At 45.2% G+C, this 243793-nt stretch overlaps 1 protein-coding gene across 5 annotated transcripts; it reads left to right on the top strand.

The window, feature by feature from the left end:
- The first annotated feature begins 3070 nt into the window (after positions 1 to 3070).
- Positions 3071 to 209447, top strand: LOC138247224 (adenosine deaminase-like). 5 transcript variants are annotated; one of them, XM_069201958.1, is made up of 12 exons: positions 3071 to 3298; positions 52477 to 52587; positions 72099 to 72160; positions 87223 to 87345; positions 93846 to 93989; positions 121529 to 121644; positions 125571 to 125695; positions 129918 to 129989; positions 131683 to 131784; positions 154775 to 154842; positions 162753 to 162882; positions 208967 to 209446. In XM_069201958.1, the coding sequence occupies exons 3-12, from the start codon at positions 72144 to 72146 to the stop codon at positions 209051 to 209053; spliced, it is 984 nt and encodes a 327-aa protein (XP_069058059.1). In that variant the 5' UTR covers positions 3071 to 3298; positions 52477 to 52587; positions 72099 to 72143; the 3' UTR covers positions 209054 to 209446. The 5 variants fall into 5 exon arrangements, with proteins under 5 accessions (XP_069058059.1, XP_069058060.1, XP_069058057.1 ...); XM_069201959.1 differs by lacking the exon at positions 52477 to 52587 and adding an exon at positions 37174 to 37277; XM_069201956.1 differs by lacking the exon at positions 52477 to 52587.
- Positions 209448 to 243793: the final 34346 nt, after the last annotated feature.

The following is a 243793-nucleotide window of genomic DNA, read 5'->3' as shown; positions in this document are numbered from 1 at the left end:
GGGCCAGTTGTGGGTAATGTATAGTTAGGATAGGTTAGGCTAGTTTAGGTGTTCCCCATAGTTTAAGTTTCGTTTCATACTGATATAATAAAGTTTTATGTACTCCTTTAAAACTATGTGTCATATGCTTGGGGATCAGGGCCTTTGCATGAGTGTACAGTGTCAATTTAGTCATTGCATTTGTGTTCCATCTGCATCCAAATCCCATTCTTGATAAGGTTATTCCCACTTCCAAATGAACTGTCACACTGGCAGCTACAACAAATCTACTTCTCTACGCATCTGCCATCAATTGCCCTCACCACTCAAGGTAAATATGGTTCCCGATGTGTTGTAAAGGTTGGTGTGATTTTAAATCTGTCATCGTTTGAGTCCTGTGAGGGAATCTTGGGCACTGTGGGACGTCTGCCTGCAGCCTAATGTTCATGTGAACCCTGATAAGCTGAGTGATGTCATAATCTTATGAAGTTCTGTATACATAACTCACACCTATCATTTCTTACATTTTACTCCCAGGTGACGTTATTGTCCATGCACTCGTCCATTCCTGCTGTATGGTGTGTGTGTTTGATTAAAGTTTAGAGTCAGATGTCACATACATAATGATTGTCTTGAAGGGAATGTGGGCCACATTGAGTTTCATCTTGTACATACTTTGGACCTGACATATTCAGTTCTACACAGCATTATACTGTTTGTGATCTTTCAACTTCAGATATAAGCCTAAGGAAGCACAGATGATGATAAAATCCAGACCCCTGTGCATATTTATCAGCCCACATTCTTTCTACACTGCTGTATTGACATTCTGTGGCCATTGACATGTTACATACATCACAAATCTCCTACACAGTTGATGTGTCACATTACACAGAGACAAAGTGGTTGTGTAAGTGCTATTTATTTTAAAGTGCTGTAGTGCAATATTTACATAGTCCACGATTGTAAGTTTATTAGTGTGACGCCTTCTATTGTGACGCAACACAAGTGCAATGGTGAAGGAACATGTCATTGGACATGCTGTGGTGAAGTGTCATTTAGTGCAGAGGAACATGAATTGCCAATGAGGTAGTGAGAGACAATTGCAGTGCATAGTGGTAAGGTAAACAGTGTGCTGGAGAACAGTGAATGTTGCCAACTGTAGCAAGACTGCCATGTTAACAAGCACAAGACATAGGAAATCAGTGCCCATGTGGCATGGACTGGTGCTACCGGGTACTCCTACGGGTCAAGGTGATCTGTTCCACATCTTCATCTTCTGATGTGTGTGTCGTTTCCTCTGCCCTTGGTGGTGGTGGGTTTGAAGGGACAACACACACTTCAGTGTTTGAAGACGTGGAGTCAGAATTCCCTGCAGCTGCCAACTGTGGGGCTATTAAGGGCATTACTGCAGCAAGGAGGAGCTGCTGGTTCTTGAGTATAGCAGCTACATCGCTGTGATAGGCAGCCAGGTCGGCCCTGAGGGGGTCAGGATTGCAGTCGTGCACGCAGTGAAATGTTTGGGATGCCAGGTGTTGTGGTAACTCCCTAACTGCTGTGGTGAAATCTCTCACACATTGTTGTAGTCTTTGCAGTAGGGATTGTTGCACTTGCATGGCTGCTGACTGTTCTGCAGATGACATCATGCACATGCTCATCCCCTCAAGGCTGGCTGACATATTTTGCATTCCCACCCGCACCTCCTTGGCCAGCTCCCGCTGTACTCCTCCCACTACTGTCCTCTCAAAGGTGGTACCAGTGTCATCAGAGTCCTCAGCTGGGTTGGAGCTGGCAGGTCGTACTATTGGGGTGGTGGGTGGGTCCTCTGTGATGGCTGCTGCATCTGTGCCCCTCCTTGTGACTCTAACCCGTGGTTTAGGCCATGGTGCATCAAAGTATAAATTTGACGCCTGGGTGGCACAAAGAAATGGCGTTAAACTTTTTGGCCCTAAGCTGTGCAGCTCCAGAATGATGGATGAGAAACCCAGTAAGACTGAGCTATGTAGCCAGTGTGACTGACGAGATACCCGTTGAGATCGAGCTGTGCAACGAGTGTAGCAGATAAGAGACCCAGTGGGACAGAGCTGTGCAGGAGTTTTGACAGTGAGAAACCCAGTGACACTAAGCTATGGAGTTCCAGAGAGACGACTGAGAGACCCAGTGAGAAGACTTTGAAAGGCAGCTAGGGTGAGAAATGTGAAGCCCAGTGAGACTGAGCTGTGGAACCAGTGTGGTAGATGAGAGACCCAGTGAGGCAGAGATGTGCAGCTAGTTTGACAGATGAGAGACCCTGATAGACTAAGTTTTGCAGCTCCAGAGGGACAGATGAAAGACCCAGTGGGACTGAACGTGGCATGCAAGGGTGACTGATGAGAACCCCGTAGAGTCTAAGCTGTGCAACCAGTGTGGCAGAAGAGAGACTTTGTTGTGCAGCTAGGGTGGAAGACGAGGAACCCGGTGAGACTGAGCTGTGCAACCGGTGGGTCAGATTAGAGCTGTGAGACAGACCTGTGCGGCCAGTTTGTCAGATGAGAGACCCAGTGACACTGAGCTGTGCAATCAAAGTGACCCATGAGAGACCTAGTGACACCGAGCAGTGCAGCCAGGTTGATGGGTGAGATATCCAGTGAGACTGAGCTGTTCAGCCAGAGTTAGAAATAGAAACCCATAAGAGTGAGCTGTGCAGCAAGTGATACAGATGAGAGACCCAGTGAGACTGAGCTGTGCACTAGTGGGACAAACGAGAAACCCAGTGAGAGAGAGCTGTGAAGCCACTGTGACAGATCTCTAGTGAGGCTGAGCTATCTTCTCAGCCAGTCCAGTCGAGCGATCCAGTGAGGGACCCCGTGAGAGTGAGCTGTGCAGCAAGTATGATAGATGAGAAACTGAGACTGAGGTCAGGGTCCCTTGGGGTGCACAAGACGCAGCGCTCTAGACTGTATGGGAGAGCTATACACGATACTCACACATTTCCGTCACGTGACCTATATTAATGCCGTTTTTCAGACTTTGCTGATACTTGAAGCAGCTTTTTGCACACCGCACTGTTTATCTACTGCCTCCCCGCCCTAGTAGCTAAGCAATGCCAGGCTATGAAGCTGACGGCGGCTGACCATGAAAGCAACGCTAAGCGGTGTTTGCCTTTTAATAAAGCACGCCAAGAAAAGGAAGCATGGGAGGAGCAAACACAGCTCGAAAGGGCAAAGTTCAAAGCCTCTGGATATAATTCTACCTGAATTTGGTCCCCCAGTGGATGAAACAGGAAACAAGTGTTTGCGACGACAGAGCAGAAAGCATGGCTGCGTTTAACAAGCCAAAGGTAAAAGCTATCTATTTACTTTCAAGACACAAATGCGTTTTTGTAAAATAATAGAACTGGTGAAACAGGACCCTGGAAATTATCATTCGGGAGACTATTCTCAAGCGACATTGCAAAGAGAAATACATAGACAAGATAAGATACTAAATGAATCTAGCATAAAGGCTGCATCGCAATACTTTTACAGTCGCTGCTTAATATGTACGGGCGGTTGCAGATGGTGGGTGCCAGCACTGCTTGAAGTGTAATACAATAAGTGCCAGGTCTCAAAGTGTTTGCTCCGAATCCCGCTGGTGGAGCTAAAAATAGCGAAGGTGCCAAATACCAAGGCTGCGTGGCATTGGCGCCGGTACTAGGGGTGGTGGAGGTGCCACAGCACCCACAGGAATAATCACGCTTGATTTCAGAAGATGGATTAGCAATAAACTGTCTTTACATTTTGTGTTTATCTTGTCTCATTTGCTGTGTGTTCAGAGACAGGTCAAATATAAGGCTAGGTCTTCTGACAAATTCTGGCTTGTTTAGAAACTGAAGTGTACTTTTATTTCTCTGACTGCAAAGAGAGGATTTTGTAAAAGTGATCTGGGTGACACTCCTGATGGGGTACAGGAAATGAATGGAAAGACCGTCGGATGCCAATTGTTTTTTTAACACACATTTAAATATCAGAAATTACCTATACCTATACATATATTTCACATTATATCAGCAATTCAGAGAGCACTTGTTTGTAATTCTGAAGTATGTCGCAAACAAAGATTTTAGTAGGATCAAAGCAAATCAAGACACTTTACTTTGTGATGCACCAATTATAACAATTAGGTGAAGTCTGATTTCCACACATTATCGTTTTTGCACTATATAGCTTTGCCAGTAAACTGCATGTCTGTGCAAATTTTGTGGCCATTTAAACTATAATGTACTGTCTGCAAATTAAAGTGCACTATTTTACCAGTGCTCCAAAATGCACCACCAGCTACATACCACATCCTACCACTCTCCTCTTCAATGGGCATGGCACATTTGCTGCACTTGTTTTTTTGCATGATGCTTGGCTTTTTCACAGTCCCTTAGCCTTTGGTGATATGATATAAAAGGCAGCAACCCCACGCTTAAATTGTTCCAGCACCACTACTGCATAGTCTTGATTTCACCTTATGACTCTTTCATTAACCACCACTAGATACTCCCTGCTGTTATGCCTCACTTTTATAGGTTCTTTTTCATCCCTGCTTTCTCCCTTTTTCACTATTTTCCATCTTTCGATTCCTCTTTTGTGCCCCCTTTTAGTTTTTTCGCTCTTGGTGTGGGTGAACATCTGATGAGGAACAATAAGTGGCAAGCCCCTAAAAGCAGTGCCAGAACGCCCCACCTGCAACTACCGGCACAAATTAAGCACCGGGTAACAGGCTTATTAAAGGTGTCTGGGGACTGCAACATTTCTCTTATCATCCAACTTTGAGCCCAAGCAGGAGAAACAAAGGAGAGATTTTAAGCATAGGAAAGACAGGCAAAGGGGTGAGAAGGGATGGGGTCCCCAGGGCCTGAGATTGACATTGACCTGGGGGGGCACACCTCTCCCCCAATAAATAAAATATTTAGGCCTGGGGAGGGGAGCTGTGGGCAGGGTTTGCGGCCAACCCCACTATGCACGGCTGAAGGCTCTGCACAGTGCTTGGTTGGGTTGTTATAGGGGGTGGCCTGAGGGCCTGGCTGCAGGCTGAAGGCTGTGCGTGATGGTTTTCTGATTAACGTATTCTAATGAAAATTACTTGACATTAAAAAAACATAGAAATTAACTGTAAAAAAAACCAAAGGTTACAGGGACGTTATAGTTAGTCTCATATTTCACACGTACAAAATCAGTGAAATTCAGCAGTTATAGTTACATCAGCTGTGCTTATGACCCCACAAATTACATTACTCATGAGATGGTTAGTGACATCACTAATGACATCACTGGTGACATCACAATAACATCAATCATGACATCATCTAGTGAGTGTAAGTGGTTGTATAGATGTGTGAGTGGAAGTATGAGTGGCTGTACAGGTAACTGGGTGCGTGTTTGCTTGAATGGATGAGTGACAGAGTGTGTTTGTGACTGTATCAGTGAGTGAGCGGGTGAGACAGTGCCTGTACGGGTGAGTGAGTGGATGTATCACTAGGTTTTTGCATAAGTGTGTGGATGTGTCAGTGACTTTATGGGAGAGTGAATGGATGTGTTAGTAGCAATATTGGTTAGTCACTGGGTGTGTCAGTATGTACATTGGTGAGTGAGTGGGTGTATGAGTGTAGGAGGCTGGCCTAGTTTGTAGTGGGTACCAAAGGTACTTACACCTTATACCAGGTCCAGTTATCCCTTATTAGTGAAATGTAGTCTGTGTCTAGAAGCAAGGCTGTGTAGCTGTAGGAAGAGCAGCCAAGGCTGAACTAGGAGACATGCAAAGCTCTTGCAATACCACTGTAGTGACACAGTACTCACACACATGAAAGATTATACTCAGTGTTACGAAAATAAAGGTACTTTATTTTAGTGACACACGGCCAAAAATACTTTGTAGATTATACTCTCTTAGGAGGTAAGTAAATTACACAATATATACACTAGTAACCAAAAACAGGTAAGTAAATAGTCAGAGAACAGTGCAAACAGTGAAAATCACAATAGGTTGCACTGGGCCTAGGGGAAACATAAACCATATACTAAAATAGTGGAATGCGAAAGTCGGTTTCCCACCTAGGCAAGTGTAGTGTGTAGAGGAGCGCTGGGAGTGTAAGAAAACACCAAAGGTAAGTAATAGACCCCACCCCAGAGCCCAGGAAAGCAGGAGTAAAACGCAGCAAGTTTCCTAAAGAACACCAGAAGTCGTGATAGGCGATGATGCAAGAACCAGAAGAGACTGCAAGACACCCACAATTGATTCATGGACCTGAAGACCTGTGAAAGAAGGGGACCATTTCCATGAAGCACTGAGGAGTCAAGAGAGAACAGGAGCCCCTGCTAACCCGGATGAAGGTACAAAAGAAGAACCACTGGTGAGAAGACAAAGTCAGTATTGCACCAAAGAAGACCGATGCGGGTTCCTGGTTGGTGCAAAAGATGTCCCACGCTGGATGGATGAATGCAGTCTGGTTTACGTCGCTGGATTCCGCCAACAAGCCTTGGCACAGGCAAAGCTCGCAGATAGCGGAAAATGCCGCTGCCTGGGACCAGGAGGGACCTGATGGCCTCTACCCAGAAGGAGGAGACAGAGGGGCCCTCAGCAACTCAGAAAGCCCTCAGAAGACCAGGTAGCACGCACAGGAGTCCCACAGCATGGGGACAAAGAAGGTGTAAATGGAGGCCCACATAGCATCACACAAAGGATTCCCACGCCGCCACAGGAGAACCACTCAGGAAGCTGTGCGTCGCTGGATGGAGTGCTGGGGGCCTAAGCTGTGCATGAAGAACCTCTCGGAAGGTCGCACACAAGCCTTGGCAACTGCAAGTCACGCAGTGCACGGGGGTACTGTCTTGCGTGGGGAGGCAAGCTCTTACCTCCACCAAAGTTGGACAGCAGGACGTTGCGACTGCCGAAGTCACTTTAGTCCACCACCCGCATTGCTGGATCCACGCCTGTGGTCTGGAGAGGGGACGCAAGCCACCAGTCATCGATGCAGAGAGGTGCCTGCTAAAGCAGGGAAGTTACTCCATCACTCCACAGGAGATTCATTTGGTTCTTCTGGTGCAGGCAGTCCTCAGAGGATGCACGACCTGGAAACTGTTGCACTTGCTGGCAGGGGCTGAAGTTACAATGTTGCAGAAGTCGTCTTTGCTTCTTTGTTGCAGTTTTGTAGAGTTCCTGGAGCAGTCAGCGGTTGATCCGTCTGTAGAAGATGAAGTAAAGGATGCAGAGGATTCCTGCTGGAGTCTTGCAATCCGAATCTTAAGAAACACCCAGAGGAGAGACCCTAAATAGCCCTGAGAGGGGGATTGGTCACCTAACCAGATAAGCACCTATCAGGAGGGGTCTCTGATGTCACCTGCTGGCCCTGGCCACTCAGATGCTCCCACAGTGCCCTACCACTTTGGAATCCAAGATGACAAAACACAGGGACACTCGGGAGGAGCTCTGGGCACCAACAGGGGAGTTGTCACTCCCCTTTCCTTTGTCCAGTTTCACACCAGAGCAGTGACTGGGGGTCCCTGAATGGGTGTAGACTGGATTATGCAAGGAGGGCACCATCTGTGCCCTTCAAAGCATTAACAGAGGCTCTGGGAGGATACCCCTCCCATGCCTGTTACACCTATTTCCATAGGGGAAGGTGTAACACCCCTCTCCCAAAGGAAATGCTTTGTTCTGCCTTCCTGGGATTGAGCTGCTCAAGCCCCAGGAGGGCAGAAGCCTGTCTGTGAGGTGGTAGCAGCTGGGGCTGCCTGGAAAACCTACAAAGGCTGTTATGGCAGTACTGGGGGTCCACTTGGAGCCCCCAGAGTGCATGGGATTGTGCAATCAATACTGGAATCAGTACTGGGGTACACTTTCCAGTTGTTAGTCACCTAACTTGGCCTTATTCGGAGTTACCATTGTGAAGCTGGACATAGGTATTGACCTCTGTCGAGTGAACACTTAAAATGGTGTCCCCGCACTCACGAAGTTTGGAAATATTGGCCTGGACGACATGGGGGCACCTCTGGTAGTGCAGAGGTGCCCTCACACACATGTACTTTGCACCCAGCCTTCAGAGTTGGAAGACCTGATATACAGGTGACTTATAAGTGACCTGGTGCAGCGAAAATAGCTGTGAAATAGTGCATGCACTGTTTCACACAGGCTGCAATGGCAGTCCTGTAGAAGAGTGTGCATGGGCTCCCTGTGGGTGGCAAATGTAATGCTGAAGCCCATAGGGATCGCCTGGAACCTCTGTGCTCTGGGTATCTGTGAGAAAACAGGGCTGATTGCAGAGGCCCCCTAACTTTTTGCCCCCATTTTCCACTTTTTGCTGGTGTTTTCCTGACTCTGATGGTGCCCTGGGTACTGCTAACCAGTTCCAGGGCCTGTGCTCTGTGGAAAATCAATATGCAAATTAGGCTAATTATAATTGGCTAAGTCAACCTACCTATAAGTCCCTAGTATATTGTAGGGCATGTAGGTTTAGGGACCACAGCACTGCTGAGGTGCCCAGTGTCATTTTAAAGGCAGGCCTGCCTTGCTGGCTGCTTTAAATTAAAGTTATATGCAAATTCGACTTTGGAATTAAAAGTAGTTCCAAAGTTTTAAACTACCTTATTTTTACATATAAGTCACCCCTAAGGTGTGCCCTATGTGCCACTAGGGCTGGGAGCCATGTAACTATAAGCAGGGACCTTATAAAAGTAGTTTTATAAGCCCTGGTGAGGTAAAAACAGCCAAATTCATTTTTTCTCTCATTGTAGTGAATGGCCTTCATAGGCTAGAATGGGGAGACTTTATTTTAATTTTAAATGTCCCCTTAAATGACAGATACAAAGAGATTGGTATCAAAGTAATTGTTATAATAAATCCCACAACTTCCAGTTGTTGGATTTAATAAAACTTGTTCAGGTAAAGAGTTTTAAACTTTACCTGAAAAGTTGCCAATTTCAGCCCCGCATTGTTTGTGCTGCTGTGCACTGATTGGCCAGCCTCTGGCAACCTGGCCAGGCTGCCTTGATGAGGTGTGAAGTGGCCTGGCTTCACACAAAGAGATACGCCTGTGGGAGGGGATCTCCCCTCAGCAGAGGGTGAGGCATTAAGGGGGAGGGCTGCCAAACTGGCCTTCATAGGCAGAGAAGGACATTTGGAGCAACCCAGCAAAACCCCCACATCCTGCAACCCCAGACAACTAGGTACCCCCTTGATTAGATTACGAGATTGATGGTTTCTAGCCACACCAGTGGATGGGCTCAGCCAGATGTAACCTGCAAAAATCACTTTCAGCCATGATGGATTTTTGAGGAATGTTGCCTCCTGGGATTGATTTTTGCCACACTTCCCAGGAAGTGGTCATCACAGGGGGAAGGACCCTGCACCTGATTGGAGAATCAGGACCCCCCTGTTTTTCACCCAGGAGCAAGGATAAAACTGGCAGACCTGCACCCACACCTCAGTTCCCTACCACATCCCTACCAGGAAGAACTGCAGAAGAAGAAGGACTGCCCTGCTGGACCCCTGACCTACACCTGGACACTGCACTCTAAAGGACTGCACCAGCTGCACACTTGGGCTTCACCACAAGAAGGACTTTGCCTGGCTTCAACTGGTTCAAGGAGGGACCCCCTGTTTGCTACAGGTGAAAAATTGCTAACCAGAGTCCCCTGCACCAACTCCTGAAGAAATCAACCAACTGACCACTGTCCAGTGGCCAAAAAGGAGTTTGTGCCAGGTGCGTTCTGGGAGTTCCAGTCCACACCCCCAAGGATCATCTCAGAGCTTCTGGACCCTTGGGCTGAGCTGTGGACCCCAAAAGAACCTTAAAAGAACATCTGAGAGAAGATCCAGAAGTTTGGAGAACTTTTGAAAAAAAGCTTCATAGAGGGACGGACCCGCCGTGGCAACTCTGGCCGGCTTGCCTCAACTGCGACCCGGCCTGATTTGCAGGTTCGTCCGGGTGAAGAAAATCTCCAAAAAAGAGACTAAGTCCGAACGTACAAAGTTGACCGGGACCTCCCAGCCAGCGTATCCGAGGAGGGTTCCAAGGACGTCGGATCAAGATCCAGGTTTACCCCGGTCGAAGGATTTTCACCTGGAAAAAACGACTAAGTCCGAAGATAAAAATTTCCACCGAGGGCTCCCGCGATGCGTATCCGGAGAAGAGTTCCAGGAGGTCGGATTGGACTGGCAGATTCGTCCCGCTGAAGAAAATCTTCAGAAAAACAACTAAGTGCGAAGGTAAACTTTTGACCGAGGCATCCCGCGGGCTGTAGCCGAGCTGGGCTCCATCGCGATTGGCCTCAAACTTTGACTTTGCCCTGGTCGAGGTGCGACCAGATGACCAGATTGGCGCTTTTTGTTTCTAGGCGCTAGAAAACAATAATTGTTTAAAAAATCATATCTCCGGTTCCCCTTATCCGATTTTATTCGTTTTTGTGTAATTTTAAAGATAAAAATATAATCTATTTTTATAAAATTGGTTTTGGATTTTTAAACTGTTTCCTGGGTTTTATTTCATTACTGTTTTGTGATATTTGAATGCTTTACACTCTGTCTCCTAAGTTAAGCCTTGTCGCTCGTTGCCAAGCTACCAAGGGTTGAGCTGGGTTTAATTTACTGAGACCTAACTGGACCTTAGTGGAGGTTAGTGGCCTATTGCTAAGTGTAGGTACCTACCTGCCCTTACCAATAACCCATTTTCCAACAGTATCATATACTGTAAGGACTCATTTGGAACCAGAGAGAGCATGAGCACTGGGGTCCTGGTTAGCAGGATTCCAGTGCCACAGTCAAGCATACTGACAAAAACAGTGAAACATATTGACAAGTAGGCCACAAACCATAAGCACTGGGGTCCTGACAAGCAGGATCCCAGTGACATAGTCAAAACACACTGACAAACAGGCCAAAAATTGGGATAACCATGCTAGAAAGAGGCTACTTTCTCACAATGAGTTTCTGCATGGATGAGTGAGTGGGTGTGTGAGTGGTTGTATGGATGAGTTAGTGGATATGTTAGAGACTCTATTGGTGAGTGTATGGGTGAGTCAATGACTGTATGGGTGACTAAGTGGGTGTATGAGTGACTGTATACATAAGTGGCCGGCGGTATCATTGACTGGGAGAGTAAGAGGATGTATGAGTAGTTCTCAGTAAGTGAGTTAGTGTGTTAGTGTCTGCATGGGTGACTGACTGGATGTGTCAGTGATTGTACTGGTGAATGACAGCAACTTGTAACTCTATTGACCACTTGTTCCTGATGCTCCGATTGCCTTCAGATGTTCATTTGGAGGGACATTATTGGAATGGTCCTAATTGTTTTTTCTGAGCAGGGGCGGAAGATATACACTGTTACCTTAGTTTCAAGTCTTCTACATATCACCTTCGGAAAAACATCACCGTACTCATTCGTTCACACTTATGGCAAGGGCACACAGATACTTCTGCATGACAGTATAGTACCTGAGGGCTTTGGAGTACATTTGTAATGTGGTCACTTGGCAGGTGAGCACAAATAAGTTACAAATAAATACGGCAAAAAAACGATGGTCTCTTCCCGGTCAGGTAGTACCAGTTGTACTCACCACATCATAGACATATCTGCAACTTGCATTTTTGCCAGAGGCCAGATTTCCCTACTAATGAAAATAATCTGGGTGTGACCTATGATTGTGGCGTGTTAATGAACTCAAATGCAGCGTGAAAATTCCAAATTAAGGCAAACTTGCCCAGTGCTCCCATATTTATCTTAAGAACATCAACAAATTGATAAGGCCCTCATGAATGCAAACTACCAAGTCTCCCTGCCTTCTGTAACAGGAAAAAAGTAAAGATAACCTCTTTGACCTGCCCTTAAAGTCTTTGTACTACTCTGCCAATGATTAGATCTCTGTCTGACTTTTAAATCCTGCAGTGAAATGACTCATTCCTGGCTTACAGAGAAAATTGTTCCTCATATTACTGTACATACAGTATGGAGCGCTCTACATGACAACCTCACAAGCACCCAAATTAAGGAAGAGAAGTGACCATGGGCATTAGAAGATGTAAGAATAAACTTAATTTAACAATGGACCCACATACTTATTTATTTTGTTTTATTTTTGGAAGGAAGCATCCAAAACCACCCTGTTTTTACTCTTTTACCACTACCCAGCCCTGAACTCTAAAATGAACCTTTCCTCCCTTTACCTCAACCTATCCCTAAACCCCAATACTAACCTTACTACCTGTAGGAAAGTGCTCTTTTTAGACACAGTCACACCAGTGTTTTGCTCACTGGTACTGCGGTTTTTCGCTAGAGGTGTACTGGGTTCCTGCTAAACAGTTCACCAGTGCAAGTGCGCTATCCCTAAAACAAGGTAAATTGTGTACAGTTGGTAGACACTCTTGTACCGCTGTAAGTCCATAGTAAATGGAACCTCTGGTTCCTGGGGCCTGTGTACTAGAGATTGTGCCCAAGGGTTGAAGCATGTGTTTTGCCATCCTAAGGGACCCTCCTAAAAATTGCACATAGCCTGCCATGCTGCAACCCATGAGAGAAAACACAACATGGCCCACTCATTGTGTGCCATGCCCCATTTACTGCTTCTAAATATATGTAAGTCTCTCCTACAGCAGGCCTCAGAGCCATAAGGAAGGGTGCATTTTGTTTGGTTTGAGGGCACATCTACATGAGTAGATATGCCACTGTAATGTCTAGTTCGATTACTAGATGTTGCAAGTGAACAGGGAAGACATCTTAAGTTATGTACTGGACACTTGTCATTATGAGTTACCCAGTTACATAATGGCTTCACTGAAACCCATGGTATTTGGTATCAAACACCTCCTCCTAATATGCCAGTCTTGGATTTATTATGACATGCAACCAGAAGGCACCTTAGAGGTCCCCCCTGAAGCTTACTAGTCCTCTAGTGTGCTGGCGGACTGGTATTTACCAGCCTGCCACCACAGACATGTTTCTGACCCCCTGAAGGTGAGAGCTTGCGCCCTCAGACGCCGGAATAATGCCTGTCCTGAGGAAAGTGTTCTCACTTCCTCCAGCAGGACGGCTAGGGAATCTGCATACCAAGGCCAGGGACTCCAAAGTCACTGCCAACTTTTATATGCGACCCGACTTCCCCCAGACCCAGGAGTTGCCACCTCCTGCCCTGGGGCCCATTTGACACTAGGACAGGCACAAAATAAGTTATTCAGTAGGGGTGTTCCACCTTTGGCTAGTCACAACTCTAAGGTGGGCTACCCAAAGTGTACACTTGAGGATGAGTCCCACCATCTTGTTTTTGGTGGGACTAGGAATTCATCCTGAGACAGGTTTATGCCCACTCCCCATAGGAAGTGGTCATATAGGGGTGTAGTCACCTCAAGGGTAAGTAGCCCATTGGCTACTGCTATACACTCCCCTAAACACCCCTATATTGAGTATTTAGGTGGCCCCCTGACACCAGAAGAACAGACTGTCTGATTTAAGAAAGAAGAGGATTAAGGAGAGCCGAAGAAGTGAGAACTGAGGACTGCTGGTGGACTTTGGCGCAAAGCCCTGCCTGCCTACCTTCAACTGTCCGGACAGTCACAACAACCCAACTTGTCCTGTTGCTGCACATACTCCAAAACCCTTGGAGGGCCTCCAACACTTCACCAAGCCATCAATGTCTCTCTTGAAGTGGAGGAGCCTCTTCCCTGCATCACGCAGGTACTACACGCTAAGTTCTGGTAACCAGTCTGCTGACCTCCGGATCCCCCAAAGCAGCCACCAAGAAGGAGGTCAATATGCTCTGGATGGTTGGATCCCTCTAACCACCAAGTGAGAGGACCCCATGACCCACCGGAGCCGTACTGCCCCGAAGCCTGGGGTACAGGACCACTTAAAGCAACCAATGCTTTTTTGTAGTCCAACCCGGACTTCAACACCAAAACCGAGGACCAGCCATCGAGGGGCATCAGCAACACAGAGGACAACACTGAGGGCGCTACATCTGCTCTGTTCTGTCCCTTTTTTCAGGTCCACCCAAGAACCGTGAATGCTTTGACGCCAGAGCACCCAATGATTAAAACCCTCTACACTCGAGCTCTGTGGCCCCAGTTGACGACAACCAATGGTGTTTCCTTTCTCCTGGGAGCCCCACTGACCATGCACCCCATTGGGAGATCCCGGGCTTGTCCTCAAGTCCCCCTTGCAGTATTTTTCCAGGTGACACCTCTCGTCACCAACTGTGCAGTGCAAAGCACCCAACTCGACTTGCACCACTTCACCTGGACGTCCCAGGGCATGAAAAACTGTACTACTGGAGTTTCTCATGACCTAACTTCCCCAGCACCTTACCTTCTACAGGGTACCCCAATGAACTGTCTGGAAGGCCCCAATTTCAGTAAAAGTTCTTTCAAGTCTTTACCATGTAAAAGCATATTGAAATAGAATTGTAACTTACTTGCAAAAGTTAACACACTGCACAGTAGTTATCTTCTTTGAAGTTTTTTTCTGGTTTTTAAACATTCTATAAAAAGTATCTATATTTTCCCATACAGTGGTCTCGAGTTTCTTCTTCAGTGTGTGTCTCACTTATTGAATGTCTATTCAACAAATGCTTTGCATTACCCTCTAGCAAGCCTAAACTGCTCGCCTACACTACCACAAAAGAGAGCATTTGGGATTATTACTTTTAAACCCTGTAAGCCAATATGGGTTGCCTGGACTATCTGCATAGTGCCTCCTTAGGTTGGTACACTACATAGTTAGATTTCCTCACTCCCCATTACCTTTACCAACTGCTAAACTCTAGAATGACCCTTACCTCCCTTTACTTCATCCCACCTTTGAACCTTAACATCAGCCTTTCCTCCCTGTACCTCTAACCATCCCTAATCCCTAAACTCATTCTCTCCCCCTTCACCTTGACCCACCTCATAACTCTAAAATCATCCTTACCTCTCTTTTCCTGTATCCAACTCTAAACCATAAAATCACCCTTGCCTATGGTGACCAGATTTTGAAAACAAAAATCAAGGTCATTTTACAAAGACAGAGGAAGGACAACTGTTTTACTAAATGACTGCACTTGTAAACATAGAAGCACTTACAAGGAGGTATTAAGGAAATAAAAAGCATTTCTAAGCTCAACATTTTACCGGTTAATTAAAATATGAGCTGTTATTTTGTCCTACTTTAAAACACATAAAAATGTGCATCCCACTGTTTTCTGTCACCTTCTTGTGAAAACAGTCATGGGAAAAAATTGCTAAGATCTGCCTGGACAGCTGGTGAAAAACTGGGGCTATCCTGGTAAATCTGGGATGCCAGGTCACCTTGTCGCATAGGCTCTCATTATTCTAATGAGACTACTGGATTTCGAGCGGCAGAATCGCCTGCGGTGTGGGAGACTGAGTCTGACCGACTACAGGTGACTCCTGTTGCTCCAATCGGGGTTTTGCTCTGGCTAACTAGCAGTGCCTCACCTCTACCCAACGGCAGGGGTGATTGGGCAGCCGAGGGCATGACATAACTGGTTTCTCAGGGAAGCCTTGGTCACTCAGGTCTAATCCGTTTCTCTCAGTTACATTAGTCTCATATACACAATAAAAAACAGAGGCAGTATATGTTTCAGTAATGCTTTTAATGAAGCAACTGCATCTTAGATAGCAAAGCGTGCTCTGCAATAACCAGGACGATACAGCATGACAAGATTAAAATTGTGACAAGGAGAGTAAAACATAAAAATAAGGCTACCATATTGTCACTAGAGTCAATAGACTAATTCCTACCTAGGCTATAATAGAGCACAGCATGTTAAGCTCTAATTCTTCCCATCAGGTTCCCCTGGGAACACATCATCCCCCATACCTGAGCAAAGGCATGGAATCTGCAAAAGCAGCTGTAGCGAAGCATCCAGCAATCAGCATACAGTTGTGGTTCTCTGGCTGGAATCTTCCTCTAACGTATAAGGGACAGGGAAGTGTTTTTCTAATAAAACAGCTGATGTTCTGGGAAAATGTCTCCACGTAAGGATGTGTGTTTTCTATGAATGTCAGAGACAAAACTTTATACCACTACCACGTTCACCAGCAACATATCTTATTGCAGCCTTGGAAGAAGCACAGAGTGAGCAAGAATGTCTTGTTTGAGAACAGAGTGCTGGTCTAGGCAAAAAGGAAATAAAACAAGACCGTAAAAGTGGCTACTGTAACAATAATAATGCGAAGCCGAATAAAATATATCTAGGTTAAAGTGCACAACAGCAAGCCTAGTACGCTAAAATAATGTGCATGGAGCTATAACTCAAATGGCTACACAACAACCTTATCCTTGTCTCTCTTTACCTCTATCTACGCCTAAACCCTAAAATCACCCTCATTTCCCTTTAGATTTACACACACACCTACACCACAATAAAAAAATAACATTAAAATGATGTTATTTAAAAAAATACTTACCTGCATGGTAAAGTTCTGTGTATTAAAGGTACATATACCTATCTGCTTGATAAAGGCATGTGTGGTAAAAGCATGGGTGGTAAAGAATCCGTGGTAAAGGTAGTTATCCCCATTTATCCATCCATAACCAAAGACTCCTCTTGTATTGTAGTTACTATAAGGATATAAGATGCAGAAAGTAAACAATGTTTGTATTTTTCTGTACTTAGAGTCAGGTTCTGATTGTCATCAGCTGTATAAACAAATTACATGTAACAAAACATCTTGGTAGACAAGCTCTTCAGAAGTACGAATTTACAGGGCATGTGCTTTGAACAGTTGAAATGTTAAATAGGAAGCAAATGACCGCCAGAGGCTAAAATATTTCAAGAATAAACATTACAAATAACGTATTTGTCTGTAATGACCCCGAGTAAACAAACTTTGAACCTAGCTTACCAAGGACAGGCAGAAAGTTGAGAAAGAAATTACAAAATGAAGGAAAATGGTCATTAATAAAAGGCATATTTCAGCAATCTCAGTTCCACATTTACGGATGTTAATTTCCATTTGTATTATTACATAATCAGTAGTGGCATGCTTCATCTTCAGGTTGCATCCTGGTCTCTGAAAACTAGGATGGTCTCAACCATATTCCAGGGATCTCTTTCAGATACTTGCCTGATGGTTAGCCCAGATGATATAAGGTCATCATACCCCCATAGTACACCACATATATTTCTTATCCGTAGCACAAACACCCATTATTTAAAAAGGGATACCTGGGTGTTTTGAGGTATTTGTATCCTTTAGAAGACCATATATGCTCTGCCATATTCCATGAGACCCTACTTGATGGCTTTCTTCAAGTTGCAATAACATTGATTGCACTCTATGAAAGCTTGGGATGGATCAGCGAAAAAGATCAGCCTCAGCATGTGACCTTTTGCCCCTGCCACATTACATAAACCTGAAAGATAAGATAGGCGCACCTGAACTAAAGTCTGTAGAAAGCAGTCGGAAAGGTTTGAGTGTTTAATGCCCGAGATCAACTTGTGCATGATCAGAAACTATTCAGGACTATATTTCAGTTTTAAAATGTTTTATTTAGCAGAGAATACAGAGAAACTGTAGCAATTACAATACATGAAAACACTTACAATAAAAACCATAGGACTAGTATGGATGACCTACAGGAAAACATGTAATTATAATGATTAACAATTCATTTTACTACAAAATGCCTTTTGATAATTATGGTCAAAGCAAAAGAGAAGGCTAACTTATGTGACAAGCATTTTATAGATTGTGAGAATGACAGAATAAAAGAAGAGAATGGAGAAGGAAATAATGAGAATTAGGAGATGATCAACGTAGGATTTTACAGAATATTAGCATAATATAGCAACAGTAACATGAGGAAGGGATCTGTATAGAAAACATTATAAATGGGAGAGTACATTAAATTATAAGATTCCATGGTCTGAGTGCTTTTATGAAAGGTATGGATTAATCGTTTTTTAATGTTTTTATTGGGTTTTCAAAAAATTATAGAAACAGGTACAGAAATGGCATAAGCGCAGTGCAGTAGCCATCAGCTTGCTAAATAATCACTGCAATACAAGAGAATAATATGAACTGTGCATAGTAGCAGATCCCAGCACAATCAACCCTTCCTTTGGGACAGTACAACAATAGTTAATCTCATAGAACATTACTGCAGGTTGCCAGGTAACAGATATATGCCCGATCCAATGACATGGCTTAAGGGCAAAGGTGAGCATGACCTGGAGAAGGCAAATGCATTACAATGGAGTCTATGTAATATTAATTGCCAATACAATATTTAGTGTAGGGGATGCATCATATAGTTCTGGTAGGTCACTTCACCGGATCACATGCCAGACATCACACTCCCAATCTCAACATAGTGAATGACTCTCTATGTTCACTTTTTCAACTGTGTAGATCGGGTGCATTAACAGATTGTTACATAGGGGGTACCAAATATCTTTAGGTCATGATCGAGGAGGCAGCAACAATGCCAATTAATCCTTACAATAGACTAGGTGTGTCAGTCATTCCTTGAATTTAGGCTCTCGTCCCCTACCCCAATGGCAGGCAGTGCTGTGTTTCGTAAGAAGGGCCAGTGCCACTAATTTCCTAAAGCAGGTCTCAATCTTCCCTGTGTGACCTAACAAAGCAATACGTGGGGTAAGCGTCAGTTCACTTCCAATCATTTCTCTCAGTGCGACTTCTATCTCAGCCCAGTACTTCCAGGTGGACCCGCACAACTATGCAAGATGTAAAAAATCAACTCCAGCCATATTGCATCATTTGCATTTGTCAGCTGTACGTATCCCATATCACTACAATCTCAGCGGGATGTAACATACTGAATGGAGCAATTTGTATTGTATGAAATGCAGCTGGCTGCTAGTGGTCACTCTCCCTGTTTGCGCACAGCAATAATTCCATCCAGTGACAGTAAGGTTAGAGCCTATGTCCACTTGCCACTGAGCCCGTGTCTGCTCTATGACAGGTAGTATCTCTAATTGGGCTGTGCTGTATAATGTAGAGACCAAGTGTCGTGGGGTTTGTGTTTGAAGTAGTGTATGAGGCGTATCCAGTCTTGGGGGATCTTCAGGAAAGTGCGGTGTGACTGCCTTCACATTGTATCGAAGCTGAATATAGAGGATATTTCTAGTGGGAATAATGCTGCACCCTCAAAGAACTGTTACCTTGACTTGAACATACCCTCTGTACATAGGTCTCCCCATAGTGTGCGGCCACATCTTTGGAGGAGTCGCCTGTATGTGGCATCATGTGCAACCAGGAATGAAACTGCAGTGGGAGAAGTGGGGAATATAGTAATGGTTTCCCTAATTTGTGTGCTAGTTTTAACCATGCATTAGAGGGGCATGCAAACGTAGAGTCTGCTGAGTTGGAAACATCCAAAGCATCACCAGGATGAGAAGTTAGAGGAGTTGGGACCATGTATCTCTCCTCTGTTGCCAAGTGCTGCAAGTATGGAGTGGGCTTATACCAGTGGATTGCATAGTGTGCTTGGGCACAAGGATAGTATAGTTCCATATTTGGTGCTTTAAATGTCCCCATTTGGGAGTGTCAGAGTATCCCACTGTAAATGGGGCAGTTTGCCTGCCCATGCCAATCTTATCATCTGTGTGCGGGTGGGTGAAAAAAGGAGAGACTGGCGGATTGAGTATATTTTAAAACAGATATAAAAATTTGGGAAGTATGATCATTTTCGTTAGTGCAATACCTTATACTAGCTATAGAGGCCATAAAACCCAATGAGTGACGCTATCTGCAATTGCAAAAGTGCCACTCCATAGTTCACTCTTAGAATCTCCTCCTTATCCCTAGAGATTACCACCCCAAGTATTTAAGATCAGTTGAGCACCACTTCATAGGATAATCCGGAGTAAAGAGCTGCTCAGCGGGAGTTAATGGGAAGATATAGGATTTTGCCCAGTTAGTCTGCACACCAGATAATTCACCAAAGCAAACAAATTCACACAATTTTCCGTTAAGGCTACACTGTGGATTTTTAAGGTGGAGGGTCATGTCATCAGCATATAATGACACTAAAATATGCCTGGATGGATAACAAATAGCATATTCCCGGTGACATTGACGTAATTTGGCAGTCAGGAGTTCCACTGCAAACGTAAATAAATAATAATGGAGATAGTGGGAAACCTTATCTTGTGCCTTGGGAAATGTACAGTGGTGTTGAAACTGACCCATTGATCCTCACTCTTTCGGCTGGTTGGGAATACACTCATGTCAAGCAAAGAGTGCGGTAACCCCATTCTCTAGAGTACAGCCATTACAAAGTCCCATTCAAGGGAGTCAAAGCCTTTGGTGGCATCTAGAAAGACCACCACTGCTACCAGGTCTTGATTAATATCTTGCATTAGGGAAAATAATGTTCTCAGGTTGTGAGTCGTGGACCTCCCCAGTATAAATCCCGATTGATCCAGCCCCACAAGGAATTGCATAAGCAAGGATAAGCGATTGACAAGGGTTTTAGCTAATATCTTAACATCTCAATTAATCAGCGACATGGCTGATCAGAATCACACTTATCTGGCGGGTTCCTGGGTTTGAGCGAGGCCAAAATCATAGCTTCACAGATAGTTGGGGGAGCGAGCCATCTGTTTTTGCCTCTTGGTAGACCGCTTTTAAGATTGGTATTAATAAATCTGCAAAGGTTTTATAAAATTCAGCTGGAAGGCCATCAGGCCGTGGAGCTTTCTCTGCTTGTAGCTGCATTATCGCTTCTTGCATTTCGTCGTCTGTTATGTCCTCTGTAAGGGACTGTCTCTGAGCATCTCTTCCCCAACCCAGCGCCACATCTTTCAGAAACTCATTTGCATCTACAGGTGTCCTTTGGGTTTTATATAGGGTGCTATAGAACTGTACAAAGCTTTGGAGAATACCTGGAGTGTCCCTATATAGTTGCTTTTCTGGAGTCTTCACTTCCAGAACATCATTAGCTGAGAGCGGTATACGAGCCATGGTGGCCAAGGTGTGACCTGGTCACTCGCCCTCACCATAAGCGCAGACCTTGGCGTATTTGCCCAGATGTAGGCATCGTCTGTCTGCCATATATTGGAATTCCGATTAAGTTGTTCTGATTTTGTTAGAGATAGTAGGGTTGTCTTTTGTTGCCAGGAGTGTTTGAGTTGCTTTGGTTCACTCTCTCACCTATTCAGGCTTGCAAGCAGGGTACGTAGCACCCCACAGCTCTTTGCAATGCAGGTGCCTCGTAATGTGACCTTAAAGGCCTCCCATGTGGTACCTACCAAAGAGACAGAATCAACATTGCTGCAAAATATTTGTCAATCTCTTGCCTTATTTCGCCTTGAAAGGGTGTGTCCAGCAGGGTCAAAGGGGAGAGTTGCCATGCACCACAAGCTGGGACTCTGGTAGGGAAATGTAACACCATTAAGACTGGGGAGTGGTCTGAGTAAGTTCTCGAGAGGTGGACCACTTCATGGATCCAGGCGCCCCCCACGAAATAAGCCAATAATCCAAACTTGACCAGCTATTATGCACCCCAGAGTAATAAGTACCCTCCCTGGCAGTGGGATGAATCTGTCTCCATGTGTCCCATATGTTTTGCTCATCCATAATATCTTTAATGTGTCTGGCCGCAGTTGTGTGTGTTGAATGCGGAGCATGTGATTTGTTTTTCTCAGCGTTCAAGGCCACATTAAAGTCACTCCCCCAGAAGACCAAGCCTGGGCCAAACTCTGCAATTAGCCCCCATAATCTGTCAAAGAAGGTGGGGTCATCCACATTGGTGCGTAGCAGGTATGATAATGGCATAAGAGAGTAATCTGCCCGACATAATTGAGTACCCGCCTTGAGTATCGTTTAGGGAGCCTTGTGGTACATATGGTACCCCCGTGTACAAACATAACAGTTCCTCTTTCATATGAGACATATGTGGAGTATTGGCTTTGGGAAGCCCAGTGATTGGCAAATGTCATTCCTGCAGATGCTGCAAAGTGCGTTTCTTGTAATAATGCAATATGTAGATTGTGTTGGTCTAGATATCCAAGAAAGTTCCCGGACGTTCCATGTAAGGCATATGTCATATGTGTGATGAACATTTGTGCATCAGTGCTTTGGGAATAGGCAGGGCTGGGCATCATTATTGTGATCAATGACATTTCTGATGAGGCACAGCAGTATAAACCATGTGCTATGTATTGTCAGTCTCAATGTATAATATGCACTTTGTGGCGAATCAAAAAAACCAGAACCTGCCCTGCTCCCACACTGGCAGCCCAAATCTGCCTGGAATAAACAACCCTCCAAAAAACTTGTGAAGAGACCTAGCAAATTTGGAGTAACTAATAGAGATGCAATGGGCGATAGATTGAATGAACAGCATGTCAACATATGTTAATTAGTAAAAGGATATCAGTCTCAGCCAATGTGAGATCTAAGGAGATAAAGTTCAGGACGGAGTAGCTTGCTGTTGTGATCTAGATGTGTTAATAGAGCTTTTCTATATGACGGTAAGGACTTGCTGGGGTTACTGAAGATGTGCTCTTTTCCCTGGTACAAAAGCTGTAGATGGGCTGGATTGAGCATTTCATATGGAATCACTGCCTGTTGCAGCCGATGCTTGACAGTGGTGAATTTTCTCCTGGGCTTCTGGACTGCAGTGTTAAAGTCAGGATAGCTAGACAGGGTATTTCTATCAAATTGTAGTGTTTTCTTTTCTCTCACCAATCAGAGTCCTTATAATTCAATATTTATCCAATTATCGGCTGTGCTGGAGTGCCGGTGGGGACAAGTCATTAGTAAAGGATGAGACTTTTCTACGATAAACATTTTGGCAAAGGAGTCTGGGCAAAATAGTGTGGTCAGGAGTCGCTCTATATAGTCTTCCATCTTACCTGTATTGCTAGTTTCTGGAATACCTAGGATGCATAACATTTTGCTGTGCAATTGCGCCTCTAGTTTCTCATTTTTTGCTGCAATGACTTTCAGAACTTTCTCCATGTTTTGGATTTGTTTGCTCCAGGAAGACACAGTGCCCTCCAGAGTTAACAGGTGTTGCTCCACTTCCTGAAAACAGCCATCATGTTTTTTAAGCTTATGGATCATGGAGTCTATTCTATTACACATTGTGTCCATTTTTGACTCGATGAGGTTAAGCTTTGTTTCACAGCTAGTGAAAATGTTTTCATGTCAGCCTCATCAATAGTTCCCTCCATTGGAGATTCATCAGATCCAGTGGATTCAGGGCCATTGCTAGGTGTCTTCGTAGAATGTCAGGAGTCAAATTGTAGCTTAGCTTGACGCTCATCTGTCTTACCCATGTTTTTAAGGATGATCGCTAAGATCTGGTTATCAGGTCTTAGGCACAATAAAGGTCAAAGTGACCGGTGAGCGCTGTTGTCGTCTTTTGAATAGAAATGGCCCCCAGTGTATCTCAATGTTGTTAGATACATGTTAGCACAATATAGTAGACTAAAATTAGTCTGTATTAGGCAATTGTTGGTTTTCTTCAGCACAGCAGAGAGAGCCAGGAGTAGCACCGCCTGCACACTGTTGAATAAGCTACTAAATTATTGTGTACTTCATCTGTGTGTATAGTCTGCTCAGCTTAAAGGAATTGTGTGTTACAGTTTATGCCAATCCCGCCTCACCCCGCAGATCTTTATTAGGGGGGACATGAGCAGACTGGCAGATCTATGGCAGAGATCCACCCCAGTCAGTGCATGTCACAGTGGCAACAGTAGCTTGTGTCCCCTAGGGCATCGATCCAGCCATATAATAATGGTCATAAGGAGGAGTGTGCAAGTGGTGTCTCGATTCAGTGTACCTTATTCATTGTATTGCAAAGTGCTACAATGTGGGCCTGTCTGTAAAAAATGTGAGTCTGCAGGTCTTGTAGGCTCAGTGAGTGGTCGCCTTTATATGGCGGATGTTGGGGGTAGTTACTCAAAATAGCAGTGGCAACGTAGATGCATTTGATGTCTTTTTGTCTCATCTGAAAGGCCCAGATAGGCACAATAATAATGAAGACATATAAAGTTTCCTCTGGGTACGCGTGATCTCCAATCTCAGGCAGGGCCCATCGCAGTGTCAGAGGCTGCTCAACGTGGGCCACAGAGCAAGCCTCTCCGCGGTTCTCACACCACTCGCACGGCATAACACATGCTGCATGGTCAGTCATTGCAGTAGTGGTGAGCCTCCAGCCCTCTCGCTGCAGCCTAAAAATATAAGGCATGGGCCCTTAACTTTGGTGTTCGCTCATGGTGTCTATGTCAGAGCCAATCCGTCTTCCTCCTTACAACTGTCTTGATCTCCCCACCCATAAGCGGCATTTTAGGCCTTGCAAAGTGACGGTCTTATATCGTCCGGCATTTGCCCTTTGTTCTTTCGTTGCTGCAGCGCTGTTTTTCCCTTCATAGCCAGGGTTGTTGCACTAGCAACAATGTGGCATTTCACTGTTTATGGTTCTCCACTCACTGTATTACAGCAGCCATCTTAGGCCTTGTGGCTGTCAGAAAGCTGTGTTGATATATTACTTTGTTTACTGGTGTGTTGGATCTAGAAACCCCTAGATCGATTACACAGTCTTCGCTATGCTGTCATCATCATTTTGGGATGAGAAGGGGCAGAATTTGGCAGATGATATATGATCATTCTCCCATACTGCAGGAGCCTCACTGAAGTGCTGCCATCTTGTGAGCCAACTTTCTGGTGCCCCCCATAGATATTAATTATCAAAATATACTATCAACGCTGAACTGGCTATCAAGTCCTGCTGCAAGGACTAGACAAACACTTTGAAGAAGAGTGGCATGGATGTACCATACTCCTAGTCTGTGCATATTGTTATTCATCCTTACACTGCCAGGGAAAAAGCATGATCTGGTGAATATAAAACACTGTACAAAGTTCTCCTTCTGAGAACATATCAGGTTGGCTGTTAATATGAGTTAATGTTGCCCAGGGCTAAGAGGAATAAAGCAGGAGCAGTTAGGAAGTGCACTGCTCACTGAGAGCTTATGTGTTGCACAGAGACAACCAGTGTTAGGTCGGTGCAGTTTTTGCTCCTGAAGTTGCCTGCCATTTGCTGTTGCCTTGTTTGCCATCTGCATGCCTGCTCCCATTACTGCCTCGGTAAGCAAAACAATTGCAGTATTCGGTCACAAGTCTGCTTCTTTGCCAAAATTATTAGCTGCTCTGCTGCATATCTTGTTTGTCTGCTCATTTGCTCATCCACTCCTGCTCACATGCCTGCTGCCTGTTTCCCCCGTCCACTGCTGTTTTTCCATGGGGGAGTTCAGGAATTTGGATTGGAGCAGGACTAGTGTTGGAGCACAGCAGTTGGTTGAGAATAGGACACTTTGTTATGGACTGATTTCTGGGGACTCCAAGTCCCAGCTTCCAGTGTGCCTTATGGAGGAGTGACAGAAGAGCAAGCAGCGCTACAAGAGGGCACCTTGTCCCCTGTGCCATGAGATGCACGAGCGATGCCCACACCTATTGGAGCCTGAGGGAGGCTGGGCTTGGCCCTTCCTCTCTCATCAACAGACTGTGCCCCTCACCACTGCACTTCAAGCAGGAAAACATATACATCGTTATGTAGTCTTTCACCCCTGAGTGGAGTTGGCCCATTTAGCTGTCCTAATTCAGACTTCCAACAGGCCCAGGCCTAGAACTCCATTCCTCTGGCGGGGTTTGTGGAATTCTGGCACTTTGTGCTACTTGGAGTAGCATGGAGTTCCCGAATTCTGTAATCTGGCATGGAGCGGAGTTCATTCATGCGTGCTAGATTGGGCTTTGGCGTTCTTTCGCAAGCACCGTGATGCTTCCGGGCCGCTATGGCGCACGCATGAGACCTGGCGCTTGCTTACGCTGCTTCCAGCTGCTTCCGGCCATGTGTGCGAGACTTTGTGTTTACCTGCACTGCTTATGGCCACAATGGCGGCCAAAACATTGCTGCTAACGAGCGTGAATGCACCTGGAGTAGATTTTCTATTTGAGCTGCATCTAAATCTAGTCAAAATGTGTTTTTCTGAGTGGAGTTTCTTCTCCAATGGACCCTTCAAGGTGAGAAGCCTTTTTTATTTTCAAAGAGGAACGAAGTGCCTCAGGGACTCCAACTTCCTGTCCAGCAGACTCCTCCCAGTCCTTTTCCATCTCTTGGTCACTTTTCTGTCAGATTTCGAGGTGGAAGGATCACTCTCTTGGTCTCCTGGATATACCTTTGGATTTAAGGACTTTGTTTTTGTGAAATCACACAAGTAAGTTCCAAAACTATAGAATAGGTATGTTGTTTGTTTGCTTGGCATGCATCAATATTTCTTTGCACTTTAATTTGATTAAAAAAATATATAGTGTTGGGTGCCTGGAATTTTAAGTATGGGCCTAGTTTTTTTTTCACATTTCATTGATTTTTCATATTTTGTAAATTGAAATTGTTACACAGCTCAGAGGTACCTGTCCTTTTCTACATGTTTGTAACATTTTCAATATTATTTTACTATGTGACCTATATTTCCATGGGGCCTTTTAGCCAGTAGGCCCAGCACTAGCAGCCATCCAGTCATCGGTTCATTAAATAAATATTTCAGTGGTATATGTTCTTAAAACTTCATTTAGGCCAGAAATGGCATTGCTTTAAAAAAAAGTGTATATGTTGTGTGGTAATATTTGATTGCTTGAGAGGATATGTGTACTGTTGTTGTGAAATGTTTATAGCTCAGTTAATTTTCGTGTTCTGCATTGCTGAATTTACATTAGTGTTTCTTCAGTGTTACCACAATTCCTCCTCATGGCCTGTGTGTGTGTTTGACATTGTCCACCATGTGTCATACTTCTCCACACCGTTTGGCCAGGGGCCATTTTGTGAAGCGTATGTCCATAGGCTTGCATGTGTCCTTTGTTCTCCATGCCTCCTTGTTTGCAGCTGTTGTTTGACAATGTGACTGGCAGCCATTTTCTGCATCCAGCTAGTGTGTCTTTGCCACAGGCTTGCGTGTGTTCTTCTTTGTTCTCCTTGTTGTTGTTGTTTGATTATGTGGCTGACAGCAGTTTTGACCATGCATACCGTGTCCATTTGCCCTAGGCTTGTATGTGTTCATTCTTTGTTCCCCATGCCTCTTTGTTGTTGTTGTTTCACCATGTGGCTGGTGACCATTTTGTGCATGCAGCCGGTGTTCCATTGCCATATGGTTGCATGTGTTCTTTCTTTGTCCCCATGACGCCTTGCTCTTTGTTGTTGTTGTTTGATCATGTGTCTGGCAGCAATTTTGTCCATCCAGCCAGTGTCCCTTTGCCATACGCTTATATGTGTTCTTTCTTTGTGATGCCTCCTTGTGCCTTGTTGTTGTTTCACCATGTGGGTGGTAGCCATTTTGTCCATTTAGCCAGTGTCCCTTTGCCATAGGCTAGCATGTGTTGCTTATTTGCCATGCCTTCTTGCTCCTGGTTGTTGTTTGACCATGTGGCTGGTGACTATTTTGTCCATCCATCCAGTGTCGCTATGCCATAGGTTGCATGTGTTCTTTGTTTGCCATGCTTCCTTGCTCCTTTTTGGTGTTGTACAATGTGCCTCGCAGCCATTTTGTGCCTCCAGCCAGAGTGTCTTCCATAGCCTTGCATAGCCTCTTCTTTGTTCACCATGCCTCCTTGCTTGTTGTTGTTTGACCATGTGGCTGACGGCCATTTTGTCCATCAGCCAGTATCCCTTTTCCATAGGCTTCCATGTGTCCGTTGTTTGCCGTGCCTTATTGCTATTATTTGACCATGTGGCTGGTAGTCATTTTGTGCATCCAGCCAGTATGTTTTTGCCAGTTGCCATAGGCTTTCATACAAACATCGTTAATTATTGATCATTTGTTTATTTTAAGTTTATATTTTATTGTTTTAGTTTTAGTTTCTATTTTATTTTTTATTTTGATGCTATAGTTTTTTAATTTATTTTTAATTTAATTTTTCTATTTTCTATTTGAACTTTGTATTTTTTTATTTTTTACTTTAATTTTTAATTTTTTCAATTTCTTGTTTTAATTTTAGGCTTTTTAAAACTTTTTTTTAGATTTTTGTATTTTTAATTTTTAATTTCATTTTATTCAATTCTGCATTTTGCCTTGTTCAATCCATCCACATCTTTTCCTCCATCCATCCATCCACCAAAGGCGCACAGCCGTACCATAGCATTCAGTTTCTTAGGTGTATAATAATTCAGTTTCTTCCTGGACATCCTGGCTGCGGTGCGCTGCAGACAAATCAGCAGCATAATTATTTTTTTATGATTATTCCGTTTCCCCTGGACCACATTGTAGCTATAGGTTTTCTTTATGGATTTTTCCATTTACTCATGTATCTCACTCTGACTTTCACAGGTGTCTCCTTTAAAACAGATGGAGATAAAGCAAAGAGCTATGTCTGCACGTTGAGCCGCCTGATTTGAAATTTAATTTTATGGTGTGGTGGTGTGGTCTGACTTTTACAATGTTTGATTAAATTGGTATGTGTTACATAAGTACCCACATCACTAAGATTGTATTTGTCTGTTCTATTTCAACCTGCAACAATGCCACTTTGTTTTTCTTGCTTGGTTGCTTTTAAATGCACAAGAAAAGAGACGTCACATTACCCTCAGTAGTGCCAAAGAGAAGACTGTACAGTTACTTCAGGTCCTCCAAACTTTTCTGCTTGTGCGTCTTAGCGCCACTGCCAAATTAGAGCTTAAGATGGCCTTATAGACAGTTGCTCACAATAAGGTGGTCAGTGAGAATAAGGAGCTTTCAACCAGTGGTGTACTGACTACAACCTTTTTCAGGAGACGTGTGCCTCTCCCCTGGCCTCCGGGGAGAAACCTGGGAGCAGCATTCCCATAATGTGTGTTTTTCAAACCTGGAAGACATCTTTTTTAAAAAATCTGTTTATTATATTTATGACGTAAACAAAAACGCATCAATTTAAGCAGTACAACTGAGATACTTAAAAGAGATAGGAGCAGAATAGGAAATGAGAGTAGATAGTAGGGGGTGTGAAGTTTATAGTTTGCTTAGTAAATGATCGCAGGTCTAGCGTTTAGTGGTCCGGCGGGGGGGGCAAGGCAACTGGGGAGGGGGCACGCATAAGAGGCGAGCAGGATATGAGTTATTAATTTCGAGCAGGGTGTGTTTGTCATGGGAGGAATGTACCACCGTGGGTGTTGCTTCGCAGCGATTCATCTTGGGCTTGTGCTTGTATGCTTATTGTCTACGTTCAAGTTAAGATTCGTAGTTGAGTGGTTGTGCGTACGGTATGTGTCGGTTGTTATGTCTTGGGTGTTTATTGTTCCAGCAGTCTAGGGAGGTCGGGTATCGTCTCTTTCCTGTAGTTGGTCTGCTAAGGAATCCCATATGTCTGCGCCCTTGATTACCACCCCTATGTCGCGCAATGTATGCAGTATCTGTATTTCTGCGTTGGCCCATCGCTGTAAGTCAGATATCCAGTGGCGGGAGTCTGGGGTGCTAGGTGATTTCCACTGCGTGGCGATGAGTCGTTTGAGGATAACAAATGCAAGATCTGCGCATCTATGTTTTTGTTTATCTTTGCTACGTCTACGCCGGATGCCCAATAGGCAGGACTCAGGGGTAGGTGCTAGAGGTATTCACAGCCATATTGCAGTTTGTTGTGTGATGTCTTGCCATACGCGGAGTAATGGTGGACAGTTCCAAGTCGTATGTAAGAAATCAGCTTCTGTGTTGCCAGATCTTGGGCAGTCAGGGCTTGCTTGAGGGTACATGCGATGGATGCGGTGTGGAGTCAAATATGTCTGATGTAGGTAGTTGAGTTGGGTATATCTGAAACGGGTGTCGCGCGATACCTCGCACGTGGTTGTGAGAGCCATGGACCATGTTTGTGTTGTAAGGGTTGTGTGTAGGGCTTTTTCCCATTTATTCTTGGCTTGTAACTGTAGCTCTTCTGGATTGGCCTGTAGTGTGTTGTGGATCCATGAAATTCGTGTTTGTATGCCGGTGTCTAAGAGCAATTCGTGTAGAATAGGTGATGACTGTGGTTCCCTGCTGCCATGCCCCCAAGTGTTACGTATTAAAGATTGCAGTGCACTGTACATAATGAAACTGCCCTGTCCTAGAGTATACGTCGTCGCAAGTGCTTCATAGGAGATAAATTGGCCCTCTGCGAATATTTCTCCCACTATTTGGAGACCTTTAGTGCCCCAATCAATAAGGCACGCTCGGCCATGTAGTTTGTGTATACCTGGGATGGCGAGTAATGGGATCTTGGGTGAGTATGGTGGTTTTCCAGACCCCCTATTCACGATCAGCCACTATTATCAGAATATTACCGTGGCTTGGGAGGGCCACGTGTCCTATAAGCCATTCCAGTGTGTTTAAGCTGGCCAGTTGTACGCCCACAGTGTGGCTTTCAGGATGAGTGGGATCTTGTAGCCAAATTAGGATCCAGTGCAACTGAGCTGCTGCGTAATAAAGCTCAAATTGTGGTACTCCCATCCCACCTCTGTCCAGCGGTAGACAGAGCTTAGCCAAGGCCACACAACTGCGTCCAGTGCTCCATATTAATTCTATTACATAACTTATTCAGCTGTGCAAAAAAAGTGCTAGGGAGCCATAATGGTAAGGCAGTGAAAAAATATAGTAGCCGAGGAAGTATAATCATTTTAATTAATGCCACTCTGCCCATAGGTGATAGCGGTAGTGCACACCAGAAGGGCAACGATCCTTTTATTGATCTAATCGCCCGGTCTAAGTTGCCCTCCTTAAGGTCGGATTCATCATGATATATGTGCACACCTAGGTATTTAAAAGTGATATAAGTCCATTGTGAATTGTGCTCGGTGGGTATATGGACCTGTGTGTCGGGTAATCGGCGCACGGGGAATAGACATGATTTAGCACAATTGACGCGTAAGCCGGATATGTCTCCGAAATAATTCAATAGTTGTAACAGGTTTGGTAGGGATTCAGAGTGGTTGCATATGTATATTAATGCATTGTCTGCGTATAAGGAGATGATGCGGTATTCCATGCCGTCCGGTATGCCACATCTTGTGGCTTCATTACGCAATTTAGCCGTGAGGGGTTCGATGGCTAGTGCGAACAGGAGTGGTGACAGGGGGCATCCCTGGCGTGTGCCTCTACCAATCTCAAATTTTTCCGAGGCGATAGTACCAGTTTTAACTTGTGCTATGGGGTCGGAGTATAGGATAGATATCCAACTTGTGAACGCTGTGCCAAATCCCATTAACTGCAGAGTGCCCATCAGGTATGGCCAACCTAGTGTGTCGAATGCTTTTTCGACGTCTAGTGAGCCCGCCACTCTAGAGTAATCTGCGTCAAACGCAATAGGTTCCTGATGTTAATGGAAGTGCTGCGTCCACGTATGAATCCGGATTGATCTGGGTGTATCAGGGAGGAGATTATTGGGAGAAGCTGGTTCGCCAGTACCTTGCCGAATATTTTACAGTCCGTATTTAGTAGTGACAGGGGTCGGTAAGAGCGTACGTCTAGTGGGTCACAACCCTTTTTATGGAGGACTACAATTGTTGCTTCGCGTTGTGAATATGAGAGACGACCTGTTTCAAATGCCTCCTGCAGCATAGTCAGATACGGAGTGAGCGTTTGTAATGAAAAAGTCTGGTAGTACTCGATCGGTAGTCCGTCACCCCCTGGAGCCATATTGTGGACTAGTTGTTGCAATGCTTGCTTTATTTCGTCACTTTCTATGCGTTTGTCTAGTTCTAGTGCTTGTGCTGCCGCTAGGCGATTTACATGGGAGGTCCTGAAAAAATCTTGTATTTGTTTGGCGAGTGGGGGAGGTTCTGCCTGATATAACATTGCATAGTACTGCTTGAATGCGTAATTTATTTCTGATTGTGTATTCACAATCACACCAATATCTAGGTGAATGGCGTTTATAGGAGTATGCCGCTGAGTCCCTTTCGCTGACCAAGCCAGCATGCGGCTGGATCGATTACCCTCGGCGTGCAGGTGCGCCATGCAGTGTCAATAGTCAAATTTTCATAAACGGGATTCAATGTTGCCCCATTGCTTTTTGAGTTGGATCGTGGCATTGCTAGCAGCGCAGTTTGAGGCTGCTTCACATTCCGCCTTAAGTAATTTATTTTCCGTATCATGTAGCTCTGAGAGTAAAGTGCGTCGAATACCTCCTGCAGCCCCGATACACATGCCCCTGGCTACCACCTTGTGTCCGTCCCACTCGATCGCGCGTGTTGTGGTTGTTTGGTTATTAATTGTGAAGTAGGACGCTATGGTGTCAGCTAGTTGTTCCCGGAAGGGCAAGTCGCGCAACAGGGTGGGTTGTAAGCGCCAAGTAGGTGTTCGTGATAGCTGAGTGCCCCATCTCAGGGTGGCGATTAAAGGACAATGATCCGATAGGGTTTTGCCCAAATAATTGGCGCTGTGTATTAAGTGTGTTATTGGGACTCGAGTAAGTCAATCCGTGTGTGAAGGTTGTGTACCGGTGAATAAAAAGAGTATTCTTTGTCAATGGGATGGAGACTTCTCCATGCCTCGTGTAGCCTCCGTTCTGTTGTCCAGGATCTTAGCGTCTCAGATACCCGTCTGCTAGGGGCGCTTGCTATTGGCGGGTGTGATCTGTCCATTGAGATGTCCATTACACTGTTAAAGTCACCACCCCAGATAATTGGTATGGACTGGTCTTGTGAGATCTGTGCAGATGTGGCCCGCAGGAATTCCCCTTGTCCCGTATTTGGTGCATATATACCGGCTATAGTTAATTGTCTACCATCCAGCTCTCCAATGAGGCAGACATATCTGCCATCTGTGTCTTTATATGTGCTTTGGACCCCGTAGGGGACTCCTGAAGCGATCCAAATTAGTACTCCCTTTGCATATGTTGAGACTTTAGTGCCATAGACAGTGCCCAGCCAACTCTTATTAATTTCCCCTAGTTCTTGTGTAGTGGCATGGGTCTCCTGTAGTATAGCTATATGCGCCTTGTGGCGTCTGAGGTAGGCGTGTACTCTGCGTCTTTTAGTAGGATTGGCCAAGCCCCTTACATTCCAGGTTACAATATTATATGTCATTGAAACATTTTGTGGTCGCACCGCAAGCGGTACGCGTCTTTAGATAGAATTTGCCGCATCCCCCCACCCCCCAGCCCCCATCCCCTCCGGTTCGGGCCACCCCAGTGTAGAATGATTAGCACATACTTTAGAGAATTAAGAGTGAGAGGAATAAGGAAGAAAGGAAGAAAAAAGAGGAAGTGTGAGTAACCAGGCACAACAGGTGCAAGAGTGGCCTTGAGCCGATTCATGTCCACACGGGAACCCATCTGGGTTAGGAGGCTGCTGTAGTAAATGGTCCAAGGTGGCCGCAAGGTCCGGCCTGATCGGATGACGCCGTGTCCCGTTCAGGCACGATGTGGTCTCCGAGAGGGATTCCAATTTGTTTGGTGTGGTACGTGTTAGGGCAGCGCATCTCCCCCCCCACAGGCAGGTTAAGGGGTGATGATCATTTCCGGGATGTGGGGTCTGCCCGGGTGATGACAAGGACTGCCTTTACAGGTTGGAGAGTACGCCGGCTGCAGTCACATAGAGTTTGTATCTTACGAGATAGATTGATCGCTGCATTTACGTGTTATTTTTAAAGGTCGTCCGCCGTGCGCGGCGTGATCGCCGGCCCCGAGATCAAAGGGGCCACGGGGGGGCTCTGCAGGGTCCCAACCGAGTCCGAGGCACAGGATTCGCGTTTGTGTTGCATTCGTAAGTTCGAAAACCTTTTTGACGTCCTTTAGCGCTTGGGCTTGCCCATCCGCTGCTTGTTTTTCAGTGGGACGTGATCCGGTTCTGGATTTCGATTTCCTTTTCTTGCGCGTCTGTTGTGTTAGCCATTCCTTTTGCTCTGAATGTTCATCTGTAGGGTCCGCTAAGCCCTTGGCGTAGATCCAAGTCCAGACATCTTCTGAGGACGGGAAGACGTGGGTTCTGTCGCCATCCACTACACGTAGTCTGGCAGGGTACATGAGGGAGTATGAAAAGTTCTTGTCGCGTAGTACTTGTTTTGCTTTGGTGAATGTGGCACGTTTGCGTTGGACCTCTGCTGTATAGTCTGGGTAGGCTGTGATTTTAGCGTTTTCGTTGTGTCGACAGGACCCAGCGCGCGGAAGCCCTTAAGATGTGATCTCTGTCACGGTAATTCAATAGCCTGGCTATTAATTGGCGAGGGGGGGTCGTCGGGCGTGCGGGTCCACCGGGAATCCGGTGCGCTCGCTCCACCGAGAGGAGAGGGGAGGCCTCCTGTTTCAGTATGTGATCTTTTAGCCAGCGCTCTAGGAATGACTCTGCGTTAGGGAGTTCAATTCGCTCCGGGAATCCCAGGAATCTAATGTTATTACGGCGTGAGCGGCCCTCCGCATCCTCCGCTCGTCTTTGGAGCTGTATTATCTCAGATTCCTGTTGTTGTATTCGGGTTTTCATGTCCTCGATATTTGGTTGAGATATTTCTAGAGTTGATTCAACAGTGGTTACTCTGTCTGCTAGCTTTCGGTGTTCAGTGCGCAGTATAGTGACTTCCACTGCCATCGCACCTATCTTTCCTTCTAGGGATGTTTTAGTATCTAATATTGCCTGTAGTACCTTGTCAATTTGTATAGAGTGAGCGGCTAGCGTTTCAGTCACTTTATGCAGGGCTGTGGAGCGTGAGTCTGAGCCCTTCATCAGTAGCAGGTCCTCGAGCCTGGCCTCCACCTGGCCCCTCGGCGGTTTCGGCTTCACCATTGTGGTGTGCACTTTGAATGCACTTTGTGCTCCGTAGTGATTTAGGTGGACAGTTTATACAGTTCCGATATTTGTATTGTGCTTTGATTTCAAGGTTTCGGGAGAAGGTCTTTATATATCACAATTAGGCCATTTTTATTTTTTTTACTTTCCCCGCTGCGTTGTTACATCTGCATGGCGACTTTTATAACATCCAGCATGGTGAGCGCACAGAGGGAGCACCCATATGGATCTTGGTTCCAGGATGTGGGGCGACCGTGGAGCCCGCCCGGTGAGTGGTAGAGAGTGGCGCCCCACGGGCGCTCCCCAGGGTAGTGACGTGTGCCGGGCGGCAGGCACGCAGGGGTATGATGCGTTCGGCAAGAGTCATGCGCCGGATATTTGCAGTTGATGATTGCGCTTGCGTCTGTGTGTTCTATGCAGGGAAAGAGTCAGTATTGCTCCCAAGCATTGCACAAAAGAAGTGTCATTGAGCCTTATTTCGCTGGTAGGTGTGGTGGTTAACTCACAGAGTGAGTAGAGCACGAATTGCTTGATTTCTGGGCCCAGGGCCCCCCCCCAAGTCACTCCGTCAAAAGGGCACAGCGTAGTTTGAGTTCCCCTCTGATCTCCGGTGTATTTTATGTGCAAGATATAGTTAGCGCTTCTCACTTTGCAGGGTTCCGTACCTCATCTCAGACCCAATGGCCCAGCCGCGCAGAGCCATCCCGGCGAGCGCTGGACAGCGGCGCCCCATGGGCGCTCCCCGGGGCAGTGTTGTGTGCCCGGCGGTAGGCGTGTGGGGGTATGATGCGTTCGCCAAGAGTCATGCGCCGGATATTTGCAGTTGATGATTGCGCGTTATAGCACTCACGTCTGTGCGTTCTATGCAGGGAAAGAGTCAGTATTGCTCCCAAGCATTATACAAAAGAAGAAGTGTCATTGAGCCTTATTTTGCTGGTGGGTGTGGTGGTTAACTCACAGAATGAGTAGAACACGAATTGCTTGACTTCTGGGCCCAGGGGCTCCCCCAAGTCACTCCGTTAAAAGGGCACAGCGTAGTTTGAGTTCCCCTCTGATCTCCGGTGTATTTTTTGTGCAAGAAATAGTTAGCGCTTCTCGCTTTGCAGGGCCCAGTACCTCATCTTAGGCCCGACGGCCCAGCCGCGCACTCCAGTGGGGACCGAGGCCCCCGTCCTGCACCGCCGGATTCTTCTTCGGCACGCAGGTGTTCAGTGTTATTGGGCAGCAGCTCTGAGCGGTAAGCCACGCCGGTCCTCGTCTGTCCCGTACCGCGGCCCCTTCCTCGTCCTTAGCTGGATCGCAGTCAGGCCACGCTGCCAGGCGCGCGCTCGGCATCCGGGCCCTGTTTTCCGCCTTTCAGAGTTGCGAACCCCCGTCTGGTTGGGCGCATTCAGCACACGCCTCCGCAAGGGACGGCACCCCCAGGGGCGCCCCCGCAGGGCTCCACCTTCACCACCCGCCACGGGGGTGTCCCTCCGTACCTGCTCGCAGGGATCGGCAGCCCCGACCGCTGGTCCGCTCGGCTCCACGCCGTGTCCACGTCTCTGTCTCCGCCCGGCCCCGAACGAGCCGCGGCGTCGGTCGGGTCTAATCTTCGGAGTCTCGGGAGATTGTTGCGTACCAGGCACGCAGGTCCAGTGTTTTTTATTGCCTGGGGACAGAGAGATTACAGGATAATTTTAGGCCGTGTGCGGAGCTCTGATTCAAGCGACCGCACTCGCCGCCATCTTGGCCACGTCCCCTCAAACCTGGAAGACATAGAGATACTACCTTGGGTCTCTCTGGAGCAGAAGAACTGTTAGCAAAGCATTTATTTGAACTGTGTCATGCTTATCCCTTCATAGTTTTCTTCCTTAACAGATATATGATGGTGTGCTGCTCAGCGCCCAATGAATATTTTTGTGGTTTTTTTTTGTGTATTGTTTGTCTTTGTCATACCTTTCCCCAAATCCCTTTTCCCATTCATTCATTGAGCCCCTAACGCTCTTGCCCCGGGCTGTGATTTATTGAGGTGTGACTTAATTTTACACTATAAATTTATCACTCACTTGCTGGGGCGAATGGGTTGAAAGTGACACCAACTCACTGCATTACCTTCTATTAACTGAGTAATATTCCACACTGGCCCCATAAACATCATCATTCATGCCTTGTGTTGTGTTTTGTGTAACAATTTAACCTTGTCCAATCACTCTTGACTCTGAGTCCAGTTCTCATGACTCTATGATTTCATAATCTAAGTTTCATTTTTTAAATACTAGCTCCCCACCATTGCTCAGAAGATGTTGATATTGCTAGTTATTATTATCATATTGGGTCTTCTTTGTTGTGTGTCAAATACTGTCATTGTGGTAGTCTGATCTCAGTCTCCTTAAAGTTATGATACAATACGACTCACCAACTCTCTGTTTTCTTTCAATCTGCTTGACATTGATGGATAACCCTTTGAATAATCCCGAGTTGGAGTTTAAAAAGGTGGGAGTGACACCTTCTTTCTTCCCTGTTAGTGTGCTAGCCTGCTACTAGTACTACTACCACTCCCTTAAAGAATAAAGATGCGACCTTGGGAAGAACCCTGCAGTAAGAAGGCCCCCTCAATTCACATATTCAGGTAAGAGAAGAGCTATAGATTGAAGTGAACTTGTTTAGTTAGCACTTAACTCCTACTGAAGAAAATGTTGTTTGTCTGTATCTAGGCTTATGTAGGCAATATAGGCAATGGCAACCATCCCCTTGTGGTCACTATAGTTTCAAAGGGCAGTAGAGCACGGGTATAATTACATACACTTTATTTGCAGATTTAAAATATAGGCTACACTAAAAGACAGCAGTGCAAACTAAAACACCAAAATAAACATTTGAGGCATAAATCAAGTAAAATAAACTATCCCCTTTTTATTGTTAACAAATACAAAAACCCACCCTTTCTACCCACAACAGGCCTACTTCTCTCCCAAAATTAATAGCCCCATCCCCAAAAACACCATCTAAAAGTCCAATGTGAAACCCAGTCCCAGCTCCCTCCCCACCCTCTCTGCCCACAAGTGCCTCCCCCCAGAAAACAATTAAAAAAGGGCTTAGAAGAAGGCACTGCGTATATGGGTCTGGAGCTGGTCCAGGCTCTGTTCGATACTGGTGAGCTGGCTCTCCACATCCTCAATCCTCTGCAGGATATGGTGGAGCAATGCCCTGTCAAAGTGGGAAGGGGCGGCAGCAGGTTTCATCAGGGATCATGACTTCTGGTAGTGGCGCTGGCGATGTAGTGGCTGGGGGGCCGAAGAAGGGGGCTGGCATGCTGCTGAGATGGGTCCTAGGTCAGAGGCAGCTATTTTACCCTCTTCCTCCTCCAGGACCAGCAACCGGCGGTATCCAGCCCGAATGTTCTCCAGCCTTTGCAGCCGCAGACAGGCCACTATTTCCTGCCTGATGGGTTGTGCTGGTCGACCAGCGAGAGTAGCAATAGAGAAAACACAAAAAATAAAAAAGAGAAAAACAAAAATAAAAAAGAACATTTATAAACAATGCTCTTAATAAATGATTCTTTAAAAGTAGGTCATGGGTGGTATAGTAGCAGTACATTGCTGGTTTCCTAGGGCCATTGGAATTTGACGTGATTTTTATGATTCGGAGATTCACAGGGCCAATTTTATTTGTTCGCCTACATATGCCTCACATAAAAAGCACTGACTGTCTGGTAGAAAACAATTAAGGCAGAGTAAAACCAGACTAAAACGACCGTGATTTCCTTTTTTTTCTTTCAGTGGCTGTTCTAGTAAATATCAATAAATAAATCAATGCTCTTGTAAAGTGCGGCTAATCACCTATCAGGGTCTCAAGGCACTGTGGGTTGTGGGAGTTCAGTCGAAGAGCCAGGTCTTCAGATCCTTCATAAATTGAGGTAGTGAGGGTGATTACCTAAGGTGTAGTGGAAGAGCATTCCAGGTCTTTGTGGTGAGGTAAGAGAAGGATCTTTCTCTGATTGAGTTCTTGCATATCCTTGGGGTTGTGGCGCAGGCCAGTTGGGTGGAGCGGTGGTGTCTTGTGGGCATGTGGAAGGTCAGGTGATGGTTGAAGTATGTTGGTCCAATGTTGAAGAGGGCCTTGTAGGTGTGCATGAGGAGCTTGAAGGTGATTCTTTTGTTGAACTAAAGTAAGGCATTATGCACTATGGAGTACACGTTTTTGTGCCAAATAAATGGAGGAATGCTAGCCAGCCCTTTGGGTACTTTGCTACTGTCTGCAGCTGGGACAGCTATAGTTGACAGTTATCTATCTTTAATTCCAGTGGCCCTGCTGTTCCCCAGTTTCTATACTGACTCCAAACAGACAGATGAATAAATAAGATATGTCACACATGTTACCTATAAAATGAGGATATATTATCATGTTTGCTGTAAGTAGATGGTGGGGAAGAAAATGTACTGCACTACAGGGAAAGAAACAGGCTATATAGATTGTATTTGGCATGTTAGTCACAGAGTATCCCTTACGCCAAACTTGAAATAAAACGGGGCACCAACTAGTCCCACTTTACTCAATGGCCTCACCCACCACCACAAATTCTTTCCAGCAAATTCATTCACTGTGCAGTAAGGAAAGGAAACTTGACTTACTGTAATGCAGAGTAAGGCAGATGATTTAGCAGGGTACGTAGAGCGTTTGCTATAGAATAGAGGGGTGGCACTGATCATCACTTCATCATGTGCCTACGTTTTGCCATATTTAGTCACTGTACAGACGAAAGTCTAAAGGGAAAAATCTGAGCAGGTGAAAAATAAATTTGCTATGGGAAACCATGAAATATATTTTGGAAACACTTCACATGGTCAATAAAATGCGATAAATCCCAAGAATTCAATTTTTATTTTGTTTGGTAGGCTGGGATGGAAGAACTTAGGAAAGAATGAAGGAGTGCAGTGACATACTAAGTGGTGACTGAGTGAGTGAAGGGAAACAGCACATCTTGTGTATTCAGTTTGCAATGCATTGACAACTTTGTAAATGGTGCATTAACTGAAGCAGATACACATTGCAAAGCCAGCACTACAGGCACGAGTTGAACCATACTGCACTTCTTCAGTCATGGGTGGCAAAATCAAATGCCATGGGGAGGGTAGGGGGTTGATGAATGATGATGGATTTGATACATATCTGCCTCAGTTAACAAATACCAATGGATTAGAACACAAATTAAAATACATCCCACTTTGAACTGTAACTTTTTTTCTTCATACTATATTCACCCATAACCACCATGATGTAGGATTTACTTTTTCTCATCCAGTCTTTCACCAAAATTCACAGTCCATTATCAATCACTTCAGTATCCACTATCCACCCTTTCTTTCAATCATCCTTTAACCCATCCATCCATTTACCCTTTACTCACTCACGCATCCCTTCACCCACCCACACATCCTTTCCTTTCACTCATTTCACCCATCCTTTCTTTTAACCTTCTGTTCTTTCCCATTTCCATCAAATCATAATTTTTAGTGTACATTATATGTGGTTTTGCTGAGGGGGTGGGGGGTTCACAATCACGCCCTTGTAGCTAGTGAGTATTAGTAATTGTCAATAAGCATGCAATGTGACTTACCACTGCTTACCCTGCCGCTGCTTCGCCCCCTGATCCATGTGTTCCTGCAGCAGAACTTGAGCTGGCTCCGCTGGTTGACAGTAACAGTTTTCCAATGCCAGGTACATCTCTCCTTCATTTTTTAAATTATAAAAAATTGAAATGCAAAACATCACTAGAGTTTGGTTAGCATTACAGTATCTTCTATTCAAAATATCACTCTGAGCATTTTGTTGATTCACAATGTTGGAAAAGACTGGTTGTCAAGCCAACCAAAAGCTTTGCATAATTGAGGGGCACAGCTATAGCCTATGATGATGATGACTCAGAATCACTGATGCACAATGAAGGAGTGGAATAAAAATTGTCAATGAGAGACAGAAAAAAGATAACGCAGGGATAACAAAAATGAAGTAGGACAGTTGGAAAAAAGGAGACAGTATTAAAAAAGTAAAAAGGACACAATTAAAAGTAATATAATAGTGGGTAGAGGTAACAGTTAGGGGAATAATAACAATAATATTGATAAAGAATAGGACTTACTGGGGTGAGCAGAGCACTCAGCATCGGTGCTGGTAGTTTGGCACCTCCGCAGCTCCTGTCGGATCCCCCTTTGTGGTGCCCCTTTTCTTGCCCTTGGGTGCTGATGGAAGAAATAAAGAAGATAAAAAAGAGATTAGTGGTACAGTTCATAGCCACAAACATTTATAACAGGCAAGTGCGGTAACATTGTACTTACCTAAATCAGATCGCCTATGGTACTAGTATGATCCACTATCATTGAGACGGCTATACTCCTAAAAGCCCTATTCCAAATTTCCTTAATAAAACCTACAGCTAGAACTGATGCACGAACTTTGATTCTATTCTCATTTCTCAATTCCCTTGATGGACCAACCTCCTTTTTTTGCAATGCATTGAAGCATACTATTAGTACACATCACTGTGAAATTGCCTGGGACTGTACGAGCTACATAAAGAAAGCCACAGAGAATGCTAAATCACTGATATCAGTTATTCACTATGGTGACAGGTGGGCAGAGGAGTCTGCATTGCAATGGCTTCTTAAATAATCAGTCAAAGTGAACACTGGCGAGTACAATGAGGTAGCTCCGAGCACCTGACCAGCTCAAACTGGATTCCATAATAATATTCTTAACGTAAACTAAACGTAATTTGCCTGAGAGTGTAAGCAGCATGCTATTCAGAAAAAAAGTCAGCAAAACACAACAAATAATGAATACTCTCCGAGCCCCGGAATCTCAACACCTAGCAAGTCAAGCAGGTGCTCCATGCAGTTAATGATATATGCCAACGAGTGTGTCATCTGCTGGGTGGTTCGCTGGACCTAGGTCGTGTGCTAGGCGCACCTGCGCACCTTCCTGCAATGCAGACGATGCTCCCACAGGGGGTAACAGCAGCCAGGCCTGCCACCTGCTGCCACCTACTGTCAGCATGGAGGGGAGGTCACGCTGCCGATAGAAAACCAGTGCTGCTACCTCCACCTCACAAAAGATGGGCTGCATCCCATGGTGTTGCTGCTTCCTACAAGGTAGATGGCTGGTGGTGGCTGTCGGGGGCCGGGCACTGCTGCTCCCCTGTTTGCCACCACCACCCTGCTCTGCCATGGCATTGGGTGATGGGGTGAAGAAAAGAAACAGGAGGAGAAGGAGGAAATAAGAATAACTAAGGAATTACAGGGAAAATTAAACAAAAATACAAAATCCCAAAAAGCACAAAAAAATGAAACGTGTAAAAATATACAGACACACAAAGACACCATAATACAATAAATAAAAATGAGGGGTAGATTAATTAGGAGAGTGGAGGATTGAAAAGATTATTGATGGATGAAAAAAACAGGCACAGCACCATAAAGTGAATAAAAACAAGATGGCCATGCCATGCAAACCACAAGGTGCCATTTGTGCTTGATTTTGAACGTAAGTACGTACTCTACATTGCGTTTGACATTAAGCAAAACACTAACAGGTGTGGCGGGAAACTCTGCCCGCCTGCCGAATTCCGCTTAGCGCGGCAGAGTTTTTTTTACCACTTTGCAGAGCGTGACTCTGTGCACTCCGTCCAATCCTAATTTCCAAGTGATTATCATGTATTACTGAACTCTGCTGATCTTGTCTAATCTGAAAGGCTCTCATCAGAGGGCTGATGGTACCTTTTAATCCCTTCAATTAATTGTCCTGTTTTCTTTCCGGCCTCAATGTTTCATTGGTGATTGTTTTTCAACCTAGTTGTTACACAATCTAATCGCGCAGGGTGTTGGTTTTTAGGGAAAAGAATTGGCGCTCTGAGAACTCGAGGTAATTGCAAAGCACTGACGGTATCACACACGGTGCACTCCTGGGGGCCTACATCCCTAACCCCCTAACTGTAAGGAAAACAAACAGAAAATTGTCATACAAATAGGAGGCACTCAGTGAATTTGTCTAGTTAATATAAATAGATAGATATGAATGTGTTCCGTATAGTCTCTGTAGTTTCCTTGGAAGAAGAAAAGCACCAAACTTGGATATCACTGGATGGTGTGACATGTAGTCCAGAAGTGAAGAGGCAGTCTGCAACGTAGTTCCAACAAATATAGGGTTAATTATAAATTTTCAAATTCAAACCAATCAATAGTGAGTCTGCCAATCATCATATCCACGTTGTTACTTGGTTATGTTCAAACCCAACAGCCAGGGTTTATTATAAATGTTCAAATTAAATCCAGTCAGTACTAAGTCTGCCAATCATCATATCCATGATGTTACTTGGTTATGTTCAAACCCAACAACCAACACATGTTTCGTCCAGGGACCACCCCATCGACTTCATCAGGGCTGAAAATGTATTCAAAACATGAGCTATATAAGCATAATGATAGTCATCAAGTACCGAAAGACACAAAGTTATAAACTAAACCCTTCACCATAGGAAAGGTGGGATAGATACAAGATTGACAAATGTAAACAGTAAAAGAAAGAGTCCAAATCAATCGAAATCACCTAAAATCGTGAGTATACGCAGGATATTGCTAGCCTTCCAATCCGAGTAAAAACGTGCTCGAACCAATATTAGTGCCCACATCTAACAATGAAAAAGAAACACACATAGAAGGCTTAACCTCATTCACTAGCGTCTCTCAAAGTATTGCAACAGCAAACTGGAAATGATTGTGTGATGAGCCGGTGTCGTGCGCTTAAATATTGCTGAAAGAACCCTGATTAATCAATTAAACTGTACCTGCAAGATAAAGCAATTCTTCATCCTTTTATTTTAATGGCGATAATCCATGTATCTCATATCTGTAAGTTATTTTGGTGTTTCAATCAAACATTGCGGTAAGAGATGACACCCAAATCTGTAAAATGGTAAATATCATCAGCGTAAATTTTAGTGAGCCAATGCTCTTCATTTCGCCAAGATCGAAATAAGTATTCAAAAATAACATATCGAAATCCATGCCGCACTGACCATAAGCGCACGAACCCACCTGGGATATGACTCCGTAGCTGCACCGCCATGGCGGCGTGACTATCAGAAAAAGTGCTCCGGTTGCGAGTACGCTACTCCGTTTCACGCCCGGAAGAGCTATAACTACTAAATGGTTAGAGATAAACAAGGGACTGTGAACGTCCCTCCACCAATTACCGCATTACCCGAAAGCATCTTAGTAGTGAGAGAAAGAGAACTCCAGTACTTAGCGGTTTCGGCCATTACGCCTCTAACCGCGATATTCCTTTGTGGTTATTTAATAAAAAGAGAGAAATGACCACATTAATCCAAAAGGACTCAAGGGTGTAAATAATCCACCCCAAGAATAATTGGAGAATTAATTACAAGGTAATAAGAAGCCATACCAAACTCCAACAGTGAGACGCTACATTAGATATAAATTAGGCAAACGGTGTCCACAGTTGTGGTGTGTGAAGAAAATAAATGGTGAATATAGCCCATCTACCAATTATTATACTTAACAAGAATTGTAACCCTGGTGTTTGATGATGTCGTTAATCCAATATATCTCATATATTGTATGTTAGAATTCGTACGTCACTTTTCTATGAGCTAATATGTGTGGGCAGAGTATAACTAGCATACATTGCAGAATATATCCAAAACATGATATTTGTAGGTACAACCTTAACAACCTTAGAAATAATATTGAGCAAGTATTAAATCTGCATTAACAACAACAGTATTTTAACATACAATATGACAAGACATTGTACAAACGCAAATTCAAGTATAAAAAAAAAAAGGCAGATATGTAGTACATGACCTCATGTTGCATATCCCCCTATCAGTATAATATGCCCCCATTGTCAGAGGGACATTAATCAATTGAACATAGACCAAATTGACAAAAGAATTTGCTTTTCAGCTACACTCATTCACCAAGGAAGTATTCAAGTTCTCAATCTGTGTTGAGGCCTTCCTCCACTGCCCTGAGATGCAATATCCACATTGCCTCCCTTCTACGGAGGACAAGTTCTCTATTACTCCCTCTGGGGTCTTGTGGTATAAGGCCAATACCAAAGAATTCAAAAGTCTTGCGAGCGCCCTGTGCCTCGCATGTCATAATGTATGCTACCAACGGGTGTCTCACATCCTCATGCGATAAAGCCCTTACATGTTCTCCTATCCTTGCTCTGAGTGGACGGATTGTACTCCCCATATAAAAGCAGTTGCATCTGCACGAAACAATATAAACCGCAAAAGATGTGTTGCAATTAATAATGGATCCAATCTTAAAAATATGTCCACTATTGTTTGTGAATTCCTTCTTACCATGGCACGCCCATTTGCATAACCCGCAATGTCCACATCTATGAAAACCCATACTATGAGTAAACAGCCAATCCTCTTTTCTTTTCATCAATGGGAAGCTCGGACTAAGGATATTTTTAAGGGATCTACCTCTACGGTATGTGATTTCTGGTTTACTGCTGACAACTCCCTTTAGTACCTCATCTTGTTGTAAGATATACCAATGCTTATGGACATATTTCTTCAACAATCTGGAAACACCAGTATAGTCTGTAACCAGTCTAACCTTATCAGTAGCCTTCCTCTGAGTAGAGCATTCCCTAGATCTAAGTGTATCACTCCTGGGAACATGTCTTATCCTGTGCTTTGCTCTGTCAACAATATGCCTCTGATAGCCTCTTTGTTCAAACTGTCTGCCCATATCTTTGATACATTCTTCAAATTCATCATTCCTACTACAATTGCGTCTTGCTCGTATCATTCCACCGTAGGATATTGATGGATTTGATGTCTTGGGTGGGCACTTCCTGCATGTAATATAGAATTACATGCTGTAGACTTCCTAAATAGTTTACTATGTATTCTATTGTCATCTATAAATAGTTCCACGTCCAAGAACTCAATGTTTTTGGCACTATACTGGTAACTAAATTTTATATTCATGTTATTAGAGTTAAGAAATTCACAAAATTCAGTAAGTCATTCAACACTACGTGTCCAAATCATAATGCAGCCATCAATATAATGCCCCCAATATAGTATATCTGTCTGCCAAAGGGCGGCATCTGGACCCCAGACCCACCTCTCCTCAAACAAGCCCATGAAAAGGTTTGCGTAGGAAGGGGGGAATCTGGAGCCCATCCCCACCCCTTGTTTTTGTCTGTTCCAATCCTGTTTGAAGAGGAAGAAATTATTGTTGAGTATTATATTAATCATTTCTAGTAACATTCTAGTATGTTTCCATAAAGTAGCAGGTTTCCTATTAAGAAACATCTCAATCGCTTGTAGCCCCAAATTGTGCTCTAGTCATGTATGTAATGAAACTACATCTAGAGTAACCAATAACATGTTTGACTCCCACTCCACATCATTCAAAATACTCAAGATATGTGTTGTGTCCTTGACGTACGAAGGAAGATTATTAACAATCGGTTGCAGGAACAGGTCTACATATTCTGATATTTTCTCAGTAGGTCCTGCAATGCCTGAGACAATGGGTCTCCCTGGTGGAAAAGGTAATTTTTAATGAATTTTTGGCAAAGTGTAGAGACACGGAAATCTAGGATGGTCCACAGCGAGATACAAACATTCATCTTTGCTCAAAAGGTTTTGCTGGTGCCAATCATTTAGTTTTGTATGTATCATACTGGTTAATCTGAATATCGGATTGTACAAGACTTTCTCATAGCACTGAACATCATTCAATTGAGTCTTAATTTCATCCTCATAGTCAGATCTGTTCATAATTACAACATTACCCCCTAGTTGTTACACAATATGGCAAACATAAAGGTGTACTTTCCACACCTAAGCCAGCATTAAACTCTTTGATCAGAAGGTTGAGCCAACAGGCTGTGGGTGAAATCAAACTTACTAAACGTCACCTTTCCCTCACCTCTGAGCTCCTCCCAGGGCCATCAGACCCGCCACCAGAACGCATTAACTTTTCTCATAATGTGCTTCAGGCATCATCCTTGCTATCTCCAAATCAAATAGCCACCAATAATTAATCTAGGGCTACCTATGGCCTAACCCAGAGCCAGGACACTAGCGGCCTCTCTGAAGAAGGCCCTCTAGTCAAACGCTAAAGGTGTTCTCCTGCTTCCAAAACTAAACCACTATGCACAAGAGTCCGGTCCGTCGATCCATCCCTGGGCCACTCGACTTAGAGGACGTGCCCCATTAGAGTATGATTGATGATCTCACAGCTTTGGTTAAACTTCTCTTTATTGTACTTAGCCCTTCCTGCAGTGCCATCCTCAAATGTTTAGCTTTCCTCCTCCTATTTCTTACTGAATTTGTTTTTGCTGGCCTTAAGACTCTGTGCACTTTCCCACTAAAGTTCTTGTGCTCTTGTCTTATCCCCCAATTGGCATATTTAACTTACTTGTAAGTCCCTAGTACAGTGCACTACATGTGCCCAGGGCCTGTAGACTAAATGCTATTAGTGGGCCTGCAGCCCTGATTGTGCCACACACTTAAGTAACCTTTTAAACATGACGCAGGCCTGCCATTGCAGAGCCTGTGCGTGTGGTTTAAACTCCCAGGTTGACCTGGCAAAATAAACCTTTTGCCAGTCCCAAACCTTTCTTTTTAATAGATATAAGTCAGTCTTAGGGTAGGCCTTAGAAAGCCCTAAAGGCAATGTGTAATGTACTTGAAAAGTAGGACATATACATTTTAGTTTTACATGGCCTGATATTAAAAAAACTCAAATTCGTCTTTCACTACTGCAAGGCCTATCTTCGCAATAGGATAACAGTAAAGTTGCCTTATTACATTTTATAAGCGTAATTTCCAAATGAGAAGAGATAATTCCTTCAAGTTTGGTGTCTCTCGAATCACAATTTAAAATCCTAACTTATGGTGAAGTCAGATTTTAAATTGCAGTCCTGAAAATTCCACTTTTAGAAAGTTTGCATTTTCTGCCTTAACCATTTTGGTGCCTGCATTCTGTCTCTGGCCACAAGACTGGGTGTAGTTAGCAGTTGGGCTTTGTGTATTTCTCCTAGACAGCCACACACAATGGGATTTTAGGCGTGACTTATTGGGCCATTGCAGGCAGGATGGGAGGGAGGGAGTTGGACTCAACCTTATGTATACCTAAATAGGATGTGCCCTTTCCACACACAAAAGTCCTAACAACATTGCATTGTCACTTCAGACAGCTTGGAGCCACGGCAGGGGAAGTCAATAATTCATTGCACTTCAAAACCACTGTGTAGAAGTTTCTCCCACCTTCCAGTACCAGGGTACCAGTGTATAAACTGGACCTCAGATACTACCACTTCAGTACGCTTCTGGAACTGTGGATAGTCTGCCATGAAAAAGTACTACTGTGCTGTGGAAAGGACTGCCACTCTGCTAGAATGCTACTTTGAAGGAACATCTGCTTTGCTGACCTGATGCCTGCTGCCCTCTTGACCAGGGAAAAAGAACTGGACCTTTAGCTCTATCCTGAACCCAGAGTGGCTCAAAGGGTTAGTCTGCTGGCCTCCTGATCTGAGCCTCCGTGCATAATAGGCTCTTCACAGCTGCTGGACCCATCTTCAATGAGTTCCTTACCCCTAGGAGGTGCTTATCGGGTCTAGGGCCTTTGGTGTGGCTCTTGAGCTCTTATATTCAAGCTTTTGGGCTCTTTGTGACCGGGATGGGCCTATTTGCACCGGAACCACTTCACTCACACGGAAAATCAGCATGAGCTGCCACAAGGCTGTCTCTTCTCACAGCAAGTATCATCGGCATGCATGGATCGGAAACATGAGACTCCAGCTTGCCCATCTGTGATGTGAGGCTTGCTCCTCGCGCTGCCCACCATTGCCAGAGATGCTGTCCTTGCTCCTAGTGAACTTCTTCCATGTGAACTGTACCATTGGCACAAAACTTGAGAAGGTAATGCTTCAGCTGGACTAATCTGGGAATGTATACGACTGGTGCTCCATCGCTGTCTGCTTGAACTTTTGACTTTGACCCAGTTCAACATGACCAGCATTTAGCGTTTTATGCTTGTAGGCACTAAATTGCAGTTCATTCTTTAAAAATTCTTAACTCCGGATCTACTGATTGGATTTTTACTGTTTTGGTCTTGGTTTGTTTATTAAATGTTGCTCTGTTGTTCTAGCCTGGTGTGGATCCGTTTGTGTGGTGTTGTCACAGATTTATTGTTTGAAGTGTTACACAAATAAATTACATTGCCTCTGAGTTAAGCCTGACTGCGTTGTGCCAAGCTACCAGGGGATTGAGCACAGGTTATTGTGGGGTTTGGATGTGCCTTACCTTTACTAGGATTGTGGTTGCTGCTTGACCAGGGCTCAAACCCACCCAACCAGTAACCCAATTTCTAACACTCCTCCAACCAAATGAAGAGTGAATGGAGGCCATGGAGCAGAAATTATGCAACTTACCCCTCTCTGTGACACAGGTTGACCCCTAGCCGAAATATCACATGGCAACCAGTGATCTGCCCCTAGCTGTCTGGAGAGATGCTGTTCACTCCCCGTGGTAACCGCAGCAGCAATAGTCCCCCATGAAGGATGGGGGATGTCAGCTGCCCTCAACCAGCACCTAGTAATGTCTTTAGTGATACCACCTGGACAAGCACCAATAGCAGGGCTTAGGAGTCCAGCAAGAATCAACCTGGTTCTATATCATACGCATACTATAGGCTTTGGGAAGCGGGAGGTAACAGCTTCTCAAAGGAAAGGGCTGGAACATCCCTACTCCCTTGCGGCTATGTTATTAACTTACCTCCACTGATTGTCCCAACATAGTAGTTTTGACCCATGTCCCCACCTGCGTGAGAAGGCAGCGGAATCATTCACTTGCTTTAGGCATAAAGTACTCCTTTGGCTTCATTCCAAATTGTATTTCCCAGTCTGAATTATTCATGACATTTTGATGGTCCATAGGATAGATTTGGTGGGCCTGTTAGAAAAAAAAACCTAGGGGGAGTCTGTGTGAATGTCAATTTTAAACATCCAAGGCATGCACACATTGTGCTCTCAAAGCACAGTCAACCCATCATGCAAGGGCATAGCATAAACCCACTTCCTTTAGGCTATTTTTATTGCCTTCTCCAAATACGCCAATCCACATTGCCTAAAGCATGAACTACATGCCAGCCTTCTTCCAAATGTCCACTGCTAATCTCTTTCGCCCGGTCTAGCTTTACGGAGAATAATTGATTGGTCCACGTTTTGAGTGAGCAGTCTCAAGGATCCATAACTTCTTGTGTGTGACACAAGCAGAGGGATGTAATGCTCCATTCCATTTCCACAGAAAACAAAATAGCTCTTCCACTACTAGTAAACAAAACCTGTGCAAAAGACACTGTTGTTGTACTCAAAAGACTGATTTAACTTTGGCTCTTGGACTAATATTTGTGAAAAAAGTGCAGGTTGGGTATCTAACCGAACCTCAAGGAGGGCAAGCACCTGAAGATTCAGTATCATCACTTCTTGCTTCCTTCATTTGTAATCCAGATGCTGACACAGCTGGTGTTGTATCTGCAAGAGTCACCCCTGCTGGTGTCCAGACAGATTCTACCTCACTTTTTTATGCTTGTGCCAGATCATTTAGGGATTATGAGGACTTTCTCCCATTCCATTCTATTCCCCTAAACTGTTCCCGCCACTGTCAAAGGACACCCCCAGGAGACCTACCAAACATCAACCACCAGTGGGCAGTAGATAGTTTTTGCAGAGCTCACAGAAAATCCCCTGGTTAGTTTGCATTAAAGGGACTTTCACTAGCTTGGGATTGGGAAGGTTTCAGGAGAACCCTTCAGATATTGACAGCACTGGCAAATGTTTCACCAAACAAGTCTATTAGGAGAATTTTATCTGAAAGAGAGACCTCTGATTTTTAAGGCAGTAAGACCCAGGCCTTTGTCTTGTACAAAAACAAATTTAAATTTGAGGAAGCCATTGATTATATTTGCCGGATTCAGGCACATTTGCTTTTCTTGCAGTTTCAATATGATGTTCTTACTTTACTATCTAGTAATTAATAGGTCGACTGATAAGTGATCACTTTGTCCTATCTGTTGCTCAATAGATGAATCAGAAAGGCATTTTCTGTTCTTCTCCAAGGAATACTCCAGACAGAGATCCAGATGGCTCACACTAATTTGTTGATCCTCAGGGCTGTCTGATTCCATCAACTCATTGAAAATATGTAAAAGTGATACAAGGCAACCGTGGTGTTTGCAGTAGCTAAATTCATTATGTCAGCATGGGCAATGCAACAGAGGTTTATGGGCTTAGTGTAGACTCTCAATGCGAGGCTATAGTGAATGCTGGATATGTTTTGTCCTGCCTACTAACGGTTTACATTTTATGATTCACGATTAATGCTTGATGGTCACCGCTGTTTGTAATATTTTTTCATTTTATTGTTATAAATTTCACACTTGAATACAGTTACCAATGAATGCGATCTAATTGTGGTTTTGCCTTTTAAATTAAATTGCTTTTTTTAATCTGTTTATTTTATTCAACATTTTTATCTTTATATTTGTTGATGAACTATTGAATCCACACTGACAATAAATTGATTGAGTGAATAAGAATCCATGTTAATTTTATAAAGAGGATGCTATTGTCAAAATAATACAATTTTTAGATTAAATACATTGATTTCAAAAGGCTTTGAAAACATCTGTGACAGCATTTTCAAATAAGAAGCAAAGCACAACTACAGCATTTTTCTCAATGCCCATTGGTGAAGAGGAGATGTTGGCTGTATTAAGACTATGATTATAGCATATCACATTCCACTATCTAATGTACTAGCATGATCAACAAGTTTACATTTCTGAAGAGCCACCAAGGAAAATGAACAGTCTGTCAAATGGCAATTAAACTGAGTCAATGTTGGTAATCTGCTAGAGGTGTTTCAAAAACAATTTAATATCTGGACATTGGAAGAACATGTGCACTGTATCACTAATATCACTGTTACATGACAAACATGTATCAATATTTTCACTTTAAATAGGGAGTAGAGGGTTAAAATAATCTATTATAAAAGAAGTGCAATGTTTGAGTGGAACTTGCTGAGCAAGATGTTGAATTAATTTTTGACCACATTGTCTTCTTAACAGAGATAACTAGGGTTGATTAAAGGTCCTCTTCCCAAAATAGTTCAACCTTCATTTTAGCCCTTTCTGTATTGTAATCTATATTTTATATGTGTTTGAGAAGATTTTTAGTGTCTGTGGAAAAAATATTTTTTTGGAGCGACACCTCAACCTCCTTGTGTATGATAGAAGGATCTGGCAATATTTGATTAAGAGCTGCTTATAGCAAATCATATTTACTAGGGATATCAAACTTTTGTTTTATTTCTTGAAGAGAGAGAAACTTGGTATTTGAAATTTATTGACTAAATATTCAAGGTGCCTTCTTCCATTGAGTCATGTCAGCATAATACGCTGTTGGTAATCTTAATCTTTGACATACCAAGAGGAAGGATGTGTTAGACTCTGGACCTTAGAGTAATTATATATAAGAAAAGGTCTCCCATCCACCTTGCAATGGTTTACAACAGGCTATTATTTGCTTAAAAACATTTGAGGAAATCTTACTGGACCATGGATAGAAAAAAATGCTATTTGATAGCATCACCATTTCAATAGATAAAAAGAAAGGCAACCACTTATTGGAGACAGCATACATTTTATTTCAAACCTCTGTTAAGTTAGTTACTCAATCTTATTGTCTTCATGCCATCAATTTTGCAGTGAAGAGAGCACCTTGTCAGCACTACACGTTCACGTTTACTTACAACCTGTACAGCAAGGAAGTGCCTTCCTCTACCTCTCATATCATCTAGAGGGATTCGCCCTTCACAGGTAACACCATTTTTCATCTATATTATGTTCTGCCCATTAAGCAAACACTTTTTTTCATATATATCATTTATTTGGTATCCTTAAGGGCCTCCTAGCAGTTCAGAATACCTGTGCAGGTTTGAGTGCATTGTCAGGGCACTCACCTAGGGGAAGGGACGTGGGGGAGTGGAGTCAAGGGTGGTTGGGTCCAGCTCCCGGGGGGACCCTGTGATGAGTGGGGCTCAACAGGTTGGTGTGGGTCGGTGAGGGAAGAAGCTCCGGTAGAAAAGTTCTGAAGCATTGCATTTTTCAGAGAATAACCATAAATCAATCAATCAAATCATTTCTTAAGCGCACTACTCACCCGGTAGGGTCTAAAGGCGCTGGGGGTGATGTTTACTGTCTGAAAAGCCATGTTTTTAGGTGATTTCTGAAGGTTAGGAGGTCCTGGGTCTTGCGTAGGTTGGTGGGGAGGGAGTTTCAGGTCTTGGCGGCAAGGTGGGAGAAGGATCTGCCGCCAGAGATGGCGCATTGGATGCGAGGGCCTGTAGCGAAGGCGAGGTCGGCGGAGCGGAGCTGTCGAGTTGGTATGTGGAAGTTAACTCATTCGTTGAGGTAGGCCGGTCCAGTGTCGTGGAGGGCTTTGTGAGCGTGGACGAGGACTTTGAAAATGATCCTTTTAGTGATGGGCAACCAGTGTAGGGATCTGAGGTGGGTGGATATGTGTTCGTGGCGCGGGAGGTTGAGGATGAGACGTACAGCTGCGTTCTGTATCCGCTGGAGTTTTCTTTGAAGCTTGGCTGTGGTCTTTGCGTAGAGGGCGTTGCCGTAGTCCAGTCTGCTGCTAATGAGGGCGTGGGTGACTGTTCTTCTTGTTTCTAAAGGAATCCATTTGAAAGTCTTGTGTAGCATGCAAAGGGTGTTGAAGCAGGAGGATGATATGGTGTTGATTTGCTGGGTCATGGAGAGAGATGAGTCCAGTACGATGCCAAGGTTGCGTGTGTGGGTGGTGGGTGTTGGGGACGGTCCGAGGGTGGTGGCCCACCAGGAGTCGTTCCATGCTGTCTTGTTGGGGCCGAAGATGACCATCAATGAATTGATACATGACGATTTTCAATTTTTTAGGCCACTGGGAGGTAGGGAAAAAAAATCAGAATTACGGCCAGAATATTCTTTATGAATCATGGAGAATCTCAACTACGCCTTAGTGAATTAAGAAGTTTTAGTATTGCATTCTGTAATGTCAATTATAATAATAATCAATCTAAATTTAGGTCCATATTGGTGTGGCTGAAAATATCTAAAGTTTAGGTTATTCTTCCCCAAGACACCCATCTCCAGCCCATAGCGAAGCAGCCTAGCATCTCTAGATTTATCTTACATGCGTATTTCGCATCCACCAGTGCTGCCAGTTAGGGAGTTGGCAGTATTGATCTTCCAATATCTTATATGTGAGGTGTAGCAGGTGTTAAGAGATCCCAGGGAAAGATGGATTGTTGAGCTTTAGCTCATTCGTTTAGCTTTTATGGTCCATTTGAAGACAATGTTTTCCTCCCTTAAAGAAGTTTATAAACTCATGACGTAATTAGCGGGGCTTGTGGTTTTAGGGAGGATTTCAATGTGTTATACATGATGTCAGACTGGATTGTACACACATTAACAAGCAGTATAGTAAACCAAGGTTATCTCGCTTTTTGGCTAAATTGAGAGCCGATTTTACACTAATTGATCCTTGATGGGCTAACTATCCTCCATGGAGAGACTATACCATTGGCGTAAAAGCAAAACAGGTATAATAGCGAATCCCTTCTCTGACCACTCAACCCTATTCTTAGAAGTATTATTGGGGGATCAGAGGGCTGAACGGCCTAGATGTTGCTTTGATAAGTCATTAGTAGCGGACGAAAATTGTGTTTTGATGATGCTCCTTGCCATAGATGAATTTCTCGAAAGAAATATAGGCACAGCTCCATCTTTAGCAGTTTGGGGTGCCCTAAAGGCCTTTATTCAGGTAGAAGCAATCTCATGTAGGGCACAAATAAATAAACAAAGGAAAGAACAGTCCTCATCCCTTCAGCCTGAACACGATCTGGCCACACTCAAGTACTGTTAACGTTGTAAACACACTACTAGAGCCAACATACTACAAGTGCTTCAAAAATTTAAAGATCACTATATGTCTAGAGAAATAGTTAGTCAAAATACATGCTTCCAGAAAAGTTAAAAAGAAAGCTAGCATGCAGGGTGCTTTTTGGCATTGTCAGTGAAGAAAAGAAGAAAAAACAAGATTATTAATGCAATATACAATATGACATTGACTTAAATGGTCAGCCTAATTTAACCCACAAAGTTTTTCTTGATCATTACACAGATCGCTATGCATTGGCTAACAAATCTACCCTCAAGCATATTGAAGCATTCTTGCATTAAATTCAGCTTTCTGTTCTAGCTAGTGACTGCCACTGTCCCCATTTGATTAGCTAAGGTAAAGGATGCGATAAATTCACCTCCCAATGCGAAAGCTTGGGGGAGTGATGGCCTTCCGGCTGAAGTATATAAGCTATTTGAAACTCAAGTGGCCAAATTCCTACAGATCATTTTTAATGAAATTTTTGAAGGCTGTGATCTACCAAGCTCATTCACAGGAGCAGTGATCATTAGTTTCCTTAAAAAGGATAAACCTCCTGAGAAACCATGCTCGTACCACCCAATCTGCCTTTTGTACAGCGACTATAAAATCTTCACATAAATCATTACGATCAGGCTTGTCTCTTCAGGACAAACTTTGGTCCATTGAGACCAAAGCAAATTTCTACCTATTAGGCACATTTAATCCAATGCCAAAGTTTTGCTACAGGACATCCATTACTACTAAGCAAATAGTACAAAGGCAGCCATAAGTATGTCTGATGCTGAAAAAGCTTTCCTTTTATCCGCTCATTCGTGCTGCAGCAGTTAACATCCATTCAGATTGCTTTTATCTCCAACAGATGATGAGCCAGGCTGATATCAGGATTCTTGTTTTTTCAAAAGTACCAAAATTACCTAAGTGCACTAGATATTAGCTTCTCTACATTCTGGCCTTCAGATCTGAGAAACTAAAATATGAGTTTCAGATTCTCCAGGTCATTCCTCCATATGCATAAGAGACTGCTCTCGCATAGGAGCACAACTTGAGACGGCAATCATTAAGTGGTGGGAAAGTGTGAGATTCCACAGGCTCAGTGACTTCTTGCTGACCAGTGCAGTGAAGTCCTGAGAACAACTGGTTTCTAATAATCCGACCGTCCCCTCCAAACTGGCATTCTCCTAGTTACAAATTAGTCATTTCCTTCAAACAAATGGACAAGCTTCTAACACATGTGCCGAGGATATTGGTAAAGCTTATTTCATGACCTGTCTCAAAGGAACTGGCAATTGGTATAGTCAGCTTTACCCGAAATTATGGGAGCGAGTGGTTCCTCCATTTTTTAATAAAGTAGCGGCCTCCACAGAAAGCAAGATCAGCTAATGCACGTGGGCCTGGTAAATCAAAGCTTCTATCCATAGTTGCTTCTTTAATTGTTTAAAATCCCTCCCCAGACTACAAGGTGATTATTTGCACAGGACATCAACTTCAAGGAGATAGATTTCCAATATTACATCTGAACCTCATAAGGACCGTAAACATTCATGAATGAGTAAGATATACATATAAGGTTTGCACTAAGAATTAACCATCTTCCCTTTTCACCAGTTCCATGATTATGTAAGTCAGTGTTAAAACTTTATTAAAATGAATAATTACTCTATCCTTTTTTTCCTAACAGGAGAAGAATAGACATTACCTACCTGGAATGTTTAACCAGTTTACATCTTCAGCTATAATATGAGTTTCTGGTGGCATTGCAATATGACATCTAGCTTTAGACGGATGAGTAGGAACTCTTTGACATTCTACTGATTTTCATTAACCAATAACGTTCAACAAGACAATACTAAGACTATCCATTGATCAAGACAAAGAAAAATAACACAGAACAAAATGGCAAACATAAGCCGAAGCTATATGAGTAGTAGGCAAAAGTAGGGAGTACAAAGAGCTTAAATCTAAATACTTAATTCCAATTGTTGTAAGGCAAAGGAAAGTAGAAGAAGCTCCAAAACCTAAATCAGTATTCAGTGCAAATCCCTAGAATGTGGACAAAATAGTATGGTGAGATGTCCAGCGTGCCATAGTAATGTAGTTAAAGTGGACATAAAATTGAAAATATGGAGTGTTGAAACAAATGCATATATGGCCTTCCTGTACTCCTGATACACTAGAAGTAATTAATGATGAGTCTAACAAAAGTGGGAAAAAGATTAAACTTGGAAACAACACAACCTTGAGTTTTGAGAAACATTGTTTTAATTAACTAACGCCAATGACAGAAAGATGAGCGTAGAAGAACTCTGGTAAGACAGAGTACAATTAAAATATGACAACAGTAAAAGACATGAAGAACATCAACTAAACCCATCAATGCAAAAAAGAGACATGTTGTAAGAAAGAAATACAAGTAGAATCAATTCCAAGCAAGAAAGAATATTAGGAAGAAAACTACAAAGAAAAAGAATGTAAGCACAATAAAAGCACAGTTCAAACACTTATGGTAAAGCAGACTAGTAATTGGGTTGAACTGAAAACCCTATTGCTTCTCCTTTATGGAGCGGAATAAATCCTCCCAATTGCTTAGGAAATTCTAAAGTAGTGTTCATATCTCTATATGTAACTTTAAATCAAATGGATGTATCATACCTTATCTACGGTTGATGGAGCTTAAGTCTGGAAAAATGCCAAAAAATCCTTCCTTCTACTCACTGTTACTCTGGAAACGTCATGAAACATCCTGAAAAGTAATTATTCTAAATTCCTTGAATTGGCATCAATTTGCCTTCTGAGGCGGCAGCCCAAATGGCTAAATTCAGTGCCATCCATTCAGGAAAATAAATCAAGCAATGAATGTTTGAAAAACAAAAACAAAATGGCAGGCGAGGTGAGCCTGTCTGACTAGCAGTGGAGCCCAACCAAAAGATGTATTTCAAGACCAAGAATTGTTCCTAAAACTTTATAAGCTGCTCCCCAGCCACTCAGCTGTCAAATCTTCACTATTGAAAAGTCTCACATGTGCAGGCCAATGTTTTTGTCTCTAGTAGTTGCTCTAGGTATACAAGAGATTTAAATCTAGGTGCCCATATTGCAGGTACCCAGACCACAACCTTCTATTCTCAATTTGATTTATCACTCATTTTAAGTACTTAAAAATATGCTTTCACATATGTGGTGGCAAATGAACATAACAATATAGGAATAAATGCCAACAACCATATTTTAGTTGAAGCTACATGTATGGTATAAAAGTGCAAAACTCTGCCCGGGGATACATGGCTGAGTGAAGGAATAATTGCGACTCTGTTGGGAGATAAGGAGGTACTAATTATACTCACCTTCTATCCTCAACCAAACACTGCAAGAATCAAGAGCTATACATTTGTGATTGAGTAGAGTTGCTTTACGAAACCACGACAGGCATTTTGTTAGTCAAGGCTCTTAAGCATGGGAATTCCCTTCAAGACAAGACTTCTGGCACGTAACAGGAAGTCAGCTATTCATACATTGGGGTACAATCATTTGTCACAAATACTAACATAAATCCCAAATATCAAGACTGAAGAATTACCAAAGATTGTTATGAGAGGCGGTACAAAATTGTTACAGCTAGATCTGTGCAGGAATTTTAAGAAATTGCTTACAAGGATATTTCAACAAGCAAAGAATGCAAAGGTTTAATGCATATAAGTTGAAGAGGCAACTTTAGTCATACTTGCAAAATGCTTTTGACAGAAACTCAAAATCAGATGATAGAAAGTTCAGAAGAACCTTCAGGTGAACACCAAGCATGTTCTGTTGCAGGGTTAGGAGGAATTTCCCTATACCTCTTCAGGTTACATGGGCCCAGATCTGCAAAGGTTTGCACAGGCACTTGTGTAATGTAGCAAGAGTTTCACCTGCTTCCGCAGGCCTTTATAATATAGTAAATCACGCCACAGATGTGTGCCACTTTGTACAACCAAAGCACCCATGCAAAACTTTAGAAAATGTGAACCATAGTTTCTTCAGTCTAGTTAGCAATCGTATTTAAATTTCAAAATACACTGGCTTAATTTCCATATGGATTACATTTAAAAAGGTGGACTTTATTCAAGAAACATAATAAAACGCTTTCTTTTTTTCTTAAATATATAACTACACTTTAGACAGAGGACATTTGCACGTTTCCCAGATATTGAAAGACTGGAGTTAGATTAGCAAAATACCTGTCCCAGTAGACTCAAAGCCTCTGCTTGCTCTGATAAACCCTAAGTTCTTCCAGGCATGTTTGAATGTGTGCTCTGGGCAGTTTTTTAAGAGTTTCTTTATTGTATATCTCATTATAAAGTCCAACCTCTGCTGCGCAGGGTCTTTGACTGTGTGCAGTCAGTGTTGCCCACAGGCCCTGTTCCCAACCACCATAGTGGTTAGCCATTGGTCAGGCCCTACACCCAGTCTCCTGTGTACCGAAATCTTGCGTTGTAAAGGCTTTTGCAATGTAAAATGGGGACTCACTGTATATGGCCGGGTTCTGCCCTGCCTCTCAACCCCAACTTGCCACACATCACCGACTGCTGTAAATGGTCTTTGGCCATGTGCAGCAGTGATTTGCCATAGGCCCTGTGGCCAATCTCCTGTATGCCCTGCATGCTTAACCATTTTTGAGTAGAGGCCACACAACCAAACTCGCATGCAGGCCTTCACCAGTCACCATATCGGTGAACCAGAAGAATACACTACCAGCAATGCACAACATGCGCTAAGTGCAAGACGTAGCCTGTTGCTTGGCCTTGCATCCTGACCCCTTGACTTAAACCAGCTGTGCATGATCTATTGGCATATGTAGTGGACCAGATGTGCATAGCACCACCAATTCTCTCTTGGCTGTTGGCACAGAGCATAGCATGTGGTGAAGTGCCAAACCAGACCCAGAGTCCACTGTGCTCTCTGAGCATACTCTTTGCTATGCATACTTGATATGAGGAGTTACAAAAAAGGATTGAATTGTTCTAAAAATAAATGTGGACATAACCGCAAATGGTAAAACCAGTGAACCTAAAACTGTCTGTGAATCCCGCTGGAGAAATGGGTCCATCTTTTCCACTGGGGACATCACCTGCACTTCTAGTATACACCCACATCATCCATGTAGTTAGGTGAGGCTCCCCCAAAACTTTATGCCCCCCTTGTCACTATTTTCAGGATGCAGGCTTTGTTACTTGGCATCCGGTATTTGCTGCCACAACAACAAAATTCAGATGCTGCCCGTCGATCCAACTGCCTTCCTCCTCATATCCCTCAAAGATCAGGAAAATCCATACTGGAACGAAGAGGAAAAATGATGTGTCTTCTAATGGGATCTGTTTGTTTTTTAAATACATCATGTTCGGTCGGTTTAAAGATCTGGATTTGTGCATAATCAAGAATCACCTGACTGACAAAAATCCTTTCAATTTAACTCATTTTGTACGGCACATATCTCAAAAACTAAAGAATTGATGCACACCACAATGCACAGGCACCCCGATAATTGACATTATAGGTTGTTGCCATTTTCGAAGTAATTCTTTTCAGCAGTATTTACTGCAGAACAAAATTTCCTATGGGGATTCACATTGCAACACAACTTTGTTAACATCCCTTCCCCGTTTCCCCACCTGAATGGACCTGTGGCCAATGTAATCTACTGAAACTTGGACACTCATGCTGTTTGGCAGGAAACTTGTCAATGTCGCCAACGTTATAAGCAAACCCAAAATGCCTTTTCAGCTGAATCTGAGTCACAACCATAAGTGCACAGTTGTTTGACTGTTTGTGTGTGGTTGTGTGTCTATTTTGTCAGGTTTTGAGACCTGCACATTGCTTGCCACAGGAAGGCCTTTTACCCATTTGCAGTCCACTTAGGCACCGTTTGACACATCACCACAAAATATGACATAGCATTGTTTGTATATTATTTATGTATGGAATTCCGTTATAGACTGAGGTGATTATGTACCCAAAAGAGTTTTTTTTTACTACACTTTTTTGTCAGTTCACCAAGTTCAAAGTTGTTTTACAAATACAGTTAATATATTTGTGTTTTTTTAAAAACTATAGTCTGGTTGATTTAGTTTACATTTTTGTAAAATTGTCATGTTCCAAACGTAAGCGTTTGCATTAAAAATATCTTACATATGTTGCATGTGACCTATTTAATTATTCCAATAAAACTAGAAAGGACTGAAAAATGTATACTTTAATGTTAATTTAACCTCAAAAGTGAAAACATATGTGACATTATTCACCTGGACATTTAGTTTAGATTGCTGTGTCAATTTTGTGCAAACTGGTCCATTGAGGGTGAGAAGGAAATAAGGGGAGAGGTCTAAAAAGGAGGGTTTTAATGTTTCTGTCACACAAGAATGTCGGCATTTTGGTGGGGCAAAAACTACCAATTGGAATTACATCATGCTTGTCTTTAATTTAAAAGCTTTATTCCGAATATGCTCGTTTTCTGTTTGATATAAACCCATTCAGTGTTTTTGGAAATAGGTGTGTTCTATAAACAATGGGTGGACTTTGAACGAATCATGATACGTCCACCTTTGCAATTGAGTTTGTATGGCTATAGAATGGCTGTTTGTTAAGCAACTTTGAATTTCAAATACAAATCCGATTAGACAAAGCTGTTTTTCTTCTGGTGCTCAGACCCTGTCCTTATGGCGCAAAATAAGGTGAATTCGGCTGCAACCTAGGCTTTACCTTTTGCACATTATAATATAGCATCTGATATACAATGTACATAAAAACGCCAGTTGAAATAATGTTATAACCATAACCCCAGACAATGAAAACACTGACTTTAACCAGTTATGGTAAGCCATTATCTATTTATATTTATTTATTTTTCGGTTTTCTGCTGAACCGACCAGAACCATAGGGTATCAACGCACTTTACATTGAGACAGCAGTAGGAACAAAGAAAAAGGAAAGTAGAGCAGAAAAACAGAGATTCATATAAAATCTAAAATATGTTTGGCATTCAAGAAGGGCAATTGATGAGGATGGAGTGAAACACATGAGGAAAAGGAAGACTTCTGCAGTCTCAGGGTTCTTGATCAAACCAGGCCCAAAGTACCATTTCCCTTCAGGTTAGGGGTTCGCCTAGAGGACTGTTCAGTATTTTGGTTGTCAAATGAAAAGGTGATGGTCAAACAGCATGCTTTTAATTACTGTTGGGATCGATTGTACGAAGAAATTTGACTGTTGACTGATGGAAATGATTTCCAAATCTTGGAGGTATTAGCAAAAAGGACGGTTTCATCAATTTAAACTTATTCAGTTTTCGAATTTCAAGGATGAATGGCTCCAAGCTTTTTGTGCGTCGTTCACCACATAAGATTTTGAGTTTACTTGCTAAATATCTTGGGAATTCCCTCATGAACTGCTTGTCGAGGGTGTCCAGCTTGAATGGAGGCCTTAGGACCTAAAGTTTAAGGACTGCGGTGGATGTGACCAGCAAGATTTGCACCTCTGGGAGCCTAATTGTTAAAGGCCCATGACTGCTCTGCTGTGACAATCTGAGGTCTTGTGAGGGTTGTTGGCCATCTTGGATGCAGCTGGCAATTTAAACTGTACCCAGCAATGACCCATTGCTTGTTATTGATATTACTCACTATAGTGGTAGTATCCTTGGATCTTTAGTCGTAGATGAGGATTCCTGTCTTTTTGCTGTGCCTGAAGATCTTCGATCGGATCCTTCAGTTCTTCTTTGGATCATCTTCTCAATGGCGACCTGCAAAAGAAGAAAAGCAAGAGAACATTAACAAAATAGTAGCACCAAAGTATGGTAATTTGCCAGTGCACCACAAAGGCAAGTATGTACAGTTAGAGTGAGCTGTATGTTGTGCTGCAGCTGCATCTGTTCCAAATGCATCCGTAAGAACAAGAAGGACAAAGGATTCAAGGGAAAATTACCTTTTTGGTTTAGGAGATTGCTGCACTCGAGCTACCGGCTATAATTAGTGCAGAGAGCATTGAGAGTTTGAGTGCCATAGTACAACATGCATAGTTAAGACACTGTGATTATAATTAGGTTGTGTGCATTGCATACAACTAAATATTACAGAAGTAAATTTGCTAACACACTAAGGGCCAGATGTAGTAAGCTGTTTGCATGGTGCAAACTGCGAAAATCGCAGTTTGCGCCATGCAAACAGCCTTCTGCGATGCACATTCACAATTTGCGAGTCGGTACCGACTCACAAATTGTGAATGCGACTCGCAAATAGGAAGGGGTGTTCCCTTCCTATTTGCGACTCGCATCGCAATGCAGAATTGCTTTGTGACCGCGAATGCAGTCGCAAAGCAATTTGCAGTTACCACCAGTGTCACACTGGTGGTAACTCATTCGCAAAAGGGAAGGGGTCCCCAGGGGACCCCTTCCCCTTTGTGAATGTTGCCCAAAAGGTTTTTTCAGAGCAGGCAGTGGTCCAATGGACCACTGCCTGCTCTGAAAAAACGAAACCAAATGGTTTCGTTATTTTTTTTACTTTGCAACTTGTTTTCCTTTAAGGAAAATGGGCTGCAAAAAAAAGAAAAAATAACTGCTTTATTTAAAAAGCAGTCACAGGCATGGAGGTCTGCTGACTTCAGCAGGCCACCATCCCTGTGAGTGCAGGGACTTTCTATGGGGTCGCAAAATGCAACCCACCTCATTAATATTTATGAGGTGGGTCTTTGCGACCCCATAGCGAGTCACAGACGGTGTCTGAGACACCGTTCTGCATCTGCATTTGCGATTCGGAAATTGCGAGTCGCACAGACTCGCAATTTCCGAATCGCAAATGCGGAAGTTGCTACATCTGACCCAAAGTGCATTTTTATAGGTATATAAATGTACCCCCAAATCACACCACACCCAGTTCTAACCACAACGGGAAAGAGCAAATGTCAAGATTAGAGACAAAAAAAAATCAAAACAAGATTCCTGTGGGACTCACTTGTCTTATCAGCAAAAAAGAAAATTATCAATAACAAATTCAGCCACATTCCTGACAATCACTAAGTGCGTACCCTTATAGTGCAACAAGCCTTTCTCTTTTTGAAAAGATGTATTTCTCACATTAAAACACAATTGTGGGGGGCGTGGCTAAGATGGCGGCGTGAGCGGACATGTTTGTCTGAGCTCTGCCGCCTAGGCCTCCGACACAGCTTTTGTGACCAAAGTTGGGGTGCTTCTGGGTGGCCCGGTGATCGCTCCAGCGCTGCAGATGACGGGGTGCCCCAGGGGGCCCAGGGCACCTGCGTAGCCGCCGAGCGGAGGAGCGGAGCCGCGTGGCTGGTGCCGGTGCCTGTGGCAGGCGGGCGCGGCTTGCGGCGGTTCGGGCAGTGCGGCGGCCCTTGGGCCCGGTGTCCGGGCGCCCGCAAGAGGTGGCGCGGCGGCGGCCCGGGAGAGCGCCGTGCTGCTAGTGTTCGCCGGGGGCAATGCTGTGCTCCTGATGTGGCACGGAGCGCCGAAGCCTTGAGGATTATTAGGCCTAAGCCCCTGGTTGGGGAGACAAGTGCTGCTGCACTGTTGGGTGGCTGGATTTGGGCATAGAGTGGCCCTTGATGGTGTGGGGCCCTGGGGCCACTGATCGGCGGTGCAGGCAGCCCGCGGTGGACCTCGCCAGAGATGAGGCACGTGGTGTGGTAGAGAAGCGACGTGTATTGCCCGTAGGTGGAGAGGTTGGTGACGGCTGGTGACTTCGGTGGGCCTCGGGTGGCCCGACCCCTGGGCGTATTTGTGAGGAGGCTTCAATTGAGCTGGACCCATGACGCGGTGGGGAGCTGGAGTGATGGCGGCCGCTAAAGGCAAGCGCGAACGGACAGTCAGAGACATGCTCACCGGGGCACCCCAGTGCCGGGTGGGGCTCCTGAGGGGCCGCCTGCTGCGAGAACTCCGGAGCGAGGGGTGAGGTGGAGGAGGATGAGGGGGCCCCGGTAACGAGGGGCTTTCTTGCCTCCCCATTCGACTCGCTCTGGAGCGATCTCCAAGAGCTTCGAAGGGACATCTCCCACGAGGTAAAAGAGTTGAGAGCAGAGGTCACCTCCCTAGGCGAGCGGGTGGCACAGGTTGAGGAGGGTGAAATCTCCCGAGGTGAGGAGGTGGCGGATCTCCAACAAGAATGCATTCGCTTGCGGGAACAACAGGATCTCCTTCAGCTTGCGGTAGAGGACCTAGAGAACCGGTCACGCAGGCATAATATCCGCATTAGAGGAGCACCGTCTGGGGCTGAGAAGGAGGACATTGGAGAGTTTGTTGTGGAGCTATTCAGTTCAGTTCTAGGCCTGGAGGAGTCCCGAGAGATTACGCTTGATAGAGTGCATTGGGTGGGCCGGGCTCGAGGTGATGGAGATCGCCCTCCGTATATCCTGGCGTGCGTCCATAATTATGGGCTCAAGGAGAGTATATTGCAACGGGCACGTAATCTGCCGCAGATCCAATTTAGAGGGCACCAGCTCCAATTATTTCAGAATCTCTCGGCACGGACTTTGCAGCGACGGCGCGAATTCAAGCCTATTACGGAACACTTGAGAGCACAGGATGTGTCATACTCTTGGGGTCACCCGTTCCGCCTTATCTTTCGCTGGGATGCGCAGCTCCATCAAGTGAAGTCCATATCAGAAGTGAACCGGATCCTGGGCCTAGTGGAGGGTGGCCAGGACCTGGGTGCGAAGCCGGGCCCCAGCAGAGAGGACCGTCCGAGCTGGAGGAGAAAGGAGGAAACAACAGCGACTTACCACGTCGGAGCAACTGTCGGAGCGGCAGTCGGCAGTGAGCAATGTAGCAGCTGGGACCAATATTCAAGACTAGGGCACCTCTGGGCGACTGGTTGGCATCGGGTCACTTATTCGCTGGCCTACGGGCTGTCAAGGAGGGGCCTGGGTGGCGGGGTGGATGGGCCTAGCCGATTAACTTGCGGGGATTTCACGACCCAGTTGGGACTTTTTCCTCTGTGGCGATGAGTGCATGAGGACTTTTTTTGTTGCGAGCACCTGTTGTGCGCAGTGGTTGTCTGTTGGTGTGCTTCCCTGGGAGTCCGGTCTATGAGTGTTATTGGCGGAGCAGCCCCATGCTCTTTTCCCCTGGGTGACTCTCTCCCTGTAACGACATGACAGTTAAGTGTCTAAGTTTGAATGTTCGTGGGCTTAACAACCCAACCAAGCGGTTAGCGATTCTGTCAGGCCTAGAGAAATCTGGGAGTCACATTTGCCTTTTACAAGAGACCCACTTGTTACACAAAGACATGTTTCGCATGCGCTCAAGATGGTTCCCTAGGCAGCTTTGGTCCTCAGCTGCTACGAAACATGCGGGGGTGGCAATATTGCTCGCGAGGACTTTCGCTGGGGAGGTAGTTGGGAAGGTATTTGAAGTCCCGGGTAGGTTCCTGGCAATTAGAATGCGGCTTGGGGCTTTTTCTTTCACCGTTGATTCCCTTTATGCTCTGAATTTTCAGCAGGAGGCTTTCCTGAGACAGTCAATTTCCCCTATATTTAGTTCGCCAGATAGCGCCATTTTGATAGCGGGGGATTTTAATCTGGTGATGGACAGCAAGCTTGACCGCTCGGGCCAACGCTTTGGGCAGACTGGGGCATTGACGGAGATGGGGCGCCAATGGTTAGCGGAGTGTGGGTTGGAGGATGTGTGGAGGAAGTCGCATCCTACACTCCGAGATTATTCCTTCTATTCTGCGGCGACCAAGACCTACGCACGGCTCGATCTCTTTTTGGCCTCACAAGAGTTTATGTCCCGGGTTAGAGAGGCTACGATAGAGCCCAGGGCCTTGACTGATCATGCCCCTATTACTGTTGAATTGGCCATGGAGGTAGGTCGCGTGGGTACCCTGAGTTGGCGCTTTAAGGACTTCTTGCTTCAGAGTGAGTCAGCGGTGGAGTCGCTTCGGCACGCGATTACGGATTATATTGCCTTTAATGACGACGGCAGCACCTCCATGGAGACTCTCTGGGAGGCGTTGAAGGCAGTATTGCGGGGCGAGGTGATGGCACTGTCTGCGAGGGATAATAGAGCGAGGAGAGAGGTGAGAGAGAAGCTAGAGCAGAGAGTGGCTGCACTGGAGCGTTCCCATAAATCTACTGGTGCGCCCAGAATCTGGCGAGAGTTAGAGAAGGCAAGGCAACAACTGAAGCGACTAGACTGGGATAGGGCGGAGTACGCAGTAGTACGACTCAAGCACAAATACTAAATTGGGAGCAATAGATGCAGAAAGTTGCAATAGATGCAGAAAGCACCGGTTACGAGCGCAGCGCGCGGCGTCCGCAGTTAAACTGATTTGTTCCCCTTCCGGTGAAGTGGCCTACACGAGTGACCAGATTGCTGAGGCCTTTGTGGGATTTTACCGGGGTTTATACGCGGCGGACGAGCAGGACGATGCAGCCCTGGACTCTTATTTAGAGGGCATAGCAATTACTCCTCTTGGTGGGAGGGAGGCGGCGTTATTAGACCAGCAGATAGGGCCGGAGGAAGTTATATCGGCGATTTCCCGCCTGAAGACTGGGAAGTCCCCGGCCCTGATGGGTTCACAGCGTTGTTTTATAAGACTTTTTGTGCGGAGCTCGCCCCGCTTCTCACAAGGCTTTTCAATTCCTTTCGGAAGACGGGGACCCTGACGCCGAGTATGCTCGACGCTACCATTGCTGTTATACATAGACCGGGTAAGGACCCAGAGGACTGTGCTTCGTATAGGTCGATCTCTCTCTTGAACATAGATGCCAAATTATTCACGGGATACTTGCTTTCCGCCTTAATTCTTATATGCCGGGTCTTATTGATCCCGACAAGTCAGGTTTAATTCCCAATCGGCAATGTGGCGATAATACGAAGCGACTTTTGCATCTGCTAAATAAAATTGATAGATCTCGTAGGGAGGCGCTTTTCCTCTCTATCGACGCTGAGAAGGCTTTTGATAGGCTTCACTGGCTATACCTCTTCCGGGTTCTGAAGCGCTTCGGTTTGGGTCCGGGCTTTAGATCTTGGATCCAATGTGCTTATCGGCTCCCTAGAGCGGCGGTTCGAGTCAATGGTGTGCTTTCTATGCCGTTTCCGGTTGGGCGAGGGACCAGACAGAGATGCCCACTTTCCCCCCTCTTGTTTGCGCTATATATGGAGCCCCTCGCACAGCGTTTACGAGACAGCCCCTTGGTTTCTGGTGTGAAATTTGGCGGAGACCACCATCTTATTACCCTATATGCAGACAATGTGATTCTTACACTTGCGGAGCCCGCTACCTCTTTGCCTGCGCTTATGGAGCTACTAGTTGAATTTAGCCAGGTTTCAGGATTTAAAGTGAACATGCAGAAGTCTCAGGTCCTTAGTCTCTTCTTGAGCTCTGACCATGAGGAGGATTTGAGAGCTCGATATTCCTTTATTTGGTCGTCCTCGCGCCTTTCCTACCTTGGGGTGGAGTTAGCGACATCCGCCGCAAAAACGGTGAGCCTGAATTATATGAAGCTGGTACGCGATGTACAGCGGGATCTAGAGTTGTTGGGAGACATAAGCTGTCTTGGCTGGGTAGGGTGGCGGCGATCAAGATGACAGTTTTTCCGCGAATACTCTATATATTTCAGGTGCTCCCATTGACTCCACCCCCCGGACGATTGCCACCCTACAGTCGGCGGTCCTGAGATTTATATGGGAGGGTCGACCGGCGCGTCTACCGCGGCAGGTTTTATACCGCCCCAAGAGCAGTGGGGGACTGGTGATCCTGTGTCTTCTGAGATATTTCCAGGCAACACAGCTGCGCTTTCCTGTAGAGTGGAGTTGCCCTCTCAAGGAGAAACACTGGTGTTTCATGGATCAGGCGGTGGTGGGCTCTCATATTTGGAAGGAGCCTTGGCTCCGGCGCAGGCATAGGGCCGGGGGTCTCTACGTGTCCCCGATAACTGGGACAACGCTACGAGTATGGGATACGGTGGCTTGCCGTTTAGGGCTGACTTCTTTCCCCTCCCCGATGACCCCCATAGGTGCGAACCCTGATTTCGAGCCTGGACTCCGTCTGGAAGGCCTGAGACGTTGGAATGAGGGGGGCTGTAGGAGAGTGGGAAGCCTTTTTGATGAACACAGGGTTTTGTTCTTTGACCAGATGAGAGAGGCCTATGGCCTAGTGGAGGCGGATAGGCTGATGTATTATCAGGTTCGACACTGGGCTCTCTTGACGGCGAACAGAGCTCTGATAGATAGGCCTCTAACGCCATTTGAGAAATGGCTGTTCCTAAAGCAGGATGATAGGAGAGTCATCTCTGAGCTCTATCGCCTCTTGCAAGGAGAAGACCGCCCGCCTAAGTCAAAGGGTCAGCTGAGATGGGAGAGGGAGTTGGAGAGAGAACTCTCGGATGAGGAGTGGGACAACATATTCTATAGAATACACCACACAGCATATAATGCCGCAGGGACAGAGTCATCATACAAAGTCGCCTCTTACTGGTACTACACTCCAGCGCGGTTGCATGCATGGGACCATGATAAGACAGACCTTTGCTGGAGAGGGTGCGGAGCTACAGGCACACTGGTACATTTGCTTTGGCACTGCCCCAAATTACATCGTTACTGGGAAAATATTATAGAGGATATAGACGCAGCGTTCCAGGTTAAGATCCCGAGATTCCCCTCGTACATTTTATTGGGGCTTCCCAATCCTCTTACCTTTCCTTTAAGATCTCTAAAAGGGAGGCAGATGGCCCTAGCACTCAACGCGGCGCTGCAGCTGATTCTAGCTCTTTGGGGTCCCGACTCGTGTTTCATGGCTTCAGAAGCTCTGGATTATTCTTGCTATGGAGAAACTTACATTAGCCTCCCAGCAGCGCGTAGGAGACCTGGAAGAACTGTGGAAGCCGTTTCTTCGGCTTCTTTCTGCAGAATTAATTGAGCTGACCTGCCCGACCTACCTGAGAGTTTTGAGGTTGAATTGAAACCTAGGTTGGATTGCTGAGAGTGAGGATGTTCGAGAGGGGGTGCGTTTGGATTATGGAAGGGGCTGAGGAGGGTAGAGGTATAAGGATGACACGGACTCTTTGAGGGAAGCATTGTTGAAGTGGTATTATTTATATGTTTATATGGTTCTCATCTGCGGGACTGACATCCTGGATGATTATTGGACATCGCCAGTAGGCACATGGCTCAGCGGGAAGAGGTTTGGCAGGGGGGTTCCTCTGAGCATTGTTTGGGCATTCAGGAGAAAGACCTATGTATGAAGATATGGCATTCCTTCGGTGCTGATACATTTCATTTTATGTCCCGTGATGAGTGGTGTTTTGTATGTTTATATTTCTATAAAACAATAAACAGATTTGATCCTAAAACACAATTGTGCTTTACAAAAGTTGAAGATAGTTCCGGTCGAAACTTCGGCAGGCACATCCATGGTGGTATTGTGCTTAAATCTTCGAGAATGCCTCGTAAAACAAATAACAGGTTTTTTATGTCTAGAAGTAACACAAGCATTGGGTACAGCTAGTACTTTTTTTGAGCCTGTAAATGATTTCCATACTTTGTTGAGCACTGTGTCATCTGCACTATATTCAACGTTTGTTCAGCACCAATGAGTTTTGATTTGAGAAATACATCTTTGCTAAAAGAGAAGTATTGGTGAACTTTATCTATATTGAGTGATGTGACTGAATGTGTGTTCAATTAATTCCTTTGCCTTGAATTATCTCTTTTGGTATTAAGACAAACGCGTTCCATGGGACCCTCTTTTGAAATGTTATGACTACACCTATTTTTGTGGCTTTACTTGGTTTGTGTCTTTCATGAACAGTAAGATCAGATGCAAAGCAAGGGAAGAGTTAAGTGGTAGGAGGTTAAGTAGAAGTTAGTTAAAACAGAGTCACTGACATTGTCTAAGTTCACTTCTTATATCCCAACAAAACTGATGAAGCCTTGAAGGGACATACCTTCAATATGATACCAGTAATTATCCATCTGCAGGGACAAAGCAAGGCTGATGAGTCTGGCGTTGATTCGCAACATTGATTCTCCCTCTCTTCTCACCCCATTCTTCTTCCCCTTGTCAAACCTGTGTGGTCCCAGTTGCTTGTCAGTTCTAGAACAGTGTGAATTTGGTCTGGGAACCAGTTTCTGAGAATAAATCTTGCTCCCCTGGGAACAAGTGAATCAGACTGGTGTGCTAGGACCCGACACTGCCTTATATGAGATGCAGGAAAGTTTAAAGATGCATTTTTCTTCAGATAGGAGTCAGTTCAGCAAACTGAGAATGGGAGAAACATGACATGATCAGTATTCCTAGATCCTTAAAGCACTCTAAAAGCCGTGTGTAGTGTTGCTTTGAAGGTAACAAGATATATTTTGTTGACTTTGCTGAATAGATAGTTATCGTTGTCTACGCTAGAAAGAACCAAAGGCTGGGCAATTCTCTACAGACTTTGTAGTCGGTGGTGATTGGAGAGGTGTTAGGTAATACGTTTTTCAAATAGCCAGGCTTGTATTGAGGTGGTGCTGTTAAACAGAGTGATTAGTCGGAATTGTGTTTAACTAGGTTGAGTTTCAGCAACAGAACTGTGGTTCAAAGATGGATACCTTCCCTATAGCAGTGGTCATTAGAAGAATGTGTCACTGTGACCAAGATGTCACAGTAGTCCCCTTTAATGACCACATCGAAAATCAGTACACACAGGTAAGACTGAGCCAGCAAATTGTGCAGGTGTGAACCTCTGATGAAGTGTAAATGGTGTACAAAGAGCACTGATTCCCATATATTGTGGAGCAGGGGCAAGAGGTGTTTATCGCGGACACCATTTGTTCCCAATGCACTAGCCATGACAGAACATTTAACTTCTCAGACAAGGCTTCAGTTACAGCACTGTTGACATCACTAGTGCAATCATATGTCACATCAACATTCATGACATCCATGATATCAAGAACTCAACCCGTGGACTCTGCTGCGCTTAGTCATATTACCTCAACTTGTGGCCAATGTCTAGCAGATTGTTGATGAAAAGACTGGCTTTAGTGGGCTGGGAAAAGTGCTGAGCTCCAGTCCCACTTTGACTGTACCCTCGGACCTGACCAACCGAGAGAACATCACCTAGCACTTTAGCTGGGTGGAGGTTTTAGTTGATATTTCTCAACTCTCATTACTCTATGGGTTTGGAATATTAGTGGCACAATGATTGAAGATGAGTGTTAATGTAATGTATATCTTTCAAGATAGATTGGACTACAGACCTGCAGCAAATTATCTGATTCTTTATTACTTTCCTGGACAAGACATATCAGTTACAGTAAATTGAAATTCAATAAAATACTGGCTACCTATGTTTTTAATGATTTGTTGTTGCCAATGGTGATGTTAAACAAGTTATGTGAGAATTCCTCAAAACACTGGTATAATTTCAATTATGTGTGTCTCCTTAGGTGGAGCTTCATGTGCACCTCGATGCAAGCATCCGGCTAGAGACAATGTTATATTTTTCCAGGTGAGCTGTTTGACACGATAGTCACTTTTTTAAAATTAGTGTATTCAATTTTGTTTATTTAATATGAGGTCCAACTACACATGCACCAGAGTGCTGAGGAGGGAAATTTTAGAAAAACACATAAAATGTAGCAGGTGTTTTAATTCATTTTTTTTAAAAAATATAGACATGTACCAAAATTCCTTGCAGTTAAGAAATGTGGGCTTAGTCATGAAAACTCAGTTCTCATTTACTCTTTAGAAGATTTTACGTGATTGATATACCAAGTCTACGAGCGAAATGCATGAAGGCCTTCATTACAATTAAAGCACTCTTTTTAGCAGAACCACGCTCATTCAGCCCAATCAAATGATGTGGTTAGAGCCTAAGGACCTCTTTCAGTGCTACTTCTTAAAGCTCTTTTCTGTTGTTCACATAAGGCATGGACACACTTGTGCAGTCGAAAAGGACACAAAAAAGTGAATAATATCATGGACGTCAATTCATCAAAATGCCAGGTTTATGGAAAGTGACATCAAACGCTCTTTGACCTTCTGTTTCACTCACACACACATGCTTACACATCCACACATTCACACTTACACACACTGTCTCACGCAAACACACACTCACTCTCAAGCACACACTCAACATGCATTTAAAAGCATTTTTCACATACCTCAGCTGCCAGTAAGAGCCATAGTCCAGCTAATTGTATTTTTATTACACTAGTAGAAAATAAATAAACATTGTTTACTAATTATAATAAAAAAATGCGAGAAAAGAACAAGAAAGAATCCTCACCTGATGGCACTGGTTTTGCCACCTCTGAAGTCAGGGGTCGCAACCACAGTGCCAGGGGTCAGAGGGGGCAATGCAGGGGTCGCAACTGAGACCCCTAGCGACCCCTAAATGACATCCATGAATAATATCTATTTAAGTGTAAAAAAGATGTGTAATGTTTCTCAATAAGATCACTCCTATGGGGCAAATATCGGTTCTAACAAAGATTTGAGGATGATTGATAATACCTTCAGTCTAAAAAGGCAGGTGGGGTGTGGTGGTCTTGGTGGATTGCCACAGCTTAACACTAGCCTTCAAGGCATTTCTCAGGATGGTGGCAGCTCTCAGGTGTTGGTGGGAGAGGTTCCAGTGATGAGGTGCCAAAGGATGAAGGATCTAAATCTTGAGTTGGAGCAAGGAAGTTTTAGCGATGGTTCGGGGACTGGAAGACAAGTGAATGAGTACCTGTGCTAGATATGTAGGAGAGTGAGGCGGCGGATACGTAGTTCTGCTTTTTTGTTTTGAGCATTGATTTTAGGTAAAATTTAACAGTTTCAAAGTCAAGCACACTTAATTAAAATTGGGGTTTTATGGAAATCTCCATGGCACGCACGCCTTACTTCAGAGGGCTTGCTTATCTATAATAAAAAGTAATACATTAGTACATAAAAGCATAAAATATCGTCTGAAATAAATTAAGAGACTTAGACATTTCTCAAACACTTTTTTCTTACAAAACAACCTATTATACCACAGCGTTTTATATATATACATATATATGTATAATAATAAAATGCCCTTTACTTTCTATCATGATAAACCCGATGGACACATTCAATTTTATGCAGACATAAAATGGTTTACAAACAGAGTCACTGTACCCATATTCCATTCCCTTTTATCAATAAAGCAGGTCCTCCATCATAGGCAAACCATGAGGCCACTATGCAGATTAGAAAGCACACACTGCAAAAGAGTGGTTCACATTACTGTATTTTTCCTTTGTTGTTGTTTAAGAAGCGACCTTCATGGTAACCATTGATCTGGCCAAAATAAAAAAGAGCAATTTATATTATCAAATCAAATCAAATCACAAACATTTATAAAGCGCGCTACTCACCCGTGAGGGTCTCAAGGTGCTAGGGGGAGGGGGTTACTGCTGCTCAAAGAGCCAGGTCTTGAGTTGCCTCCGGAATGCGAGGTGGTCCTGGGTGGTCCTGAGGTTGGTGGGGAGGGAATTCCATGTCTTGGCCGCCAGGTAGGAGAAGGATTTCCCACCTGCCGTGGTGCGGCGGATGCGAGGGACGGCGGCGAGTGCGAGGTTGGCGGAGCCAAGTGGACGGGTGGGCGTGTAGAAACTGAGGCGATGGTTGAGGTATTCGGGTTCCTTGTTGTGGAGGGCTTTGTGTGCGTGGGTGAGGAGCCGGAAGGTGATCCTTTTGTTGACGGGAAGCCAGTGCAGGTGTCGCAGGTGGGCGGAGATGTGGCTGTTGCGGGGTATGTCGTGGACAAGGCGGGCGGAGGCGTTTTGAATTTGCTGCAGACGTTTCTGGAGTTTAGCGTTGGTTCCTGCGTATAGGGTGTTGCCGTAGTCCGGGCGGCTCGTGACGAGGGCGTGGGTCACGGTTTTTCTGGTGTCGGCGGGGATCCAACGGAAGATCTTTCGGAGCATGCAGAGGGTGAGGAAGCAGGAGGATGATACGGCGTTGACTTGTTTGGTCATGGTGAGAAGGGGGTCCAGGGTGAATCCGAGGTTGCGTGCGTGGTCTGAGGGGGTTGGTGCGGTGCCAAGGGCCGTGTGACACCAGGAGTGGTCCCAGGCAGACGGGGTGTTTCCGAGGATGAGGACTTCCGTTTTGTCTGAGTTCAGTTTCAGACGGCTGAGTTTCATCCATTCTGCGACGTCTTTCATTCCATCTTGCAGGTTGGTCTTGGTGCTGGTGGAGTCCTTGGTGAGGGAAAGTATCAGCTGAGTGTCGTCGGCATAGGAGGGGATGTTGATGTTGTGTTTGCGTACGATGTCGGCGAGGGGGCTCATGTAGACATTGAAGAGAGTCGGGCTGAGCGAGGAACCTTGTGGGACGCCGCAGATGATCTTGGTGGGGTCTGAGCGGAAAGGTGGGAGGTAGACTCTTTGGGAGCGGTTGTAGAGGAAGGAGGTGATCCAGTCTAGGGCCTGTCCTTGGAAACCGGTGGAGCGGAGGTGGGATATTAGGGTTCGGTGGCAGACGGTGTCGAAGGCAGCCGAGAGGTCGAGGAGGATGAGGGTGACTGTTTCTCTGTTGTCCATCAGAGTTCTGATGTCGTCTGTGACTGAGATGAGGGCGGTTTCTGTGCTGTGATTGGCTCGGAATCCGGACTGAGAGGGGTCGAGTAGGTTGTTGGCTTCAAGGAAGTTGGTAAGTTGCTTGTTGACGGTCTTCTCTATGACTTTGGCAGGGAAGGGGAGGAGCGAGATGGGGCGGAAGTTCTTCAGGTCGCTGGGGTCCGCCGTAGGTTTCTTCAGTAGGGCATTGACTTCTGCGTGTTTCCAGGTCTCGGGCAAGGTGGTAGAAGCAAACGAGCTGTTGATGATGGTCTGGAGATGCGGGGCGATCATGTCGTCGGCTTTGTTGAAGATGAAGTGTGGGCAGGGGTCCGAGGGGGCACCGGAGTGGATGGAGTTCATGGTAGCTTTGGTCTCTTCCGTGCTGATGTGAGTCCAGGCGTTGAGGGTGATGGCTGGGGTTGTAGGTTCTGTGGTGGTTGGCTGGGTCTGGTGTCCGAAGCTGTCGTGTAGGTCGGTGATCTTACGATGGAAGAAGGTGGCGAGGGAGTTGCAGAGGTCTTGTGAGGGCGTGATGGCATTGGCGTTGGCGTTAAGGTTGGAGAGCTCTTTGACAATGTTGAAGAGTTCTTTGCTGTTGTGAGTGTTCTTGTCCAGTCTGTCTGTGAAGGAAGTTCGTTTGGTGGCACGGATCAGTTGGTGGTGTTCGCGGGTGGCGTTTTTGAGGGCAGACATGTTATCTGCGGTGTGGTCCTTGCGCCAAGCTTTCTCGATATATTAAATATTATTCATTTTTATTGAGATGTATTATTGACCTTCACATTTACAGAGTAGCTTAATTACATATATTAGAGAGCGTTTGATTACACTGAGTTGCAAATAATCAGCGTGGTCAACAGGTTATTATTTGACATGTTTTGAGAATGGGTGTTTGACCCCTGACGGAGCTCAGTGAACAAATCACTAACTGGTAACGTCTTGAGTGGTCACAGGGTGTTTTTCCTGACTGCCTTAAAAATGGCCATGTCTTTTCTCTGCCAAAGAACCATTGGCTTATGAAAAAAAAACAAAAAAACTTTTTGCTAGTTCGGATACTTAGGCCCTCATTACGACCCTGGCGGTGAGTGATAAAGAAGAGGTAATACCGCCAACAGGCTGGCGGTAAGTACCGCCAAATTATGACCATGGCGGTGATAACTCCCATAGTCAGCCAATGTACCACACCAACCGCCAGGGGGAAACAACACTCATCACAGAGGTACCCAACAACAGCCAGGCGTCAGACAAAGTACTGCCCACCATATTAAGACACTGCAATCCTCCACCTTTTCCGGGGCGGTACCAACGCCAACAAAAGCCTGGTGGAAACAGAGCTGAGAAGTGAAAGGACTCACCGTTGGAGACACAGGGAAGAACTATGCCGCCATGGAACCCAAAGTGCAAGTCGTCCCGATGATCGTCTATGTAATGCTCCCCCTGGAACACCAACGCCGACGAAGGCGACGACAGTGAGTACAGCTGCATAGCACACAAGGTAGGGAGGAAATCGACAGTGACACACACACTCATGACACAAACCCGACACACACACACCATACAACCATACACACAACTAGCTGCACACATAAACCAATGGCACAGGACACACAGCATAATAAAAGACGGACCAGATTGCTGAAGTACTGACAATGTATTAGCATAGCAAAACCCACCACACAAACCAAATATATTTACAGATATTCATAAAGGGCCAATGCCCAGTCCAAAGTCATAAGGGCACACAATGCCACAGGGCAAAGTCCAAGGTGTAACCTGCATCCTGACACATCCGGAGAGAACACTGCAGGGGCATCATTTTGCAAGTGGGAAGGCACCTCAGGGGGATGGGGTGGGGGGGCACCCCAGCTGAATATGGGAACTTCCCCACTGGTTCTGGAGGGGGCTCCATGCCCATTGCTCTGTCCTGGGGAGTGCAAGGCCACAGTCTTTCAGGTGGGTGACTTCCCCACTTGTTCTGGAGGGGGCTCCATGCCCATTGCTCTGTCCTGGGGAGTGTAGGGGCACAGTCTCTCAGGTGGGTGACTTCCCCACTGGTTCTGGAGGGGGCAACATGTCCATTACTTTGTCCTGGTGAGTGCAAGGCCCGAGTCTCTCAGATGGGTGACTTCCCCACTGGTTCTGGAAGGGGCAACTCACACATCAGCCCCTGGAGTTTGGGCTACATGAGGTCTGCTGGCAGTGACGGCTGCAGTGTGGTGGTGGATGGAGGAGCCTCCTGGGTAGCCTCTGCACTTTCTGATGGCTGCACTGTGGTGCTGGAGGGAGGAGCCTCCTGGGCAGTCTCTGCACTGTCTGATTGCTGCAGTGTGTTGGTGGACGGAGGAGCCTCCTGGGCAGCCTCTGCACTGTCTGATGGCTGCACTGTGGTAGTGGATAGAGGAGCCTCCTAGGCAGCCTCTGCACTTTCTGATGGCTGCACTTCCTCAGCTGACGGTGGGGGCCCAGTGACAGCTGGTGGTGGTGGAGGTGTCAGTCTGGACCTGGCATAGAGTGCTTTGTCTCCTCTAGTACATTGGGTATGGATCCCTTACCGTTCCTGGCAGGGGTGAATGGGCTCATCCCCTCACTGCCTGCTGGTGCAGGCTCCTTCCCCTTCTTTCCTGGTGCTGCTGGCTCCTTCCCCTTCTATCCAGGTGGTGCAGGCTCCTTCCCCTTCTTTCCAGGTGGTGCAGGCTCCTTCCCCTTCTTTCCTGGTGGTGCTGGCTCCTTCCTCTTCTTTCCTGGTGGTGGAGGCCCCTTCCTCTTCTTTCCTGGTGGTGGAGGCCCCTTCCTCTTCTTTCCTGGTGGTGGAGGCCCCTTCCCCTTCTTCGATGGAGGTGTGGTATCCTTACCACCACGAGAATGTGGTGCTACCACGGTCCCCGTGGACTGTTTGGCTGAGATGTGGGCTGTGTCCTTGGTACCCTGCCCATACGGGCAGGATGAGGGGGGGTAGGGAAGAGGTCAAATTGGGAAAGGAAAAGCTTTTTAGGGATGGTGGGGCGGGAGGAGTAATGGGAGTGGAGGATGAGGGAGTGGTTGTTGGAGGTGTATGTCTTCTGGACTTGGGTGTAGGTGCGTGGGCAATGTGCTGTAGTGAGGTGGATGGCTGTTGGGTGTGTGAGTGCTTGTGTTTGTGTCTTTAGGAGGGGGGGCAGACAGGGTGGGAGAGGACAGACGGGACGCGTACATGGCTGTTGTGAGGTGTCTGCCAGTGAGGTGTGTGTTCTGCTTGGTGTGGTGATTCTGGTAGTGGATGTTGATTTAGTGCATGCAGGTGTGAGTGTGGACGTGACTGGGAGGGAGGTGGGGGAGACAGTGGAGGCAGTGGATGTTGTGGTGTCTGCAACTGTATGGTGTTTGTGTGAGTGCTTGTGGGATGAAGTGTGGTGCTTGTGTTTGCCTGTGCCACTCTTGGGTGTTGTCTTGTGTGCATGCTCGTCTGTATGTGTGCCTGGGATGGGTTGGGGTTGAGGAGAAGGGGCCTGGGAAGTGGCAGTTGAATTGGGGACGACAGAAACAGGGACTATAGATGCCATCAGAGAGGAGGCCAGAGCCTGAATCGATCTCTGTTGGGCCGCCAATCCACTGTGAATGCCCTCCAGGAATGCATTGCATTGCTGCATCAGGGATGCCAGCCCCAGGATGGCATTCACAATGGTTGACTGCCCTACAGAGATGGATCTCAGGAGGTCAATAGCCTCCTCACTGTGGGCAGCAGGACTGACTGGGGCAGGGCCTGAGCTGCCTGGGGTGAAGGAGATGCCCACCCTCCTCGGTGAGCGGGCACAGGAAACTCGCTGAGGGGCTACTGGGAGGGCGGTGTCAGTACGGGGGTGGCGGCTGTACCTGCAGCTGGGGTGGTCACAGAGGTGTCCGCCACCACCAGGGAGCTCCCATCGGAGGAGGTATTAGAGTCTGTGTTGTCTCCTCCAGTCTCCACTGTGCTGCTCCCCTCGCCCTCCGTCCCACTGGTTCCCTCAGCGTCAATAGACTCTGCTTCCAGGGTCCTGCGGATGCAGCTCCCTCTGTCACCAGTGCCCCTGCTCCTCTGCCAGATGATGCTAATGCACACAAGGACAGGATGCAAAACAAGAAAGGGAGGTGGAGACAAAGGATACACTTGGTCATTGACTGCACCAACACCACCATTGGCATGCACATCACCGTCCCACACAGGGAACATGTTTAAGCTGCATTGCACTACCAGTAATATGGCTAGTCACTAAGGCAAGATGAGGACCACAAACCGTCAACTGCAGCACACCTGGGACCCACAATGCCCTGCCTGAAATGGACTACTAACAAGCTAAGTTTCCTGTATTTGCCATGCAACCATTATCCTTCAGTTGACCCATGCTGCAGTGTCTGGCCTGGCCTGGCCTTAGGGGCACCCACTAACACACTTCCACCACGCGGATACCACCTATTATAGACCTGACAGCCTTAGGGTGGTCACCCTAACTTTTTGCCTGCCTCCCTCCACTTTTTGGACACTGTTTTTGCTGGTTTTTAGACTCTGCACACCTTACCCCTGCTAACCAGTGCTAAAGTGCATAGGCTCTCTCCCTTTAAACATGGTAACATTGGATCATACCCAATTGGACTACTTAATGTACTTATAAGTCCCTAGTACAGTACACTTTATGTGCCCAGGGCCTGTAGATTAAATGCTACTAGTGGGCCTGCAGCACTGATAGTGCCACCCACTTAAGTAACCCCTTAACCTTGTCTCAGGCCTGCCATTGCAAGGCCTGTGTGTGCAGTTTCACTGCCAATTCAACTTGGATTTAAAAGTACTTGCCAAGCCTAAAACACCCCTTTTTCTACATATAAGACACCCCTAAGGTATGCCCTAGGTAAACCATAGGGAGGGTGCTGTGTAGGCAAAAGGCAGGACATGTACCTATGTAGTTTACATGTCCTGGTAGTGTAAAAGTCCTAAATTCGTTTTTACACTGCTGTGAGGCCTACTCCCTTCACAGCCTAACATTGGGGCTGCCCTCCTACATTGTTTGAGTGGTAGCTGCCGATCTGAAAGGAGTAGGAAAGTCATATTTAGTATGGACAGAATGGTGATATAAAATCCTACTGACTGGTGAAGCTGGATTTAATATTACTATTTTAGAAATGCCACTTTTAGAAAAGTAGAATTCTCTGCACTCAAGCCTTTCTGTGCGTTACAATCCACGTCTGGCTGGGCTTAGTTGATAGATCCTTGTGCATTCACTCAGACACACCCCAAACACAGGACACTCAGCCTCACTTGCATACATTTGCATTTTGAATGGGTCTTCCTGGGCTGGGAGGGTGGAGGGCCTGCTCTCACAAAGGACTGCCACACCCCTTGCTGGGTCCCTGGCAGACAGGATTGAACTGAAAGGGGACCTGGTGCACTTCTAAGCTACTCTTTGAAGTCTCCCCCACTTCAAAGGCACATTTGGGTATATAAACAGGGCCTCTGCCCCTTCCAACTCAGACACTTCCTGGAGAAGAAACTTGTAACCAGAACCTGCATCCTGCCAAGAAGAACTGCCTGGCTGCCCAAAGGACTCACCTGACTGCTTTCTGTGAAGGACTACTGCCTTGCTGTTGCCCTGCTGCCTTGCTGCTCTGTGGCTGATATGAAGAAGTGCTGTCCAAGGGCTTGGCTAGAGCTTTCTTCCTGTTCCCTGAAGTCTCAGGACCAAAAAGACTTCATCTCTTTAAGAAGGACTCCTTGTGTGGCGAAATCCGATACACAGCCTGCCAGAAACGACGCAGAGCCTGCACCGTGCTGAATTTTTCACAGCACGCCGAACCGGAACGGCACAGCCTGACTTCGCAACGAGAAGATCGACGCCACGCCAGCATAACGACTGGAAATTCTACACACGGCCCACTGGATCGACGCATAGCCGAGCCGGAACAACACAGCCCGACTTTCAGAGGAATCGATGCAGCGCTTGCCGTGCAGTAGAAAATTTGACGCAACGCCCACGGCATCAACGCAGCTCCTGTGACTTCGTCCTGCTAGCACAGGAAATCCATGCATCGTCCTGGCGACTGAAAACCCCGCAACCCGAAGAGGATCCACGGCCGAGCACCGGAAATCGATGCACATCCATCCCAGCGTGGAAACTACACGACGCATTGCAGTGTGCGGCCCGAGAAATCGATGCACACCCCTTTGTTTCCACGCTTCTCCTCCTCTATGGCCCTTTGTGTAGATTTTTCACGCGAACCAGGTACTTTGTGCTTGAAAGGGACTTTGTTTGCTTTAAAAAGACTTAAGCCACTTTATATCACTTTTCAGTTATATCTCCATGTTTACTTATTGCATCTTTGATCGTATTGAGCTGCATTTATCCAGATAAATATTATATATTTTTCTAAATACTGTGTGGTGTATTTTTGTGGTGCTATATGGTGGTATTGTATGATTTCTTGTACAAATACTTTACACATTGCCTTCTAGGTTAAGCCTGACTGCTCAGTGCCAAGCTACCAGAGGGTGGGCACAGGATAATTTGGATTGTGTGTGACTTACCCTGACTAGAGCAAGGCTCCTTGCTTGGACAGGGGGTAACCTGACTTCCAACCAAAGACCCCATTTCTAACACCATCCCACCAGCCAAAATATGTAATGAAACCCACTATACTCACCTCCTTGTGGCTGCTGTGATTCCCTCAAGCACCCATCCAGCCCAGGGTAGGCCACTGCCAGTATGTGGGCCATTAGGGGGGTCAAGGTCTGACGCGGACCCCTTCCTCGTTGGGAGGCCATCCCCAGCTGGACCTCTGCGGTATTCCATGCCCAGCGTCTCAGGTCCTCCCACCATTTCTGACAGTGGGTGCTCCGCCTGCCATAGACCCCCAGGGTCTGCACGTCCTTGCTGATGGCATGCCATAATCCCTTCTTTTGATGGGCGCTGACCTGCAGAGGTAATACAGACAGGAGAACTCCATTAAACAAACAGCCCAGCCTGTCATACACATGGCCCACCATACCTGATTCCATCACCGTTGGCACACACATAGGCCAGCTCACAACATGTACACCTCCAACAGACAATCCCCCCACCAACCCTTACACGATGCCTTAACACACATCTCCATGCATCCATGCCACATGCATCATGGCCAAAGTGTACTCACCTGTTGGCCTAGAGGCCCATACAGCTGTCCGTACTGGGGTAGAAGCCCATCCACCAGTCGCTCCAACTCCTCCGAAGTGAAGGCTGGGGCCCTTTCCCCAGTCACACGGACCATGGTAGTTTCCAGACACAGGTCACAGCAGCACACGCAGTGTAGGTCTTCTCCCTTTAAACATCAGGAAACAAGTGAGGAATCAGATATAAAATAGTGGTCAAGTCTGCGGCGGTGTACACCGTCACCATCGGCGTACATCCCCATTGGCCACTGTACTCCACAGGGCCCAATATTATCCAATGAGGAATTACATGGCGGTGCAAGACCACCTACCGCTACGACGCTCAACGGTGGCGGAATTATCTCACTTCCACCTGTCCCTACATACAGGACAGGCGGTCGCCATTTCAGGGGGGGAACAGGCCTATCGACAATTATTGCGTCACAGGTTAAATAGGCACATACTTCAACATTTACACTGTCCCAATGCATAAGTCAACCATGTTGACTGATGTTGTGGTTTAGTTGTTCAAATTGTGACAGCCTACTCACTCTTGTGTCCCTTAGATACCTACCGCTGCAGATGAATAGGAGGTGGAGACATACCCCGTGTACATACTCCTTGTGGACTTAGCTATACTGGAGGACAGGCACATTATACTCACCTATAGACTGGACAGGGCCACAATCACAGAGCTGTGTGCCGAGTTGGATCCTGACTTGATCTCATCTATCCGTCATCCGACAGGTATCAGTGCTCCATTTCCTGGTGACAGGTTCTTTCCAAGTGACAGTGGGCTTGTTAGCAGGAATGTCACAGCCAATGTTCTCTATCGTGCTGGCAAGAGTGTTGTCTGCTCTGGGAAAACACATGTGCAGCTACATAGCTTTCCCCCAGGTGGAAGATCCTGTGAAGGCCGGATTGTATGCAATGGTACATATCCCGAATATTATTGGGGAGATTGACGGGACACCTATTGCATTTGTCCCCCCACTGCCAGAATGAACAGGTGTACAGGAATCGTAAGAGTTTCCACTCCATGAATGTGCAGATGGTGTGCCTGGCGTACCAGTACATCTCTCATGTCAGTGCTAAGTATCCTGGGTCGGTGAATGATGCCTTTGTCCCGAGGAATAGCAGCATCCCAAATGTGATGGCCCAACTGCAGAGGCACAGGGTGTGGCTAATAGGTGAGCCTTGGTCTCCACCCACTGTATGTTAGAGTATCCCTCTGGTATAGGATAGTGTGTGGCTAAATGTTGTCCCTCAATACCTGCAGGTGACTCTGGCTATAAAAACTATTGTGGCTGCTGACCCCTGTGAGGAATGCCAGAACAAGGGCTGAAGAATGTTATATTAAGGCACATGGGCGAACCAGATGAATCATCGAGAGAACCTTCGGCCTCCTGAAGGCCAGATTCAGGTGCCTCCATCTGACATGTGGATCCATGTGCTTCTCACCCGAGAAGGTCTGCCAGATAGTAGTGGCATGCTGCATGCTGCACAATCTGGCCCTCAGATGCCATGTACCTTTTCTGCAGGAGGAGGAGATTGGAGATGCCCCTGTGGCTGCAGTAGACCCTGATGACAGTGAGGATGAAGAGGCGGTAGATGAGGATGAGGACAAAAGAACCACAGTTATCCGTCAGTTCTTCCAATGACACACAGGTGAGTCAGTGCAACTTATCATTTCTATGACTATTGGTGTATTATGTGTGGCTGTGGCATGATGACATTACCCATGTTTTACCTCTACTTACTGTCACCTATGGATTATCATTTTACAGATATTGGTGCAATGACAACTGTGTACTGATGTGCTGACTACAGCCAGCTACAGATCATTATTTCAATGCTCTCACACTGTACAGTTCATTTGCAACTGATGTAACTGTTTCCATTAATACACTGTTTCAACACATGACATACAAGTATTTGAGTTGTGTTCAAGAATGTGTATTGTAGTGCTAAGAAATTGAGGGGAAAGTGCAATGGAATGGGGTGATGATGGAGGAAAGTCCAGGGTATTGTTCCAGTCTGTTTGTAGCACAGGTGAAGTGGCTAAGTGGCCATAGAAAGGGGAGCAAAGGCAGTTCAAGGTGGACAAGGTGACAGGGTGGGACACAAGGGGGACAATCAGGAGAGTCTCATTTCCTGGCGGTGGTCTTGGCAATTGCCTCTGGCTTATGTCTGGGTTGCAGGGAACGTTTGTGGGGTGGTTCACCTTCTGCAGGGGGAGGGGTGCTGGAGGCCTGTGGGTCCTGTGGCGGGCCTCGTGGCCACTAACAGCAGTGGAAGTGGAGGGCTGTTCAGTTGACTGGCTAGTGGTAGGGGCCCGCTGGTGTGCTGTTGCCTCCCTCATGATGTTAGCCATGCCTGCCAGCATCCCTGCTATGTAGATCAGGGTGATGTTGATGGCCTGCAAGCCTCTGCTGATACTGCCACTCCTGCAGCCGCCAGTTCTCCTGCACGTTGTCAAGGACCTGGCCTATCGTATCCTGGGAATGTTGGTAGGCTCCCAGGATCTCGGAGAGCGCCTCCTGGAGAGTTGGTTCCCTGGTCCTGTCCTCCCCCTGGCGCACAGCAGTCCTCCCAGTGTCCCTGTTGGCCTGTGCCTCTGTCTCGTGAACGGTGTGGCCACTGCCACTGACCCCAGGTCCCTGATTGTCTTGGGTATGAGGTGTGGCCTGGGGTCCCTGTACAGGTGGGCACACAGTTGTTTGACGTGTCCTGGGGACAGAGGTGTGGGTACGCTGGGTAGGTTCTGTGGTGTTGGATCCTGATGGGGGAGGCTCTGTGGTGGTCTGTGAGTGGGCTTGGGTAACCTGCTGTCCAGTGGTCCCTGATGGGCCAGGTAGGTCATCCAGATCCTGAAGTCCAGAGTTACTGTCATCACTGAGGGCAACTTCTGTTGGGGGACTGGATAGTCGTGGCACCTCCTCTCCTCTGAGATTGGCTGGGCACCTGTGGGGATGTAAGTGATGTATTATGCTTCATGCCTGTGACATATTGTCCATCCCTAGCTTCCCCTCTATCATTGCTGTTGCTCTGCCACCTTTGAATGTGTGTGGTGATCTTTTGTGGGATAGTTAGTTCCCCTATGCTGTGCATGCTTTGGGGATGGGTGTCCATGCAGGGCTGGGAGGGCTGTCCATGCATTTGTATAGCATGCAGGGCCTGGCATTGTGGTTAGTCAAATATGTAGGTGCAGTGTGTGGGATGGAGTGGAGTGTTGGGAGTGAGGTTGAGGAGGTGTAATGACATGCAGGTATGGAGGGTGATAAGTGTTAAATGTTGACTTGCCAGTGTCCAGTCCTCCGGCTACTCCAGCGAGTCCCTAAGGATGCAGTATTGCCAGTGCCTGCTCCTTCCATGCTGTGAACTGTGGGGGAGGAGGTGGAGGTCCACCGCCAGTCCTCTGTATGGCGAGCTGGTGCCTTGCTGCAATGGAACTTACCTTCCCCGTAGGTCATTCCACCTCTTCCTGATGTCGTCCCTTGTTCTTGGGTGCTGTCCCACTGCATTGACCCTGTCCACGATTCTCCGCCATAGCTCCACCTTCCTTGCAATTGATATCTGCTGTACCTGTGCTCCAAACAGCTGTGGCTCTACCCTGACAATTTCCTCCACCTTGACCCTTAACTCCTCCTCAGTGAAACGTGGGTGCCTTTGTGGTGCCATGGGTGTTGTGTGGTGTGTGTTGGTGAGAGTGTGTTGGGTAATGTGGTGGGGTGTGTGATGTGGAGTGCGTGAGGGTTGCATGGGTGTGAGTGGTGTGTGAGTCTAGTTGTCTCTGTGCTGTTCGTGTCAATCTCCTGCCAGTAATTGTTGTTGGTAAAGGGTTGCAGGTAATGTGGGTTTGTGTTTTATAGTGGTGTGGGTGTGGTGTGGGTATGAGTGTCAGGTGTGTGTTTTTCGTATTGGCCAATGTAGTGTTGTTTTGTATATGGGTGTCCATACTGGTATGGACAACCGGTGAATGTCCGCCGTGGTGATTTATGGGTCATAATGTGATGGGTGTTGTTTTGTTGGCATAACGGTATGGGTTTTGGGACTGCCAGTTTAGCACTGACCTCTGGGCTGACGGATTTGTTTATGTGGCTGTATTCTGTTGGATTGGTGTGTGTGTGTGTCATAATATGGTGAATGGATATTTTCCACCGCTTCGGTATGTTGGCGACCGTCAGAGTGGCGGTAGGAGGCATTTACCGCCAATGTCATAATGAGGGCCTAAGTATTCTAGCAAAGTCAATTGAAACAACACATTTATGGCAACAAACTCTTGGCAGTTAACTGTTGAATCAATTACTTTTGGGTTTCAGACTAGGATTAAATACAAAGATTTCCTTGCTCCAGGTAGCTAATAATACCTTACACATTTTGGGCTCATGCCATTTGTGTTTTCTTAGTCTCCTTGACCTTTTGGCTGCCTTCGATACAATCACACTATCTCGATAATACACTGCCTTATCTCAAGGTGGGAGAATCATTGCATTTCATGCAATATATGACTACATTTTAAGGTCAGTATGTAATTATTGTTCTTGGTTCTTCTTACACTTACCACCAGGGTAGATATAGGTGGAGTTAAGAATAGCAACTTGTCTTCACATCCACGTTCCCAACCTAACTATGCAGTATTCACAGGGTCTTATTTGGTGTTTTGTGGTCAGGGAAATCCATCTTTAACGTGGTGGATGTCCCACAAAAATAAAATGTTCTCATTTGACGCCAAATAAATGTTTGTACTTACACATCAATATCATTATTCCAGTAGTCGTATGCCAGCTGCTCCTAATTGTGATGCTCATATTCTTAAAGTGAAGATCTTCATGTAATGTATAATTCCTTTCCTATTTCCAGAAAGAGGCGAATTCATTTACCAGGGGACAATCCTGATGATCTTCGGCAGCATCTGAGTTGCAAAGGGCCATCCAGTCTTTCTGAGTTCCTTTCCAAATTCAATATTTTCATGCCTGTAGTCGCGTAAGTTGGATCTGTAGTTTGTTGACTGAATCATTTTTCTTTCTCAATCCAGTAGTCTTTATGAATGTATGTAGGGGTATCTACATAGTTCAGCATAGATACAAAGCAGTAGTGCCATGTTCACAAATGAGGATACATGAGAAGGAAGCCACGGTGATGGTGGAAGCAGAGCAAGGGATAGGGGAGAGGTGTGTTAGGTACAGCATGAGAGGAGCAGCCTTGTAAGTAAAGAGTGTCTTCAGACACGGTCTACCATAATAGGAGAATGAGGTGTTAACATAAGTGAAGAAGGTGGGTATCTTACTTTATCTGAATTTGAATTCAATTTCAGGAGTCTTGTTAAGGAGCAAAAGGCTTGGGGTTGTTTTTATCCGGCTCTTTCTAGTGTCAATCTTAGATGAAGCGTGACTCATAAAACTTTTTTTGTGTTGTTTTGTTGGTTTTCCAGTTAACCAAAATGTGTGATTGTCAAGAATAATCTGTACATCATTGCAGACTTGCCCTTGTAGTAGAAACCAGGATTACGAGCAGTCTGTAAAGGAAGAAGTTGTGAAGTGACAAGAGGCTAATTCTCTGATTTAGACCATACTGTTCTGAAAGTGGAGCAGAAAAAAGTCAATGAATGTGAATGCCAGATCCCTTTTCTTCTGCATGGCATTACAGTATTTTTTCAGGCCAGAGATTACAGAAAGGTGTGACACTAATAATCCACACCACCCAGTAATATTCACAAATGTCTGTAAAAGCCTTTTGATGCAGAAATAACTGGCTAGTACAAAATCCTTGACAATTATTCCCCAATTTTTCATCCCATTATGTAAATATGGCCCTAAATAGTTCCTGATTAAGGACAGTAGCTCCACCACCTTTATCTAGTAATTCTTTCAGCTGCATCATGTTAATAGTAAGCGTATTTACACTTTTTCCAATAGCTCGTTGTCACAAAGTGGGATATTAGATATAATCCTGTCCCACTGATATACCTCCATAAAAAAATTGTTGTCCAGAGATTTTCAATTTCGATTTGTGTTTTTGGACCATCAGAGAGGTAATTTAGTTTAGGTAGATATCGCTTATCAGGCCAAATTTTTCTGGACAACATTTTTAAAAATGGCGGATGTGTTGCAGTGATGATGTAATATTTCAGGAACCTATGTGCTTCATTTTGGTGTCAAACTATAGGTTTTGATGATCAAGTAGTGTTATAAAGACAGAAAATAGCTCCTCAGAGCTACCCTTCTGCCATTTTCCAAAATGGTAGCTATAATAGAGGGAGAAGGGATATTTATAGAAATGTAACAAATAATAATGTTTTTAATCCTATTATGTATTCACTAAACAATGTTTATGATCTGAATATGAACAAAATAATGTTTAGCACTCCTGTTTCTGACACATATTCATAGTTCACTTAATTTGTTTGTTTCAGCAATAGTTCATGGCACATTTGCAGTATGCTGAACATTTGAGAAGAGCATATCGACAGAGACATCTTTTTTAGCACAGGTTTTATAAGTACATGTAGGTTCTGTGGTGAGAGGCTTTAGAAATCTTTTAGCACCCCGTCAATATCTCTCCAACCATCTTCATACGGAACGTTCTGTACATATTCATGATCCAAAATATTTACACATCTTCGGATCAAGAAGAACGATCTTTTGACTCGTCCTTGCAAACAATGTGATGTCTGTGGAAGGTCACTTAGTGGGACTGATATCTTGAACTCACTGTACTAAAGATTGTCAAATGTGTGACAGTCAGAACTCATTTTAAACACACACACACTAGGTTTTTTTCTATGTCTTTAAAGTAAAGTCACATTCTTTTACTGTCTCAGAAAATCCTTTTAGAAACTTCACAGGTTCAGCAGTTAAAGCTCCAAGCTTTGTTCCAATTTTACTCATAGTGTTAGCACCCATAAGAATGTGTGCTGTGATAAGAACACTGGGCACCTCTGGGTGAAGTTTCTTGTAAAGAATACGAAGCAAGATTAAGTAGCTTTTCTCTCCTGTTTCATAACATATCCATAATTCTGCCAATCCTTGACTTAACAATATTGCAACTAATCTAAGTAGTACAATAATAACATCTTTGTCATTTGACAGTACAATGACTCGATTGGAACCATTTCAAACAGTGCACACAACATGTGGCACAACACAAAGGTCAGCTTCCTCCAATTTGCTGTTACGTTCTTGAACAATATGGCGTGTACCTTTTGAATATATCTCTGCAGGCACCAACTCCTCTTTGACAATAATTCCACTTGCAATAATTGGAAATTCACTGTTCACTGAAGCATCAGCAATTTTTTGGCAAATTAACATCTACAATTTCATCTCATTTCATGTTGACAAGAATTTATCAAGTTGGAAAGGGATAGGTGTAAAATATTTGATGCTTGCAAGGTTAGTTGTTTCACTTGTAGACATTCATGTGATTCTCTCGCATTCTTTGACAGGTAGTTCAAGATAACTGTCAAAGCCAAATGTGCAGTTCTTGCAAGGTGCACACTGACTTTGATATCTGTAGAACAATCTGAACGACCAGTCCAGAGTTTTGCATGGATGAAATCTTGACCATTTGCAATTGTGACATATAGTTCACAACAACAGCAGTTTTCAATGAGAACACCTTTTCGAACTGAAATTCTTCAGGTGAAAGTTTTTTTTTTTAGCTTTGTGCTTCACTCATTTGGTTGCAGCAACATCATCAAATAAACTGTTTATTGTAAGAAGATCATGCAACAGAATGTCCTTGATAAATACAATTCACCCCGTACTTTTGCTACATCCATCTGTCTATGTGCTTTCTAAAGTTGTTTTTTTGTAATCTTTTTTTTGTGGCTCGTTTGACGAAAGTCTTACTATGGCAATTAAAGCGTGGAAGTTTAGCTTTAGTGATTGTCAAAGAGCTTTTTCTCTTTCATTACAAATCTTTCCTGCTTCAGTTCTAAGGTATAGTTTTGATCCATGTTCCAGGACATCTAATAGCCGTGTCCTTATATTGTTATCCATATATCGTTTGGTCACAAAGTTGTGTAGTCGCCCAGACTCAGTCATTTAAATCCTTGCTGCTAAATGAAATGAAGAAGGCTGTCAACATGTTTATTAAAACGTTCCCACAAGTTCATGGTGAGGAACAGTTTGAGAATGGCCCATTAAGTTTGGATTTGTAAAAACTATTATAAATACATACATACATACATACATACATTTGTCATCTTTCTCAAACCACTGCAACTATAAATTCATAGTGAACTAGCTGCCACTGGGGAACATATTTACTTTTGTGTGTCTGACCAACAATTCCCATGGAGCTTTTTTGTGATCTCTGGGTCGTCTATTCCAGGCTCATATCTGGAGCCGCAGCATTGAACCTTCCCTCCCTGTCTTTATCACAGAATGTCTTTGGATTAATTTTCAGTAGAGGTATGGTTTTTCTTCCTCTAGTGTCTTCACTCTTTCCAAATACCTGGACCTATATCTCAGGTAGTTTATGCAGTAAAATTTTCAAACCACAGTAACCAGTGACTCTACAGTCTTCACATGCAGCTCCCAATCACCTTTCTGATCAGCATGTACCAAGTTTGCACTAGAACTATTATGTGTAAAACTTTTCCCAGTTCTTGCAAAGTTCAGATTTTTCTTCACATGCCTTGACAAACTCTACAAACTTGTTTTTCAGGTTTTCTGATTTTGAACTGAGTGTATTGAACATTGCCTGGCTTTTCATTATGCCTTTTGAATAAAGTGCATCCTATGCCTTGTTCACTTCTGAGATAAGATATGTAAAACCAAATTTGTCATTCCTGTTCCAGAAAGCATTCCAATGCAATGTTTCTATAGCCTCAGATATGATAAGCATACCTTGTAACGAATGAACATATGAGTTCTGCTCAATACTGACTGAATAGTTTTGCATCCAAAGGTTTCAGTCTCAATAGATGCATCATTTGTGCCACATCTGGTGAGATAACTTCCTGCACACCACAACACAATGTTTGTCTTGTGAAAAACTCCCATCAGTGGATAAAGATCATCAAATTCTTACTGGATTGGTCTTAAAAATATCAGCTGCAAGTCTTCATGCTGAGAATGAACATTTTGGATTTTTTTTAGAGCTGTGTATTCTGTTGCGTAGTATGTGACTGCAGGTGGCATTACTGGTAAAACCCCAACCTTCTTCAGTGGGACGGTATTCTGAGAGAGCAGAGCACAAATTCCAGCCTGGAGTATCCTTCAGTCTACACCGAATAAGCAATATGAAAAATTCAGTTACATCAGCATTCATGGACTGTGGCATGAGGTAGAAGAAGATCGATGTCCTCAGTCACTTTGAAACTTTCTGGTAGACTGGGATGTGTTCATCGCTTGTAGTGATTTTGCACACGTTGGCAAGGCATTTGGGTTATAAGTTTACAGCTTTGTTTGTTTATTCCTACAGCTGACACAGCTTGTTTTCCAGCAGCTACTTCATTGGTACAGTCTTGAAAAAGCAACATGCATGTTACAGACAAAGAAGAGCTGTCTTCAAAATCAAAATTATCAAGAGCAGCAATTGTAAGTCCTTTTTGTAAAGTGACTTGGAAGTGGTATGCTGCTGGATTCACAAGATTTTACAGCATGATCTGCTAACAAGTTCCTGCTCTATTCTATATCATTATAAGTTGTTGATACACCAATCCTATTAATTGAAGAGATTAGCTCTCTACTCTTGCACTTGTCATAGACTGCATGGGCAGTCATCATCTGTAGTGGAATTTTCTTTTTGCCACAAAGTAATTAATGAAACATGATTTGGAAAAGACAATACATTTGCCCATCATAAGCCTGTCAGTTTGTGGGATTGCCTTTCACTTCTTCTCTTATATCTTCAACATCATCATCAATGTTGTCCACTTCTGTCCGAACTCAGGAACTTTAGTTTGTAATAATTTTGCTTTGCTGATATTAAACAATGATATAAAAAATGTTAAGAAAACATCAGGCATTCTTGTTTACTCCCATGATTTGTGGAGCTCTGGGTCATTACAAACTTTGTAATTTCATCCAAAATCAAAATCTTTCAGGACGTTTCTTAAAATGGTTCCTGCTGATTTTACTGCATCCTGTGATCTTATTTTGGCAGCGGGAACTTCAGGAGTCAAATCATGTGAGAACACCACAAGTGACTCATTCTTTTTGTTAGATTGACAAAATCAAATTCTGTCATTGAACATTCTTACCGGAAAAATCTTAATTTCATTATTATGGATCAATACAGTTTCTTCAATGTTGATCATTATTTCTCTGATATCACTGAGTGTGGACCCATAGCTAGCACTCAAGACTCACTCAAACTTCATTTGCTTTTTCAAGAGTGCAATCCTAACTGAAGGTTACTCAGAGCTCATTGTACTTTCATATTTTCTAATGTATGCATTTTGGGTAAGCATACCAGTCCACTGCAAATACATTCACCTCGCTGTTTAGATCATCTTCTCGGCTGAAAACGTGAAAGAAACCACCTGCGGATAAAAACATGTTTTCTTTTTGAGACTCACATGTTCTGTACTTTATTCTTTCATCGATCACTTTGGCCCTTGTTCTGGCTAAACCACAAATATCTCATTGAAGATCCTCTGCTTTCTGATCAGTTGTTAGAGGTGCATGAGCGGTAGCCATCAATCTTATAAGTGGAAGGGCATTAGGCTTGGTTCTCGTTGATTTCTCAGATGACTCAGATTCTTGTTGAGATTCACTGGTTTCTTCTTTTTTTTTATTTTTACAAATTTTCCAGGTTTATTTCCACTGCATATGACTTGTAGCACTTGTTGTTACAATGCAAAAGTATTTGATCCTCTTCACCCATCACTTTCAATCTTTTGTGAACTTCGTCTTGCCGTATTTCTGCAGCATCTCAAACTCTCTTCTGCCCAGCCGCAGTTGATGTTAGCTTTTCTTTCAGATCACTTTGGCATATGACACACTCTTCTTTGTTGAAGAAGTCCTCAGAGTTTGTAGTTAGTGTTTCTGTTAGGGGGGAAAAGATCCTCTGCTACCACATCATTCACTCATGTTTACAAATTTGAATCAACTGAAAACCTGAAACAAAAACAATATTAAAACAAATTACCAATATGATGGCTAAAACACATCATTATAGAACTGCCATTTTGGAAAATTGTGGAAGAGTTTCCCTATCTATAAGACTACTTGACCTGCAAAACCTGTTTTGACACCAAAATGAAGTATATAGTTCTCATGGTTCCTGAAATATTGCATCATCATTGCAGCATATCCCCTATTTATAAAAATGGCATCCGGAAAGAATCAGCCAAGATTAGTAATGTCTATCCAAGTTAAATGACTTCTCTAATGAAACAAAAATACAAATCACAAATGAAAATCGCTGAACATCTGCTGTTTTTTCCATTACATTGATTCCTCTGTGATGTTAAGTCTACTTCTAGTGTGACGTAGCAAACAATTGGTAAATTTACTGTTTAATCTCCTCAGGGGTGACCGTGAAGCAATCAAAAGAATAGCCTACGAATTTGTTGAAATAAAAGCCAAAGAAGGAGTCATTTATGTGGAGGTCAGATATAGCCCTCACCTATTGGCAAACTGCAAAGTGGACCCCATTCCCTGGGGACAGATGGAGTAAGTAATTTCAAAACTTGGCAGACCTTCATTGTTTAATATGTTGTTTGTCATTTTCTAACAAATATTTCACTTTTGAAGGTAGTGATTTTCAAAATGAATCATTTAGAATTCTTTCATGGTTGTATAATCAAGGTGAAAAAAGTCTTGGGTTGCTTGTGATTCAGTTCAGGGAGGGCCTGACCTGAAAATGTGGACTCTATTGTTCCTACTGGAGCAAGGACAAAACGGATTTGCATATGGCTGTGTCCAAACTGAGGTGGTATGGTGAGCAAAATAGCAATGGGTTGGAATGCTATTCTGAGTGGCTGCTAGTGATTTGACAAATAGCAGGTATTCCACCATCACCTTTTATGTGTTTGAATAATGTCTTCATATTGCATAGACAATAGCAAGATCCTCCATCACGTTATCTAATCAATGGATGAAGGAAATGTGGTAAAGTGCCTAAGCTGCAGCCCTTTCAATAGGGGTTTCAAATCGTGGCTCCTGCAGTTAAAAGAAAATTGAATAATTAAAGGCAAATCACTTACTTACCCCTCTCTAAAAAGATAAATATGTGAATTTACAGTTGATATTCACAATCTTGTATTAATCTCCTAACACTACAAGTGACATACTCCCCAGTTAGGTTTCCATTATATAACTTCTACTGTGCCACAGCTGTAAGGGGCACTAGACAGGGTTTCTTTACATGGCAGAGGGCTGTTGGGACCTTATCCAGTGGTTTAAGCAAAGAGTATGTGGTGAAAGCCACTGCTGGCGCCTCTTTGGCTCTACAAGTAGGCTGCTGTCTCAATGTCACAGGACTGGCTGTCATTATGCTCCCTTGCTTGCAGTCCTTAGCTAATTGGGGGCTGGCATCAGAATTGTGCCAGAATCAACTTAAGATGCAGTGTCTGTTGGAGGTGTGGTCAAGATGGGGACAGGACGGATGAACGGTAAAGAGCTCTAGGTGACTCACTTGCCCGATGTCATCCTGGAGACTGATGACCCCATGTGATTGCTGTGGAGTCACCATAAAGGTCTCAGGGACAAAAGGGACTGGGCTACTGTGGTGATCTTTAATAGTCCCCGTGGCCGCGGTGGTACCTTTGACCAGGACGCAGCAGGGCCTCATGTGATTCCACAATACCACATGCTAGAGCCGGGGTGAGCCTCAGATTGGCAGGCCAGCAGCAGACACAGGCAGTGTCTTCTCTCCCATGCAGGTGTGCAGACAAGCTGTACTGGGCGCCTGCATTGTGCTGCCTACCAAAGTGGATGACAGAGTCTGATTTCTGCTGCTCTTGGCCATTGTGGTTGGTCCTGGGTCGTTGGACCCCTGACAGATTGAGCCGTATAGCTTCAGCCTTATTGGCCCCCATGCTGGGGAAAATGGATTGCACCCCGTTGACTGAGAGGGGCGCACCTGTTGCTGCTTTGGCCCCCAGCACCATGCCACTTGTCTGTGGGGTGGACAAGAGACCGTAACAGTCCTCCCCTATCTGAACTCTGTCTGCATGGTCGGCCTTGGGAAGTTGGGCTCTTGTTACGATGGACCTCCTGGAGTTAGGCTGTATTGCCCCCGGCTAAAGTGGAAAGATGAAGCGCCGTCCGCCTGAGTGGAGCACACTTTCCAGGGTGGACATATTGGTGATTTCCTTGGTGTCATGACTGAGGGACCAGGCTGGGGAACCTGCATTTCTGATAAAGTTGCACATGTGTTTCTGATAAAGTTGCACAGGTGGAGTTTTCCAGGGCCTCTGACTGCAGTTGAAAACTTGTCCACACCTCCTTGGACTGCAACCTCTTCTGCGTGAACCGTCTAATCGGGAGGGTGTGTGAGTACTGTGTGTGACATCCTTAAGGTGTTTCTTGGGGGCTTCACTCCTAAAGTGATACCTTGGCATTCTTCCTTGTTTGGACTCTTCACTGACCTGTGTTATTCTGTTGGAACCTACCTTCTTCCCCATGGTCAAGCAGGGTAGTTTAAAGAGAGACATGGAGGGGTGTCACACCACCCACAGGATGCTGTGGTGCCGTGAGCTGCGGTTGCCGCTGGGTCAGCTAATGGGCCCACATCTGTAGACAGGTTTGATGAGCTTTTGGGGGCCATTAGGAATGTCAAGGTTACATTGCATTGACAATTGAAATGAGATTGCTTAGGGCCGGCCTGGCCAAGTTGCTGTCACGTACTGCACTGGACTTCTCACCTCTGGATTTCGGATTGGCGAATACACCAAGTCTTCTATAAGTCCTGGATACTCCCAGATAAGGGCGACCCCTTCTAGTAGCCACGGTGCCGCTTGACAGGCTACGCCAAAGCAGACCGTACCCTCCAGAAGGAGTCCCAGAGCGAAAAAAAACCAACACTGGGGAAAAAAACTCTAACAGGAACTCCTGAAGGAAAACAAGAAACAACAGGACTTGACAACAGGAAACAAAAATAGGCAATATCCAGGGTAAAAGGCAGGAACAAGGAACAGGCAAAAATATCCCAAGGCAAAAGCAGGAACAAAGAACAGGCAAAAATATCCCAAGGCAAAAGCAGGAATAAAGAACAGGCAAAAATCTCCCAAGGCAAAAAGCAGGAACAAAGAACAGGAGCGAACAGCACAACCAGAAGGAAGTGTTTGCAACGCAAGGAGGAACATGACTGACTGACTTATATACTGAGAAAAGGGAAGTGACATCACAGGAAAGGGAAGTAACACCATTTTGGATTGGGAAAAGCCCATAGACCAGTATAGGAAAAAGGAAGTAGTATAAAGAAAAACAGGGCATGCTGGGACAAAAACACGAAGAAGACAAGATGGACACAACATGGATAGAGACAGGCAAAAGGACCAACAAAAAACCCACCACCAACAACAAAAGAAGAAAAAAGGCTACAAGTAAGTGTAGCGCGACCGGAAGCGAAATATATGCTTCCCAGAAAGCATAGTCAAAAAACGCGGGGAACAGCGCTCCGAATATCGGTAGCGCGTTCTACCTGCGAGGACAGAAAGAGACGCTGCGTCAGAGCGCGGCGTTACAGTTGCGAGATATGGGGGAATCAGCGTGTTTGTGTCCCCCCTCCCCCTTGTGTCTTGTGTCTCGCAGGATATATTCTTGCTGAGAAGGTGTGGTTGTTCCAGAGGCTGGAGGAACTGCCCAGAGTTTTGGAAACCTGAACTATTGAGAGTCTCTGAAGAATTGGTCGAACTGTAACTTAGGCTGTAAGGGACAATAAGGGACATAACAAAAAATAGGCATCAAGCAAATCAGATCATCTGACAATTTACAACTTACAAAGTATGGCCCCACTGGATTCTGTGACCGGAATCAGCCACTCAAGCACCTGCAAGTGCCAGTTAAGTGCCAGTTAAGTGCTAGACATGTGACAGCAGGCCGTGCTAACTGCCTGAGTTCGGTTGCAATGAGGTAAGAAAAAACTGGGATTAGTGCACAAGCCAACTGTTAGAAATGGGGTCTTTGGTTGACAGTCAGGTTACCCCCGTTCAAGCAAGACCCTCGCTCTAGTCAGGGTAAAAGAGAATCACCCTCAGCTAACCCCTGCTTACCCCCCCTTGGTAGCTTGGCAGAGCAGTAGGCTTAACTTCAGAGTGCTAGGTGTAAATTATTTGTACCAACACACACACTAACTTAATGAAAACACTACAAAATGACACCACACAGGTTTAGAAAAATAGCAAATATTTATCTAAACAAAACAAGACCAAAATGACAAAAATCCACCATACACAAGTCAAGTTATCAATAAAAATGGAAGAAGAGTCTTTAAGTAGTTTTAAACACACATTAACGCTGTCAGCGTGAAAAAGTACCTTGGGCGTGTCAAAAATAACCCCGCACCGGCGAGTGCGCGTCAAAAAGGGCTTGCGATGCGTTGATTCCACTGACGATCGGGACTGTGTGTCATTTCTCCTTTCACCAGATCAGGGCACGTAGTTTCTTCTCTCCACAGGAGATTGATGCGTTGATCCGGTCAGCACTCTTGGGTCCGGGCAGGCTTTGTGTTGTTTTTCCACGCACTGCGGTACGTACGGCGGAAATCCAGCCACACGATGATCCGAAAACCCCGCAGTGCGGGTTGTGATCTCCCAGCCTCCATCAGTGATGTTGCGCGTCATTTCTCCTGCTCCATGCGTTGATTCTTCGTCGCATTTCCTGCGAGCGTCATTTCTCAGCTGCGGAGCTGGCAGCGCGTCATTTCTTCAGCCGCAGATCGGAGTTGCGTCGATCTTTTCCGCGCACAGTGTTACGTGTGTGGATTTCCTTGTCTTTAGGCTGCCAGCTTCTCCTTTCAGGGTCCCAGGAACTGGATGGACACCACAGGGCAGAGTAGGAGTCTTTGCTATCCCTGAGACTTCAAACAACAGGAGGCAAGCTCTAAATCAAGCCCTTGGAGATTTCTTCTCAAGATGGAAGGCACACAAAGTCCAGTCTTTGCCCTCTTACTCTGGCAGAAGCATCAACTGCTGGATAGCTCCACAGAGCACAGTCACAGGCAGGACAGCTGTTCTTCCTCAGCTCTTCTCCAGGCAGAAGTTCCTCTTGTTTCCAGAAGGCTTTCTAAAATCTGTGGCTTTTGGGTGCCCTTCTTATACCTAATTTCTTCTTTGAAGTAGGCCTACTTCAAAGTAAAGTCTCTTTTGAATGTGAAATCCTGCCTCGCCCAGGCCAGGCCCCAGACACTCACAAGGGGGTTGGAGACTGCATTGTGTGAGGGCAGGCACAGCCCTTTCAGGTGTGAGTGACCACTCCTCCCCTCCCTCCTAGCACAGATGGCTCATCAGAATATGCAGGTTACACCCCAGCTCCCTTTGTGTCACTGTCTAGTGTGAGGTGCAACCAGCCCAAATATCAAACTGACCCAGACAGGCAACCCACAAACAGACAGAGTCACAGAAATGGTGTAAGCAAGAAAAAGCCAACTTTCTAAAAGTGGCATTTTCAAACACACAATCTCAAAATCAACTTTACTAAAAGATGTATTTTTACATTGTGAGCTCAGAGACCCCAAACTCCACATGTCCATCCACTCCCAAAGGGAATCTACACTTTAATCAGATATAAAGGTAGCCCCCATGTTAACCTATGAGAGGGACAGGCCTTCAACAGTGAAAAACGAATTTAGCAATATTTCACTGTCATGACATATAAAACACAATACTATGGGGGGTGATTCTCACCCTGGCGGGCGGCGGAGGCCGCCCGCCAGAGTTCCCCCATCAAAATACCACTCCGCGGTCGAAAGACCGCTGAGGGTATTTTGGGATTTGCCCTGGGCTGGCGGGCTACCGCCAAAAGGCCGCCCGCCAGCCCAGGGCAAATCATCCTTCCCACGAGGACGCCGGCTCAGAATTGAGCCGGCGGAGTGGGAAGGTGTGACGGGTGCAGTGGCACCCGTCGCGTATTTCAGTGTCTGCATAGCAGACACTGAAATACAAAGTGGGGCCCTCTTACGGGGGCCCCTGCAGTGCCCATGCCATTGGCATGGGCACTGCAGGGGCCCCCAGGGGCCCCGCGGCACCCCCTACCGCCATCCTGTTCAGGATGGCGGTAGGGGGTGTCAGAATCCCCATGGCGGCGGAGCGCGCTCCGCCGCCATGGAGGATTCTAAAGGGCAGCGGAAAACCGGCGGGAGACCGCCGGTTTTCCGCTTCTGACCGCGGCTGAACCGCCGCGGTCAGAATGCCCTGCGGGGCACCGCCGGCCTGTCGGCGGTGCCCCCGCCGACCCTGGCCCCGGCGGTCTCTGACCGCCGGGGTCAGAATGACCCCCTATATGTCCTACCTTAACCATACACTGCACCCTGCCCTTGGGGCTACCTAGGGCCTACCCTAGGGGTGTCTGACATGTAAGAAAAGGTAAGGTTTAGGCCAGGAGGGCGACCCTTGACCCAAGGGTAGGTCGCTCCCCCTGCCGCTGCAGCTCCTCCAAGTTCCCGAGTTCCTGTGTTCCTGAGACCCACCTAACTGTAAGTACCCCCCTCCTCCCAGCCCCTCGCCCTGCCCCGCGCCACTCACCTTCTCTCCTGCTCCTGCTTCTTTTCCTCCTCTCTGTCTCTTCCTCCTCGCTCCCCCTCTGCAATCTTCTTCTGTGTTCTTCTGTTCTTCTCTTCTGTTCTTCTGTTCTTCCCTTCTGTTCTTCTGTGTTCTTCCGGTCTTCTGTGTTCTTCTTCTCTGTTCTTCTCGGTGCTTCTGTGTTCTTCTTCTCTGTTCTTCTCTATTCTTCTCTGCTCTTCTCTGTTCTTCTCTGTTCTTCTCTGTTCTTCTCTGTTCTTCCGATCTTCTGTGCTTCTGTCTTCTGTTCTTCTGTCTTCTGTTCTTCTGTCTTCTGTTCTTCTGTCTTCTGTTCTTCTGTTCTTCTGTCTTCTGTTCTTCTGTTCTTCTGTTCTTCTGTTCTTCTGCTCTTCCGGTCTTCCGGTCTTCCGGTCTTCTGTCTTCTGTTCTTCTGTCTTCTGTTCTCCTGTCTTCGGCTCTTCTACCTCCTCCGTCTTCTTCCCCCGAGCCTGCCCTCCTGCTCCTTCCTCATCCCCCTCCCTCACTCGCCTCCCCCTCTCTCACCCCTAGCTAACCCGTTCGCTATCTACCTCCCTCACTCCTCCTATCTTCCTATCTCTCTAGCTCCCTATCTCACTATCTAACTCCCCCACTCTCCACCTCCTCCTACCTACCTATCTGTCTATCTATCTATTTCCCTATCTATCGACTTCTCTATCTATTTTCTCTATCTATTTCTCTATCTCTCCCCCCCTCCCGCCACCCCCTCTACTACCTATCTCCCTATCCTCTCACTCTACCTCTCTCCCTCACCCACCTCTACAACCCCCCCTCCCCTATCTTCACAACCCTACTCCTATCTCTCTCCCTAATCTCCAAACCTCCTAACACTCACCCTCCTCCACCCTAAACCCCCTCCCCCAGCTCCTCTCACTCTACCTGTCCCCCCCCTCCCTCGCGCTTTCCCGCCGTGACCTCCTGCACGCCCCCGCCCCCCAGCTCCCATTCGCCCCCAGCTGACCCCTCCCCCCCCTCCCCCCCCTCCTACCTCTTATGGCGGCCGCTGCGCGACTGCGCAGCGGGCACGCCGCTGGCGCGCCGGAGGCGCGCCAGAGGCAAGCCCGTCTGCGCCCGTCCGCGCCTGGCCCGCGCCCAGCGCCACGACCCCTGGTCCCCAGCTCCCCCAAGCCCCGCTGATCCGCTACGACCCCACCACCCTCCACGCCCTCAACCCAGGGCGCTCCAAAACCTGCTTCCTAGCTCACCCCAAACGCACCCATGGACCCTTCGCCTGCAACTCCTGCAAACGCATCTTCCACCACGCAACTACCACGACCACAAGCCCACGCGCCATCAACCACCTCAAGTGCATCCTGATCAACGCTCGTTCCGTCCACAAGCACGCCGTTGAACTTTGGGACCTCCTGGACTCCACAGCCCCGGACGTCGCCTTCATCACGGAGACATGGATGAACGCCTCCTCTGCTCCAGACATCGCTACCCGCCATCCCCGAAGGCTACAAGATCTCCAGAAAAGACCGCACCAACCAAGTAGGAGGAGGTGTCGCCATCATCTTCAAAGACTCCATCAGCGTCACCACCTCCACCGAAGACCCCCCCCTCGCCGCTGAACACCTGCATTTTCAGATTCGCACCGACCCAAGGACCACCCTCAGAGGATCCCTCGTCTACCGTCCTCCCGGACCTCGCGCCTCTTTCAGCGACGCCATCGCCGACTTCATCTCCCCGCACGCCCTCGCCTCACCGGACTACATCCTCCTAGGCGACCTCAACTTCCATCTGGAACAAAACAACGACCCCAACACCACCACCCTGCTCGACAACCTCGCCAACCTCGGCCTCAAACAACTGGTGAACACCGCCACCCACATCGCCGGACACACGCTCGACCCTATTTTCTCCGCCAGCAAACACGTCTTCTTCAGCCACACCTCTGCCCTACACTGGACCGACCACAGCTGCGTCCACTTCACATTCCGACGCAAGACCTCCCACCTCCGCACTCAACCCATCCCTCATCGACAGTGGAACAAGATCCCTGAAGAGCAACTCTTCTCCGCTCTCGCCGCCAACCAACCCACCCTCACCACCGACCCCAACGACGCAGCTCTCAACCTCACAAACTGGATCTCCAACTGCGCTGACAACCTTGCTCCCCTCAAACGCACGCATCGACAGACCAACACCAAAAAACCTCTCTGGTTCTCTGACACCCTCAAAGAATCAAAGAAAACTTGTCGTGCCCTTGAGAAGGCCTGGCGCAAGGACCACACCGCTGACAACATGACCGCCCTCAAGAACGCTACACGCGAACACCACCACCTGATCCGCACTGCCAAAAGGAACTTTTTCACCGACAGACTAGACAAAAACAGCCACAACAGCAGAGAACTCTTCAGCATCGTCAAAGAGTTCTCCAACCCCAGCGCCAGCGCCAACGCCGTCACGCCCTCACAGGATTTGTGCGAATCCCTCGCCACTTTCTTCCATCGCAAGATCAGCGACCTCCACGACAGCTTCGGACACCAGACCCAACCATACACCACTGAACCCGCTTCCCCGGACATCACCCTCAACAACTGGACCCACATCAACACGGAAGAAACCAAATCCATCATGAACTCTATCCACTCCGGCGCCCCTTCGGACCCCTGCCCGCACTTCATCTTTAACAAAGCCGACGACATCATCGCCCCGCACCTCCAGACCGTCATCAACTCTTCTTTTTCTTCTGCTACCTTCCCCGAATGCTGGAAGCACGCTGAAGTCAACGCCCTACTAAAGAAACCTACGGCTGACCCAAGCGACCTGAAAAACTTCCGCCCCATCTCTCTTCTACCTTTCCCAGCCAAGGTAATAGAAAAGACCGTCAACAAACAGCTGACCACCTTCCTGGAAGACAACAACCTGCTCGACCCTTCACAAACCGGATTCCGAACCAACCACAGCACGGAAACCGCCCTCATCTCAGTCACAGACGACATCAGAACCCTGATGGACAACGGTGAAACAGTCGCCCTCATTCTCCTCGACCTCTCGGCTGCCTTTGACACCGTCTGTCACCGCACCCTAATCACCCGCCTACGCTCCACCGGGATCCAAGGCCAGGCCCTGGACTGGATCGCCTCCTTCCTCGCTAACCGCTCCCAAAGAGTTTACCTCCCTCCGTTTCGCTCAGAACCCACCAAGATCATCTGCGGCGTACCTCAAGGCTCATCGCTCAGCCCGACACTCTTCAATGTCTACATGAGCCCCCTCGCCGACATCGTACGCAAGCACGACATCATCATCACCTCCTACGCCGACGACACCCAACTTGTACTCTCCCTCACCAAGGACCCCGCCAGCGCCAAGACCAACCTACAAGAGGGTATGAAGGACGTCGCAGATTGGATGAGGCTCAGCCGCTTAAAGCTGAACTCTGAAAAAACGGAAGTCCTCATCCTCGGCAACACCCCGTCCGCCTGGGACGACTCCTGGTGGCCCACGGCCCTCGGCACCGCACCGACCCCCGCAGACCACGCCCGCAACCTCGGCTTCATCTTGGACCCTCTTCTCACTATGACCAAGCAAGTCAACGCCGTGTCCTCCGCCTGCTTCCTCACTCTCCGCATGCTCCGCAAGATCTTCCGCTGGATCCCCGCCGACACCAGAAAAACCGTGACCCACGCCCTTGTCACGAGTCGCCTGGACTACGGCAACACCCTCTACGCCGGGACCACCGCCAAACTCCAAAACCGCCTGCAACGCATCCAAAACGCCTCGGCCCGCCTCATCCTCGACGTACCCCGCAACAGCCACATCTCCGCACACCTGAGACACCTGCATTGGCTCCCAGTCAGCAAAAGGATCACCTTCCGTCTTCTCACCCACGCACACAAAGCCCTCCACAACAAGGGACCGGAATACCTCAACAGACGCCTCAGCTTCTACGTCCCCACCCGCCCCCTCCGCTCCGCTGGCCTCGCACTTGCTGCCGTCCCTCGCACCCGCCGCTCCACGGCGGGTGGGAGATCTTTCTCCTTCCTGGCGGCCAAGACCTGGAACTCCCTCCCCACCAGCCTCAGGACCACCCAGGACCACTCCGCTTTCCGGAGACTCCTAAAGACTTGGCTGTTCGAGCAGCGATAACCCCCCCTTCCCCCCCTAGCGCCTTGAGACCCGCACGGGTGAGTAGCGCGCATTATAAATGTTAATGATTTGATTTGATTTAGGAGTGTTAGGGTTTGTGCACAGCAAAGAGCATGTCCCCTCTCACTGCACTAGTGAGTTCTGTAATAGCTCCCTTTTAAAATTACTATTGAAAGCCTTTCTTGTTATCTCACCTTCCCCCCCCCCCCTAGGCTTCTGTGTATGTTGTTTAATGTGCTGTTTTGTTTACACATTGGGCCTTGCTTTTACCAAGGCTTCTTTAAAACACTCCTCTCTAGGCCATGTGTTAATTTAACTCATTTGCATAATAACTGAAACTCTGCACACCTTTCAAGAACATGTGCAGCATGTGAGGACCACACCCAGCTCTTCAAACCACACCCAGCTCTGCACACCTTTCAAGAACATGTGCAGCATGTGAGGACCACACCCAGCCCTGTCTATAAAAGGCAGCCCTCGAGCCTCGCCCAGTGCTTGTGCTCGTCTACCTCCCGCTTACCTGAGGAAAGATCCCTCGGCGCTGGCACTCCTGCTCTCTACAGACTTTCATTGGCTTCAATGGGCGCAGCTGCTGGCTCTTCCTTCTTCCGGTTTCCGGTTCCTCCTTGCCTCAGCCTCTCTCCTACAAGCAACCTGCAAAAGAGAAAGAAGACAAGGTTAGACTGATCAGTATCTCTTGCCAGCAACAAGTAAGTGCAAAACTTTTATTACCTGAAAGAACTTTGACAACAATTTCTGGATTCGTGTATAGACAATTTGAAACAAGATACCTTCCACGAACATTGTGATTCAAACTCTTTGTTACAACAATACTTTGCGGAACTTTGTGAAGCAAACATTTTTTTATGGAACTTTTAAGAATCGAACCGTGGAAACCATTAACAGCAAGGCAAACAGTAAATCAAGGACTTGCACAAATTACATGCTGTATTTTGACGTAAAAGTACAGTATTTGTTTTATAAAAGATTCTGGAAATATGGGAAAAGTGAGTCTGCTATTGGCAATTTAGGCTTTAGTTATATTAAGATGAATGTTTGATATTGATAATTCTGATAACGGTATTTGTTTAATGTTTTAGAAGCTTTAGAGTAATAGAAAGCACATCCCAGAGCAGTAACACATTCCAAACCTGGAAACTAGAGACCAGGATCCAAGAGGTACTTTTAGAAGAAAATTTCTAATAAATAAAGGGATAGTCAGGAACCCAGTTAGGAATAGGATGTACTTATCTGTTCTTTGTTTATGTTTCATTAGGCACCAGTTTCTACCGAAGTCAGAGAGGGCCGCAGATTTGTGCAGCACTTCAACAGTGGAAACGCAGTTGTCTCTTTATTTTATTTTATCCACTTCCCCCCTTCCCTTGAGCTTCTGTTCTTAGTGCACTGTTTTAAAAACTAGTGTGCTGGAACAAGCAGTTTCAGGGTGGGGTCGGATTGTCTTCAACCTCCATCAGAACTGAACAAGGACTCAGGTGAGCTGGGCTTTGACAAGGAGTCTCTGGGTTAACAATACAAAGTAGGATCTGTGGAGGAGCTAAAGGTGGGCTAACAACCTATGTGAATTCTAAACATACTGCAAAGGCCACAATGCTAGATATTAATGAGCCATGGCTACTGGTGCTGTGTCTGGACAAGTAAGATAAGCAACCCACAACCCCGCTGGTCCTGGTTAATATTTTCATTAACCCAAGAGAAAAAATAGCAATAGTCAACAAACTGATCAACCTGCTCCTGGAGTCGAATGGAGATCCACAGATGGCTAATCTGGTAATCCCTGGTTACTTCAATCTGGACCTCGTCCAAGAACAAATGAGGACAGCAACAAAGAGCTATATGTCTTGCCTGGTCGAAGACAAGATAGCCTTTGGAAAAAACTTGTGAGGGCCTGTATGCAAGCCAGGCTGATAATGTTAAATGGCCACCTCCTGGGAGGTATTCTACCATCCTGGACAAGGTCCTCCAATAAAACGACCTCACACCATGGTAAGTGCCAGTTTGTATAGCAGGGAAACTGACTTCAAAATCGATTGGAGACCTGAGAATGATCACCATCCACAAAACATCTGGTTAACCGCCAATGCAAAGGTTCTGGGCTGCACCTGGATAGTGCATGTAGATGCACATACTGAAAATCCAAAACGCCTAAAATAGAGACTGGATAAAATTCAAGACCTGGCAAGCAAGGCAGTGGGAATTTTGAAAGCAGCTTCAGCAACCGAGCAGAACCCAATAAAGGCATTGAATGTCTTTTGGAATGTTTAGCGGCAAGGTACCTGCCAAAAGCTTGCACAACGGTATAAGCATCAGGTAAAAAAGGAACATTAACTGGCCGAAAACAGTCCATCTTATCAGATCTCGGATTAACAAAACCCTCCGACAATTGTGGCATTTTCCGCAGAATCCTGCATTGTGCCTTTGACTCAACAGCAGGAGACTAAACAGAGAGGTTTGACTGTATAAGAAAGGAAAATCTGAAGTGCTTTGGGACAAGCTTCTCTATTCTTTGAAACTAAATGATCATAGGAAATTTTGGAAGCTAATTAATGAGCTTGACATGGGCAGCAAATAACGCTAACACAAGTGAGGAAGACTAGGTGAAGTTTTTAAGAGAGCATGATAAGGGAAGTACAGACGTTTCTTCCATCTCAGGACTCAGTATGGGCTCCTCCGATATGGCATCTTTCGGAAATAACAGCAATGATGGTTCAGACACTTTAGAATACTCAACTTCGTCACTGGTAAAAGGTATTGAGAACTCATGTACCAACTGTGCACATGGCCCCAGTGGAAAACTGCTAGCCCTCTTGTAAGAAAACATTGTGATCTGGATAGGCTTTCTGACTTTAATGTTCAATCATATATTGCTGCCTGAAATAATTCAAAAAATCTGGAGGGTGGCAGGTATATATCCCATTTTCAAAGGTGGGATAGATGCATCCCCAAGTAATTACCGACTGATAGCTCTGCTATATGTGGACCTCAAATATTTCTCAACCTTACTCCTGCAAGATCTCTTGGAGTGGGCAACTGAGGCTAGAAGGCAGCCCATGAATCAAACAGGGTTTACTAAAAAACAAAGGACTCTTTCTAATCTTTGCACACACCAAGTCTTGGCGGCCAACAGTTGTGTAACATTCTATGTTCAGATGATCTGCTACTGTTAAGCAACACCCGAGTAGTTTTACAAAGACTGATCAATAGGTTTGCTGAGTACTCAGCCAATAACCAACTGGAAATCAATCAAAGTCATATTGGTAAACAGACGGATTTCCAAACATGGGAAATGGTATTTCAATGGGTCCACAATTGATGAAACAGCAACCTTTACATACTTAGGGTTCAAACTTGACTCAAGGGCTTCCTTTGCTGCACAAAAAAGGCCATTGTAGTTAAAAAAGCTGTGCTAAATTTTGCTTTTTCTAATCTAGAGAAAGTTTGTGGTGGCATAATCTAAAGGCCCTGATTACGGTGATAAAATCAAAATTGATTCCCACCATATCCTATGCAGGTGAGATAATGCTTGGTGAGGATGCCAACATCTTGGAGAAGCTCATATTATGAACATATAAACAGATGGTTCAGCTTCCGAAGTTTGCCTCCCCTGCCCAAGTAAGACTTGGTTGTTTCTGGTAAAACAATCACTAGCCAGATGAGGGGATTTTGTTAAATGCTGCCACCGATTAAGGAAAAGGAAGGCCTCTGAAGATACATTAGCACTTCTTGCCTGGGCAGAAATTAATCTACAAAGGGGGAAATGTCATTTTGCCAAGTAGCTACAGAACAGAATAGAGAATCTATATTCAGCAGAAAAGCCACCTGGAGAATTAAATGACAGTAGCAAAATGAGTGCATAGGTGGCTGGTTATATATTCGTATGATACCAGCAAAGAACAACCCTACTTTGAGGAAGCATTTTCACTGACTATCAAGAAGGAACTTATAAAAATGTGATTTGGTTTCCTTCCATTCCTAGACTTCACACCCAAATGGCAGAAGAAAGGAAATTTGGAGAACATACCGTACCCCCGCAAACAAAACGTTTATACACGTAGCGTAACTTTAATGTATAAATCTTCATATCCTAAGTTACTAGTACACCAAAGGACCCTGTTTCGTAAAGAGTTCTTAGCCCTGGGAGTAAGAACCTACAGGTCGGTGGCTATAGAGGCCGTAAACCCACAAAACCTTATTTTGAGCATTCGACTGGTGCAGTTTCTAGCAATTTTCAACAGTCAGATAAAAGCATTGTCAATAGCGATATTACCCATGGCTTAGAGAGGGGCATTTGCCAACAGGAGTGTAGATGGTTTCTATTTTGTTATGGGCTGCTAGAGGATGAATAAGAGAATTATCGACCCATATCCCAATGTTGTTGTGAATCATCCAATTCGGAAGGCTGCTAGGGGAAGGGTATGAGGAATTCTGTCCCCTATCCTGTCTAGCATCGATTATTCACAATTATGTTTCTTCGAGTATGTTACATGACCTTACAAACAAATGGTACTTGCTGTTCACAATTAACACATGCTTTATTTCCCTTGTCTCTCTGTATAAGATCGCCTTTCTCTTCATTGCCACTTGTCACACTAGCAGGGGTGATTAATCAACTTAGGTTTCTTCATACTTAGATCTATGGGAAAAGAATTAGGGGGTCATTTTGACCTCTGCGGTCTTTTTTCAAGACCGCCGAGGGACCGCCGTGCAGAAGACCGCCAGTGGTGGCGGTTTTCCGCTCAGCGTATTATGACTGTTGGCAGCTCTCTGTCCTTTTTCGGACAGAGAGCCGCCAACAGCCATACTGGCGGGCGGCGGGGAAGTGGAGGTTGCTCCACTTCCACCGCCACGTCAACAGAACACCGCCCACCGAATCATGTCCTGTGATTCGGCGTGGCGGGGTTCTGTTGACGGTGTGGTGTCGGCAGAGCAGCCCCCATGGCTCCCGTCCCTCCCGGAGGATCGTCGGACCAGGTAAGTCGATCGTCCGTGAGGGGAGGGGGGGGGTGTTTTGTTTTGTGTGCGTGCATGGGGGGTGCGTGTGTGTATGTAGTGGGGATGTCTGAGTGCCTGTATGCTTGCAGGGGTGTTGTGAGTATGGGAATGAATGCATGTATGTCTGTAGATATGTCTGCATGGTTGTGTGCGTGTATGTTTGAATGTGGGTGTGCGTGTCGGACTGTGTGTGGATGTTTGCATGTATGTTGGTGTGTGTACGTGTATGTGTGTTGGTGGTGCCTGCGTGCGTGTCGTGTGTGCATGAGTGATGTTGGGGTCGGTGTGGGGAGGGAGGGTCCTGCCACCATTGGGGGGTGGCAGGGGTGGTGGGGGGTGTAGGGGAGGGAGTCGGGGTGGGGGGTGGGGGAGACCCCTATCAGTGCCAGGGAAGGAATTCCCTGGCACTGATAGTGCTTACCGCCATGGATTTCATGGCAGTTCCAACCGCAGGCAATCCATGGCGGTAAGCCAGGTTCAAATACCGCCGGCGGTATAATGACGACCGCCGGGCTGGAGACCCTGGTCTCCAGCCCAGCGGGCGGAACAGAGAAGCGGCGGATGAACATGACGGTAACCGCCATGGTCATAATTCCCAAAAAAAGACCGCCAGCCTGTTGACGGTCTTACCGCCGCTTCTCTGCCTTCCGCCAGGGCCGTAATGACCCCCTTAGTGTCTACGCTTCTGTGCACAGCTTGCTTGTTCATGGACGCACAATGCAGTTTGGCGCAATTGCACTTTATAGCATATACGGTTGGCTAGCAGGCTATTTGCACATGCCCATGTATGCTCCACGCCGATGGTTTTTTGCATAATGCACCATTTTGCATGATGAGCTTGTGCTTAGCATGTTTTACGTTTCGAACTGCTCGCACAATGCACTGTCTGTACGATTTCCCTGCACTTAACCAGGATGAAATAGGCTTGACTTACTCATCTCATATTGTTTAATTTAGCTATTTTTTGTCTTGTAGATGAAAGTATGATTTTATGATTGTTGAATTGTGTATGTTTATGGTTTTAATTGACTAATATAATATTAAACTAACTACGGGTGGAATCCAATGGATCTGCATTAGTTAGTGTGGGCCCCTTGATGGTGGACACGCAAACTCACCTGAAGGCCCTCTAGACAGACGTGACTGTTGTGCACCCAGGTGAATGATGATGAGGGTCCATGGAGGTGCAACCATATCCGCATAGTGGGGCTCACGGAGGGATCAGGGAGCCCCAACATGGACGTTTTTCTGTTGAGGACTGGGTAATATGGTGCTTGATGTGCAGAGGTCCACAGTGGGCTGCCTCCCCACTGGCCTCGCCTCAGTGGTGGTGGCGTGACTCTTCAATTTTATGGACTGCAACCACATCCTGCAGGTTGCACGCATAAATGGCCTCTGGCAGGTGAAGAACAGCCCAGTGAATATCTATCTGTACTATTCAGATGTCCCAGTGACGATCCTTTATGCCAGACAAGCAACAGCTTTGAAAAATGGGTCTGTGGTACTGTCTGATGTTCCCGGCTAAGGTGTGAGTTATGGATTCTAGAACTACCCGTTTCTTTTGTCCCCGGCTGAGGGCTTGGAGTAGTTGAAGTCGGAGGTTGTTTCACTACTACCACAAGAAATGTCAACTATTGGTGGTTGACAAAAGTGGTGGCTCTTTTGACAGTGAAATAGCTCACCTAGGGGCAAACCAACAGAGGAGCAGGCTTCGAGGGAGCCGACCCCAGCAATTGCTGAACCGGAATCTCACCATAGCCTTACCATGGGCTCACCCACTCGGTCTGCATCCTTGCTGGAGGTTGACATGCCTCCTGAACTGTGACTGGCCCTGCAATCACCCTGATGACTGTGGACCGAGTGATTTGAATTGGTGCCCTGTATCCTTTGTTGTGGCTTTTGTACATTGATCTGCTGTCCTCCTCTGTGAATGGGGGGGTCTCACATGTATCTGGGACAGCAGACAGGCCTGACTCTCACACTTGCAATGGCTGGATATCCCGCCCCCCCAACGTTCATGGACTTCATTGGTGTTGCTTAGGTTTTATAACTTGTTACTGGTCTGGGGCTTGTTTTGCATTGACCTGAGGAAGGGAGTTGGGGTTTGTATTACATTGTCTGCATTTTTTGTTTTATATGTCTGTGAATGATTGCTAATATGTTAGCGGGGAGGGAATGGATGGGGAGGTGTGTGTGTGTGTCCCATGGGGGTTATGGGTGGTGGTGGGTAGGCGCTCAGTCGTCTCATTCATGGTTTTGTGTGTTGCCAATCCCCCCAACTATAACTTTCTATATTGGAATGTGCAGTGGATGGGGACTCCAAGACGTCACCACCAGGTGTACTGCTTATCTGAAGTGCAGGTATTATCATATAGCATACCTCCAGGATACACACATGACAGCTACAGAGTTGCTTTGCTTGCTGTGCCACTGGAGGCGACAGGCTGTATACTGTCTATTCAGCATATGTAAGGGAAGTGTTGATATGAGTGGCACCTACGGTGTCACTTCAGGTCATGCACCAGAAGGTAGACTGCGATGGGCGTCACCTGGTTGTTGAAGGGAAGTTGGTTGGTGCACCTATTGCTCTTGTAGTGTTTTATCCACCAAACACTGGTCAGTCCCATTTCCTAGATACACTCTCACTGGAGATGATCCATGAGCTTCACACAAAGAGCATTTGGGTGGGGGATTTCAATTATGTGTACAACACTCACATGTATAAGTTCAATTGTCCACTCCTGCTGCATGCGGGCAGGCCGGACAGCACACTTCTTTGCAGATTGGTTGGCACATAGTTGGCCCGAGATGTTTGGCACTCCTTCCAGGTTCACAAGCTGCATATGAGAATAGATCTATTTCTCTGTAGCCCCGCAATGACCCCCTTTGTTCGGTCTGCTGAATACTTGGGCCGCACATTGTCAGACCACAATCCCATCTTGATGGCATTGCGCTGGGGTTTCTGACCGACCCCTATCTCCACATGGAGGCTACCAGCTCAGGCACTCCAGAATAGTGCGTTTCCTGAGACCAAGGGCACACATGTTCTCCAGTACTTTGAGTTTAATGAGGGCACTGCAACTGATGAGGGGCTGTGGAGAGGTGAGCTTTAAAGGAGGTGGCATAGGGCCTGTAGGAAGACTGGATGTGGTGTGAAAGTAACCTTATGCCAGAAGTTAATGGCCATAGATGCTGCCATTCATTAGGCAGAGATTCACGCGGGTGTGGTGGGGTCAGCTGGATGAACTTACTTCCCTTAGATCGGGATATATAGTGCTTTGATAGACAGACTAGGGAGGTTGTACTATGCGGACTATGTTACCAAACAGCATGCGGAGGGCGACAAAGTGGGGCATATCCTGACGTGGTTGTTGTGCTCAGAGATTGAGAGGCCCCAACTGACTGCCATTCAATCCCCGCAGGTGACATACTCACTGCACAGCTGGACATAAATGCAGCCTTTTTCTATCATTATAGCTCTTTTTATCAGGAGGATGTTGGGGAGCCCGCTATATCAGCCTACCTTGACAGTTTGCCAATTCCCTACCTGTGGCCCCCTCCTATGCCGTGCCCTAGTTGAACCATTAATGATTGCTGAGGTTTGTCTGGCATTGGACTGGATGGCACACAATAAGACTTGGGGACAGATGGGCTCCCAGTAAAGTTTTAGTCAGCATATCATGCTACACTTGCTCTGAAGCTCCTGCAGCTGTTCCAGTAATCTAAAGCCAGGGGAGTCTTTCCCATGTCTTTGAGAGAGGTCTTGTTTGTGAGGTCTTGTTTGTGGTTCTTCTCAAGCCAAATAGAGATCTGTTGGAGGTGCGCTCCTATCGGCCGCTCTCCCTGCTCAATATGGACTGTAAGGTCCTTGGGAAAGTCATAGTGAATCAACTGTTGCCCTATATTGTTCTTTGGTCCATCGGGACCAGAATGGTTTCTTTCCCTGGAGAAATACATTCCTTGATATCTGTTGTCTGTTTTGCCTCATGGGTGAACCTCCTCCTGAGTCACCACAGGTGTAGCACTTTCGTTACATACCGAGAAGGCCTTTGACACTCTGGGCTGGCCATATCTGTGTGGAGTGCTACGATGCATGTATCTGGGTCCAGAGATATTGGGTGGTCGACCTCCAGTACATGGAGCCGGTTGTTAGGATGCACACCGGCAGGGACATCTCAGCACCATTTCGGGTGCGCACGAGCACCAGGAAAGAATGTCTGCTCTCTCTGCTCATAATCACTTTGACCCTGGAAGCTGTCAGGTCTGTTTCATCATTGGGGCACAAAGCAGGGCATACAGAGCGGTGTCTCCTGGGAGGTGATCTCTCTTTATGTGGAAGAAGCATTAATATATCTTCAGGATTTCCGTTGGGACTTACCTAGGGTGACGGATTTGCTACATGCTTTCTGTGGGGGCCTCTTGCTTGAAGTTGAACCTGACTAAGTTGTGCCTTTTCCCCTTATGCAGACTCCCTGAGTTGGAGAGGCTCGGCCATGCCATTCAGGTCTGCTCTGGTACCATGATACCTTCTGTTACCTCGGAGTAAATGTTTACCATACAGAGTGGGATCTGATTGAAAGCAATCTGGGGGGCTTTGTCATTTGTGTGCAATTCCTGACGTTCTGGAACTCCTTACTGCTCTCTCCAAAGGGCAGGGTTTCTAATACAAAAATGTTGGTATTACCCCAGTTGCTTTATCATTTCTCTGCTTTGCTTGTCCTCCACCTGAAGCACTTTTTCTGACTTGATTTGGAGTACTGGGAGGAAAAAAGTAGCTTTACACAAGTTCTTCACCCTATTGGTCACTTGGGATGTAAAAGAAAGGAGCATCCTGGACTAGCTCATGGGCCCCCGGCATGGTGCACTGAGGGTGGGACACCTTGCCAGAATGGCTAAGCATTGTTGGGACAAAAATGTGACTCCCGTGCCGCGACCCATGACATATGCACCCACTCTGCCACTGTGGATGCTCCTGGTTTTTCATGAAGTTGCGAACCATCATAAAACTGGCATTTGGATGGAGGCGGGTGTTTTCACATTGGGGGCTGAATATGAGCATCAACTCCTGCTGTCCTCTCAGGACTGCAGGGAGCACTATGACATTCATGAGGGCCAGTTTGTCATATAGCGCTGTGGGGGAGACCATTGGGGTTTGAGGGGGCTGGAGCACGTCGAACCTGTCACATCTCCGGTACTGCAGGTATTGTTGGAGCCTGGTATGTGTATGCGGGGGTAACACTGCCGTACAGCCAGTTGTGGAAACCATAGATCCTGACCCTCCATGCTTTGAGGGATAAATAGGCTTTGTCTCTAGTCCATGAAATTGTGGACAGACAATGGTCCTGCATTATGGAGCAGGAAAGGGGTGTTTCCAGGAACTCTTGTCTGAAATATACCCAGTTCAATTATGTCCATCAAACATATCTGACTCCTTTGCAACTTCATCGCATCTTTCTGGGTATAACTATGAAATGCCTTCAGTGCCCCTGCCTAGAGGTGGTGTCTTCACTATCACTCTGGTTGAAGGACCTCTTAAATGGGCGTCTGCTGAAACCACAGTGTGGTGTTCACCACCCCCCCGCATCATGGAGTCGCACCTTCGTTGGACACTTGGGGTATGTATCTACAGAGGTTGACGGTTAAGATAGACGAGAGACCCCCCGAGACTAGGTGTTTCCAATCTGGTGCTCTTTGACCTACTGGGGGTCCCCTGGCTGGAGTTTCTCTTTATACAGCTGCTTTCTCAGCCTTGGACATTATGGGTTGGTCCCTTACCCCTGCTGTTTATTGCACGCGCTCACTGTTGGGACACTTAAGGGACATTTTTTCCAACAAGACGCAGGGTTGGTTCCCCCCACCCACCATTGATGGCTGGGATACACAAATCCATGTTGCAGTCTTGCGGGGCGCCAATGAGCGATCCTTCCTCCTCAGATATGATCAGTTTTTCCCCACATTTGTGCACTTGACCTCCTATAGGGGCCCTATCCAGTCACTACACGTGGACGCTTTACTCTCTGACTTGTTAGGATGTTTATGGTTGGTGGGCTATCACAATTAGAACCTTTTTTTCTGTATGTGAGACATGAATCATTTTCTTGATTTTTGTATTTTCCTTTATCTCCATGGGGTTGGTATTCTGAGATCCCAGGATAAGTTATTTGTATTGATTGTTTGCTCCTGGTGTCCTTGAACGTTCATATTGTGCTCAGTGTGTTTCAAAAAAGAAAAACTTTAGCAAAGAGCTACTTGGGAAGAAAGGCAATGTCTGTTTACCTGTTTGGTGTCCCTTTGGTCTGTGCTGCATCCCTGGGATGTAGGCTAATGGTACAAGTAAAGTCATATTGGTGACAAACTCAGCTACTTCTAGTACACATAAACCACCTCTCTGTAACCATTAAAGAGCATAAGGAAATAGCAATTATATTTAGCACTCTGACATCTTGGTTGGTATCAATAAATGAAAATAGGAGGGACGAGGGTCCTGCACACCTGTAGGTTCCAGGGCTGCAGTACTGCTACCAAAATGATAGTTTGTGTTGTGAAAGTTGCATACAACTAAGGAAGAGAAACTCATGTGAGGCCAAAACAACATAAACCTCCAACAAATGGGGAAGATAAATATGAAAATAACAAGGTAACCAATTTATTTGGAGTTACAAGAAGCTTAGCAAACTTGAAGAAACTATTGGGCTTATTTATGAGAGGCTTGCACCACAAGAGTGTCATTTTTTCTGACACTCTGGTGGCTCAAACCTTTCAACCATATCTATGAGGCCATGAAAAGTCACTTTGATATGGAGGAATACAAAGCAGTGCAAGTTGTTGCGCTGAGTTACTCTGCACACAAGAGGCGTTTTCCCACCCAACACCCATGGTTTTGATGCTGCCCCAAATTTACTTAATCACGTAAACTGGGGAAGCACCAAAACCTTACCCCTCCTCAGAGGAGGCATAACGAGGAGACATATTTATATTTCTCCTTGTTATTTCCTATTCCCATGTGTACTTCATTCTGCAGCGCACATAGAAAGAGGGAAATGTCTCTTGGGATTCTTTTTGTGCGGAAAGGTACCCCTTCCTTTACAAAAACAATCTTGCATGCAACACAGACACACTTGCACCATTGTGCAAGAGTGCCTACATTGGCGCTAGGCAGCCAATTGTACCATGTTGCATAAATATGGCACATTCCTGCCCTTTCACATTGGCGTAGTGCAGCACAGCAAGAAGATTTGCAGCGCTGCCCTGTGCCAATTCCTCAGAAATAAGCCCCCTTGTGTATGTATGGATGTTTGTATTTATGTGGTACTTCTATAGTGCAAACCTAGACAAAAGGCTGTGGAGAACAGTGCATGGTCAAAGACAAGCATACAATCAGCAAGTGAAAGGAGAGAGGTAACTGGTTTGTAGCATGTTAATAAATTGTGAAGTAGTGTGCATCTTCAACTTTTTCCTAAAATGGAGCAGCGTTGGGGTGGTCATGTTGGATATGGAGATGTTGTTCCAGATCTTGCATGCATTCTGGGTTCACTGTTTATACCACAAAGATCCTCTTCCTACGCACACTAAATTAATATCAAGTGGCCTTATGTGAAATGAGCCAAACAAGATAAGAACCTTACTAGGCATAGCAACTTTCAAAGCGTCTCTAAACAGCATCATGCTTTCATAAAGTGGCCTTTCAATGAAGAAACACCATTTTCACAGAAGCCAAAAGTTGTCTTCTCATTCGAGTATGATTCTTCTTTTGACTTATGTCTAGTCTTTCAGGGACACGCAGTTGGTTCATATTTTTAATTCTATAGCTGAACAATTACCTTTTCAAAAATATTTAGTTCACTTAATGACTGATAGAGCGATATGCGCTTTTATTTTAATGATCTACGATGTCAGTCATGTATTGAATTATGTGAACCTGCTTCAACATTGAAATTCAGTGTAGTATATGGTTTAATAGATAGGATAGTACTGAGACTACAATATGTCAACATTCAAATAAGCAAAAAGGGTTTTGTCAGAAATAGCAATTATGTGAATGAATCAAGCTGAAAACAATATGAAAACATAACAAACATTAATACATGTATGCTTCCGAAGTTGAAGCAAAATAATAAAGAATTAAATAAAAACTCCAACAAATCCTAATAAAAGGACATTGAGATTAATTAATTGAAAAGCAAATGAGAAAATAAATAGTTTTGGGTGGTGAATGTTTAATCCTAAATTTTAAAGAACAGAAAGAGCAGGGATGGTGGAACATAGAAACATGATAATAGATAAGACGTTGTTGGGCAGGAAAAAGGCTGCAGGGAAGTGTCCTCTGGTTAAAAATACAAGTGACAGGGGTAAAAGCTGCGGGTGTAAGAGTAGAGGAAAAACAAAAAGTGAGTAGGCATAAGGACATTTGTAATCTCCCCTCTCATGAGGAAGGAGGAAGGTAAGAAGGTAAGAAGGAAGGAGCAGAAATACATAGAGCACAGAAATTAAACAAGCATTGGTAAATGCATTAGGTTTCGCCTATGTGCTTAATATTATTTTGGGGGTTATTATGACCCCAGCAGTCGGTGATAATGTGGCGGTAGTACCGCCAACAGGCTGGCGGTCCATACCGCCACATTATGACATTGGTGGGTTGGCTAAAGCCAACCCGCCAACATACCACACCAGCCACCATGGCGGTAGCAGCCACCGGGCCAGAGATAAGAATTTCCAGCCTGGCGGCTGCTAATATACCGTCTGCGGCATTTTGACCCTGCTTACTGCCATGGTTTTCGTGGCATTCGTAATGCCATGAAAACCATGGCGGTAGTCCCTACCAGTGATAGGGAATTCCTTCTCTGTCACTGGTAGGAGGCCCACCCCCCCAGCACTCCCCAGACCCGTCCCTACCCCCCTCCATCCACGCTACCCCTTCCAATCCCCGACCCTCATACACGCACACTCGCAGACACGCACCACGCATACACACACTCACTCACACAGGCATACACGCATTCATACATGCATGCATCCATTCATTCTCGCACACATCTGTACACACATTCACACTGACACGCAGACACGCATTTACATTTCCATTCATACACACATTCTCACACATGCATACACCCACGCAAACAACACTACACACACATGTTCATTCATGCACACACTCACACATTCATGCACACACCCACACACACACACACACACACCACAACACCCCCTCACCCTCCTCCCCTGTCGGAAACCCAACTTACCTGCATCCAGGGGGTCTTCCGGCAGGGGACGGGATGGGGCACTGCTACCGCCAGCAGCACCCACCAGTATAACACCTCCAGGCTGTATTATTTATCATAATACGGCCAGCGGTGGTCTACTGGCGTGGTGCTGCTGGTGGTAGCAGCACCACTTTAACACTATCCGTCAGTATGGCCACAGCTGGATTTCCACCCTTCTTGTGGCGGAAATTCGGCTGTGGTCATAATTTGGCAGATGGCTGTTAGCCGCGGCAGCAGTCTTTTGGCGGCCGTCGCTGCAGTGGTAGGTGACACTTACTGCCAATGTCTTAATGTACCCCTAAATTAAGTCTAAAAAGCCACAAAAAGTGACTATTACATTTGGGTTCAAGCAACACAATTTGAGCAAGAAAACCTCAAACTAAGGCTGATTTTTTAATGATGTTCTCCAGAGGCAGCTGTAGGTAAGCAGCCCAGACAGCGCTCTTCAGACTACCCTGGCACCAGCGACAGTGCAAAGCATCTGTGTTAGGATGCCTGCATCGGCTGATTTGGATGAGCCAGCATTTTGGAAACTATGTGACTCATTCAAGAGCAGCTTATATGGAGGAAAAGTGAGTAATTAGAGGAGTAGACCATTACCTGGAGGCTGAAGATGCCTAGGTGCTGCAGTACGATGACAACACAAATAAGTTATTTAACATCACTTTCTCTTGTATAGAAACACTGTTTTTGGCTGCAAGAGGACAGTATTGTACCAGGAATTAAAATGTAAAACCCAATCCATGCCTTCGAGAACCCAGTGAATGAAATTACGTTTGCATTCCTTAACATTTAGAAACACACGTAACAGCTTCAAATGAAAAAGATAAATAAATGTTAACATAGAAAGTGTGCTTGTTAAGTAACCACCATCACAGTGAAAGGCCTGCAAAATGTGTTAACTTAGTGATGAAAGAAAAATATTCTGTCTCTTTAAGAACATGTCCTTTGAAAAATAATGTTAGAATAAATGCAAGTTAATTCTTGAGTTTTCTTTGTGCTTTTCAGAAGAGTAAGGCCAGAGCTGATGTTGAATGTCTGTCTATGTTCCTAAAATGTTACATTAGTAGAATGATTTCATGCTCACAGTATAAAACATTCTTTGTTTGAATCTCAAACTTGTGTAAAACTTTCACCCGGGCATATTTTTGGACGAGAATGCCTACCTTGCATCTCATTGACACAAAGTGATTTCATGCATTCAAAAAATTACGTTAACTCCAATATTTTGATGTTAGATGGGTCTAGCGTCAAAATATAAATATGGAGTTAAGTTTGCACTGAATTTGTGCCAAACAAATGACAGAAATTCAGCGCAAACATAGTATAAATATGCCCCATAATGTCTGCACTCAGAATGTCAGTCCAATATGGGATCTAATGTTCGGCAGAATTCTGTCTTACAGATCACTGATGACTAACCCATAAAGACCGTACACAAAACCATTGATCATATTACATATTTTTTTTCTTTGTGTACTTTACAGCAGAGATGGTGGCATGCCTTGATGAATTGCCAACGATGCCTCATAGAATGGTTATTTTAGGCAGAAACATGTTATCCTCCGAAAGTGGATAGAATTCCTCTCCTCATAATTTTTACCCCTATCACCAGGGGACATAATAAAATATAACTCTCCCATCCAGAAGATAATTTTTAGATATACACATTTTACCCTCTGCACCTTATCCTTACAATCAAAACCTTTTTTAGGATTGCATACACTCATTACCCACCAAAACATAAATCCCTTTTTGCATCCCATTAATGCAGTCAGTAGTAGCTTGCACCCCGATCATCTTGGTCAACGTCAGGAGGAGCCCTAGGATGAAGCAAACCACCTTTTTTGTGGATCAGAGCCTCCCCACTCACTGAATTTATATCCTTGTCCTGGTGACAGTCAGTTCTTATATGTCCAGATATAATGAGGATGATGCACTAACTGTCCTCGTTAATCCTCCAGACACTAATGCATTTGGTGACGTACTACAAAACACTGCCTTCAGATTCACTGGGATGAGTACTTTATACATTATTTAAATAGATGTGGAACAATATTACAATCTTGCATTTCAAAATAGTACACCTCTTTGTGGTTCTTTCAACCTCAAAATAACAATATCAATTTATACCTCCATTTAAATTCTTAAGATTGTATTTAAATTAATGCCCTACCAAATTAGGCTTTTCTCTATCCCCTTATTCTCATATTCTCATATTTAGCTCTTTTCAGAAGGTTGTTTCTTGACTTGCCTCTGTGATGGGTGTATAAATAATGCAGTCTTCCCCTTTTTTAAACTTTCCATAAATTAGTGAGCTTAAACCCTTATGCTTAAACCAAGGTGGTGAATCGTAGGCCTTGCATGCTTAACAACTGTGTACTTCAGGAGCTTTTGCTATTCTGTGCTCAATAAAATTTGTAAGTGCACGTCATTCCTGGAGGAAGCACAGAAATGGAATCTGAAATCTGCTTTTAATTCCATCTATTCACTTAAATAGTGAGTGACAGGGATGCTTAAAATATAATCCAACTGCATGGAATCAAAGGTACAAACTCCTCTGTACTTTAGAGTGTACCAAATATTACATTTGATTTGTTTTAACCAGTGAACCCAGAGTTTTTATTTTGGCATTTATGCTATGCAATTGGAAATTGGGATGAGGCCAGCATCCCAGATTTTTCTGCTGAGATAATTTCAGTCATCCAATACACTGTTTCTTAAGAGGAGTAATGGATTAGGTATTTTGTATTGTCATGCATGAAGAACATTAAAGACCTGGCTGCTTCCAAGCACTTGACCCTGCTAACCACCCAGAACCATCCACAGTGTGTAGGCGCACAAACTAGCTGATGCTATATAGTCTCCCTACAGTGATCCAAGTATGAAAGTGTGCTATTGCTGGGATACACTATTACCTGATGTGCCCTCTACTTTATTCTTTCTAATGGAATGGGTATGTAGCAGAGTAACATTTGCACAATAGGATCCACTGATCTTTCCATAATAGAAGCATAAAGTGTTTTTTTGTCATCTACCTTTCAACCAAATGCCAAGTGTTAAAACTATCTGTGGTCTAAAAATTAAGTTATGCAGACTAATTTATCTATCTTTTAATCCTCAGAGGGGACCTCACTCCTGATGAAGTGGTTGATCTGGTTAATCAGGGGTTGAGGGAAGGCGAGAGAGACTTCAACATAAAAGTTAGATCCATTTTGTGCTGTATGCGGCATATGCCAGGTAAAACGCTAAAACTCTTATAATTCCATCCTTACACATTTTATAACTGTATATAGTACACTAAGTTTGTAATGATGAAATGATAAAAGGGTTTATTTTGATTTAGTATAGTTAATGTCCATAGTTAAAGTCTGTTGACTGTGTTCTCCGATTACAAAAATCCAATCTTTAAGATGGAAATTATGAATATTCACACCTTTTGATGCATGTGTAAAACCCGCAAATAACTTTGTTTAAGTTTCAATGTGAAGTACTTTCCATATTTTGAGAATAATCATATTGATTGATCGTCCATCCACTGCCAATCTCACAATTTGAAGCACTGTTTAAATCATATATTTGATATATGCCTTTGTAGTCGAGCCCCTGAAACAAAATTTGGATTTTAAAGTATTGAAAGTATCTGTGTATTTTTATACAATCTTAAAACTGAATTTCTTAGTAGAAACTACACAAGCTTAAAACTGAATTTGTTAGTAGAAACAATGTATTTGCTCCACTTTCTCCTTCTAGCCGAAACATAATTTTGTTTGCCATTTCGGGGGACAGTTATAAATTTTAGTAGCTAACTGGACCATTAACCGTCCACTCGTTAGTCGTTTAGCAAACCCAACATTTCTCATACATTCCGAGCAAGGAAGAATTCCTTGGTATGTCTTTCTCGCCTCTACTTGGGGGAGGCACACTCGGTTTGATCTCCTAAGCCCCAAGAGGAAACACACTTAACATATCTTAGGAGAAAAGGAAAACTGTCAGGTGCATCCTACTGCAGGGAGTTTTAGGGGGCAAAACCTCTGTTCGAGAACCTCTCATCTGCGAGGGGATTTCGTAAAACAGAACCCTTCCCTGGTTCCTGAAAATTATACACACAATAGTTAGTATTTTACAATATGCAATTATCTATCACGCCTTATTCAATAGTTTTACAATTTTCTGCTGGTGTTTTAATGAGGAAAAGGCACTTCACACAAAGGATTAAACAAATGTTGTGGAACCATTTACGAGTCTAACGTGCTCAAAATGTGTGTAACGATGAAGCAGAAATACTATAACTGCATAAATAATTATATTGAAACGAAGGGGAGTGAACTAGCGTAAGCAGGAGGGTGGCTGATCCCGTACACTAACAAAAATAATACTTTGCTTCATGTTAATAATCCATGGTTTGCCTCCACCTTAGGGAGCTTTAAAACACTTTAATTGTTTGAATATATCTGAATCTTCCCAGGGAGCTGTGTCATGAAATAGATCTATGTACACAAGTTTCAGTTTTAGTTGCGCCTGTGGTTCTGACGGTATCAAGGAAACAGATGTGTCAGCAGTGTTCTGTTACAGAAATGCAGATTACTCGACAGTCTATTAAGAAAGGAAAAAACATTACTAGTGAAAATTGGTATTCCGATATAGATGTCAATCTAACAACAATTTGATTGTAAAATATGTCAATACATATTACTTGCTAGCAGATCAAAGAAAGATGAATGCAACGAAGGAGGAGCAGAGAAGAAATAGAAAGAGATAGGAGAAAGATTCAAAAATAAAAATGTAATCTATATACCGGCAAACAAAAGTGAATTTACATGAATCTAGAATGAATTGTATATAATTAATAAACGTATTGAATTATACACTATTTAAAATGTGCATAGACATGAATACCACAATTATATTAATTAAAACACAACAAACTCAAATGTCTATCAACATTTGCTTCAAGAAGGCTTGGAAACTTTTTAGACTAAGGCGGATGAGAAGTATGAAACATAAAATATCTAGTGAATAAAAATGACTAATAAAGAAATATTATTTAAAAAAAGGATCTGTTGAGAAAAGTAGTTACAGATTACAAGTCATGTTCTCTTTTCATGGCAAGTGAAATTATGTGACCCAAATGCTCTATCAAGTCTGTGGTTCTAGAATGCCACCATGCTTAGAAGGGTATATTGTTAGAGATCTTCCAATTATTAGTAATTTGCTGGAGAACAACTGCAAGCACTAACATTTAAAGAACAACATTTTCAATCATCAGAAAAACTATCTAAAAATATGGTTGTTTAACCAAAATTCATATTTTTTCACTAAATACCAGCTACATTTCAGGGGTTGAGTTTTTTCTACCTCCTGTGAAATTCAATGGTAGTCTTATTTTAAGGCGGGTACTTTTCAACTACTAGCTTTTTGCTCCAGAGTATGTGATCCTAAAGCATGGATTGTATACTTTGTGCTTTCCCTGAACACTGGATCTTTACCTCTCCCTTGTTCCACTGATCCCCACACTTCTCTGTAGGAAGCGGGTATGAGTATCAGAAATGGATGATATTTAGTCTAGTCAATGGCTGAGCACAGAATTTGTGTGTAATCTCTTTTTCTGACTGATGGCTTGGAAGGTGGATAATTTGCTCTTAAGTGAAGAGGCTTGCCAAATGTAGTAGACATGGCGATCGAACAATTAAACTATTGTGGTAACTTGAGATGCTGTAGCACCTTCTCGATCGTTTCAGTAACACATCAGGAATGCTCCATATATTGAAGGAAGGATTATTGTGGGACATTTTTTGTCTTTGCTCTCTGTGACCATTTGGCAGCGATCAAAGACATTTGTCCGTTCAGAGTTGGCATTGAAGAGATATTGCCTTATGCCACACACCTCCTGAGGATTTTCAGTCCCACTACACAGGGCTGAGTGTCCACGCTCCTTCGTAGAATCTCTTTATTTTCTGGCCCATTCAAGGGTCTCCTTTTGTGCACCTTTAAACCGGTCCCATTAATGTTCTCCTATAAACTGCTCACTTTGATGACTGTCTCTTATGCATGCAGACTGGGAGAACTTGGGGTTCTCCTGTGGCAGAAATATTTTCTCTGCTTTGTACTGCATGGAGTAGTTCTTCACTTTTGGCCCAAACCTTTAGGGAACATTCTTTGAGATTTCTGTGTCCACCAGGATAATCATTTGTGTTATCTCAGTACTTATTCTTCCTCAGACAGAGAGTCTGGACTCCATTCTGTAATTTATGGTGGGCATTTAAGGTCTACATCTCTTGTATCTCTTCTTTTCTCTCAGTTTTTATGACCACTAGTTAAGGAAATTAGCACAAGATGCCTTTCGCAAATATGTACAGGAAACTTGATAAGATTATTTTTTAAATGGCATACCAGCAGGAACAGGCAACCCTTTGAAATCCCACCTTGGGTGGGATTGCTAGGCCCTGGCCTGAACTTTTTTATCTTGAATTTTTTGGGCACCGAAATCTCCACACTCCTTTCTTATGCTCTACAAGCTCCATATTGGGAAGAGGGTAACTGTGTCTTTGGAGCAGTTCTCATTTGTGCATTGCAGCAAACCTCATTATCTTTTAAATGCATTAAAAGTTATACATGTGCAATAATAGTCATATACTTGTGTAATGCATGACAATATGTTCTTCTTTGTTTGGTATAGATTCACAGATAATGACTATGATGATTATTTGGAATGATGTAGTAATGAAATGATTACTAACTGGTGCTCTTCATTGCACTAAGCTTTACTTTTCCTGGTTATAATCCTGCTTCTCCCCTCTTTCCTTGTGGCTTGTATTTGAGTTGATCATTTGCAGTTTTGGTCATTTTTGCTTTCAAAGATATTGAGGACTTTCTGCTAGAGAATGACAAGTCTATACCCTCCCAGTAAATGATAGTAATAGTAGATTTAGGGTAATAGTAGATTTAGGGTAACAATGTGCTATCTCATAAATAAGGATTGTGATGAGGAGGGGCAATATTACCAGCAGGGCATTCGACTCTCCCCAGCACCGTGCATATTTGTAATATATATGGATGATGCTGGAGACAGTAGTTTGTTGATAAGTAATCTTTGTTTATGCTTCGTAATGCAAAATAATGTTTTTGATTTACACACTTCAATTTAGGATGTTTCTTCTTAACAGATTGGTCACCAGAGATTGTTGAACTTGCCAAAAAGTATTGGAATGATACGGTTGTTGCCATTGACCTCGCCGGGGATGAATCACTGCATGGCAAGAACTATCCAGGGCATAGGAAAGCTTATGAGGTTTGTAAACATTGCTCTACTAGTATAGAAACATGTCTATCTAACATAATTTTAAAAGACATGTCAAGGATAACAGTGGTGGCTCTTCCCCACAAAATCTTGTTGACAGTCTGGAGGTCGGATAGAGCCATTAAAGAGGCCAGTAGTGGACATGCACTATTGTGTGGCCTCATTACCACCTCTTTTACCAACCATTACAATGAGGCTTGAACTTTGGAGTGACGTGAAAACACAGTATTCCTTGGTCATAGTATTTAAATTAAGGCATGCACATCATAGAAACATATTAATGTATTCTCATTAAAAGATAGTTTGGAAGGCTGTTAGGCACAGGAGTGGAAGTTGTTGCCACTGGGTGGCCCACTGAGGATGGGAGGACATCTAGTCGTCACTGAGAAGTTGAGAACAGAAGCACCTGCTTGATATGCTGTCTCTTATGGGCCACAAGAAGGGGTGGATATTTTATTGGCTGATGTCCGTTCCAGGACCCAAAGAAAGCCTGCAACTCATTTTGGTGCAACACAGACCAGAGATTTGGCCCTGGCATTTGGTTCACTATAGGAGTTTGGAAAGCTGTGCATATAATAGAAGCTGGAGGTTGCCCTCAAACACCAAGTAAGTAAATAACATGTACAAAAATGTTGCTATTATTGCACTAGTGTAAGTTCCTGCTTTCTCCCTTTGTGATGGTTCACCCATCTTTCCCTTCCTTTAACTTTCTGATCTGTGTGTTTTTATTCTCTTGCTCTCATTAAATATCTGATGAGGAAACAATAAGTTCCGGTCCCAAAACATAAGTGCTAGTGTCCCACACCGGCAATCACTGGCTGAAGTTAGGCACTGGATGGAGCCAACCTGAAGCCTTGCCGTTGTGAACCAATTCAGGTTGTAGGAGCTGTGCCATTAAGACACTAAACCCAGTTCATCTCTTCATTTCAGTACAGTTAAATATTTAGTTTTATGCCATGGCCTTCTTACATACGTTGAGTATGGTATTGATCGTAGGATTGTTTTTTTGATACTTTCCCTTTGCAGTAAATGAGTTCATCATGACACGCACTGCAAGAACAAGTAATTAAGAACATGGGGCATATTTTTCCTATTTTCATGCAATGCATCTTATTTTCTGCGCTGCATGAAAGGGAGAGCGCAGGAATGTGCAATACTGAACAAAGCAAATACATGCAACAAATATCTGGCATGAAAAAGGACAAAATACTGGTACCAGGGGGAGGTGAAAAGCAGACCGAGTAGGTGTGAATTGAGACATGTTACCCTTGGTGAATGTGTGACTACAGGGACATGTCTCACCCTGCTCTCATGTAGACCAGTGGTTAGACATAAGAGGGACCCAAGAAGGGAACCCAGCTTGAGCAAGGCACTATTGTATTTTTGCATGGCAAATAAATGGTGCATGTCTTTGTTTTGTCCCGATCAAATTTAGCTAGGTTTGGCTGATTACATTAATATTACTCTGGGGCATAATTGCCAGGTCCTGAACATTATGACCTTTCTGACGTAGGGCTGAAACATGTCAAATTAACACACAGGGTGTTGGGCCATTACCTCTATGGACACCCCCTAATAACATTATTTTAATCATACTAGAAACATCACTAATAAAAGGATACCTTAACGTTTGTGGTATTTTTTGCTTAAGACCCCAGCAGCCGAATATCCTAAGTACTCTCAGGAACATGGCCAATCCCATCCTGTTTTTAGGGACCATGAGGAGACCCCACCATAAAGCATTACACTAAAAGGGCGTATGAGGGTCTATGCTCATGTGCCAATGACGTTAGTTTAGCTTCACATTTTTTTACTGTCCTTTCGGCAGTGATTAGTGGATGAACGCCTAAATGTAAAATATATCTTTTTGTGGAGGTAACTATAGAAGGGGCGACACATCCTATACTTTCATCTCTCATCCCCCAGGAACTCCAGATTATTATCTGGGGCTTTTCGGTCTGTGTATGTATAGTGTCCTCATTTGTAACATGTGTGAAAGTTGTCAGTGAGTCTGTTGTGGATAGTGACAGTGAGGAATCTCTGCAGGGTCATTTGACCAAGAGGCCTTTGTCTGACTATTAGTCGATGATCACTGAGTCATTGAGTTTGTGATTGCATGGGACGAAATCCAGGCTGTAATAGACTTGGTCGTCTTTGAGCTATGACCACACCTAGGTTTAAATGAAGTGTTAAAATCAGGAGCATTGGATGATTTGGGAGAGAAGCTATCATATGCAGCGTAGAGGTACAGAATATCAACTACAAATTATTGAAATACCAGAGTATCACTATACCTAATCTCCCATCCATGAACCTTGAAGAAATACGTATATCTTGAAGGTACATTGAAGTGGAGTTGAATATAGTTTATCTATACTTACTGATTTATATTAATCTCCACGATATTGTGGTCATCGATATTTTTGCCCTCAGTTAAATTTGGCTGTGATATTGTGGTATCTCAAAATTCACTGTTTAACTTTCCAGGCCAAAACTTATATGGAGTAAAGCCTGAGTTAGTGTTTTTTTAGAACCTGGTGGTCATTAGTAATTGATATTAAGGATGTACAATAGTGTGCAAACAGTGGACACAAGGCTTCATGGATCCAAATTGTAAGGCAAGTCTTCCACTAACTAAAAAATGCTAGAAAGCAATGTAAAAAGATATGGACTTTTGTGTATTACGGAAAAATACTATCCAATCTGAAAGAGTCAAACACAGTTCTTTTCCGTGTCAGAAGCTAAATAATGATTGAAGGTCTTTTGTAAACGTCAAAAGGTTCAGCACGATTCAGGGCTCTGAGGTGTTACATGGCACTGTGTGAGCAATGTGTGTTCACTGTCCTAATGTTAGATGTGCGTCCCACAACACTGTTGTACAAGGCTAGATGGTCAGGCCTGTTCTACTCTATCTGTCCGCTGCCTACATTTATATGAAGAGCACAGGAATGGAGTAATGGGGAGGTACATGACTACCAGTTGCACAGTCCCCGATTTCCTTAAGAACTTGGGGGCCTCTAGTAAGTTTGAAAATCAGGGTTGGAAGAAAAATCCTCTCCATTCTGTGGAATAACAGTACCCAGTACTCTTGGATGTATAGGAGGCAGAGGTCTTCAAATATATCTGATCCTAATCTTAACAATAAGCTTTTTCTATATTTGTCTTAATTTTGGGAATGAGAACTGATATTACTCTTGCTCAACATGAAGGACAATCGTTGCCTTGGTTGTGTTCAGGCATACCAGAAGCAACTGGGTGAGGGGCTAAAATTTTTGCGGGGCCTTTCTTTGGTGTCTAAAGGAAGGAGCACCTCTGAATTAAAATGACCACTCTGGAGAAAGAGAAAAAACAGAGAGGCATATTTAAGAGCCCCTAGCACCATTCGAACTCCACATTAGCATAATTTTTTTACTCTAATGTGGCGTTAATAGACCAAAAACGCTGTACATATTTACAAAGTAGGGCAATGCATGCGTTGTGCAGCTTTGTAACTCTTTGCAGTACATTATGCCTGCATCAAGCATAATTTATGCAAAGGGAGCGTTCCCCCGTTAGGGGAGCCGAGAAAAATGGTGCAAGGAAATCTGACAGATTTCCTTGCATCATTTTTTCAGCACTTTTAATGCCTGCTCAGACCAGGCGTTAAGAGGGGGCATGCCATTGAATACAATGGGCCATTATGTACTGGAGGAGAAGTGCCAAAAGTTGGTGTTGCTCCTGCAGAGTACATCAATAGCATGAAAAAAATGACGCTTTTGCCCCCTACCCTGCACCATGGTGCGCCGTATTTTAAATACGCATACACATGGTGGCGTTAGGGGGATGCTAAAGGGCACAAGAAAAGTGGAGCTGCCCTAGAATTTGGTCCCGTTAAGTAGCGTTGCCACTGAAGATGCACAAAAAAATAACATCCTTACTTTTGTTTTGAAATTTAGAAACATATAAAAGGGCGCTATGCCCTCGAAATGAACAGGGTCTGAGGCAAAAGCCCCAGGCACCGTTTTCTTGTGACAATCCTGGTTCTGGTAGACTTTTCTCTGGATCAAGGCGAAACATCCTCAGGATGCTGGAGGAACTGATCCTGATGTTTTACACATTGTCACAAACAGTAGATGAACATTTCGTTCTGCATACATCTGATGTAACTAAATTTTAGGAATATCTATAGTAACGTTAACTCTGGTTCTCAGGTGCCTTTCTCGTGTGTTTGCAGGAAGCGGTACGTTGCGGCATTCATAGAACCGTGCACGCAGGAGAAGCCGGGCCCCCAGCAGTGGTCAGGGAGGTAAGAGTAAAAAAGCAGAGAAGAAAAGGATGACGACTTTATCTACTTAGATTAATGCATATAACATTAAGTAATCACAACCAACCAAATGCCACCTGAAAATGAACCTAACTCTACCTCATTCTTACAGTTGTCACATTCATTTACTTTTAGCCAGGCAAGAGTCCTTAAATCAAATGCAAAAACAATCTACAGCATGCAAACCGGTGCAGCAAAATGTGCCTGAATTGCAGTGAATGTTTTTTACAATGCACAAAGGCTTGTTCTTACATAATTAACTACTGTGGCCCATACCTAACGCGTGTTACTGCAATATTGACTTGTTAATATTATCCTGCAACAATATTGAACACAAGTTATTCGCTCACCCAACACTGCCAAGGTGACTGCATATGGAACAGGAATAGTAAATGTTCACCTCTGTATGTATGCAGAGATAAGCGTCATTGCACAAGTTGATAACTTCCAGGCTATATCGTTATAGGTAGATATTTTTAGATTCGAGATTTTGGCATACGACCGATTCCAAGCTAAACATTGCAGGTGGTGGTCAAAAGGACTCAAGTTTGTCAACGGGGATGTATTTTTCATTATCGGACTTTGTCACAGAGAAAAAGAGAGAAAAACAGAAAAGTGTGAAAGGAAGATGAAGAGAAATTTAGGCATAAAGGGACAGAGGGAGAAAACAGGGGTGGAAAGAAACTGCAACCGCGAGATAAAGCGGAAAGTAGGGTATGGTGGTGGAAGAAAGCGGCCTGTGGACTAATCCCAGTTCTGAAGCAAACATAGAATTCAACAACGCAGATGGTGGGCTCTTAAGAAAAACGTAGGGCCCCTGTACATGTGTTTTTTAAAGAAACTAGACCCTACCTTTGTTGCTTATACATACGCGGGACTCAAAGTCAACTGCAATGCATACACCGATCTACCCACAGCTAGATACCTGCTACAACCTAAAGGTGTCCAGCCATAGACGAGGTACTCTGACATCACACTGCACCCGATTTATGAACCTTCATAAGCATGAAACAGTTTGCCCAAGACTTGACTTTCAGTTAGGTGCTGGACTGATTGACTGACTACTGAGGATGTACAATGTTTCATGCAACTGCAATACAACTGTGGATCCCCAAAAAGCATACAGCGGTGCACTTGGCACCAAAATGGTGCACCTGGCACCTTGACTTCGCCTAGGACATGTTTTAGGGCTAGTGTAACTCAACATCGACAGTGCTGCTAATGACGAAATATGTTGTATTTTAAGTATTGTGTCTTACCGAGGGATGTACAGAATACTAATGCCAAGTCTCTTAGAGAGTAAAGAATGAGCCACAGTGTTGCTAGCATTTTTGGTACAGTTGTGTATTTTTTAGATACTCGTAATGACGAGTTTAATTAGGTGAATTAGATTCAGACTGCTGAAGGTCCAACACCCTAAATACAGTATATATACAAATTAAGACTTTTCTCATTAGTTGGCAATATTGTGCTTTAGTGACAACACCAGATGTTCAATAACAAACTGTTATGGACTGAAAATATGAAGAAAATTGGCTTCCTACAGACAGATATGCTTATAAGTTATATGCCAATATTTTCATTGTTGAATTTATATCATGCGTATTGCACAAATAGGCCCCAAAAATTAATAGCATACAAAAGAACATAAAAAACAACATTTTTATTTTGAAAGGCAGTAGAAATACTAAAGGCTGAAAGAATTGGACATGGTTATCACACCATCGAAGACCCAGTTCTCTACAAGGAGTTGTTGGAAAAGAAAATGCATTTTGAGGTAAGTGTACTACGGTTTGAAATATGACTTAATATCAAAGGAAATAGGAAACATCACTCCTGCACCTAGGTCTCATTTTGGTTGAAGGCTTTCATAATTGTTACAAATCATACGTTTCCTGCATACGACAATCACTTCACTGGAGCAGGAATGGCACAAAGATTTTCAGCTTGTCGGGCCAAAATGTATTTTGCATATGAAGGGCCCCACATATATAGAGATTTCTAGCTTTCTTCTGTTATTTAGTACAGTTACCAGTTACGTAATTTTCCTGCTTGACCTAGCGTTGTGAAAGAGCTGAACCTGAGATTCCAATTAATTTCGAATGTATCGACTGGATAATAACCAGAATCAGCAGTCATTTTAATTTATTTCTAAATACATATTTGTGTGCTAGTATCTTTGAATAAATGTGTGCTCTTGATCGATGACCTTCCAATTAGGTGGTTATCCAACATTGTGCACCATTTCTTTAGGCGATGAAGCTTTTCTTCCCTTGAAGGAATTAACTTAGGAAGTTAGTTCACAACAAACCATCATTAATTTACAGTGTAACCAATTCAGTCACATAATGAAGACCCCAAATCGGAAATACAGTTAAAAATGTTATTACAAACTAACACTCAAGGTAGGCGAATCTCAAAAACATACTGTAAAGTTACAGAATAACAATGGGCTAGCCATACCCTATGAAGACATTTAGGCAAAATAGCATAAAATAAACCAAGAAATGAGTTACATCTATACGGAATACCAGCAATAGATTTTGATGTTCAGAGAAAAGTCTTCCGTCTTCCTGCCTATACATGGGCCCAATCTAAATAAATCTATATGTTGATAGGGAAAATCTCATATTAGGCCTCGCAGATAAATACATCAAAGGCAGTACTGGCCCAGAGCTCCAGGGTGTTGGAAATGGCCTTTCTGCAGGGTCATCCCCAGACTTTTTGCCTTCCTCCTTCTCTTTTTCTGACCTAATTTTTTGCTGGCATTAGGGCTCTGCGCACTTTACCACTGCTTATCAGTGCTAAAATGCAAATGCTCTCTCCTTAAAACATGGTGACATTGGCTCATACCCAATTGGACTATTTAATTTACTTATACATCCCTAGTAGAGTGTACTATATGTGCCCAGGGCCTGTAGATTAAAAGCTACTAGTGGACCTGCAGCACTGTTTGTGCCACCCACATAAGTAGCCCCTTAACCATGTCTCAGGCTTGCCTCTGCAGTGCCTGTGTGTGCAGTTTCACTGACACTTTGACTTGGCATTTAAAAATACTTGCCAAGCCTTAAACCCCCCTTTTTCTACATATACGTCACCCCTAAGGTAGGCCCTAGGTAGCCCATAGAGCATGGTGCTGTGTAGGCAAAAGGCAGGATATGTACCTGTGTAGTTTACATGTCCTAGTAGTGTAAAACTCCTAAATTAATTTTTACACTGCTGTGTGGCCTGCTCCCTTCATAGGCTAACATTGGGACTGCCCTCATACATTGTTTGAGTGGTAGATGCTGATTTGAAAGGAGTAGGACGGTCATATTTAGTATGTCCAGAATGGTGATACAAAATCCTGCTGACTGGTGAAGCTGGATTTTATATTACTATTTTAGAAATGCTATTTTTAGAAAGTGAGCCTTTCTCTACACTTAAATCCTTCTGTGCCTTCCAATCCACATCTGGCTAGGTTTAGTTGACAGCTCCCATGTGCATTCACTCAGACACACCCCAAACTCAGGATACTCAGCCTCACTTGCATACATCTGTATTTTAAATGGGTCTGGGAAGGTAGAGGGCTTGACACTTGCATGTCAAAGGACAGGGGCCTCCCCTCACACAAAGGACTGACGCACCCCCTGCTGGGACCCTGGCAGACAGGATGGAACTGATGTGCACTTCTGAGGCACTCTTTGGAGTCTCCCCCACTTCAAAGGCACATTTGGGTATTTAAACAGGGTCTCTGAACCTACCAACTTAGACACTTCTTGGGGTAGACACTCTACCTCACAGACACTTCCTGGAGAAGAGAACCTGAACCAGAACCTACATCCTGCCAAGAAGACCTGCCTGGCTGCTCAAAGGACTCAACTGTCTGCTTTCTGTGAAGGACTGCTGCCTTGCTGTTGCCCTGCTGCCTTGCTGCTCTCTGGCTGTGGTGAAGAAGTGCTCTCCAAGGGCTTGACTAGAGCTTGCCTCCTGTTCCCTTAAGTCTAAGGACCAAAAAGACTTCATTTCTGCAAAAAGGACTCCTTGTGTGGCAAAAATCAACGCACAGCCTGCCAGAAACGATGCACAGCCTGCACCACGGTGAAATTTTCACCGAACGCTGATCCAGAACGACTCAGCCCGACTTCGCAACAAGAGGAACGAAGCAGCGCCAGTGTAGCGACCGGAAATTCGACACATTGCCTCACTGTATCGTCACACAGCCGAGACGGAATGACGCAGCCCGACTTCCAGAGAGGAATCGACGCAGCACCTGCCGTGCGGTAGAAAATTTTATGCAACGCCTACTGGATCGACGCAGCTCCTGTGACTTCGTCCTAGCAGCGCCGGAAATCCATGCATCATCCCGGGGGGCGTCTGAAAACCCTGCAACCCAAAGAGGATCCACGACCGAGCACTGGAAATCAGCGCACAGCTGTCCCGGCGTGAAACCTAAATGACGCATCGCCGTGTGCTGCCTGAGAAATTGATGCACACCCCTTTGTTTCCACTCATCTCCTCCTCTGTGGTCCTTTGCAGACATTTTTCACACAAACCAGGTACTTTGTGCTTGAAAGAGACTTTGGCCCTCATTATGACTTTGGCGGTCTTGTCAAAAGACCACCGAAGCCGTGGGCGCCACAATACCACCAGTGCTGGCGGTATGCGTGGCACCCTATTTTGATTTTCTGCTGGCCCAGCGGAAAAGTCACATCGACATTGAAGCCGGCTCATAATAGAGCCAGAGGCAATGTTGATATGCAGCGGGTGCAGCAGCACCCGTCGCGCATTTCACTGCCCGCAAGTCGGGCAGTGAGATGTGCGATAGGGCTGTGCCTGGGGGCCCCTGCGCTGCCCATGCCGAGTGCATGGGCAGTGCAGGGGCCCCCAGGGTCACCTCGAGTCCCCCTTGCCGCAAGCCTTTCCATGGCGGTGTTTACCACCATGGACAGGCCGGCAGTTGTGGACTCATAAACCCCAGGGCGGCGCTGCTTGCAGCGCTGCCCTGGGCAATTATGACCACCTGGCTGAAGCCTGGCGGTATCCTGGCGGGACCGGCGGTATGACATGGTGAATGTACCATGGTCATAATAAGCAGGTGGAGCACCACCAGCCTGTTGGCGGTATTACCACCTGTGTTCCGCCGTACGCCCAGGTCGTAATGACCCCCTTTGTTTGCTTTAAAAAGACTTAAGACACTTTATATCACTTTTCAGTGATACCTCAACATATACTTATGGCATTTTAATTGTTTTGACATGCATTTATCCAGATAAATATTATATATTTTTCTAAACAGAGTGCGGTGTATTTTTGTGGTGCTATATTGTGTTATTGTATGATTTATTGCACAAATACTTTACACATTGCCTTCGAAGTTAAGCCTGACTGCTCAGTGCCAAGGTACCAGAGGGTGGGCTCAGGATAATTTGGATTGTGTGTGACTTACCCTGACTAGAGTGAGGGTCCTTGCTTGGACAGGGGTTTACCTGACTGTTAACCAAAGACCCCAGTTCTAACACAAGGCTGTTGCATAAAAACATTAAATCTTATTGTGTAAGGAAATTTCACCTGCCATCAAGATATACAAATATAAAGCACAAACAGCAGCCTTATATGGGGCAGAACTGTGGGAGAATCAACAGATTGGGTATCTTGAAAGGTGAAGAAAATAAGTGCATGTTGTCCCTGCCTCATCTCCCCAAAAGAACACCTTTGATCCCAGATTTTCAAGATATGGCAATTAGGAGGTTAGACGGTCTTGCCTGCCTAAGACCCTTGCTTTATTAGGTAAGGATGTGGGTAACCCAAGATCTGGCCCATTACAGGGAGGGTTTGCTTGAAGTGATGAATATGGATAAATGTAGCTCCCTGCCTCAGCTGCGCTATAGTAAAAATTGGTTTGAAAAACTAGGTCTGAGTTCCTTCTGGGATGAACCAGGGCTGTTGACTATTCACTGCAAGGCTCTGCATAAATATGCTTACTGGAACTATTTATCAATATGGCTCCATCAGAACCTGGAGTGGGGACAGCATCAGAACGATATTTGTCCATTAAGCCCATTGCCTGCTTTGAACTGTATCTAGATGAGGTGCATCCACCAATGGCCAAAACCTTCTACATAAGATTTTGCTTTTGTACTTTGTGTACTAGTGGTTTAGGGGTTGGACCTTCACACTGAAGGTTAAGGGTTCAAGTCTAGGTGTGTCACTTGTCACTTGTCATTTCCCTGTTTTAATTTCTTTTCAACTTTAAATATTTAAGGTACATACCAAAAGGTGATCTCACTCTTTTTACTTGACATTACATTTTTATTTTCAGTTTGTCCTAAAATATATTATTCTAACTTTATCATTTATAAAAATTTCGACAATCTCTCTGGGTGGTTACAGGGAGTTAGCCGCAAGGTCTGGCCACAGTCCAGGTCTTTGCGGCCAACCCCTGCAGCACCTCACAGGGTTGTGTGGTTATAAGTGTTGGCCACAAGGCCTGGCCTCAGGCTGAGTCCTGTGCACTGCCAAATGCCGTGTGCAGCACAGGGCTAGGTGGTTTTAGGTCCTGGTGCCAACCCCCACTGCACACAGCGAAGGCTGTGCCTGATTTGGGGTTGGGTGGTTATAGGGGTTGTTTACAGGGACTGGAGGTTGCCCTGCAGGCAACCTCTGATGAGCATGGCCAAAGTCAGTGCGCAGCAGTGGTTGGGTTAACATAAGGTAATTAAAATTAATTTAAAAACCATAGAAATGTACTGAAAAAACTAAATTTACAGGGACGTTATAGTTAGGAAATAGAATAAAAAAACAACATAGGATTTTACGTGAAAAAACACAAGTTACAGGGATGTTATAGTTATGTTCTGAATGTATTCACACAAAACCAGAGAAATTCAGCAGTTATAGTTAGAGTTATTTCAAGTAACTATAACTTGTGCACTGAGGTAACTAGAATTCATAACCTTCCCATGCACTGCTAATTACTCTACAGCTCTCATGATATCTTTGATAACATCATTGATAATGTCACTGTAACATCTGCTGTAAAATTATTGATCAGATAACTGTGCGTGGTGGTGGCGTGAGTTATCTTAGGGTGCGAGTTATAGCTACTTGGAACCTCTCCATAACCTTTGTTTTTTTCAGTGTATAGATTATACTTACCTGTTAATTGTTTTCACCACGCACATGCCTTCACCATGCATGCCTTTATAGAGAAAAAACAATAAATATGATAACGTAAGTATCTAACAGATAACTATTAACCCTTTTAAATAATATAAAGGTGTTTCCACTTACCTGTAAAAACTCACATTTATATTGTACTGACATGTATGGAAAAGGCATATTTGTGGTAAAGATTTGCTTGTAATGGCATGCATGGTTCCATCATACAACATTAGCCATTAAAAAATGCACCATTTGGCTAGCAAATCAGTGTCCTGTATCCAGTCCAAAATTGCAGAAGAGTTCCTTGGTATGTTTGCACATGCACTTGCATCATAGTAGATTGTCAGGGCATCTTTGGCTCACAGGTGGTTGTGTCTCTGCTGGCGTGCCATCTTCTCTCCAGTAGTTTGTAGCTGAATGTTTTTGTCCTGAGTTCTGCCGTGTACCACCTGGCTTGTTTTGTGGCTCTGCAGGTCTTGGCCTGTTTGATGGAGGCAACTTGGTCAGCGGTGTTGGTAATCCAGGTCTTGAAGATCTGGACTTCTTTCTACAGGTTGGTTGTGGGGTGCAGCTGGGTGTTGTTGTGGGTATCCATCTATTGGGTCTATGTTACTTTGTTCCACTTGCGGAAGGGGGCTTTACAAGGGCTGGTGGTGGTGCATGGTGATACTTCAATGATGGAGTGGTCGATTCAGGTGAGTACGGTGACATGACTGTATTTGACTCTGTCGCTCGGCATTAAAGTCAGGTCCAGTGTGTGTCCTGCTCTGTGTGCGGGGTTGGTAACCAGCTAGGTCAGGCCGATGTTGCTCATACGTTCCAAGATGTTGGCGGAGTTAGGGGCATATTTATACTTTTTGGTGCAAAACTGCACTAACGCAGTTTTGCACTGAAAGGTTTAGCACTGGCTTGCGCCAATCCTGAACACCAGCTGGGTGCCATATATAAGGAATGGCGCAAGCTGGTGCAAAGGGTGGGATAGCGTAAAAAAAAAATTACATTAGCCAGGTGGGGCTGGTGATATAGGAGAAGGGGTTTTGCACCAAATAATTACGTTATGCTGGTTAGAGTAAAAAAAGATGACTCTAACCAGCCTAGCCTCCTTTTCTGATGCAAAACCATCCATACCACATGACTCCTGTCTTAGAAACGACAGGAGTCATGGCCACCACCCCAATGGGCAGCACAGGGGACCAGTGTCATCTGTGCCATGCAGGGGGGCCCAAGTTGGGCCCCCGATGGCACTTTAACTAAAAAAAAAAGACTTACCAATACTTACCCTACTTACCTGGGATGGGGTCCCCCATCCTCTGGTGTTCCTCTGGTGTGGGTGGGGGTGTTCCTGGAGCTTGAAAAGGACACCTGTGGACCCATTCCATTGTGTTTAACCATGGAAATGGGTCCACAGGTTCCTTAACGCCTGATCTGACACAGGCGTTAAATAATGGAGCAAAGCAAGCTTTGCACCATTATTTAGCCCCTCCTCCCATTTGTTCATCATTTTAGCATGGGAGGATAAATATGGGGCTATGGGGTTAGCACCATTTTTTAGATGGGAATGCATCTCATTGATGCAAGGTAGGTTCATGCATCTAAAAAATGGTGTAAACCCCAATATTTACACGTTTGACATGTCTAATGTCAAAATATAAATATGGAGTTTGTTTTGCATCGATTTGCATAAAACAAAATAGCGCAAATTCTGCACAAATGGAGTATAAATATGCCCCTAAGTGTCTGTGGGGTCGCCTAGGTGGAAATTGAGGTCTCCAAGGAAGATGTAATGCTTGGACTTGATAGCTAGTGGTGCGATGAAGTCGGTGATGGCATCGCAGAAACTGGTGTGTGGTCTTTGTAGTCTGTAGGTGAGGGTGCCTCTGATGATTGTTCTCTCTTCAGTGTGGATTTGGAAATTGAGGTATTCCATGTTTGATGTGGTGTTGTCCTCAATTGTGTTACCTCAGATTATTGCTTTGTGGATGGTCGCAACACCCCTGCTGTGTTTGTTGGTGCAGTTTTCGGGTGCCATTTATCAGCTGTTAGGCATTGTGGCGGCAATATTGGGGCAGAGAAATGGTTGAGGCAGGTTTGTAAGACAAAAATTGCATTAGGACAGAGGGTGGTGATGGTGTCCCAGGCTTTGGTGGCATCTTTGCAAAGACCTCATGCATTGAGCAGGAGCCACTGGAGATGATCTGGGGGTTGCAGTGGGTAAAGAAGAAAGCTCACCTTATTAAAGGCCACCAGAGTATCAGGAAGAGCTTGGGAAAACTGCAATTGCTACATGTGTGAAGTCAATAAGGATATTGTGCATTGGACCAAAACAAACTCAATCCAAATCATCTTTAACCCCTTCTGTGCCCCGGACGTAATGGTTACGTCCTGAGGCACAGTGCTGCTGTGCCCAGGACATAACCATTACGTCCTGCGCACAGAGCCCAGAGGGAGCGCTAGCGCTCCCTCTGTGGGGTTCCCCCCCACCCCCCCAAGTCAAGGATGGAAGGGGAAGCCCTTCCCCTCCCACCCCGACCCCCCCAACCCCCCTGTGACGTCAGCGCGCGAGCGCGCGCTGATTAGTCACAGGGTCTCCCCCGTCGTGCTGGACGCAGAGCTTCCAGCGCGATTGAAAGAGAAATGCTTTTGCATTTCTCTTTCAATCCCATGGGGGAGGCCCCGAGAGGCTTCAAAGGGAAGGAAATGTATTTCCTTCCCTTTGAAGTCTCTCACAGGGTTTCAAAAGCCGGATTGCTTGCAATCCGGCTTTTGAAACCCCACTAGACACCAGGGATTTTTTTTTTTTTCAATGAAACTGTCAAAAGGGAGCGACCCCTTGGGCAAGGGTCGCTCCCAGGGGGGGCATTTTTTTAGGAAGGCCTTTTCTGCCCCCCCTGGGGGCAGATTGGCCTATAATTAGGCCGATTTGCCCCCAGGGGGGGCAGAAACCTCTAGGCACCAGGGAGCTTTTTTTTTTTTTTTTTTTTGTGATGTTTTCTTTTTTTTTAGGTGGGGAGCGATCCCTTAGGCAAGGGTCGCTCCCCTACGGGGCAATATATATTTAGGCCATTACTGCCCCCCTTGGGGGCAGATTGGCCTATTTTGATGAGGCCAATCTGCCCCCAAGGGGGGCAGAAACCATTAGACACAAGGGATTTTTTTTTTTTGCGCAAATTTCACGCAACGGGAGCGACCCCTTGGGCAAGGGTCGCTCCCAGGGGGGGGCATTTTTTTGGGAAGGCCTTTTCTGCCCCCAGGGGGGGCAGAAACCTCTAGGCACCAGGGATCATTTCTTTTTTTTTCTTTTTGTTATGTTTTCTTTTTTTTTTAGGTGGCGAGCGACCCCTTAGGCAAGGGTCGCCCCCCTAGGGGGGAAATTATATTTAGGCCATTTCTGCCCCCCTTGGGGGCAGATTGGCCTATTTTGATGAGGCCAATCTGCCCCCAAGGGGGGGCAGAAACCATTAGACACCAGGGAGTTTTTTTTTTTGTGTGAATTTCACGCAAGGGGAGCGACCCCTTAGGCAAGGGTCACTCCCTGGGGGGGGGGGATTATTTTAGGCCATTTCTGCCCCCCTGGGGGGTAGATCAGCCTATTTTGATTCGGCTGATCTGCCCCCAAGGGGGGCAGAAACCACTTGGCGCCAGGGATTTTTTTGTTTTTTTGTTTTACAGATGGGGAGCGACCCCTTGGACAAGGGTCGCTCCCCTGGAGGGGCTAAATGTATTTAGGCCATTTCTGCCCGCTTTGGGGGCAGATCGGCCGATTTTAGGTCAATCTGCCCCCAAGGGGGGCAGAAACCACTAGGCACCAGGGATCTTTTTTTTGCGCCGTCACGCAAGGGGAGCGACCTTGTAGGCAAGGGTCGCTCCCCGGGGGGAGGCAGGGGGGGGCAAAATTATTTGAGGCCATCTCTGCCCCCCCTGGGGGCAGATCGGCCTATTGGTATTAGGCTGATCTACCCCCGGGGGGGAAGAAACCTCTAGGCGCCAGGGCAAGTTTTTTTTTTTTTTTTTTTTTTTTTTTTAGAGATGGGGAGCGACCCATCAGGCAAGGGTCGCTCCCCTGGGGGGCAAATTGTGTTTAGACCATTTCTGCCCCCCTTGGTCGATTTTAGGTCAATCTGCCCCTAAGGGGGCAGAAACCACTAGGCAACGGGGATTTATTTTTTGGCGCCAATGTCACGCAGGGGGAGCGACCCTGTACGCAAGGGTCGCTCCGAGGGGGGGGTGTGGTAGTTGGGGGGGCAAATTTATTGTAGGCCATTTCTGCCCCCCCTAGGGGCAGATCGGCCTATTATTAGACCGATCTGCCCCAGGGGGGGCAGAAACCTCTAGGCGCCAGCGTAATTTTTGTTTTTTTTGTTTTTTGTTTGTTTGTTTGTTTTTTTAGAGATGGGGAGCGACCCATCAGACAAGGGTCGCTCCCCCGGGGGGCAAACTGTGTTTAGACCATTTCTGCCCCCCAGCAGATTGGTCGATTTTAGGTCAATCTGTCCCCAAGGGGGCAGAAACCACTAGGCACCGGGGATTTGTTCTTAGGCGCCAATGTCACGCAGGGGGAGCGACCCCGTAGGCAAGGGTCGCTCCTGGTGGGGGGGTTGGGGATGCAAATTTATTTTAGGCCATTTCTGCCCCCCCTGGGGGCAGATCGGCCTATTATTAGGCCGATCTGCCCCCGGGGGGGGCAGAAACCTCTAGGCGCCAGGGCACATTTTTTTGGTGTGTTTTTTTTTTTTGTTTGTTTGTTTTTTTAGAGATGGGGAGCGACCCATCAGACAAGGGTCGCTCCCCTGGTGGGCAAACTGTATTTAGAATTTTTTTGCCCCCCTTGGGGGCAGATTGGTCAATTTTAGGTCAATCTGCCCCCAAGGGGGCAGAAACCACTAGGCACCGGGGATTTGTTTTTTGGCGCCAATGTCACGCAGGGGGAGCGACCCCGTAGACAAGGGTCGCTCCGAGGGGGGGGTGCGGGTTGGGGGGGCAAATTATTTTAGGCCATTTCTGCCCCCACCCGGGGGCAGAAACCTGTAGGCGCCAGGGCAAATTTTTGTGTGTGTTTTTTTTTTTGTTTGTTTGTTATTTTAGAGATGGGGAGCGACCCATCAGACAAGGGTCGCTCCCCTGGAGGGCAAACTGTGTTTAGACCATTTCTGCCCCCCTTGGGGGCAGATTGGTCGATTTTAGGTCAATCTGTCCCCAAAGGGGCAGAAACCACTAGGCACCGGGGATTTGTTGTTTGGTGCCAATGTCACGCAGGGGGAGCGACCCCGTAGGCAAGGGTCGCTCCTGGTGGGGGGGGTGGGGGTTGGGGATGCAAATTTATTATAGGCCATTTCTGCCCCCCCTGGGGGCAGATCGGCCTATTATTAGGCCGATCTGCCACCAGGGGGGGGCAGAAACCTCTAGGCGCCAGGGCAAAAAAAAATTGTGTGTTTTTTTTTTTGTATGTTTGTTTTTTTAGAGATGGGGAGCGACCCATCAGGCAAGGGTCGCTCCCCTGGGGGGCAAACTGTATTTAGACCATTTCTGCCGCCCTTGGGGGCAGATTGGTCGATTTTAGGTCAATCTGCCCCAAGGGGGCAGAAACCACTAGGCACCGGGGATTTGTTTTTTGGCGCCAATGTCACGCAGGGGGAGCGACCCCGTAGGCAAGGGTCGCTCCTGGGCAGGGGGGGTTTGGGGGTGTGGGGGGTCAAATTTATTTTAGGGCATTTCCCCCCCCCCCTGGGGCCGGCTGAGCTAGAGGTCAAAATCCACAGGTAGGCACTTTGCAAAAAACACCTCTGTTTTCTGTGAAAAAATATGTTGTGTCCACGTTGTGTTTTGGGCCATTTCCTTTCGTGGGCGCTAGGCCTACCCACACAAGTGAGGTACCATTTTTATCTAGAGACTTAGGGGAACGCTGGGTGGAAGGAAATTTGTGGCTCCTCTCAGATTCCAGAACTCTCTGTCACCGAAATGAGAGGAAAAAGTGTTTTTTGGCCAAATTTTGATGTTTGAAAAGGATTCTGGGTAACAGAACCTGGTCAGAGCCCCGCAAATCACCCCATATTGGATTCCCCTAGGTCTCTAGTTTTAAAAAATGCGCTGGTTTGCTAGGTTTCCCCAGGTGCCGGCTGAGCTAGAGGCCAAAATCCACAGGTAGGCACTGTTTTCTATGAAAAAATGTGATGTGTCCACGTTGTGTTTTGGGCCGTTTCCTGTCGCGAGCGCTAGGCCTACCCACACAAGTGAGGTATCATTTTTATCGTGAGACGTGGGGAAACGCTGGGTGGAAGGAAATTTGTGGCTCCTCTCAGATTCCAGAACTTTCTGCCACAGAAATGTGAGGAACATGTGTTTTTTTAGCCAAAGTTTGAGGTTTGCAAAGGATTCTGGGTAACAGAACCTGGTCCGAGCCACACAAGTCACCCCATCTTGGATTCCCCTAGGTCTCTAGTTTTCAGAAATGCACAGGTTTGGTAGGTTTCCCTAGGTGGCGGCTGAGCTACAGGCCAAAATCTACAGGTAGGCACTTTGCAAAAAACACCTCTGTTTTCCTTCAAAAATTTGGCTGTGTCCACGTTGCGCTTTGGGGCGTTTCCTGACGCGGGCGCTAGGCCTACCCACACAAGTGAGGTATCATTTTTATCAGGAGACGTGGGGGAACGCTGGGTGGAAGGAAATTTGTGGCTCCTCTTAGATTCCTGAACTTTCTGCCACAGAAATGTGAGGAACATGTGTTTTTTTAGCCAAATTTTGAGGTTTGCGAAGGATTCTGGGTAACAGAACCTGGTCCAAGCCACACAAGTCACCCTATCTTGGATTCCCCTAGGTCTCTAGTTTTCAGAAATGCACAGGTTTGGTAGGTTTCCCTAGGTGGCGGCTGAGCTACAGGCCAAAATCTACAGGTAGGCACTTTGCAAAAAACACCTCTGTTTTCCTTCAAAAATTTGGCTGTGTCCACGTTGCGCTTTGGGGCGTTTCCTGTCGCAGGCGCTAGGCCTACCCACACAAGTGAGGTATCATTTTTATCGGGAGACGTGGGGGAACGCTGGGTGGAAGGAAATTTGTGGCTCCTCTCAGATTCCTGAACTTTCTGCCACAGAAATGTGAGGAACATGTGTTTTTTTAGCCAAATTTTGAGGTTTGCGAAGGATTCTGGGTAACAGAACCTGGTCCAAGCCACACAAGTCACCCCATCTTGGATTCCCCTAGGTCTCTAGTTTTCAGAAATGCACAGGTTTGGTAGGTTTCCCTAGGTGGCGGCTGAGCTACAGGCCAAAATCTACAGGTAGGCACTTTGCAAAAAACACCTCTGTTTTCCTTCAAAAATTTGGCTGTGTCCACGTTGCGCTTTGGGGCGTTTCCTGTCGCGAGCGCTAGGCATACCCACACAAGTGAGGTATCATTTTTATCGGGAGACGTGGGGGAACGCTGGGTGGAAGGAAATTTGTGGCTCCTCTCAGATTCCAGAACTTTCTGCCACAGAAATGTGAGGAACATGTGTTTTTTTAGCCAAATTTTGAGGTTTGCGAAGGATTCTGGGTAACAGAACCTGGTCTGAGCCACACAAGTCACCCCATCTTGGATTTCCCTAGGTCTCTAGTTTTCAGAAATGCACAGGTTTGGTAGGTTTCCCTAGTTGGCGGCTGAGCTACAGGCCAAAATCTACAGGTAGGCACTTTGCAAAGAACACCTCTGTTTTCCTTCAAAAATTTGGCTGTGTCCACGTTGCGCTTTGGGGCGTTTTCTGTCACGGGCGCTAGGCCTACCCACACAAGTGAGGTATAATTTTTATCGGGAGACGTGGGGGAACGCTGGGTGGAAGGAAATTTGTGGCTCCTCTCAGATTCCAGAACTTTCTGCCACAGAAATGTGAGGAACATGTGTTTTTTTAGCCAAATTTTGAGGTTTGCAAAGGATTCTGGGTAACAGAACCTGGTCCGAGCCACACAAGTCACCCCATCTTGGATTCCCCTAGGTCTCTAGTTTTCAGAAATGCACAGGTTTGGTAGGTTTCCCTAGGTGGCGGCTGAGCTACAGGCCAAAATCTACAGGTAGGCACTTTGCAAAAAACACCTCTGTTTTCCTTCAAAAATTTGTCTGTGTCCACGTTGCGCTTTGGGGCGTTTCCTGTCGCGGGCGCTAGGCCTACCCACACAAGTGTGGTATCATTTTTATCGGGAGACGTGGGGGAACGCTTGGTGGAAGGAAATTTGTGGTTCCTTTCAGATTCCAGAACTTTCTGCCACAGAAATGTGAGGAACATGTGTTTTTTTAGCCAAATTTTGAGGTTTGCAAAGGATTCTGGGTAACAGAACCTGGTCCGAGCCACACAAGTCACCCCATCTTGGATTCCCCTAGGTCTCTAGTTTTCAGAAATGCACAGGTTTGGTAGGTTTCCCTAGGTGGCGGCTGAGCTACAGGCCAAAATCTACAGGTAGGCACTTTGCAAAAAACACCTGTGTTTTCCTTCAAAAATGTGGCTGTGTCCACGTTGCGCTTTGGGGCGTTTCCTGTCGCGGGCGCTAGGCCTACCCACACAAGTGAGGTATCATTTTTATCGGGAGACGTGGGGGAACGCTTGGTGGAAGGAAATTTGTGGTTCCTCTCAGATTCCAGAACTTTCTGCCACAGAAATGTGAGGAACATGTGTTTTTTTAGCCAAATTTTGAGGTTTGCAAAGGATTCTGGGTAACAGAACCTGGTCCGAGCCAAACAAGTCACCCCATCTTGGATTCCCCTAGGTCTCTAGTTTTCAGAAATGCACAGGTTTGGTAGGTTTCCCTAGGTGGCGGCTGAGCTAGAGGCCAAAATCTACAGGTAGTCAATTTGCTAAAAACAGCTCTGTTTTCTGTGATGTGTCCACGTTGTGTTTTGGGGCATATCCTGTCGCGGGCGCTAGGCCTACCCACACAAGTGAGGTATCATTTTTATTGGGAGACTTGGGGGAACATAGAATAGCAAAACAAGTGTTATTGCCCCTTGTCTTTCTCTACATTTTTCCCTTCCAAATGTAAGACAGTGTGTAAAAAAGCCGTCTATTTGAGAAATGCCCTGTAATTCACATGCTAGTATGGGCACCCCGGAATTCCACTGCTTCTCAACACCTTATCTTGTGCCCATTTTGGAAATACAAAGGTTTTCTGGATAGCTATTTTTTACTCTTTATATTTCAGCAAATGAATTGCTATCTACCCGGCATAGAATGAAAACCCACTGCAGGGTGCAGGTCATTTATTGGCTCTGGGTACCTAGAATTCTTGATGAACCTACAAGCCCTATATATCCCTGCAACCAGAATAGTCCAGCAGACGTAACGGTATATTGCTTTCGAAACTCTGACATTGCAGGAAAAAGTTACAGAGTAAAACTTAGAGAAAAATTGATGTTTTTTTCACCTCAATTTCAATATTTTTCTTTTTCAGTTGTTATTTTCTGTAGGAAACCCTCGTAGGATCTACACAAATTACCCCTTGCTGAATTCAGAATTTTGTCTACTTTTCAGAAATGTTGCGGTTTCTGGGATCCAGCGTTGGTTTCATGCCCATTTCTGTCACTGACTGGAAGGAGGCTGAAAGCACAAAAAATCGTAAAAATGGGGTATGTCCCAGTAAAATGCCAAAATTGTGTTGAAAAATTGGGTTTTCTGATTCAAGTCTGCCTGTTCCTGAAAGCTGGGAAGCTGGTGATTTTATCACTGCAAACCCTTTTTTGATGCCCTTTTCAGGGAAAAAAACACAAGCCTTCTTCTGCAGCCCATTTTTCCCATTTTTTAAAAAAAAACGAAATTTTCACTGTTTTTTGGCTAATTTCTTGGCCTCCTTCTGGGGAACCCACAAAGTCTGGGTACCTCTAGAATCCCTAGGATGTTGGAAAAAAAGGACGCAAATTTGGCGTGGGTAGCTTATGTGAACAAAAAGTTATGAGGGCCTAAGCGCGAACTGCTCTAAATAGCCAAAAAAAGGCTCGGCACAGGAGGTGGAAAAGGCCTGGCAGCGAAGGGGTTAATTGGATGAATATTCCAATATCTAGAGGAACGTTCAACTATATCAATTCTTTCCCTGAGAAAGGGAAACCATATTGCAGCAAATGCGTAGGGGGGCAATTACCTTTTGCTAGGATGAAAGAGTCCCCTTAATTTGTTTGTTTTCCTACCGACCAACTTCATAGCTTTCCACCATTTTTGGAGAAAGCAAGCTACTGATGACCACCTGCAGTCAATAAAAGGGTGATGATATATCCACCCTAGAGTCTCCATCTTTCATGCATTAGATGGTGTGCCCTATTTAGGGCAATGATCCTAAAAAACATTTTCCTTGCCCCGTTCCACTACATATGATATGGCAGTCTTGGGTGCTAAGGCAAACAAAAGTCCTGAGTTAGAGTTTGGCAGCGGGTTACACAGTCATGTTTGTGACGGATACCCCATTGGCTGTAATACAAGTGTCATTTGAGATAATACTCTTGGAATACATTGGACGCAATATCCATCATGTTTGTGATGGAGTAACCCAGTCTGTCAGCCTCTAAATCAGGCCCAGAGTCCCTTGACTTGTAGGGAGAAAGCTTATTGAGTATGAAGGCCATTTTTTGCATTTTGTATGAAATCCCTTCTCTGGGGTTTGCCCTACAAAGGAAAAATTAATGCAAGCATGGTAGCCTGCTCAACATTCAGCTGTGATCAAAGTACATCAGTCACGCTGGTGGATGCAACTGTGCCAAGCATGTAGGAATCTTTAGCTATGGTATTCCTCCATCAGTGGTGGAGATGAGGCCTCCACCAATTTGGCATTGTTGTGGTCCACATGCCAGACGTTAAATGAACCCCTTAAATATATATCACCTATAAAGCACATGTGAAGACATAGGATGTCCTTATATCCATTATTAGGAGGGTATTTTGTCATACATATTTGCCATATATATATATATATATATATATATATATATATATATATATATATATATATATATATATATATAATTTATTAAATGCATCATCATTTCTAATGTAGTATACTACTTTACAGTGTCACATGTGTGATTCAACCATGAATTGAATTATTGAATTACATTTGTGAATTCCTATTAGGAAATCACAATTTAGCGATTTCCTAAATTGCGATTTCCTAATAGCAGTTGTGGCTCCATAGGAATCTCTGTTAGGAAATCTCAATTTTTGTAAATTTCAATTAGCAGTTCCCTAATAGAGATTTCTTATGATTCACTATTTAGGAATCGCAAATGGGAATCTTTTTGTATATATGGGCCGTCGACTTTGCCCCTGAACATTGGCGGTCTTTCACTGTACCACTGAAGAAATGCAGGGATGCACCATATTTACAGGAAATACGGCGCACCCCCTGTGTTTCCCCCTGTGCTGGCACTGAATTAAGCTGCCTGTGCCAACACAGGCATCCTTGTACCATAGTGCAAGGTTGTCGGCATTTAGGGGCTTGGTTGTTTATGTGCAGGAAGGTGTCCCTCCCTGTGCATAAACAATCTCTGATGGTGATTTGGCACTTCTATGTGTGCTGCAAAATGCACAAATTACTGACGCTAATCCTGCAAAGCACCCAGAGGCCCATTAAAACAATGGGAGCCTCCTTTTAAAGCCTCATCTTAGCAGGCATTAAAAATGGCAATAAAAATGATGCAAAGAAAGCTCTTCGATTTTTTTGTGCCTTTTTTTCGGCCCCCGAGCGCCGGAACGCCCCCTTGAATACACTATGGCTGGTGCAGACATAATGTGCCTCATGGGGTTACAAGGTGGAGAAATGCTTGAAATATGGCAGGCATTGTTGGCCTTCCAACGCCACATTACTGTAAAACAAATGATGCTGATGTGGCGTTGGAATGGCACTAGGACCTTTTAAATATGGGCCTTTGTGAGGGATGTCTTATGGCCCTAATCAGGGAGTGTGCATTGAGCTGATCTGTTAGGTCAGTGTCTGGACCTGTTTTTTGGAGATTTATGGATCTGTTTCATGGTTTGGTGGGTCACTGTTGACTTTTGTTTTCCCTGACCTCATTACAAACATTGCCTGTGGCAAGCATAAATGCATTCAGTCCCTCATACTCCGCAAAAAAACCTATACAATGTGTATTTACAATTGCGAAACTGTATGAATTTTCAAACGTGGGCCACTTGTTTAGCTATCTAATCTTCTAATGTGGTCCATTTTGATTTTTCTCGGCCGGGCCTATTTTCTGGCCCATTTCAACCCGGGCCCTCATGATGAGGTACCCGGAGGTGTATCCCTATGAGGAATACTGCTCCAGGCAATGATAACGTTCTTGGAGTCTCCAGGCATGGAATGACTCAGGTACCGGATAATTCCTGCGACACCAGATCTGGTCTTGCAGAGAGGGCTGTGGGGGCTACGGGCAGTGCCCACCCCTTCACCACAGGTGAGAGAAAAGACCCACTTCACATTTATCCCCTCCTCTAGACAGAGGCTAAATTTGTGCACATTTGGACTTGTTGATTACCCATAAAGGCTTGGTACACTACTGAGATTTGAAACTTGTGTTTTTAGGTTAAATTCTAATCTTTGTTGCTGTTGCTTTATCCCCGTGAGCTGTATTATTGGGATTAAACTCTGAGATGCGTATGGTACATATATTTCTGCTGCTAATGCCTGAGAGCAATGACTATCTTACCTCTGGTTTGTCCATGCAGTCTGCAACATGATTCTTCTTTTTGAGTAACAACGATTTTCCTGACTAAATAAAACTCTTCCTCTGGCCAACGGGCATGTGATAAAATTCCCTAATGAGTAGCGCGCCTGCTAGAAAACAAACACCAACAAAACTCCAGCACCTAAACCTATGTTATTATTTTCACTTTAACTTCGTCATTTTGTGAAACTTGTTTGTGCTCACTCATACAGAAAGCTAGCTCCTCTAAATACTGACCTAAAGATTCCTTTGGGGGAATGGCCACTGGCTACGCATCTTACAATTGTTGATGTCTGTTCATTTTAGAAAGTCGGTAGTACTTGCAAGTAATCCTCTTGTGGTGCATCTAATTCAAGAAGACAAGGCTAGCCAAGGGCCAGGAACTGTCTTCACAGTGTAGTCATCCTCAATCTGTCACTGGCTTCGTACACTAATAATAAACTTAAAATGACCTGGCAGAGAAACAGGAGCAAAAGGAGCCTTTGAGTTAAGCAAGCAATTGTAAATCTGTAGATAGTGAAATGTCTCTATTATGGGCCTACTAGTAGGGCAGACCGAATAGGTGTTAGAAAGACAAGGAGGAAGGCATGGAGGAAGACAACCCGGAGACCATGGCAGGTGTCAAAGGGTCCATCAGGGGAATGACTTCATAATCCCTCTCAGAACACTAACTGACATAATCAAACAGACCAACATTCGGTTTTGTAAGGAGTACTGTTTTTTTGTCTACAGTAGGTGGCCTCTTTAAAGAGCAGACAGGAAGTGTGGCAGGGTGAGCTGGGAATGGGACAGAGGGAAAACACTCTCTTAGTCATGTTGCAAAATCATTGATGGATTCACCTTCCCTTTAAGGCTGAATATAAAACTTAAAGCGTCTCAAAACTATATTTGTACTTTTAGAGAATCGCATTTCCTTTCTTCTCTTTGCCGCCACAAATTCGTCTCCAATATCTTGCCCTGAATCACTTATAGCAACTGGCAAATATTTGAAGATATGTTGCTCCCCATTTCCTAATTAGTTCAATAATATTGCTTTTCTTCTCCTAGAGCTAAATTCTTGGCCATCTAGTGCTTCCAAATAGTTATCAAAAATATCTATACATTCTTCCAATTCTATTGACAGTATCCCAGAATGAGGTAGAAATTGTGGAGGTGGTGACATGGAGGTATCCATGGCCAGAAGGTTACCAAATAAAACGTTTTGAAGAATTCTCTTACTCAACTACTTTGTATTTCTCAGAATAAATTTGTATCCTTTTCAATGCAGTAAGCTGTATTTATTTAAAGTCAATGGTGATCTCCCTTGAATGCCTTCAGAAGTTAAACGATTGTCTAGTTGACAACTCTGCACATACAGACTAGGTTGTTATGGAAACGTTTTGCCAGCAAGTTAATCCTTTGTCATTTTGTATTGAATGAGACGCATGAGGTGTATTAAATCGGCTTCACGCACACGCGAAGATGTGGTGTTTACACTAATCACTTGTTGTGGTGCTCACGCTGAGTCCTCGCGCGTCAACTGGGCTAATCCACAACCAAATAGCCGAAATTAATTTAAGTAAAGAGCTCCCACCACTGCTGATTTCACACGCTACTGCTTATGACTTCACAGGCTACAACGAGACAGTTGAAATCGAAAGAAAACTCACATTAAGGTGTAGTTGTAAAATTACTGCGGGTAAATCCACCCTGAAAAGAGAGAATGATATTATGGCTGGGCTGGTGCTCCGGCTTCTCCAAATTATGTTGTAATGACGCTGAAGCAGTGATATTTCGGATGTTTTTCTTTATTGTACCGCTCTGTTCAAAGTGAAGATCCCATCTCCAGCTAGCCGTAACAGTCACTGGCAGAGAACCCACGTTCTATCTATTACCACAGTAACTGAATTCACAATAGATCACAACACAGTGCTTGTGCAAAATGTGAGTGAGCTCAAATTGTGCTCAGTTCATGATCGTTGCAGGACAAGGGTAGGTGCAAACACGTTTGAGTGATGTGTTTCCATCCATTTATGAACTGGCACTTGTGTCAAAATGAATATGTAAGGTGACATTTAAAGACCCTCTGGTGAATTCTATGTCCACACAGCTATCTATTGAAGCACGTCACATTCCCAAACACCAATACTTGTCTAAATCTGCAGATGCCCGAGGCATCTTTAAAATGCATATGTGGACATTGTATTCACAAAAAAGTGTTCCTTGATGATGTTCCCGACATCTGCTGGTTCGTTCCACTGCAAATCATTGTGATACTGTGTGTGCTCTAAATCTGAAATGCTTGAAGACATCTCCTGATATAATCCTTGCAAAACACAGTGTACGATTGTGTACAGATGAATGAATGAATGACCGGTACTTGCAGAATTCAAACAACAATGTCAGAATGTATTTGGGCGCTTATCCAACTATGCTTTCTAAACTAAAAACAAAGCTTTTTCCAGTGCTTAATTTGTGCTGGTGTTTGGCAGTCCTTGACACTGGCACTTAGGCCCATATTTATGAAAAATGACGTACAACTGCGCTAGCGCAGTTGTGAGTCAAAACATTTAGTGCAAGCTAACGCCATTCCTTAGAGTCATCTGTGCACCATGTTTATAAAATGATGCACAATGGCGCTAAGCAATGGCGCTAAGCAATGGCTAGCGTCATGAAAAAGTACGCTAGCCGGGGCTGGGCGGTGGTAGAAAAAATGGCGCTAGGCAGATTAGTGGTAAAATATCAGCTGTTAGTCAGCCTAGCACAATTTTTTCACTCACAAGCAGCCAAAAAATGACTCCTGTCTAGGTATAGACAGGAGTCATTACCACAAACCCAATGCTCACCACTGGGGACTAGTGTTATCAGTACAACCCCAACATACCCAGTGCCAGCCAGGGGGCACATGTAAGTGGCCCCCAGTTCCACATAATATTAAAACATATATACTTACCTTAACTTACCTGGGATGGGCTCCCTCCACCTGTAGCGTCCCTGTGGTGTGGGTGGGGGTGATGCTGGGGGTTGGGGTGGGTATCTATGTGCACAGAATAGGGACACCATGGTGGAATCCATGGTGTTTTCCTAAGGAAATGTGCCTAACTGCACTTTAACACCTAGTCTGACCAGGTGTTAAATTTTGACGCTAATCAGCCTTAGCGTCATTTTTTGGGTCCCCCTTTCTAGGTGTGCGTGGTTTTAGCGTAAGGAGTTAAATATGGTGCTTTGGTGCTAGCATCATTTTTAGGAAGGGAACACCTGCCTTCCATCTCATTGTCGCAATGAGACGCAAGGTGGATTGGAGCTCCCTGAAAATGGTGCTAACTCCAATATTTTGAAGCTAGATGGGTCTAGAGTCAAAACAAAAATGTGGAGTTAGGTTTGTGCTGCCTTAGTGAAAAAAATGATGCAAAGGCGGCACAAACATTTCATAAATATTAATTCTTACTTAACACCAGCACTTGATTTTGACGGTCCACCATATAGTGGTGCCGCCTCAGTTTTTAAGCGCAGGGCATCAGCAGAGGGTAACAGTTAAAAATATATGATACCAGTGCGTGCAGGAAGTTCTTATAACTTGGGTGACCTGTAATAGTGCAAATTGTAAGCATTGAAGGAGTGCATTGGTACTTGGCATCACTGGCAGCAGCATATGTTTAGCGACTTTGTGTTTCAGTGGAGTGGCATGGTGGGGACCTGTTTCACTGCCAGTGGGGGCGGTTTTGTTACTGGGGACCTACCGGCCATGTTCCTACATTCAGCACTCGTTAATAAGCAATGAAGAAACAAATGATTTGAAAGTGCGCGTGAAAGGGTTATCTAAAACCGATTGTTTTTGGATTGTTTCTTTAGAAGCGCTGCAAGTAGGGATGTGACAGGAAGGCCTCCCAGACCCCCACTGGCAGTAAAAGGGACCCCACCCTGCCAGCCAATCCAAATACCCAGTTCCCAGTAGGCCAGTCTGGCCGTGATAGGCAGGGGCAGTGGGTAGTACAAGCTGCAGGCTTTGGACCTGGCACTCATTTTTCTACGATTGAAACATTGTCTGTTCCTGTATACTGTAGGCAAGTCTACCTGTCCTTAGTGAACAAGATCTAGACCTTAGTTACAAACAAGAATGTCAGAATCCCTTTACCAAAAGTATGAAACTGCAAAGGAAGAGAGTTACAGATCTGGGTGAAAAATAGGGAAAAATATACCTCCTAATCCGGCCCACCTAATCGTAGGGAACCAAGAAGGAGAAATGAACAAATGTAAGGAAAGAAACGGTGAAATATCATTGAATCTCGTAACTCTTTACCTGGAAGTACCCAGAAATGGTGTGCTCTGTACATTGCACTCTTTAAGTGTAGTTGTTCAATTACTCGTTCATTCATTTTAGTGGAACGAACTACTTGTCAATGTCATCGCCCTCTAACATGCCATCTCTTTATCGAGTTTGTACTCAAAACCTACTTTTTACAGTAAGTCTTGTAATCCATTACTCCCGGAGTATCATTTACCCGCAAAATTACTTAAAATATTACCTGAAAAAAAGTAATTTAAATTCTGATTCGTTTCCGTTGGTAATGTATTGTAGTTTTGTATTGTTACTATGCATTGTTACCATTCAATATGGTCAACAAACAGAAGTAAATATTATGTCAAGTGCTCTTGGTGAAGAATAGCAAATATAGGTTTCCAAAAATAATTCTTACATTATTAATATTTGTCATCATCACAAATCAACATGTATTTATATTACCTACATAATATCTTAGTATGGTATGCTATAATGTAACGTTTATCTGATGGGATGTTATTTAATGTTATGCCTTGTTATGTTATGTTGCGTTGCATTACGTTATTCTTCATTTCAGAAGGCAGTAGGCGATATACGTATCACTGATTTATGCTTGATATCTCTCCTACTTTTCGATGCATTTAGCTGCTTTTTGGCAGATATTACAGATATTTACAACCATATTTCCTGTATTCAACAGCAATGTCCATGGTCAAGTTACATAACCGGTGCTTGTGACCCAGATTTGACAAAGCATCCTATGATACAGTAAGGTTTTATTATATTTCTAACTGCTTTTAACTTTAAATAAATGAAATTGGTGATGTCAGTTGTGATATCACTAACTGTTCTATGATGTAAAGTATCTAGGCCCGGCGAAATTTAAACACCAGCAGAATTTGCATAATTTTAGGAATTTCGCGTTAGGTTTGTATAACTGTTAAATTAGTGCTGGGTTGGCGTTCTAGTCACCTGGCAGAACGTCCGGTGGGCTTAATTAGGTCAGTATATTCTACAAGAGAATGTTAAGAAGGGTTTAGAAAATAGTGACAGTTGCGGAGTGGATCTGTGGCGATATGAGAGAGGTGCTGCGCGGCACCTGTTTTCAACAACAAATATACATTTGAACTAGTAGTTTGTGGCGGTTTCACTACAGATTGTTTGACTTGTTGCGCGAAATTCCACTTAATAAACCTATTACTTACAAATATAACAGTTGTTCAATTATTGTAAATGATACTGGGTTACATTGTTAGACCTTATTCTGGAAATCTGACACAGATTCCTTCCTCCTGAACGTAATGGGACTCCCTGACACTTAAAGTTGTTATGGCGTATTATCCATGACCATTGCCAATAAATCCCTTCTTTACTTCAGTTACATTTTGGAAGTGATCCTGCCCTAACTATGTCTGACTCGGATGCAATGAAAATGTTATTCAGTTTTCACAGCTACTGTGCCTCTCTGCATTTTTAAAATGTGTTTCAGTGCATTTTGGAAAAGATTAACATTTCCCAAATATATTTAAATAGATTTGAAGTGGTGTAACTGTGGAATACGCGTGGCACCTGCCCAACTAGCACTGCAGATGGCAAAAAATCATAAGGGGCATATTTAAGAGCCCCAAGTGCCATGGAAGCATCATTTAGTGACGCTCCGGTGTCGCTATGCACTGCACTGTATTTACAAGGTGGTGTTAAGCCCCTTTTTGTGGCTTAACACCATCTTGTAAATCCGGCCCCATCATACACAGCACTTTGCATGGAAGGGGTGTGCAAATCGGTGATGCTGCGGACGTGCCACAGCAACACCCAATGCATTTCTGATGCTGCCCCAGATTTACGAGTTTCTGTAAACCTGAGGCAGCTCCAAAATCTAACACCACCCCAGGGGCGTGCCCAGCATATTGGAGCACACATAAAAAGAGCAAACCTTCATTGAAGATTGTTTTTGTGGAGGAAGGTGTCCCTTCATGCAAAAACACAATCTCCCCCTCAGCGCAGCCATCCTTGCACTATGGTGCGAGGTTGATTGCGTTAGCGTGCGGCAGCAAATTTTGTGCCGGCACAGGGGGAAACACAGGGGTGCACCGTATTATTGTAAATACGGCACATCCCTGTGTTTTGAAAATGACGGTGCGCTACGCTGCCAAATTTGGCACAGCGACGCGCACTGTCATTTTCACTTAAACCTGGCCCTAAATCTTTCAAATGACTTCTTAAGAAGAACTTTATATTCAGTCTAAAGAAAATCATCAACTAGGCAGGATGCATGGAGCTTCACCAAAATAGGGTGGTGATTTTTTTTCGAACTAGTGTGGTGAAACAGGTTTACTGGTGCAAGATAATAACATGTTTCTATGTGCCAGTTAAAACACTTGGCAAATTCTGAAGCAAAATCTCCTTACTGATTTCTAGTTGCTAGTTGCCATGATGATATGCATAATTAGGCTGTGATTAGGCTGTGACTATCCTTGGGGGAATTCTGATTTGTGCGATAATTATTTCACATCCGTTTTTCCCCACTAGCATATTTTGGTGGGTAAAACCTGATGATATTTATCTTGGGTACAGGCCTGCTAAAAAAGCAAAACCGGTCCTAATAAATACCAATTCTGAATGTTATGCTGCAGTAAACTACTAGGTGGGGGTGTTCACCTTCTGCTAATAATAATACCAAAATTACTAAAAGGTCCAGTCAAGTCTCAGTAAATTAATCCTTGCTCAACCAATGGCACTTTTGGGAAGTGAAAAGTAAATTTAGGAAAGTGGATAAGTGTAAAGCATTTAATACCACAAAAACAGTAAATAAGTAAAAGACACAACACAAAAAGCCAACACTATTTCATAAAAATAGACATTACTTTTATCCTCAAATCAGTAGGTTGCCAGCATTATGAATTTTCAAAGATTAAATAAAAAAATATGCATTCTAGTGGCAAAAAGCTCAAAGTGTCTCTCACGGCTATCTGGTTTTGCCTGACTGGTACAAAATCAAAGTTTTAGGCTGGCCACAATGGAGTGTGGGTGGGATAGCCTGAGGGCTAGGTCCCTGTCAAAAGTTTACCTTCTGACATAGGGCCTGATTTAGATCTGGCAGTGTTACCACCAAGCCTAATTGGCAGCATACCCAAAGAGACTGTCAAGTCTACGATGTTTTGCCCGCCATATTTAAATGTTAGCGGCATACTGGCGATGGATTGATGATGGAGGGAGACAGCGGTGGGTCCCAATGGACTTCAAACAATGGCAGGGGCTATGGAATGGAGGTAAGTGACACATACTCACTCCACCATATGTGTCCCCCTGCACAACACTACACAGCACTCTACATACACACCATCATCCATTACAATTCCAACACAGCACAACCCATACATGTCAAGAATACACATTGACATACATTCATGCCATAACACACACACCATTGACACTGCACCCACATACAACATAACCACAACAACCAACAGAAATACACACTCAGCTATACAAAAACACAACACTCACCTGAATGTATTGCCTTGCAACACAACACACATAATAACATCAATCTTACATGCAGGTGACACACATACTGACACAAATACACCACCCAGTCCTGCTGATTCAGCCTCAACCAGCCAATCCACACACATATACACATACTAATTCACATACGCAACAAATAGCACAAATCTACCAGTACAGATCTTCTTGCAGTGCGCACACATAGACACCATTGTCAAGCGTGAGTGTACTGTCATTGTGGTGCCAGCATTCATTTGGCAATTGTGTATGTGTGTGATATGCTTGTTGTGCCAGTGTGTCCTTGGCCATGTGTAACCCACTCGTGTCACCAACATATGAATGTCACAGTGGTTTAAAAAAATTACAGGGACTTTTATATACCTGCAGTGGTCCCAGCCTCCCGTGCAGTGCTCGCCCAACATACCCTGGCAAGTCAGCGTCCCTACTGACGAGTCCGGTGATGGGGGGGGGCATGTTCTCTCCATGGGATGGTGGCAGCAGTGGCAGCAGGTGTTTTCCACTCTTGTCAAGAGTGTCTGGGGTCTCGCCAGGATTCACTTTTCCCTCTCTTGCCATCGACATAGGTGGTGTTTCTTGGTGGAGGCAGCGGTTCAAATGTGGGCTTTTGGCTATGGGACCACCAACAGCTAAGTACGGTGGGCGGACCGTTGCGGCGGCAGATAGGTTTTCAGTTGAAAAGTTGATGACAGGACCATTAATGCCAACATCTAAATCTGGCCCTTAGTCTTTTTCTTGGAGCTTTACTCTTGTTGAAAGGCTCGTCGGTGTGTTCTCTGGCTTCTAGGATCTGATTACAATTTGACGATGACTGGCTGCAACACGATGCCTCAGTGAGCCTTATAAAGTCTTTGCCTCAGCATCAACACAGAGGAGCTCAAGAGCTTTCAGCAGGACTAACCAGCATGGGCAGGCTGATTCATGAGTCGCTGATGGCGGCTTGACTCTCGACTTCAAGCCGGTAGCCTCCTGGGACTTTTCAGCAAAACTTTGCAGAAAGTTTCCAAACTTTGAGGTCTCATTGGGTCTGGTTTCCTTTGGGGAAAATAAAGGTCCACTAGCTCAGGTTAAGGGTTTAGAGACTCTGGATTGCCTTGTGGGGGCTAGAAATCAGTTTCTCACAATGAACCTGCACAGTCCAGGAAAAATCCAGTTGCCACTGGTCAGCTGGGGTGATCCTCTCCTTGGCTTGGCAGGTAACTTCTTCCAGCTCTGTTGAAACTGTAGAGCCTGTATTACTAGCTATCCCAAATGCAAAAAATACTTTATTGCATTTAATAAAGCCTTCTACATGTTAGCCTATGGGGCTAGCAGCAGTTTTGCCTAAACAGCCCATATAACATATATTTTATAATGTCCCTGCTTTTTATAACTAATCACCCCACCCTTGGGGCACCTAGGGTAAATCGTAGGGTTGACATATAACTCATACAAAAGTTAGTTTTGGACGTTGGATGTATGTTTAATTCCAAAGTCGAATCTGGATATAAATCAATTATAAAACCATCCTGGCTTTAAAATTACACCAGACACCACAGCAGTTCATGCTTAATTGCCATTAAGTCTACTGGGGTAACTAAAGCTGCATGTCTGACCATATAATAGGGACTTATAGGTAGGTTTCCCTTGAAAATTTCAATTATACCAATTAGGTTATAACTTTGGAGGTCAGAGCACTGGCCCTTGGCCTTGTTAGCAGAGCCCAGGGCACTTTCGGAATCAGTAACCACCAGCATCAGTCAAAAATGAGGGGTGATCAGGGCAAAAAAGATTGACTTTCTGTCACATGCCTTATTTCCATGGCTGAAACTCAGGACCAGGAATCTGAGACTTGCTCCACAGTCATAATCAGCGCCAGAGAGTAAAATAAGATAAATGTCCAATTGGAAGCTTAGGGGCATATTTAGGAGTCCCTAGTGCCATCTAGGCGCTAGGGACTCTTGATGCTAATGTTTTGTTAGATGCCCGAAATTCCAGCGCCATATTTACAAATTGGTGCAATGCATGCATTGCGCCACTTTTAACCCTTTGCGTTAAATTATTGCTGCGCCAGACATAATGTATGCAAAGGGGGCATTCCCCTGTTAGGGGGGCAGAAAAAATGGCGCAAGGAAATCTAACAGATTTCCTTTCATCATTTTTTCAGCACTTTTAATGCCTGCTGAGAGCACCACTTTTCTTAAATATGCTCCTTAGTTATCATTAGATACACAGGTGATTCAACCTTCTATGGCACTCTAGATTATAAAGCTCCTTATTGGGTAAACTACATTATATTTGGCCTTCTTTTCGGAGTGTTTTTCTAATTGATTGAATATTTCTGGTGTTAGGATGTATAAATCACAATAGTGTTCATACTGCTCTGAAGTAACGAAGGGGTGAAACTCTGGGATATATCTACTAAGATTTTGCACACTGTTTGTGTTACAAAAGCGACACAAACTGATGCAAAATCTTTTTTCCTTCAATTTACTTCCCAGTGCAAAACTTGTTTTATTCTGCAAACTTACTTGAAAGGAGTGGAAAGCAGTACCTAGCACTGCTGTCCATTACTTAGTGCTAAGGCTGGAAAATGTATGGGTGGTGCATTGGCTTTCCCATACAGTCACCCAGAGTTTTTGATGCAAAACCATGATTACTAAAAAATAAAAATAAAGTATCCAGGGTTGTGCATCAAAAAATAACATTCTTTTGAAATAGATGCTACAAGGAGAAATGCTTTTATTTCTCCTTTCATTTCTGACTTTGCATTTATTCTGCATTGAATAGCACGCATACAAAGAAGAAAAGGTTTAAAATAAGACTAAACATAAGGGCAGATTTATGAAAAGTGCGGCTGCACCTAGTGCAGTGACACTTTTCTTGCACCCCTTAGCACCCCCCCAACACCACCATGTATGCGCCGTATTTAAAATACGGCTCACCATGGCTGTAGTCCGGTGCTTTGCAGGATTAGCATAAAAAACATATGAATATAATCCTGCAAAGCACCCAGAGGCCCATTGAACACAACAGGAGCCTAAGAGCAGGCATTGAAAATACTGATGAAAATGACTCAAAGAAATCTCATAGATTTCTTTGCACATTTTTTCGGCCCCCGAGCGCCGGAACACCCCCCTTGCATACATTATGCCTGGCAAATTCAAGCTAGCCTGGCTGATGAAGGGTTATACCCTGAAACGGGTCCCAGGATACTTTTTTATGGTCCAGGGAGGACCTTGCCTGAAATTTTGGGTCAGACTGTTCCAATGGAGAACAGGGTAAAGACTAATTTGTATATGGCTGGGTCCAAACTGGAATGGCAGGGGAAAGAAAAAAACTGGTAGATTTAATCCAAATCTGTGACTGGGGGTGAATGTTTGATTTGTTCTGCATTCCGTCCATCATCTGTTGTTTTTGCATTTGTTGCCTTAATTGGGAAGGGTATGCCCAGATGTGCGTCCCGTGCTTGCTTTGCCACCAGATTCAAGCTATTCTGGCTGATGAAAGTGAGATCCTGAAACCTTTTCCGGGAGCTTGTTTCTGGTCCACAGAGGACCTGGTCTGGTGGTTTGGGCTGTCCATTATCTGTTGTTTTTGCATTTGTCACTCTAAGTGAGAAGGGCATGCCCAGACGTGTGTCCCGTATTTGCTCTGCTGCCAGATTCAAGCTAGCTTGGCTGATGAAGGGTAATATCCTGAAACGGGTCCCAGAATGCTTGTTTCTGATTCAGGGAGGACTGTTTCCCTGGGAAACAGTGTCAAGACTGATTTGCATATGGTGGGGTCTAAACTGCAATGGGATGGCAAGCAACAAAAACAGATGGATTAAATCCAGATCTGTTATGGGGAGTGAATTTTTGATTTGTTTTGCGTTCTGTCCATCATCTGTTGTTTTTGTATTTGTCACTCTAAGTGAGAAGGGCATGGCCAGATGTGGGTCCTGTGCGTGCTATGCCATCAGATTCAAGCTATGCTGGCTGATGAAGGGTGATATCCTGAAACTGGTCCCGGGGTGCTTGTTTCTGGTTTAGGGAGGACCATTCCTGGTGGTTCGAGCTGGACGGTTCCCATGGGGAACAGGGTGAAGACTGATTTGCAAATAGTTGGGTCCAATCTGGAATGGCATTGCAAGCAAAAAAAAATGATGGATTAAATCCAGATCTTTGAATGGTTGATTTGTTCTGCATTCTGTCCATCATCTGTCGTTTTTGTATTTGTCATCCTAATTGGGAAGGGTATGCCAAGTCATGATTCCTGTGCTTGCTATGCCACCAGTTTCAAGCTACCCTGGCTGAAGAAGGGTGATACCCTGAAACCTATCCTAGGGTGATTGTTTCTGGTCCAAGAAGGACTTAGGCCAACGACCACGTAAGCACTGCCAACAGGCTGGCGGTGCTTCCTGGCCAATTCTGACCGCGGCGGTAAAGCCGCGGTCAGAAAAGGGAACCGCCGGTTTTCCCCTTGCCAAAGGAATCCTCCATGGCGGCGCTGCTTGGATTCCGACCCCCTTCCCGCCAGCCTGTTCCTGGTGGTTTACACCGCCAGGAAGAGGCTGGCGGGAACGGGTGTCGTGGGGCCCCTGGGGGCCCCTGCACTGCCCATGCCACTGGCATGGGCAGTGCAGGGGCCCCCTAACAGGGCCCCATTAAGATTTTCAGTGTCTGCTTGGCAGACACTGAAAATCGCGACGGGTGCAACTGCACCCGTCGCACCCCAGCAAATCCGCCGGCTCCATTCGGAGCCGGCTTCATCTTTGCTGGGGCTTTCCCGCTGGGCCGGCGGGCGATCTTTTGAAGATCGCCCGCCGGCCCAGCGGGAAAGTTAGAATGCTCCCCGCGGTCATTTGACCGCGGGCGGTGTTTGGGCGGTTTCCGCCCGGTGGGCGGTGCCCGCCGCCCGCCGGGGTCGGAATGACCCCCTTAGTCTGGCATTTTGAGCTGGACTGTTCTCATGGGAAACAGGGTCAAGACTGATTTGCATATAGCTGGATCTAAACTGGAATGACATGGCAAGTGAAAAAACTGATAGATTAAATCCAGATTTATGACTGGGGTGAATGTGTGATTTGTTTTGCATTCGGTCCATCATTTCTTGTATTTGCATAGATTTAAATAAAGGCAGCCTGACGTTACACTGGCTGCCCATAGTAAAATGCCTTCTTTCTTTCACAGACTTAAAAAAGATAAAGCAAACTACTCTTTGAGCTCAGACGGTTCACTGGTGTTTGACTCAATCTTGGACACAGACTATTCTATAGCCAAGAAATACATGGGCTTTACAGAAGAAGATTTTGAACAAGCAGTAAGTATGTGTAGTAAATTCCACACTTCCACAAACAATGCTTGAGAATTCTCTTCCCCACTTTACCAGCATTAATTTGGGCAAAATGTAAAATGTAATGGTAACCAAAAATCTTTTGATTTCAAGGGGAAGTTTTAAAGCTCGGGTGGTGCCAGAATATCATTGTCAGAATATTGTCTGCTATAAATATTGTGCCCATAATGTTGTTTATAATGAATTGAAAAATCTCCACCAATAGGAAAAAACATTTGTGATCAATAATACGGACACAATATTTATGTGAGCCAAAATGATTGTATTTGATATTTGGACATACACCTGGACAATCCATTAATGAAATATCCACCATCATCTTTACTCACATGGTTGCAGAAATTATTGCAGTGGATACCCCTTAACATTTATTATTTCCTTTGGAAATAGATCTCCTCCCAATCAGGCCCTTTTCCCGATTTGTCTGGATAGCATATTACACCAGCATATTATTCTCAGGAAGTCTTAGTACTGTAAGAAATACACTATGGGAAGGAATTATTTGATGAACCAGTGTTCGAGGCTGTTTGAGTCTGACCAAGAACGGTGTTTTGTACCAGTTGTCGTATCCTATGTGTTAGAAATGGGATTTCTGGTTTGCTAAGGTATGCACCTAAGCCAGGCAGAACCCACCCACTCTAGTCAGGGCAAGGGAGTTACATGTGCAAGATAACCCCTGCTCACTCCCTTGGTAGCTTGGTACAAGCTGTCAGGCCTAACCCAGAGGCAATGTGTAAAGCATTTGCACAACACACATACAACACACGTGATACAATATGCACACCACAAAGTAAACACAACACTGAGCTATGTAAAAATAAACTGTATTGCAGAAAGTATAATTAGACCAAACATTACATGTCAGTAATATTCTGCTACATTAGCAGCTGTCAGAACGTTACACAGGTTACTAATACTCTGCAAGAATAAGCAGTAGTCACATTAGAACAACTAAGTACTCACGATTCTGCAACATGAGCAGTAGTCAGGAATCACAGTAAAGAAATAAATGTGCTTGTCATACCCGCATCATAATGCCCACAAAAAGGAACATTAGAGGACATATGGCAAGTTATAAAATCATATTAGCCTGTTATGCCCATAAAAGGAACATTAGCAAAACAGATATGCAACATCATAAACTCAGCAGTTTAACATATCCCTCCATACTGTCCCCATCAGGAACCTAAGAGAGAGTATGTCCCAAAGAGCACCTGCGTTATGATGAAAGGCACTCCTCGTGCCCTAAAATATCGATTTATGGGGGCCCCACCACTCCTATGCGCAAAACAGGGGCCGTATGATGATCCTGGGGGGGAGGAGCGGCTGCACGCACCTCTCTGGTGTTTGTAACGGGCTGCTCTGGGGGCCCGCGATCTCTGGAGCCCCGCCCGCGGTCTCCTCAAACAAAATTAGGGCTTTGTTTGGGCAAGGGGAGCCTCCAATGAGGCTTCCTTTCCCCCCTGCCCGTCCACAATACCAGAGAGGCGGGGAGCCACAGACGAAGTTTCTTTCTCCACCCGATGTCTCCTTTCTTTGGGTCAGCCCACTTGGGCCACGACGGTGTGCAGGTGCCGAAGCTGGTGCCTACTTGTGCCCTGGGGGCACTCTGCAGAGCGTGCTTCACCCCGGGGGCACAATAGGTGCACGCTTGCTCCTTATCTTGAATCAAGGGTGCCCCGGGGGTCCTGGGGGCTGCGCGCCCCTCACGCTTGGATTTTTCCGATGCCACGGCGGTGATTGAGCAACACCTGGGCTGGGGCGGTGATTGAGCAACACCTGGGCTACGGCGGTGATTCAGAAAAAGCGCTATGAAGCGCAGGGGACAAAGAAAAAGCGCTCACCTGGTGCTATATAAGAAGGGAAGCAGCCCTTCTCGGCCTTGGTTTGTGGCAGGGGCCAGAGGTCACGGCACCCTGCCCCTGAAGACAAGAGAGGGGGAAGCACAGGGCTAACAGGCCCAGCAACAGGCCAGCACAAGGGATGCAGATGGTGGCAGTTCCTCCTAGTGACCAGGCAGGTCACAGGTCAGCACAGCAGCATCAGTCCCATGTGGGTCCTGGTTAGTCCATTCAGCAGCTTCCTGTGTCCAGTTTCCAGTAAGTCTCTTCTAGTCCCAAGAATGTCTAAATTGTGGGGAAAATTACCCTCTACTTATACTCAGTTTACAGTGTGTTTTACAAAGAGAGGGAGATGAGGTTCCAACAAGTTACAACTGGTTCTGGGAGTGCCCCCTTCTCTCCTCGAGCACAGGCTCCAAACATCAGTGGGTGGTAAACGTCCCTATTGTGTGAGGTCAGGGCACAGCCTTTACAAATGCAGGTGTGCCCCGCCTCTCCCTTCTCTCAGCCCAGGAAGACTATTGAGTGCGTAGATGCTCCTCTGAGACACCTCCACCCTCCCTGGGTGCAGGCTGTTTGAAAAGTATGCACAAAGCCCAACTGTCACTCTGCTGAGACATGGATTGGAGTCAAGCTGCAAAACACCAGAGTCATAAGCACAGAGAAATGCTCACTTTCTAGAAGTGGCATTTCTGTAATGATAATAAAAAATCCACCTACACCAGTAAGCAGCATTTCTCACTACCATTACAACCATACCAAACATGCCTTTGTTACCCCTTATAAATCAGACAATACCCCTTACACATAAGGCAGGGCATTTTCAATGCAATCCTATGAGAAGGAAGCACTCACAGCAGTGAAAAACCAAATAGGCTGTTTGTCACTACTAGAACAGGCCCGTTACTAGGCACATGTCCTGCCCTCTACATACATGCCACCCTGCCCATAGGACTAGCTATGGCCTACTTTAGGGGTGACTTACATGTAGTAAAAGGGGAGTTCTGGGCCTTGCAAGTAAATTTAGATGCCAGGTCGCTGTGGCAGAAAACTTTGCACCCAGGCCCTGCGCTAGCAGTCCTGACACAGGTTTGAAAGGCTACTTCAGTGGGTGGCGCAAGCAGCGCTGCAGACCCACTAGTAGAATTTAATTTACAGGCCCTGGGTTAAAAGGGGCTTATAGGTAAATTAAATATGCCACTTAGGTATAAGCCAATCATACCAAGCTTACACGGGAGAGCACATGCACTTTAGCACTGATTACCAGTGGTAAAGTGCTCAGAGTCATAACGCCAGCCAAAAAGGGTCAGGAAAAATAAGGAGGAAAAAGGCAAAAAGTTTGGGGAATGTCCCTGTAAAAGGGCCAGGTCCAACACTATGCTACACGTTTACATTCACACTGCCTAAATCAGAGTGCCTCTGAAATGGAGTCTGAGAGAAAACATAAATTAGTTTCCAAATCAAGATTGCAGGCATTGTGTAAACACTGCACTATATTCCCACTCACACTTTGGCAGGTGAAACCTGTCAGAATTTATGGGGAAAAACTGTATAAATTCAAGTATCCCTGTATTTTATTCAAGAGGTTGCATAGAGATGGGCAGCTGATTCCGGGCTTCGGCTGCTAGCATTGTGAGCTATTTTCCACTAAAGCAAGCCAATCTAAACTGAGGAACTGTTGCAAGAAAATTTAAGGAGAATTTAAATTAATGTGCTAGTTCATTTTTTGTGTTGCAAACTCATAGGTCCGGAGCCCTGGAGAGTCTTAGAAACGTAGGGGCAGATTTATGGAAAGTGGCGCAGCACAGAGTGCAGCACCACTCTCCCTGTGCCCCATTGCACCCCCTACCGCCACCATGTGTGCGCCACATTTAAAATACGACGCACCATGGCACTGGGTAGGGGGCAAAAGTGTCAATTTTCATGACGCTATTGATGTACTGTGCAGGAGTAGTGCTAAAATATTGGCGCTATTCCTGCAGAGTACATAGGGGCCCATTATAAAAAAGGGAATCCCCCTTTTAACACCTGCTCTTGAGCAAGCGTTAAAAGTGCTGTAATAAATGGCGCAAGGAAATCTCACAGATTTCCTTGCATCATTTTACTGGCTCCCCTAAAAGGGGAACAACCCCTTTGCCTACATTATGCCTGGCGCAGGCATAATGTAGCGCAAAGGGTTACAGAGTGGCACAATGCACGCATTGCACCACTCTGTAAATACGGTGTGGGGATTTTGGCCTCGCTGGGCCACATTAACGTACAAATAAATTATGTTAATGTGGCGCAAGGTGGCACTAGGGCCTATAAATAGGCCCCTAGGTATAAATCCTTAAACTGAATTCTTCAGACAACAGGTAACCAGTGAAGCTTGAGGTTAGCCTTTAAAATATGATTGAACTGTCTTAAACTTCAATCGAATCAGATACCGGTGTTTTGGATTAGCTGTATCATGGCAAGATGTTTGCCAGTTAGACCCAGATTGCATGCATTACCATGATCAGCCTTCTGCTGGATAGATGCAGCCACCACAGTTTATCTGCATTTGGGATAAATTAGATTTAGGCCCACATTATGACATCGGCGGTAGAAACTGCCTACCGCCACGGTGACGGCCGCCAAAAGACCGTTGCTGCGGGTACCAGACGTCTGCCACATTATGACCACAGCCGGACTTACGCCACAAGAAGGATCCAGCAGGGCAGTCATTCTTCTTCTTTGTCTTGTTCCTCGTAGGGATCTGAGGTATGAGTGCAGTTCTGCCATGTTTATCCTTGCTCCTTGGGTGAAAACCAGGGGGGCCTGGTTGTCCAATCACAGGCAGGCTCCTTCCCCCTTTGATGACCACTTCCTGGGAAGTGTGGCAAAAATCATTCCCAGGAAGCAACATTCTTCAGAAATCCAACATGGCTGAAACTGATTTTTGGAGGTTAGATCTGGATGAGCCCACCCACTGGTGTGGCTAAAAGTCCTAAACACTCCCCTCTCATGCCCTCTCCTAATCTAATCAAGAGGGCACCTAGTTGTCTGGTGTTGCAAGAAATAGGGGCGGTCCTGAGCTTCTCCAAATGTCCTTCCCTGCCTTTGAAAATCAGTTTGGCTGCTCTCCCTCCATCCTGTTTCACTATCTGCTGAGGCAGATCTCCTCCCCAGGTACATCCTTTGTGTCCAGCCAGGGCCACTTCACACCTCGTCAAGGCAGCATGGTCAGGCTGCCAGAGGCTGGCCAGTCGGAGAAGGGCACTACAAAGCTGAAGTTGGCAACTTTCAGGTAAACTCTTTACCTGACCTAGTTATATTAAATCCAACAATGGCAAGTTGTAGGAATTAGTCTAACAATTAATTTGATACCAAACTCAAGGTATCTGTCTCTTATGAGGACTTTGGTAATTAAACTAAAGTCTCCCCATTTTAGCCTATGGGGGCCGTTCACAACAGTGAGGGAAAAACAAATTGGCTATTTTACCTTACCAGGGCTTATAAAGCAATTTTTATAAGGTCCCTGTTTATAGTTAAATGGCACTCAACCCTAGGGGCACATAGGGCACACCTTAGGGGTGACTTATAAGTAAAAATAAGGTTGTTTAAGACTTCAGAAGCACTTTTAATGCCAATGTCGAATTTTAGTTTAAAAGCAGCCAGCAAGGCAGGCCTGCCTTTAAAACAACCCTGGGCACCTCAGCAGTGCACCTATGGGTGTACTATCTATGCTGGGGTCCCTAAACCTACATGCCCTAATATATACTAGGGACTTATAGGTAGGTTGACATAGCCAATTATAAGTAGCCTAATTTGCATACTCATTTTACACAGAGCACAGGCCCTGGTACTGGCCAGCAGTACGTAGGGCACCATCAGAGTCAGGAAAACACCAGCTAAAAGTGAAAAATGGGGGCAAAAAGTTAGGGGGCCTCTGCAATCAGCTCTGTTTTCCCACACTGACCATCTTTTTCCACCTTCTGTGAAGCATTCCATCAAAAGATGGCCAATGCATTGCAATGTCTCTATGAGGGAGGGCCAGGGCTAAAACCAAAAATGTATTTCCAACTTCTCTCTCCCATTTCTTGACGTTTAAGCCCATCAGGAATTTTTCCATCATAAACAATGCCTTCCTATTTAACACATGTCTCACATTCCCAAATGGAACCAACACCCGGCAACTCTAAGTAGCATCTAAAGGAGTGACGTATATAGCCAGGAAACCAATCTACACCCATTGCCACATGTCAGCAAAACCCTCAAGAGCTTGTGGGATCTTGGTCCCTTGTTGTAATTGCCCCATATAAGCTGCAGGGAGCACACTACTGCGCAATACAGCAGAAACTGAGCACCAGGGAGACCGTTTTCCTCAAACATTGTTGTTAGGGACAGCACCCTTTGCTCTCTCTACCATCTGCCTACCCTTCCAGCAGGTGTCTTACTAAGAGGTAACCTCCTCTTGAAGTTGGTACCCCCAGTCAGTGTCAGTGCTGGAGCATGTAATGAGAACTGTTGCATTTTCTAAATTATTGCTTTCCAGTGGTGAATCACTATAGTGAGAAGTTTTGGTTGTCATGTAAATTTCAACTGTATGGTTAATAATATTTCCAGTAGAATTTTGTTCTTCTCTCAAGCTCGCATTTTCCCCAATCTCGGCCAGGTCTGCCACTGTTACCATTGTGGCAGCTATTGCAGCTAAGCCACTGATAGTAAAGCTCATAATCTGGGCGCCACAGGCTGCCACTCCTTTTCATATAGCACAAGGTGTGCAAAGAGACGAACTATCGCTCACCATCCCATACCTGGTATCTAAGTAATGAAGTGAATGATTTTAAACTAATTTGCGGAAGTACACCTCAAGGTTTGTGAAGAAGTACAACAGTTTAGGCAGTGTTGTCATTTTAAAGAGAGCAGCCCTGGTCATTATGGGTAACTCAAATGTATGCCAAAAGGCCACACACCTTCTAAGTTCCAACAATGCATCACCCAAACTACCATCGCAGGTATTTACATCCGATCAATAGACCTTGACACCTAGGTATTGAAAAAAAACAGGTTTCTCATGTAATACCAAGCTGTGTCACTACTGACGGTGCCTACTGCTTGCAAATCCAATACTTGGGATATAAATATAAATTAAGGTTTCTTACTGGCATGAGATCAATGTGTATACAGGCATATATGGGACAAGGTAGAAGCTTGTGAAAAGATTTGTAGAAAATGTGAAGAAGTTAAAATTGCAAATGGGTGAGGGTATTTTAAGAAATTAAGGAAGAAAGTCTTACCTCTCCTAATTTTCATAATGCTTTACATGCCTTCTTTTGCTTGACATATTCGTCTTTGTCATCTGCACTCTGTCATCATGTTCATTATATATATATATATATATATATATATATATATATATAAATAAATATTTTAAGTAGGATCACTGTGATAGTGGGTCTGGGAGTCACTTACACACTTCCGAATTTTGTGCTGTATCCAATATCATGTTTTCCAACATCACCTGATGCATCACCAGTGCCGGAGAAGGGATTATTTCAATTAAGTTGATGGTTTACCCTTCATCAGGGCTCACTCCCGCTGCCTCAGGTCGATGGATCTTTGATGTTGGCTGAGATTAATCAAGAGCTTACCTCACATTAAATTATCATAACAATTTCTAACATTTCAGTCAATAACGAGAGTTTGGTATGAGTTAAAGGGTTCTAATAATCAAATCTTTTATTAATTCATCTTTACTAGAATCATCATAAAAATTCATCAATATTAGTCAGTAATTTGGTCAATGATCAAAATAAATAATCAATAAATCATTATAATTGCATTAAGTACGTTCCATAAAGGAATTAATCCCTGTTCTAGGAATGAGAAACATGATGGATGAGAAGTAGGGATGATAAGTAGGAATGAAGAATGAGAAGTAGGGATAATGGATGAGAAGTAGGGATGAGAAACTGGGATGAGGGATGAGAAATTAGGATGATGGAAGAGAAGTAGGGATGATGGATGAGAAGTAGGTATAAGAAGCAGGAATGAGGGATGAGAAATAGGGATGATGAAAGAGAAATAGGGCTGATGGATGAGAAGTAAGGATTATGGATGGATAGTAGGGATGTGAAGAAGGGATGATCGATGAAAAATGGGGATGATGGATGAGAAGTAGGGATGCTGGATAAGAAGCAGGGATGAGAAGTATGGTTAACAGTGATGAGACGTATGGTTAACGGGTAGGAAAGATGAAAGAGAACTAGGAAGGAGAAGTAGGGGGTAATGGATAGGATGTAGGGATGATGGATGAAAAACAGGGATGAGAAGTAGGGATCGAGAGTGAGAGTGTCATTAAAATGGAAATTTTACTTTCAAGTTCCCATGATTCATCCTCTCATTATCATGTATGAACATTCATATCTTACCTTCTAAATAACAAGTCTATTCATTAGCTGACAGTGTTTTTTTTCTGTAGTAGAAACATCTGCATGAACGAAAAGAAAACATTTTGTGCAACAACTATTCATTGTGAGAAACCAGTATTTTAAAAAGTCAAGATCAGGCTTGTGCCTTATCCACAATTTCTTTAGCTTAGTTCATGTGGAAATATTTCTGGCCTAGCATGTTTAAGTATGATTTCCTAATACAGTTTTTGCATTTATTCACAATTTGAGAATTATTTGCTTTGCACAACATTTCAGCATTGCATTTGAACCACCTAATGTTCCCTAGCTATGTTTGACCTAGCAGTCACACTGACCTGGTATAGAAAATGCCAAACTACTTACTACTCAATCAGTATATCTCAGTTGGTTCACCTAGTCCAAGCAGGTGTTTGAAACGACTGCTCTCTTTCATCCTATTCTATATAAATGTAATCAAGGTCCTTAAAAATAATCATACTTTTGCAAGCACAACACAGTCAAAAATCATTGTGAAAACTGATTGTCAAAGGACGCCAAAACAGTGTTGTTTTTTTTGTTGAAAAAGCAAAGAAATCTATATTTAATATTCAAGAAATACAGCCCACTTACACCCATAATCAAATGATACCTAAACAATAAATGTGTGAAAATTAAATTACATCTAAAACCTTGCTTCTGTTACTTAGCTCTGCTTTAACTAGATAACTAACAGGCCAATTTGAATCTGTAGATTTGATATTTTGTACTATGTCTTGTCTACTAATTTTTGAATTCCCCTCTCTCTAATATCGAACAACTTAAAATGATGACGATTCACTAAACTGCAGTCATTTAGTTGTATAGCTCATTCACTATTAGAAAAGTTCATTCATTTGTGCCTACCCATTGCTATTCAGTCAATTAATTGTACAAATGGTGGCGCCCTGTGTATGTTATCAGATGGGGTGTGAATTTTGGAGTTGAGAGAAGGATCACTCTCAAGCTAGAGTTATCTTGGTTTCTGCAGTTCCAGCTGAAGGGAAGTAAGTGCTGAGCTGTAGACTGGTATACAGAATATGTAGCAGAGAAATAAAGCTACTGTTCAGCAAGCACCAAACTTCTATATACTCTAGTGACTGAAGAAGTTGAGAGCTGAACTACAAAATAGCAGCTCTATGCCTTCACCTCTGCTATATTTTCTGTGCAGAGGTCTCCACCCCAACTGCGACGATCTCTGCACATGCAAGTATATGTTTTAGTAGTAAATGTGGAGTGATAAAGGATAGTAGCTGGAAATGGAAACACTTACCACTAAAGTGACAGAGTTAAGGTGAGGAGTAAGGAGGGGTGCGGGGGTGTTACAAAATGAGTTGAGGGAAGAACATGCATCTATCCACAAAAGAAGTAATCCATTGCTATTCACTAACTACCCCTCCAAAGTTACTATAGCCAAAAAGGACCCAAAATAGTTGTAAATGTACTGAAGCTTATATCTGGAGTAAATCCAGCACCTACATGGTCAACAAATGGTACTGCAAAACCATCCCTTAGAAAATAATGGAGATAGATATTGTTAATTAACATCAATATTTAACATAAAATATGTTTTCAAGTTGGTTTTTCAAAAATATTAATACATTTTAAAATGCCCTACCAAGCTTGCTGTTTCCCTACTTTATATAGAGCCGAGAGAACTGCTAGCTTCCCAAAACAGATCCTCAGCTGGCTTCCACGCAGGGTGGGTCATGCCTGTTTCTTCATGAGACATAGCGAACCCGGACAGGGAAAACCAATAATGCTCTCACATTCAGGGAGAAAACAAAAAAATGAATGTAGAGTGAGCCAAACCAAATCTGAGCCCATCTGGTATTCAACTGTGCTATCTGTGTGTCCATCACACCAGTGGATGTATTGATGTCACAGAGTTTTCCAGCATAGATATTAAGGGGAGCTGCATATTTCAATCCAGTTCCCTCTCCAGGTATGGAGACTGAAATCACGATCCTACTAAAATATTATGCCAAGTTTTACTTCAGAGTACGAACTGAGACCTATTTAAACTACCGCTACAGTTATGATATAAAGTGTATAGTGGAATAAGGATGAATGGTCCCTAGATGCATTGATAAAACAATTGTTAATTAACACAAATGTGGTGTGTTAATGTGACATTATCACCACTGTTTTATTGGCAAACTTTTAGTAATTTCAGTAATATCACATTCAATATTTAAAACAGTCTATGGCCCTCATTAAAACCATGGTGGTCGGTGGAATAGTGGAGGTATTACCGCCAACAGGCTGGCGGTACCTTCCTCCACTATTATGACATTGGCGGTATGGCCAAAGCCAAACCGCCAATGTACCACACCGACCGCAATGGCGGTAACAACCACCGGGCTGGAGACTTCAGTCTCCAGCTCGGCGGCTGTCACTAGGGCGTCCATGGCATTATGACCCCACCCACTGCTATGGTTTCAGTGGTTTCGGTACTGCCACTGAAACCATGGCGGTAGGCACTATCAGTGCCAGGGAATTCCTTCCCTGGCATTGATAGGGGTCTCCCCCACCTCCCTCCCCCTCCCAACCCCCCTCACATTTACACACATACAGGCACATACATACACACCCATACACACATGCATACACACATTCACCCACGCATTCATACACACTCACAGCAACACTCACGAACATATATACAGGCACATACGCAATCTCACAACACAACATGCACGTACACGCATTCGCACACAGTCACACACACCTCCACTCACGCACACAACACCGCCCATCGCCCTCTCCTGTCGGAGAACCCAACTACCTGCTTGCAGGGGGTCCTCCGGCAGGAGATGGGACGAGGCGCTGCTGCCAGCAGCTGCGTCCGCCAGCAAAACACCATCAGGCAGTATCATGGAACATGATACGGTAGGTGGTGTTTTGCTGGCGTGGCGCCGCATGCTGGCAGCAGCGCTACTTTCCGCTGTTCGCCGCCATGACAGTTGACCAAACACCAATCCTAACCTATTAAGTGCATTGCATACACAACCAACGATTTATGCTAATATAAACCATAAAATTCAAAGTGATTTTCAAGCATACAATCACATATCACCAAAGAAGGTCCTTCATATTGTTATTTTAACCGCAACAGACTAGACAGATGTACTCAATAACTGCTAATCCATCTGTCTCTCATAGCAAAGCATGTCGCCTATTAAATCGCTGAGGTTCTGATGTTTCAGTAATTTAATATAAGATGACTAACAATTGTATATAAGAGGCAACAAGACTAAAAGTGATACAGGTATTACTGTGTAGATGGACAGCATTGACACCTCAGCTGATAGTCCAGAGTAGTTTGTTAACGTCTAATCCTCTTACCCACGGAGAATAATGCCAAACTCTTTGTCGTTCACAAAAACTTCTTTAGGCAAATAATAATCTATTTCTCTGTTAAATGATTAGTGTTTAGTATTCCACCAGAATATCAAGTACAAACTATCTTGGGGCCAAAATGTTGTGCAGGTTAAGTACATATATATATATAAAAATATATATCTCCAACACAAAGGGTGCCAAAGCCCATTTCCGGATAAATCACAGGATTTTATTCACAAATAAAAGTGGCTGCACGCAAGAGGTATTCTACCCTGACGCGTTTCTGCATAATTGCCTTGATCACAGGTGTGTCAACTTCGCAAGGCACAACTGCTTTTTTAAACTCATAGTCACGTGCCTTTATAGTGAATAGTACATGTCGCATAATTCTTAGCAAACTGCAGTCATATATCAATCATATCGCATAGCGTCCATAACTGCAGTGCCAATTCCATATATAATTGCACAATCAAGAAATGTTTCATTCATGTGTCCCGTAGTTCTTTGCAAACTAAAGTTACATATTAATCCTACCGCATAGCGTCCATTACTGCAGTGCCAATAAAATGTAATTGCACGATCACAAAATGTTCCATTCAAAAGGATCTTGTGAAGCAAATACATATCCTTGCTGTTGCCATAATACTTATATAATGAATGCAGGAAATCGGATCTTGCCATACAAGATACATACCCCTTTTGTCTCCCTTTCTCACTTCCGATATTGAAAATATTAGGAAAATCCGTTGATCCATTCAGAGGCAAGCGTGTCATGCCCCTCTGTTCATTAATCCAAACACAAAACTACATCAAAAGGGTCCCCAACCCTGAAGGGCGGCCTTGGCTTGGCAGGGACATAGATTCCTGTAGTATAAATCCAACACAAAGAGTGCCTGAATCCAGTTCCGGATAAACCACAGCATTTTATTCACAAATAACAGTTACTGCACGCAAGCAGTATTCCACCCTGATGGGATTTGGCATAATTGCCTTGATCACTGTTGAGTTAACTTCTCAAGGCACAGCTGCTTTTTTAAACTCATATTCACCAGCCTCCCAATAAATGAGAAGAAAAGCACTTTGTGTGGGAAATAACTTAACAATTCCTTATGGGAGCTGGAACAATCAAGGGAACCGTAACTGATTTAATGAGCCACTGGCAGTTTCACTGTGTGCACTTACAGTTTGGACTGGTTTCTTTAAATATCAAAATTGCTCTCTGTTTACATTCAGAGAAATCTGTTCGAAAGCAGTCCCCCATATTAACCCCTCTGCTGGGAGGCCTTTTACCCCTCAGGTGCCAAGCCTGTTTTTTGGCTATTTGGGACAGTTCGCGCTTAGGCCCTCATAACTTTTTGTCCTAACTTTTTGTCTACATAAGCTACCCATGCCAAATTTGCGTCCTTTTTTTCCAACATCCTAGGGATTCCAGAGGTACCCAGACTTTGTGGGTTCCCCTGAGGGAGGCCAAGAAATTAGCCAAAACACAGCAAAAAGTTCATTTAAAAAAAATAAAATATGGGAAAAGAGGGCTGCAAAAGAAGGCTTGTGGTTTTTTCTCTGAAAATGGCAACAACAAAGGGTTTGTGGTGCTAAAATCACCATCTTGCCAGCTTTCAGGAACAGGCACACTCAAATCATAAAACACCATTTTTCAACACACTTTTGGCATTTTACTGGGACATAACCCATTTTTACTATTTTTTGTGATTTCGGCCTCCTTTCAGTTAGTGACAGAAATGGGTACCTAGGGAAACCTACCAAACCTGTGCATTTTTTAAAACTAGACTCCTAGGGCAATCCAGGATGGGGTGACTTGTGGGGCTCTCATCAGTTTCTGTTACCTAGAATCCTTTGCAAACCTCAAAATGTGGCCAAAAAGACACTTTTTCCTCACATATTGGTGACAGAAAGATCTGGAATCTGAGGGGAGCCACATATTTTCTTCCACCCAGCATTCCCCCAAGTTTCCTGAAAAAAATAGGTACCTCACTTGTGTGAGTAGGCCTAGCGCCTGAGACAGAAGATGCTCCAAAACACCACATGGACACATTACATTTTCCCAAAGAAAACAGAGCTGTTTTTTCGGAAAGTGCCTAGCTGTGGATTTTGGCCTCTCGCTCAGTCGGCACCGAGGGAAACCTACCAAACGTGCATTTTTGAAAACTAGGGAAAACCAGGATGGGCGACTTGTGGGGCTCTCACCAGGTTCTGTTACCCAGAATCCTTTGCAAACCTCAAAATGTGGTAAAAAAAACACTTTCCTCATATTTCGGTGACAAAAAGTTCTGGAATGTGAGAGGAGCCACAAATGTTCTTCCACCCAGTGTTCCCCCAAGTCTCACAATAAAAATGACACCTCACTTGTGTGGGTAGGCCTACTGCCCCTGAAAGGAAATGCCCCAAACCTCTATCGGACACATCAAAATTATCAAATACAAAACTACCTGTTTTTGCGGGGGCATCTTTGTTTTTGGTCATGGGCTCAGCAGCCATACAGGGAAACCTACCAAACCCAGACATTTCTGAAAACTAGACACTGAGGGAGTCCAGGGAGGTGTGACTTGCGTGGATCCCCCAGTGTTGTCTTACCCAGAATCCTCAGCAAACCTCAAAGTTAGCTAAAAAAATCAAATTTTCTCACATTTTTGTGTGGGATCGCCGCACCAGGACAAATTTCCTACCACCCCATGTCCCCCTCAGTCTCCTGGTAAAAATGATACCTCACTTGTGTAGGTGGGCCATGTGCCTGTGACAGGGAAGAGCCAAAAACATGTTGAAATTGAGGGGGGAACCAAAGCTGGTCCAAAAGAGCAGTTGGCAAAAAGAAATTAGGCTGACAAGTGGGGCAGAGTTTTTATCGGTATAGATGAGACAATGCTGGGTGGTAGGAATTTTGTGAATTCCTGCAGATTGCGGAAGGTTCCATCACAAAAATATGGAAAAAATGTGTGATTTCCAGCAAAGTTGGAGGTTTGCAGGGCATTGTGGGTAAGAAAATGGTGCAGGGTGCATGTGAAGCACACCACCCTGGACTCACCCAGATGTTTAGTTTTCAGATGTGTCTAGGTCTTGTGGATTTTTCTGCATGGCAGCGTTCCAAAGTCCAAAAAGTGCAGCCCTCTCCATTCCATGTGTGACGATTTTGAGAGTTATCCAAGGTCTCATGGCCCAAATGTAAAATCAAAACCCCAAATAATCAAATGTCCTCTTGCTTTCCATGGGATAAGATGTTTTAGTGTGCATGGGAGGGCAGAAAGACTGTTACCCCCCGCCCCCTTCAGTTGGGGTGGGGGCATGCACATGCCCATACTGGTTTGTAGCCAACACCACACTATTTTCTGTTTTAAAAAAATTCCCTGGCATCTAGTAGACTTTCTGCTTCCCCGGGTGTGGATTGGGGGTAATTTCCCCATCTACCCACTGGTGGGCAAAACAACTTTGGCCCCATTTATTTGGGGTGGGGGTATAGCCATACCCCCACTCTCTTATTTTGAAAAAGAAAATCTTCCCTGGTATCTGGTGGGCTTTCTGCCCCCTTTGGGAGCAGGTGGGCCTTCCAAAAATAGGCTGATCAGTAATGTGCCCCCAAGGGGAGTGACCCTTTCCCAAGGGGCTGCCCCCCAAACAAAATATACACATACACACATGCAAATCCCTGGTGCCTAAGCGGTTTCTGCTCCACCCCGGGGACATTCTGCCTAATAAAAATAGGCCAGTCTGCCCCCAGGGGGGGCAGGACTGGCATAAAAGTAATGTTTACCCCCAAAGAGCGACCCTTGCCTAACAGGCCGGTCCCCACATATAAAAAAGATAAAATAAACAAAAACAAAAATGTATCCCTGGGGTCTAGCGGGTTCTGCCCCTTCTGGGGGCAGATCGGCCTAATTATAATAGGCAGATTTCCCCCGGGGGGAGCAGAAATGGCCTAAAAATTCTTTGTCCTCCTGGGAGCGGCCCTTGCCCAAGGGGGCGCTCCCCTCATTCAATAATATTTGGTGTCTAGTGGGCATTTCTGCTGCCCGATCGTATCGTCACTCCTTTTATGCCTCTCTCGCCTCCTCCACGTGATCGGAGGAGAAATGCGTGATCGCGCGCTGACGTCATCAGATGCCACAGATTCCCCTTCCATCCCTGCCCTGGGGGCGCCGAGGCGAGGCTCAGGGGGGGAGCACTAGCACTCCCCCCATGAGCCGGTACAAGGACGTAGTGGTTACGTCCTTGGCGTATGAGCGCCGCAGCCAAAAACGTAACGGTTACGTCCTTGTCTGCCAAGGGGTTAAATCACTGAAATATGCACTTGATGCATATAAATGTGAATCAGTAAACCTCCTTGCGTGTCTCACACCCGCTGCCTGAGCTCCCGTCCGGGCATACTTCTGATCTCACTAGGAATGATTAAAAACATGGTTATTACCCGGAGTGCCTGTCTTCTCATTTATTGGGAGGAGGAACTGTTGATATATATACGTATATATATATATATATGTATATATATATATATATATACATTTATATATATATACATATATATATATATATAATAATATATATTACACACATATATATATCTATATCTATATATATATTTGTATTACCTACTGGTAGTCGTAAGTAGATAGTTATAGTTAGGACCTAGGGCCTGAAAACGAGTTTGGCGGTCCCAATGCAGGACCACCAACACCATGACAGTGGCATCACCCCCCCCCATTTCAAGATTTCCTCTGGTCTGACCTGGCTGACCGGCAGAAACCTTGAAATAGAGTGTTCATGCCGGTCAGGCCGGTGGAAACAGTGCTACGAGATAGCACTGGGCTCCCTTAAAGGAGCCAAGTGCTATCTCGTAGCACAGAGGGGGTCTACTAGCACCTTCAGAATGCACACTGTCTGCAAATCAGAGAGTGCATATTCCAATGGTGCTGGGCGATGGGGGGGGGGGGGGTAATGCACTGCCCATACCAGGGGCATGGGCAGTGCTGGGACCCCCTGTGTTCCCCAGCACTTGCTTTCCGACAGCCTTTTCATGGAGGGGATTCCGCCATGAAAAGGCTATCAGAGAACAAGGTTGTAATCAGCTGGGCAGCACTGACTTCAGTGCTGCCCTTGCTGTTTACAACCAGGACTGTTGTCAGCCCACTGGGATTTTGGATCCTGGTAGAGATGACGGTCTGTAGGCAGGTCCACCAGCGAAACCCATAATGTGACGGTTAGACCACCACAGCTGCGGCGGTCCGACTGCCACCACAAGTCTGGTGGTTATGTGACTGCCAGACTCATAATCAGGCCCCAAGTTTTCATATAAAAATTGTTTTTTGACTTGCCTATATATTTGTATATTTGGCACCGTTTGACAAACCTTCACAACATTTTCCATGTATGTATATTTAATTGGAAAATTTTCCAAAATGAGTGCCCTCTGGGTCTTATTGTACATGGAAAGTTTCAGAATTATCCGTCAAGTGTGGGCCCAGAACAAGGGGGGTCAAAAAAAGTCTGTTTCCCACGTTAATTCCCTTGGACTTTTTGGACATGCCTGTACCAAGAACCGCTGGACGGAATTATATTTTATTTGGCAAAAAAGGGTGCATTTGGTCCACAGATCATGCTTTTCTTAATATGGGTAAAGCTTTTCAGCAGTTTTTTGAGATATTAAAGGAAAAAAAACATTTGCACATCTAGGGCCGCGGATCCAGGGAGATCTACAGCTGGGATTGGATTTGCTGCCACCACTTTAAACAAGAAGTGTTGGCAGCCATTTGGGACACCATTTCAAGCAAGCCCCAACAAAAAGTAAAAAAAGAAAAAGGGACAGAGCATGTAAATCCTAACCCCCTAGCCTTGGTCCAGGAGACCGCCTGGGCCCCTGGCAGGGCCCCTGCACTTATATTTTAATTGTCCACCAGGTGGACCATGTCCCGGGCGCATTTTGTCTATCATATAACAAAATGGAGGGGGGCCGCACGGGCCCTCTCCTAGGGCTTATTGAAGCCTTGGGGACCACCACTTCCTCGGGGCCAAATTTGCTGGTTGTGTTTGCTTGGTGGGAGCTGAAAGCTCCCTCCAAGAAAAAGCAAACCCTCTGCTTTCAGCAAGAGGGAGCATTAAAACTGCTCCAGCTTCCAGAAAGCAGATATGGAGGCCGGGGAAGTGATGAAAATATTGCTTTCATACACAGGGAGATCCTATTGGCATCAGTTTCCTGCATGCTGGAGCAATGCCAGCTCCTGCAGGAGCCGAGAGCTGGAGGGACCACAGGGGCCTTGAAGTTTTCCCTGCGGCCCCCATAAGTATTTATGTAGAAATGGGGTCCTGGGGCAAAAATTGCCCCCCTTTATATCAATGTGATGTATCCCCAAGGAAATGGTGGTCCCTGGGACCTGGAGGCGGTCTGTGCGGCCCCTCCTTATAGTATTGTAATGTAGCCCCAGGGAGGTGGTGGTCACTGGGGTTTGGGGGGGTCTACATGTTCCTCCACTTTATTGTATTCTTGTTGCCCTGGAAAGGTGGTGGTCCCCAGGGCCTTGGGGGTGGTCCGTTAAACCTCTTCTTATTGAAATTTAATGTAGCCCTGGGGAGGTGGTGCTTCCTGGGGCCCAGAGAGGTTCACATGGCCCCCCTAACAATTGATATCTTGTTGTCCGTGGGAGATGTGGTCCCTTGAGCCCGCTGAGAGGTCTGTACACCCCCCCATATATTTATTTAATGCTGTCCCGGGAGATAGTGGTCCCCGGGAACTGGTGGGTGGGCAGCAAGGCCCCCCTAGCTTTTTTTATTATGTTGTCACAGGGAGGTGGCGGCCCCTGGTGCCCGGGGGGCCATTGTGACCCACCTAAATATATATTTTTTTATGTTGCCCCATTTAAGTTCCAAACCCTGTGCCAGGCATTTCCTTTGGCTGTCTGTGGTGTGGGATTGGATGGTTATAGGAGTTTGACTGCAGGGCCCGGCCAGCCCCGCCGTGCACAGCCTTCAGCCATGTGTGGCTTGGTATGGTTATAGGGGGTTAGCTTGAGCGGTTGACCCCTGTCACGCATGGCCAAAGGCAGTGCACAGCAGTGGTTGGATTAACTTATAGTAAATAATATTACTTTACGGTAAAAACCCTTAGACATTCACTGAAAAAAAACAGAGGTTACATACATCTGAGTTAGGAAATAGAATGTAAAGAGCAGTAGAAATTCACTTCAAAAACCTACGTTTACACGGACGTTATAGTTAGGCCCACAATTTAAACATACAAAACCGTAGAAATTCAGCTTTTATAGCTTCTTCAAGTAACTATAACTCACTCCCTAAGTTAACTATAACTCGTACCCTGGACATGCACTGCTAATTACCCCACATATTACAGCACTCATGACATCTTTGATAACATCATTGATAATCTCAGTGTAATATTTGTAGGAAAAAACTGTGCACTGCCTGGGCACGACTATATGGGGGGACGGCACGAACCACCCGTGCCCCGGAGACCACCACCTCCCTGGGGCTTTTTGAAACAAATGGAGGGAGGCTGCATGGACCCCTCCCTCTAGGGCTTTCAGAAGACCCAGTGACCATCACCTCCCTGGGGCTTAATGGAAGATTAAGAATGGAGAACCCCCAACCCCGAAGACCACCACCTCCCTGGGGCCAAATTCTAATTTTAAAACATTAAGGGGGCCGCATGGCCCATCTCCCAGGATCACCACCTCCACAGGGCCAGCCCCACTGCTGGAGCCATTTGTGGCCCTGGGGACCGACACCCCCAGGGCTGGGTCGTGCTATCTCCCCAGGTGCCCACCCTCAAGAGTTAGCTGTTTGCTTTTGCTTGGCAAGCGCTGTGACAGCTCCCACCTAGTAAAAGCAAACACTCCACTTCCAGCAAGCAGGAGCTGTCAAAATATTCCCGCTTGCAGGAAATTGAGTTTTCACCTTTTTCTCTATCAATCAATCAATCAGGTGTCTTAAAGTGCACTACTCACCCATAGGGTCTCAAGGTGCTGAGGGCTGCGTCCTCACAGATCAGTTGAAAAGTCAGGTCTTCAGGTCCTTCCTGACCTGAGGCAGCGATGGTGACTGTCTGAAATGAAGAGGTAAGGTGTTCCAACATTTTATTGGTAGGTATGCAAAAGATCTTCCTCCAGCCGAGGACTTCTTTATGCAGGGTACATTGGTGAGTGACTGCTGGGACAAGCAGAGAGGTCTGGAAGGGGAGTATCAGGTGTTGTGGTGGTTGAGGTAGCTGGGTCCGCTGTTGTGGAGGCCTCTGTAGGCGTGCACGAGGAGTTTGAAGTTGATCTTCTTTTTGACTGTGAACCAGTGGAGGTTTTTCAGGTGTCCCATCTGAATTTGTTGCAGCTTGCTCAGGTTCTTCTTGGTGGCTCCGGCATAGAGGGCGTTGCCGTAGTCAAGTCTTCTCATGATTAGTGCGTGTCACCATTTTTTGGCAGTCGGTTGGTATCGATCTGAAAATCTTCCATAGGAGTCGGAGGGTGTGAAAACATACGGATGGGAAGGAGTTGACCTGTCCGGTCATGGTAAGCATTGAGTCAAGGATAATGCCCAAGTTTTGTGCGTGGTCTGTGGGGCTGGGTGGGCCTGCCAGGTGATGAGGGCCACCAGGAGTCATCCAAGGCTGAGGAGGAAGGTCCCACGATGAGGATCTCAGTTTTGTCGGAGTTAAGCTTAAGGCAGCTCTCTCTCATCCAGGTGGTGACTGCTTCCATCCCGTCCCTGAAGTTCTTCTTGGCTGTTGAGGGGTTCTTGGTCAGGGAGATGATCAGGCTGAGTGTCATCTGCATAGGAGACCATTTTCATACTGTAGTTCCTGATGATACGGGCGAGTGGGGTCACGTAGACGTTGAACAGCATGGGGCTCAGCGATGATCCTTGGTGTACTCCACAGCTGATGTCTGTAGGTTCAGCAAGGGTTGTGGGAGTCTGACATGCAGACAGCGAAAGAGGTGAAGTATTGCTTCTGTTCACAGAGAGCTGCACTTCCAGCAGCTCCCTGCATGAGAGCAATGCTTGCTTCTGCAGGAGATGGGGAGCCAGCTGGGACAGCGGGACCTTGAAGCTCCCCCTGCACTCCCTGTGCATGAAGAAGACAAAGCAACTGTTTTTCTCTGCAATTCTAGCATGAAAGGTTATCTGTAATCTTTGATGTTGGTGTTTGCATCCTTGCTTTTCTCTAATGCAAGATCTCATGTAGTGATTGTGCCAAGCGGGTTCTTTCTGGTACCAGAGATTGTGTTCTCCCTTTTAAAAACTACAATTATATAAAAAAGCCTAGATGCCCAACCAGTTTGGCCCCACATATACATTAGTGGTATGCAAGTTTTTCCTGCCCTTTTCCCAGAATGATGGACAGCTTACTAAAAGGTCCCCTGAGCGTGTTTCCCTCCAGTTTTGGAGACACTTTCTTGATGCAGAGGAATATGATCACCTCTCTACCAAACAAAGAAGCACTTATTTCTGTAAAGTACAAATCATCTAAGTGTGTTTTCTCTGTAGTTCCACCTTACAAAGTTAGCTAATGAAGATGCTTGACAAACAATCACATTGGCAAACAAGATCACTAGAGACATTACCTTGGCATCCTTTACACAACTGTAGGAGATGCACTATATATTTACCCAACAAGGTACCACTTACTAATTAGCCAGTAGAAAGTACTCCAGTCGGGTAGACATTCTGCACAAAATGGTGGCCTTTTCTTGGGAAAATACACAGGGCATGATTCATTCTGACATGATGCTCATTTCTCAGAAATTAAACCTCTGAAAGGAAGCACTTACAGATATAAACAAAGCAGATGCCCAACCTGAAGCTCCTCTTCTATAAAGTACTAATCATCCTAATTTCTTGTGCATGGTCAAGGCAAAGCAAATGTCTTCTCTCTGCATTTCCATCTGTAAATGTTACCTGTAAACCTTGATGGAGGTGTTTGCATCCCTGCTTTTTTGAGTGCAATATCTCATGTAGTGACTGTGATGCATGGGTTTTTTCTTTCCTGCTGAGACCAGAGATCATGTTCTCCCTTTTAACACTACAAGTATATTAAATGACCTAGAAGCCCCACACTTTCGGCCCCAGTCCATATAGATGAGTAGTATGCAACATCTTCCCTGCAATTTCCCAGGATGATGGACAGCTCAATACAAAGACCCACTGAGCGCACCCCCCCCAAATTTTGGAGATACTTTCTTGATGCACAGGAATATGATCACATCTCCACCAAACGAAGAAGCACTCCATGAGTAGTGTGGGGGTGGGTGGTTATAGTGGGTAGGCCGCAGGGCCTTGCCATAGGCCTGGCCCTGTGGCCAACCTCCACCGAGCACGGCTGAAGGCTGTGCGTGGCACCATGTTGAGCAGTTATAGAGGGTAGGTCCTGTGGTCAATCCCTACTGCGCATGCCTGAAGGCTGTGTGTGGCACGGGGTTAGGTGGGTAAATAGTGATGTGAACTGCGAACAGTGGTGGCGCAACCTATAGATACTGTTAGAAATTGGGTCCTTAGTTGGCAGTGTTTCGCACCCTGTCCAAGCAGGGATCCTCATTCTAGTCAGGGTAAGGTCACACAGCTTAGGTAACCCTTGCTCACCCCTTGGTAGCTTCACACGAGCAGTCTGGCTTATCTCAGAGGCAATGTGTAAAGTACTTGTACACACACACACAAACACACACACACACACAGTAACACAGTGAAAACACCACATAAGGACTCCATGCCAGTTTAGAAAAATAGAAAATATTTATCTAAGTAAAACAAGACCAAAACAACAAATATCCAACATACACAAGTAAAGCTATCACTTTTTAAAGGTTTTAATGACTCTTAATCCAAAGTAATCAATGGTTGTATCCTTTTAGTACAAAGTACCTGGGGTGCGTAAAAACAAAGACGATGTGGCCTGCATGGGAGGTGAGACACTAAAAAGCAAAGCAATGTATTGGTTCCTTACTGCGCAGGGGAGGTGATGTGTCAATTCTTTCCTTGTAAGAGAGGCAGTAGTGAAAGCCCAATTTAGCAGTATTTCATTACCATAACCTGTAAAGCACACCAGTACATATCCTACCTTTTAAATACACTGCACTCTGCCCAAGGAGTCTGCCTTGGGCCTACTTAGGGGTGACTTACATGTAGTAAAAGGGAAGGTTTGGGCCTGGCAAGTAAGTGCCCATACCAGGTCGAAATGGCAGTTCAAAACTGCCCACAAAGACACTGCATTGACATGTTCACAGGGCTACCCATGTAGGTGGCACAGTCAGGGCTGCAGGCCCACTAGTAGCATTTGATTTACAGGCCCTGGGCACACATTCTGCACTATACCTGGGACTTACTAGTGAATCATATGTGCCAATCATGGACATTCCAATCACCAGCATAATTTAGACAGAGTTGGTTAGCAGCCGAAAGTGCCCAGACTCCTAAAGCCAACAAAAACAGGTCAGACAAAATAGGAGGGAGAAAGCAAAAGGTTAGGGGATAACCCTGCAAAAAGGGCCTGGTTCAACAGTTACCTTATAGCACAAGTGATATTTACTTGAAATAATTCTAACTGCTGAATTTCAAAGGTTTTGTAAAACAAAAATGATGTTGATACTAACTAATTATGCCAAGATGTGTGTAGATGAATTGGCCAAATCAATACAAGAGGTAGAATATAAAATATTGGTTTTGGCAGAAAAAGAGAAAAGCAAAACACTGAGGAAAAAAGGACAGCAAATGTGAGAAACATGAATCTTAAAGACAAGCTCAAAAACAAAGTATGTTTACTAGGGATGAGCAGGATTGTATGAATGGGGCCATCAATGATTTTGCAGATCACTGTGACGCACTAAAAAAGCAGTATACATTGGCCTAAAAAAGTTAGCTACCTGCAATAACTGAAGTAGTATGTGAATCTGATACTGACCTTAGCGAAGGTGAATGCATTTCAGAGGGCAGGACCAAGATAACCTTGTTGTAGGAGATGCAACTCATGTATCTGGATAACAAACCTCAAAAGGGAGGGGCTGAGTATGCGGTATAGGCAGAAGCCAAACAAACAAAAACACACAGAAAACCTAGAAGAGGACGTGGGAAAATGAACTTATCCTCCATGAAACAGGCAGAAAAAGTAAATAGGGCTACAAACATGGAGGAGAATTTGGTAGTGAGTTTGTCTTCACCAATTTGATGATGTTGAGAGGTCACAACTAAAAAAGGGGTTATCTTTCTGCCTTGACCAGCACTTCGACCTTGTAGAAACACAAATTGACACTTACAAATTGTAAGAAAAATAAAACTTGTGAAATACTTTGCCAAACAGCAACCTAAACTGGAACATACTAGGAGCCATTAGGAATGTAATGGCTTAACTACAGATCAGATATCTGATGTCAAATTGCTCTTTGGTCTCATGTATGAACTGGATGATGCAGAATAACAGAAACCCAGGTGTTAGAACACCTTGACATATCAACTAACGCACATTAACATTGCCACTTCAAACTTTAATCTACATTTGTCTGACTTTGACACAAGGAAATAAAATAGACATCTTTTATGAGTCACTGATGATTGATTTGGTAAAGCTTAGCACCAAAAGGGAAAATCTGACAAAAGCAGAAAGAAAGGCGCACTGTTGATCAAAAATGATTGACTAATCTTCAAACCCGCTGGCAAAGGCAGCAATATTGTGATAATGGACAAAAAGGATTACATGAAGGAAGCTTATTGGCAATTGTGAGATACCAATAGCTATAATAAGCTTGAGATCAATCCCATTGACAACATGGTCCGTACATGAAATAACAACTTAAGCGAATGGTATGATGAATGCCTACGTATGAGGAAGAATATCAGTTCCTAACTGTTAGAAATGGGTTCTTTGGTTGGCAGTCAGGTTACCCCCTGTCCAAGCAAGGACCATCACTCTAGTCATGGTAAAAGAGAATCACCCTCAGCTAACCCCTGCTTACCCCCTTGGTAGCTTGGCACGAGCAGTAGGCTTAACTTCAGAGTGCTAGGTGTAAAGTATTTGTACCCACACACACAGTAAGTTAATGAAATCACTACGAAATGGCACAAAATTGCACTGTCAGGACATATAAAACACATTACTATATGTCCTACCTTAACCATACACTGCACCCTTCCCTTAGTGCTACCTAGGACCTACCTTAGGGGTGCCTTACATGTAAGAAAAGGGAAGGTTTAGGCCTGACAAGTGGGTACACTTGCCAAGTCGAATTTACAGTTAAAACTGCACATACAGACACTGCAATGGCAGGTATGAAACATGATTACAGAGCTTCTTAGGTGGGTGGCACAACCAGTGCTGCAGGCCCACTAGTAGCATTTGATTTACCGCCCCTGAGCTTCTCTAGTGCACTGTACTAGGGACTTACTAATAAATCAAATATGCCAATCATGGATAAGCCAATTACATTCACATTTTGTAAAGGAGCTCTTGCACTTTAGCACTGGGTAGCAGTGGTAAAGTGCCCAGAGTAACAAAAACAGCAGAAACAGAGTCCAGCACACTTCAACAACCTGGGAAATAGAGGCAAAAAGTTAAGGTAGGCCACACCAAGGATGAAAAGTCTAACACTAACAGTTGCCAATCCCATCATACCAACTATATATTTGCTACCCGAAATTCATAGGACACTGACCGATCCACCAAGCAGGCCCATTGTGTCTGGATGTGGGTCATTTTATGAAAACATTTCACAATATGTTGATCATTACATTTCTCCAGTAATGACCACCATAACTGCATATATCAAGGACACTGGTGACGTTGTGAGAACAATATCAAAAACTGATTAGTATAAAAATTTCTACTTGTTGCTATTGATGTAGTATCCCTGTATACATCAATATAAGATGATATGGAACTCAAAGCAATGGAATGTTTCTTAAGGCAAAGAAAAATCCAAGAAATGTAACAATTAAAAATGCTATTAGATATGATGGACCTGTGCCTGAAGAACATCTTTCTGTTTAACCACCAACTTTATCAGCAATCCTGTGACACTGCAATAGGAGTTTTCTTCGCTCCAAGTTATGCCAGCTTACCATGGGGTGGAGGGAGAGGAAGATCACCTGGAGTGACACATATGAACCATATCTTTTGAAAGATTGTTATTTGGCTGTGGTACATTGATGACTTGTTCTTGATCTGGAATGGGAACAGTGAGGAATTTAAAATGCATTTTGATTTGATTAACAACAATGAATGAACATATGGTATGAATACCACACAGATCAACTTTCTGGATGTACATGTATACTTATAAAATAACAAACTTGAAATCACAATGTATAGAAAACAGACTGCTACGAACAGCATATTGCTTTCTACCAGCTTGCACCCGAACGCCATAAATAAAAGTATCCCATTTGGAGAATTTTTACGGACATGCCACAATTGTTCCTGCAAGAAGGACATGGAAGTCCAATTTGAAGAGGTGAAGAGGAGATACTGTTGAACGGGTTACCTATCAGTCTATATTGAAGGTGGAGCTAAAGGAGCAAAATTCAGATCACTAGTACAGACACTGGTTAATAACAATCCTTCAGCAAAAAATGACAAAAATGTGGATAGCATAAGAATGATCCTCACATACAGTAAATAAGGTCAGGATATTGTGAAAAATGTCAATAGACATCAGACTATTGTGACAAGTAATGACGACATCTTAAAGCTGTTAAGTCCTAGACCCCAGGTTACAAATAAGAAAACATGTTCCTTAAAGGGCAGACTTGTCATGAGCCACTTTGAAGACAGTAAACTTCAAAACTGGCTACAAATGGGCAAAAAGGGCTTTGTGAAATGTAACAACTGCAAGGAGTGCAGATTTGGGAAGTATGTAAAGACATACAATGACTTTAAGAGCAAACAAATAACTATCGATCAGAAGACCACTGGTAAATCTCAATTTGTGGTCTACATTATTGATTGTGTTTTTGGCTTGTAATATGTTGGGAGTATGATCTGCCCCCTCACAAAAAGAATATTAGAACACATTTGGGCTGTACAACATTAAGATGTGAGTTATGCTATTGGTATACATTATGCTCAAACACATGGGAATGACTGGAGCCCATGAGGTACCATGGTGTGGCCCACTGAAAGAGGAGGAGACAGAACTCTCAAACTACATAATCTAGAGAGTAAATATATAATTAAAATGAAGACAAACTCACTGTATGGACTCAGTGCAGATGAGGAAATGTATGTACACCTGTAATGACAAAAACAGAGAGTTCATGAAATACATGTAATTGGACAGGGTTGGCTGGAGTATTTGTTTGGATTCATGGTATTATGTAATCACACTGAGACTGGCTTATCTGACATTTGAATGTGTAAAGAGGGTAACCTCAATAATCAGGTATGCTTTTTTCACATTGTATTTAGCGCAACAAGACCTATGATGTATGCCTTTATTATACGTAATGTATTATGATTAAGGTTGTTTGAAGGATTATTTAAAGGAGAAGATGGCAATTGAGGAGGTCATGGCACAATCTATATTTGGATGTATTTGTATTGCAGCACCATCATGTGATCCTAAGGACCAGACTCAGGTTTGACCTATGGAGTCCATCTTGTGGTACATTAAAGCATGTTATTCCAATTGGATACATATGGGCACTCAGTCCAATGTGTTATGGCTGTTTGTTTACATTAAGCTTAAACAACAAAATTAGCATACTAATGTAGTGTAGGATACAGCCTATGTAGTACCAAGGGCATGTAGGGGCACTTAGGCCATGAAAAATGGTTCCACAGTATATGTGTGGCCAAGAACATACATTGTTTTACCCATAGAAAACCAGATATAGGATGCTGCATGGAAACAGTGAGGCTGTCCAATTGGCAATGATATGGCAATTAGGCCCATATTATGACATCGGCAGTGTAAACCGCCTACTGCTGCGGTGACGGCTGCCAAAAGAACGTCGCTGCGGCTACCAGCCGTCCGCCAGATTATGACCATAGCCAGATTTCCGCCACAAGAAGGGCAGAAATCTGGCCGTGGCCATACTGGTGGATGGTGGTAAGGTGGCGCTGCAACCACCAGCACCACCGCGCCAGTAGAATGCTGCCAGCCGTATCATGACATATGATACAGCCTGGCGGTGTTCTGCTGGCGGGCGCTGCTGGCGGTAGCAGCGCCCTGGCCTGTTCCCTGATGGAAGACCACCTGGAAGAAGGTAAGTTGGCCTTCTGACAGGGGAGGGGTCATGGGGGGTGTTGTGTGTGTGTGAGTGTAGGAAGTTGGCTCTGTATGTGCTATTTCAAAGTAAGGAATAGCATGCACAGAGTCCAAGGGTTCCCCTTAGAGGTAAAATAGTGGTAAAAATAGATAATACTAATGCTCTATTTTGTGGTAGTGTGGTCGAGCAGTAGGCTTATCCAAGGAGTAGTGTTAAGCATTTGTTGTACATACACATAGACAATAAATGAGGTACACACACTCAGAGACAAATCCAGCCAATAGGTTTTTATATAGAAAAATATCTTTTCTTAGTTTATTTTAAGAACCACAGGTTCAAATTCTACATGTAATAGCTCCTTCGAAAGGTATTGCAGGTAAGTACTTTAGGAACTTCAAATCATAAAAATTGCATGTATACTTTTCAAGTTATTGACAAATAGCTGTTTTAAAAGTGGACACTTAGTGCAATTTTCACAGTTCCTAGGGGAGGTAAGTATTTGTTAGGTTGACCAGGTAAGTAAGACACTTACAGGGCTTAGTTCTTGGTCCAAGGTAGCCCACCGTTGGGGGTTCAGAGCAACCCCAAAGTCACCACACCAGCAGCTCAGGGCCGGTCAGGTGCAGAGTTCAAAGTGGTGCCCAAAACGCATAGGCTAGAATGGATAGAAGGGGGTGCCCCGGTTCCGGTCTGCTGGCAGGTAAGTACCCGCGTCTTCGGAGGGCAGACCAGGGGGGTTTTGTAGGGCACCGGGGGGGACACAAGTCCACACAGAAATTTCACCCTCAGCGGCGCGGGGGCGGCCGGGTGCAGTGTAGAAACAAGCGTCGGGTTCGCAATGTTAGTCTATGAGAGATCTCGGGATCTCTTCAGCGCTGCAGGCAGGCAAGGGGGGGATTCCTCGGGGAAACCTCCACTTGGGCAAGGGAGAGGGACTCCTGGGGGTCACTTCTCCAGTGAAAGTCCGGTCCTTCAGGTCCTGGGGGCTGCGGGTGCAGGGTCTCTCCCAGGCGTCGGGACTTTAGGTTCAAAGAGTCGCGGTCAGGGGAAGCCTCGGGATTCCCTCTGCAGGCGGCGCTGTGGGGGCTCAGGGGGGACAGGTTTTGGTACTCACAGTATCAGAGTAGTCCTGGGGTCCCTCCTGAGGTGTCGGATCTCCACCAGCCGAGTCGGGGTCGCCGGGTGCAGTGTTGCAAGTCTCACGCTTCTTGCGGGGAGCTTGCAGGGTTCTTTGAAGCTGCTGGAAACAAAGTTGCAGCTTTTCTTGGAGCAGGTCCGCTGTCCTCGGGAGTTTCTTGTCTTTTCGAAGCAGGGGCAGTCCTCAGAGGATGTCGAGGTCGCTGGTCCCTTCGGAAGGCGTCGCTGGAGCAGGATCTTTGGAAGGCAGGAGACAGGCCGGTGAGTTTCTGGAGCCAAGGCAGTTGTCGTCTTCTGGTCTTCCGCTGCAGGGGTTTTCAGCTGGGCAGTCCTTCTTCTTGTTGCAGGAATCTAATTTTCTAGGGTTCAGGGTAGCCCTTAAATACTAAGTTTAAGGGCGTGTTTAGGTCTGGGGGGTTAGTAGCCAATGGCTACTAGCCCTGAGGGTGGGTACACCCTCTTTGTGCCTCCTCCCAAGGGGAGGGGGTCACAATCCTAACCCTATTGGGGGAATCCTCCATCTGCAAGATGGAGGATTTCTAAAAGTTAGAGTCACCTCAGCTCAGGACACCTTAGGGGCTGTCCTGACTGGCCAGTGACTCCTCCTTGTTATTCTCATTATTTTCTCCGGCCTTGCCGCCAAAAGTGGGGCCTGGCCGGAGGGGGCGGGCAACTCCACTAGCTGGAGTGTCCTGCTGGGTTGGCACAAAGGAGGTGAGCCTTTGAGGCTCACCGCCAGGTGTGACAATTCCTGCCTGGGAGAGGTGTTAGCATCTCCACCCAGTGCAGGCTTTGTTACTGGCCTCAGAGTGACAAAGGCACTCTCCCCATGGGGCCAGCAACATGTCTCGGTTTGTGGCAGGCTGCTAGAACTAGTCAGCCTACACAGATAGTCGGTTAAGTTTCAGGGGGCACCTCTAAGGTGCCCTCCGTGGTGTATTTTACAATAAAATGTACACTGGCATCAGTGTGCATTTATTGTGCTGAGAAGTTTGATACCAAACTTCCCAGTTTTCAGTGTAGCCATTATGGTGCTGTGGAGTTCGTGTTTGACAGACTCCCAGATCATATACTCTTATGGCTACCCTGCACTTACAATGTCTAAGGTTTTGTTTAGACACTGTAGGGGTACCATGCTCATGCACTGGTACCCTCACCTATGGTATAGTGCACCCTGCCTTAGGGCTGTAAGGCCTGCTAGAGGGGTGTCTTACCTATACTGCATAGGCAGTGAGAGGCTGGCATGGCACCCTGAGGGGAGTGCCATGTCGACTTACTCGTTTTGTCCTCACTAGCACACACAAGCTGGTAAGCAGTGTGTCTGTGCTGAGTGAGAGGTCTCCAGGGTGGCATAAGACATGCTGCAGCCCTTAGAGACCTTCCTTGGCATCAGGGCCCTTGGTACTAGAGGTACCAGTTACAAGGGACTTATCTGGATGCCAGGGTCTGCCAATTGTGGATACAAAAGTACAGGTTAGGGAAAGAACACTGGTGCTGGGGCCTGGTTAGCAGGCCTCAGCACACTTTCAATTGTAAACATAGCATCAGCAAAGGCAAAAAGTCAGGGGGCAACCATGCCAAGGAGGCATTTCCTTACACAACCCCCCCCCAAACGAAAGAGGATGAGACTAACCTTTCCCAAGAGAGTCTTCATTTTCTAAGTGGAAGAACCTGGAAAGGCCATCTGCATTGGCATGGGCAGTCCCAGGTCTGTGTTCCACTATAAAGTCCATTCCCTGTAGGGAGATGGACCACCTCAACAGTTTAGGATTTTCACCTTTCATTTGCATCAGCCATTTGAGAGGTCTGTGGTCAGTTTGAACTAGGAAGTGAGTCCCAAAGAGGTATGGTCTCAGCTTCTTCAGGGACCAAACCACAGCAAAGGCCTCCCTCTCAATGGCACTCCAACGCTGCTCCCTGGGGAGTAACCTCCTGCTAATGAAAGCAACAGGCTGGTCAAGGCCATCATCATTTGTTTGGGACAAAACTGCCCCTATCCCATGTTCAGAGGCATCAGTCTGCACAATGAACTGCTTAGAATGATCTGGAGCTTTGAGAACTGGTGCTGAGCACATTGCTTGTTTCAGGGTGTCAAAGGCCTGTTGGCAGTCCACAGTCCAGTTCACTTTCTTGGGCATTTTCTTGGAGGTGAGCTCAGTGAGGGCTGTCACAATGGATCCATATCCCTTCACAAACCTCCTGTAGTACCCAGTCAAGCCAAGGAATGCCCTGACTTGAGTCTGGGTTTTTGGAGCTACCCAGTCCAGAATAGTCTGGATCTTGGGTTGGAGTGGCTGAACTTGGCCTCCACCTACAAGGTGTCCCAAGTAAACCACAGTTCCCTGCCCTATCTGGCATTTGGATGCCTTGATAGAGAGGCCTGCAGATTGCAGAGCCTTCAAAACCTTCCTCAGGTGGACCAGGTGATCCTGCCAGGTGGAGCTAAAGACAGCAATATCATCAAGATAAGCTGTGCTAAAGGACTCCAAGCCAGCAAGGACTTGATTCACCAACCTTTGGAAGGTGGCAGGGGCATTCTTTAAACCAAAGGGCATAACAGTAAACTGATAATGCCCATCAGGTGTGGAGAATGCTGTCTTTTCTTTTGCTCCAGGTGCCATTTTTATTTGCCAGTACCCTGCTGTCAAGTCAAAGGTACTTAGAAATTTGGCAGCACCTAATTTATCAATGAGCTCATCAGCTCTTGGAATTGGATGGGCATCTGTCTTGGTGACAGAATTGAGCCCTCTGTAGTCCACACAAAACCTCATCTCTTTCTTTCCATCTTTGGTGTGAGGTTTGGGGACTAAGACCACTGGGCTAGCCCAGGGGCTGTCAGAGCGCTCAATTACTCCCAATTCCAGCATCTTGTGGACTTCCACCTTGATGCTTTCCTTAACATGGTCAGATTGTCTAAAGATTTTGTTCTTGACAGGCATGCTGTCTCCTGTGTCCACATCATGGGTACACAGGTGTGTCTGACCAGGGGTTAAGGAGAAGAGTTCAGGAAACTGTTGTAGGACTCTCCTACAATCAGCTTGCTGTTGGCCAGAGAGGGTGTCTGAGTAGATCACTCCATCTACTGTACCATCTTTTGGGTCTGATGACAGAAGATCAGGGAGAGGTTCACTCTCTGCCTCCTGATCCTCATCTGTTACCATCAACAGATTGACATCCGCCCTGTCGTGGAAGAGCTTAAGGCGGTTTACATGGATCACCCTTTTGGGGCTCCTGCTTGTGCCCAGGTCCACCAAGTAGGTGACCTGACTCTTCCTCTCTAGTACTGGGTAAGGGCCACTCCATTTGTCCTGGAGTGCCCTGGGAGCCACAGGCTCCAGAACCCAGACTTTCTGCCCTGGTTGGAACTCAACCAGTGCAGCCTTTTGGTCATACCAAAACTTCTGGAGCTGTTGGCTGGCCTCAAGGTTTTTGGTTGCCTTTTCCATGTACTCTGCCATTCTAGAGCGAAGGCCAAGTACATAGTCCACTATGTCCTGTTTAGGCTCATGGAGAGGTCTCTCCCAGCCTTCTTTAACAAGGGCAAGTGGTCCCCTTACAGGATGACCAAACAGAAGTTCAAAGGGTGAGAACCCTACTCCCTTCTGTGGTACCTCCCTGTAAGCGAAAAGCAGACATGGCAGGAGGACATCCCATCTCCTTTTGAGTTTTTCTGGGAGCCCCATGATCATGCCTTTTAATGTCTTGTTGAATCTCTCAACTAAGCCATTAGTTTGTGGATGGTAAGGTGTAGTGAATTTATAAGTCACTCCACACTCATTCCACATGTGCTTTAGGTATGCTGACATGAAGTTGGTACCTCTGTCAGACACCACCTCCTTAGGGAAACCCACTCTGGTAAAGATACCAATGAGGGCCTTGGCTACTGCAGGGGCAGTAGTCGACCTAAGGGGAATAGCTTCAGGATACCTGGTAGCATGATCCACTACTACCAGGATATACATATTTCCTGAGGCTGTGGGAGGTTCTAGTGGACCAACTATGTCCACACCCACTCTTTCAAAGGGCACCCCCACCACTGGAAGTGGAATGAGGGGGGCCTTTGGATGCCCACCTGTCTTACCACTGGCTTGACAGGTGGGGCAGGAGAGGCAAAACTCCTTAACCATGCTGGACATATTGGGCCAGTAGAAGTGGTTGACTAACCTCTCCCACGTCTTGGTTTGTCCCAAATGTCCAGCAAGGGGAATGTCATGGGCCAATGTTAGGATGAACTCTCTGAACAGCTGAGGCACTACCACTCTCCTAGTGGCACCAGGTTTGGGGTCTCTGGCCTCAGTGTACAGGAGCCCATCTTCCCAATAGACCCTATGTGTTCCATTTTTCTTGCCTTTGGACTCTTCAGCAGCTTGCTGCCTAAGGCCTTCAAGAGAGGGACAGGTTTCTTGTCCCTTACACAGCTCTTCCCTTGAGGGTCCCCCTGGGCCTAAGAGCTCAACCTGATAAGGTTCAAGCTCCAAAGGCTCAGTTCCCTCAGAGGGCAGAACTTCTTCCTGAGAAGAGAGGTTCCCTTTCTTTTGCTGTGTTGCAGTTGGGTTCCCAACTGACTTTCCTGTTCTCTTGGTAGGCTGGGCCATTTTTCCAGACTTCAGCTCTACTTTTTCACCCTGTGCCTTGCACTGTGCTCTTGTTTTCACACACACCAGTTCAGGGATACCCAGCATTGCTGCATGGGTTTTTAGCTCTACCTCAGCCCATGCTGAGGACTCCAGGTCATTTCCAAGCAGACAGTCCACTGGGATATTTGAGGAGACCACCACCTGTTTCAGGCCATTGACCCCTCCCCATTCTAAAGTAACCATTGCCATGGGATGTACTTTTCTCTGATTGTCAGCGTTGGTGACTGTGTAAGTTTTTCCAGTCAGGTATTGGCCAGGGGAAACCAGTTTCTCTGTCACCATGGTGACACTGGCACCTGTATCCCTCAGGCCCTCTATTCTAGTCCCATTAATTAAGAGTTGCTGTCTGTATTTTTGCATGTTAGGCGGCCAGACAGCTAGTGTGGCTAAATCCACCCCACCCTCAGAAACTAGAGTAGCTTCAGTGTGGACCCTGATTTGCTCTGGGCACACTGTTGATCCCACTTGGAGACTAGCCATACCAGTGTTACCTGGATGGGAGTTTGGAGTGGAACCTTTCTTGGGACAGGCCTTGTCTCCAGTTTGGTGTCCATGCTGTTTACAGCTATGACACCAGGCCTTTTTGGGATCAAAGTTTTTACCCTTGTACCCATTGTTTTGTGAAGAGGCTCTGGGCCCACCCTCCTGTGCAGGTTTTTGGGGGCCTGTAGAAGACTCTTTACTATTTTTAGTTTTGGTTGTCTCATCACCCTTCCCCTGGGGAGTCTTTGTGACCCCTTTCTTTTGGTCACCCCCTGTTGAAGTCTTGGACACCCTTGTCTTGACCCAATGGTCCGCCTTCTTTCCCAATTCTTGGGGAGAAATTGGTCCTAGGTCTACCAGATGCTGATGCAGTTTATCATTGAAACAATTACTTAACAGGTGTTCTTTCACAAATAAATTGTACAACCCATCATAATTACTTACACCACTGCCTTGAATCCAACCATCTAGTGTTTTCACTGAGTAGTCAACAAAGTCAACCCAGGTCTGGCTCGAGGATTTTTGAGCCCCCCTGAACCTAATCCTGTACTCCTCAGTGGAGAATCCAAAGCCCTCAATCAGGGTACCCTTCATGAGGTCATAGGATTCTGCATCTTGTCCAGAGAGTGTGAGGAGTCTATCCCTACACTTTCCTGTGAACATTTCCCAAAGGAGAGCACCCCAGTGAGATCTGTTCACTTTTCTGGTTACACAAGCCCTCTCAAAAGCTGTGAACCATTTGGTGATGTCATCACCATCTTCATATTTAGTTACAATCCCTTTAGGGATTTTCAACATGTCAGGAGAATCTCTGACCCTATTTATGTTGCTGCCACCATTGATGGGTCCTAGGCCCATCTCTTGTCTTTCCCTCTCTATGGCTAGGATCTGTCTTTTCAAAGCCAATCTTTTGGCCATCCTGGCTAACTGGATGTCCTCTTCACTGGAGTTATCCTCAGTGATTTCAGAGTTGTTGGTCCCTCCTGTGAGGGAACCAGCATCTCTGACTATTATTTGTGGAGTCAGGGCTTGAGAAGCCCTGCTCTCCCTAAGTAGGACTGGAGGGGGGGAATTTCCCTCCAAGTCACTATCTTCATCCTCTGAGTTGCCATCCTCAGAGGGGTTGGCCTTTTCAAACTCTGCCAAAAGCTCCTGGAGCTGTACTTTGGTAGGTTTGGGGCCCATTGCTATTTTCTTTAGTTTACAGAGTGACCTTAGCTCTCTCATCTGTAGATGGAGGTAAGGTGTGGTGTCGAGTTCCACCACATTCACATCTGTGCTAGACATTTTGCTTCTAAAAGTTGGAATACTTTTTAAGAATCTACAACTGGTTCTAGAATCTAATTCAAACTTTTACAAACTTTTAAACTCTAAAAGAAATGCTAAACAGGATCTAACACAAGGCCCTAGCAGGTCTTTTAAGAATTTAGAAAACTTTTCAAATTGCAAAAATCAATTTCTAATGACAATTTTGGAATTTGTCGTGTGATCAGGTATTGGCTGAGTAGTCCAGCAAATGCAAAGTCTTGTACCCCACCGCTGATCCACCAATGTAGGAAGTTGGCTCTGTATGTGCTATTTCAAAGTAAGGAATAGCATGCACAGAGTCCAAGGGTTCCCCTTAGAGGTAAAATAGTGGTAAAAATAGATAATACTAATGCTCTATTTTGTGGTAGTGTGGTCGAGCAGTAGGCTTATCCAAGGAGTAGTGTTAAGCATTTGTTGTACATACACATAGACAATAAATGAGGTACACACACTCAGAGACAAATCCAGCCAATAGGTTTTTATATAGAAAAATATCTTTTCTTAGTTTATTTTAAGAACCACAGGTTCAAATTCTACATGTAATAGCTCCTTCGAAAGGTATTGCAGGTAAGTACTTAAGGAACTTCAAATCATAAAAATTGCATGTATACTTTTCAAGTTATTGACAAATAGCTGTTTTAAAAGTGGACACTTAGTGCAATTTTCACAGTTCCTAGGGGAGGTAAGTATTTGTTAGGTTGACCAGGTAAGTAAGACACTTACAGGGCTTAGTTCTTGGTCCAAGGTAGCCCACCGTTGGGGGTTCAGAGCAACCCCAAAGTCACCACACCAGCAGCTCAGGGCCGGTCAGGTGCAGAGTTCAAAGTGGTGCCCAAAACGCATAGGCTAGAATGGATAGAAGGGGGTGCCCCGGTTCCGGTCTGCTGGCAGGTAAGTACCCGCGTCTTCGGAGGGCAGACCAGGGGGGTTTTGTAGGGCACCGGGGGGGACACAAGTCCACACAGAAATTTCACCCTCAGCGGCGCGGGGGCGGCCGGGTGCAGTGTAGAAACAAGCGTCGGGTTCGCAATGTTAGTCTATGAGAGATCTCAGGATCTCTTCAGCGCTGCAGGCAGGCAAGGGGGGGATTCCTCGGGGAAACCTCCACTTGGGCAAGGGAGAGGGACTCCTGGGGGTCACTTCTCCAGTGAAAGTCCGGTCCTTCAGGTCCTGGGGGCTGCGGGTGCAGGGTCTCTCCCAGGCGTCGGGACTTTAGGTTCAAAGAGTCGCGGTCAGGGGAAGCCTCGGGATTCCCTCTGCAGGCGGCGCTGTGGGGGCTCAGGGGGGACAGGTTTTGGTACTCACAGTATCAGAGTAGTCCTGGGGTCCCTCCTGAGGTGTCGGATCTCCACCAGCCGAGTCGGGGTCGCCGGGTGCAGTGTTGCAAGTCTCACGCTTCTTGCGGGGAGCTTGCAGGGTTCTTTGAAGCTGCTGGAAACAAAGTTGCAGCTTTTCTTGGAGCAGGTCCGCTGTCCTCGGGAGTTTCTTGTCTTTTCGAAGCAGGGGCAGTCCTCAGAGGATGTCGAGGTCGCTGGTCCCTTCGGAAGGCGTCGCTGGAGCAGGATCTTTGGAAGGCAGGAGACAGGCCGGTGAGTTTCTGGAGCCAAGGCAGTTGTCGTCTTCTGGTCTTCCGCTGCAGGGGTTTTCAGCTGGGCAGTCCTTCTTCTTGTTGCAGGAATCTAATTTTCTAGGGTTCAGGGTAGCCCTTAAATACTAAGTTTAAGGGCGTGTTTAGGTCTGGGGGGTTAGTAGCCAATGGCTACTAGCCCTGAGGGTGGGTACACCCTCTTTGTGCCTCCTCCCAAGGGGAGGGGGTCACAATCCTAACCCTATTGGGGGAATCCTCCATCTGCAAGATGGAGGATTTCTAAAAGTTAGAGTCACCTCAGCTCAGGACACCTTAGGGGCTGTCCTGACTGGCCAGTGACTCCTCCTTGTTATTCTCATTATTTTCTCCGGCCTTGCCGCCAAAAGTGGGGCCTGGTCGGAGGGGGCGGGCAACTCCACTAGCTGGAGTGTCCTGCTGGGTTGGCACAAAGGAGGTGAGCCTTTGAGGCTCACCGCCAGGTGTGACAATTCCTGCCTGGGAGAGGTGTTAGCATCTCCACCCAGTGCAGGCTTTGTTACTGGCCTCAGAGTGACAAAGGCACTCTCCCCATGGGGCCAGCAACATGTCTCGGTTTGTGGCAGGCTGCTAGAACTAGTCAGCCTACACAGATAGTCGGTTAAGTTTCAGGGGGCACCTCTAAGGTGCCCTCCGTGGTGTATTTTACAATAAAATGTACACTGGCATCAGTGTGCATTTATTGTGCTGAGAAGTTTGATACCAAACTTCCCAGTTTTCAGTGTAGCCATTATGGTGCTGTGGAGTTCGTGTTTGACAGACTCCCAGATCATATACTCTTATGGCTACCCTGCACTTACAATGTCTAAGGTTTTGTTTAGACACTGTAGGGGTACCATGCTCATGCACTGGTACCCTCACCTATGGTATAGTGCACCCTGCCTTAGGGCTGTAAGGCCTGCTAGAGGGGTGTCTTACCTATACTGCATAGGCAGTGAGAGGCTGGCATGGCACCCTGAGGGGAGTGCCATGTCGACTTACTCGTTTTGTCCTCACTAGCACACACAAGCTGGTAAGCAGTGTGTCTGTGCTGAGTGAGAGGTCTCCAGGGTGGCATAAGACATGCTGCAGCCCTTAGAGACCTTCCTTGGCATCAGGGCCCTTGGTACTAGAGGTACCAGTTACAAGGGACTTATCTGGATGCCAGGGTCTGCCAATTGTGGATACAAAAGTACAGGTTAGGGAAAGAACACTGGTGCTGGGGCCTGGTTAGCAGGCCTCAGCACACTTTCAATTGTAAACATAGCATCAGCAAAGGCAAAAAGTCAGGGGGCAACCATGCCAAGGAGGCATTTCCTTACAGTGAGGTTGTGTGCATGAATGTGTGAGTTTGTGCATGTATGCGTCTGTGTGTGTAGTGTTGTTTGCGTGGGTGTATGCATGTGTGTGAATGCGTGTAAGAATGGAAATGTGAATGTGTGTCTGCATGTCAGCGTGAATGTGTGTACAGATGTGTGAGAGCATGAATGAATGTATGCGTGTATGCCAGTGTGAGTGAGTAGTTGTATGCATGGTGCGTTTCTGCGGATTCATGCGTGTATGGGGGGTGGGGATCAGAAAGGGGAGAGCGTGGATGGAGGAGGGGTGGGGGGCGTCTGGGGAGTGTTTGAGGGTGGGTGAGCCTCCCACCAGTGACAGGGAAGAAATTCCCTGTCACTAGTAGGCTGGCTCATAATACCGCCAGCGGGTATTATAGCGGCCGCTTGGCTAGTGATTGATATCTCCGGCCCAGCGGCTGCTACCGTCAATGTCATAAAGTGGCGGTATGTACCACCAGCCTGTTGGCGGTGCTACCGCCACCTTATCACCTACCGCCGAGGTCATAATGACCGCCTTAGTGCTTATCCCGGACATCGCATTACTAGTTGCCGTGTTTATTTCTACTGGGGATTGATCTTGGCTACATGTGCCTACACAGTGTGCACTCAGCACAATCTTACGCAGCCAGGCCAGTGGAAACTGACCAATTCTCCTCTTCATAGCACATCATCTAATATTATGATATAAATTAGTCACAGTATACTATTCATTGTGATGTTGATTTATTGGCTTAATCTCAGAGGCACAATCATTTACCTGGCTATATATTGTCATGTTTGCTTTTGTTTTTTAAATTTTGTGTTTAGGTATATGACCACATGTCCCAAAATGCCTCACTGAGGGCAGAACGAGAGTAAGTATAATTATGGACATAAATGAAGGACTCACTTACTAGAGCAAGACTCTCGAGGAGTCGAAACGCGTTGGTTGTCATTTTGAGTGCATAATAAAATTGAAATATTGGAGACACTGGAGCACAGTGGTGGATTTACTTGCATCCACAATATATATATATATATATATATATATATATATATATATATATATATATATGTACATATATATATATATATATATATATATATATATATATATATATTCACACAAAAAAAAACAAAGGTTACATGGACGGTATAGTTAGGAAATAGAATTTAAAAAAACATAGAAATTCACATAAAAAACAAAAGTTGCAGAAACATTATAATTAGATTCTGAATTTACTTGCACAAAACTAGAGTAATTCTACAGCTAGAGTTATTTCAAGTATGTAACTCGAGGCCTAAGGTAACAATAACTCACGACCCTGCCATGCAATTTTTTTCTTCAGTAAAGAGTGCTGTAATATGTGGTGTCATTACCAGTGCATGGCGAGGGTGGGAGTTCTAGTTACCTTAGACCACAAGTTATAGTTGCTTAAAATAACTCAAAACTCTGGTTTTGTGTAGGTAAATTCAAGAATCACTGCCTTTTGGAAAATTTCATGAAGATTCGTCAAATGCCTCCAAAGATATAGGCAAGTCAAAAAATGCTTTTTCTATGGAAACATGGTCCTAACTATAACTACTTACTGGTGACCGTCAGTAGGTAATATATATATATATATATATATATATATATATATATCTTTGGCGTTGTTTGACAAATCTTCACAAAATGTTCCAAAAAGAGTGTGGTGTGATTCTTGTTGCACATGGAAGGTTTTTGGGTGATCTGTCAAGCGTGGCGAGAAAAAGTGGGGTGTCAAAAAAAGTGCATTTACCATGTTAATTCCCTTAGAGCAGTGGTTCCCAACCTTTTGATTCCTGTGGACCCCCACTTTAACAATAATGGAACCCAGGGACCCCCACTCAATCATCATGGGAATCTGGGGAACCCCGTCTGAGTCATTACTGGAAGCTGGGGACCTAATTTGTCAATATTTTTTATATTTTTTAATTTTGTAGGCTCTCGCGGACCCCCTGAGAAGGCTTTGCGGACCCCCAGGGGTCCCCGGACCACAGGTTGGGGACCACTGCCTTAGAGGGTTTGAAATTCACTACAGCGCGAACCGCTGGATGGAATTACACCAAATTTGGCAGAAAGTGATAGTTTGTTCCACAGATCGTGCTTTTTTCTTTTGGTGTAAATCCATTCAGTAATTTAGGAGAAATTAAAGGAAATCTAAATTTGTATATCTGGTGGGAGCCTAAGCACAGATCTCATGGTGAGATATAATTAACTGTTAGCACTTTAACCAGGAAGTGCTGGCAGCCATCTTGGGACCAATATGTATGATAGCACCCAATTGAAATGCATTGTAGTGAATGGAAGGTTTTGAGGGTCACAAAAAGGAGAACGTATAAAGAGTGATAACAAATTGTAGTTACAATATAAATAATTTGTTGGTTATACCATACTAATTGTAGGAATTGTTGTGTGTTCTAAGGTAATTTTACCCTGCTGGGATTTCATGAATCATGTTTGAGAGAAAACTTTGTCATGATTTTTCCATAGAGGTGATGGAAGGTTCTTCAGAAACTAAAATGAGAGCATATTTTCTGTAATTTCACACTATCTTTCTCAGCCATATGAGAATGAAGTCTGACATTTTCAGTAAAACATTTACTTCCAACAGGAGAAGGCTGTCAGTTGTGTTCTACTGCAGCCTTCCAGAGTGTTCTAAAGAACAATTAGAGCTCTAACAGTCTTATTTGTGAAAGAAGTGTTGCACACCTGAAGCCATCTTGATTGAGTCAAACTGGTAAAACTTAAAACATGTAACTTAAAAAGGAACAAAATGAGGGGTTCATTTTGTCACAGAAATTATTGTTAGTGCTGTAGGCCAAACAGCCTTTACAATGAAGGCTGAACCCTGCATGTCATTACCGCTCAGGCTTAACCATGCATGCGTCTTTACCACGCATGCCATTACCACACATGCCTTTACAACGAATATGACTTAACTTTAACACGCATGCCGTGAATTTCATTGTAAAAGAATGAATGGTAAAGGTATATTCATTGTGAAGGTTTTACAAGTAAGTATAATATATATATATAAATATCTATATAATATAATAATATATATATGTACACACACACACACACATATCTATACATATATATATATAGATATGTATAGATATATATTGGAAAAGTAATTTTCAGGATTTAGGGTGCGTATGGGTTTTTGAGTGGTAAGTTTTTTTTTTTAGGGTTTATAGTGGGTATGGGTTTTCGGTTGGCCAGGGTGATCTATGGGTAGGTATGGATTTTTGGGTGTCAAGGGAATTTTTAGGGTATATGTTGGGTGTGGGCTTTTCGGTGGGAAGGGTAATTTTAGGTGTTAGGGTGGATATGGCTTTTTGGGTGGCAAGGGTAGTTGTAGTGTTTAGGATGGGTGTGGGTTTTTGATTGTCAAGGTTTTTTTAGGGTTTAGGTTGGGTATGGGTTTTTTGGTGGCAAGGGTAATTTTAGGTTTTAGAGTGGGTATGGGGTTTCGGGCGGCAAGGAAGTTTTTACGGTTTAGGGTGGGTATGGATTTGTGGGTGACAAGTGTAAATTTAGGATTTATGGTGTGGTATGGGTTTTTGGTTGGTAACAGTAATTAACAGTAAGTCACCTGCTTCCAAATAAGTACAGAAATTCACATTCATTGAGCCTACCATTTTGTGTCAACTATATAAAATTTGCAGGTGAGGGTCACTTTACACGGGTTGTTAGAAACATCTGATGAACTATTTACTTCAAGAGCTGAAGCAGGGATCCGGAAGTGTTTAGATTTATTGTTAACTCCCCACTAACTGAAAAATGTTTCTCTTATCCATGATTCTGCTTTCCAAATGTAGGTTTATTTTACAAGATTTTCAATTAGAGTTAGGGGGAGGGTATAGGTTTTTGGATAGCAAAGGTAGTTTTAGGGTTTAAGGAGGGTATGGGTTTTTGAGTGTCAGGCGTATTATAAGGGTTTAGGGTGGGTATGGGTTTTTGGGAGGCAAGGGGTATTTTAGGGTTTAGGGTGGGTATGTGTCTTTGGGATGCAAAGGAATTTTTAGGGTTTAGGGTGGGTATGTGTTTTCATGTGGCAACAGTAGTTTTAGGGTTTAGGATGGGTTTTTGTTTTTGGTTGTATTGGAGATGTACAGTAGCTTGGTGAATAATTTGCCCTAATAGTGTATATGACACAACCTTTTATGGATGTTCTCCTTTAACTGATTGGAATTTTCTTTTCTGATTATTCAGTAGTTTCCAGTATTTAATAGTCTGTGACTGATATTAAACTGATGTGGGAAATATGATGTAAATATATACTGGGTTAAAGATGTCTGCTGTATCAGTGGAATCCTGTTAGTCCTCTGTTTATCTTCTCTATTTGTGGTGATGGGGACATTTATGGGTGTGTCACTACAGTGTTGTCATGTGAACAAGCCCGGTTACCAGGCAAAACACGTCATACGCGTAGTAAAAGTTGTTTTTGCACCGGCTTGAGAGCGTGTCATTATTGAAGTATTGGGACTTGTGGAATATATATATATATATATATATATATATATATATATACACACACACACACATGCACACACACACACACATATATATATATATATATATTCCTAATCTAAACTTACCAATATGCATTTATCCACACAATATTTTGGTTCTCAATATTAAGCCTACAATTGCTTTGGCCCCTCAATATATTGTTCTCAATATTCTCAAATATCACAAAATATGTGCCCAATGTAGGTAGTAGCCGTAGGATTCAGCACAAGATTAGAAAGAAATGCCTTGTCATATAAATTATACTTCTTTTTAGGAGTCTCCAATGTATTTTCACTGGGGAATAGTGGGCACACCAGAAATTGCCCATTCACATACCTATTTGACACGAGCAAACCATAGAATAGAGCACATTTTAGCCTACACTGTGGTTGACTTCTAATCAACTTATTTATCCTTTATGTTTGTGATTATCCCCCTATCTCTAGGCATTCCAGGAGACAGCACTATTGTATGAAAGCCCTTGATTGATGAACTAATATTGTGTCACCCACTGGCCGTGTTAAATATTCAAGTAGCTGCAAAAGAAGGTTTTAGAAACCTGCACCATCCAGTAACCAAATATATTTGCCTTATCAAATGATTCCTCATTTATCAGAAATGTGTGCCTTACAGGTGGGTGTTTATCAAAATCCCTACCAGGGTCTTTTTTGCAATAATATTCAGCTCTTTGCAATCTGTCATTTCGACTTTTGAAAAGTATTGGCATGGCCACTGTGAATATGTGATTCTGCGGCCAAACTTTATCTACATAGTTACTGCTTTGCCACATTTGACACATAGGATCTTAATATGAGGCTGTGGCGGTCCGACTGCCACATTAAGACCTTGGCAGTCAGACCGTCAGGGTTCCGCCGTCTTCGCTGGGAACGGTGACCTCGATGGGTTGACGGCAGGTGGAGGTCGCAATCCACCAGGGCGGCGCTGCTGAAAAGGTTGCTGGAGAACAGGTGCAGGGGCCTAAAGGGGGACCCCTGAACTGCCCATGCACTTGGCATTGGCAGTGCAGGGGTCTCCCTGCCCAGCACCTTCGCAATGTTCACAGTCTGCTGTGCAGACAGTAAACATTGCAAAGGTGCTAATGCACCCTACAGGTGACAGCATTGCGGATTAAGTCGAAGGCAATGCTGCCACCTGTTTCCCACTAGGCTGATGAATGAAAAACTGTTTCCGCCCTTCAGCCTAGCGGGAAACACCTAATAGGCCCGGTGGGGTGGCCCCACCTACGGCGGCAGCCACCCTGTCGGGAGTTTGGCAGATGGACTATCCGGTCCACCAATCTCAAAATGAGGCCTGTAATACTTATCTGCTGTATAGTCTGCAGATTTTAACAAATAGGAAGTTTGTTTCTAGCTCAAACGGATCAAAAGTTACTAAAACGAGGCAGCATGCATTACAGTGCAAGTCCCAAAGCAAAGATTGATTGATCACTTTTCAGCTGCTTATTGTTGTATTTATTTTTTAAACCAGTACTTATGAGGTGTAATCTTTGCACAGACAGTTTTATTACGTGTTAAAATTCTAAAATCACGAAGTAATACTATCACAAAAGGTTCACAAAATGTGCCGCAATATTCCATAGAATGTGTCTTTTCTTGTTACACAATGTAGTCAACACTGAAGCAGCCCCCTAGTAGAGATTTCTAGTGAAGACTGACATACCCTCACTGCATAACCTTAATGCCAGAAGATGTTCCCATATTTTTTAGAACCTGTGATTGTCATACCTTGGTATTTATTTGATAATGTTACGATTGCCAACGGGAACTCACCGTCACAGTTGATTCGAATGTCACAAACTGTAATGTTGTCTGGTAATATTTAACCACTTCATATAATAAAAAATGGTTATTCCTAAGAATCTTTGTAAATTGATGTAAAACTCTACAATACAGAGAACCCCTAAGTCACCTGCTTCCGAATAAGTACAGAAATTCACATTCATTGAGCCTACCATTTTGTGTCAACTATATAAAATTTGCAGGTGAGGGTCACTTTACACGGGTTGTTAGAAACATCTGATGAACTATTTACTTCAAGAGCTGAAGCAGGGATCCGGAAGTGTTTAGATTTATTGTTAACTCCCCACTAACTGAAAAATGTTTCTCTTATCCATGATTCTGCTTTCCAAATGTAGGTTTATTTTACAAGATTTTCAATTAAACATAACATTGATCATATTTGTTGTTGCGTACTCTAATACAGTTGCGGTCGGCAGCTTTTGGAGGGGGGGCGGGCGGGAAGCACAGACACACACACACTCATTCTTTCACACACAGACGCGCATGCACATCCATCAACAACATTCATACCATTCAAACATGCACACACGCACCAAACATTCATTTTAAAACATCAAACACACTTATTCTTTCACACACGCACGCACAGCCATTAACACTCATAATATTCAAACATGCACGCACGCACCAAACATTCATTTTAAAAGATCAAACACACTCATTCTTTCACACACACACGCACGCACATCCATTAACAACACTCATAACACTCAAACATGCACGCCCGCACCAAACATTCAATTTAAAACATCACTAACACACACACACACAAACACACTTACCTTCAGCCTCCAGGTCCCAGGAGGCTGGGACTGCTGCCTTCCCTCATTGGCTGACCTTAGGTCCGCCAATGAGGGAAGGCAGCAGTCCCAGCCTCGTCACGGAGTGGGATGGGGTCAGTGAGACTGCTGGCCCCACTCCACTCTGTGACGAAGTGTCACTGATTGACACTCGCCCTGGGCGCTTCAGGGCTTAAACCCGAAGCGCCCAGGGCTAGTGTCAATGGGTGATGCTTTCCTCGTCACCCAAGGGAGGGCCTTGAGGCACCTTTGATGAGCCGAGGAGGTCACGCCCACAGGAGCTGTGACCTCCTCAGCCCAGCAAAGTCCAGCTCAGGCAGCCAGGAGTCTGCGCAAATTGCGCATTACTCACTCCTGGCTGTCTGAGCTGAAAATGAAGAGTGTCTGTCAGGCTGACCTTTGTTCAGTCTGACAGACACTCTTCATGAGGGGCAAAGGGTGGTGGGGCGTGGCCCCTCCGCCCTAAAGAACGGGCCGCCACTGCTCTAATAGGGTCAACCATTGTGGTTTAACTTTTAATGAATAATTCGATTACACAAGCAATTTGGTAAGCGCTATGCTCAAAGTATGTTTACTCATACTCCATTTTACTGAATCTTTTTCAGAACCTGAATGCCGCACAATCCAGTTTCTTACCTGACAAAGAAAAGCACAAACTTATAAAGCAACTCAGTGAAGCATATAAACAATGAAATAGTCCTGTGCATTCAAATGTCATTTTTTTCAAATATTCCAAGCATTTATTTTAGAAATGACGTAAGTTCATGCAATGATTATTGTGTTTACTTCTTTTCATTTTCACCTGAAGTACTAGAGACCTTTGTACTGTTTGAGTCTTTGCAAAAAATATATTGTTTTTCTGTATCAGCCTTTGTATTTGCCGTACATCTATTTAAAAAATACCCTACAGTATTTGATGGAACATCTTAGCATATGCTGATTGGCTTTCAGGTTCTATGTAGGTATTGATTTGAAAACATCTTTTGTGTAGTTGTTTATATTTTATTTGTTAATTTCATTCTCTTCATCCAAATTTGAAAACTATAAACAGCAATAAACAATTTACAAGGAAATAAGGAATCAGGAATGCAGCATTACTTGAGGTAGCAGATCAAGTCCTTATGATTTTTAACAGACAGTAGACTATTGGTGTAGCCGGATAAATACATTGAAGAAATAAAAGGACTCCTAATTTGAGGGATCAGCTAAAAATGTAGGGCCTCATTGAAGAAGCAAACCACTTATTTCCTAATAATGTTCTGCACCTAGCTTGATTTCAAGGTAGGTTACACCTTTGGTCATTGAATACTGTTCTCTCTTAAATCTAACAATAGGTTGAAGTGGCACCACCCCTTTCAGTCCTTCTTAGCTTTCCTGGCTAAATGTACATAAGCATGAAAAAACTGTGGTGCACTAAAATTGAAATTTGGATCTAAATAATCAATTAAATTCATAGCCCAGCAGAGACCTCATACGAATCTCCTCTTTATCAATGGTTAGACATACCAGAGCTGGATTTAAAAATAGCAGCCTGTATCTCTCTGTGAGTTGTTGCAGATTACAAATTCCCCCTTCAAACTGTGAAATAACATACAGGCCTGGTAATACCTGGTAATTTTCTGCATGTTTTCCCCATTCCAGGTGAAATAAAGGGCCCAAATCCACAAATGTTTATCACCTGCATGGAACCTATATGCTAAGCCATAGGGGATGCTTTCAGGGTGGGTTTAGTCAGACAATAGAGACCCTTTCACTTCTGCTGGTGGGAGCTTTTTCCTCGTACCCCAGCTGATGTATGAGTGGGTGGTGAGGGGGACATCCTGCAACCACAGCTGGGAAAGAATCCTAGGCCTTTCCTAAATGCGTAAATTACAGAGGGGGTGATAGCAGAGGCACTATCTCATATTAACAGTAGGAAAGCTCCTGGCACAAATGGCTTCCCCCAAAGTTTTTCAAGTGTGTGAAAAGGAAGGTGATAAAGCCCATTAGGACGATGTACGAAAAGGCATGTGCAAGAGGTACACTTCATAGAGCCCTTCGACAGGTGACCATTGTTCTCCTTCATAAACCATGGAATGCCGATGCAGAATGTGCATCCTACAGAATGAAATCCCTCCCAAATATTGAAAAAAAATACTTGTCAAGGTACTGGCTAATTACCAACTACCAGTAATTCGGAGTGTAGTGGCCCAAGATCATTCTGGTTCTTGCCCCACAGATCCACTTGACATAATCTCTGATGCCTTTTTGGGTGCTTGGGCCATAGAGTGAATGTGCAAGAACTGACAATGCTCCTGGTGCTTGACACTGAGAAATCATTTCATAACCTGGAATAGCTCTTCCTGTTGATGCTACTAGAGAGTATGGGCTTTGGACCAGCCTATTGGAATTGGGTGAGTCTTCTCTACTGCAAGCCAACAGTGAGAGTGTGTGGGAACGGAACACTCTCAGAGGAATTTGAACTCAGCAAGGACACCAATCAGGGGTGTCCTCTAGCTCTGCTGATTTTTGCAGTGGTGATGGAACCACTTGTGAATTGATTTAGATCGGACGCATTGCTCATGGGACTCAGATGGAATGGAGACTAGGAGGATGTGATCTATCTCTATGCAGACAAAGTCCTCATAAAAAAGTGGCGTACCCAGGCCCATCCACCCAGAGGATTCTAGAAATCCTACAGATCTTCAGACTGTTGTCTTGAATTAAGATCAAGTGGGGAAGTCCATTGCTTACCCACTGATGCAGTGGATACCACAGAATGACATGACAGGACAAAATGTTTCTCTTGCACAGTTCCTTTATGACCTACAGAACTCAATATTCGATGTCTTTGATCACTTTCCGGTGGCAGAGTTCAGAACTCTACTGGGGGATGGGGGTACACTACGGATAGACCTCGGGACACTGACTAGATGAACATTGTATGGAGGCATAGGCCTGCTGGACCTGTGCCTGTACTACTGTGTGAACCGGTTGCAGGTGATTAATGACTGGTCATACACTGCCCAGTGGGAGATAGCCCTGATGGCTGATAAGTGAGAAACGGATGTGCCCCGCTACACTAGGTGGAGGTACAAGGCTGAAGAGCATTTTTACCTCCCAGATCCAAAAGCAGCAGCAGTTGAGACATACAGACGTGGGGCACGCAGGCTAGGCTAGGCAGACAAACTGACTCGGGAGATAACACTATGGGTTTTAGAGCTTTGGCGGAACTCCATGGAATACCATTAGTGGGATAGAATTGGCATTTCAAAGCTACGGGAACTAAGAGATGACAGGGGTTTGGCTGACTTTCGAAGGCCTACAGAGACAATACAAAAGGTTGGGGGTCCATCCTTTAATATCTCAAGTTAAATTTATCCTGGTCAAAAAATCATGCAACCTCAAGAGTTAGAGGATGAAAGCCTGTTAGAATATAGGATGATTGGTGCCTGCTTGCACAGACACGCCATATTCCAGCTATATATATTCAGGGGAGGTGGCTATCAGGGTGGCTTTTTGGCTGGTCCAGCTAAAACTATAACACTGGGCATACTTCACCCACACGAGGCTACAGACTATGGGCAAGATGGACAGACAGATGCCTAAAAGGGTGCCTGAGAGGATGTGGCCAACAGGGCACATTGCTGCCCATGATTTGGAAGTGCCCAAAAGTGAAGAGTTTCTGGAAGGGTGTACAAAAGAGGCTTGCAGAGTTGGTGGAAGATTCCTTGGTACTCAGATCATTCTCTTGGACATCTGGGGGGATGTGACCCTTGACAGATACACATTCCTCCTTCGCAACCCAGCCCTGGTGGTTGCTCAACAAAATACCATAGGATGCTGGGAAAGTCAGACGGTTCCATCAGTGAATGACTTGTCCGAAGTTGAGTGATGTAGACAGGCTGAAGTACCGATATACCAGGCAAAGGGATGCCCCTTCTCAATGGTTCTCAAAGGTGTGGGCCTACTGTATAGATGATGGGGAAGAGTGACAGGGGGAATACCCACTGGGATCTGGATTCAGAGGGCACTCTTGACTATAGCAGAAAAAATGAAGAGGTGTGGGGCCCGATAGAGAATAATGGTATGGGGAATCAATTCTTCCCATGTTAGCATGACTATTGCACTTCATGCCTCTAGAGCTGTAGATGACATCCAAGTATGTTCACATTGATGCAAGCTTGGAGTTCGGTCGAAAATGTTCTCTCAATCTGTTTTTGGAGTTTGTGATAAACGTACAAGAAAAGTATTTAAAAAAAATATTTTTAGGCTAATGTTGGCTCTTTTGCAGGCTACCGGGAAGTTCATATATCAAAGGATAGCTTTTTGTTTTAACATCCCAACATCATGACCCATGCAAGAGTTGCAGTGCTCATGTGCAATTTTTTGGAGTTATTTTGGTACCATATTGTAAGTCAGTCACAAAGTTTGTGTAAGGGACCATCAATTTACAGTAGGGTGGGAGGTGCTTATTTTAAACATTTCTTTGCTCTAACTGTAAATTGAATTCATCAATACATTTGTAATTCAATTCCTTTATATTATGTGTCTTGTTATATATGTACAGCACATTTTATAACATGTTTAGAACACCCGTGGCTAAGGGGCCATGAAAAGTAATACTTCAGCATTCAAAGTATTGTTTCTGATTCTTGGAACAATCGATAGATTGTCAATACCTAATCTTATGGAGCAGGCTGCAGCATACCGCTGACGTTAGACCTGAAACAAGGTGGGAGTCTTTCTCTACGGTACTCTGTCTATAGGTAGTAAGATTGTAGTATGGTATTTTATTGTATAAACCTAACCTGTCAGACATTTGTTGTGTAAAGTAAGATGAGCGTGGATCATTTATGTCACTCCGATCTATGGGAGGTCTGATTAGGTTCTTGGATCTTTCTTCCTTACGAGTCTTTTTGTCTTGTGTAAGGTTTAGTATTCCTGTTTTTGTATATGGGAGGGGGGTGATGTAGTATGGTATTCTGTTGTATAAACCTAACCTGTTAGACATTTGTTGTGTAATGTAAGATTTGCGTGCATGATGTATGTCACTCTGACTAATGGAACATCTGGTTAGGTTCTTAGAACTTCAGCGGTCATTTGCCCCGTGGTCTAGAGAGCTAGCCAGTTGTCCTCGGGTCGTGGGTTCACTTTAGTTTACAAGAAATAAAGAAGAGCGGAGAACATGGCGGGCTACGGAGGTCACGTAGCGCGCTAGGGCGCGTTCCGGTTCCTGGGGGCGTGGCAGGTCGCGGTGGCCGAGCGGGCGGCAGCTGTGAGCATACGGATGTGCACGCCGCAGCTATTGAGACCTGAGGCAATCTGGAGGACAGCGGGGGCTGTCTGGTGGCACCGGGCCGCGCTGGAGCTGCGCCGGACCCGTAAAAGTGTGGCGCGAATTCCCCTCCGGGGGAATAGCGGCAGCGGTTGCTGCAGCAGCAGAATGGGCGGAGCCGCTCCCGAAAAGTGGCGGCCGGGTGAGCAACCCAAAGAGAATCCAGAGAAGGACGCCAGGAAGAAGACGGTGAGGCAGCGTGGGGTGGGGGGTGTTTTTCCTGCCCCCCGTTCCCCTTAACAAGTGTGGAGGGGACGGCTCAGTCGCCCCAGGACAACTCGGCTGTGACTACAGAGGAAAAGGGGGACAAGGGAGGATCAGCAAAAAAAAAAAAAATCCTGAGACCTAAACTGGGGGAAGGAGGCAGGAGTGCGGGGAGGAAAGCGGGGGAGAGCAAGCTGAAGGTTAGAGACAAATTGACGCCCTCTCTAAGGTCTTTTTTTAAAGTGAGACCTGAGGTAGTTACACTTACCCTTGGGCAGCCTAGAGTTGCAATGGAAGTTACCACCAGGCAGGTGGAAAACGGTACAGATGAGGACAGAGAGGGGTCGAGGTCCCCCCCGCCACGGCCAGGAGAAGATCTGACGGCCCCAGTGCTAGTTCAGTCCCCAAACGATAACCCAGCAGAGGTTCAGGACTTCGCATCTAAGTCGGTAGTGCTGGTGCCTCCTGAGGCTGCCTCGGTGATCCCCCCCTTACTGAGTTCCTCGTTGGAGGCGTTAATCTTGTCCATTTCTGAGGATGTAAAAAAGGGCTTTGCGAATTCAGAAGTAAATCAAGGGGAGATAAGAGAGGTTTGTGCTAATTTAGAAAAGAAAATTTATGGCGTAATGGTAAGAACGCAGGCCCTGGATGAAGCGATGGGGGTATGAAGGAGGAGCTGATTCAGCATAAGGGTGAGATCGATACATTGAAGAGGAGTGAACAGGCTCTAAAAAACAGGGTGGAGCAGATGGAAAACTATTCCAGAAGAAATAATCTAAAACTGCTGAAAGTGCCGGAAGGCACGGAAGGGAGCGATCTTAAAGCCTTCGTAGTATCATTAATTAAATCAGCGGTGGATCTAGAGGAGACCGAGGATGAAATTGGGAAGGATATTCAGAGAATTCATCGAGACCCCTTTAAGCTACGAACAAACAGTAGTAGACCTCGGAAAATTTTGATAAACTTTCTGTCGTACCTGATGAAGGAAAAGATTTTATCCAGAGCATTGAAACTGAAGTCCTTAAGAGTGAAGGATATTGTGTTTGAGATTAGATCGGACCTATCCAGGGAGACTATGGATAGGCAGTGAGAACTGGGAAAACCGGTTGGAGATTTTCAAATCTTTGGGGGTCTCTGCCCAGCTGAAATTTCCAGCCTTCCTTAGGGTCATGTATAACAACAAAACTTATAATATCAGAGATATTAGTGAAGCGGATGAGTTATTGGTGGCGGTCAAAAATGGGCAGGCTACTGAGTAAGGCTGCGTGCAATGGGTAATGGTGAAATTCTCCCAGGAACCGGGGGGCGCTCTAATATTTGGATCATTATGGTCCTTAGTTGGGGGGGGTTCTCCACGGGTGGGGGTGAAGGGGGTGGAGAGGGGGAGAGAGGTTTAGGGTGGGGGAGGGGGAGTTGGAAGAAAGTAAAAAGCAGTGCCTCGTTCAGCCCAACTATTGGTTATTCAAGATTAATAGATGGCTAGTAGGGAGGGAAGCCAGAGGGTGCAGAATATACCACTACAAATTCTTTCATGGAATGTTAATGGCTTAAGGGTGCGAGGAAGGAGGGAACGAATATTACAGTATCTGCAGGATTCTACGGCACAAATTTTAGTCTTGCAGGAAACGCACCTCACAAAGGTGGAGTGTACTAACATAATACAAAAACTAAGATGGGTGCGAACATTTACATGTACAGAACACAACTATCATAATAAAGGGGTGGCTATTTTAGTTAAACATGCACAGTTGGGGGGTGTGGGAATCCTGGAGTCTAGATCAGACTTAGCAGGGCGATGGGTGATAGCTAAAATACAATTTGGGGGTCGTAATCTGGTTTTAGCAGGCTACTATGGGCCCAACTGCGACGATATAGAACCCTTAAAACAGCTTCTGGAATTCTCGGACCCGGTCATTGTGATGGGCGACTTTAATGTGGTATTAGACAACGAGTTGGATAGGCAGAACTGTAAATTACGAGGTACACCTAAGTCACAACAGTTTTTAAGGAGAATGATGAAGGAATTTGGTTTGGGTGATATTTGGAGGCAAAGGGCAGGGAAGAGCAGGGATTTTTCTTTTTTTAATAAGAAATACAGACATGCGTCGCAAATTGATTATTTTCTATTAGATATGCGTTTGAGAGAGGAGGTGAAGAATATTGTGTATCTGCCCTCGCATTTATCAGATCATTCTGCGGTGGTGTTAAATATGTGCTTTCGTCAGATAAGTTGTAGTGCCTGGTGGACGATTGATCGGACATTATTATTAGATCAAGAGGTGTTGTTAAAGCTGCGCAAGGAAGCCGAATTCTTTTTTAGTGTAAATTTGGGCTCCGCCCCTTTATCTGTAGTATGGGACACGTTTAAAGCAGTCATCCGTGGGGAGTTAAGGAGTTGTGCCAATCAGAAACCTAAACGTCAGAAAAAAGAGATTTCTGCGTTGGAGCAGGAAATGCGAAAATATAAAGCCAAAATAATTGAAGTAGGTGAGACGGAGGCTTTGAGGTCCAGCTGGGATGGGTTGAGAAGTCAGTTGGAAAATATACTACAGGGAAGAATTCAAAGTAAATGGGAAGCAAGTAAACTGGCCCATTTTGAATACGGGGAAAATGCGGGGAAGTTATTAGCCTGGAAAGGTAAAGCTGACCGGGTTAGGAAGTACATTAAGGAGGTTGAAGTGGAGGATACAGGTGAAAAAAGATCAAATGAGGCGGTAATAGAATCGGCTTTCCAAAACTTTTTTTCGCAATTGTATTCGGAAAGGTTAGTGGTGGGTGAAGGTATGGTAACGGACTGGATAGGGGCTGATAGACTTTTAGGTTTATCATTGCAGGAGAAGGAAGCATTGAACGCCCCAATAACGGCTGAGGAAATTAGGAGAATTCTGGCTAGTAGTAAGTCAGGAACGGCGCCTGGCCCGGATGGTATTCCAGTGGAAGTTTATAAGGTATTAGGAGATTCAGTTATCCCAGTATTGACAGAATTGTTTGGAGGGATCCTGGAGTTTGGCAATGATATTCCTCTTTCATGGAATGAAGCAGTGATCTCCTTAATTTTGAAACCGGATAAAAACCCAGCGAAGTGTGCCTCATATAGGCCGATATCATTGCTGAACAGTGATTATAAACTGCTAGCTAAGCTTCTAGCGGATAGGCTGACTAGGATAGCGAATAATCTAGTGCACCCCGACCAGAAAGGCTTTTCTAAAGGCAGATATTTGCATGAATTAACCTTCGAACTGATCGGGGCAATAGATATGGCCACAACGTTTGGTTCGCCTTTGGCAGTTATTATGTTAGACGCAATGAAGGCTTTCGACCAAGTTAATTGGAATTTTTTTAAATCGGTTTTGAGGCGGGCCAATTTAGGCTCCAAGTTTTGTGGTGTAATTGACCGGATTTATACATCCCCTTCTGCGAAGATTCTGGTGAACGGTAAACTTACGGGTCCTATTACTATTTCAAGAGGTACGAGGCAGGGCTGCCCCCTGTCGCCGGTATTGTTTAATCTATATATTGAGCCATTTGCTAGAAAAATCAGACAAAACCCTCTTATCGCACCCTTCTGCTGTAATGGTTGGGAGAAGAAAATTTCCTTATATGCAGACGACGTACTAATATATACAAATAACCTGTCCCTGGCCTTTAACACAGTCAAAGATTTGGCTGATCAATTTGGAAGGATATCAGGGTACCGGATTAATGTGGGGAAAACAGATATTATGCAGTGGAATATGGAAGGAGGGTCGATAACAAATAAGCAGGAAATACGGTACTTGGGCATTTTAGTGACTCAAAATTTGAAGGACTTGGCAGAGAGGAATGCTCGAAAGTTATTAGTGGAATGCAAAATTATGCTAAAAAAATGGGCATGTCTCCCCTTGACGATTCTTGGGAGGATAAATCTAATTAAGATGTTTATCTTGCCCAAATGGAACTTTGTGTTTTCAGGTATACCCTTGGCAATGCACAAGGGGCATCTAGATAAAATGCAACAAACGATAAGTAGTTTCATTTGGAACTCAAAGGGGCCGAGGATATCATGGAAAAAGCTACGCAGAAGGAGGGAAAAAGGTGGACTGACTCTCCCTGATTTGACATATTATGTGTGGGCTTTTTTGTTTAAAAACTCAAGGATGCTGTTTATATCTCCAGACGGCTCAGCAGTAGGCAGAATGTACAAGGCTATGGTTTTGTCGGAAAAAGGGGGCTTACAGTCTTTTCTATTTAAATTTGGCGACCCTAAATTCTTCAAAAAAATTAAACTAAAAGTGCTGCAAGGAATGGCAAGGAGCTGGTACCAGTTGAGGAGGCGGTTAGGTGCACATTATTACAGCTACCAGGCCCCTATTTGGGATTCCCCGGGCACCCCAGAATGTTGCCAGGATATTCTCGCATTACCACTTAAAAGGGCAGGTGTGGAAAGGTGGGGGGAGATTGCGCGAGATGGCACCTTACTTCCTTGGGAGGAACTGGTAAGAATAACGGACGGTTCTCTGTCCAGGTTAAAATATTTACAGATAAGACAGTGGGAAAAAGAAACTAAGGGGGGATTAGGAGTGGTAAATGGCCTGGAGGACTCTTTTTTAGACCTGGCGGTCTCGGCTTCGGGTAAGAGGGTGGCGGTTTGGTATTGGGAAATATTAGAAACCCTGGATGAGAACTTTGACCTACCAAGCAAGCTATGGGGCAAGGCGATGTTAGGCGACAAGATTGGGTTATGGTGGAGGAAGTCGTGCATGACATTGTATGAAGTAGTGAAACCGGCGCCATTAAGGAAAAACCATCTTTATACTCTACATAGAGCATACATATCTCCGGCAAAATTGTCCAAATTTAAGAAGGGGGAGGTGATCAAGTGTCAGAAATGTGGTGGGCTGGGAGCAACGGATGTACACATGTTCTGGGACTGCCCCTCTGTTCGGTTGTTCTGGGAGGAGGTTTTTAGGGTAGTATCATCGATGTTAGGTTGGAAAATTAATGTATCACTCCCATTAATTATATTCGGGCAGCTCCAGGACGAGGGGATATGGAAAAGTGTGAACAAAACTAATCGTTCATTTTTGTTCTATGTAATTGTGCTGGGACTAAATGAAATCTGCAAAAAATGGTTGAAGGAGCACTCGCCGAGCTATACAGACTGGTTGAACGCGGCTCGCCGTGCGGCAAATATGGACTTAAATACGCAGGGCTCAAAGAAAAGCGTAGAAATATGGTCACCATTATTAAATTGGCAGGGAATTGACTAAATTTGCCCCCCCTGCTAAAGTTTACTGCGGGGTACTTATGTGAAAATGTCCTAATGAACTTCTCTCTGCTTTAGTCCAATGATTAAGCACCGTTTGATGCCTCGGCGGGTCTGTTCAGGCGGACCAGGAGCTACAAAGGTGCACCCCCTGACTTGAGTCTCTCTTCGTAGACAAGAGGGCGAAAAGGTTATAGAAACGAAGAGGGGTCTCAGTAAGCGGGGCTGAATGAGGAAAAAAAAAAAAAAAAAAAAGAAAGAAAGAAGAGCACTTCATTTACTCATTGCTTCTAGGAATATTTATTGGGGTGTTCTAATATCGCCCTCAAATATCTTGAATTCCATTCAGTCTCCCAATGATGGTCAGCATTAACTTTCTGTCCCTAAACAAATTTAGTTTTTCGCTTTTACAGAAGTGTGAAAGATTTTATAGAGAAATGCTTTTAAAAAACTGTGCATAAAGCTCTGTGAGACCCAGCAAAGAAACACATTGTTTTTTCAGCAGGAATTGGATGCCTCAACAATAGCTCTTCCAAGGGATTTCTCGGGTTGACTACATTCTTGGCAAATAATATCCCCAAATATTCCCCTTTGGGGTTATCAAACTTAAATCAGCGCTGTCCCAATTTTAGGTACATTTCTCAAAACATTTATAGGTATACCTAACGGATCGGGCCTAAAAAGGCTGGGACTGGCCTGGGTTACTTGTGTTCCCATCCTGAGTGGGGGCCTGGCTTGACAGTTCAGGCCAGACTATTCCTATTAAAGCAGGAACACGGCTGATGTGCATTCTACTGCTCTCTGCCTGAAGTGGCAGAGTGGTGAAAAACAATGGTATGTAGTACTGTCCGGGGGCCGAGTGATTGTCTGTGGCTGAGATTGAGTTAAGCATTCATCCCATCACTTTGTTGTTTGCTGTAAGAATGTGAGTTTTGTTGTGAGTCAGTTTGAAGTGAGTTGGAAGAGATTGTGTAGCCATAGTAGACTGCTAAGGTCCTGGTAATGTTTCTTAAATTTCTCAATTTAAAATGTGCCTGAGGAAAGTACACAGTAGAGCTGGAATTCACGCATGTATACAACTTGCAAATCCATTCTGACTTAAGCACGTTTCATATTTTAACAATTATTCAATATGAACAATAATGAATCATTCGGAGGAAATGGCACAAACCTGGCCGTGCTTACGAGCTAGAGGGTGGAGCAGTCAGCGGTACTTCTGCAGGGCAGCACGCTTATGGAAGGGATATTTGGTTATAGCAAAGTCATCTTGGGGCAAATGCACTTTCACAGTCAGTCACATTAAAGGTATACTGTCCATCTTTTAGTCCATTAGAGCTGTCATGTAACATCCTGATGTTCCTTAGGGGCTGTCCTTAACTGCTGCCTTTTCCGAACAATCATTGACAAAGCCAACAGGCTTGGCTTTTTATAATACACGCAGAGGCATGCTATAAACATACATGTACACAAGCAGTTAAGTCTAGGAAAAGTCTGATCTAGGATATTTATAAAGCACGTGGCTACCCGGAGGCCACCCAGTGCTAGTGCAGTGTCACAAGACCAGACAGCAGGAATCAGTGTATAACCTGATTTTTAAGGCCTTGCGAAAGAAAAGCTCAATGGATAGTTGCCATATCTCAAGAGGAAGGGTATTTCACAGTTTGGGGGTCAAGTGAGAGAAGGACTGGGCTCCCCATCGAGCTTTCTCAAGTGTGGGAATTTGAAGAAACTGGGTGAACGAGGATCTGAGAGGTCTATTTGGAATGGTAGGGGAGGCAAAAGATCTTTGTAAGCGAGGGCCTCTACTGTAAAAAGCTTTATGTAATAAGCATAAAGCCTTAAATTGGATACGATGTTCGACAGGCAGCCAATGAAGGGCTTTTAGTGCCTTTCCCGCAGAGTGGTGTCTTGGAAGATATATCAAAAGTCTAGCTGCTGCATTCTGTACAACCTGTAGCCTATTAGTAACATATCCTAGTGAACCAAAGTAAAGAACATTGCCATAATTGAGGTGTGAAATGATAAGGGTCTAGATAATTAGTCTCCTCGCAAGAAAAGGGACAATAGAAAGGATCCTTCTCAGACCTCTGAGTGCCCCAAAGCAGTAAGCAGCCAGCTTTTAGTTTGACACTCCATAGTAAGGCTGCAGTCCAGCCATATTCCAAGACTTTTTATCACAGCCATCGGGCTCGGCAGACCTTTTAGGCAAACTGGAAGAGGAGTTGGGACTTCTTTACTGAGGTTATTGCCTAGGATCAAAATCTCAGTTTTGCCTTCATTAAGCTTAAGCTTACTATTAGTCAACCAACTTAACACTGCTTCCAGGCAGAGTGCTAGATTATGATGATTGGAGCTGGGATCAGGGAGATGGAAATCAGCAAATGAGTGTCATTAGCATAGAACACTAATGACTGTGCAAATGAGCATGCAATGTCTTCCAATGGAAGCACATAAAAAACTGAAAAGAGTGGGGCTGTGGGACGAATCCTGCTGCACCACACACCCTAGGTGAAGACTATCCAAATAGCAGTAGTGGTCAAGAACCTGGAAGGTTTTATTTTCCAGAAAGAACGAAAGCCACTTTAGGGCAAGACCCATGACAGCAACATTGGGAGATTCTGTGAATCAGAGTGGAATGTTCCACCGTGTCGAAGGCTGCACTCAAATCTAATAAGATCAGCTCTGCTGCACCTGTGCGGTAAATCAGAGATCTAAATCCCTCAATTACAGTGAACAGAAAGAGTAAGACACAAGCAACATACATTTAACACCAGCAGAAAGGGTAACACACATACAAGCTTCTAAATGCAGACAGCCCAGTACAAACAGATGTACTTGTACCCAGACCACACATATGTGAACACTCACGCCAATTGCCAAACCAAATACAGGCAACATTGCTCACTGTTCGTGTGATGGAATTATGCAATGCTGATCCTCACGTGAAAACTATTTTGCTTTTGTGTCAAGAAAGCTTGTAATGCTGATACTGCCTGGGGTGGGAAGAGAACTTGCACTGTTTCTGGCTGTGCTCCACCTACACTGTGTGCACATGAAATTTGCGCCCTGTACTCCACACCATTAAGTTGCCTTTGCAGTCTGCAGCTCCCAATCAAAGAATCAGTTTTTTTTTGGTTTATATTTTTCACTTATATATAACAAAGGTACACCATAGTCAGACGCAGTACACGTTGCCCACGCAGCAAAAAGCAATTACTGGGCTGGTGGCCACACCTCAAGATTTCCTGTGCGTGGAAACAAAGCTTCTGCCACTGCTAGCTTTCTAATGTCTCTTTTGTGGACTTCTGGGACATTCAATCATTTTTATAATTTTACATTTTTGGGCAATTTATTTCATACTAACAAATGTACTTTCCAAACACACATACAAACTTTGCAATAGTAATGTTATTTATATAGTGATTACTATCCCTGACGAGGCGTTGAAGCCGTTTTCGGCAAGTAGAACGCTACTTCAGAATCCAAAGGTGGATTAGGGGCGGTTTATTAGGGGGAAATATAAATTGTTATTCAGAGTGGTGAAAGTGATAGACATGTGAGTCTGTTAGATGGATGAAATAGAGTGGAGGATGGATACAGGAGGTAAGAGCCATTTTTTTTTACGCTATTATAATGCATTGCTGCACTAGCATAAAAAATGTTGACGCTAGTGCAGCAAAGTGCAGGGAGGCCCATTGATTTCAATAGGTGCATCCTTTTAATGCCTGCTCTGAGCAGGCATTAAAAATGATGGGAAAAAATGGCGCAGTGAAATCTTGTAGCTTTCACTGCACCATTTTTTTGGTCTTCCCTGTGCCTTAAATGCCCTATTTGCATACACTAAGCCTGGTGCAGGCACAATATGGTGCATGGGATGCAAAGTGGAGATATGCATCCATTGTGCCACTTTGTAAATCTGGCACGGCAAAAATGCATTCCTAACGCCACATTAGCATAAAAAAATGATGCTACTGTGGTGGGAGGAGGCGTTAAGGGCTTGTTACTATGCACCAAAATATCTAACAATGCATACTGTGTTTCTACCTTGGCAATGTTAACAGGTATCACTCCCTTTGTGTTGTCATCTGCTCCATAAGCACCTTCATATGATAGAGGCAGCATACAAATTGAACGCCACGCTGATTCACTCACTACAGGTAACTAATGAAGTTACCTTCTTATTGTGAGCGAGTTGTGACATCAGGGCTCGCTTATTATGATACAAATATTGACACACAGAGGCTTATTTTAATGGTAGATTTTTTCATGTATTATAGGTCACACACGGATTTCCTACTTTTGTGTATGCTTTTAGAAAATGTTCTTTTCGCTTTTAATGACACGCAAGCTCTAGATGTAGCACATCTTCCAACAGATGGTCATCTTTCGATCCTCGGGTCTGTCTGTTTGTGGTTTCTTAATTTTACTTGCACATGAAACTAATACATGAATCAATACCTGAAGGTTAATAAATTAATACAACGGGTTATTGTTCTCTGAGAAGGCGTCCTGGTTCACAGACTGAGCTCAGAGATGAGGAATGGGTTATTTCGTTCTCTGTACACAGAGCCTTGACCCTGTTTAAACAAGACACAAGAGTGCAATAAATGATGGCCCATATTTATACTTCAATTGCTCCAAATTTGCATCATTTTTTATGCAAATTAGGTGCAAACTTAACTCCATATTTATATTTTGACGCTAGACACGTCTAACGTCAACATTTTGGAGTTAGCACCATTATAATGATTTTTTGGGTGAGTGCACCTACCTTGCGTCAATGCGTCAAACCTCACTGAGCTAGCATCATTTTTGTTGACGCTAGCCCAAGCTTAGGGCCGGCTTGCGTCATTCCATAGATATGGCACCCGGCTAGCACTCAGGAATGGTGCAAGCCGGTGCTAAACTTTTTGATGCAAAACTACATTAGTGCAGTTTTGCATCAAAAGTATAAATATGCCCGATATCTCTAAAAGAGGCCTGCAGAGGCTTCCAAGAGATGTATTTTCTAAAGAGAAAACACAGCAATTCCTCCAGGGTCACGTGGAGATCATCCTTTTGGGATATAATTGTTAGGATGGGAAAATCTATTAAATGTTGCTGGTTTTGGACTACATTAAAAGGATCATATTTCTGAATCCCTGGAGTCAAGTAGGAAGTTTGCTGAATCTAAAAGCAATGCAAGGTTTATTTGCGGAAATGTAGAAGCTTGGAAGATTTAAAGATGCATATTTAATTAGTACATGGCACAGAAGCTGCAGTATTCAGCCAATGGAAAGTCTCTAATTCAGATGCAGAAGGACAATATTACCATCTGTCTATGGAAGGCTGCACGAGGAGCAAGTAGTCTCTTGTGAGACCACACATATGACAAGTGACAATATATGCTACACGTTACAAAATATTGATATATGTCTCACCCCCTTCCAACAAGCTTGAACGTAAATATGGTAAGTCAGGAATTTAAAAAAAAGTTTTTTATTTTTCTTCAAAAGTTTCATTTATAAAGTAAAACGAATACATTAGTTTTAACTAATACCTTATTTGATTCACTGCTCTATAAAGTGAGTTAGCTAAACTGATGATCTACACAAGAAAATGAAGGAAATCAAATATAAATCAAGGACTGAGATTGGCGAGGTGGGGAAAATATATCAGTATTGATATCATACAGTACCAATCTGCCTCTAAGAACCAGAAATCCCAATCCCACAGTAGATTGCGGAGGTGGGCAGGTGACAAGCCGAATATCACAACAGAATAAAGGAGAGACTATTTGAAAAGGCAAAGAAGATGATGTAATTCCTCTTCTAAGTCAAGTGTACCACCATCATCCTCCCACTGCATAGTGCAATTATCACTTAAGCCGGGGTGGACAATGGAATGTTGTCACTTTAAAATGGGGATGGGAGCAATGGCATTGAGGTATGAGACATAACACCTAGTAAAACTAGTCTCTTCTTCTCGACTTCAAGAAAGGTGATCATGTATTAAGGAATGTGGCCAACTGATCTTTCAGTCTATAAATTATTATTTGTACATATGAGGCCATTTGTATATTTTGGGTTGGGTGATTGAAAGTGCCCTAGCTTTCACACCTTGGCCATGGCAATGGCAACTGAAAGCCATCACGTGGTGAGAGACAATGACCCTCATTATGACATTGGCAGTAAATCCCGCTTACTGCCACGATGGCGGCCGCCGACATACTGCCTCAGTGACGGATATCTGTTTGCCATATTATAACACACACACAAAACCAACAGAATACAGCCACATACACAAATCCACCAGCCCAAAGGTCAGTGGTAAAATGTCGGTACCAACACCCATACCGTTATGCCAACAAAACAATGCCCACCACATTATGACCCACGACTCACCACGGCGGAAATTCAACAGCGGTAAACCATTGGCAGTACATACCTCCATGCTCAGAATGGACACCCAAATAGAAAACTACACAATATTGGCCAATTAAAAAAACACACACCTGACACCCATAGACAAACCCCACCCACCCATACCACTATAAAACACACACCCACATTACCCACAACCCCTTATGAATACAAATCATTGCCACCAGACAGACATCAAGACCACTGCGACAAATACACAGACACACACCCATAAATCCCTCACACACTCCACTACGCACACCCAACCACAGTACCCAACACCTACACACTTACACACACCACACAACACCCATAGCTCCCAAAGGCACCCCCGTTTCACAGATATGGAGTTGTGGGTCATTGTGAAGGAAATAGCGACGGTAGAGCCACAGCTCTTTGGAGCACAGGTGCAGCAGATATTCATTGCAAGGAAGATGGAGCTATGGCGCAGAATCGTGGACAGGGTGAACACTGTGGAACAGCATCCAAGAACAAGGGACGAAATCAGGAAGAGGTGGAACGACCTACAGGGAAAGGTATGTTCTGTGGCAGTAAGGTACCAGCTCGCCATACAGAGGACTGGTGGTGGAACCCCACCTCCTCCCCCACATTACACAGCAGGGAAGGAGCAAGTCTTGGCAATACTGCATCCAGAGGGACTCACTGGAGTAGCCGGAGGACTGGACATTGGTAAGTCAACATTTATCACTTATCACCCCCTGTAAGGAAATGCCTTCTTGGCATGGTTACCCCCTGACTTTTTGCCTTTGCTGATGCTGAGTTTTGATTTGAAAGTGAGCTGAGGCCTGCTAACCAGGCCCCAGCACCAGTGTTCTTTCCCTAACCTGTACTTTTGTTTTCACAATTGGCACACCCTGGCATCCAGGTAAGTCCCTTGTAACTGGTACCCCTGGTACCAAGGGCCCTGATGCCAGGGAAAGTCTCTAAGGGCTGCAGCATGTCTTATGCCACCCTGGGGACCCCTCACTCAGCACAGACACACTGCTTGCCAGCTTGTGTGTGCTAGTGAGGACAAAACGAGTAAGTCGACATGGCACTCCCCTCAGGGTGCCATGCCAACCTCACACTGCCTATGCAGTATAGATAAGTCACCCCTCTAGCAGGCTTTACAGCCCTAAGGCAGGGTGCACTATACCATAGGTGAGGGCACAAGTGCATGAGCACTGTGCCCCTATAGTGTCTAAACAAAACCTTAGACATTGTAAGTGCAGGGTAGCCATAAGAGTATATGGTCTGGGAGTCTGTCAAACACGAACTCCACAGCACCATAATGGCTACACTGAAAACTGGGAAGTTTGGTATCAAACTTCTCAGCACAATAAATGCACACTGATTCCAGTGTACATTTTATTGTAACATACACCCCAGAGGGTACCTTAGAGGTGCCCCCTGAAACCTTAACCAACTACCCGTGTAGGCTGACTGGTTTTAGCAGCCTGCCACACTCGAGACATGCTGCTGGCCACATGGGGAGAGTGCCTTTGTCACTCTGTGGCTAGTATCAAAGCCTGTACTGGGTGGAGGTGCTTCACACCTCCCACTGCAGGAACTGTAACACCTGGTGGTGAGCCTCAAAGGCTCACCCCCTTTGTTACAGAACCACAGGGCACTCCAGCTAGTGGAGTTGCCCGCCCCCTCTGGCCACAGCCCCACTTTTGGCGGCAAAGCCGGAGAAGATAACGAGAATAACAAGGAGGAGTCACTGGCCAGTCAGGACAGCCACTAAGGTGTCCTGAGCTGAGGTGACTCTAACTTTTAGAAATCCTCCATCTTGCAGATGGAGGATTCCCCCAATAGGGATAGGAATGTGACCCCCTCCCCTTGGGAGGAGGCACAAAGAGGGTGTACCCACCCTCAGGGCTAGTAGCCATTGGCTACTAACCCCCCAGACCTAAACACGCCCTTAAATTTAGTATTTAAGGGCTCCCCAGAACCTAGGAACTCAGATTCCTGAAACCTAATAAGAAGAGGACTGCTAAGCTGAAAAACCCTGCAGAGAAGACGGAGACACCAACTGCTTTGGCCACAGCTCTACCGGCCTGTCTCCCCCCCTTCTGAAGACACTGCTCCAGCGACACTTTCCCCAGGGACCAGTGACCTCTGAATCCTCAGAGGACTGCCCTGCTCTAAAAGGACCAAGAACTCCCGAGGACAGCGGCTCTGTTCACCCAAGGCTGCAACTTTGTTTCCAAAGGAGCAACTTTAAAACAACTGCGTTTCCCGCCGGAAGCGTGAGACTTGCTACTCTGCACCCGACGCCCCCGGCTCAACTTGTGGAGAAACAACACTTCAGGGAGGACTCCCCGGCGACTACGAGACTGTGAGTAGCCAGAGTTGCCCCCCCCTGGGCCCCCACAGCGACGCCTGCAGAGGGAATCCCGAGGCTCCCCCTGACCGCGACTGCCTGCTTCCCAGATCCCGACGCCTGGTAAAGACTCTGCACCCGCAGCCCCCAGGACCTGAAGGATTGGAACTCCAGTGCAGGGGTGACCCCCAGGAGGCCCTCTCCCTTGCCCAGGTGGAGGCTACCCCGAGGAGCCCCCCCCTTGCCTGCCTGCATCGCTGAAGAGACCCCTTGGTCTCCCATTGATTTCCATTGGAAACCCGACGTGTGTTTGCACACTGCACCCGGCCGCCCCCTTGCTGCTGAGGGTGTACTTTCTGTGCTAACTTGTGTCCCCCCCGGTGCCCTACAAAACCCCCCTGGTCTGCCCTCCGAAGACGCGGGTACTTACCTGCTGGCAGACTGGAACCGGGGCACCCCCTTCTCCATTGAAGCCTATGCGTTTTGGGCACCACTTTGAACTCTGCACCTGACCGGCCCTGAGCTGCTGGTGTGGTAACTTTGGGGTTGCTTTGAACCCCCAACGGTGGGCTACCTTGGACCCAAACTTGAACCCCGTAGGTGGTTTACTTACCTGCAAAAACTAACTAACTCTTACTCCCCCCAGGAACTGCTGAAAATTGCACTGTCTAGTTTTAAAATAGCTATATGTGATTTATGTGAAGACTGTATATGCTATTTTGATTATTCAAAGTTCCTAAAGTACCTACCTGCAATACCTTTCATTTAAACTATTACATGTAAAATTTGAACCTGTGGTTCTTAAAATAAACTAAGAAAAGATATTTTTCTATTCAAAAACCTATTGGCCTGGAATTGTCTCTGAGTGTGTGTTCCTCATTTATTGCCTGTGTGTGTACAACAAATGCTTAACACTACTCCTTTGACAAGCCTACTGCTCGACCACACTACCACAAAATAGAGCATTAGTATTATCTCTTTTTGCCACTATCTTACCTCTAAGGGGAACCCTTGGACTCTGTGCATACTATTCCTTACTTTGAAATAGTACATACAGAGCCAACTTCCTACACCCCCCATACCTGTATGCCATCTCACCCCCTCACCCTCACTCACATTACTACACTCCATCCCACACACTGCACCAACACAGAGACTAACCCCAATGCCAAGCCCTGTATGCCATACCAATGCATGGGCAGCCCTCCCAGCCCTGCCTGGACACCCTCCCCCAAAGCATGTACAGCATAGGGGAACTAACTATCCCACAATACAGCACCATACAAATTCAAAGGTGGCAGGGCAACAGCAACGACAGAGGGGAAGCTAGGGATGTACAATATGTCACAGGCATGAAGCCTAATGTATAATTTACATCCCCACAGGTGCCCCAGCCAATCTCAGCGGAAAGGATGTGCCATGACTATCCAATCCCCCAACAGAAGATGCCCCCAGTGATGACAGTAACCCTGGACTTCTGGATGAAAAACCTGGCCCATCAGGGACCACTGGACAGTCGGTCACCCCAGCCCACTCACAGTCCACCACAGAGCCTCCCCATCAGTATCCAACACAACAGCACCCACTCAGTGTCCCCACACCTCTGTCCCCAGGACACGCCAATCAGCAGTGTGAACACCTGTACAGGAACCCCAGTCCACACCTCACCCCCAAGACAATCAGGGACCTGGGTCAGTGGCAGTGGGCACACAGTTCAGGGGTCAGGGGCACTGGGCAACAGGGACACTGGGAGGACCGCTGTGTGCCAGGGGGGAGGACAGGCCCAGGGAACCGACTCTCCAGGAGGCACTCACTAATGTCCTGGGGGCTTACCAACAATCTCTGGACACGATGGGCCAGATCCTGAACAACATGCAGGAGAATACGTGGCTGCAGGAGGAACACCATCACAAGATCAGGGAGGACTTGCAGGCCCTTAACACCACCATGATCTCCATAGCAGGGGTGCTGGCAGATATGGCCAAAATCATGAGGGAATGGACAGCACAGCAGCGGGCCCCTACCACTAGGCAGTCTATTGACCAGCCCACCACGTCCGTTGCAGCTAGTAGACAGGAGGCCCTGCCACAGGACCCACAGGCCACCAGCAGCCCTCCCCTGTAGAAGGTGAACCACCCTGAAAACATTCACTGCGACCCAGACAGAAGCCAGAGACACTTGTCAAGACCAAGACCACCGCCAGGAAATGAGACTCTCCTGATTGCTCCCCTTGTGTCCCACCCTGACACCTTGTCTAATTTGAACTGCCTTTGCTCCCCTTCCCATGGCCCTTTGGACACTGGACCTGTGCTACAAACAAACTGGAATAATACCCTGGGCTTTCCTCCACCATCACCCCATTCCATTGCACTTTTCAGTCAATTATTTGCACTATAATAAACACCCTAGAACACAATTTGAGTGACATTGTTTTATGTGTTGAAAATGTGCATTTTTGGGAACAGTCACATCTAGTGCAAATGATCTGAACACTGTGCTAGCATACAATTAATGACCTGTAACTGTCTGTAGTGATCACATCAGGACATCGTTGTCATATCACCAACATCTGAAAAATGTGAAGCCATAGGTGACAGTAAGATGAGATGCAAAGGAAGTGAATGCCATCATGCTAAAGTCACACAGATGAAATCAATAGTTAGAGCAATGATCTGTCCCACTGTCTCATCTGTGTGTCACTGGAAGTATTGAAGTATAAATGATGTTCTGTTGTCCACATCCTCATCCTCTGACTCCTCCTCCTCACTGTCCTCAGGGTCCACTGCTGCCACAGGGGCATCTCCAGTCTCCTCCTGCAGAAAATACACATGTTGTCTGAGGGCCAGGTTGTGCAACAAGCAGCATGCCATCACTATCTGGCAGACCTTTCCGGGTGAGTAGCACAGGGATCCACCTGTTAGATGGAGGCACCTGAACCTGACCTTCAAAAGGCTGAAGGTCCTCTCGCTTATTTTTCTGGTTTGCCCATGTGCCTCATTATAACAGTCCTTAACCCCTGTCCTGGCATTCCTCACAAGGGTCAGGAGCCACAATAGGTTTGGGTAGCCAGAGCCATCTGCAAGTATTGAGGGACAACATTTAGGCCCTCAATACCACCCTGGCTGTCGGTGATAAAGTGGCGGTAATATCGCCAACAGGCTAACGGTAACTACTGCCAAATTATGACCATGGCGGAAAGATCTCCAAAAGACAGCCAATGTACCACACCGACCGCCAGGGCAGAAACAACAGGCACCATAGCGGTAGCCACCTAGAGCCAGGCAAAAGTCATAGTTCCGTCTACCATAATATGACAACACAATCTGCCACCTTTTCCAGGGCGTACAAACAACATCAAAAGCCTGGTGGAAACACTGCACAGAAGTGAAAGGACTCACCATTGGAGACACAGGGAAGAACCACGCTGCCATGGACCCCGAACTTCAAGTATTTCCGATGATATTCTATGTTCTGCTCCACCACGAACACCAATGTCGGCGAAGACGACGACTGTGAGTGCAGCCGTCTACCACACAAGGGAGGGGGGGAGGAAAACCACAGTGAAACACACATGCACAACACACAACCCACACATACCACACACACAACCAGCTGCATCACCAAAACAATTTGACCCTGAAAATCTGCAGAATGATGCAAGGACAACAAGAATTTACTAAAGTGATTGTAATAAGATCAACACAGTATAAAGAATAATTTTGTCAATGCAACAGATATGTACAAATGTACAAAAAAGGGACACTGCCCAGTCCTCAGTTCACGTGGGCCACAGGGCCAGAGGGCAAAGTCCAAGGTCCCACTTGTTACCTGCGTCAATACGGCGAGAACACTGCAGGGGCATCAGTTGGCAAATAGGCAGTCACCTCAGGGGGAGGGGGGCACCTCAGCCAGATGCGGAAACAAGACCACTGGTTCTGGAGGGGGCAACATGCCCTGTGCTTGGTCCAGGGGAGAGATAGACCACAGTCTCTCGAGTGGGAGTCTTCTCCACTGGTTCTGAAGTGGGCAACATGCCCTGTGCTTGGTCCTGGGGAGTGATAGGCCACAGTCTCTGGAGTGAGTGTCTTCCCCACTGGTTCTGGAGGGGGCAACATGCCCTGTGCTTGGTCCTGGGGAGTGATAGGCCACAGTCTATCGAGTAGGTGTCTTTGCCACTGGTTCTGGAGTGGGCAACATGCCCTGTGCTTGGTCCTGGGGAGTGATAGGCCACAGACTCTCGAGTGGGTGTCTCCTCCACTGGTGCTGGAGGAGACAGGCCACACAGCAGTCCATGGAGGCAGGATCACATAGCAGTGATGGCTGCACTGTGGTGGTGGTGAGGGTGGTGGAAGTGTGAGGCTCCTGCACAGCCCCTGCAGCCTCAGATGGCTGCACTGTGGTGGTGGTGGTAGTGGGAGGCTCCTGCACAGCCACTGCACCCTCCGATGTCTGCACAACCATGGTGGGTGGTGTGGGCTCTGTGTAAAGCTGCTGGTGCAGGCTCCTTCTCCTTCTTGTCTTCTTGTGCAGGCTCCTTCCCCTTTTGGCTGGCTGGTGTAGGCTCCTTCCCCTTCTTGCCTGCAGGTGCAGGCGCAGGATCCTTCCCCTTTCGGCTGGCAGGTACAGGCTCCGTCCCCTTCTTGCCTGCTGGTGCAGGCTCCTTCCCCTTTCGGCTGGCAGTATTTGTGGCCTGGATTCCTTTCCACCACAAGTAGTTGTAGATGGAACGGGGCCCATGGACTGTGTGGCTGAGGTACTTAGCTGGGTTCTAGGTACCCTAGCCATACATGCAGGACGGGGGAGTGGTAGTGAAGAGGTCAATCTGGGAAAGGAAAAGCTTTTTAGGGACATTGGGGTGGAAAGAGGGAGAAGTAATGGGAGTGAAGGATGAGGGAGTGGTTGTTGGAGGTATCTGTCTGCTGGATTTGGGTGCAGGTGCATGGGCTGTATGATGTTGTGAGGTGGATGCCTGTTGGGTGTCTGAGTGCTTGCATTTGTGTACTTTAGGAGGGGGGACAGACACAGTGGGAGAGGACACAGGGGACGTGTGCATAGATGTTGTGGAGGTGTCTGCCAGTGAGGTGTGTATTCTGCTTGGTGTGGTGATGATGCAGGTAGTGGATGATGATGTAGTGCATGCAGGTGTGAGTGTGGACGTAACTGGGTGGGAGGTGGAGGAGGAGGTAGAGGGGGAGACAGTGGAAATAGTAGATTTTTTTTGTCTGCAACTGGTTGGTGTTTGTGTGAGTGCCTGTGGGATGAAGTGTGATGATGTTTGTGTTTGCGTGTGACACTCTTAGGTGTTGTCTTGTGTGCATGCACATCTGGCTGTGTGCTCGGGATGGGTTGCAGTTGAGGCAAATGGGACTGGGAAGTAGAAGTTGGAGGGGGGACGGTAGAAACAAGGACAATGGCTGCCATCAGAGAGGAGGCCAGAGCCTGAATCGATCTCTGTTGGGCCCCCAATCCACTGTGAATGCCCTCCAGGAATGCATTAGATTGTTGCATCTGGGCTGCCAGCCCCTGGATGGCATTCTCAATGGTTGACTGCCCTACAGAGATGGATCTCAGGAGGTCAATAGCCTCCTCACTCAGGGCAGCAGGGCTCACTGGGGCAGGGCCTGAGGTGCCTGGGGTGAAGGAGATGCCCACTCTTGTGGGTGAGTGGGCACAGGCATCTCGCTGAGGGGCTGGTGGGAGGGCGGTGCTGGGACGGGGGGTGACGGCTGTACCTGTAGCTGGGGTGGTCACAGAAGTGTCCGCCACCATCAGGGAGCTTCTATCGGAGGAGGTATCAGAGTCTGTATTGACCCCTCCAGTCTCTGTCATGGTGTTCCCCTCACCCTCTGTCCCACTGGTGCCCTCACCGTTGGTGGACTCTGCCTCCTGGGTCCTGTGGGATGCAGCTCCCTCCGTCACCGGTGCCTCTGCCCCTCCGCCATACGATGCTAATGCACATAAGGACAGGATGCCAAAACAAGAAAGGGAGAGAGAGAGAGAGAGAGAGAGAGAGAGAGAGAGAGAGAGAGAGACAAAGGATACACTGGGTCAGTGACTGCACCAACACCACTGTTGGCGTACACAGCACCCTCACACACAGGGGACAGGCCTATGCACTATGCATTACACCACCACTGATATTGCTAGCCACCAAGGCATGAGGAGGGGCACACACCGCCAACTGCAGCACACCTGGGACCCACACAGCCCTGGCCAGTTGTGGATGCTAACAAGCTAGGTAGGCAGTATTATACCTTCAGACCCCTAGTCACCAGAGGACCTATGCTGCTATGTCTGGCCTGGCGGCACACAAGGACACCCAACCACCACCCAGATACCACCCCAACAGGCGTAAGTTATAATGATAGCCACTATGCTCACCCCCTTGTGGCTGCTGTGATGCCCTCAAGTGCCCATCCAATATGCAGGCCATCAAGGGGGTCAGGGTTCGACGGGCACCCCTTCCTTGTTGGGAGGCCATCCCCAGCTGGGCCTCTGCGGTCTTCCATGCCAAGCGTCTCAGGTCCTCCCACCGTTTCTGACAGTGGGTGCTCTGCCTGCTATAGACCACCAGGGTCCACACGTCATCAGCCATGGCACGCCATAATCCCTTCTTTTGATGGGCGTTGAACTGCAGAGGCGATACAAATGGGAGGACACCATTACACATACAATCCAGTCTTACATATGGCCCACCAATCCTATTTCCATCACCAGTGGCACACACATCGCCCGGCGCCCACCATGTATACCACCACAAGAAATTACCCCCAATGACACAATGCTTGCACACACATCTTCATGCATCCTTCCCACATGCATCGTGCCCAAGGTGTACTCGCCTGTTAGTTCTGGAGGCCCATACAGCAGTCCGTACTGGGGTAGGACCCCATCCACCAATCGCTCCAACTCCTCCTCAGTGTAGGCTGAGGCCCTTTCCCTGGTCACACGGGCCATGGCAGGTTCCAGACACAGGTCACAGCAGCACACGCAGTGGAGGAAACAAGTGAGTATGGGCTGCATACTGGTGGTGTCCTACTCAGAGCTTGATGGGCGCTTGAGGGTATCACAGCAGCCACAAGGGGGTGAGTACAGTGGCCATTAATTGGTAGGTGACATGGGATCAGGGTGGTGTGTGTCAGTTAGTGTGTGTCCCTTAATGCCAGGCCAGACATTGCAGCGTGATCCAGCTCAAGGGTTATGGTTGAAAGGGAAATCAAGGTAACCTAGGTAGGTTGCATTCCATGTCAGACAGAGCTTAGGGGGTGCTAGGAGGGGTACAGTTGGCGGTGGTTGGCCCTCATCTTGCTGTGACATCTAGCCAATTGTTTGGCAGTGCAATGCATAGTGCTCAATCCTGATCCCTGTGTGTGACAATACTGTGTATGCCTTCTGTGTTATTGGTGCAGTAATTGACCTAGCGCTCCCTTTCTCTCTCCCCCCTTTTTTCTTCTGTCATCCTGTCCATGTGTGCATTAGCATCATCTGGCGGAGGAGCAGGGGAACCGGTGACAGAGGGTGCTGCATCCAACAGGACCCAGGAGGCAGAGTCCACTGACGCCGAGGGAACCAGTGGGACGGAGGTCTAGGGGACCACCACGGCGGAGACAGGAGGTGACAACACAGACTCAGATACCTCCTCTGATGGAAGCTCCCTGGTGGTGGTGGACACCTCTGTGACCACCCCAGCTGTAGGTACAGCTGCCACCCCCGTACCAACACCGCCCTCCCAGTAGCCCCTCAGTGATGAGGCTATTGACCTCCTGAGACCCATCTCTGTAGGGCAGTCAACCATTGTGAATGCCATCCAGGACCTGGCATCCCAGATGCAGCAATGCAATGCATTCCTGGAGGGCATCCAGAGTGGACTGGCGGCCCAACAGAAATTGATTCAGGCTCTGGCCTCCTCTCTGAAGGCAGCTGTTGTCCCTGTTCCTACCGTCCCCCCTCCAACTACTACTTCCCAGTCCCAGTCTCCTCAACTGATCCCATGCACACATACAGATGAACATGCACACAAGACATCACACAAGAGTGGCACAGTCAAACACAGACACCACACTTCAGCCCACAAGTACTCACGCAAACACCAAACAGTTGCAGACACAATCACATCCACTGCCTTCACTGTCTCCCCCTCCTCCTCCTCCACCACCTTCCTCACAGTCACATCCACACTCACACCGACATGCACTGCATCAACATCCACCACCAGCATCACCATACCAAGCAGCACACACACCTTACTAGCAGACACCTCCACAATATCCATCAACGCGTTCCCTGGGTCCTCTCCCACCCTGTCTGTCCCCCCTCCTAAAGGACACAAACGCAAGCACTCAGACACCCAACAGCCATCCACCTCACACACGCACACTGCCCATGCACCTGCACCCAAGTCCAGCAGACATACACCTCCAACAACCACTCCCTCAACCTCCACTCCCATCCCTCCTCCCTCCTCTGAACCACTGTCCCTAAGAAGCTTTTCCTTGCCCAACTTGTCCTCTTACCCCCCCATCCTGCCCGTAAGAGCAGGGTCCCAACGACTCAGCCCAGCACCTCAGCCAAACAGTCCACGGGGACAGTGGAGGCACCTCCTAGCCGTGGAGGCAAGACAGTGAAGGATCCCACTCCACCAGCCAAGAAGGGTAACGATCCCACACCCCCTGTCACGAAGGGGAAAAAGCCCTCAACTCCTGCCATGAAGGAGAAGGAGCCCTCAACTCCTGCCATGAAGGGGAAGAAGCCCTAAATTCCTGCCGTGAAGGGGAAGGAGCCCGCACCTCCTGCCATGAAGGGGAAGAAGCCCTCACCTCCTGCCATGAAGGGAAAGAAGCCCTCAAATCCTGCCATGAAGGGGAATAAGCCCTCGACTCCTGCCATAAAGGGGAAGAAGCCCTTCACTCCTGCCATGAAGGGGAAGGAGCCCTCGACTTCTGCAATGAAAGGGAAGGAGCCCTCACCTCCAGCAGAGGCTGGCAGGGTACCACCACCACCACCAGTGGTCACAGAGCCCTCACCTCCAGCTAAGACAGTGCAGCCCTCTCCTCCTGCAGAGGCTGCACCTTCACCTGCTGAGACAGTGCAGCCCTCACCTCCAGATGAGACAATGCAGCCCTCACTTACAGCAGAGGGCACGTAGGCCACTCTCCATGGACTGCTGTAGAAGGAGCCCCCTCCAGAACCATTGGGCAAGTCTCCCACCTGAGAGATTGTGACCTTGCATTCCCCAGCATATGTAAATGGCCATGGAACCCCCTCCAGATCCAGTGGGCAAGTTCCTGACTTTGGCTGGGGTGCTCCCCACCCCCACTCCCCCTGAGGTGCCTTCCCACTTGCACAATGATGACCCTGCAGAGTTCTGTGCGGATGATGTCAGGAAACAAGTTGGGCATTGGACTGTGCCCTGTGGCCATGTGGGATCTTAATACTTTGGACTGGGCACTGGCCCTTTGTGGACATTTGTACATATATCTTTGTTATCCAATTGGTTCATTTGGTGGCTATTCCCATTCAATTCATACTCATTACTGCCCTCTTGTTGTCGTTGCAATATTATGCTGTGTGTCAAGTGCCATTGTTTTTCATCTGCAGTTGGTTGTGTGTATGGTGTGTGTGTGTCTGCTGTGTGTTGTGCGTGTGTGTGTGTCACTCTCCTTTTCCTCCCTCCCTCCCTTGTGTGCTAGGCAGCTGCACTCACGTCGTCGTCTTCATTGGCATTGGTGTTCCAGGTGGAGCATGGTGTAGAAGAGCATCGGGAAGACTTGCAGTTCCGGTTCCATGGCGGTGTTGTCCTTCTCTGTGTCTCTGCTGGTAAGTGTTTCATCTTCTGTGCCAGGCTTTTGATGGCATTAGTTCCGCCCCAGAAATCGTGGCAGTGTGCTGTGTCGTGATATGGTGGGCGGTATTTTGTCTTCTGCCTGGCTGTTGATGGCTACCTCTGTCGTACGTGGTGTTATGCCCTGGCGGATGGTGTGGTACATTGGCTGTCTATGGGAGTTCTCACTGCCATGGTCATTATTTGTCGGTAATTACCGCGGCCTATTGGCGGTATTTCCGCCGCTTTATCACTCACCGCCAATGTCATAATGAGGGCCTGTATTTAGAATGTTGGATATGTCAGATGACCAGTGCTTTATGTGTTAAAAAAATTAGTACCGGTGCCCAAAGCTCTACACAGATGCCTAGGGCTGGCGGTAATAAATGTTGTTGTGCTGAATGTGTAGACTTGAATCCACCTCACACCCCTTTAATCCACTACCAGACATTCCCTGCATCTTTGTCTCACTTTTGCAGGGTCCTGCATTCTCCCTTTGTGAAGTTTTTTTCTGTCTTTCTCTTCCTTCTTTATTTTCCTCTTTTCCACCTCTTGCTCTCAGTGTCTGATGGGGAAAAAGGAGTTCTGTGCCAAAAAGTGCCCCTTGGCCCCCACCAGCAACCATTGGCTCAAATTAAACACTGCATAGAACAAGACCAGTTCCTTAGAGGGAGTCAAGGATAGTCAGGTGTGATAGTCAGACTATCCCATGTAACTGTACAATATGTGTCTAGATTTGGACAACATAGTAACATCACATAATATTTTGCTCACCACGTCACTCCAGCTTTGGATCCAGTCATATGCAAATCAGTCTTGACTCTGCTCCCCATGGGAAAAGTCCAGCCTGAACTGTCAAGCCAGGTCCTTCCTGGAATGGAAACAAGCATCCTGGGACCCATTTTGGGGTACCACCTCTCATCAGGCAGGTTAGCTTGAATCCAGTAGAGCAGTGAGCAAGGGACCCATGTCTGGGCATTCCCTAGCCCTAAGGATGCACATAGCAACATCACAAAATAAAATAATGAATGGAGTGTTGAAACTATTCAAACACTCACACCCAGTCCAAGGATGCTTGTTTCTGGGCCAGGAAGGGCCTGGCCTGGCAGTATGGGCATGACTGTTCCAAAACGGAGCAGGGTACTCAAGATATGTTTTTGGGTGGATTTTCTTCTCCTTGAGATCATTCAAATTGTTTTTTAGTGCAAGAAGACTTTTTTTAAAACTTTTTTTCCAACAGGAAAGATGTGCCCTAAAGACTCCAACTTCCTGTTCCTGTCCAGCAGGCTCCTCCCATTGCTTCGTCCATCTCCTGATCACTTTTCACTTGGATTTTGAGGTGGAAGGATCAATCTATTTGTCTCTTGGATGTATTCCATTGGATTTAAAGACTTTGGCCCATATTTATACTTTTTTTAGCGCCGCGTTTGCGTCATTTTTAGATGCAAAAGGGGTGCAAACTTGCAAAATTCAATTGTATTTTGTAGGTTTGCACCGCTTTTGCGTCAAAAAATAAGAGTATTACTTTGTACTTTTATTTGATTTTTAAATTTCAATGTGGTAGGTGGCCTGGAGTTTAAGTAGGCACCTAGTTATTTATTTATTTTATTGTGTTTAATTGATTTTTCATCTTTTGTAAAGGAAAATTGTTGCACAGCTCAGTACCTTTTCTCTATCTTTGTTACATTTGCAATATTAATTTATTTTACTATGTGGCCTAGACTTCCAATGGGCCATTTAGCAAGTAGGCCCAGCACTTTTCACCAGTGCATTAAAGACATGTTTCTGTGGTACATGGTTTTAAAAGGTCATTAAGGGCAGGAATGGCATTGGATCAAATTAAAAATGATGGGTATTGTTTGCATTTCATTTGTTTCTGCAAAAAGTGTATATGTGGGTAATATGTGATGGCATAATAGGATGTGTTTGGTTTTAAATTTTTTATTGCTCAGTTAACTTTTGTGTTTTGCATAGCTGAATTAATGTTAGTGTTTTCTTCAGCGTTACTACCATGTCTCCTTGACGTGTGTGTGTGTGTGTGCCTGTGTGCGCTTGTCATCAGATAGCATTTGTCTTTGTTCTCCATATCATGTGGCTAGGGGCCATTTTCTGTAGTCTATGTCCATAGGCCTGAATGTGTTCTTTGTTCTCTATGCCTCCTTGCTCGCAGTAGTTGTTTGACCATGTGGCTGACAGCTATTCTGTGCATCCAGCCAGTGTGTTTCTACCATAGGCCTGCATGTGTTCTTTGTTCCCCATCCCTCCTTGATCGCTGTTGTTGTTTGATCATGAAGCTGGCAGCCATTTTGTGCATCCACCCAGTGTGTGTTTGCCATAGGCTTGCATGAGTTCTTTGTTACCCATGCCTCCTTGCTCGCTGTTGTTGTTTCACCATGTGGCTGATTGCCATTTTGTACATTCAGCCAGTGTGCTCTTGCAATAGGCTTGCATGAATGGATATGATATCAGTTTAATATTAGTCTTGAGGAGCATTGTAGTATATATATATATCATGAATATGATTCTGATAAACAGTGCTTACATATGACATGCAATTGTTACTTTACACCTCTTTGCCTCAACAATAGGTTTCTTCTCATCCTCCCTGTTGGACTTTTGCTTATGCAAGGTCATCCCCAGTCTTTTTTGCCTCCTGCCTCCTATTTTTTTCTGACCTGTTGCTGTTGGCTTTTCAACTCTGAGCACTTTACCACTGCTAACCAGTGCTAAAGTGCATATGCTCTCTGTGTAAATTGTATGTAATTGGTTTATCCATGATTGGCATATTTGATTTACTAGTAAGTCCCCAGTAAGGTGCACTAGAGGTGCCAGGGCCTGTAAATCAAATGTTACTAGTGGGCCTGCAGCACTGGTTGTGCCACCCACATAAGTAGCTCTGTAATCATGTCTCAGACCTGCCACTGCAGTGTCTGTGTGTGTATTTTTACACTGTAAATTCGACTTGGCAAGTGTACCCACTTGCCAGGCCTAAACCTTCCATTTTCTTACATGTAAGGCACCCCTAAGGTAGGCCCTAGGTAGCCCCAAGGGCAGGGTGCAGTGTATGGATAAGGTAGAACATATAGTAATGTGGTTTATATGTCCTGACAGTGAAATACTGCCAACTTCGTTTTTCACTGTTGCAAGGCCTGTCTCTCTCATAGGATAACATGGGGGCTACCTTTAAATATGGTTAAAGTGTAGATTCCCCTAGAGAGTAGATGGACATGTGGAGTTTGGGGTCCCTGAACTCACAATTTAAAAATACATCTTTTCGTAAAGTTGATTTTAAGATTGTGCGTTTAAAAAATGCCACTTTTAGAAAGTGAGCATTTTCTTGCTTAAACCATTCTGTGACTCTGCCGTGTTTGTGGATTCCCTGTCTGGGTCAGGTTGACAGTTGGGTTGTTTTTCACCTCACACTAGACAGTGACACAAAGGGGGCTGGGGTGTAACCTGCATTTCCTGATTAGCCATCTCTGCTAGGAGGGAGGGGTGAAGTGGTCACTCTCATCTGAAAGGACTGTGCCTGCCTCTAACAATGCCGGCTCCAACCCCCTGGTGTGTGTCTGAGGCCTTGCCTGGGCAAGGCAGGATTTCACAAGTAGGTGTGAATCCCCTTTGAACAAAGGTGACTTCAAAGACTAAAATGGGTATAAGAAGGGCACCCAAATCTACAGACTTGAGAAACACTTCTGGAACCAAGAGGAACCTCTGCCTGGAGAAGAGCTGATAGCTGAGGAAGAAGTGCTGCCCTGCCTGTGACTGTGCTTTGTGGAGCTTTCCTGCAGTGCTGCTTCTGCCATAGTAAGAGGGCAAAGACTGGACTTTGTGTGCCTTCCATCTTGTGAAGAAATCTCCAAGGGCTTGATCTAGAGCTTGCCTCCTGTTGTTTGAAGTCTCAGGGACAGCAAAGACTTCTCTCTGCCAGCACCTGGAGTCTCTGGAGAGACTCCTACTCTGCCCTGTGGTGCTCATCCAGTTCCTGGGACCCTGAAAGGAGAAACTGGCAGCATAAAGACAAGAAAATCCACGCACAGAGCGCCGTGCGGGGAAATGATTGACGCAAATCCGGCTCCGCAGCTGAGAAACGACGCTCGCAGGAAACGCGACGAAAAATCGACGCACGGAGCAGGAGAAACGACGCGCAGCATCGCTGACGGAGGCTGGGAGATCACAACCTGCGCTGCGGGATTTTCAAATCATCGTGCGGCTGGATTTTTGACTCAAGTACCGCCGTGCAGAGTTATTTTTGATGCACACCCGCCCGTGCGGGGTTATTTTTGACGCACACCAGGTACATTTTCACTCTAGCAGCGCTAGTGTGTTTTTAAAACTACTTAAAGACTCTTTTTGATTTTTAATTGATAACTTGACTTGTGTATGGTGGATTTTTGTCGTTTTGGTCCTGTTTTGTTTAGATAAATATTTCCTATTTTTCTAAACTGGTGTTGTGTCATTTTGTAGTGTTTTTATTAAGTTACTGTGTGTGTTGGTACAAATACTTTACACCTAGCACTCTGAAGTTAAGCCTACTGCTCTGCCAAGCTACCAAGGGGGTAAGCAGGGGTTAGCTGAGGGTGATTCTCTTTTACCCTGACTAGAGTGAGGGTCCTTGCTTGAACAGAGGGTAACCTGACTGTCAACCAAAGACCCCATTTCTAACACTCCCATATAAAGATTGACAATTATTTATCCTTTTTTACTTTGAATTATTTATTTTATTTTTTTTATTTTAATGTTTCTGTTTCATTTTTTATTTTTATGTTTTTATTTTATTCTTTTCTTTATTTTAGATATTTTAAATTTGATTTTGAAATGTTATTTCTTTTTAATTTCTTTTTAATTAATTAATTAGTTTTTTTTCATTTTGCCTCAAACCATCCAACAAAGCATACAACCGCGCAACAGTATTCCTTATTTTAGGTATAATTTAATTTCCTCCTGTAAACCCTTCTTGTGGTGCACTGCTGACATGTTTAGGATCATTATTTTTTTAATGATCCTGCCATTTCTCCCTGGACCACAATCCATGCAATAGGTGCAAACGAACCTTATTTTTTCAAAGATTGTTCCATTTACCCATGCACTTCCCTGACTGCCAAAGGTGTCTCTTTTAGAATAGATGGATATAAAGCAAGGAGCTATATCTGTATGTTGTGTATTATCCTGATTGGAAATTATTTTTAATGGTAAGGTGGTGTGGTTTGTCTTTAAAGTGGTTGATTTATAATTACCTAAGTAACTAACCACACTAATATTGCCTTTGTCTGTGCTAATTCAAACTGCATCAATTCTACTTTTCACTAACTGCATGTTTTTCTTGCTTGGTTGATTTTAGGTGCAAAAGAGAAGAAGCGGTATCACCTCCATTACTACCAAACAGAAGGCCTGTACAGTGGCATCAGTCCTCCACTCTCTTTCACTTGAGCAGCTTAGTGCCACTGCTAACTAAGAGCTTTAGATAGCCCCACAGAAGGTGGCTCCCAAGAAAGTGGTTAATGAGAAAAAGCAGCTTTCCACTAGTGGCATGCTGACTACAACCTTTTTTGGGAGACATGTGCCTGCCACATTGGCATCTGGGTAGGAACCTGGGAGCAGCACTCCAACATCATCAACAGCACCACCTAAACCTAAGCCTAAGACCATGTCTGTCAGTGAAGCAGCCACTGCAATTATGGAAATGCCAACAAGCAGGGATGCTAAATTGGATTTCTCCCCTTTGCAAAGCAGTACCCAATCGTTTCAGGAAACAGAGCAAAATGGATCGCAGCCGCAGCCACCAATAGTAGATCTTCCTGATGTTGGAGCAGAACAGGAGGTCAAGCTTTCTTCTGAGCAAGAAACTCCTCTTTTAAAATTATTGGCTCCCAGATCTCCAGCAAGGAAGGGGACTACTCTACCATCTTCTCAGGGACATGGAGTGGACCGTGGCAGGCTCTGGAATATGCATGGAGAGGCAAGGGAACAAGAAAGTCCCTGAAAGCCTTAGAATTATGGAAGGGAATGGCGAGGTGGATGAATATGACGAGCCAGTCATTGTGGAAGCTGGCACAGAGGAGTCTGCCATTACTATTCAACCTGCTCCAAGGGATGTGGCACAGGCAGCACCACCAGCT

The sequence above is a fragment of the Pleurodeles waltl genome, chromosome 7 (genome assembly GCF_031143425.1).
Source record: "Pleurodeles waltl isolate 20211129_DDA chromosome 7, aPleWal1.hap1.20221129, whole genome shotgun sequence".
In the NCBI taxonomy this organism is placed as follows: domain Eukaryota; kingdom Metazoa; phylum Chordata; class Amphibia; order Caudata; family Salamandridae; genus Pleurodeles; species Pleurodeles waltl.
Note: the sequence above shows the minus strand (reverse complement) of the source record. Positions and strands in the feature narration are given on the sequence as shown.

Coding starts and splice junctions, on each gene's coding strand:
- LOC138247224 (XM_069201956.1), top strand. CDS start 3,233: ATGAAACAGGAAACAAGTGTTTGCGACGACAGAGCAGAAAGCATGGCT. Junction 125,696..129,917: donor GGCATAGGAAAGCTTATGAG/GTTTGTAAACAT, acceptor GTGTGTTTGCAG/GAAGCGGTACGTTGCGGCAT. Junction 129,990..131,682: donor CCCCAGCAGTGGTCAGGGAG/GTAAGAGTAAAA, acceptor TTATTTTGAAAG/GCAGTAGAAATACTAAAGGC.